General features: G+C 39.5%; 3 protein-coding genes and 1 pseudogene across 10 annotated transcripts in view; 2 read left to right on the top strand and 2 right to left on the bottom strand.

Annotated features, from left to right (window-relative positions):
* The first annotated feature begins 2,857 nt into the window (after positions 1-2,857).
* Positions 2,858-31,987, top strand: UBE2D3 (ubiquitin conjugating enzyme E2 D3). 5 transcript variants are annotated; one of them, XM_049632155.1, is made up of 8 exons: positions 2,858-2,947; positions 4,235-4,390; positions 18,595-18,658; positions 18,746-18,777; positions 25,199-25,276; positions 26,524-26,629; positions 28,413-28,506; positions 28,925-30,501. In XM_049632155.1, the coding sequence occupies exons 2-8, from the start codon at positions 4,367-4,369 to the stop codon at positions 28,971-28,973; spliced, it is 447 nt and encodes a 148-aa protein (XP_049488112.1). In that variant the 5' UTR covers positions 2,858-2,947; positions 4,235-4,366; the 3' UTR covers positions 28,974-30,501. The 5 variants fall into 5 exon arrangements, with proteins under 5 accessions (XP_049488112.1, XP_049488113.1, XP_049488114.1 ...); XM_049632156.1 differs by lacking the exon at positions 2,858-2,947 and adding an exon at positions 3,070-3,157; XM_049632157.1 differs by lacking the exons at positions 2,858-2,947; positions 28,925-30,501 and adding exons at positions 3,373-3,463; positions 30,508-31,987.
* Positions 31,988-54,422: 22,435 nt separating this feature from the next.
* Positions 54,423-172,968, top strand: MANBA (mannosidase beta). The gene is made up of 17 exons (XM_049632135.1): positions 54,423-54,683; positions 72,211-72,305; positions 76,225-76,330; positions 77,162-77,332; positions 84,387-84,510; positions 100,423-100,598; positions 101,702-101,812; positions 118,472-118,623; positions 123,124-123,241; positions 124,489-124,575; positions 127,875-128,042; positions 143,511-143,729; positions 150,524-150,688; positions 163,983-164,127; positions 167,728-167,870; positions 168,664-168,921; positions 171,934-172,968. Exons 1-17 carry the CDS (start codon positions 54,507-54,509, stop codon positions 172,156-172,158), a joined length of 2,640 nt encoding a protein of 879 aa, XP_049488092.1. The 5' UTR covers positions 54,423-54,506; the 3' UTR covers positions 172,159-172,968.
* LOC125923693 (RNA-binding protein 3-like) lies at positions 68,318-69,400 on the bottom strand (annotated as a pseudogene).
* A 13,500-nt stretch (positions 172,969-186,468) lies between the features above and the next one.
* NFKB1 (nuclear factor kappa B subunit 1) overlaps positions 186,469-278,280 on the bottom strand; it is a 118,890-nt gene continuing 27,078 nt past the window's right edge. The window contains exons 3-24 of one of the 4 annotated variants that reach the window (XM_049632132.1): positions 275,513-275,588; positions 271,113-271,153; positions 267,111-267,209; positions 237,726-237,874; positions 227,569-227,732; positions 225,112-225,270; positions 223,339-223,443; positions 220,785-220,876; positions 218,526-218,664; positions 210,953-211,096; positions 209,551-209,640; positions 207,411-207,596; positions 206,134-206,275; positions 202,605-202,719; positions 197,317-197,518; positions 196,693-196,862; positions 196,250-196,352; positions 193,605-193,729; positions 192,152-192,218; positions 191,660-191,832; positions 190,756-190,924; positions 186,469-187,299 (exon numbers count right to left, since the gene is read on the bottom strand). In XM_049632132.1, coding sequence (XP_049488089.1) covers positions 187,142-187,299; positions 190,756-190,924; positions 191,660-191,832; positions 192,152-192,218; positions 193,605-193,729; positions 196,250-196,352; positions 196,693-196,862; positions 197,317-197,518; positions 202,605-202,719; positions 206,134-206,275; positions 207,411-207,596; positions 209,551-209,640; positions 210,953-211,096; positions 218,526-218,664; positions 220,785-220,876; positions 223,339-223,443; positions 225,112-225,270; positions 227,569-227,732; positions 237,726-237,874; positions 267,111-267,209; positions 271,113-271,153; positions 275,513-275,588 — 2,868 coding nt within the window. In that variant the 3' untranslated portion in view covers positions 186,469-187,141. Of the gene's footprint in view, positions 187,300-187,575; positions 190,925-191,659; positions 191,833-192,151; positions 192,219-193,604; positions 193,730-196,249; positions 196,353-196,692; positions 196,863-197,316; positions 197,519-202,604; positions 202,720-206,133; positions 206,276-207,410; positions 207,597-209,550; positions 209,641-210,952; positions 211,097-218,525; positions 218,665-220,784; positions 220,877-223,338; positions 223,444-225,111; positions 225,271-227,568; positions 227,733-237,725; positions 237,875-267,110; positions 267,210-271,112; positions 271,154-275,512; positions 275,589-278,280 lie in introns of those variants that run through there. The other 3 variants (XM_049632134.1, XM_049632130.1, XM_049632131.1) reach the window with 3 other exon arrangements.

Here is a 278,280-nt window from a genome sequence, read left to right as displayed (position 1 = left end):
CAACTATTGCTATGAATTTTACTTTATACATTTAAAAACATTATTTTGAGAAGAGTCAATGGCTTTGCCAGACTGCCAAAATGGTCTGTGTCACAAAAAAAGTAAATTTGTCCCACTCCGCTGTGCTCTGTTAATTCAGAGCATTAACATGTTCCTTTATACTTTCATACTGAAGCTTGTTTAGATCAGGGTAATACAAATTGGCTTATCTGGGACTTTTCTTTAGGGACCTCCTGGATACTGTGAGTTCCCTTTGGGTCAATAGGAATGTTTCCTACCACTCTTGTATACTGGCTTCTGAAAGAACAAAACAGAGGGAGAAATAAGTCAAATAAAACTAGATTCAGAGGACACTGAAAGTAGAAATATAAAACATCCTACTCTCCTACTTTCTAAAATAAGAGACAATATGAAACTCCACCTGATGAACACATTGAAGTTAACTGCATGGGTTCAAATTCTACTTCTGCCATTTATTAGCTGTGTGACCTTGGGATAGTAAATCTCCCTGTGCATCAGTTTATTTGTAAAAGTAGGTTAATAAGCACAGTCCCTGACACAAGACAAATGTTGCATAAACATTACCTATATTTAGGATTATTCTTGTACATTTGTTTCATATTACGGCCAGTTAATGTCTGGCTGGTTACATTAATAACTTCTATTTACACAGCATTGTAGTCTACAGTACCCTTTCACATACATTATGACATATGAACCACACAATAAACCTGTGAAAAAGGACAGCTATTATTATGTATAGTTCAGTGTTGAAGAAACTAAGATGGTAAGTAGCCACACAGTATCACACAAATCAGAATAGAGCAAGAATGCAAACCTGGATTTCTCCCTCCACCCCAACTGCCTAATTCTGTGTTTCTACCATATCAGGCTGGTTAAAACAGAGAACGAAGATTATTCTGGGAGAAGGGAAATAAGCCACATGATGAGCACTTTAGTACTCTGCTACTCATGTCCTCTACCCAGAATAATCTATACCACCTGGGAGCTTGTTAAAACTGTAGAATCTCATGCCCCACCAGGGCCTACTAAATCAAAACCTGCATTCTGAACAAAATCCTTAGGTGATTCACACAGACACTAGTCTGAAAAGCACTGTTTCACTAGTTGCTCTAGTGACACTCATTCTGGTCACTTAAACAGTATAAGCTCATTCATCACAGACCTACTTTAGTTTTTATTAGGTAATACTTTATTGTAACAAGACAGAACTTGATTTTTTTCTTGAGTATATTCTAAAAATGAGTTTATATACATACACATTTTTTAAAGCATTTTGGATTCGTCTTTCGAAGAGAGAGTGCATGCGGGCACGAGCAGGGGATAAGGGCAGAGGGGGAGAGAAGAGAGAGACAGTCCCACGCAAGCACCATGCTCTGTACAGGCGCCATCCCACGACTCCGAGATCAAGACCCAAATGGAAATCAAGAGACTGCGCCACCCAAGCGCCCCAAGTTTATATTTATATTAATTCTTTAAAATATCCACTTCATGGGGCGCCCAGGGTGGCTCAGTCAGTTAAACGTGGGACTTCAGCTCAGGTCATGATCTCATGGTTGATGAGTTCCAGCCCCGCCTCCAGCCTCCAGCTCTGTACCGACAGCTCAGAGCCTGGAGCCTGCTTCCAGTTCTCTCTCCCCCTCTGTCCTCCTCTCTCTCCCCTTCCCCGCTCATGCTCTCTCTCAAAAATGAATGAACGTTTGGGGCGCCTGGGTGGCTCCGTCGGTTAAGCATCTGACTTCAGCTCAGGTCATGATCTCACAGTCTGTGAGTTCAAGCCCCCCATCGGGCTCTGTGCTGACAGCTCAGAGCCTGGAGCCTGTTTCGGATTCTCTTGTCTCCCTCTCTCTCTGCCCCTCCCCTGTTCACGCTCTGTCTCTGTCTCAAAAATAAATAAACGTTAAAAAAAAAAATTAAAAAAAAAATGAACGTTAAAAAAAATTTTTTAAATATCCACTTCACTTAGGAATGTTGGAAAACTTTAAAACACGTCAGCTCTTACCTTTACTCCTTTTAAAAATTAATGTACTACCCTTCACCGAAGGATGCACTAGACAGTAAAACCACCCTCTCTATCTTTTACAACACCTAAATTAAAACAGGCCGATCCTACCCTCATAGGTGTCTCCTCCCCCACCAGATATTTCAGTTAAGTAATGAGTTTTTATGACCCAAAACTGATTTCTTGAGTTTTGCAACTCTGTGGCTCTAGAAATTGAAAACACAGCAAGAGGAAGAAAAAGGTATTAAGCCTATTTTCCTACCTCAACCTTGGCGGATGGTGAAAGGCAAATAACTAGTCCGCCCCTATCCCCCAAGTTAATCAATTCACTGTTGAGTTTGATTTCTAGGCCGCTGTCATTCTGGGAACGAGTGTATGAGTCCACTCTTCTCGGTACTGATCCTCTAGGCCAGAAATGCGCTATATTTTGGCACGTGAGAGCGCTGATCAGCGGTTCGCCTAGTTCTATTTAAAATGACTGTTTCATTTTGAGAGGTGCCTCCTCCCATTGGTTAACCGGCCCGGATGGGCAGGCGAGTAAAATATTGCTCACCTGCTTCCCCGAAAACTTCAAAAGCCCGGGTCAACCTGGGCTAAAGTTATCTAGTGATTAGTTCGTGGTACCTCCCACAGCACATTCCTGATTGGGCGCGTGAGAGACGGATGTGTCGGCGCGCGCTCTAACCAGTCCGGGGAATTCCATTTCCTCTCCCTCCCACCAGCATAAGCACTCAGGGGCGGTGCTTCCCGGCGACGGCCCGCCCCAACCCGAGCCGGCGCTTATTGCTTCTCGCGAGAATTTGTGGATTTGGGGGCGGGCCCTCAGCAGGAAGCGCGCACAAAACTGCCCTTAAGTCATTGCAGAGGTATAGCTCCTGTTAGCCAGCCACGAGGTTCTCGCGAGATCCGCCGCCTCAATACCAAGTGAGGAAATTGGGGGACGCTGCTGGGAGGGGCGTGGGGCTCAATCGCGCAGCTGCCGCTTCCATTACCTTCTTCCCATGGTCTCCTTCCGGTTCTCGATGCTTCTCTGAGTCTGAGGGTTTCCGCCGTTCGTCCACCCTTCCCCCCAGCCCATGACCCGCCTCCGGCCCCCGCCCTCCCAGTCCAACCTCCGATCTGTTTAGTAAGAAGGTGCTGTTCCGAAAAGGAAAAGGGGGTAGCATAGATAAACTCAACCCTGGACGTAGGAAGTAAACCGTTCCCCTTCACCCTTAGATTCGTCCTGTGCTCGCGACGGCGGCGTTGGCGGACTGATACGCGGTGGTGAAGAGGCAGGAGGAGGGGGGAGGGGCGGAGCGTGGCAGCTGGCAGTAGTTCCGTCAGAGCGGACATCTTGTGGCTGTGTCGTGCGCGTGAGCCCCGTAGGGCCGGGGAGGCACCAGCTGCCGCGCGGGGAGGAGGCCGAGGCCGCAGCTTGAGGGAGGCCCCGGCCCCTCTGTACGCGTGGGTGTGGACGGCTAGGGGATGGGAAGGGAGGCCGGCCCACTGGCCGGCCGGGTAAGAGGGGAAATACAGGCCTTGGTTGGCTTGAGTGACCAGCCTGTTGGGTGGGGTAGGGTGGGAAGGCTAGAGAAGCCGGGGCCTGTCTTGCTTAAGGGGTGGGGGAATGGGCGCGTCCTCGCGCCTAAGCCAGAGCCTCAGGGGCAGCACGGGCGCGTGGTGGCGGTGGCTGGGCGGGCGCGTGCGGGAGCGCGCTGGAAGGCGGAGTGTACGGTGGCGTCAGGGGCCGACACAGAATAGCCCTAGCTGCGGGGACAGCAACACATATCAAGCCTTCCCTCTTTTATTTCCTTCCCCTCCCTGGCCGCATCTTTGAGCAGAAACCGAAAGAAGTCCGGAGTCTCCTGTTTCCCCCTCCCCCCTAGCCTTTCTTTGCCCTAGTGACGCCGGCATAGCGCCGACTAGGCCCCGGCTCCTCCTCTGCTGGGCTCCGGACCCTGCCCCGCACCCACCCCTTTCTCCTACGCCTCTTCCTCTCCCACCCGGGTCTCTTCCTATCGAGAGGCCGGGAAGTCAAACTTGTAGCCGCCCCTCCGCTCTTCCCGTCACCTTCGCCTCCTCTTCGGGCCGAAGCACGGCATAGAGGCTGTTGGTGGCTTTGCCACGCCACCCCACCCACCCCGGATCGCGACCGTTTTAAGGGACCTGGATTCATCAGGGTCTCTTCGGGGCCTGTGCGAGTGCTGATCTGCTCCGTTTTTGCAAAAGGCGCCTGTGTCTGGCAGAGCCGGTGTGAGACGAAGAGACCCATCTTTCCCTGCCGCGCGGATAATCAAGAGTTTTGGCCGGACCTTTGAGCACACACCGGGAGAGTGAGGAGCCAGACGAAAAGCACAGACGATGGCGCTGAAACGGATTAATAAGGTAACCCTTGGGGCTAAAGGGAATGGGGTCGTAGGAGGAAAGGAAGGTTCAGTACCAGAGGAAAGCGTGGGGGTGGGGAGGAAGTATAATTATGAAAACGTCCCTCTTTGGGTCACTTCTCTTGGGGGAAGGGAAACGCAGATCTACTTTAAAGAAGTGAATTTTCAAGCTAAAGAACAACACTTGTGGCGAATGAGGTGTTATCTTGTGTATGTTTCAGTGGAATCGGTGCAAATTAGGGGTGGGGGAGAGTGATTTCAGGCGCCTCGGTTCTGCTTCTAAAAGAAGAGTTAGTCTTGTTTGAGGTCAGAATTGCCGAGAGATGCTCCAGCAGATGTCATGGCGCTTCCTATTCTCGGTGCTTAAAAACTTCAATTGTAAGATCAAGGATCTTAGGCTTCCTATGGGAAGAATCATTGGAAACTCGGGGGAGAAAAACGTGTAAATCTGGCGGGCCCCGAACTTCATTGGGGGTCGGTGTAGAAGTCTCTTAGTGGCTGAAAAGTAGTGAATGAGCCTCGTCAAACTTAATCGACTGGGGGCAGGTTGGTTACACAAGAGTAAGTGGGGTTGAGGGGAGATGGGCTGACACAATGTTACCGCTTCCTATGTTTTGTAGTTGAGGCTTCTCACCCGAAGCTATTTATCTGAGGGACGCCGGCAACTGATGTAAAAGGCTTCTGGAAGCTCTCTTCTTTTTGGCTGGGGGGGGGGGGGGGGGGGGGGGGGGTGGGATGGCAGTAAGAGAAGGCTAGGTGTACCTAGTTTTGCCTCGGCTCTGTTAATAACACTTTCGGGGAACAATGTTTCGCTACCTAAAATGTGGTTTGATACTAAACTATCCATGGAAATTGGGGTGAAAAAAGGATTTTTCGAGGCTTGGGGAGTGAGCGGAACCTCCACCTCCGGAGGTTTAGTCTCATTTTCTTGCTCTAACTTCTATCCCGCATTTTAAGATGGCGGCTGCTTTAACTGGTTCAGGCTCTTTCCGGCATCTCCTTTCCTAATAATATAAAATGATATTCTTTGTTAAATGTTAACTTTTACATCAGATTGTACATAGCTCTTAAGACGTCCTGCTCAAGACTTTATCTATATTCAAACTCTCAGACTGTATTTCCCTTTTTTGTAACTTGTGTATGTGTGGTGTGTTTGGTTCTTGCACAATCGAGGAGGGTGGAGTATTTACAGCTAACTTGAAAAAAATGTCATGGAATAAATTCAGCCTTACTAAAACTAGGAGACAGAGGAGGTTGTGGGTTAGAAACTTTGGTTTTGATGGGTTACTTTTTTTAAAGGGGTCCTGCATGGAAGGAATGACAAGGACTTGGCTTTACTAAGTAGACTTGATGCTGCCTAATTTTGATTTATTCAGTACGTATGACTTTGGAGTTTATTTGACAACACTGATATTATGAAAGATGAAGGTTCAGATCTTCATGGAACGTATCGAGGCTGAAATTTTGAATTTTGATTTAGTCCATCATTGCATTGTCATTGTGTGTTTATGTGAAATATAAACTTAAATCTCTGTGATTTTGAGAGGATGGAAGAGGAGAGGAAAAATTTTGTAAGAGTTAAGATTTAAAGCAAAAAGGATTAAGCATCTTTTTGACCACTTTGAAGGCCAGCAATACATTGGAAAAGCATAGTTAATACTAAGAATATAACATTAAATACAAATCAAAACCTTTTATCTGTGAGAATTAGTTCAGGCTACTAAGATGTGGAATAGTTTCAAACCCATAGCTTTTTATGCATGTGGAACTTCAAAGGAAGGTCTCATTGATTTTTTTTCTTTTACAGGTGATACCCAGCTGCTGTGACACCACTTTAATTATTTAAAAGCTCTAGAGAGGCAATATAATGGTTAAGAATTTGAACTTTGGAGCAGAAATGCTCCAGTTAGAATTCTAGGACTGGGCAAGTTATTTGTATGCCTCTATAAAATGAGTATTTGTTACGTATGAACAATAGTTGAGTGCCTAGTATGTTCTAGATGCTAGGACTGCAGTAGTGAGCAAAACAGATTTAGGGTCCTAGATTTTATTTGTTTATTCGTTTATTTTAGGATTAAAGAGGTTAGTGTGTGGCTTGAACAGGCATATGGCATTCAGATTATTACTGCTATTTTAATATCACTTTTTAATTTTCAAAATCTTGTTAAAGAACTTTCGTAGTTTAGTACTCTTCATTAACATCAGATTGTCTTCTGTTGTAAATATTTTGAAGATATGCGTAATATATTAACTAGACATAATACTTTCCAAATTGGAAAAAACAGTATTTATGTAGGACTGTTGATTCAATGTACAGAAAGTTTTTGAAAGGCATGTGGCTTGGTATTTAGCTGTTACTCTCAGAATCACATGGTGAAACTTCAAAAAAAAAAAAAAAAAATCCCAGATCCAGAGAGTATTAGTGAGTGATAGTTATGGGGGATGGTTTTATTAATTTCTGTTCTAGAAATACAGGGTCAAGTAGGCATCGCTATTAGTATGGTATTTCTTGTGTTATGCACTTTTTTCTTTTTTTTTTTTTTTTTAATTTATTGTTTGGAGCCCCCGAATTCCAAATACTAAGATACTTACATTCTTTGTTGATGCTTTATTGAAATGCTTATTGTTGGATTATTTTTGGCCAGTATTCATTTGATAAAGCTTTTGGATTTGTTTTTTTCTAAAGCTTACGTTAAAATATATTGTGTTTCTTAGACCAGGCAGCTTTTTCAAACAATCTTACTTGTTTTTTGCTGTATTATTTATTTAATTAGCTGTAGTATGGTTTTACAAGGCTATTTATTAAACAACAAAAATGAAAAATGGGAACTCCCAAGTTGATTAGTGGTGTTTGAGGACCATAGGCAATTATACTACTCCCATTAAACCAGGTAACTACAGTGCTTGTATTTGGGGGAAGTTTAAAAAGAACTGCACATAAAATATAATGTGAGCCAAGCCTAGAAGAGTAACTCATGTTTTGAGGGTTTGCAATGTGTCAGAATTGTTTGAAACCCTTGTATTAACTCACTTAATATTACAACTCAAGGAAGTAGGTACAGTTAAATTATTATCCCCATTTGGAGATTAGAAACCTGAAGCACAGAAAGGTTAAAAAACAAAACAAAAACCTACCCTTCGTCTCTGATAGCAGAATTGGGATTGGAACCTGGACAGTCTGGCTCCATTCTGTGTCTTAACTGTTATGTCATCCTTTATGTTTTTAGTATTCAAAAAGGTTTTCTTTTGCATCATTCTGCTGCTAGTAATAGCGAGGACTTAGCATTTACTGTGTACCAAACTATTTCCAAGCCCTTTATGGAAATCAGCTTATTTAATTCTCACAACAATTCTGTGAGATGCTCTTTATCATTCCGTTTTATACATGAGGAAACCAACACAGAGGTTACTTGCTACACAGCTAGTGACTGAGGTTCAGATCAGTCTACCTCAAGAGCTTAAGCTCTTGAACTCCATAGTGTACTGCTGTTCTGAACCATTTGTTTCTATTTTATCAGGTGAATGAATGTTATTTTAGTTTTACTACCTGCAATAAGCTGCTGCTCTCCTCTCCCACTTCACTTTTAAATAATGGGAATTTCACTTTATTCTTAGATTATAGTTAGTTTGTGAATTAAGATATTCACTAACATAAGTTTTGAAAGCGGGAGTGAATGTTCTTTTTGGTTGATCTCTTAAAGGACTGGGAGCTGCCATGTTCCAACTAATTGCTAGGGGTATCTTAAAATATCTTGTCTCCAAAGAGCCTATAGGCTGGATACACAGTTTTGCAGGTGTTTCTTTAGGATCCTCAAGGCTTTTCTGTAGCCAACTAAATGTGTGGGACAGTTGTGTGACTCATGGATACTGATCATGGTGACCTTGGTGTTTATTTTATGAAGAGGCACTTACCTTGACACTGTTTTCATCATCCTGCTCTTTTGCAGTGTTAATTCTAGTTTTTGTTATTCCTACAAATATAAACTTGAATACTCTTATTAGCACTAGGGGAGAAGCTACTTACAATATATCTGTTACTAGATTATATGTGAATTTAACTCCTGGATTCCGTGCACCTTGTTAATCCAAGATACAGTAAATTCTTGCAATTTTTCCAAATACTTTTACTGTAATGATCTGTTTCTAGTAAAGAAAACGTTCTTAATGCTGACATAAAAATGTTTTCAGAGTAAGATTTCAAATCTTAGCTTGGCTTTTGCATTCCATAATATACGTTCTTGTTCGTGGGTTTTGACATGAGTTGCATTTATATGTCAGGAAATTGAGCAGAGTTCTTAATATAGTGTATAGGATCTTACCAGATATATGGAATCATTTTCTCTGGGAACAGGCATGATTTTGAAATGTCCCTTAGGTGATTCTGAAGCCTCCCTCTGGTGAAGATCCACAAACATCGGGGTAATCGTTTAACCAATACTTAACTGAGGGAAGTTTTACTCCATTTGGCACAGTAGTTTAGTCCCAGGAGATAGAAAATGAGGAAGCCTTGTCATTACCCATGAGAGTCTCTGCTTTGAGTGGAAGAAACAAGCATATAAACACATGAATAGGGGTTTGTCACTTTGTACAACTTAACTTTCAAGAATCTAAGTCAAGTATGGGAAACACTTATTTAAAAGAAATTAAGGGGAGTGCCTGATCTTTATAAGTTGAGTTCTGAGTCTTGATTTTGGCTCAGGTCATGGTCTCAAGATTTGTGGGATGGAGCCCCACATTGGGCTCCACACTCAGAGCGTGGAGCCTGCTTGGGATTCTGTCTCTCCCTCACTCTTTCTCTCTCACAATAAATTTTTAAAAAGGGGGGTGAAATCTTTGTTTTTATATCAGATTTACCCATTACTGTTTTTTACCTTTTTTGAGAGAGATGCAGGGGTGGGGCGGAGAGAGGGAGACACAGGATCTGAAACAGGGCTCTGAGTTGACAGCAGAGAACCCAGTTTGGGGTTTGAACTCTGGAAACGCAAGATCATGACCTGAGCCAAAGTCCGGTGCTTAACTGACTTAGCCATCCAGGTGCCCCAGATTTACTTATTATTAAAGATAGTTTATTTAAGTTTATTTAGGGGCACCTGGGTGGCTCAGTCGGTTGAGCGTTCAACTTCAGCTCAGGTCACGATCTTGCGGTCCTGAGTTCGAGCCCCGAGTCGGGCTCTGGGCTGACGGCTCAGAGCCTGGAGCCTGCTTCCAATTCTGTGTCTCCCTCTCTCTCTGCCCCTCCCCCATTCATGCTCTGTCGGTCTCTGTCTCAAAAATAAATAAATGTTAAAAAAAAAATTTTTTTTTAAAGATTATTTAAATAATTTGCTTATGCTATATTTTGCCATTTTATGGTGGGTTTTATAACTATACTTAATTCTGTCAAACCAGTAGTATTTTGAAATCAGCAAGATTAAGTGATTTTCATTACTTTACTGGAAAATTTTATGTTGTTGATTGGGTTTTACTACCAACGGCATGATCTTATTTGAAATTGAACAGTGTAATTGAGAATGAATGCATTTAGTGAATATCTTATTAGCTAAGTTATCTGGCTAGATAAGATTCTCAAAACTATCCTCTGCCTTGTTATGTGTGAAAGGGAAAAATTCAATGAAGTGTTTTATACTTTCCCTAAACATCTGATTTTTATCTGCAACAATACTTTCAGTATAATCTTGTATCATTGAGATTGACAACTTTTCATAGCTAGATTTGTCTTATTTGGCCTTGTAGGTTTCAGTTGTGAATCACTACTTGGTTACTTGTTCGTTTTTAGGATGGAGTACTTGTTCACATTCATCCTAGTCTTGTTATCATTTCAAAGCTAATGTATAATTGGATGTTTTCAACCACAGGACTGCTGTTAATTTTTGTTTTTTCTTATCTATGAAATGCCTTGTGTGTTTTCATGTATCAAAGCTGAGAACCTAAATTTGGCTTTCTGTTTTGCCCATTTAGATAATGCCTACAAAAGAACAGCTTTGAATAATTTTAAGTGATTTAAATGGTGATCTAAAGAAAGAAAATTGTAGTAGTATTCATTCAAGACATTCTTTATATCTTGAGTAATGAGCAAGCACACTGTCTCACCTGTAATTACAGCTAAACAGGAAGTTACTATATTGTCAGTGATGTAATGAGACATGGTTTGTAGCACCTACCTCTTAATTCTTAAAGTAAAAGAAACTTTTAGGATTTCGCATAAATTGTAAATTCCAAACTAAAATGATTTTAAAGTGACTGTTTCTTTTCATTCTTTAAGTCTGCAATTCTATGAAAGTGCTCAGATCCTAAAATATTTTTGCCAGGTTTCCTTCTTTTGAAATAATTTCTGGTAAGCATACATTTCTGAAATGTTTGCTGTTTTCTTCCTTACCATTTGTGTCTACACACAGTATATAGAAATTTCGCGATGTTAAAGTTAGTAAGAAAATTTTTGTTTACTTCATAGTAAACCTGATCTTTATAAGAACAATTAGAGCAGTTCTCATCAGGCAATAATTACATAGCATTTTGTCCTATCACTCGTCTGAATATGTACCTTTATATTTTGTAAGGTTGTAAAGGCTTGGTGAGGGTGAGTCTTCTCTCAAAATTTCTTGTAAAGGCACTCTTCTTTCCACTTCATGGCCTCATCTCATCCAGACCCCAAAGTAGTATTTTATGTTGCTCCTCAGTGTAGGTTTTAAGAGGCAAGAGATGTCTTTATAGTGCTGATTCATGTAGTTCTACAAATCTGGTCTCTAAGTCAAAAGTTTTGAAAGAAGTGGACTCTTAAATTGCTTGTCAGTAATGGCATGAACCTTTTAAGTTTTCCCAAAAGTTATGATAGGAATTGTATCTATACTGCTATCGTTATGACCTTTGGGTGATAATGTGCATGATGGATAGTGGAGTATGGGATAACAAATGATTGTGAACATGGTGATGATAATTACTGTACTCAGGGATGGAACCCATGAACTTGGCATTACCACAGTAATTTCATAAATGCTGACTTTGGTTATGTTGATCTAATGTGTAAGTAGTGGTTGTCATTAGAAAGTTCAGCAGGATGCTTAAACGATTATTACTAGAGGCATTAAATCTTACTGGACACTCATTGATATGGCTGCTCTGTAGTTTCATTATTCATAAATAGTTCTTGTATTTCCAACTTATGAATTCTTTAATGGCAGAGACCATTTTTTGTACTTCCCATCATCTCTTTAGGCCTTTGCATTTAATGCCTTGGCTTCTTGTTCTTTATAGTCTGGTTAGTCATTTCACCTCTAAAATGAGTAAGATGTAGATACAGTAGAGAAGCAAAAAGCAAATATTTAGCAGTATGTTTAGACTTTTAGGTCTTTTCATGTTTTACTTCTAATAGTCAACTTTCAAAGAGATCCTGTGTGCTATAATGATCAAAGCAAAGATCTAAAGATAAGCTGGGCTTTCTTGTAGGAGCCCCACAAAAGGAATGGTCATACTTAATGTTTAATCATGTACCTACAGTTGAGAACTCACTGCCTTAAGCTGTACCTTTTGTCTGCCTTTTGGAGAGATTTGCTTGACTCCTTATCTTATGGGTCTGTTTAGGCTCTTTTTTGTTTTTTGTTTTTAACATTTATTTATTTATTTTTGAGAGAGTGTAAGTAAGGAAGGGATAGAGAGAGGGGGCCAGAGGATTCAAAGCGGGCTTTGTGCTGACAGCAGTGAGCCCAACGTGGGGCTCAAGCTCACAAACCGCGAGATCATGACCTGAGCCAAAGCAGACACTCAATCGACTGAGCTACCCAGGTGCCCTGTTTAGGCTTTTAAATGGAATAGAGAAGCATATTTCTAAGTGAGAAAAGGCCTGGATTTTCATACTAGCTAAGTATGCAGGAAGGTTTCAGGTGAAGCAGTTCAGAGGAAGATGATCAAAAAAAAAAATTTCCTCCAGAAGAACATACCATGACAAAAAAAATATTTAAATTTGGTGAGGAGGTTTGTTTGTTTGTTTTATGTCCTTGTATGCCCTTGATCCATTTTAGTGTCCCTTCAGTGTGAGTGGAGCCTTTAAGCAACTCCTAGTGTGTGCCAGTCTCCCCTGACAACTTCTTTTCTATTTTAATGGTCTTAATAGTTGGCTATGGGGCGCCTGGGTGGCTCACTCGGTTAAGCATCTAACTCTTGATTTGGGGTTAGGTCATGATCTCATGGTTCGTGAGTTTGAGCCCCATGTTGGGCTCTGTGCTGACAGTGCAGAGCCTGCTTGGAATTCTCTGTCTCCCTCCCTTTCTGCCCCGACCCCATTCACTCTTTCTCAAAACAAACAAACATTAAAAAAAAATTTAGTAAAAAATAGTTGGGCAAGAGCCCACCTTAGTAATGCTATTCTTGGGGAAAGGGATGGTCATCATATGAAGACTTCCCAGGTGCTATATGTGAGCTGTTCTCTGGTCCTTTCCACGTTCCTCTCTACTAGGGAGCAAAGAGCTAACAGTTTCAGTACTTAGTATGATTTTACCAAAGACAAAATTACTTTTGGAAATTCATTGAGTAAGTGCTTCATTGAAAATTGATCTCAGTCCAGTAAATAGAGTTTCCTCTTGCAGTGGAATGGATAATTGTTTTCTCAGTTGGCTTTAATTTAAAGGCCATGTAACTTAAAAAATAGGTAACACTAGATTCACACTGAGTGTAGTAATAAGATGCAAACTAACTGAATGATTATGGAGAAACTGATCCTATGAAAACCTCAGTTTTCCATATCCTGTTCAATCTAGGGCATTTATTCCTTAAGTACAGTGGAGAGTTGGTTTAGTGCAATTGAAATTTTTTTCTTCAGTATGCCAAATGCTGTATCAAATTTTTTAAAATGCATCTTTGATGTAAGGACATCCTTTTTAAAAAGGAGCCATTTTGAAATCTGTTTCTAGATCTCTAATTTTCAAGTGTCTAGTAGATACACAACTTTTGTTTTCCTACACATCCTAAAGCTTAGTATATCGTACACTTGCATGTAGTCTTTCCTCTGATGTAAAATAGAAATCAGGCCTATTTTCGTAAGATTTTTGTAAGGGTAAAATGGTTGGTATTTAAGTTTTTGTTTTTGTTTTTTTTTTTAATCCTCCATGACTTAGTTCATGTTCTACTCTCACCTGAATTACTGCTAATGCTTCCTAATGTAGTTACTGCTTCTCTGTCCTTGTATTAGGGATTCCTACAATACGGAGATGAGTCTGTGATACCCACAGATTAAATTTTTGTATGGGTATATGGGGGATAGAAACTCTAATAGTTAATTTTAGAAGTGCTTGTCACAAATAGTGTTAAAAGCCAGTGTTCTAGGGGTGCCTGGGTCTGGGTGGCCCAGTTGGTTGAGGGTCCCACTCCTGATTTTGGCTCAAGTCATGATCCCAGCCAGGGTCGTGGGATTGAGCCCCATGTTGGGCTACGCGCTGAGTGTAGTGCCTGCTTAAGATTTTCTCACTCACACTCTCCCTCCCTCCCTCTCTTTCTCTCTCTTTCTCTCTAAAAGAAAAAATTTTTTAAAAGCCAATGTTCTGAATGGTATCTATAGAAATACACGTGGATACAAATCTATATATATAGTTAAAATTTCAAGCCCTGCAAAACAATGCTATATATTCTTAAGAGATACATATCTAGTAGTGTATAAAAATGGGGAGAAGTAGTGGAAACCAAATTTCAAATAATCTGTTACCTTCTGAGGGGCAAGTAGAATTGGGGAGTACGTGAGGGAGCTTCAGGTATATCTGTAGCATTTTTTTAAAATTATTTTGAGAGAGAGAGAATCGAATCCCAAGCTCTCGCCATCAGCACAGAGTCCGATGTGGGGCTCAAACTCCTGAACCTTGAGATCATGACCTGAGCCAAGACCAAGAGTTGGGCATTTAATTGACTGAGCCACCCAGGTGCTCCTATAGCTTTTTGTGTGTGTGTGTGTGGGGGGGGGTCAGGGGAGAGACAATCCCAAGCAGGTTCCGTGATGTTCAGTGTGCAGCCCGGTGCGGAGCTCAGTCCCACAAACCATGAGAACCTGAGCCAGTTAAGAGTCAGATGCTTAACCAACTGATTCATACAGGCACCTCTCTGCAGCATTTTATTTTTAATAAGAAGGAAATATAGTAAAAATGTTCAGCTTTACTTGTCAGCCTGGGTACACAGATTCAGGGGTACTTCTAGGATATGACCTAGTAATTTTAAAGTAATTGAAAGTTTTTTCTAGTGTACTATTGTCTCTACATTTTTTTAAAAACACCCCAAATTTGATTTGCCTTATTCCTGCTTAAAAATTTCTGTGGTTCCCATTGCCTTTGGGATGGTCTTTGATATATTCAAAGCTATTGAAAGATCAAGCTATGGTTAACCTTTCTGGTCACATGTGCTACCTTCTTACCTTTACTCTTTTGTGTTTCTGGTTGGTATACCAGAATTACAAGCAAATTTTTGTAGACTGTTCTTTCATACCCTTGACTTTGAATAAGGTTCTCTGCTTGGAATGCTTATCCCTCCATCAGGACTCAGCTCAGTTGTCACTGTTTTTAAACCCAGGCAAGGTTAGTGGTTACCTTTTCAGGATTCACAAAGCATTTAAATGTCTGTATTTTAAGCACTTAAAGTTGTTGAAATGTAGTTTTTTGTTTCTGCATTGTGCCCACTTTATATTAACTCAGTCTATTAGGGAAGGGATTCGGGTTTTATCTCAGTATATTCAGACCTAACATGCTTGACACCAAATATGCACTTTTCCTATATGTGAATAAATGATGGTGAAACTTTAGCTAATAGCAAATACTACTTTTCATTTTAGAAATGGATTTAAATTAACTTCTAGTTTCTGTGATTAGATTAAAAGTTGCTAGACAGAATACATGATTTCTCCCTGCTCCCTCTAGCTTGATTTTGAGACTGTTTGATTTAGATTTCTTACATGTTTTTCAAAAAACAAGACTTGAGCATTACATTGTGCTTTAGTGGGATAAGCTCTGTATAAATGGCCGTGGTTCCCAGGAACTTTCTGCTTAGAATGGGTCTCTCCTCACTCTTGGGGTTTTTTCTCCCTTGGATTTGTTAGAAGGAAACTGGAGCAGTTAACAATCAAAGGAAATAACTATAGGAACCAGAGCAAGCCACAACCTCAGGGACTGAAATTGCATATCTTTATGCCAAGTCAGCTGTTATTATCTCCTTTGCCCAATGTGGTCTCTTTTTCTCTGGATTCACCATGTAATTTCAAGGCACATGCCTGCCAATAGCTCTAGGTCACATCCTTACAGTTAGAGAAGGAAGAAGTCTTCCCAGCTTCAATATGAAAAACCAGGCAGAGATGGATGGACCTGATTAGGTCAGGTCCTGGCTTGGCTTAGGTTACTTTCCAGCCCTTTGAGCTAATCACTGAGGCTAAAGAAACAAAATTCTATGATTAGCCCTGAGTAATGGGTGGTTATCAGCCACCATTAACCAAACACTACAATCACATGTTTTGGAGTAAGGGAAAAGCATTTCCATGAAAGCAGGGTAAGATGGATAGTTTATTGAGTAGATAAAAGGTCTTACACATTAAGAGCATCTGAGGTGACCTCTTACTGTGCTTTCTTATAATTTTTCTTGCTGAGATTTTCTTACGTATTCTCATTTGCTTATGCTATGGGCATAATAATGTCATGAGAATTACTTGTTATCTTAGAGATGAACGCTGGTACATGATTTGAAAGACCTGTTTTGATCCCTAAAATAACTCAGGTTGGTTTTTTTTTTCAATGTTGTAGTTAAAGTAGATTTTAGTATGTAAGATAATTGACCTAATTTTAGATCTTTGATTATTACTTCAGAGCCATCTTGGTCATGGAGAACTTAGAAAATAAGACACTCAGAAATTATCTGAGTAATAAGAGCCTGAAATTTTGGGAGGGAAGAGCTGAAATTAGACCTTCACTCTAAAGTTAGAATAATGCCAGTACTATAAAGGCTTAATTTATAAATATTATGCATAAAAACTTCTTTCCTCTGTAAGAAATATGTTCTTTAACAGTAAATAGGGTGTTGGTTTATTCTAGGTCAACTTTATAGATTCCTGAAATTTATAATGAAGTTGTTTCAAGGTCACTTAGAGCAGCCATCGTTTAGATTGGTTTTATTTAAAAATAACTGCTTTTTTTTCTGGCATATAAGCAAATCTGTATTCAAAACATGTTTATTAAGGACATAATTTGGGCTAGATCAATGTAAGAAACGAGTTAAATCTTTTATGGAAAAGAAGGGGGGATGGTTTAGAACAGATAAGTTTTTAACCTTAAAATAGACCCCCTTTTTTGAACCCTTGTGTTCCTTGAGGAAAGACAATTAAACTGTATAAATTAGCTTTTGGCTTTTTTTATTTTTTGGTGGGCCAGCTAAACAGTAGAAATTGTTACATAAGCTTTGGAACATGGGAGAATTCTCTGGTCATGTCAGTTTGACTAGACTACTTGATTTTTACCAACAATGAAGTTTTTAATGCTTTGAGATGGTGTTAAAGTAGATTCCCATCATAACAAAAGTGGCTGGTTATGGGATGTAAATAATTGCCATATGAAACCTAATCTGGCCTATGAAAAAGTCATTTGCTTAATAATGGGTAGTCAGTTAATTCAAGTACGTTTCTATTTTTACTCAAAAATTGGTAGTTTTGGGCACCAGGGTAGCTCAGTCGGTTAAGTGTCAGACTCTTGATCTCAGCTCAGGTCTTGATCTCAGGGTTGTGAGTTCAAGCCTGTGTTGGGCTCCCCCCTGGACATCAAGCCTGAAAAAACAAAACAAAAAATAACTTCAAATACTTGATTCAGAATCATTTGATAATTTGTAACAGTGTTTGTTTTTGTTTTTAAGTTAAAACCATACATAGTTTTGTTCTGTTTTCTTAAGTTACTTACTTAGAGTGGGGAATATCCCAAGCAGGCTCTGTGCTTACAGCGCAGAGCTGACATGGGCCTCAAACCCCCACAAGCCATGAGATCATGATCTGAGTTGAAATCAAGAATAGAAGGCTTAACCAAATGGGCCACCCAGGTGCCCCCATACATAGTTTCTTTTAACCAGTTGTTTAAATCTCTGTTCAGAGTTTCTGTAATTCCTACTGATCAGGATCCACGGTGGTTGGGATGAATTTTCTCCCATTCTTAAATATATTGAACATAAGAAGGTATATTTATTTAGGCAAGCATAAAGGTCTGATCTGATCTTCCGTTATCCTAAGTTGTGTATCCTGGGATTTCTGGCTGTTTTGATAACCTTAAAAACAGATGTGTGAGTTTGAGAAGCAAGTTGGCAGTGTATCAGAGCACTCCAACTCCCAGTTTTATTGAGGTATAATTGATTTGTAACATTTTTAGTTTTAGAGCTACAACGTCATGGTTTATGAATTTTGTGAAACAATTACAAGGACAATTCTTCTGCATTGTGGGGTTTTGTTTTGTTTTGTTTTTAAATGGAGTGAATCTAGATTGATCACTGTGCAACAGTTGGTTAGTTTCTGAAATGTATTTGGACCATGTGAGAGAGGCAGATATTTGCTCTGGATTGAGCCCCACACATACTCTCTTTCTCTAAAATAAAATTAAAAATTAAAAAAGAAACAACTTTATTTTCTGACTAAATTATCCATATTTGTTACATATAAGTCCTGGAAAGGCTAAGTACATATTTATAAATATAAGGTCTGATGGAATTTTGGAAACTGCATGTTTTACCTAGAGCAAATTTCAGTTTCTTCCAGGGTAATAAACATAGTTGAGTTGCAGCAATAAGACCAAATCAAAAAGGATACCTACCTACCTAGCCCCATTAGAGATTTTTGAAGTGGAAATGAGGTCTGTGGATAGTGTGGTTCCGATACAACAGAGGATTTAGGATAGTAGAAATAAGGGCTTCTGAGATATCCTGAAAGTTAAGCAAACAACATGAATGTTGAGAACTGTCTCAGTTCTTAAGCTGTGAAAGTATCTGATACAACTTTTCTGGTTTGGATGGCTTTTGTTGATGTAACAAGAATTTTTGTATCTGTGCCTATTATGTTCCACGATCTGGACTATGGTTAACTTAATGTTTTCTTTTACTAGAATGTATTAATGTGAACTATGATTGTGTGTCCCTTAAAGAATGGGGTGAAGATAAACTATTGACTCTGTTTGTTTGTTGTTATGGTTCTATGACCCATCATTTTCTGTTTTGGTGTAGGAACTTAGTGATTTGGCCCGTGACCCTCCAGCACAATGTTCTGCAGGTCCAGTTGGGGATGACAGTAAGTAACTCTGAAGTTGATTTGAATGGCTAATTTCAAAAAAGCTTGTACATTTTTAGATAACAGTTTTGTTTTGTTTTTCCCTAGTGTTTCATTGGCAAGCCACAATTATGGGACCTGTAAGTATTAAGAATTAAAAATTGTTGCTTTTAATTAAAAATTCAACATTGACCTAGTTATATTTAACTTAGTCTCATATTTATTTTATTAACCTTGTAATGCCGTTTTGGAACTGCCGTAGTTGTACAGCTTTTGAAAGCCCTAAAAATTTAATGAATTAGTCATTTGTTTACATATATTATATGTGTCTGTCCCTGTATTCGGGTTCTAGAGTCTAGCATCTCTATGACCTATCAAATATTTTTTCACTTTATCCTAGTTTTCTTTTGTAGTAATGTAAAGCATTGTTGCAGAGCTTCCTGTTATTTATAGACCATTTAATTTATTAGCTCTACCATGGATCTAATTCCTCTTGCTGCCAAAAATCTAAGTTTTTATTGTATTTGATGTTTGTATAGAACTTTAGATTTTTACAAAATTTGAATATTTTTAGGTAGAAAGTGATATTTTGAATACAGCAAAATTCCTTTCTATCCTGGGTAGATAAGAAACTGTATATGCTGGATAATTGAATATTCAGAATTATGGATACCATCTAAGAATTTCACAGAATTAGAGCGCAGTAAAACAACCTGGGGTAAGACTGTATCTTGCACAATACTTAATATTTTTTTTTACTTGGAAGGCACTTTAGGATTTCTATTCTATGTATGTCTTAATCTGCTTTCTTCCCCCCCTTTTTGGTGGTTTAATCTCAACATAAATGTCAATAATGTACTTGGTGAGATAATGGTCAATAAATAGGTATTATTCTAAAAGGAGAAATGCTCTTGGAAAAGTTAGCCAGTTGATGGGTTGGATCAATAAGTTTTTATTCCGTAGTTCTGATTTTGATAACTTTAATCTTTTTTTTTTTTTTTTTCCATCTCTGTGTGGTCCCCCACTGTATGCCAGCCATTAAGGATAGACATAATACTTCTCATTCTTTAGAGAACTTAAAATCTGGGAGAGACCGGCAATTAAAACAAGTGTATAAGATAGGAAATTTTATGGGAAATCATAGCAGGGATGATTGAGTTAGAGTAATTGTGAAATGTTATGACCTAAAGGTAGGGAGACTGTGAGTTAAGTTAAACTTGGTGGTGTTGGTAGAGGGGGGGATATTTATCTTAATAATCTGAAACATATCTGTATTATCCTAATAGGGAAAAAAAAATTAACAGTCAGAATTGTTCACTTCCAGTTATCTCAAGGACTATTCTTAACTACTGTAAATTTTATTTTGCTTTAAAAATACTTACTTTGTAACAAAATTGTGGTTTATTTATTTTAAGTGAACATAGTTAACTAGTCTGGCTTTTACCCAGTTTGGTCCACAAAACAGTTTAGAAGTTAACAGTCTTCATATTAAAACACTGACGAGGCCCTCATTCCATAGCAGTAGTGACTGGGGGTGGAGTTTAGCAGCTACCTCCCTTTTTTTATATGGGGTTTGTGTCTCACACTCCTGTCCACTTCATTTTGCCTCCCTAGATTCTGTAGGCACATGGATTTGCTGTTTCTAGAATTTTGTCATTGTAGATCACCAATTCTTAAAGGAGAGTGTTCAGTAAAATGCCTTACCATTTCTACCAAGTAAAAGCTCATCTTTGATCCAGAGGGTGCTTTAAGATGTCTCATTATAAAAATTAGTTGTCAGTATTAATAAAGCACTAAAAAGTTGGTAATCTCAAGACTTAATTGGATGGTGTGCATAATAGAAACCAGCTCTTTGACACCAGTGTGACATTTTTCTGCTGGACTCTGAGACTTCACTGTTTATTGAACTTTTGTTTCCAAAAGGTGAGGAATATACTTAAGAGTAAATCAGAGTGAAGCATAAGTGAGTAGTTTATGCCAGTAATTTTTTAGAGAATAAGAGAAGATTGCTTATCCTGACCTTTTTTTGTAGCTGCTTACTTATTTGCTTTTATTTTCAGAAAACTTTGTTAATTGTATCAATGACAGTTTTCTGCTTTTAAAAACAAATACTTGATTTTCAGAACTATTTAAATATTCCCTAATTAACAAAATTTGCAGAAACTGTATTTTAGTAAACACCGGTTTTGGATGTCAACTTGGAAATAGTTAGCAATTATCTTTACCATAGCGTCAACAATGAAACAACTCATGTTCTTATTTTGGCTTTTGATTGCATCCTTGTGATACAACATCACAGTTTGATTAGATAAATAATTGCTTTATTTTGTTACTATGCCTAGCTGTGTGACATGCAGGTAAATGAGCTAAAACATTGGGACATTGGTAGTATAGCAATCCATATATTTGCAGATTTGCTGAAAGAATAAATGGTAACAAAATTGCTATGGAGTACTTCTTAGGTCAGTAAAGTGATCGGCAGTGCCACATAACTAAAGGTTCCTGACTAAGGAATGGAGCATCTAATTTAAATTTTGATGCAGAGTAACTATTCAGTTTTAGTGTATTACAGTCTGGGAATGTTCTTGATCATTAAATTTATGAGGCAAAATGCTTTCTAATAACCATTTGAACTGGCTTATTCTTTCTTAAGGTAAGATACTTTGGAAGCACAAATACTAATAAAAATTAAACCTTTGAAAGAAATGACAGAGCATTGCTGGTTATGTGGTTCTTAAACTTTGGTGGTGGCTGGGTGTTTTGTACTATATTGAGGACAATTCCCATTAACAATTGGAAAAGTTAGGAGAAGTTAACCTCTTACTTATTTCTGATATTTATATACTTGATTACTAATTGGAAATGGAGCTGGGAGAAAGATAATTTTGAAATTATTTGGAGAACCACACTAACTTCCACCTAATCTATGATACAGCCAAGGAAGAAAGTACCAAATTTGAATAATATAACGTCATCTTTGGCAGCTTGAGCAGAATCAACTACAAAAACCATCTGAAGTCAAATAATTGGTTCATAGGTATTGTCTTATTGGTCCATAAAGGTTATTTTTCAACTTACTTTAAGTGTATTATGTCATTTTCTGCAAAGGTTAATGATACATGAAAACTCTTCCCTTCATGACCTTTTAAAAGGAGCTTTGTAGTCCAGAGGAAGAGTAGAGGAAGTGGGAAATATAAGTAAGTTATAAATGTGTTGGATAATAGTAAATGTACAGAAAGTACAGAAGAAAGGCAACAAGCGGATTGAACTAAAGGAAAGGCTGTATTATCTTTTTAAGGACATGTAAGCTTAAGATGGACTCTGTAGTGTAGGTAGGATCCTAGAGATAAAGACACAGATGCAGATAAGAATATTTCAAGTAGGAACGCCTGGGTGGTTCAGTCTGTTGAGTATCTGACTCTTGATTTTTGGCTTATGTCATGATCCCAGGGTCGTGGGATCAAGCTTTGTGTCAGGCTAACGCTGTGTGTAGAGCCTGCTTAACATTCTCTCTCCTGCCCCCCCCCCCCCCCCCCCGCTCGCACATGCTGTCTAATAAAAAAAAATTTTTTTTTTCAAAGAATATTTCAAGTAAGAGAAAGAAATAATGGAAAAAGGAGATGTGAAACATTTTATGTGCAGTAAAGAGCACATTTAGGAGAAGAGGTAGAAGATGAGACCAGCTATATTAGTGGGAATGGGTTCATAAAGCACTTTATGTGCTTAGGAGTTTGTACTTTATCTTGAAATCTGTGCTGGATTTCAAGCAGGGGTGCAACTTGTGTCTTAAGACAACTTCAGAATTAGGGTGAGGGATAAATTAGAAGAAAAAGCCAGAGTGAAGACAGGAATACCAGTAGTAAACCATTACCATAATGTAGAAAAAAGATGTGAGATCTGGAACGAAGGTAGTGGTGGCAATGGACCTAAAGGAGAAGCAGCTAGTTGAAGAGAATTTAAGGATCTTTAAGATTGATAACTGCTTTGATCACTGATGGTTTGTGGTTTGAGTTTTGGACACAAGACATCCAAGAATAAACATTCATGAGCATTTGAATATATATATATATAGAGAGAGAGAGAACTCCAGAGTTACCAGAATAAGTGTGGATCAGGAGATAGAAGCAGAAGATGGATCTTTGGGAATACCAACACTTTATGATTGCCCTAGGGGAGGAATACAGGCACTGAGAGGAGTCACTTGAACTAATTGGAGTAAATCCAAGGTGTAGAAGGTTTATAAAGAGATCAAGTATAAATTCTGGATTTGGGTCCGTTTATAATCAAAATATACCTGTTTTAATTTCTTTTCTGTTTGTTTTCTATTTATAGTAACTTTGGTATAGAGCCTCAATCTTTAGATAGCATAGTTTGGTTGGGTTACCCTTGGATCTTAAGATTTTACCAGTTTTTCCTTTTTGAGTTGATGGAGTTGTAGTGTTAAATTGTAACATTGAAATATTTTCATCCCATAAGTGTTTTTTGTTTTTTTTTGTTTTTTTGTTTTTTTGAACAAGTGAAGTGAAATTTGGTTTTGCTTAAATCTTATGATTAGGTTGCCTTTATTCAGAAGCAGTGAGATTACAGCACTTGTGATTGTATGAAAATCGGAATGAAAATTTAGAATTTCTTTTTTTTTTTTTTTTTTTTTTATTTATTTTGAGAGAGAGTGAGAACATGAACAGGGGAGGGGCAGAGAAAGAAGGAAAGAATCCCAAGCAGGTTCCACACTTTCAGCCCAGTGCAGGGCTCAATTCACAAACTGAGATCATGACCTGAGCCAAGATCAAGAGTCAGATGCTTAACCGACTGAGCCACTCAGGTGCCCCTAGAATTCTACTGTTTAGGATTACCATAATTTGTTAACTGCACACTGTACAAACATTTTCAGTATTAGTCTTATAAAAGTGTATGCCATTTGAAGCATCTACTCCCAGTTGACGTAGCTGTTAAAGATCCATTAATCTGTTAAATTCAGATCGTATTCTGGTACCTTGCTTTGATTTTTGTCTATACTTCACAATGCTGCTTTGCAGTTGTTTTTCGAAATAAAATTTTGTAAACAATTTGAAAAGAAAGGACTTGGGCATTACGAAAGGATTCAAACTGTAGTTTTTTAAATTTTACTAGTTGTATGTTTCTTTGAACTTCATTTATCATCAGTAAGTTGACATTTTTCCTTCAACTCGCAGATATATCCCATTCATTTTTCATAATACCTGCAACATTTCATTATATGTCTCTTTACCATACTGTTAGCCCATCAAGATAAGAAATTGTTCTCAATGTCCCTTCTACATACCTGATCTATAGAAGGGAGTTAAATTAATTCAGCTATTGGTTATTTTACAGTGGGCTGGGGATTAAATGAACACTATAAAAGTGACAGATCTGGAAAAGTTTTTATTTGCCTGATATCCAGAATGAGCATAGTAAAAGGCTTATATTAGCACTATGTACATACTCTTCTAATGGAGAGAAATAGATGTTGGTAATAACTCACTATAAACTTTGAACTACATCTTCAGGTCGGCTCTTAGCATATCTAGAAGCAGTTTTATATTTTTCTTAACTTTTACCTTAAAGTTTTTTACTAATTCACTGTCTTTTGTCCTCACTTTCTGATCCATTGTTGGTGGTCTTCATAAGACCTGGGGTTTCAATCTTGGTTCTATCCTATACCATTCACCTAAGTTATTTCTTCAAGTCCCTTTATATTTGTCCATAAAATGGGAACAGTGATATCTTTTTCCTGATATTGGTTAAATTAAATGTAAAATTCTAGCAAATAGTGTTTCCCAAAAATTACTTGATACTAACATTGTCTAATAGGTATTTACTAAGAGTCCTTCGTACTCAAATTATAATCAAAATGAGGGAGGAAGAGTGATGCGATAGCTTGAAATTTTGTTTTCTTTTGAAGTGGAAGAACAAATATTCTACATTGTTTTCCAAATATTGTAATGCTGTGTGTTGGTTTGCTGTGGGGTTTTTAGTATGCTTTTGAAGAAAAACTTCCTTGGTTTTAAATGAGGATTTTTGAGGGGTTACTGGCTGGCTCAGTCAGAAGAGCACGTGACTCTTAATCTCAGGGTTGTGAGTTCAGCATTTTGGTTTGCCAGTAGCCAGAGTGGTGTGTTGAAGTACAAAGCCTTCTGTGTTGTATATATGGTTTTCATTAGAAGAAATAAATATAAGACCTTATTTTCAAATTCATGTTTGATGTATAATACTTTTATAGACCTTATTGCTAAGTATACTTTTCCTTTGTGAAAGTTGGGATCTAGAACACCTATGTTTCTGGGTAATTTTTCGGTTCTTTGGTGACCTACGTAAAATGGGATCTAAGTAAATAAGGGTTCATTGTTCTATAGTAAATTTTGATTGTGTATTTTCTAGTAATATGAACTAAATTGTGGAATAGTTTAGATTCTATTGCAGTGTAAACAGTGGGTAATTTGGGTCCATATCAAATGCTTATTTAGAAAATAGAAATGTTACCTGGATTATTTAGCAGTAATATTTTAAATATCAGAGTTAAGCAAATTTTTCTTTTCACAGAATGACAGCCCATATCAAGGTGGTGTATTCTTTTTGACAATTCATTTTCCTACAGACTACCCCTTCAAACCACCTAAGGCAAGTATTTATCCCCAAAATCCATTAGTATACATCAGTGTTTTATTTCAAAGGAATAGAGTATTCTTAGAAATTACGATTCAATGTAATTCAAGGTAATTGGCATGTATATGTAGGGAGTAAGAATAATTTAGGTTAAATACATATTGAGGCTAATACATAAGCTAAATATATAATACAGAATGCTCTTAATCTTTAGTTAGAAGAGCAGCTAGACCTGGATTTGAACTTCTGTAAATGGAGATAAGGATTTATCCAACGTTGCAAAGCTCTGATACATCATGTGGAAGTTTTTTTTCCCCCTTTATTGTGCTCATACAGGTTTGGATTATTAACCTCTGTAAAATAGTAGACTTCAGGTATTCAGCTTTGTATTCATTTGCATATGTTGTTGCAGCCTAGGCTATGTTTGTTAGGGCTTAGGCTATATCTTTTAGGGGTTTGGGTTTGCATATATAACAATAAATCTATCAAAGCTTATAGTTGCTTAATGCACAAAGGTGACTGGTTTACAGTTATTAAAAGCATTTGATCCTTGTCTTTTCAGAGCAATTAACATAAATCCAATCTATATGAATACCTGTAGAAAATAGCAGAACGTTGGCACTTCAGCCATCTTTGCAGTCATGTTATAGGTGTAGTATGACAGTTACTTCAGATGAAACACTTTTGTGATATTTAAAATTATTTTATGTACTATGGAAATGCACACTAAAACACATACTTTTTGTAACTTGATACCTTAAATGAGTTGGTCTACAAATTTGGTTTACATTCTGAAGTTCCTTTATTTATTAATGAATGTTAATTAGCCTTCACAATGTTCTTTTTGATACTCATGACATGGTAGAGTGAAAGTTAACCTTCAGAATATCCCATCATATCATTGATAGTAAAATTTTTGCCCCAAAGTTACATTTTTTATTTTAATGAAAGAGAAGGATCCCCTGAAAGATCTTGATCAGAATATCAGACGAGTTTCTGTAATTTTTAGTCTACTGTGTATGTAAAGTAGCTTTTAGCCATTTGATTGTGTGTATGTGTGTGTGTGTGAGAGAGAGAGAGAGAGAGAGAAAGTGTGTGTGTGTGTGTGTGTGAGAGAGAGAGAGAGAGAGAGAGAGCGAGCGAGAGAGAGAGCAGGACCGTATTTTAAGCCTTGCTAACAATGAAAGTCTTTTATTTCAGATTAGGATGCTTATTTTTACTTGGGGAAAAGATACCTAAAAAATTTTTTTAATTTATTTTAGGTTGCATTTACAACAAGAATTTATCATCCAAATATTAACAGTAATGGCAGCATTTGTCTCGATATTCTAAGATCACAGTGGTCTCCTGCTTTAACTATTTCTAAAGGTAAAATACTTTTAGAGAAAGTCTTGAGCTGCTCAGATTCATAGTCTTGGAAAGGTCTCTAGATCAATTCTGGTCTTCTACTTTCAATTGGGATCTATTATATGACATCTCTAATAGGTTGTCCAGTCTCCACAAGAATATCCCAGATGGAGATGGGAGTTCCTCCATCTTTCTCCATTTTGAATGACTGTGGTGGTTTTTATGTCACTTCTCCCCCACAAATGAAATCACCTACCGCAGAGTGACTACTCAATGGGAAGGAAGTGTACCCTGTAGTAACCTTTGGGTATTGGTGTTGGCTTAGCATACCTTAAGGTATAAAAAATGAGGTTTTTAATGTTGCTAATTAAGACAGTGTTTCAGATAGGATTGTGCAGTGAATTTGTATCTACTAAAAAGGTAGTGTAGCATCTCCCAGACTTTTATTTGACTAAAATCACTGTTTTGGAGAAGAAAGAAAATCCCTTATAACACTTTGCAGTGTCTGCCACATAATAGGCATACAAAATGAATTAGGTACATGCTCTGTAATGCTTGGTATCATCCAAGTTCATGAACTGAACAGGTCAGAGTAAGAACTAAAGTTGTGAAGGCTCGTTTAGTAATAGAGATAGAGAGGTGCCTGCGTGGCTGGCTTAGTCTGTGGAGCATGACTCTTGATCTTGGAGTTGTGAGTTCAAGCCCCATGTTGAGTGTAGGAATTGCTTAAAAATAAAATCTTCAGGGGCTCCTGGATGGCTCAGTCGGTTAAGTGTCCACAACTCTTGATCTCAGCTCAGTTCTCAATCTCAGGGTTGTAATTTCAAGCCCCACGTTGGGCTCTCCGCTGGACGTGAAGCCTACTTAAAAATATATGTGTATGTACATATATGTATATAATAAAATCTTTTATTAAAAAAGTAATGGAGATCAGCATTTATTTAATCACTACTCTTAGTTTATAAATTCAAGGAGACAAAACACAATGGAGCAGTTGGGAGTTTATGTGAAACTCCCCCAAGGGCAGGGAAGAGCATGGATTTCTTTTTTTTTTTATTTTTTTTTTATTTTCTTTAATGTTTGTTTATTTTTGAGAGACAGAGAGGGAGGGGGAGATACAGAATCTGAAGCAGGCTCCAAGCTCTGAGCACTCAGCATAGAGCCCAATGTGGGTCTCGAACTCAACAAACCATGAGATCATGACCTGAACCGAAGTTGGAGGCTAAATCAACTGAGCCACCCAGGTGCCCCCTTTCTTTTAATATATATATATTTATTTAATAAGTAAACTCTACCTCCAACATGGGGCTTGAACTCCACAAACCCAAGATCATGGGTCTCATGCTCCTCTGACTGATCTAGCTAGACACCCTGAGAATGGATTTTTTTGTTATGCCCAACCGCTGAGAATAATACTGCACGAATGTTCCCCACATTATTCTTTATAGATTTCCCCCCTCAAAGTACGAAGAACTCCACAGTTTATTAACTTCTAATGCCACTTAACTTTATGAAAAGGATAATAAACTACTACCGCATTGTTTGAGTATCTCGGAACTCCTGAGTTTGGCACTATTTTCATAGCTAGTCAGTACTAAACTTGATGCCAACAAAGTTCTATTTTTGACATTCCTTATTGTCTCCTGTGAAGCAAAATGTCTGTAAAGCTGTGTCTCATTGACCTTAAGATACAAACTAATAAAAAATCTTTTGAGGATTGGGTTTTTTTTTTTTTTTAATACATGTTTCTAAATACATTTTTATCTAAATTTCCAATGCTAGGTAACACTTTTTTTTCTTGCAGTTCTTTTATCCATTTGTTCACTGCTATGTGATCCAAACCCAGATGACCCCCTAGTGCCAGAGATTGCACGGATCTATAAAACAGACAGAGATAAGTAAGTATATAGTAGAAAAGTGATTTTATTTTTTTAATGAGTTAGGCTTACACTCTGCTGTAAGTTGTGGCAATGCCAAGAAGACTTGATGATTATTGCTGGTAAGATAATAATTAAAATGTGCAGAAAGCTAGTTTTTGAAATGTGAGTTTTTCTTAATAGGTTTTAGTTTATGTGACAATGAATAGCCCCTCTAAAACGTTTTAATTTCCCAACATGTTGAGTGCTTTGTCACTTACTAAGTTTTTGGAAAGAAAGATTTTTCTTTGTCCCAATTACATTTTTGAAACAAATAACTGGTACTATTATAAAAATGTGGTCTAAATTCCTCAGATATTTGAATTACCTTTATGTACTACTTCACCATTATAACTTTGTTGTATGTTATGATTAATGCTAAGTATACTTGTTCAATTAGGTACAATAGGTTAGCAAGAGAGTGGACAGAGAAATACGCTATGTTGTAGGGTAAGAGGATCTGCACTCTATGGTGCGCTTATTCATGGTACTGCCAGCACTTGAGTGCTGCATGCTTAAAGGCACTGTCTTAACTAACCAAAGGTAACAGATGTGACAGTTTTCTGAAAACTGTACATTTAACTGCTTGATCTCTGTTTAGCGTGAAAGTATACCCAATAGTCATTATTGCTTGAGAGTATTTGCATGGCAAAGCAGTTATATATAGCACTAGTAAGAAATGAAAGTTTAAATAGTATCTTTTTCAAACTACCATGGTATTTAAATTTTAAAGTTGGTATATTTTAACCGTTATTACCAGTACTTTATGGAATGTGGTGATTTAATTAAAATTTGGTCAAGAGATCATAATATAAGGGGAAAACACTTTTAGTAAAGCCTCCAAGCATCTAAACTAAATGTTCATTACTGACAAGCATGCATTAATATCAGCTATACTTTGTGGCTCCCTGTATGCTAAATGAAACCTTTGTTTTAAAGTGCTGGCTTTTTGAGAGGGTGTCCTTAAATGAGGTAACCATGAATGGTAGAAAGAACTTCTATATGCTAAAGTTTAGAAAAGTGGTTGAACCATGTTTAGTTCTTGTTTTGAAATGAAGCTAGTTAATATTTCATAAAGTTCAAACTGGAAATAGAAATCTAAAAGTTCTCCTATACCCTTTGATGTATATTCATTTCTTAAGGCTATCACTGTATTTTTTGTTGGTAAGTAATTTATGGCATGGATGTAATACAGGAAGAAATTGATAGCATTTATCAATATGAATGATAATCCTCAGTAATAAATAACCTTGCTCGTGTGTGAGTTATCTGTTGATCTTTTTAAACAAAGATGCCCCCGAGTTGTACTACTAGAGATTCTCATTAAGTCTCAAGTGGGACTTGTTAGCTCCAGTCACACTTTCTAAAAGTAACACATACATGTTCCAATTAACACATACACGCCACTCACACCCACCTCCTCTTGAAAAGTCCTTTCTTCAAAACCTCCTTCCCCAATGTCTAATCTTCTCCCTGTGCTTTAAATCTCAAATGTAATTTCTGGTATTACCAATTTCTCAAAGTCTAGGATTCAGATAAAATTGTTTGGTTCCAACTTTGATGGAAATTTCTGTAGACTGTGCCGTTCTGACATAAGTCCGTGATGAACTGTAAAATAATTTTTTTAATGTTACAGTTAGTTGAAGTGAATACTAATTATAGGATTTTCTAATAGAACATTTAACTCAGTGGTAGGGAAGAGAAAAGGTCTTTGATTATTTTTTTCTTAGCCTCCCCAATCTCAATGCCACCTTATTGTGTTTATGAAAATATTTTCAGTCTATTGGAACATTCTATTGGAAGTATAAGATTTCCATTTCCCACATTGCTTTGAGTACCAATGCTATTTCTCCCTTGTTGGCTTAATTCTAATCATAGCCATAAGAGATAACTCCATGATGAGTTTGGAGGTAAAATAGAAATCTTTACTTTCAAATATTAAGAATTCTTTAACTTTTTAAGTAACATCTTCTTTATTTGCAGGTACAACAGAATATCTCGGGAATGGACTCAGAAGTATGCCATGTGATGCTACCTTAAAGTCAGAATAACCTGCATTATAGCTGGAATAAACTTTAAATTACTGTTCCTTTTTTGATTTTCTTATCCGGCTGCTCCCCTTTCAGACCTCATCTTTTTTAATTTTATTTTTTGTTTACCTCCCTCCATTCATTCACATGCTCATCTGAGAAGACTTAAGTTCTTCCAGCTTTGGACAATAACTGCTTTTAGAAACTGTAAAGTAGTTACAAGAGAACAGTTGCCCAAGATTCTGAATTTTTTTAAAAATGGAGCATGTGTATTATGTGGCCAATGTCTTCACTCTAACTTGGTTATGAGACTAAAACCATTCCTCACTGCTCTAACATGCTGAAGAAATCATCTGAGGGGGAGGGAGATGGATGCTCAGTTGTCACATCAAAGGAAGCAGCATTATTCTAGCATCCAGTCTTTTTTAAGCCTTCCACTGTTAGAGATTTGAGGTTACATGATATACTTTATGCTCATAACTGATGTGGCTGGAGAATTGGTATTGAATTTATAGCATCAGCAGAACAGAAAATGTGATGTATTTTATGCATGTCAATAAAGGAATGACCTGTTCTTGTTCTACAGAGAATGGAAATTGGAAGTCAAACACCCTTTGTATTCCAAAATAGGGTCTCAAACATTTTGTAATTCTCATTTAAATTGTTAGGAGGCTTGGAGCTATTAGTTAATCTATCTTCCAATACACTGTTTAATATAGCACTGAATAAATGATGCAAGTTGTCAATGGATGAGTGATCAACTAATAGCTCTGCTAGTAATTGATTTATTTTTCTTCAATAAAGTTGCATAAACCAATGAGTTAGCTGCCTGAATTAATCAGTATGGGAAACAATCTTTTGTAAATGCAAAGCTGTTTTTGTATATACTGTTGGGATTTGCTTCATTGTTTGACATCAAATAATGATGTAAAGTTCAAAAGAGTGAATATTTTGCCATGTTCAGTTAAAAGTGCACAGTCTGTTACAGGTTGACACATTGATTGACCTGATTTATGCAGAATTAATAAGCTATTCGGATAGTGTAGCTTTAGTATGCTGCACATGATACTGGCAGCCCTGGAGTTCATAGATGGACTTGGGACCCAGCAGTTTTGAAACGTGTATATGGAGTTTAAGAAATTTATTTTCCAGGTGCAACCCCCATCTAACTAAATTTTTTCTTCACCTTGTACACTTGACAGCTGAAAAAACCATAACATGGGAGTAATAATGGGTCAAAATTTACAAAATAAAGTACTGTTCTGGTGTGGGAGTTGTCATGAGGCTGTGTTGAAGTGACTTAACTATGTGGGATATTGACTATCCATTGAAATGGATTTGTTCAGCCATTTACATTAATGAGCATTTAAATGCAACAGATATCATTTCAGGTGACTTAACATGAATGAATAAAAGTCAATGCTATTGGATTATTTTTTGTTTGACAAGTGCTATCTGTGCCACTAACTTAACTTCTGTAGTAACAAGGGCATTATCATTCTTCACCCTTCCTAATCCTGACGCTATAGTTTCACTTTTTTCCTAGTTTTGATTTGTCCATTGCTTTCTTAAAATCTTGTGTTTGATTTTTAGCACATCTGTGACTTTTCTCCACTTCCACATTTTTGCACTGCTTACACTTATGTGCAATCTTATTCCTTGTCTGCACACATGTGGAAAGCTAGATATAAAATAAATGTTAAAGCTTGATTTTTATAAACATTTTAATATGTAGTTTGGACATGGTTTATTGACTTAAGATTTTTCTCTAAACTGCAAGTGAAATGCATGCCTTCCGAAGATGTTCTGGCTTTGTTAATTCTGTAATTTAAAACATTTCATTGAGAAATATCAACCCAGCTATACAATTTTCCAACGAGTGAATTTTTTTCATTTCATCTTTTACTTAAAAAAAATTACTCCTTAAAGGTAGATGTCATACTGTTAATGCTATTTTGGATTCAAATTACAAATCAAAAATTAGTAACCTACCTGCTCCGTAAGGTAAGAGATCCTGTTCTTTTGCTCTTTTTTCAAAATAATTACTTCTGATTCTCCGATAAAATAGCTTTAGTAGGCATATTATTTCTTGAAAGCCCGTCGTAAATAAGCACTTTGTCAGAGCTTCTGAATTGCTAATTGACTTTCAAGTTGACCTTTTTTAGCCATAGACAACCTTGAAGTATTTATAGAGAATGACTGAAATTGTTGTCATAATTATTAGATGTGTCCAGTTCTCTGTATCTTTGATTTGATGCTTTCTACAACATTTCTAATGTCACTCAAAGGGAATAAGCCATAAAGGCTTCTCCAGGTTTAAGAGAACAGTAAAGTACCTGGAAAACCAACATTTTTGAATGTATGGACACTGGACTTGAGATCATCTCTAATGAAACCTTCAAAAGAATCCCAAGAATTTGCCCTTTTTCCCTATATACATTACCAGTGCCATGTGTAGGACTGGATGCATATTAGAAGATTAAAAATTGATTTTGGTTCTTTATATTTCCTATATCTTTTAATGCATAAAGTCAAATTTTTAATGCTGAGTTTCTTGAGAATTAACAGTCCAGTTGACCTGTTAATGGTAAATTATATTTGAAGTGACTCATTTTTCCTGGGCAAGTTTGCAATATGGTACCAGATTTTTTTTAAAAAGCTTGTTAGTTTGCTTTCTTGTGTGGGTGTGCTCACAATTTTTTAAAGTATGAACCACAGTTAATAGTGGTCTCAGGGGTAGTGAAACACTCACTTTTTTTTTTTTTTTAATGGCTTAGTTAAAATATGCTTCAGTTACTGATCATGCTGTGTTAGTGATTTTGGAGGTGACTCAAATTAGCCGTGTTTTGTGTTGGCATAACAAAACTGTTAAATGATTGTTGATTTTACTTTTTAAGTGAATTTGTCTTCTATTTTGAGGAAACCAGTACAAGTCACTAAATATTGTCTTAATAGTGACATCTGCATAACACTTGTAATAGCTAAGATAAAATTGAGCTTAAAGGAATTGTTACCATTAAAGTCTGTGTTTAAAGACACTTTGGTCTCAGTAATTCGGGCTAACATGAAATCCACACTTTAACCTAATATTATGTGTGAGTTCTAATTTGAACTTCTTAAAATAGCAGTTACAAAACTGATCTATAAAGAATTAAGACATTCTCAAAGTGTGGTCCCAAGACATAATCTGTATCATTTGGGAAGTTTATTAAAACAGAAGTTATCAGACCACACTCTAGGCCTACTGGTTGAGAAAATCCAGTGGTCTGTTTTGTTTTTTTAATGTTTTATTTTATTTTTGAGAGCAAGACAGAGTGCAAGCAAGGGGGGGGGGGTAGAGAGAGGGAGACACAGAGTCCAAAGCAGGCTCCAGGTTCTGAGCTGTCCACAGAGCCCAAGGCAGGGCTTGCTTGAACTCATGAACTGTGAGATCATAACCTGAGCCGAAGCTGGTGCTTAACTGACTGAGCGGTTACCCAGGCATCCCTCCAGTGTTCTGTTTTAAAAAGCCAACCAGGTGATTCTGAAGTCTGCTCCTAGATCTAACAACCCATAGCAGCAATCCTTGAGTCCCCATAGCTAGTTACTTGACACCTGTTACTGTTTCATTGGTGATGAGAACTTCTGTTGTATTCCCAAGCATTACATTGCTATCTCATATCTGACAAATTGTAGTACTTTGAATTATAAATAGTGTAGGTTCCACACATTTACTTACGATCTAAAATCCTACAATTTGACTAACCATCTTCCAGTGGTATTCAAATTCATAACAAAAATCTAACTTGATTCATGTATACATAATGGAGCAAATGGCCAACTAATATATAAAAAGTAACCAGGTACAAAAGTCCAAGTTGGTTAGATCCAGGATTTGAACATGTCTTACCATGTGGCCTTAAACTAAGTCTGTTGTTTGTTTTGTTTTTGAGTGACAAGGTAAGCCCTCATGTTTAGGATGTTTGTAATGTTCACTGGATTTAGCATATGTCAGAACATAATTCGAAATAGCTCAAAAGTAGCTATTGAAAACTTTCAGTTGTCCCAATGTAATATAAATTGTAAAGGTATTTAGAGACAGGATTTTAAAAACCTGATTACCTCTGTATCTGCATTCCCCTCAAAAATAGTGTATTGGGGGAACTATGTAAAAGATCAAAACTAAGATACTTAGGTACTAAGATGTTTTCTGGAAAGACTAGGAAGATTTTGGTTTCTTTAGGCCCCCTGTAATTAACCACAATTTTGTATTCTTTCCTGCTATCTTATAACTACTTGCTCCTTTCTTGCCTCATTTTGAAGAATTTTTTATGATTTTAATTCTGGCAAACTTTCTAGTAATTGCTCTTTTAACATGGTATTTGTTTTAGTTAAGGTCCCATTGTCAGTTACCTTTCCAAATTGTACGCTGTTCCTGGATGAGTATCTTTAAGAGCCCTCTTTAAGTTTTCCTGTATTGAAAATGGTTTTATGAAATAACTTTCATTTTGCATACTATATTGTCTGAGCCTCTTAACCTCAAATTCCTTGTTGGTGTGTCACATTTGAATAGTGTCAAGACCAAACAGTGGAGTAGTTTCATGCCCTAGTTACTCAGGTACATAGTTAACCATTGTCCTTTGCTGATCTCCCAACCATCTCTCCTAAACATGTCTAAAACCTACTTGATTTCTACACAGATGCACACACCCCTACCTCTTTTGGCTTTGGTAAATGTAAAACATTCCTTTGAGTAGCACTGGTTCAAAGCTTGGGCATCAACCTTGATTTCTCATAGCAGTCCTGTCAGTTCTTTTAATTTTTATTCAGAACCTACCTATTCACCATAGTCACTGCTGCCACCATGGTATAAAGCTTGATCACCTCCTGGATCATTGTATGTAATAGCCTACTCAGTGGTCCTCCCTGCTTTTTACTTTGCAGCAACCTGCCCCACACACAACACCCAGCATACTCCTAAACCATGTCAGATCATGTCATCACTGCTCCAAACCTAAAGGTTTCCTGTCTCCTTCAGAGTGAAAACAAATGCTCAAGGATGTAACGACTTCCCATCACCTCTAATATACTGCTCAACCACTCCCCAACTCAAACTCACAGGCTTCAGATGAGACTTGAGGACTTTGATGTTAGGATGTTTGCCCTTGTTCTTTGACTAGAATTCTCTCAAGTCATATGGCTCTCCCTTCCCTAATTGTTTCAAATGTCAAACTTAGAGTGGTTTTCCTCAACTATTATTATACATAATATACCAACATAGCCCTGCATTGTAGACTGTTCCATGGCATATTCTGTATTATCTACCTTTGCATGTAATACTGTTTTTTCAACCCCATCCCAGAACAGGGATTTTGTCTGTTTTCTTCTGCTATATGACTGCCTGGCACGTTGTTAGGTGGCCAAGTATTTAATGAGTGAAAGTTAAATGGTAGACTTTGCCAAAAATATTCCTTGCCAAATGTTTAAAAATACAAAAAACAAAAACTACAGTATACTATAGAAAAATATAGTAGTCCTCCCTTACCCACAGTCTTAAGTTATCCATGGTCAACTGTGGTCCAGGAGCAGATCATCCTGATACACTGTCAGGAGGTAAATAGTAGCCTAACTGTCACATTTACCTCACTTCATCCCATCATGGAGGCATTTTATCCTCTCCTATCACAAGAAGGGTAAGCAGAGTACAAGAAGATACTTTGAGAAAAAGCGAACACATCCACATAACTTTTATTATACTGTCATAACAGTATATTGTTGCAATTGTTAATCTTAGTGTACCTAATTTGTAAATTAAACTCTACCATATGTATGTATAGAAAAATATATAGTAGAGGGTTCAATACTATCAGTTTGAGGCATCCACTGGAGGTCTTGGAACATATTCTCCACAGATCAGGAGGACTAGTGTAATGAACCTTCTTCACTTTCTGACTACGGTAAGTAAAATACCACCACAGTCAGTAGATGGACATTCCAGTTCCTATTAGTATGGATGATTATCCTGACTGACTCTTGTGAAAAAGCAACCAAACATGGGAAAAACAATTTTTTTTAATGTGTGAATCAGTCAAGAAAGGAGTACTCACAAGCCAAAATATATTGAAGCCAGGAACCCAAAAAGAAAGAATATAAACAGAAGCCAACTTTCATCTCAAAAACACTTGAAAACCAAGTGAACTGTAACCCAAGTTCCCTGTAAACCAAGTGACCCTGGCAAAGAGTGGTATCAAATAAGAGAAACCCATCCCCAAAACAACAGTGAGGAGTCCACAGATCTTGAACCTTGGTGCTCTGTAACAGGAGAATATTCTCTCAGAAACTGTAGTCATAGTTTGGCCTTTGTGAAGATTTGCAGCCCTTAAATCTTAACTTCATAGGTGGTCCCAGAAAACTCAAGCAGAATTAATTTTTAAAGTAGTTCCAAATCAGAGCAACCAAGAACTGGAGGAAACAAATATTCTAAAGGAACTCAATAGTTCACGGTTAAATATCAGAAAAAAACAAAATACAAAGGAACATAGCACCATGAGTGGGAGCCATGTGACCTGCAAAATTTTCAGACATTAAAAATATCAGGTCATCAAAAATTGGAAAGAAGTAGTAAAGCCATATTCGCAAAATGACACAATCTAGAAAATCTTAATGATAATTTAAAAAATTAGAGCTAAAAATGGAACTCAGCATAACTGCAGAATACAAAAATCACAAAAATCAATTGCAGTTCTATAACTAGCAATGAGCAATCTGAAAATGCAAGTAAGAAAGCAATTTCATTTTCAATAACATCTAAAAGAATAAAATAATAGGAATAAATTTAACCAAGGAAGTGCAAAACTTGCACACTGAAAACTACAAAACATTTCTGAAAGAGAAAAGTCCTAAATAAGTGGAAAGACATCTTATGCTCATGAATTGGAAGACTTATTGTGAAGATGGCAATGATCCTCAAAGCAATCTACATATTCAATGGAATCCTGTCAAAATCCTAATGACTGTTTTTGCAGAAATGGAGGATTTAAAAATTCTTAGAGAACTACAAAAGAGCACAAAGCAATCTTGAAAAAGAAAGTTTGGGGACTCATTTCCTGTTTCAAAATTTACTGCAAAGTTACAGTAATTAAAAGAGTATACAGATAAACATATAGACCAATGGAATAGAACTGAGAGTACAAAATAAACCCACACATATCTGTGGCCAATTGATTCTCCACAAGGGTGTTAAGACCTCTCAATGGGGAAAGAATAGTCTCTTCAACAGTTCTAAGACAACTGGATATTCACATGCAAAAGAATGAATTTGGATCCCACCTCATACCACATACAAAAATCAACTCAATATGGATCAAATTCCTAAATGTAAGATCTACAACTATAAAACTCTTAGAAGAAAGGAGGAGTAAATTTTCATGATTTTGGATTTGGAAACAAATTCTTAGATATGATACCAAAAGCAAAAGCAATGAAAGAAAAAACATAAGTTGGACAGCAAAATTATAAATTTCTGTATGTCCAAAGATACTATCAAAGTGAAAAGACAACCTATGTAATGGGAGAAAATATTTGCAAATCATATATCTGATAAGTGTCTAGTTTGCAGAATATATAAAGAGTTGTTTAAACTCAACAAAAAGACAAGTAACCCAATTTAAAAATGGGCGAAGGATTTGAATATTTCTCAAAAAAAGATACACAAATGGCCAACAAACATGAAAAAGATGTTCAACACCATTAGTTATTAGAGAAATACAAATCAAAACCACAATAAGATACCACTTCACATCTACTAGAATGACTATAATATTTTTTTAATGTTTATTTTTGAGAGAGCACGTGCAAGTTGGGAAAGGGGGCAGTAGAGAAAGAGAGGTACAGAGGATCTGAATCAGGCTCCACACTGACAGCAGTGAGCCCGACATGGAGCTTGAACTCAAAAACCACAAGATCATGACCCAAGCCAAAGCTGGACGCCCAACTGACTGAATCACCCAGGTGCCCGGAATGGCTATAATTTTTAAATGGAAAATAAGCGTTGGGAGGATTTGGGGAAATTGGAAGCATTTTACATTGCTGGTGGGAATGTAAGATGATGCAGCTTCTATAGAAAGCAGTTTGGCATTTCCTTAAAAAATTATATACAAAATTACTACATGGCCTAGCAATTCCATTCCTAGATATATACTCCTAGTTTTCAGTTGAAAACTGAAATTCAATATATACTCCTAGTTTTCAGTTGAAAACAGAAATTCAAACAAACATTTGTACGTTCATAGTAGCATTATTCACAATAGCCAAAGGTGGAAACAATGGATGAATAAACAAATTGTGTGTATCCATATGATGGCATATTATTTTGCCATAAAAAGGAATGTAGTATTGATGCATACTACAATGTGGATGAACCTTGAAAACCTACTAAGTGAAAGAAGCCGGATATGAAAAGTTACATATTGACTTCCAGGGAAGATGGCAGAGTAGGAGGACCTTAAGCTCATCTCATTCCATGGATACAACTAGGTAACAGCCACATCAGTGTGAACAACCCGGAAAATTACCCAAAGACTGGCAGCCAGACTCTCCACAGCTAAATGTAGAAAAGAGGCCACATCAAAGAGAGTAGGAAACACAGACATGATCGAAAGCTAAAGACCCACAGGACTATCCACAGGAAGGAGGAATGTCCCGGGCACAAAAAAGAGAGAAGAGCAGACCCCAGCCCGGGCATGGGAGACCCACACTGGAAAGATGAATCTCCATACATTTGGCCTTGAAAACCAGAGGAATGACTTGCACAAGTTCTTACAATCAGAGAGGCCTAAAACTTGGAACTTCAGGAGGCCTGTGAGAGAGCTGAGAGGGCAAGAGGAAACTGAGTCCCAAGCCTTCAAGAGAGAGCACAAAAACAGTGTCACAGAGATACACCATAAAGCAGCAGTTTGAAAAATGCTTGGGGTACACAGGAGGGAGATTTGTTTACTAATCTCAGAGCATGTGCTGGAGGGGCAAGGATCGTTGGGAGACTTCTTCAGGAACAAAGGAGCCGGAGGGCACCATTTCCCTCCCTCATCCACCACCATAAACATACGGGCCACTTGCAGGCACCAGAGTGTTTTCAGCACTCACTACCTACCTTGCCTCCACTCCAGACCCCTTCCCACAGCAGAGGTACTGCATCTCTGGCAAACACCTGGTCTGACTGAAGCCCAAGACAGCCCCAGACTGTCCCACTAACAACACAAGGACCAAATCCTGGCCATAACAGGCAAAGAGATCCATTGCAGATGACTGGACTGAAGGCAAACACAGCTCAACCACAACAGCAGGGTGCGTGCAACACATATAGGAGACACCCCCAAAGTGCCAGGTTGCAATAAACAGAGGACATTGCATTGCAGGGCACCACAGAACCTCTTCATAAAGTTGCTACTTTCAAGAGGAGCAGACATAGCTGACTTTCCTAATACACAGAAACGGACACAGACAAAATGAGGAGACAGGGGAATATGTCCCAAATGAAAAAACAGGACAAAATCCAGCAAGAGACCTAAATGAAGTGGAGATAAGTAATAGGCCTGATGGAAAATATAACATAATGGTCATAAAGTACTTACTGGATGTGAAGAAAGAGTGGAGGACCTCAGGGAGACCCTTAACAAAGAGATGGAAAACAGAAAACCCATCAGAGATGAAGAAGTCAATAAATGAAACTGAAAATACACTTGAGGAAATAAATAGTAAACTAGAGGAGCAGAAGAATGGACTAGTGACTTGGAGGAAAGAATGGAAAGCAATCAAGATGAACATGAGAGAGACCAAAAAAAAAAAAAAAAAAAAAAAAAAAAAAAAAAAAAAAAAAAAAAAAGAAAAGAAAGGAAAACAGAGTTAGGGAATTAGCAATACCAATACCATCAAGCCTAATAACATTCAATTATAGGGATCCCAGAATGAGAAGAGACAGAAAAAGGGGGGAAGAAATTTTATTTAAAGAAATAAATAAAGAAATAAATTTAAAGAAATAAGCTGAAAACTTTCTGAATGTAAGGAAGGAAACAGGAATCCAGATCCAGGAGGCACAGAAAGCCCCCAACAAAATATCAACCCAAGAAGGTCCACACCAAGACACATAGTAAACAATTTGCAAAAAGTAATTATAAAGAGAGAATTTTATTTTATTTTATTTTTGAGAGAATTTTAAAATAAGCAAGAGAAAAGAAAATGTTACATACAAGAGAAACCCTATAAGAGTATCAGCTGGTTTTTCAGCAGAATTTTGCAGGCCAGACAAGAGTGGCATGATATATTCAAACTACTGAAAGAGAAAAACCTTCAGCCAAGAATATCCAGCAAAGCTATTATTCAGAATAGAAGGAGAGATCAAGAGATTCCTGGACAAACAAAAGTTAAAGGAATTCATGACTATTAAACTAGCCCTACAAGAAATGTTACAGGAGACTCTTAAAACGGAAAGGAAAAACCGTAAGTAACAGTAAGGCAAATGGGAAAGAGTCAGTTAAGTGTCCAACTCTTGACTTCAGCTCAGAACTAGCCTACAACCCAGCAATTGCACTACTAGGCATTTATCCAAGGGATATAGGTGTGCTGTTTCGAAGGGACACATGCACCCCCATGTTTATAGCAGTACTATCAACAATAGCCAAAGTATGGAAAGAGCCCAAATGTCCATCGATGGATGAATGGAGAAAGAAGATGTGGTATATTTATACAATGGAGTATTACTCAGAAATCAAAAAGAATGAAATCTTGCCATTTGCAACTACATGGATGGAACTAGACGGTATTATGCTAAGTGAAATTAGTCAGAGAAAGACAAAAATCATATGACTTCATTCATATGAGGACTTTAAGAGACAAAACAGATGAGCATAAGGGAAGGGAAACAAAAATAATAAAAACAGGCAGGGGGACAAAACAGAAGAGACTCACATACTCACAAAAAAGATGTAGTATATATATTCAATGGAATATTACTTGGCAATCAAAAAGAATGAAATTTTGCCACTTGCAACAACATGAATGGAACTAGAGTGTATTATGCTAAGTGAAATAAGTCAGTCGACAAATAAAGGGAAGGAAAAATAAGATAAAAACAGAGAGGGAGGCAAACCATAAGAGACTCTTAAATATAGAGAAGAAACTGAGGGTTGCTGGTGGAGTGTTGGGTGGGGGAAGGGCTAAAGGGTTGAGGGGCATTAGAGAGGACAATGGTTGGGATGAGCATTGGGTGTTATATTTAAATGATGAATCACTAAATCTATTTCTGAAAAAAAATATTTTGATTTAAAAAAATCATTCACCACAATCAGGTGGGATTTATTCCTGAAATGCAAGGTGGTTCAATATTTGCAATCAATATTTGCAAATCAATCACATCAACAACAAAAAGCATAGGGGTTCCTGGGTGGTTCAAGTAGGTTAAGGATAGGGGCACCTGGGTGTCTCAAGTTAGTTAAGTGTCCAACTCTTGATTTCAGCTCAGGTGATGATCTCACAGTTTGTGGGTTTGAGCCCTACATCGGGCTCCACACTGAAAGTGCAGAGCCTGGTTAGGATTCTCTTTCTCTCTCTCTCTCTCTCTCTCTCTCTCTCTCTGCCCCTTCCATTCCCAAAAATAAATAAAGAAACTTAAAAAAAAAACAATAGAAGGATAAAAACCATATAATTATTTCAATACCTGCAGAAAAAGTATTTGACCAATTACAACATCCATTCATGATAAAAGCCCCCAACAGAGAAGGTTTAGAAGGACCATACTTCAACATAATAAAAGCCATATATGAAAAACCCACAGTTGGGGTGCCTGGGTGGCTTGGTCAGTTAAGCATCCGACTTCAGCTCAGGTCATGATCTCACGGTCTGTGAGTTCAAGCCCCGCATCGGGCTCTGTGCTGACAGCTCGGAGCCTGGAGCCTGTTTCAGATTCTGTGTCTCCATCTCTCTCTGCCCCTCCCCTGTTCATGCTCTGTCTCTCTCTGTCTCAAAAATTAAAAAATTAAAAAAAGAAAAAAAAGAAAAACCCACAGTTGATATCATCCTCAATGGTGAAAAACTTAGAGCTTTTCAACTAAGATCATGAACAAGACAAGGATATCCACTTTCACCACCTTTATTTAACATCATACTAGAGGTCCTAGCCACAGCAATCAGACGAGAAAAAGAATAAAAGACATCCCAATTGGAAAGGAAGAAGTAAAACTTTTACTATTTACAAATGACATGATACTATATATAGAAAACCCTAAAGACTCCTCAAAAAATCACTAAAACTGATAAGTGATTTCAGTAAGGTTGCAGGATACAAAATCAGTATAAATCTGATTGCATTTCTGTACACCAATGAATGGATCCAAAGAGTTGCATTTCTGTACACCAATAACGAAGTAGCAGAAAGAGAATTAAGAAAGCAGTTCCAATTACAATTGCACCAAAAACAATAAAGTACCTATGAATAAACTTAATCAAGGAAGTGAAACACCTTTACTCTGAAAACTATAGGGGTGCCTGGGTGGCTCAGTCGGTTAAGCGTCCGACTTTGGCTCAGGTCATGATCTCACGGTCCGTGAGTTCAAGCCCCGCATCAGGCTCTGTGCTGACTGCTCAGAGCCTGGAGCCTGTTTCAGATTCTGTGTCTCCCTCTCTCTCTGCCCCTCCCCTGTTCATGCTCTGTCTCTCTCTGTCTCAAAAATAAATAAACGTTAAAAAAAAAATTAAAAAAAAATGAAAACTATAAAACATTGATGAAAGAAATTGAAGATGACACAAATGGAGAGATATCCCATTGCTCATGGATTGAAAGAACAAATATTGTTAAAATATCCATACATCCAAAGCCATCTACAGATTTAATGCAATCCCTATCAAAATGGCAACAGCATTTTTCACAGAACTAGAACAAACAATCCTAAAATTGTATGGAACCACAAAAGGCCCCAAATAGTCAAAACAATCTTGAAAAAGATGAATGAAAATGGAGGTATCACAATTCCAGATTTCAAATTATATTACAAAGCTGTAGTGATCAAAACGGTGTGGCACTGGCACAAAAATAGACACATAGTTCAAGAGAACAGAAAAGAGAGCCTAGAGGGGAGCCTGGGTGGCTCAGTCAGTTAAGTGTCTGACTTCAGCTCAGGTCATGATCTCATGGGTTTGTGGGTTCGAGCTCTGTGTCCAGCTCTGTGTTGACAGTGTGGAGCCTGGAGCCTGCTTTTGGATTCCATGTTTCCCTCTATCTCTGGCCCTCCCCCACCCACACTCTGTTTCTCTCTCAAAACGACATTAATTTTAAAAAAATTAAAAAAGAAAAGAGAGCCTAGAAAGAAATAAACCCATAATTATATGGTAAATTAATCTTTGACAAAGGAGGCAAGAAGATGCAATGGGAATAAGACAGTCTCTTCAAAAATGGTGCTGGGAAAACTAGACAGCTGCATGGAGAAAATTGACAATGGACCACTTTCTTATACCATATACAAAAATAAACTCAAAATCGATTAAGGACCTAAATGTGAGACCATAAACCGTAAAAATCCTAGGAGAGGGCACAGGCAGCAATTTCTCTGACATAGGCCATAGCAAAATTTTTCTAGATATGTCTCCTGAGGCAAGGGAAACAAAAACAAAAATATAGGCTATTGGAGCTACAACAAAATAAAAGCTTCTCCACAGTGAAAAAAACAATCAAAACTAAAAGACATCCTATTGAATGGGAGAAGATATTTGCAAATGACATATCTGATAAAAGGTTAGCATCCAAAATATATAAAGAACTTATACAACCCAACACCAAAAACCAAATAATCCAATTTAAACATGAGCATAAGACATAAATAGACATAAGACAAGAACAGATATTTATCCAAAGAAGACATATAGATGTTCAAAAGAGATGATTCTCAACATCACTAGTCATCAGGAAAATGCAAAGCAACACTACAATGAGATATCAGCTGTCAGAATGGCTAAAATCAGAAACACATAAACAACAATTGTTGGCAAGGATGTGGAGAAAGGGGAACCTGTGCACTGTTGGCAGGAATGAAAACTAGCGCAAAACTATGGAAGACAGTATGGAGATTCTTCAAAAAATTAAAAATAGAATTACCATATGATCCAGTAATTCCACTACTGGGAATTTACCCAAAGATATGAAAACACTAATTTGAAAATGTGTATGCGCCTCTATGTTTATTGCATCATTATTTACAATTGCCAAATTATGGAAGCAGCCTAAGTGTACACCAATTGATGAATAGATAAAGAAGAAATGGTGTGTGTGTGTGTATGTGTGTGTGTGTGTGTGTATAATATTACTCAGCCATAAAAAACAATGAAATCTTGCCATTTACAACAACATGAATGGATCCAAAGAGTATAATGCTAAGTGAAATAAGTCAGTCAGAGAAAGACAAATATCATATGATTTCACTCATATATGGAATTTAAGAAACAAAACAAACAAAAGAAGAAACAAAAGAACAACAAAAAAGAGACAAACCAAAAAACAGACTCTTAACTATAGAAAGCAAACTGATGGCTACCAGAGGGGAGGTAGGTGGGAGAATGGATGAAATAGGTAAAAGAGATTAAGACTACACTTACCACAATGAGCACTGAGTACAGAATTGTTGGATCAATATATTGTACACCTGAAACTAATTTAACACTACATTAACTATACTGGAATTAAAATTTTTAAAAATAAGCATGTGGGAAAACAAACAAAAAAATAACTTCTTAATATGATTCCACTTACATGAACATCCAGAATAGTTAAATCTCTACAGACAAAAAGCAGACTAATGTGTGCCAGGGGCATGGAGGGTAGTGGTGGAGAATGGGGAGTAACTGCTTCATGGATATGGTGTGTTTCTTGTGAGTGACAAAAATAAATTGGAACTAGATGGAGGTGATGGATACACAACACAATGTTAATGTACCAAATGCTGCTAATTGCACATTTTGAAATGGTTTATTTTATGTTATGTGAATTTTACCTCAATTATATATTATATATATATATATATGTATTCTGAATACAAATATTCTGAATATATATATGTATGTATTCTGAATTCTTTGAATATATTAATTCTTAATTCTCATAGAAAATATATACTTATTGATATACTTACATTGTTATCAATAAACTTATATACTTATTTATAAATTAATATATCTATATTCTTACCCTTGCTATATAGATGAGGGAACTAAGTGACAAAAAGACTGAATGACTTACCCAAGGTTACTCAGCTAATAACAGAAGTTGGGATTTAGGTCCAGGTAATCAAATTCCAGAATCTTACCTCTTGACCATTATGCCAGAAAAAAAAGAAATTTGAAATATAAAAAGCAAGAAGACAACAAAAGGAAATCAAAGGCATCAAAATTGGCAAAGATGAAGTTAAGCTTTCACTTTTTGCAGATGACATGATATTATACATGGAAAATCCGATAGACTCCACCAGAAGTCTGCTAGAACTGATACATGAATTTAGCAAAGTTGCAGGATACAAAATCAATGTACAGAAATCAGTTGCATTCTTGTACACTAACAATGAAGCAACAGAAAGACAAATAAAGAAACTGATCCCATTCACAATTGCACCAAGAAGCATAAAATACCTAGGAATAAATCTAACCGAAGATGTAAAAGATCTGTATGCTGAAAACTATAGAAAGTTCATGAAGGAAATTGAAGAAAATATAAAGAAATGGAAAAACATTCCGTGCTCATGGATTGGAAGAATAAATATTGTCAAAATGTCAATACTACCCAAAGCTATCTACACATTCAATGCAATCCCAATCAAAATTGCACCAGCATTCTTCTCGAAACTAGAACAAGCAATCCTAAAATTCATATGGAACCACAAAAGGCCCCGAATAGCCAAAGTAATTTTGAAGAAGAAGACCAAAGCAGGAGGCATCACAATTCCAGACTTTAGCCTCTACTACAAAGCTGTAATCATCAAGACAGCATGGTATTGGCACAAAAACAGACACATAGACCAATGGAATAGAATAGAAACCCCAGAACTAGACCCACAAATGTATGGCCAACTCATCTTTGACAAAGCAGGAAAGACTATCCAATAGAAAAAAGACAGTCTCTTTAACAAATGGTGCTGGGAGAACTGGACAGCAACATGCAGAAGATTGAAACTAGACCACTTTCTCACACCATTCACAAAAATAAACTCAAAATGGATAAAGGACCTGAATGTGAGACAGGAAACCATCAAAACCTTAGAGGTGAAAGCAGGAAAAGACCTCTCTGACCTCAGCCACACCAATTTCTTACTTGATACACCCCAAAGGCAAGGGAATTAAAAGCAAAAATGAACTACTGGGACCTTATGAAGATAAAAAGCTTCTGCACAGCAAAGGAAACAACCAACAAAACTAAAAGGCAACCAATGGAATGGGAAAAGATATTTGCAAATGACATATCGGACAAAGGGCTAGTATCCAAAAATCTATAAAGAGCTCACCAAACTCCACACCCGAAAAACAAATAATCCAGTGAAGAAATGGGCAGAAAACATGCATAGACACTTCTCCAAAGAAGAGATCCAGATGGCCAACAGGCACATGAAAAGATGCTCAACGTCGCTCCTCATCAGGGAAATACAAATCAAAACCACACTCAGATATCACCTCATGCCAGTCAGAGTGGCCAAAATGAACAAATCAGGAGACTATAGATGCTGGAGAGGATGTGGAGAAACAGGAACACTCTTTCACTGTTGGTGGGAATGCAAATTGGTGCAGCCACTCTGGAAAACAGTGTGGAGGTTCCTCAGAAAATTAAAAATAGACCTACCTTATGACCCAGCAATAGCACTGCTAGGAATTTACCCAAGGGATTCAGGAGTACTGATGCATAGGGGCACTTGTACCCCAATGTTTATAGCAGCACTTTCAACAATAGCCAAATTATGGAAAGAGCCTAAATGTCCATCAACTGATGAATGGATAAAGAAATTGTGTTTATATACACAATGGAGTACTACGTGGCAATGAGAAAGAATGAAATATGGCCCTTTGTAGCAATGTGGATGGAACTGGAGAGTGTGATGCTAAGTGAAACAAGCCATACAGAGAAAGACAGATACCATATGGTTTCACTCTTATGTGGATCCTGAGAAACTTAACAGAAACCCATGGGGGAGGGGAAGAAAAAAAAAAAAAAGAGGTTAGAATGGAAGAGAGCCAAAGCATAAGAGACTTTTAAAAACTGAGAACAAACTGAGGGTTGCTGGGGGGTGGGAGGGAGGGGAGGGTGGGTGATGGGTATTGAGGAGGGCACCTTTTGGGATGAGCACTGGGTGTTGTATGGAAACCAATATGACAATAAATTTCATATATTGAAAAAAATGAAATACAAAAAGCAAGAGACTATAAAATGACAAGTCAGATTTGAAAAAATAATAAAAAGCAGTACTTGCAGAAGAAAAACAGAGTAATTGAAATTGAAACTCTAAGAATAGGCTTAATACCCAATAGACACAGCTGAAGAAAAAATTTAGAGCAGTTGAAAATATGAAGAAATTCTGAATGTAGCACAGAGAGATCTAAAATAAGACAGAGTCTAAGAAACATGGAAAGAGACAGAAGTAAGTCTACAATGTCTAATTGGAGCTTGAGTTCAATTTATTGCCTCTAGGCTCCAAATGTGCTTTTCAACATATAGGCATACAGGCATTTTATTGCTTCACAGATATTGCATTTTTTACAAATTGAAATTTGTGGCAACTTTACATTGAGCAGCCATTATTATCAGCTCCGTTTTTTCCAACAACATTTGCTCACTTTGTGTCTCCGCACAAAGTGTCACAGTTTGGTAAACCTTGCAATATTTCAAACTTTTTCATTATTATTGTATTTGTTATGGTGAGCTGTGATCAGTGATTATGACTTGCTGTGCACTGTTGGTGGGAATGAAAACTGGTGCTCAGATAATGGTTAGTCTTTTTAACACTGAAGTATTTTAAAATTATTAGGTATATATATTGCTTTTTTAGATATAATAGTGTTGCATATAAAATAGACTACGGCATAGTGTAAACATAACTTTTATAAGCACTAGGAAACCAAAAAGTTAATTTGACTTGCTTTCTTGAGATACTAACTTTATTGTGGTGTTCTGGAACAAAACCCACAATATCTTTGAGGTATGCGGTGATAACTAACTGAGTTCCTTTAAGCCTTTCTCCTTTAAAATGAAAATGTTAAGATTTCTCAGTAGAGGGTGTTGGAGGGATATTGTGGGAAAAAAGAGGCTCTCTAGAAATTCCTGGTGTGGGCTGGTGGTTGGCTGGTATGGATGTGAAGACATTCAGTGAAGGTCCACAGGGCTAGAAACAATTCGTACGTGACCTTGCAGCCTTGACCAGTGATGATCTTTTTGCAGGCCTCTTGACATGGAAACCAATATTTCTGTATGGCCTGTACGCAGCTTCCTGTGTCCTGGAGGGTCATACACCAGAACTCACTTCTACAAGTCTCTGCACAGCCTGTGTGCATCCCCCCTGTGGTCCAGGGGTCCAGATAGAGCTGCTACTCCCTCTGTTGTAAAGTAGATTACTGCAAAGAAACAATAAGTAGACTGACTCAAGAGCAAAAATGAAAGATTTCTCAATAAATCTTAGAAACAGAAGATGGTGGAATATTATCTTCAATGCACTGAGAAAAGATAATTATCACCCTAGAAGACTACACCAAGAAAAAGATTTTTCAAGAATAAGAATGAATTACATGGATAGATTTGAAGAACATTATATTGAACAAAAGAAGTATATATATATATATATATAGTGTGTAATTCCATTTGCAAGACATTCAAAGAGAGACAAAATTAAACTATGGTGACAGAAATCAGAAAAGTGGCTACCTGGGATGGGGAGCATTTGATTAGAAAGAAGCACAAAGAAACTTTCCAGGATTAAATGTCCTATATCTTAATGGGGGTAGTGATTATACAAGTATATACATTTGCCCAACTCACTGAACTGTGATGGTTAATTTTATGCATCACCTTGACCAGGCCACAGGATGCCCACATAACTGATTAAACATTATTTCTGGGTATGTCTGTGAGGATGTTTCCAGAAGAGATTAGCATTTGAATCGGTAGGCTAAGTAAATCAGATTGTCCTCCTGGATTTCAATCAGCATCATCTATTCCACTGGGGGCCTAAATAGAACGAAAAGGCATCTATTCCACTGGGGGCCTAAATAGAACAAAAAGGCAGAGGAAGGGAGAATTTGCTCTCTGCCTGACTACCTGAGCTAAGACATGGACATCCTTCTTCCAAGGCTGTTTGAAATACAAATATCCTTTCCAAGATAGTCCAGAAACAAAAGTATCCAGTGCCATTGCTCATAAGATGTTCAGAAATGTGAGATCCATGGAGAATCATCCCCCAATATTTCAGAACAAATTTGGTATGTGAATTTTTTTCAGGGTAAAACATAGGATGGGGCACCTGGGTGGCGCAGTCGGTTAAGCGTCCGACTTCAGCCAGGTCACGATCTCGCGGTCCGTGAGTTCGAGCCCCGCGTCAGGCTCTGGGCTGATGGCTCGGAGCCTGGAGCCTGTTTCCGATTCTGTGTCTCCCTCTCTCTCTGCCCCTCCCCCGTTCATGCTCTGTCTCTCTCTGTCCCAAAAATAAAAATTAAAAAAAAAAAAAGTTGAAAAAAAAAAACCATAGGAAATTGAATACAGATGAAAAGTTAGCATTCAAATTGAGATGTGCTGTAATTATAAAATGCACAAAAGATTTTAAAACCTTATATTAGGGGCACCTGGCTGGCTCAGTTGGCAGAACGTGCAAGTCTTGATCTCAGGGTTATAAATTCAAGCCCCACGTTTGGATGTAGAGATTACTTAAAAATAAAAATTCATCAAAAAAAAAAAAAGAGGAAATGTGATTACAGACATTGTAAAATTACTTATGAGTTGTACATTATATTTCTATTGAATAGCTCTGGATGTCTAATTTTCATTGGACCCCCTAGAATGATTGAGTAATCTAATGAATAGAAATTGGGAGAGAATATTGTCCTTGTTGGAATTCCCTAGCAAACAGAGATGGAGGCAAAGCTTAACTTTTAATGTTTTGCAGGGAGGTACAATCCCAGAATAGTGAGAGTGTAGGAAAAAGGAAGTGAGTCAGAGACAGTGGGAAAGTACCTTTGGGCAGATGCTGGGAAAGTCTGATGCTAGGTTCTGTGGCATGATGTCTCATCTGAGATTTAAAGTGATGATAGGAGCCAGAATAACCATGGGACTGATTGGATTTGGCCTCAGTCCTGGGGCTGCAAAGCCCATGTGGGTTGCCATGCTAGGCTGTTTTGGTTCTGTTGGATTATGGTTACTGTAATTTCCCATTGATAATTAATATTGGGCATGGAAGTGGTAGAAGATATTCCACTGACTACTCAAGGTTCCAAACATAATCCTCCCTGCCTTCATTAGGTTGTAGCAACTCTAGCTTCACCTGGTAATCAGAATTCATTACCCCAGCCAGTACATTAGCTCCATTTTTTACCTGTTTGTCCAATAGAATAAGGAACCCAAAATGACTCCAAAATACTAGTCACAACTTCCAATTGGGTGGAACCTTGTATATTCCCTACATCTGGAACCAAGACTTCTGACCTAACAGAGTCAACAGTTTCAGGGATAAGAAACACAAATTCCATTAGTGAGTCACTGATAATGATGACAAGAGAGGCAACAGCTATTTCTACATCTTGGTTCCTATACCTGTATACTCTAGTTCTGGGGCACACACCACTTTATATTGGCCAGAGTTTAGTGCATATACTGCATTCTAAGGAAGGGCTCCAACCCCATTAGGTGCTGCCCTCCAGCTGACACCTAAGCTGAGAACTTCCACCGGCCATTGCACTGTTTTGTTGTTATTGTTATTGTTTGTTTTGTTTTAGGTTGGCTGCTCTTGGGTGATTGGGTACTCGGTAAAACCAGTGATTCTCAAGTTCATGAGCTCATCTTCACATTTCCTTTGACATCGAGTGGATCTATTTTCCTTTTAAATTTTATTTTATTTTATTTAATTATTATTTTTTTGAGTGGGTCTATTGTTTAAGACAATGTTGTAGGGATACCATTTCAAGAGAATGAATTCTATAACTCTAGGATGGTGCTAGTGGATACACTGCAGTCAAGGAAGGCAGAACATTTTCAGAATATGTATTAATTTCAGTAAATCAATTTGATGGCCCCACCAAGGAGGAAGGGGTCCAGTGTAATCAATCTGCCAACAGGTGGCTGGCCGGTACCATTGTCCAGAGCTCAGCAAAGAGCATTGATAAAGGATGTAGAAGGCTAGACCACCTATTCATATAGTTTACTCTAGTTTACTGTCTAGAGCTCAGTAAGATCGCCCTTGGTGAAAGAAATCCCATGTTGCTGGGTACGTGCATGCCTTTCATCTTTGCTACTGTGGACACTTTCCTCATGTGCTCAGTGCCAAATACTGGAGTGGTGCACAGACAGGCTGGCTAAAATCCACCAGAGTGGATCAAGTATATAGAAAGGACAAGTCTTTCTATATACTTGATTGTCAAGACCCTCCTCTGTGGTACATGTTCTCTTGTGAGCCTTAACGTGAGACACAACAAAACTGCATATGTTGTGTCCACTCCTACAGGGTCCATCCACATATTATCTACTCAGACCTCCATATCCCCCATCTTCCATCCTCATTTCTTTTAAGGCTGTTTTAAGCAAGACTTGACTCTACGCAGCTGTCAATATATAACTGTATCTCAGGCTACCTCTCCTTTCACATGAGGTGAAAAATCAAACATAAGTCTCCTAACTCTGTGTGCTGAGATTTTCTTTTACTAAATGTCATTCAGGGCCATTCCGGAATGGGGCTGTAATGTGGCAGCTAACCTTTTATGGCTATTTCCAATATATATTGCACCAGCCTACATGTGAATCAGGCCTCTGTCAGTTGATCATAAGGGACTCCCCATGAGGTCATCAGTGCAGCACTGATTCATGATGTAGAAGGCTATTGTAGTTTACTTGAGTCCTCTGGGCTTTGCTCGAGTTTGAATATATCACTTCCTACATACAATGGGACATTGGTGCCCCTGCCCAGTTCTATGACTTGGTTGATTTGATAATCCTCAGTTGAGGCTTCATAGTCCTTTAATGTACCACAGTCAGGTGTTTGGTCTTTGTTAAGACCTAGTAGCATACTAGGACCTATTTTTCAGAGTAGTTCTTTATGGTGAATTACATAGCTTTGTTTTAGGATATAAGGATCTGTACTGTGACTCTTCTATTGGAGTTTGCCCCAAACTCTATATAACCTCCATGGATAAATCTCTAGCACTAGAAGCTCTGTTGGATCACATGACGTAAGTGTAATTTTTCAGGTCTGACTATAGGCAATTACAAAGGCTTTACCTGACAGGCGTTGTGGGAAAAAGCCATCCCTTCATCCCATGCTTGGTATACAGCCAAAGTATTACAATCTCTAAAAGAAGTTGCAGTGAAGGACTGATGTCCCTCTGGCTCTTCATGCTCTTCACATATTTACATTCCTAGCTCCAGTAACGTCATTCCTAGTCATTCCTAGGTCTCTTTATCTGAGGCCTTGGGCAGAGACCTTGTTCAGGTGACTCTGCTCCTATCTCCTTCCTTATTGGGCAGGACAAGTGGGAAACCTTGAACACCTTTATTCCTACTCAGGCTCAGTACCCAGTAACTTCCTATTCCTAACCCTTCCTCCACCCCATCATCTACAGGGTCCATACAGCAGCTAGAGCCTTTTGTTCAGGGTTCCCTCAACAGTGAGACAACCCCACATCTCTGCTGATCCACCTGACACTCAACTGGCATGTCATTTTATGGGGGAAACAAGCAGGGGGGAGTTGACATCTGGTCTCTTTTAGCCTTTTGTTTATACCATCACAGTAAGTGATTAAAGGCTTCACTGTTACCTTCATTATGGCTCCTCTCCTTCTGGTATTCAAATGAAGTGTTTGTTCCACGTTTTTAAGTTCTCCCACAGTCCTCGAATACATGTCAACTCATTTTATGCTTATAACAACCTGAAAACAAGGTGCACTGTCCACATTTTTTAGTTCAGGACACTTTCCAGTTCAAGTCCCACACTTGGTGAGCAGCAGAGGATTTTACATTTGCCTGCACATTTAGTGCAGGTTTCTGAAACCTCAGGAGGCCGCCTCTGTGAGGCTTTATAAAACACAGGGTCGTAGTCCACTAACATTAACGAAGGTGCTGTTCTATCTCTGGGCCAGGCGTTATGCTGCACGCTGTACACGGATTTTCTCAGCGCTCACAATGACCCTACGAATTAGGCAATTTTAGTTATTGTTTACTCTTTGAAGGGTGGGAGTACGCCCGGAGACCAACCTATGGAGGTGCAGGAGGTGAGCGTTACCACCTCCAGGCAGACACCTGCAGAGTGGATGAGGGTCTGGGGAAGTTTGGGGGGAATGAGGTGGTGAGTGTCTCAGGGTTTCGGTTCTCTGAAGCAGTCAGGAGCCTCTCTAGCTGTGTCTTGTCATCCTACTCTGTGTTCTTGAGCTTTCCGAGGCTTTGCGCTCCACTTTGTGCCCAGGAAACTGGGTGTCCCAATTACCGTGCACAGTTCTCGCCTCTCGTTAAGACACCGGAGCGGCAGGTAAAAGCGCGGAGCAGTGCTCAGACTGTAGAGGTACCAGCCCAGGACCGGCTTCTGCCGGTCTGCCGGGGATCTGCGCTCTCCGCCCACCCGCGTTGCCGCGGGAGCCGGGGCGGGTCCCCATAGCTCAGCTGACCTGGGGGCGGGGCCCGGGCGGGGGAGCGCCAGAGCCCCGGCCTCTTCCGAGGGGACCCGTGCTTCCGCGGCCTCCTGTCTGGGGATCGCGGCTGCTGCTCGCGGTATGCGCCTCCGCCTGCTTCTGCTGCTCGCCCTGTGCGGGGCGGGGCCCACTGCCGCAGCCCGCAGCCTCAGCTTGCGGGGAAGCTGGAGGATCCGCAGCGGGAACGGCTCGCTGGAGCTGCCGGGGAGGGTCCCCGGTTGCGTGCACAGCGCCCTGTTCCAGCGGGGCCTCATCCAGGTACTGCGTGCGGCCGCCCCGCCGGAGCCAGCACCGCGTGCCCCTCGTGGTGAGAGGGGCCAAGGAACCGCTTGGCAGCCCCCAATCCTTGGGCTTTGTTCCCGGGTTTAGATCTAACTTTACTTTTGCCTCTTCTGGTCTGTGGCAGGGAAATGCTGAAGCAGTTTGCCTTCTGTTGGCAGAGAGCACCGTTGGCTTCCGGGCTTGGTGGAAATAAGACGGAGCCAGTCAGGCACGTCGATGATTCTGGAAAGCGGAAGTTCGTACAGGGCAAACAGTATTTCTACTGGCGGTTTTCCTATTGCCATAGCTCTCCACTGAAGAGTGTGTAGAAAGGTCCTGTTACTGACAAAGCATAAGGCGGGGGATTCCTGTTTTACTGTGTGGACACTTCAGGGGACAATAGTTTTGCCAACTGTTAACTATATTGAGTAATGTCTCAGTTTTTCTCTTTTGCTTGTAGGCCTCAGGGAGTCAGATTTGGGAATGATGCAGCATGTTGGGTGAGGAGAATGAGATGTACAAGTAAGTGTAAGGTTGGATTACTAGTGCCAGTGTAAAGGCTAAATAATTTTTAAGGCTGATTGGGATATGAAGAAAGATGTTTCTTAGGGCATGTGATGCGTGTGTGAGTGTGTCTTAATAGTTGCTCCAATTTATAGACCACTTGTTGAGGACAAGAGGTTTGTTGTGTGCAGAGGTTTGCAAACAGCTTTTCCACCCTCTGCTGTTTTTATGGTTCCGTCAGCTGCATGTGGCTTTCCCATTCTTTATTTGTTCTTGCTCTGATAGAGGGTCGCCTGGGGGGCTCAAATCATGATCTCATAGTTGGTGAGTTCCAGCCCAGCACAGAGCCCACTTCAGATCCTCTGTCCCCCTCTCTCTCCACCCCTCCCTCTGCTTGCTCTCGCTCTCTCTCAAAAATAAATAGACATTTAAAAAATTAAAATCGTTCTTGCTTGGGAAAAGATGTACTTGATGAATATCTTTCAATCGTGTTTACCTGGGACAAGATGTACTTGATGCATTGTCCCAGTCCCCATAACAACTCTACAGAGTAGAACTTCTTATTTGCATTTTATGGATGATATGGAGTTATGGAGCCCAGAGAAGTTAGAGGATTTACCTAAGATCACACAACAATTAGGTGGCAGAAGTAGAAATCTATCCCAGGCTGGCCTGACTCCATTTTGTAGCCTGGATTCTCAACTGTGCTACTCTTACCACAGTGTTTTGAAAAATTGTTTTTGAAGCACTGTGGTTGACTTTCAGGAGTGTCATTAACAGTACTTAAATGACGCGATTGTCAACTGGGGTTATGCAAAATTTATGATCTGGTACACATTAGCTTTTTTTCAAGAAATAAGTATCAGAAAGGAAGTGAATGTTGTAAATGAATGACACTGACCACAGTCCAGTTTATTTTTTAAAACAAGTAATTCTCAAATTTAGGTACTTCCACTATTTTTAGTTAACAAACTGCTTGTGACATAGACCACAGCCTACGTTGGTACTCTGAGGCTTCACTCATATATCTTGAGAATTCCTGTGTCTGTTTGGCAGGGTCTCCCCTTGCCTCATTTCACTGATAAAATTAAGGCAATGGGAAATACTGGTTTTAGCAAGTAGGATGATTGTTCCATTTAATGAGGCTACATATTAAGAAACAATGTTTGGTTACCAGCTAATGAGAAGGAGGTTGCTCACAGTGTGAAATAACTGACTTTTCCTCCTGAAAATAATTTACATTGTTTGCCAAATATTTCAAATTCGTAGAAGAACTTTAAGTTTAGTAAGGTGGATGTGGGTTTTATTTATTTATTTTAAATATTCATTTATTTATTAAATTTTTTTTAAATGTTTATTTTATTTTTGAGAGAGAGAGTGTGAGTGGGGGAGGGGGAGAGAGAGAGAGAGAGAGAGAGACAGGGAGACACAGAATCTGAAACAGGTTCCAGGCTCTGAGCTGTCAGCACAGAGCCCGACACAGGACTCGAACTTGGGAATGGCAAGATCATGACCTAGGCAGAAGTCGAACACTTAACCGACTGAGCCACCGAGGTGCCCCTGTTTATTTATTTTTAAGAGAGAGAGAGAGCACAAGCAGAGTAGGGGCAGAGAGAGAAAGAGAGAGGGAGACGGAATCTGAAACAAGCTCCAGGCTCTGAGCTGTCAGCACAGAGTCTGATGTGGGGCTCGAACCCATGAACCATGGGCTGAAGTTGGATGCTCAACTGACTGAGCCACCTAGGCGCCCCTGGATGTGGGTTTTAAATGGTAGTGGGATGAGAAATGGGGAAGGTTTTTGGGAATTGGAGAACTCCAAGCCTAATCATCAGCAACATCAGTATTATTACTGAATAATATGCTACTTTTATTCCACCTGCTTTATTACAACTTTGCCATCCTTTTTTGGTGTTGGCCCTCAGGAAATATTCTATAGTTTAGAGCAGGCAGTGGCCCCCATACTGTGTTTACACAAGAACTTGAAACATATCTTACCAAAGTCATTTACTTATTCATTTACCTAATTATCTCATAAGTGTTTATTTAGTACTTCCAACATAGCAGGCACTATTCAAAGTGCTTGAAATTGAGTGGTGAAGAAACAAACTCTGTGCCCATAGACATTCTAGTGGAGGAGATAGACAATAAGCAAATTAATAGGTAACATAATGTCGCGTGGTGCACCTAAGAGAAATAAAGCCGATTAAAGGAAGGGAGCGTAGGAGGCTGGTTGGGAAGGATTCCAATTAAAATAAAGTGGTTAAAGATGGCCATTTTGATAAAGTGACTTTTAAACAGAGATCTTTTTGATAAGGTCTGTTTTAAGAAGAAGTGCATTCTCAGCAAAGAGGGAAAAAAAGGCCGGAGTGGAGAGGGGAGAGGCCTTGAGGTGGAAGCATGCTCGACAAGTTCCAGGATTAGTGAGCTGGCCAGTGTAAGCCAGAGAAAGGGAATGTGTTCAAAGAAGGCATCAAGGGCGGACCATGCAGGGCTTATAAACTATGGGAAACACCTTGGATTTTATTCTGCATATGATGGGACTTTATTGGGAGTTTTGAGCTTAGACTTGCATAAATGGATCTGCCTATTAGAAAATCATTCTGGCTATGTGAAGACTGCCGCAGAATGAAAGCATGGACACTAAGTACAGGACTATTACTTTTGAATGGACAGGAGATAACTTCCTGCTTGGACCAAGGTGGCAGCAGCAAACTGGTGAGAAATCTTGGGAGAACACTTTTTTTTTTTCTTGGTATAGAATCTTAGTTTATCTGTTTACACATGTGGCTTGTATGAGTGTAGACATTTTTTTTTTTTTTTTTGCATTTCATAACTTGTTTTATTTTTTATTTTTTAAAATTTACATCCAAATTGGTTAGCATATAGTGCAACAGTGATTTCAGGAGTAGATTCCTTAGTGTCTCTTACCCATTTAGCCCATCCCCCCCACCCACAACCCCTTCCCGTAACCCTCAGTTTGTTCTCCATATTTATGAGTCTCTTCTGTTTTGTCCCCCTCCGTTTTTATATTATTTTTGTTTCCCTTCCCTTATGTTCGTCTGTTTTGTCTCTTAAAGTCCTCATATGAGTGAAGTCATATGATTTTTGTCTTTCTCTGACTAATTTCACTTAGCATAATACCCTCCAGTTCCAGCCACGTAGTTGCAAATGGCAAGATTTCATTCTTTTGATTGCCGAGTAAATACTCCATTGTATATATATATACCACACCTTCTTTACCCATTCATCCATCAATGGACATTTGGGCTCTTTCCATACTTTGGCTATTGTTGATAGTGCTGTTATAAACATGGGGGTGCATGTGTCCCTTCGAAACAGCACGCCTGTATCCCGTGGATAAATGCCTAGTAGTGCAATTGCTGGGTCATAGGCTAGTTCTGTTTTTAGTTTTTTGAGGATTGTGAGAATACATTTTATATATATGTGTGTGTGTGTGTGTGTGTGTGTGTGTGTATATATGTGTGTATGTATATATATGTATATATGTATATATTTTTTGTAAGTTTATTTATTTTAAAAGAGAGAGTATAGGGGAGGGCCAGAGAGAATGGGAGAGAGAAAATCCCAAGCAGGCTCCACACTGTCAGCGCAGAGCCCGATGTGGGGCTCGAACCCACAAACAGTGAGATCATGCCCTGAGCCAAAATCAAGAGTCAGATGCTTAGCTCTCTGAGCCAGCCAGGTGCCAGGAGAACACATTTAAATGTAGAACCAGTAGGATTACTTCAGTTTGATTTGTTGATGGATTGGGCATAAGGTGTGAAAGAGGAGTCAAGGAAAAGTTCAGGATTTTTCGGTCTGAACAGTTGATTAAATGGAATTCATATTTACTGAGAGGCTCCTGTGGCCAGCATGGGTGTTTCATAGGTGACTGTATTTCCTATACAGAATCTAAATCTTAGGTGTCTTGGAGAGTCTTTTGAGCTTCCTGCTAAAGGTTATCATTCATCATTCAGCCTACTATTATACCACACACTAAAGTATGCATTACAGTAAAAAAGAAATGAGTAAGACTCAGTTCCTATTTTGTAGGTCACATTCTTGTGAGGCAGATGATAAGATATAAGTGCTTAGATAAGGGGACTCTTGTTAGGAAAGGTCTCAGCTTTCCTATTCAATTCCTCAGTAGCGCAAGTTTGAAAAGCTTTTTTTTTTTCCTTTTTAAATAAAAGATACTCTCAAATTAGAGAGTCTGTGCCAAAATTAGAAAATATAGGTAGTAAGAAGAAGAAAACTTGGAAACCTGGCTTTCAGAGATAACTATTAAAATTTTTAAATGTACTATATCCATTCAGAATTTGTCTGTATGCACTTTTGATAATTATTTAAATACACAGTTTAACAACTTTTTTGTATAGTGTTTTTGATAGTTTTACATACAATAAACATATTTCTAACAAACCATATTTAATGGCTCTTTTTTATTTCATTGTGTACGTTTGCTACCATTTATAATCAGTCACTTACTGTTGGATTGTTATCTTACTTATTTTTTTCTATTCTTTGGTGAAGATCCTTTTAGCTAAATTTTAGTTAGTGTATATCCTTATTTTCTTAGACAATTCTTAGAAGTGCAATTGCTGATTCAAAGGGTATGCACATTTTTAGTGTTATAATATGTACTTCTCAGTTTTTTTTCAATAAAAATTGTAAGTTTTATGCTCCCATTATCATTTTATCCCAGTGCTCATTTTAAGTGCTAGATTTGGATATTATTTTAAAAAGCAGAAACAGGGGCACCTGGGTGGCTCAGTCAGTTGGGCGGACAACTTCGGCTCAGGTCATGATCTCAACAGTTCGCCAGTTTAAGCCCGGCTTTGCGCTCTGTGCTGACAGCTCGGAGCCTGGAGCTGCTTCAGATTCTGTGTCTCGCTCTCTGCCTCTCCCCACTCTCGCTGTTTCTCTGTCTCTCAAAAATAAATAAACATTAAAAAATGTTTAAAAAATAAAAGACAAGAACAATTTACTTTGTAGTAAGGTTGAACAATTTTTATCATGTTTATTGGTGATTTGCGGTTACTTATTCATGTTCTTTATTTTTCTATTAGCTATTAATCTTTTAAAATATAGATTTGTTAGACCTCTTTATTTGTTACATATTTTCAAAAATGTCCCATTCATTAATGATGTATTTTATCACATAGATGTTTTAAAGTTTTATATATTGAAATCTTATAAGGTTTTTTCCTTTTATGATTGTTATTTTGTTTGATACTATGCTTTGAGAGTAATTCCCTCTCTCTCAATTAAATAAATATTTACAAATATTTCTTTTTTTGTAACTTTATAATTCCTTTTCATATTTAAAATATTGATCCATTTGAATTTTTTTCAAATGGTTAATTAGTTTTTTATATCCCATACTTTAACAATTTCTCTTTTGTTCATTGATATAAAACATTAGTTTTTCATGTATGAAATTCTCATATACTGATACTTTTCTCATTCCCTCTTTTAAAATTACTTTTTAAAGCATTATAAATATTTAATGCTTAAAAAGTTTTTTTTAAATATTTATTTTTGAGAGAGGGAGAGATAGAGCATGTGCAAGGTGGGGCAGAGAGACAAAGGGAGACACAGAATCTGAAGCAGGATCCAGGCTCTGAGCTATCAGCACAGAATCCGATGCAGGGCTCAAATTCATGAGCTGCGAAATCATGATCTGAGCCGAAGTCAGACGTTTAACTTACTGAGCCACCCAGGCACTCCAAATATTTAATGCTTATTGAAAAACAACAACAAAATTGATGCCCAAAAATATAAAATATAAAGAACAAGGAAAAAATAATGAAAAGCATACTACAAAGCAGGAGTAATCACTGTAAAATTTTTCATGTGTATCTTTCCAGATTTTTCTAAGTATATACAAATACAATAATATAAAAATTAAATCAATTTCTGAAATAGTTTTGTAAGTACTTCATTTAAAATATATGGTGAACATTGGGGCGCCTGGGTGGCGCAGTCGGTTAAGCGTCCGACTTCAGCCAGGTCACGATCTTGCGGTCTGTGAGTTCGAGCCCCGCGTCGGGCTCTGGGCTGATGGCTCGGAGCCTGGAGCCTGTTTCCGATTCTGTGTCTCCCTCTCTCTCTGCCCCTCCCCCGTTCATGCTCTGTCTCTCTCTGTCCCAAAAATAAATAAAAAACGTTGAAAAAAAAAAAATTTAAAATATATGGTGAACATCTTTCTCCATCCACAAGTGTCTCTAAATATAGATCTAGAATAATTTTTAATAACTATATAGATTCCATTTTGAAGATGTGTTCTACACTTAAATCTACACTTAAAAATAGAAGAAAATATATTATAAATATATGAATATCTACATGTACTAAAAAATGGTAGACACCAAATGCTTAGAACTTTTTCTCTAAATTTTATTACTGCCTTCTATCCTTCATAATGTAACTGGGACAGATGGTCAGAGAAGAAGATTTTGTATATTCTTGTACTCTGAAAGTAGCCAAGAGGCAATTGCCATGTGAATATACTTCTAAAGCTTTTTGTTATGGTGAATTTCAAACAAACAAACAAAAAAAAAGTAACTCAATGAACCCCCATTTACCCATCACCTGGCTTCAGCACAGTCCATTTTGTTTCTTTGTCCAGTCATTATACTACCCCTTACTTGAAGCAGTCCCAGATATCACATCATTTCATTCTCAAACATTTCACTGTGGGTCTCTAACTATAATACCATTATCACCATTTTAATATTTTTGTTGTGTTTCAGAGAAGGAGGTGTCACAATGATGGTCCAAAATGGCCAAACATAAATTTATTTTTAAAGAAGAGGTACTTTTTCTGGTTGCCGTACTCACCTTCTACAAAAGACTTAAAAATGGGATACTTGGTTTTATTGGACCATTTTATGTGAAGTGATTTCAAAATCTTTTAGGAAAGGAATCATTTAAAGATCTATAGGGTTTCTAGAAGTTCGACTGCTTAAACAACGTGTGGCATTGAGGAGATAAATTAGCTAAGGACTCTGCATTTGAAGTTTAAATTTGAGCAGAAATAGTCATTCAGTTTGGAGGAAGAGAAAATCACAAGGTTTTTAAGCCTTTTTTCTTTTATTTTTTAAGCCTTTTTTTTAAGTTTATTCATTTATTATTTCTGAGAGATAAAGAGAGCACAGTGGGGGAGGGGCAGAGAGCAAGAGAGGGAAACACAGAATCCGAAGCAGGTTTCAGGCTCTGAGCTGTCAGCACAGAGCCTGATGTGGGCTCGAAGTCAGACGCTTAACTGACTGAGCCACCCAGGTGCCCCAAGCCTTTTTTTTTTTAAAGATAGCTTTAGAAAATCCTGATTCTTGGGGTGCCTGGGTGGCTCAGTTGAACACCCCACTCTTGTCTCACAATTTGTAGGTTCAAGCCCTGCGTCCAGCTCTGCACTGACAGCACAGAGCAGAGCCTGCTTGGGATCCTCTCTCTCCTTCTCTCTCTGCCTTTCCCCTGCTCATGCTCTCTATCTCAAATAAATAAACTTAAAAAAAAAAAAAGAAAATCCTGATCCTTAAACCTGGACACATGCTTCCTCATTTGATGCCTTGTCAGGTGTATTTAGGGCATAGGAGGATTTGCTTCTCATGGCCCAACACTGGGAATCAAAGCATCATCTGAGAGTTCAATCTTTAGGCTGGCTGGTCTTCATCACCCGTAGGTGTATATAGTCAACCTAGACTGTGAAATTCATCTGCATGTAATAATTATTTAATATTTTCCATGTGCAATGCACTCTCTTTGACCCTTTCAGGTGCACCTGTTCACATAATTCCCACCGCAACCCTGTGGAGAAGGTATCATTACTTATACTGACTGAGGCTCACACAAGTTATGGCCTAAGAGCATGCATCTAATAAATGGTGGGACAAGGATTCAACCCACATCTTTTCATGGCCCACGCTGCCTGTTGGCAAGAATAAATAGTAAGCAAAGAGAATAATTACTGTTTTAATTTAAAGATGTCCAGTAAACACAGTGATGAGCACAGCATACTACTGTTTAAAATATATCACTAGAAGCATCCCATTTGCCAGAAGTTCTTGATAAATGCAATAATTCCTGAGGGTCAGTCCACACATCACTTCCTTATTCTCTGTGTCTCAGAAGTCTCTGAGTTTCAGCCATTACCTCTGTGCCACAACTGGTCCGGTGCCTTCATCTCTAACTCTGTCCTCCTGATTTGTGTCTGGAGATTTGGCTCCACTCTTCTACCTGAATGTCTTCATGGAGTATTGAAACTCGGTATATGCAGATACCTCTTCTCTCAACTCTCCCAATCCTTACTTTTTCTTCTTTTATCTATTTCCTTTTTTTTATGTTTACTTATTTATTTTTGAGACAGAGAGAGAGTGGGAGAGCACAAGTGGGGAAAGGGCAGAGAGAGAGAGAGGGAGGGAGAGAGAGCGAGAGCGAGAGAGAGAGAGAGAGAGAGACAGAATTTGAAACAGGTTCCAGACTCTGAGCTGTCAGCACAGAGTCCAATGTGGGGCTCGAACCCACAAACCATGAGATCATGACCTAGGCTGAAGTCAGATGCTTAACCAACTAAGCCACCCAGGCGCCTCTACCTATTTCTAATAAAAGCACCAACATTTTCTCAGTAAATGAAGCCTGGAATTTTGGTGCCATTTTTGTTTCTTCTCACATATGTTTCAACTTGTGCAACTTGTAGGTCCAGCCTACAACAACATCTTACAACCATTCTGGCCAAGTCATTTGTACTGTTATCAACCTCGCTTATTGTTTTCTTTTTAAAAAAGAGGTCAACTGATTTTAGAAACAGATAAAGGAAATACAATTGATCCTTGAACAACATGGGTTTGAATTTACACATGAATTTTTTTCAGTAAATACAGCACAATACTATAAATGTGTTTTCCTTATGATTTTCTTAACAACATTTTCTTTTCTCTAGCGTAGTTTATTGTAAGAATACAGTATATAATCCATATAACATACACAATATGTTAATTATGTTATTGGTAAAGTTTCTGGTCAATAGTAGGCTATTAGTAGTTAAGTTTTTGGGGAGCCAAAAGTTAATCAGATTTTTGACCATGCAGGGTTTAGGAGCACTTATTGTTAACTGTACCCCTGAGGGTTAACTGTAATGATAAAAAAAATTTGAAGGTAGGGGGCACCTGGGTGGCTAAGTCGGTTAAGTGCCTGACTCTTGATTTCAGCTCAGGTCATGATCTCATGGTCATGAAATCAAGCCTGGGATCAGGCTCTGGGCTGGGCATGGAGCCTGCATTAGATTCAGTCTCTCTCTCTCTCTCTCTCTCTCTCTCTCTCTCTCTCTCTTTCTCCCCCTCTTCCCCCTCCCCTGCTTGTGTGCATGATCTCTTTCTCAAAAAAAAAAAAAAAAAAGAAAAAAAAATTACAGGTGGGAAACATAATCAAAGCAAGTATCCTTCCGTCCCTGTCTCCTACTTTTCTAGTTCCCTTCTACAGAAACAACTACAGTTAACCAGATTCTTGTGTATATTCATGTATCTTATGATATATGTCTATATACATATAGAGTTATCTGTATTTCCCTTCATAAAGGATAGCATTCTATGTATGTTGTTTGGTACTGACTTTTTTCTTTCACTTGACATCTCATAGAAGTCATTTCAGATCCGTACATATAACAGTAATGACAGCTATCATTTGTTGAATGCTTGCTATGAGTAATGAATGGTTCTGAGCACCTTCCACATGTTACCTCTTGCAATGTTCATCCTGTTCCTGGGAGGTACTATTATTATCTCTGTTCTAGAACTGAGAAAACAGAAGTATAGGGGTGTTGTATGAGCTTCACAAGCTCCCAGAGGTATTCGGGCCAAGCTAGGGCTTGAACTCATGTGAACAAGATTGCTCCCCACTGCTGCTCTTACCTGTCAGCTCCATCCACACCCCTAGCTTCGTCTCAGAGGCAAGAACTATGGTTGTGCAGCTGTTCAACTGCCCACCCTTGCTCCTGAGCAAGTGTGATTTCCAACTCCTCTGACCCTCATGTCAGTCAAGAATCTCTCTCCAGGCATTTATGCTAATCTTTCATGAGTGCTACCCTGCACTGTGGAGTGGGCTAAGCAAATCATTTTGTTTCTCCTTTTAAATTCCCCTTTTAATCCTCTTTGGTCAGGAAAAAAGGAGTTTCCTTAACTCACAACCCCTTTTTACCTAGAGCTGTGTTAGTTGTGAAGCAGTATTTACTAGTTTAAGGATTTTAAGCAAAAATAACATTAAGGCCAATCAAAATGTTTTGACTTATGAGAGTGCTTAGATGGCTCAGTCGGTTAAGCGTCCGACTCTTGATTTCAGCTCAGGTCATGATCCCAGGGTCGTGAGTTGGAGCCCCACGTTGGGCTTTATGCTGATAGCACGCGGAGCCTGCTTGGAAGTCTCTCCTCTCTCTTTCTGCCCCTCTCCTTGCTCGCATGTGTACTTTCTTGCTCTCAAAATAAATCAACTTAAAAACATGTTTTGACTTATGGATTTGGGATCTCTTGTATATGTGAAGCTGCTGAAGTAAGAATCATAGCTGAGCTCATTTTGACAATGGATAAACAAGTTTGGAGAGTGCAGCTTCTTCTGAATGGAACACATCAATATCCCTATGTGGGTTAGGGTAGATCAGCTTCCTATGAAAGTCTGAAAAAGAAGAAAAAGTCTTCTTTTTCTTTTTATTATATGGTATCTAGTACATGGAAAGTTTTATGCACATGTGCATTTGTGACTTTTAAAGCCTATGATTAAATGAAGACCCATGCACCTGCCATCCAGTTTATGAACCTGCACATTGCCAACACTATTGCAGTTACCTTGCCTCTCCCAATCCTATCACTTGCCTCCCCCTAAGGTAACCGCTATTCTGAGTTATCACTTTCTTGCTTTTTACAAATTAAGGTTTTATATATCTGTGTATCTTTTTTAAAAGTTTATTTATTTTGAGAGAGAGACAGCACGAGTGGGGGAGGGGCAGAGAGAGGGAGAGAGAGAGAATCCCAAGCAGGCTCCGCACTGACAATGCAGAGCCCAACGTGGGGCTCAAACTCACAAAACTGTGAGATCATGACCTGAGCTGAAACCAAGAGTCAGATGCTTAGCCGACTGAACCACCCAGGCACTTCCAAATATCTGTGTATCTTAATATGTTGGTTACTTTTGCTTATTTTTAAATGAATGTTTTCTTAAACTTTATTTATTTTTTTTGCCTAAGTGTCCAAGAATATATCTGTGTGTGAAATAGTTGCGAAGACTTCCTTTTCTGTATTTAACTCCATTTGAAGTAATTATGTCTGGGATGGAATCAGGCATTGGATTGAAGCAGAACTGGGGAGTGGAAATGCTATACCTGGTTAAGGAATTTATGTATCTCTAAATGGATGTAATAGATGAAGTTCAGAAGCTTACAGAGAAAATGGGACTGATAATGTTGTTTGCATGGCGTGGGGCCACATAGTCTGTTGATGTACAGCAGGTATGGTAAATGACAATGATAAATAACCAGCCCTACATAGCATGTTTATCCCCTGGTTCCCACTTGGTAGTAGCACTGACTTTGTAACTGTTGATGACGTTTGTGACATTAATGGCAGTATTAGGGAATGATTGAGTGTGTGGACTCTGGAGCCAGATGTCTTGGGTCTGAATCAGTGCTGCACCACTTCATAGCCATTTGACTTTGAGCTTTGGACTCTTTGTCAGTAAAGGGGAATGAAGATAATACCTGCCCCATTGGGTCATGGGCAATAGGGTAGCTATCAGCTATTGTTGCTGTGATCATCTGGTATAAAAGTGTAGGTGTATTTGGCATGAAGCATTGTAGAATAGTTGAAAAAATGTTAGACTGCCTTGATTTAGTTCCTGGATGTACTGCTTAGTTGGGGGACCTCAGGAGTGGGATCTTTTGGAACTTTCGTTTCTTTCTCTATAAATGTACTGCATGTGTTGGTTATGAAGACAAAAGCATGTGAGTGGCTATCTCGGTTAACAAATGATACTTCTGTTGTTTTTTAGGGTTCGTGGGTTTGCCTAACAACTCAGTGACTTACGTGGTTTCTTAGTCATCAGGTGTAACACTGAACTGCTGTTAGCTTTATTTTATTTAATTTTTGTTTGTTTTCAGGTTTCAACTTTTTTAAGTTTATTTATTTATTTATTTATTTATTTATTTATTTATTTATAATGAGAGAGAAAGAAAGAGAGTGAGCATGGGGGGGGGGGGGTGGTGGGCAGAGAGAGAGAGGGAGAGAGAGAGAGAGCAGGCTCTGCTCTGTCAGCGAGAAGCCCCATGTGGGGCTAGAACTAACGAACCGTGAGATCATGACCTAAGCCGAAACCAAGAGTTGGGCGCTTAACTGACTGAGCCACCCAGGCACCCCCAGGTTTCAACTTTTTAATAAGTTCTGTGAAGGATATCCTGAATGCTGGATAAGACACAACAGAGTATTTTTTTTCTTCCAGTATTAAAAAAAAAGTGACATTCACAAATGTCATTTTTTTTTTTTAATTTTTTTTTTCAACGTTTTTTTTTTTTTTTTTTTAATTTATTTTTGGGACAGAGAGAGACAGAGCATGAATGGGGGAGGGGCAGAGAGAGAGGGAAACACAGAATCGGAAACAGGCTCCAGGCTCCGAGCCATCAGCCCAGAGCCTGACGCGGGGCTCGAACTCACGGACCGCAAGATCGTGACCTGGCTGAAGTCGGACGCTTAACCGACTGCGCCACCCAGGTGCCCCTACAAATGTCATTTTTTAAAGAAAGTTTTATGTAGTTAAGGTGATGACCTTGAATTAAAAAACACCTCTAATCATGTTCTTGATTTCTTGTAGTTGCATTTGGAAATTGCTTCCTGGTCATGATAAACATTGTGTACAGGCTCTTAAAATGTCTCTAAGTGTACATTATTATAATTATTTTTTTTTTAATTTTTTTTTTAAGGTTTTATTTATTTTTGAGACAGAGAGAGACAGAGCATGAACGGGGGAGGGGCAGAGAGACAGGGAGACACAGAATGGAAGCAGGCTCCAGGCTCTGAGCCATCAGCCCAGAGCCTGACGCGGGGCTCGAACCTCACGGACCTCGAGATCGTGACCTGAGCCGAAGTCGGACGCCCAACCGACTGAGCCACCCAGGCGCCCCTATTATTTTTTTTTAAAAGCACTCTGGCCAAACTTTTTTTTTTTTTTTTTTTTACCAGAATCAGTAATCCTGAGAGCCCAAACTAAAAACGTGGTAAAAGGAAAATACCCAAACTCAATAAATGTCCTAGGATTTGTCTTTAAGTGGGAGAAGATTTTTAAAAAACACATGAAGCTTTCTAAAAGGTCTTTAACAAGCTACCTTGGGAGCTCAGTTTAAAAATAGAAGTTGATGCACTAACACAGATGTTTCAGTGCAGCTCCAAAAATCTTTATAAGTACAGCCATTTGGAAGGATGATCCTGGATCAGAAGTTTTATTCCTTGTGTAGCTACCACATTAGATGCACATGCCTGAACTTGGAGGTCAAAATTGTCTCTGTCGTTTCCTCCTGAGTAGCGGTCATAACCACCCGGCTTCTACCACCAGTCTCTGGGCCTTCCACATCCATATCCATATCCTCCAGGCCGCTGTCATATCTGCCACTCCCATAGCTCTGGTCCCTACCACCTCTAGAGTAGCTGCAACCACGCCCGTGGGCCCCAAAGGCACCGCCTCCAGTTCCCCTGGCTAACTTGCCCAGGTGATCCACACAGATCTGGCGACCATCCAGAGACTCTCCGTTCATGGCTCCCATGGCATCTGAGGCATGCTCTGGACTGGTGAAGGTGGTAAAACCAAAACCCCAGAATCGCTGAATCTCACGGCCCTTGACAATGACCCCCTCAGAAATAGGACCAAACCTACTGAAGTGGTCTTCCAGAGTCTGCTCATCAGAGTTGAAGTTGAGCCCTCCCACAAAAAGCATCCCTTGTTCAGAAGACATGGCAATGAGTTCAAGTACTGCAAATTAAGCGAAAGGACCAGAAGAACAGCTACCATCGAAGAGCTTATGAACGAAGGGAGTCAAACCATTCTAGAATCAAATTAAGTTGGTTGCTTAGCATTTGGAATAATGATTAGAAAGATAATATAAGCTTCTGCAACCTTTATTTTAGGGAGGTTAAAATATTTTCCCTTGGTAAGAGGAACTTTTGTTAGTAGACTTTATTTTTTGGAGCAATTTTAGGTTCACAGCAAAATTGAAAGAAAAATACAGACGGCTCCCATATATCACCCCCACCCCACATGCACAGCCCTCCCATTATCAACACCCCCCTGCCCCCGCCACCAGAGTGGTACATTTGTTATCATCAGTGAATCTATACTGACACATCATTATCACCCAAAGTCTATAGTTTCCATTAGAATCCACTCTTGGTATTATATATTCTATGGATTTTGACAAATGTATAATGATATGTATTCACTATTATAGTATCATTTAGAGAAGTTTCACTGCCTTCAAAATCCTCTGTGCTCTGCCTATTCACCCCTCTCTCCCTTAATCCCTGGCAACCACTGATCTTTTTACTGTCACCATAGTTTTACCTTCTCCAGAACACCATGTATTTGGAATCATGTAGTATGTAGCCTTTTCAGATTGGCTTCTTTCAAGTAAAAGAAAAATTTTAACCTCTAAAATCTGTTTGTCTAGGGGTGCCTGGGTGGCTCAGTCGGTTGAGCGTCTGACTCTTGTTTTTGGCTCAGGTCATGATCTCACAGTTTATGGGATGATCCCTGTGTCGTCAGCATAGACACTGTTTGTGATTCTCTTTCTCCCTCTCTTTCTGCTCCTACCCTGCTTGCACACACATGTGCTCATTCTCTCTCTCTCTCTCTCTCAAAAAACAAAATAAACATTTAAATTCTGTTTGTCTAGAAAAAATATATCTCAGCAGCTTGCCCTCTCGAACTCAATAGGCAGTTTCCTTCAAGGGGCTGGGAGACAGGAAGGGGAATTGTGCCCTGCAAACCAGATCATCAGCCGGCTCCAAGGCTTAGCAGGCTGACATGTTGCAACCACATTCGCCTTCACACCTTCCTTCTCATGATATTTTTAACTGTATTGGACTAAGTCCACAGTGTAGAGTTATAAATAAGGCTGGGTGGAGACACATGGACAAGCTAATGATTAGGTACCTCTTCAAACCTGTGTCCTTAAATATTTATTCCATGCTTATTCATTGGAGAGGCTGAGTGGTGTGTGTGTGTGGGAAGACAGAAAAGGAAGCAAGTTGGCTGGGCCTGGCACAGCCCATTTAGCAGGATAAAACTCACTGTTAATCAGTCCTTAAAAATCAGCTTGGCGATATCAGTTGTTACTAAATCTCATCAACTACACCCTCCCCTGGTAGCTTATTAAAACATTTCTTCCAGTCAGGAGCAATTTCTGACTTGATATACACCCCGCCATCTTGATATACACCCCACCGTTTTATAGTATGTCTTACAGATTTGTGCTCCGAGCAAGTGCCCAACCGACTATTGCTAACCCAATGTGGTCATTGGTGGGAGTTAGGCAAAATTGGCTTTTCTTTCTCCATCTGGAGTTGCAGTGCAACTTGGCCCTGTCCCAGTTGGAGAAGACCGCACTGTTTCCATCTAGGTGGCTGTGATGTTGTTCACAGAAAGATGACTGAAAAGCTTCACTTACCACTTTCTTTTCTGCCTCCTCGTCTGGGAGATAAAGGGTGGAAAATGAGTAGGAGAAGAAAGACCTAAGTATTACAAAAGGAAGGACCTGGGGCTGGACGCTCAGCCAGAACAGTATCTCTGAACACCTGGCAGGCCAGTCGCCTAGGGCAGAGAAATTGGCAACCATTTTCAGTAAAAGCCTGGACACTATTTTAGGCCTTATGGGTCAAATGGCCTCAGTCACACCTACTCAACTCGGCAATTTAAAAAAAAATTTAAATGTTTATTTATTTTTAGTGTTTATTTGTTTTTGAGAGAGAGAGAGAGGCAGAGCATGAGCAGGGGAGGGGCAGAGAGAGAGAGAGAGAGAGAGAGAGAGAGACAGAATCCGAAGCAGGCTCCAGGCTCTGAGCTGTCTGCACAGAGCCCAACGTGGGGCTCGAACTCACGAACCATGAGATCATGACCTGAGCCAAAGTTGGACGCTCAACCGACTGAGCAACCCAGGTGCCCCTCAACTCTATTATAGTATGAAAGCTGCCATATATGATTTGTAAAGGAATGGGCATGGTTGTGCTCCAATGAAACTTCATTTATTGACACATGTCCATTCTTAGCTCCCTGGCCAGACGAAATCAGGCAGTGAGCTGCATTTGACCCATGGGTTGTAGTTTGCTGACCTTGTCTAGGAAAATATAGGCAACCTGAAGTTGGTCAGTGTGACAGTGTCTGTGCTGCCTGCGTATTCTCTGCAGAGATCCTTTTTGTGCTCACTTGGTAAAGCTCAGTGGAAAATAACTTTGGAAATGCTAGGTGAATCCAAGGAGTGGGAATTTTGCCGAGGTTTGGGTAGTACAGGAGAAGCATTCCCCCTGGAGGCCAGCTGGGATAGTGGCAGAAATGAGCACGGCGACAATGACAGGGCTATGGGAGACTGAGGGCCTCACTCGGGAATTGCTGACTTTCATTCTCTGCTAATACCTCGGAGGTTCTGTGTTTGGTTTTAACAAAGGCAGCCGGTCTTAATCTCCACACATGTTCTTATTGATAATGAAACTATATGATTTCTATCTCTAAGAACTTTCATTGAGGCATTTTGTTGGCATTTTTAAAAAACATTTTTTGGTATATTTTAGTTATGTGAATGTTGTTAACTTTGTTGGAAGGGTAATGGTCTCTTAAATGGATGGAGCTTTTAACCTTGAGGATGAGATGTGCCTGCAAATGCATACTCCTAGGCCCAGGATTCATTAATTTTTAGGTGGCAAATAGCTATTGTTAATAATTTATTTCATGTTTATTTATTTTTGCATATTTAATCATCTGCCATGATTTTGATCACCAGGATCCTTACTACAGATTTAATGACCTTAAGTACAGATGGATCTCCTTGGATAACTGGACCTATAGCAAGAAATTTCAAATCCCCTTTAACATTAGGTATGTATGTGTGTGTGTCTATATCTACATCTGTATTTATTTAGTTATTGTTATTGAGCTTTCCTTCTTTCTGTCTCTGGAATAATCTTTTGTTTGTTTAGGCTGCATGTAAGAGAATTGTCAGACTAAAGCCTTGTCCTATAAAAGTGAATATATAATTTATGTTTTGATTTGTATATAATGGTGCCACTGATCATTCGTCATGAAATTATGTCTTGTTCAGTGGTTTTAATGGAGTCACCTACACCTAGTGAGTTCTCTTATTTGCATTTCCTTCTATGTGTACCCTCCCCTCCCTATAATCAATAGAATGTGTATATTTACAATCTGTCAAGTAGGATCAGAGATCCATCATTTATTCCATGTGGTGTTAACCAGCCATCAAGGCCGTGGCATTGGCCTTATATTATGTTGTGAAGCCACGAGGAAAAACAGTATAATTTCAGTAATGTTCCACGTAGCAGAATGTAACCCGGTTATATCTACCACCATTATTGCTAAATAAAAAAAAAATCCTCTGTCCCTTTTGTATGACTTTTTTTGGGTAATTATTTAACAGCCTGCTAAAAGAGAAATAAAACCAGAATATGGTGCTCAACATCAACATTGCTGTGCTCCATGTTCGCGTTTGCAGATAATACTTAAAATATCTCTGTTAAGGGTCCTCTTTCATTTGAATTCAGCATTTCCAAAATGTAAGCAATTGACTGTCCCACTTAAAGCTTCCTTTATATTCTAACAGTCTCATTGCTTCTCTTAATGTAACAACCCTTTTCTGATCCTCTATGCCTGAGGTGTTTTTGGCTTATAATATCTTTTCTGCATCTCTGTATTCAATCTTCTTCTGCGTTCTGTTAATTTCTGCCTATCATTTCTCTCTTTAAGTTTATTTATTTATTTTGAGAGAGACAGAGACAGTGTGAGCAGGGCAGGCGCACAGAGAGAGAGAGAGAGAGAGAGAGAGAGAGAGCCCCAAGCAGGCTCTGCACTGCAACACAGAGCCTGCTGTGGGACTTAAACCCATGACACCCTGAGATCATGACCTGAGCCGAAACCAAGAGTCAGACGCTTAACTGACTGAGCCACCCAGGGACCCCATCTTTTAAAAAAATTTTTATTTTAGAGAGAGAAAGAGTGAGCAGGGGAGAGGCACAGAGAGAGAATTTTAAGCAGGATCCATGCTCAGCATAGACCCTGACTTGGGACTCGATCCCACAACCCTGGCTGGAATCATGACCTGAGCTGAAATCAAAGTCAGATGCTCACCCGACTGAGCCACCCAGGTGTCCCTCATTTTTCTGGATTCAGCCCCTTTCTCCTCATTTCCAGTTACCATGTTTGCCTAGGCCTTTGTTAGTAAGTGCCTGCAGTTAGGCCAAAGCTGCATAACTAAATTTCTTGCTTTGTCTTTTTATTCTTCACTCTTTTTTTTTTTTAAATTTTTTTTTTAACGTTTTATTTATTTTTGAGACAGGGAGAGACAGAGCATGAACAGGGGAGGGTCAGAGAGAGGGAGACACAGAATCTGAAACAGGCTCCAGGCTCCGAGCTGTCAGCACAGAGCCTGACGCGGGGCTCGAACTCACGGACCGCGAGATCATGACCTGAGGTGAAGTCGGCCGCTTAACCGACTGAGCCACCCAGGCGCCCCTATTCTTCACTCTTGTATATAGAAACATTAGACTCATCTTCCCCAAATATTGGTTTTGCCCATGACATTCTTGCTCAAGAACGACAGTGTCTTCCTTTTAATTGGTAAAGCCAGTTTAATCTTATTTGCTTGTGTGTGAAAATACTGCTTAATGTTGCCTATTCCTGTTCCACTTCCTGTGCCCTTCTGCCCTCTTGCCCTGCTGACTTGACCAGATTTCTCCCTTTAGCACTCCTAGCACAAGTCCTGCACCTGCACCTACCATGTTATCTTAATGTTGATGTCGTTTGCACTTCCTTGTTTGCAGTTTGCTCTTCCTCCAGGGTCTACCTTTTACCTAGACATTTTCTACTCATTAAAAAAAAAAAAAAGGAACAACTTTATTGAGACCTAATTCACACACTATACATTCACCCTTTTAAAGGATACAATTCAGGGGTGCCTGGGTGGCTCAGTCAGTTAGGTGTCTGACTTAAGCTCAGGTCAGGATCTCATGGTTCATGAGTTTGAGCCCTGTGTCGGACTCTTGCTGACAACTCAGAGCCTGGAGCCTGCCTTGAATTCTGTATCTTTCCCTCTCTCACACTTGTGCTGTCTCTTTCTCTCAAAAATAAATAAACCTTTAAAAAAAGCATACAATTCAGTAGTTTTTAGCATATTCAAAGAGTTGTGCCACCATCGATCGATCACTATAATCAGTTTTAGAATTTCCCTCACTTCAAAGAGAAAGCCATACCCATTACCAGTCATTCCCCGTTCCCAACGTCCCCACCCCCTCATCCCTATCCCAGCACTAGGCAGCCACCAATTTATTTGCTGTGGATTTATCTCTTCTGGAAATCTCATATAAATGGAATTATACAATATGTGGACCTTTGTGACTTCCTTCTTTCACTTAGCATAATGTTTTCAAAGTTCATCCATGTCGTCACATTCACCAGTACTTTATTTCTTTTTATTGCTAAATAATATTTTATTGCACGGTTATACTACATTTATCCTATTCTTCTTTAAGTTCTTGTTTCTTTCTTGAAGTCTTTCCTTGTGACATAAGCTCCGATAGCACATATAGTCTGTCCAACAAGACTGTACTATAAACCAGAAGAGATGGAAAATTTTCTCTTTTTTTTCCTGTGTTTTTGGCTTGAATGGCAACTAGACTGCAGATTCTTTAAATTCAGAGAGTGTTTTAGTTCCCTGTAAAGCTTAGCAGAGTGCCGAGCCCATAATAGGTATTCATAGATACTTGTTAGTTGGTTAATGTTTTTTCTTAGTGTCAGTAAATGTAATGGTTTGTGAAAAAAAATTTTTTTAATGCTGATTTTTGACAGAGGGAGAGCGTGGGGAGGGGCAGAGAGAGAGGGAGACAGAATCCCAAGCAGGCTCTGTGTTGTCAGCACAGAGCCCGATGGGGGGCTCGAATTCATGGACCGCGAGATCATGACCTGAGCAGAAATCAAGAGTTGGACACTTAACCGACTGAGCCACTCAGATGCTCCTGTGAAAATGTCTTATGTCTACTATTTAACTTGATTCTCATAAGTACTTTGTGAAGCCCTAAAAAAAGTCAATGCATTCGGAAATTATAAGCTATGCTCATGACTTTATAAGGCAATTGAAACATTATGGAGAAAGATAAACCAGAGCACTCAACAGAAAAATGTATTAAACCAATACTTATGAAAATTTCATTGAAAATTGAATTTTAAGAATGTGTATTTTCAGGGGTGTCTGGATGGCTCAGTGGGTTGAACATCCGACTTTGGCTCAGGTCATGATCTCATGGTTTGTGAGTTCGAGCCCTGCCTTGGGCTCTGTGCTGACAGCGCAGAGCCAGGAGCTTACTTCAGATTCTGTGTGTGTGTGTCTCTCTCTGCCTCTCCCCTGCTCTGTCTCTCTCAAAAATAAACATTAAAAAATTTTTAAAAAGGAATGTTTATTTTCTGTGAAATATTTATACCTTTAGTTTTAACTAATAAAAAAGATTTATCAGGGCACCTGGGTGGCTCAGTCGGTTGGTTAAGCATCCGACTTTGGCTCAGGTTATGATCTCGCGGTTCGTGAGTTCGAACTCTGTGTCAGGCTCTGTGCTAACAGCTCAGAGCTTGGAGCCTTCTTTGGATTCTGTGTTTCCCTCTCTCTCTGTCCCACCCCTGCTCATGTTCTTTCTCTTTCTCAAAAACAAATAAACATTAAAAAAATTTAAAAAAAGATTTATCTAAGCTAATGTTTTACACATCTTGTTTAAAATTTTTTCTCTTTTTTTAGCAAATGGCAAAAAGTAAACCTGATTTTTGAGGGTGTTGATACAGTTGCAAAAATCCTGCTAAATAGTGTTCCTATTGGGAAAACAGACAACATGTTCAAAAGATATGTAAGTATACAGTGACATCAAGTTAAAAGAAACCTCCCTGTATGTGTTTGTGTGTTAATTGTTGTGAGTAGAGAAAGGTAAGTGCATAATTAATTGCCCGTGCAGGTAGGTACAAGCTCTTTGAAGCACTGGGTAAATTACCTTCACACTTGCCACATTGTAGAATGATGAAAACACCACAGACCCTATAGAGTTGTGAAGATTTAATAAGCTAATTATATAAAATGATTGGCACAGTTCTTGGTTCTTGGCACGTGAGAAGTGTTCAACAAATGCTGTTCCCTTCTCTGTTATTTGGTGATCCAGAGTTTCATGAGAATTGACAATTGACAAACTATTAAAAAAGAAAATGCTCCATCCTGTCTGGAATGCTTACATTAAGGTATCATGTTCTCATCTCCCTGCAAGGGTCAACTTTTCAAAACAAAAATAACTTATGACTTAGAAATACATGCTGTTCATACCAGAGAGTCAGGTTGTCCTGAAGCATCTAGGAAATCCTTGGCAGTTCAAGGCCATATGTAAATAGCCAGAGCAGACATTCCAGGGCTAAAGATATTTTCTGCTTGCTCTCTTTGCCTAAGACCATCATCTGTCAGTAAAAATAGAAGGAGAAACCTAGAAATCTACTTTTGGGTAGGAGAATGTGCTCAGTTGTAACCGTAAGCAGGCAACTAAGTTACACTGTTTCAGTAAAGTGCTTTCTTCTGCAAAAAAGGCTAACCCTAAAGATTTCAATTATTTTATGCATCTTTCATACATTTTTGCATATCTGTATCTAAAGTTTTACACACGGGCCTACTTCCACATCTGTTCTTTCCTTTAATGCAGAGCTTTGATATTACCACTGTGGTTAGAAATGTGAACTCCCTTGAGCTGCGTTTCCAGTCCCCAGTGTTGTATGCGGCGCAGCGGAGCAAAGCTCACACTAGCTACTGGGTGCCTCCAGACTGCCCTCCACCTGTGCAGAAGGGCCAATGCCATGTCAACTTCATTCGAAAGGTAACAGTCTTGCCAATGGAGGGGGCTTTAGCCTTGATGATGGGAGGTGCCGGTGTGGAAAATGCTTGCTTGAAGACACCCGTGGTATTTCAGAATTTGAGCATCTCTTTCCTGTCTGCTTCATGGGATTGAAAACTTGAAATCAGAACCAGAAGGTTTATGAATTTTTGTGGAGAATCTTTGCCTTCCTAGGTTTCCATCCTGAAGCATGCTTCAGAACTTAGGTAACAACAGAAAAAGAAGAAAAATAGGTGACTGATACTATAAGTGCACAAAGTATTTTTTAACATTTAGGTTTATCAAACTTTTGACCAGAATGTGAGGTTCATATGTATTAGTGACTCTTGTTACTGGGAAGCCTTCTGCAAATATTAATATATTTGCTGATGTATTCCACATTTTAGTGCTAGGTTCTCATATAATCTAACAAAAATGACAAAATCCACAAGGTGATTATTTATTTATTTTTTGAGTTTCATCTGACTTTAAATGACTTGAGTTTATTCCAATATGTAGTTGGATTTTCTATGTGGCATTTAGTTTTTGTTTTTTTGTTCTTTACAGTTTATTTATTTATTTTGAGAGAGACAGAGACAGTGCAAGTGGAGGAGGGGCAGAGAGAGGGAAAGAGAGAATCCCAAGCGCAGAGCCCGATTCAAGGCTCGAACTCATGAACTGTGAGACCATGACCTGAGCCGAAACCAAGAGTCAGACACTTAACCAACTGAGCCACCCAGGCGTCCCTGTGGCATTTAGTTTTTAATTTTATTTTTATTTAAGAAATTTTTAATTGTGGTAAAATATGCACAACACACAGCTTGCCATCTTAGCCATTTTTAAGTGTGTAGTTCACTAGTATTAAGTATATTCACTTTGCTGTGAAACCAAATCTCAAGAATTGTTTCATGTGGCAAAACTGAAAGCCAATACCCATTAAAAACAGCTCCTTATTTTCCCCTCCAGGCAGCCCCTGGAAACCACCATTCTTTCTGTTTCTGTGAGTTTCACTACTCATCTAAGAGGAATCATACTGTCCTATTCGTCACACAAATCCTATTTGGCTTGTTATGCCTGGCTTATTTCACTTAGTGTGATGTTCTCCATGTTGTAGTATGTGTCTGAATTTCCTTCCTTTTTAAGCCTGAATAATATTCCATTCTATGGAATGGGTCACTGGAGCCTCCGGTGCCCCAGTGCCCGCGGGTCTCTTTGAGACCCTGCTTTCAGTTCTTTTGCATATATCCCAAGAAGTGGGATACTGGAGTGTATGGTAATTCTATTTTTAACTTCTTCAGAAGTTGGCATGTAGTTTTAACAACAAATATAATCCTTGGTTTCATTGTGAAGATACAAACTGTATTTTTCCAGTACTTGTTGGCAAAAACCTCAGTTGATAAATTCTGATTATTTACATTAGGTGGCTCTCTTCAGAATGGATGGATTAATCATTAGGTTGTGTTTCCGTAATATAAGTACTAAGGTCAAAATTATACCCCCTCTTGTTTAACTCAACCTAGCTAAAGTTGTGTCAGTACCTTTTTTTTATTTTTTATTTTTATTTATTTATTTTTAAAATTTACATCCAAGTTAGTTAGCATATAATGCAGTAATGTTTTCAGGAGTAGATTCCAGTGATTCATCCCCTATGTATAACACCCAGTACTCATCCCAACAAGTGTCCCCCTTAATGCCCCTTACCCATTTAGCCCATCCCCCCCCACAACCCCTCTAGCAACCCTCAGTTTGTTCTCTGTATTTAAGAGTCTCTTATGTTTTGTCCCCCTCCCTGTTTTTATATTATTTTTGCTTTCCTTCCCTTATGCTCATCTGTTTCGTATCTTAAAGTCCTCATATGAGTGAAGTCATATGATTTTTGTCTTTCTCTGACTAATTTCACTTAGCATAATACCGTCTAGTTCCATCCACGTAGTTGCAAATGGCAAGATTTCATTCTTTTTGATTGCCGAGTAATACTCCATTGTATATATATACCACATCTTCTTTACCCATTCATCCATCGATGGACATTTGGGCTCTTTCCATACGTGGCTATTGTTGATAGTGCTGCTATAAACATTGGGGCGCATGTGCCCCTTTGAAAGAGCACACCTGTATCCCGTCTTTAAGGACACTTTTAAATTTCAGTTCTGACCTCTATATGGTCTTTCTTTAATCACTTCAAATATTTGGTAGCAATTTGCTTGACTGTTTTAGGTGTAGTATCAGTCTCTTAATATAAGCATTTGCTCCTGTTACTATAAAGGAATCATCTGTAACTGAACACTCAGGTATTCAATGGAATACTATGTACTTATACTTCTGTTTATAATTCATCTCTTGTTTCTGGTCTTCGGCGTCAAATGGCACAATGGTTTGAATACTAAAGTTTGCACTTTTTCTCTCTCCTTTTCTATCTCTTATCTTCTATCAGAATGAGGACTTCCTGAATCCTAATTTACTTTTCATGTCTTCAATAAAATGATATATATGTTATGCATATATCCATGTAGTATTTTTCCTCTGCCCCCCATTCAATCTGTGGCATTTAAAACACAGTTTCAGGTTATCCTGATAGAACAAAGCCCTCGTCACTTAAATCAAGAATCAGACCCATGACTCTGCCCTCACAGTGTGTGGAGCACTAACCCTGGGGCAGACTTGCCAGAAGAGTGAATTGTGTCTTATTGTTTCTGGCTATACCGACATGGTCCAGTGGGAAGAGGCCTGAATTGGGAGAGCAAGGCAGGAATCTTAGATCTGATTTCTGGATTTATGACCCATAAAGATCTTAGGGAAGTCCATCGTTTGTGAATGGAGCTAATCCCTTCTCTTCTTGACTGTGTCGGTAAGAGCATATAGTGAAATAATAATGTGAATGCACTTTGCATACTGTAGAGTGCTATACAGCTATTCAAAATGTAGAGTGGGAGGGGGCTCCTGGGTGGCTCAGTATATTAAGCATCTAATTCTTTATTTCAGCTCAGGTTATGATCTTGCAGTTGTGAGATCCAGCCCCATGTCAGGCTCTTCACTGACAGCACAGAGCCTGCTTGGGATTCTCTCTCTCTCTCTCTCTCTCTCTGTCTCTCTCTCTCCCTCTCTCTCTCTGCCCCTCCCCTGTTCAAGAGCATGCTCTCTCTCTCTTTTTCTCTGTCTCTCTCTCAAAGTAAATAAACATTAAAAAAACAAAATGTAGGGTGGTGTTATTACTTACTTTGGAGACTGACTTCTATAATTATAGACTTCTAAGTGTGTAACTGATTATATGCAGTTAGTGGAGTAGAGATATCAGCACAAACCCCCTCTTGTCTCTGCTTCCTTCTCTGTCCTGCCTGGATGGTGGGACCTCTCACTTCAGCTACTCTCTTAGCTATATTCTCCACCATCCTCCTTGTTTTCCACCTACATCTCTGGACATTCCTTCTAAGTTGCTTTATCCAGATCAACCTCCCCCTCTTGGAAGTTATATTATTCATGCTTCTTTCTGTTATAGGCACTTTCCTTCTCTCATTTTATACCCTGTCTAGACTATCTCATTTAGCTTCACTTCTTCAATAACCAGTCGAATTTCTAATGACTTCTAATATTGTATCTTCAGTCCAGACTTCTCTTCAATTCCAGACCTTATACTGGATTGCCTATCTGGCATCTTCACCTGCCCGATTCCCGGGGACCTAAAGATTCAGGATGTCCAACACTGTGCTTGGATCTAAACCCTTCTCCCAGGGCTCCCTGTCTGGCTGAATGGAATGCCATCCAGAACAGTTGCTAAAGCCAGAAACCTAAGAGTTATTTTTGGTAACTCCCTCTCTCTCTTTTCCCTCCTCCAACACACCACTGAGTCATTTTGACCATGTGGACATTATGACTTTAATAGTTCCTAAATCTTCCCATGCTGTATTTCTACTACCATGCTTGAGTTCAATCTATAATAATTTCTTGCATGAAATATTGCCCTGACCACCTAACTGGTATCCTGCAACCTCATTTGCCTTCCTCCAATTAATTTTCTACAGAACAGCCAGAATGTTCTTTTCAGACAAAAATCATTACAGCACTCCCTTCTTAAAACTCTTCAACAGCTTCTCATTGCCTTTAGGCTAAAGTAATGGGTCTTAGTTCTGTCTGGCTCATGCCCACTTCTCCAGTTTTCTCTCTGTCTCTTCCCATCATTCCCTCTTCATCTCCTGCAATGTACCATAGTTTCTTGCACCTCAAGGCTTTTGTACATGCTGTTCCTTCTGAAAAGGATGCTTTTACTTCCTTCTCCCTTAAACACACTGGACAAATGGTACTTACCCTTCAGATCACCATGTAAAAGTCACTATTATTCAGGGAAACTTGTTCTGACACCCCCACCCCCACCATTATACTGTCCCCTGTCGACGTCTTTTGCATTTGTGATTGTTTATTCAATACCTGAGTTTCCTGCTGTACTGTGAGCACTGTAAACAGAAGGACTGTCTGTTTTGTGTACTGATGTACTTCCAGCCTGAAACAAAGAAGGCAGTTCACAAACATTTTTTGAATAAGTGAAAACTTTTATTTGGAGAAGTTGTATGAATAGGAGTGATTTGTAGCCCTTGGTGGAGAAAATAGTCTGCCTTATAAGATGTTGAATATTTTTGCCCTCCTTATTCCTGTCTCTAAGAAAGGAATTGTGTACCTGAATGAACTTATAAACTCTTCAGTAAATAACCCCAAGATGATTTTCATTCCAAACATGAGAATCTGATACAAATGTGGATGCTATGAAGTAGTTTTAATTCTTTGTTTGTCTCTGTAGTGGAAACTAATTTATCTCTCTCTTAGATAAATACAGATCTTATGAAATAATACTTTTTTTTTTGAGAGAGAGAGGGCGCAAGCCAGGGGGAGAGTGGCAGAGGGGGAGAGAGACAGAGACAGAGACAGAGACAGAGAGAGAATCTAAAGAGGCTCAGTGCTGAGCATGGGGCTTGATCCCACTACTTTCAGATCATGACCTGAGCTGAAATCAAGAGTCAGAGTTGGATGTTCAACTGAATGAGCCACCCAGGCGCCCCAGCAAATAATACTTTAAATGAGAACAGTTTGCCAATTCCTCGGGCTCTGTTCTGCAAATGTTCCATTCAGAAAAATCTCAGTACTCCCTCTTCCTCTGGTGCTTATTCCTTTTTATTTATTATTATTATTTTTAAATTTTTTACACTTTTTATGTTAAATATAATTTATTGTCAAATTGGTTTCCATACAACACCCAGTGCTCATCCCAACAGGTGTGCTTATTCCTTTTTAAAAGCTGAGCTCATAACCTCACATATTTGATTATCTTTATTTTTAAATGTTTCCTCATTTTTTATAGTTATTGCATTTAAATAGAATATTCTTTATGGTATTAAATTTAAATACAATGCTAGGTTCAGAGATATTTTGGAGAAGTTTAAAGAGTGACTAATTGTGTTGCTTCAGTATCATATGCTTTTGAAGAATAAATGTACGTAATCAGATTTTATGTTCTTAAAACATTTCTGCCAAATTTAACTATGTTGCATAGGTTCCTATATGAGTTATTGTATTAGTTACCTACTGGTGTATAACAAATTATGCCCAAACTTACCAGCTTGAAATAACATTTTTTTTTTTTAATTTTTTTTTTCAACGTTTTTTATTTATTTTTGGGACAGAGAGAGACAGAGCATGAACGGGGGAGGGGCAGAGAGAGAGGGAGACACAGAATCGGAAACAGGCTCCAGGCTCCGAGCCATCAGCCCAGAGCCTGATGCGGGGCTCGAACTCACGGACCGCGAGATCGTGACCTGGCTGAAGTCGGACGCTTAACCGACTGCGCCACCCAGGCGCCCCTGAAATAACATTTTTTATCATAGTTTCTATCAGTCAGGAATCTGAAAGTGACTTAGCTGGGTGCCTCTGGTTCAAGGCCAGTCATGAGGTTACCGTCAAGCCAAGAAAGGACCAGGGCTGTGGTGATCTCATGGCTCTACTAGGTCTGAAGTGTCTGTGCCTAAGTTCACACATGTGGTCATCAGTAGGCCTCAGATTGGCTTCTAAACTCGCCATGTGGGCGTCTCCACTGAGCAGCCTCACAACATGGCAGCTGGCTTCCCTCATGGCTAGGAGAGAGCAACAGTGAGCACCCAAAACAGAAACTGCAGTTTTTTTTATAACTTGGTTTTGGAAACGATGTCACCTCTGCTGTATTCTCTTGGTTGGAAGTGATTCACTAGGTCTAATCCATACTCGAGGAGAGGGGATTGCATAGGGCATGAATACCAGGAGGGAATCATTGTAGGCCATTAAAAAAATTTTTTTTAACGTTTATTCATTTTTGAGAGACAGAGAGAGACAGAGTGTGAGGGGGGGGAGGGCCAGAGAGAGAGACACACACAGAATCCGAAGTGGGCTCCAGGCCCTGAGCTGTCAGCACAGAGCCTGATGCGGGGCTCAAACTCACAAATTGTGAGACCATGACCTGAGCCGAAGTTGGACGCTTAACTGACTGCGCCACCGAGCACCCCAATTGTAGGCCATTTTAGATGCTCCATATGGGACACACACATGTACACAGAGTATGGACTTAATTGTATGTCTCCCCTGAGTTTTTATGTTGAAGTCCTAATCTTCAGTGGCTGAAAATCTACCTTGTTTGGAGATAAGGTCTTTAAAGAGGTGATGAAGTTAAAGTGAGACCTTTAGGGTGGGAGATAGTCTAGTATGAATGATGTCCTTGTAAGAAGAGGAAATGCATGTGTGTGTGTGTGCATGGAAAAAGACTGTGGAAACACAGTGAGAAGGTGACCGGCCCTCTGTAAGCCCAGGAGAGAGGCTTCAGAGGAAACCAAAGCTTCCCCCACTTTGATGTTGGATTTGCCAGGCTCTAGAACGGTGGAAGAGTAAATTTCTGTTGTTGAAGCCACTGGTCTGTAGTATTTTGTTATGGCCACCCTAGCAAACTAATATGCATGCATATAATATTTTAAAAGAAAAAGCTTTTCACAGTTGTTTAAATGTCATGGTAATTGGAATGCATCTTTCCCCCCCCTGGAAATTACAGGAGCAGAGTTCCTTTAGTTGGGACTGGGGGCCGTCCTTCCCTACCCAGGGCATCTGGAAAGATGTCAGAATCGAAGCCTATAATATTTGTCATCTGAACTTCTTCACGTTTTCCCCTATCTACGGTAAGCTAAGAGATGTGCTTTCTTGCTTGTCTTTTTTGAGCCTCCTTTATGTTATAAGAATTGGGTTTATAATCTGAAGATATAGATATACTTTCCAGAAATTCATTTAAAAAGAATTGGGGGGCACATTAAATTTCTATGTGTGAAAAATATACACAGACTGTGATTTGTCATGAAAATTTACAGTATAAAGCAGGAAGGAGGTAGATAGATACTTTTAAACATATTTTGAAAAGAAGATGAGAGAAAGCCAGAGTAGCTCTGGGTTTTTCTGAGCTAAGTGTTCCTTCTAAAAGGCCTGCTGTTTTGTGCTCCTCCCTGCGGCCTCTGTCCCCGCTTTGAGAACTTCACTGTGCTGAGGTCTTGATTTGCTTCGATCACTGCGCGTTTTCTCCTCTGAAGGCCATGCCACACTAGCCTTGTTAAGAGTTGAAAATAAACCGGTATGCACACAGAGCATACAGAAAATTTTGTAAGATAAAGAATACTACTTTCTCAGCCAAAGGAATGATTCCCAAGACGGGAGCACTGAATAAACTGTCAGAAATTTCACTGAGGTCCACGAATCCATGAAAAGCCGGTCAGATATTTTTGTTGAAGTGTTTGCCCAGCACTGTGTTTGTTTGTTTGTTTGTTTAGAAAGGAACTAGAGTTAGTATACTCGTGCCTGCACATTGGTGGAGATAAGGGAGGGAAGATATGAACAGTTACACCAAACAAGACTGTGTAATAACCTTGTGGGGTGGGACGCTGGTAGTTCAGAAGATCAAAGATCAGTGAGGATTTGAGAAGTCAGGGAAATCGGTGAAGGGGGAACTTGAGTGATACCTTGCGAGGCTCGGTCCAGTTACGTGCAGGCCTAACTGGATGGAATCAGCAAGCAAGAATGTGGCGGTGTGTCTGTGTAAGAGTCCTGGTGACCTGACATTGCTGTTCCATCCAGCCAAATCAGTCTTGTAAAGGCAGAAGACAAAAAAAAAAGCAAATCAGAGATGGTTGATAATTGAGGTTGTTAGGTGCTGCTGGCATTTTTAAATGTTAAAAAGGCATGAAAAGCGGGGCGCCTGGGTGGCTCAGTCGGTTGAGCGTCCGACTTCAGCTCAGGTCACGATCTCGTGGTCTGTGAGTTTGAGCCCCGCGTCGGGCTCTGGGCTGATGGCTCAGAGCCTGGAGCCTGCTTCCGATTCTGTGTCTCCCTCTCTCTCTGCCCCTCCCCCGTTCATGCTCTGTCTCTCTCTGTCTCAAAAATAAATAAACGTTAAAAAAAAAAATTTGAAAAAAAGGCATGAAAAGATGCAGTTTAAATTGCGTGTGCAAATGTGGCTGCCCACAGCTCTCTAGTTTAGTGTTTCTAAAGTATTCAGAGGTATGACTTGAACTGAGTTCTGCTACTAAAATCAAAGGATGGTTCATTCTTCCCCATCCCCACCAATATTTTTTTCTCAGGTATATAATAAAATCCAGTGTGAGGAGAGGTCTGATTTCGCAAGAAGTTATTTATTTCATTGTTTTGAAGCTTAATCGGTGTTTTGGGTGGTTTGCAAGAAGTGCTATGAATACTAAATACCCTGATATCTGAAAACATTTGAATAACACTGCTCTAGTTTAATTTAAAATTTTGAATATGAAGCTAAACATTTCTTCCTGAGTATGAGTCATTAGAGTTCAGTTTATTAGTCACTAGCGACTGGGTGAATTTCGTCTGGATTAAACCAACTTAAATGAGGTTTAAAATTTAATTTAGATTCAGTGTAATCAATTCCCCGTGTCAACTACATTTTTCCTATTTTGTGACTGCAGTATATTTTATACTTAACATATAGAAAAATGTTTCCTGTTCATAGGATATGCCCTGTGCATATCAAGCAGTAATTCTTATATTTCTGATTAATTTTATAGACTTCAATTTGGTTATTTGATGTAATAAAGACAATTGAAGCATAAACACGTAAAAGTGAGGTGAAGAACTTCCTTTAGGAATTTTTTCCAGAATTTTTTTTTTCAATTTTTCTTTGAAAGACAGCAATCATCCCTGAAATCAATAGATATTTAAAAGTTGAAAAATAATGGGACGCCTGGGTGGCTCTGTTGGTTAAGTGTCTGACTTCGGCTCAGGTCATGATTTCATGGTTCGTTTGTGAGTTTGAACCCCATATGGGGCTCTCTACTGTCAGTGCAGAGCCTGCCTGGGATCCTCTGTCCTCTCTCTGCCCTCCCGTCCCCCCCCCCCCCCCCAATCATGCACACACACTTTCTCTCTCTCAAAATAAAAAACACGTTTAAAAAAAGAGAAAGTTGGAAAATAATAAAGAGAATAAGCTAATATTTTTATGCATTCATTTGGTACATAATTTGAGGCAGGCATTGTGAGAGGCACTAAAAGTTTTTTATTTATTTATTTTTAATTTTTTAATGTTTTATTTTTGAGAGAGAGACAGACAGAGTGCGAGCGGGGAGGGGCAGAGAGAGAGGGAGACAGAATCTGAAGCAGGCTCCGGGCTCTGGGCTGTCAGCACAGAGCCTGAGGAGGGGCTCAAACTCACGGACTGTGAGATCATGACCTGAACTGAAGTCGGACGCTTAACCGACTGAGCCACCGAGATGCCCCAAGTTTTCTTAAAAGGATTAGTTTGTAGTTAAAACCAGATACATGTATTTTTTCTTTAAAATCACATCTGTTAATTTTTAAAATTTAAGCATGAAATGAGGTTGGTCAGAACCAAAGCAAACAGTGGCTATCTCTGGGTAATAGTGCTACACACAGTTTGTATTTTATTTTTCTGCTCAACTGTCTTTTCCAGATTTCTATGCTGAGTTTATATTGTTTCTGTAGTAAGGGAAGAAAGCAGTTAAAAGACTCTATTTAGTAATTTCAGCCAACTCATTAGGAAACGCTAAACGAATTTGACTGTGTGGCACTTTCTGCTTTCTCCCTGCTGAGGCTACAAAAAGATCACCTTTTTGCTTCTCCAAATGTTCAAATCATTTCTGAATTTAAAATTGGTGAGTTTACCACTGAAGAGCAAATGACCAACCACACTCCCCAGTTTAACTGTGTGCAGAAAAAAGGCTCTTTGATTTTTTGAAAATTAACTTGAAATTCTTGTGAGTTAACTTTATGTATATAATAAATGTATCGTTATATATATATTTTTTCCTTCTCTGCATTCTCAGTCCTTATGATGGAGGTTTCTAAACTTTTCATTTTTCAGTATTCTGTAGTCATTTGTTTGATTTTGCCCTAACCTCAGCTTCCTCAATGATTTTCACATATTCTTAATCTTTAAGATAGTAAGAACAAATTTATATTTGAAAAAAATACTGAGGTCAAAGGAAAGCAAGAATTACTCCTGTTATATCTTAACTCTTGCCAGTTGTCTAGATATTTAGAGATACCAATTCATTGATGTGACTTTCTTTGAAACCTTATTAGAAAATATTTATTTGAATAATTCCTCCTTAGCCCTGAAATATTCTAATTCAGGTTTTATTATTTTTTTATCATTAAAAAAGATTTTTTTCAATGTTTATTTTTTTGAGAAAGAGAGAGACAGAGTGTGAGCAGGGGAGGGGCAGAGAGAAAGAGAGGGAGACACAGAATCAGAAGCAGGCTCCAGTCTCTGAGCTGTCAGCACGGAGCCCAATGTGGGGCTCGAACCCATGAGCTATAAGATCATGACCTGAGCTGAAGTCGGCCGCTCAACCACTGAGCTGCCCAGGAGCCCCTCTAGCTCAGGTTTTAAATAGCAGTAGCTGTTCTAGGCACCCACATTTTCAGTGTTCCGGACGGTGAAAGACTGACTCTGGTACAGAAAAGAGAAGCTCAGATGTTTTTTACTGGGTGTAGAAACCCAGCAAGATTCTCCTGTTCTTTTCTCTAGGGAAGGGGTGGAAGAATGCCCTGCTGGGGGAGGGGAGGGGAGGGGAAAGTCTGGCTGGACCTGGGTTTCCAAGGGGTGTGGGAAGGAGAGTTAGGGAGAAGATAGCTGGTAGGGGTGGATGCCCCAATTCCAAAGATTAGGACATTTATAAGCGAATGATGTGGCCCAAACTGCAGGCCCTGCGTGGCAGCGGTGGGTGCTGGTGGTGGTGTCTGTGCGAGAGACCCAGAGACAAAGTGAGAGAGGGGGAGAGAAAGAGATACATATATTCATTTGTTGATCATCTTCTCCATGCTAGGTCTTTCATATGTGTAATCATATTTGTAATATTTGTGAATCGTTCCCATTATGCCCCAAAATTTATTAGGCAAGGATGATCGTCTGGTCTTATGAGCTTTTCATAAGCTTACTTACACACATTAAGTCCAAATTATATAAGTGTGTTCTGGTGAAATGCTACATTGTTTAATCTTTCATTACCACAGTCAGAAAAAAAAAAACAACAAACAAACAGCACAGAGGTGTTTTCAGTATGTGAACCCTCCTCTTGAGCTGAGGTGAGCTGTACATCTTTGACCTGTATGTAGGGGGTTCCATCCTACCCAGAAATACTGCCATCTCCCACCCTATCCAAATTTACTTGCTGCCTCAGCCTAAAGCACCCACTCCTTCCAACTCAGAAACCTAGCCTGTGAGTTGGAGAGGTGAGTTTAGCTTTCGGTTTGACCTCGGCCTGCCCAGCAGAAGCCTGTGTTGAAGGTCATTGCAGCCCTTTGCCTATAGTGAATATAATATTGCAATAAAGCAAAGATTTGTCAATCTTGGCTAATGCAATCTTTTTGAATGCATTCATTTTGCATCACTTTCTCATTCATCTTTGAATTACTTTATTCATCAAATAACAGCATTTACCCTTGAAAATATCTTTATGGGTAGGTAGGTTGCTTGAATGATCTCTCCTGTGATTAGCTACCTTGTTGCCTGAGTAGATTTTTTTGCCCTGGAATTTACCAATTTATCCTTGTTTGGGGGAGATTTTGCTTTGCGTCTCTTTTGCTTTAGTTTCCTCTTTGAGGATTTTGTCCTGCTGAGTAAGCAAGGAGATCTTGCTGCTTGGTAAAGAAGGGGAAGACAGCTGTTGTAACTAACTGTGAGCCTGCCTTTCTGGCTAATGCAAGCTGTTCGCTCTTTGAAAAGCAGCTGCGGAAGGCTGTCCTATAATCCTACCTAGCAGGAACACAGGAAAATATCCTATGTTTGAATTTAAATATTCGGTGGCTTGGTCATTTCAGCTTGTTGTCATTACTGTTTCTTCACTGCAGCTTTTCATCACCTATTAAAGATGTAAGGAGCAAGCGGGCAGAAGGAGGAGCTGTTAGATGCTCAGCAGGGTGAAGCTAATCAAGGCAGCTATCTTTGAATAGCTTTTTCCCCCCAATGAGATGAAGCGTTGTTTTTCATCTTACATAAGCAACCTATCATCCTTTGCAGATCCTTCCCATGCTGACCCGAATGTTCTCCCACTTCATTGCTAGTTCTTAACCCCCCAGATGCCATCGTGTGTTCCTAACCATGACCTTTGGATATATTTTGTTCCTCTAAGTAGGTTTACCATCTTGCATTTTTTGGTTGGGGTGTAATTTATAGGGCCTGTCAAGGTTTACAGACAGTACATAATTCAAGAAATATACTTCTACTGTTTGATGCTCCCCCATAACTGTTGTTATGCTTTTATGAGATAGTTTAGGTTACAAAGATGGTATTTTGACAAATGAAGAAACTGTGGCAACATGTAATTATGAATTAGGAGAGGGTCAGACACATTCTCTATGTTTGTAGATTTCAGTGTTCTTTTTCACAGACCCTTTTTTTATTAAGAGGCTAACATTTTAATGTTACATTCTCCCCCAAATGCTTTGTTTCACGTTGAATATACCTTATATCTTGACTTAAGATTCTGAAAGGCCTTTGCTTTGTTTTTTTATCATTTTATTTTATTTTCTTCATTATGATAAGTGTACTCTTTAATCCCCATCACTATTTCACATATCCCCCCACCCACCTCCCCTCTGGTAGCCATCAGTTTGTTCTTTATAGTTAAGAGTCTGTTTTTTGGTTTGTCTCTCTCTCTCTCTTTTTTCCTTTGCTCGCTTGTTATGTTTCTTAAATTCCACATATGAGTAAGATCATATGGTATTTGTCTTTTTCTGCCTGACTTATTGTGCCTAGCTCCATCCATGTTGTTGCAGTGGGCAAGATTTCATTCTTTTTATGGCTGAGTAATATTCCAGTGTGTTTGTGTGTGTGTGTGTGTGTGTGTGTGTGTGTGTGAGAGAGAGAGAGAGAGAGAGAGAGAGAGAGAGAGAGAGAAAGAGAGAGACCACCTTTTCTTTATCTATTCATCTGTAGATGGACACTTGAGCTGCTTCCATAGTTTGGCTGTTGTAAATAATGCTGCTATAAACATAGGGGTGCTTGTATCCTTTGAATTAGTGTTTTTGTATTTTTTGGGTAAATACCCAGTAGTGTGATTCCTGGATCATAAAAGTACTTTTGCTTTTGGTTTTCCTCATTGCTCATATACAGATTTCAATCCGTGCGTGCCTGCTAGTGTCTTTCTCTTTGGCAGGTGTTTCTGTGAGAGATGTATGCAAGGTGGAGAACATTATACTAGGAAACATGGGCCCTCTATTTGTCCTTTGGCTCTGGAGCTTTTGAGCTAGGTTCTACAGGTCTCAGGAACCTCGTCTACAAAGTGATGAGGAGATTGCCAAGTTTCTTCTGCCTTTAACATTCCATGGTTCTTTTTCTGTGATTTGTAAGTTATGGCAGTAATTACAACCAAGTGAGGGTATAAGTATGGAAGAATTCAGTTTTTCTTGAAGCTAGACACATGACTACATAAAGACATTGATACTTGCAGCTTAATTATAATCAGTTAAAGTTTAGGATATGGTTTTAGAATCTTTTTGGTAGTTGTGTACGCACTTGAATTAAAATAACTCAGCTATCTCTTATTTTTCTTTTTTTAAAAATGTTTTAATGTTCATTTATTTTTGAGAGAGAGAAACAAAGCATGAATGGGGAAGGGCAGAGAGACAGAGAGGGAGACACAGAATCTGAAGCAAGCTCCAGGCTTTGAGCTGTCAGCACAGAGCCCGATGTGGGGCTCAAACTCGGGAACGAGGAGATCATGACCTAGGCTGAAGTTGGACCCTCAACCAACTGAGCCACCCAGGCGCCCCAGCTATGTCTTATTTTTCTACTTCCGTGTCGTGTTATACTTCTTTTTCCCTCTTAGACAACTGTGAATAAAGCTGTTTTCTTGCTTTTTTTTTTTTTTTTTAAAAGATGCTATTTTTAAGTAATCTCTACACCCAACAGGGGCTTGAATTCACAACGCTGAGATCCAGAGTTGCACGCTCTATTGACTGAGCCAGCCAGGCAACCCAAGCTGTCTTCTTTTTTTTCTGACCACATCTTGACAAAGAAGTAGACCATATAGGAATATAAAAGGGGCTGGCATATTTTAGAGAATTTTAAGGTTAACATATTGGCCACATTTACACAAATTGGAGTTGTCTTGAAGGTTGTTTGCATGAAGAAGCAGCACACATCATTCTGGGTGTGTAGCTGCCTATGCTTTGTACAATTTCTACCCAAATCAGACTCATGTTTGTTTTTTTTTTAATTAAAAAAATTTTTTTAATGTTTATTTTTGAGAGAGAGAGAGAGAGAGAGAGAGACAGAACACAAATGGGGGAGGGGCAGAGAGAGAGGGAGACAGAGAATCGGAAGCAGGCTCAAGGCTCTGAGCTGTCAGCACAGAGCCTGATGCAGGGCTCGAACCTGAACCATGAGCTCAAGACCGAGCTGAAGTCAGCTGCTTAACTGACTGAGCCACCCACGTGCCCTGTTTGTTTGTTTGTTTGTTTGTTTTTAAAGAGGCCTCCCCGGGGGCGCCTGGGTGGCTCAGTCAGTTAAGCGTCTGACCCTTGGTTTCTGCTCAGGTCGTGATCTCATGGTTTGTGAGATTGAGCCCTGCATTGGCTCTGTGTGCTGACAGCATGGAGCCTTCTTGGGATTCTCTCTCTGTCCCGCTTTCTCTGCCCCTCCCCTGCTCATTCTCTCTCTCTCTCTCTCTCTCTCAAAATAAATAAATAAACTTACAATAAAAAGGTAAAGAGACCTCGCTGAATCAGCTTTGGAAAAATTTGAAAATGAGGCAGTGGCCGGAACCACATTGCCTGCCATCCTCTGGGTTGCTGCCTGATTGAGGTTACATGGAACACACCCTAGACTGCTGTCTCTTCTTCAGGGAGCAGGACATCATCGAGGGCATCACTGAGTCTTTAGGCCTGGGAAGGCCTCGAGTTGTAGAGAAAACAGGTCAGTCTTGCCTGTCTACCCTGTTTTAATAGAATTCCCCTATTGTTTGGGCCCAGAGTTGATTCGTCAGGATGAGGAGAGGATATACAACTGACTTGGTGTGGGAAGGAGACTTGGGAAGGAGACCTGATTTGGAGGCAGTTAATAGTTTTTCTTCTTAACTGTCCCCATCCCGGTACTTTCCGTTTTTGGAATTATTTGCATTCCACTTCAGGAGAGCTGGGGAGTCATAGGCATCGTTCGGCATTTTTTTAGTCTCCTTCTTTTGTTGATTTTTGTTTTACTTTCTATTTTATTTTTTGATTGGAGTATAGTTGACACACATGTTACATTATTTTTACGTGTACAGCATTGTGATTCAGTAAGTCTATATGTTATGCTATGCTCCCCACAAGTGTGGCTGCCATCTGCCACTATTCCACACTATTACGGTACTATTGACCATATTTCCCATGCCGTACCTTTTCTCCTGTGACTTACTCATTTTATGATGGGAAGCCTGTATCTCCCACTCCCCTTTATCCACTTTGCAACCCCCCCTACGAACCCCTGCCTCTGGGAACCATCAGTTTGTACTCTATATTTATGTATCTGTTTTTGCCTTTTGTTTTGTGTTTTAGATTCCACATATAAATGAAGTCATACAGTATTTGTTTTGCTCTGTCTGATTCATTTCACTTAGCATGGTGCCCACCAGGTCCATTCTTTTTTGTGGCTGAGGAGTATTCCATTATACACACATACATACAATGTCTTCTTTGTCTATTCATCCATCAGTGGACATTTAGATTGCTCCCATATCTTGGCTGTTGTAAACAATGCTGCAGTAAACATAGGGTGCATATATCTTTTCAAATTAGTGATTTTGTCTTCTTTGGGTAAATACCCAGTAGTGGAATTATTGGATCTTATGGTATTTATATTTTCAACTGTTTGAGGAAACTCCATACAGTTTTCCACAGTGGCTTCACCAATTTACATTCCCACCAACAGTGCACGAGGTTCCTTTTTGTCTACATCCTCACCAACACTTGTTATGTCTTGTCTTTTTGATTCTAGCCATTCTGACAGGTGTGAGATGATACCTCATTGTGTTTTATTTGCATTTCCATGGTGATGAGTGATGTCGACCATCTTTTCATGTGCCCGTTGGCCATCTGTATGTCTTTTTTTGAAAAATGTCTGTTTGGGTCCTCTGCTTGTTTTTAATTAGATTCTTTCTTCTTTTTTGGTGTTGAGTTGTATATGTTCTTTATATATTTTGGATATTGACCCCTGATAGGAGATTTCATTTGTGAATATCTTTTCACATTCAGTAGCTTGCTTTTTTATTTTTGTGCAAAAGCTTTTTATTTTTATTTATTTTTCCAAGTTTTTATTTAAGTATTAGTTAACATGTAGTGTAATATTAATTTCAGGAGTATTATTTAGTGATTTATCACTTACATGTAATACCCAGTGCTCATCACCCACTTAGCCCATCCCCCACCCACCTCCCCTCCAGCCCTCCAGCAGCCTTCAGTTTGATCTCTATAGTTAGTGTCTTGGGGTGTCTGGGTGGCTCAGTCAGCTAAGCGTCCAGCTCCTGATTTTGACTAGGTCAAAATCTCATCCTGAGATGACCAAAACTAGGTCAGGATCTCAGGGTTGTGGAATTGAGCCCTGCATCTGGCTCTGCACTGAGTGTGGAGCCTCCTTGGGATTCTCTCTCCCCCTCTCTTTCTGCCCTTCCCCAAAATAAATAAATAAACACTAAAAAAAGGAAGAGTCTCTTATGGTTTGTCTCCCTCTCATTTTTTCCTTTCACCTACGTTCATCTGTTTTGTTTCTTAAATTCCACATATGAGTGAAATCATATGATATTTGTCTTTCTTTGACTGACTTATTTTGCTTAGCATAATTTACTCTAGCTCCATCCACATTGTTTCAGATGGGAAGATTTCATTCTTTTTGATAGCTAAGTAATATTCCATTGTACATATATGTGTATGTCTGAGCCACCCAAGTGCCCCTAAAAATGGGTCTTAGTTTATAAAAGGGAGCTCCCCTTAACTAGAAAATTTCTAGAAACTAGAAACAGGATTATATATTTTTAAAGTAGCAAGTAGGGGCACCTCGGTGGCTCAGTTAGTTAAGTGTCTGACTTCGAGCCCACATCAGGCTCCTGGAGCCCGGATTCTGTGTCTTCCTCTCTCTCTGCCTGTCCCCTGATTGAACCCTGTCTCTCACTCTCAAAATCAAATAAACATTAAAAAAAAAAAGTTTGTTTTTAAAAAAAAAATTTTTTTTTAACGTTTATTTATTTTTGAGACAGAGAGAGACAGAGCATGAACAGGGGAGGGGCAGAGAGAGAGGGAGACACAGAATCTGAAACAGGCTCCAGGCTCTGAGCTGTCAGCACAGAGCCCAACACGGGGCTTGAACTCACGGACCGTGAGATCATGACCTGAGCCGAAGTCAGACGCTTAACTGACTGAGCTACCCAGGTGCCCCAAAAAGTTTTTTTTTTTAAAGTAGCAAGTAAAAAGAAGTGACCAGGTAATACCAGGAAAATTAATGATGATTTAAGACTCTACATGTGCTTTGTGAAACTAAATTACTTAAATTCTCCAGGGCTTCTGGAAGGAAAGGTTGTATTCCATTTGTAAGAAGAGGAGAGGGCAAAATATGTTAGTATAGTGTATCTGCTGATAACACGATAGGCTTGTAAGTCTTCATATTGGGTTTTTACATTCTGCAGCCTTAGTTTTTTCAGTTAGTGGCATCTAAGGAACTTAACTAGATGAGCCCCAGAGAACTGATGATTTACTTTAGAGCTTTCTGTGTTAGAAGCAATAGAGACTGCCAGTAACCTTTGGGAATTACACTATTTGTCTTCCTGTCAGAGGCCCTTACAAGCAGCTGATTTTCCACTGAACAGGAAGTAATAGGAAATGTCCAAGGAGTCAGCTCAAACTTGGTGGTTATTAGTTGGTAGGAGGTACCTAGAGGGCAGAACTAAAATCTTCAGGTGGAAATTAAAGAAAAGGGGATTTCAAATCAATGTGAAGAATGACTTTACAATAGTCAAGGCTAGCAAAAGGGAAGGCTATTTTGTGAGGCACAGGCTTTTTTTTTTTCATTATAGATATTAGATTAGAATAGTCTTTTGGGGGAAGTATTTTAGGTGAACTTTTTCTGTAAAGATTCAGATAGTAAACGTTGTAGTCTTTTGGGGGGCCAAATGTCTTTGTTGTAACTACTTAACTCAGCCATTGTAGTGCAAAGGCAACAGAAGACAACATGTACACAAATGAGCGTGGCTATTGTCATAGCCTGCTTGGCCTGTCTTAACAAAATACCATAGACCGGGTGGCCTCAACAAGACATTGAAAGCTGGGAAAGCGAAGATCAAGGTGCTGGCTGGTGGGTTTGTAGCGATGGCTCTCTTCCTGGTTTGTGTCCTCACATGATTGGGGTGCTGGAAAGAAAGAAAAGGAAGGAAGGAGGGAACGAAGGAATGAAGGAACGAACGAAGGAAAACGAAGGAAGGAAGGGAGGGAGGAAGGGAAAGAGGGAGGAAGGAAGGAAGGAAGGAGAGATGGAGGGAGGACAAGAAGGAGGTAGATCTTTTTCTCTTATAAGGCCATAGACCTATCAGATTAGGGTCCTCAGCCTTGTGACTTCATTTAACTTAATTACTTCCTAAAGACCTTACCTCCAGATACAATCATATTGGGGGGTTAGGGCTTCCACCTATGAATTTTGGGGAGGTGGGGAACATAATTCAGTCCAATAAAGTTTTATTTATTAAAACAAGAGGTAGGTTATATTTTGCCCAAGGACCAGTTATTTGCCAGCCAGTAGTCTAGAGGGAATCAAACACTAATCAGAAAGTAGACTAGGTGATCTGTCAACATATTTCTAGTTCAAAAGTTTTATGAATCTGTGCTGTTATGGTTAAAGACTCACCAAAAGATATATTTGCTGTCTATCATCACTTGATATCATTAAAAAAAATTCTCCCCTATATAATTAAACCTCCTCCGTACTGTAAAAATCTTGAACACCAATAAGACATGGTTTTTGGGGAAATTGTTTGGATATGATTGGCATAACTTAGAGGTTAACTATATAGTCTCTATATAGACTCTCTATATAGACAGTTTCAGACTGTCCATATCCAAGCTCTGCAGCTTACTAGCTGTGTGACCTTGGGCAAGTTACTTAACTCCTCTGTGCTTCAGTTTTCTCATTTATAGAATGATTATAATAATAGAGTTTACCTTATAGCAGTGTTGTGATGTTTAAATAAGTTAATACATATTGAGAGCATAAAACAGTGCCTAGTTCGTAGGAAGTTCTGGGTCAATGTTATCTATTATTATTTCTTGAAATAAGAGATAGTAAGGGAAGCCAGATGGAATACGATGGGGAGGTCATGTAGTTGTCAAAGATTTAGGGATATTTTAGAAAATCAATATATTCAGATAAGATTGTAGTGTGTGGTTCTGTTTAAAAACAATAAAGGTGCTGTAAAGGGAAAATTGAGAGACTTCATATGTTCTTGGTCGGAGAAAAGTATCTTTAACAAATAAGCGTGGTTGTCTTGATATATTTTACTGTATCTTAGAAAAACTTGGAGGCTGTGGGTGTGTAAACTACAGAATTGGCTGGATCAGAACAAATTAATTCAGGGCTCATTGAGTAATGTTCCTAAGAATGAATCATTTAATAAGTAAAAATAGTTCTTAAGTCCAGGATTAGTTTTACTTCTGTGCACATCCAACCCCTCTGTACTTTAGGCTGATATGAGATGCAGATGATGAGATGTGGTATGACCATCTTTACAATAGGTCTGGTGTGGTTGTACATTTGTAAAGAATGTCAGTTATAAAGTCTTTGGTCATTGATCAGCATACATGTTTTTTCTTCATTTGTGGCAGAGCCATGATTATCGAACCCTCCTCCTTATTTGTGGGAGAAGGGTCTCTAAGATATTTCTCAGCTGATAACCTTTTCCTGGCCCTTTTTCACAGAGGAAAACGGAAGCCCTCAAGCAGGAACTTCTTCAGTCTCTTGCCATAGATCATAGAAAGCTAATTGCATCTGTACCAGTCATGTCCTCCCTTTCTGTGGCAGGAAGGAATGAGAACTTTCGTTGGTGGCTCTGACAGCCTGCCTATCCAGCCTTTTTGGATACTTCATCCCTGGTGTCTCCTGTGTAACCTAAAAAATATGGGTCTGCTTTTCTACTTTGCTCTCGCCCAAACCCTGCTTTGGCATACTGTCTTATTTTAAAATGCACAGATTCAATTCTGGAGACATTAAACAATGTGAATTTAATGGATGATAGAGGAAGGTGTTATATTGCACATAATATAACATGCTACTTCTAAACCTCCTGAAACATTCTAACCCATTCTCAAACTCCACTCCCTAAGTCTCATTCCTCAGGGCAGCTGTCTCATCTTTTCTCCCCATGACCTTCCTTTTCAGCCTTGCTACCTTTTCTTTTTCTTTTCCTCGTCTCCATTCCAAGATTTTCCAAGTGGCACTTTCAATCCCTTTTGCACAGATAGAAATTTCATGTCTCTCTGCTTCTTCCATTTTTATCCTGCTGTATCATTGTCATTTTTTAAAAAGATTTTTTTTAATGTTTTATTTATTTTGGAAAGAGAGAGAGACAGAGTGTGAGCAAGGGAGAGGCAGAGAGAGAGGGAGACACAGAATCTGAAGCAGGCTCCAGGCTCTGAGCTGTCAGCACAGAGCTGGACAGGGGGTTCGAACTCACAAACTGTGAGATCATGACCTGAGCTGAAGTCCCGCGCTTAACCGGCTGAGTGACCCAGGCGCCCCTCATTGTAATTAAAAAAAAAAAAATTTTTTAACGTTTATTTATTTTTGAGACAGAGAGAGACAGAGCATGAACGGGGGAGGGTCAGAGAGAGAGGGAGGCACAGAATGTGAAACAGGCTCCAGGCTCTGAGCAGTCAGCACAGAGCCCGACGCGGGGCTGGAACTCACGGACCGTGAGATCGTGACCTGAGCCGAAGTCGGATGCTCAACCGACTGAGCCACCCAGGCGCCCCATGTAATTTTTTTAAAATGCAGATCTGATCGTGTTACCCTTTTGGATGAAAAATCTCCAGTAGGTCCTCATTGATCTAGGGTGAAGTTCCCAAACTCCTCACATGACCCAGCATGAGCTGGACCCTGCTTACTTCCTCAGTCACACTGATCTCCCTTACCAGTTTCATTATTGCTCAAGTTTTTGTTAATGGCATTGTTCTTCCTCACTAATGGCTCTTCACCCTTGCTTCTCATAGTGCCTAGAATACTTGTCATCTGCCTCTGAACTTGACATACTTCTGGGCTCTGCTACATACTGCTTTTTCACAAAGGCCTTCCCTCACCCTCTATAAGTTAGGTGACCTTTCTTCCTGTGAATGTTTTCTCAGAATAACCTCATATTTCTCCCATCCTGGTATAATCTCACCATTGTACTTGTCTATATCCCATTAGACTCTTAGACATGAAGACATGTCTAAGACATGAAGTCGAAGATATGAAGACCCATTAGACATGAAGTCAGGGGCCATATTTATCCTGGCCACGATTTAATTCTCATCACTTGGCAGAGTACATGGCACATACAAATATTTCTTGATTAAATAACACTTGACCATTGAACAACATGGAGACTAGGGTGCTGACCCCCCTGCACCGTTGAAAATTCACATGTAACTTTTTTTAAAAGTAATCCCTAAGCCCAATGTGAGGCTTGAACTCACAACCCCGAGATCAAGAGTCACATGCTCTATTGACTGAGCCAGTCAGGAGCCCCAGTGACTCCCCCAGAATTTCACTACCAATAGCCTAGTGTTGGCCAGAAGCCTTACCAATAACATAAAGAGTTGATTAAAACATATTTTGTATATGTATTATATACTGTACTCTTACAATAGTGCCTAACTTTTTTTTGTATTTCTAAGCTATGTGGTTCAATTATGAGTTTTTTCAAATTGTCACAAATCTCAAAAACATTTTCCAATATATTTATTGAAAAAAATCCTCATATAAGTGGACCCATGCAGTTTAAACCAATGTTGTTCAAGGCTCAACTGTGTATCTCTGTTTTTTCACATTTGGTTAATTCTACTACATCTAAGTTTATACCTTATTATATGCCTTAAGAAACTCTGTATTTTTACTTTATAAAAAGGAGCAAACATGTATCAGTCTTAGAAAATTTATGTTATATTTTCATTTGTGATACTCTATTTATAAAGTTTTTTATGACTTATGATTGTAACATTTTTAGAGGTATCTATAAAATCTATAATTTTGGTTATTCTTCAAAATGAATGATGAAAAAAAGCCAAAACTGAATGAATGAAGATCAAATGAGAATTTCCACTTAACTTTTTATCGTGACAGCATCTGTGGAATGCTTACTAGTTTAGAAGCTGCTTTAGTATTTTCTTCAGTGAATCCTAAGGAGTGCAGCAATAATGCTTAGCATATTATTTACATATATTCATATATATATATATAAGTGTTATATATATGTGTGTGTGTGTGTGTGTGTGTGTATATATATATATATATATATATATATATATATATACGTTTCTTTTCTTTTTTTTTCTCTATGTCTTAGATAACCATACCCAGGGGTGGAATCTTGAAATAGAGTCTTCTTTTGATGTTGTCAGCCTAAAGCCAATTTCTGGTCAAGTGATAGTAGCCATTCCTAAACTGCAAACACAGCAGACGTACAGCATTGAACTTCAACCTGGGGAAAGGATTGTTGAGCTATTTGTGAAAATTAATAAGGTGAATGATGGTACTTCCTCAGAACCACTAGATGAAGAGCAATACTGTTCAGAAGAAATGACTAGAAAGAAGGGACTGAGTATGAAAGAAAAATGTACTTTTCCCATTTTTCCTTCACTTTTAACCTCTCATATTTGTGTGTGTGTTATGAGCTAAGGAATGATTTTTCCAAATTTTAAGATTAAGAAAATGGAGAATATGTGATTTGACATCCTTTCCTCTCAAGAAGGCAAGTGTGTTGTGTTTTAACTTTTCTGCACTGTTTGTGGCATCCTGAATCCAAAATACATTCTAAGCATTATATTTAAACACAGTGATTATAATTGGTACTTGTAAATTATTTTGAATATTGGCGCTATTTTACAAACAGAATTTTAATTCTAAACTCATGATCTTTCACCAGTAAAAGTGGGCTGTTTTTTTTCCTTTTCTTTTTCCTTTTGTTATTACTGGAATTGATCATTGTGAACCGAGTAGGATGGAGTAAATCAACATTCAGTTACTGTTTGGATACAGTAAGAACTCAAAACAGTTTCTAGTTCTGGGCTTAAAAGGAGAGTCAACCTCAAAGTCCGGTTCTAAATGTTAAGAATACAAAATAAAATAAGCTTCAGTATTAGAAATGAAAAGAATTGTTTTTCTGATAACCCATGTTATTCTGTTATTTCCTTTCCCTTTTGGTATATTAATCCATGCTAAACACCTAGCACGTTGATTTTTTTTAATTTTTTAAAAATGTTTATTTATTTTTGAGAGAGAGAGCGTGAGCGGGGAAGGGGCAGAGAGAGAGGGAGACAAGAATCTGAAGCAGGCTTCAGGCTCTGAGCTGTCAGTACAGAGCCTGACATGGGGCTTGAACTCATGAACTCTGAGTTCATGACCTGAGCCGAAGTTGGACACTTAACTGATTGAGCCACCAAGGCGCCCCTAGCCTGTTGATTTTTAAGTATTATCTATGGGTTGGTATAATTTGGCATAACGTAGAACCTAGAATTTCTGTGCTTGACTCTATGATACATTGATATAATGTTCTGAATGACTATATTATTTTACTGAAAATATGCCACAGATTACTTAGAATGACTTAAATTGTTTCTTGAAAGAATGCTACTGTAGAAACTTGGTGGCCTCATGGACATGGAAACCAGACTGGATATAATATGACAGTTCTTTTTAAGTTGGATGGAGGCTTAAGTATTGAAAAATCAGCTAAGGTAAGCAAATACTTTAAAATATTTTGTCAAGAAAAAGTGTATTTCTTGTTAAAATAACAATACAAATCTTTGTAGGAAAAGAAGAAACCAGCAAAACTTCTATAACCTTATCACTCAGAGAGAGTCACTAGTAACAGTTATATGCATTCCAAAACTTCTCTGTGTGTATATTTATATATTTATAAATGGATTAGACTTTACAAATTATTTTAATATAAATATTATATAATATATATAATATATAATATAAATATTCTATTGTTTTTAAATTGCACATTATATCAAATTAATACATATGTATAATTTTAATTAAAATTTTTTTTAATGTTTATTTTTTGAGAGACAGAGCATGAGTGGGGGAAGGGCAGAGAGAAAGGGAGACACAGAATCCGAAGCAGGCTCCAGGCTCTGAACTGTCAGCACAGAGCCCAAATTGGGGTTCGAACTCACGAATCACAAGATCATGACCTGAGCTGAAGTCGGACGCTTAACCGACTGAGCCACCCAGGTGCCCCACATATGAATAATTTTAAAGCTCAGATATTACCAGAAAGTAATAGAATCCCTTGCCCAGCTCTTCCTATTTCTATTCCTATTTTCTATTCTTCAGAATCAATCATTTTTAACTTTTTCTTATTTCTTCTATTTATCTTTATTTTCCCAAATAACATGCTTGTACTGATGTTTTCTAATTTTGCAGTTTGATGTATTGCCTATTGACTTCAAACCTAGAGGATGAGGATATTTCTCTTCTACATGATTCTCTCTGATGACCCCTGCTTGCCCCCCAACACACACATTTTTGCCTCCCTCTGCCCTTGCAGTGTTGTCCAATGGCCATTTTTGTTAACTCAGTATTCAGTGTTTACATTATTATATTATGAAAATACTACTCAAAGCTGAATCACATGGTATGCTGAAATCATATTTCCTTTCTTGTACAACTTTCTGTATTACTCAGAGTAATAATTGCTTCATGTACCGGTTGCTTTGTTTTTCTTTTGTCTTCCTCCAAATCCTGTACAAACTTTCTGACATATTTGAAATACCTTTTACATTTAGTCACACTCACTAGGTGTTCTATCCCTTGTTTATTGTTACTATTATTATTCTTTTAATTTTTGCTATCTCCCAAAACGCTCTCTCCTAGAGCCATTTTTTTCATCTCCCTGATCTTGCTTGGTCACTCTCTAGAACTTCTACTTAGCTGTTGACCTGGAACTTCCTTTTATTATTATTCTTGGAATTTTCTTCATCTGTCTTCTAGGAATTCTAAGTATTCCCTTCTTTTTTCTTCTGGATTAAATATAGAACTCTGTTTCTTTGGACCCATGTTTTTCTCTTTTTTTAATTTGACTTTCCACTTTTGCTGATACACTTTCTCCGATAGATTCCTGAGAATAAGTATGTAGAAGATAACATTTTGGAGAACTTGTAAGCATGCAAATACATAAAGTCTGTCTTCACAGTTACTTGATAGTTTGGCTGTGTATGGAAGTCTAGGTTGGAAATCATTTTCCTTCAGAATCTTGAAAACATTTTTTCATTATCTTTTAGCTTTTAATATTTTGTTTTAAAATGTAATTAACATTCTAATTGTTGTTTTCTTGTATAGGACTATTTTTGTTTGCTTCTGGAAGCTTTTAGGATTTATTTCTGATAATCTAAAATTTAAAAATTTGAAAATGAGTGGATTTTATTGTGGTTATTGTTGTTATGCTAGTTATACCTGTGAGCACTTCCAATCTAGAAGCTCAACCTGGAAATTTTCTTTTATTATATCTTTTATAATTTTTCATTTATTATCTTTGTTTTATTTTTTTTTGATACAACTGTTAATCAGATATTGGACCTCGTGGATTGAGCAGTATTCTTAGATTTGCCCTTCCGCATTCCATCTTGTCTTTTTATTTGGTCTTCTGGGAGATTTACTTAATTTTATTTTCAGTTTTTAAAATTAGATACTTTATTTTTGTTATCACCTAAAAATTTTCTAAAAAGGTTTTTTATTTTTAAATTGCATCCTATTTTAATTTTATAATTATAATATTTTCTCATTTTTCTTGGAATATTAATTATTACTATAAGTATTTTTGAAGTTTTCTCTGCATTGTTTTGTTTTCCGTATTTCTTTATTTTTCTTATTTGTTTTGGTTTCTGTCTTGGTGTCCATTCATTCTGAAGATTAAGTCACAAAAATGCAGATAAGAAATCCTAGATGAGGTTCGATATTCATTATATAGGTGGAAACCCAGCTCTATCATGTAGTGGTGCCCACATGTCAGTAGCTATAGATCATGAGTGTGTGTGTGTGTGTGTGTGTGTGTGTGTGTGTGTTTAGCTTTGCCAGTGAGGACATTCTCCACTCTCTTGCCTGAGGAATATAAGATTGGTTGTTACCATTCAGGGAGTCTGGTGGCAGAAGGGGACTAAAATTCTGACCATTGAGCATACACTTTCATCCATTTCCCCTTTTGCAGTGTGCTTTATATCCTCAAGCCTCTCTGATTCTGAAAGGCAAAATGATAGGTGAGCCTCAGGATCCCTTTTCCAAAGCAGTGTACTTGAGTTCTACTTTTAGAATTAAAACATATTAGGGACTCCTGGGTGCCTTGGTCAGTTAAGCATCTGATCTTGGTTTCAGCTCAGGTCATGATCTCATGGTTGTGAGATGGAGTCTCACATGGGGAATCCCTGCTGGGCATGGAATCTGCTTAAGAGTCTCTCTGTCCCTCTCTCTCAGCCCCTTCCCCACTCATGCTGTTGCCCTCCCTCCCTCCCTCCCTCTCTTTCTAAGTAAAAAATAAAATAAAATCTCTCTAAAATAAAAAAAAAACAACAAAACATCTTATATAGGTCATTATATATACATTATATGTACATATACATCATACCTTATATTGGTCATATATATTTATATATATATGGGTGTATACACACACACACACACACACACACACACACACACACACACTATATGCCTTTCCATATCACTTTAAAAATTCCAAAATTGAGTCAAGATTGAAACTGGAACTATTTAGAGAGGACAATGGGGAAAAATAGCCCCTGTACTCCAACGTATTGCAATCAAAATATCTGTAGAGAGAAATCTTGCCCACCCCCATCTGTCAGGGACCATTAATTAAAAAAATACAATAAAAATATTTCCCCTTGAAGCCATAACCATCTGTTTTATTTCTAAATCTGTGAATAAGCCTTATGGTAGAGGCTAGAGGATATTGAAAAGAAAATTTGACTTTAAAGGAATGACTAGGTCCTGCCTGGTTTGGGTTTCAGCACTAAGGACTGGAAAGAACTACACTTTGGTATTTATTAGCTGTAGGCTACTTATTTAGTCCTTTAAGTGCCATTTCTTTATATATAAAATAGGACAGTGAAGATGAAGTTACTTGAATCTGGCTTATAATAGTGTATAGTAAGTAGTAGCAATCTTGATCCCCTTCATAGGTTTTCTCCTTTCCCCAACATCAACCTTTGGTGTTTGCAGTTGGCTGGGGCTATGCTCTGGTGTCCTCTCTCACATTTGGTGTTACCTCTCCTTTGGGCCAGACACCATGCTAAATTTGGAAATATACCTTTTAAAGGCTCATTATCTATTTTTCCTTTGTTTAATCATGCTCTATATTTCCTGAGACACTGTGTATGTGAGTGTGTGTGCGTGTGTCTGTAGTGTAGATAGGGAGAATGTCCTAGAGCTGTCTAAAGGGCCAAAACATTCATGCTTATTCTAACCCTTTTGGTAGAAGATGTCTGCTCCCTCAAATGTTGACTTTGTTGTGTGTTATTTTCACGAAAGTGTCAAAAATAATGAGTCATTTCAACTTACTTTAGAGAAGGAAAAGGAACTTCTGTGCTTTTCTAACTGTGGGAAGTAATTCTTTTCATTCAGTCTGGTATGGTTGCATTATTGTTTATTACATTTAAAGATGCCATTTTTTAAATTGACCAGCAACAGGAGTGAAGGAAGATGTGTTTCCCCATGCTTGTGTTAATGTGTGTCTGTGAAGTGTACCATTTGGTTGTGGCTGCTATAGAGTTTGTTACTTTTGAGACTCATTCATTACTAAAAACTTAGGGAGCATCTACTGTGTTTCGGCCACTTTGCTAGGCTCTGGTGATAGAGCAGCGAATAAGACCTTTCTCTCTGAAGCCTTAATAAAGCTAATAATTTGGTTGGGAAATTAAATAAGTAAGCAAGCAATTGCAATAAAGTGTAATAAGGATTCTAGAGAAATATGGAGTACTGTAGAAGCACAGAACAGGAGCATTCTGGGGAGATTCCAGAGAAGGTAATGTCTATGGTCTAAGGGATGAGTAGAATTTGACCAAGCAATGTAGCAAAGAGGCAGAGGGACAAGAATATGTCAGGGCCCAGGGACTCAAAGGAATATTGTGTGTTTTTGGAGGTGAAAGTCATTTCAATGTGGCTGCATTTGAGTTTAAAGTAGAACAGGAGATGGTATCATAAAGGTAGGCTAAGGCAAGATCACGTAGGGCCTAGTAAGCCGTGTGAAGGAACTGGGCTGCCCTCAGGGCAGTGGGAATTCTCTGAAGGGTTTTAAGGAAAGAGCCATAATGATATTTGTTTTACAAAGATTGTGCAGATCAGATTGGAAGAATGACAAGAATGGGGGCCAGTTAGAAGACTGTGATGGTGATTGAGTGAGGCCCAAAATGATGATGGCTCAGTCTACAGAATTGCTGAGGAAATAAGTTTGAGAGGGATTTAGGAGTTGATACCATCAGACTTGTTGATGTGAGAATGGGAGAGAAGAATGAATTAAGAATGGTTCTTGGGGCGCCTGGGTGGCTCAGTTGGTTAAGCTCCCAACTCTTGATCTTGGCTCAGGTCATGATCTCACAGTTTGGGCTCTGTGCTGACAGTGTGGAGCCTGCTTGGGATTCTTTCCCTCTCTGTCTCTCTCTCTCTGCTCTTGCTCCTCTCTCCCTGTCTCTCTCTGTCTCTCCCAAAATAAATACACTTAAAAAAAAATAAAGAATAGTTCTTAAGTTGTTGGTTTGGCCCACTGAACAGGTTGTATTTATGGTCTTTGAACTCAATTACTCAGAAAGAAGAGGTTTGAGAGATGGGATGGAGTGGAAATTATTTCTGTGTTAGATGTGTTTTGTATTGAGTGATTGAGAGATAGCCAAGGAATAACATTTGATGGGCATTTCATTATATAGGTCTGAATCTTAGGAATTACATGTGGATTAAAGACAGAGATGTGTAAGTCAACAGAATAAGTTCATTTTAGCCATGGGAGGGGATGAGCTACTTGGGGACTGCATGGGGAGGAGTGCTAAGACAAAACCCCAGGGAATCATGATAATTAAATGTGGGAGGAGAAAAGAAGCCCATAAAGGAATTGAAGAAGAAATGACCAAAGAAGTAGAAGCAAAACCAGTTGAGGGGGGAGTCACAGAAGCCAGAGGAAGAAAGTATGTTCAAAGAGTGTCAAATGCTATAAGGAACTCAAGTTGGAAAAGGAGTAAGAAATATTCTTTGGATTTGGTAATAAGGAAATGACTGCAAGACCTGACCAGAATGGAAGTCAGATTGCGGTGGGTCAAAAAATGACTCAAGGTGAGAAAGTAGAGCCAGTGAGTATAGGAGACTCTTAGAAATGGTGTGGGACCCACACCTGAGCCAAGTGGTAATGATGGCCGGTTGGGGTCAGAAGATTGGTTACATACAGGAGAGTGTGCACATAAGTAAGTATATTGAACTACTGAGATCCAGCTTTTTCATGGATGGAGGAAGGTGGTATAGATACAGAAAAGAGAAAAGCTAGAATGGGTTGGAATTGGAGCTAATAGTGTAAACTCATGATTTTCAGCATACATAGATAATAATAGAAATAAATACAGATGTAAATGCATGTGTGTGTGTGTTTATTTTCAGTCAGACACACACACACACATACACATTTCCTAGCTCTTTCCAGGCCTTCCCACAGGTACTGTAACAGTGGTGCTATAGTAACAATCAACAGAGTAGTGTTCAGATCTTGGTAAAGCTGTCTACTTAAAGGGATCAGGGCTCTTCGGAGAGCTGAGTAATGCTGGGGCTGGCACTTAAAATATCTTGCTGCACTACAAAGTAAGAAGGTACTCAACAATGATGGGATAAGTCAGAAGGACCCAGGAACCAGTTTAATGTGCTCCTGGTGGCCAAATCTGAAAATACTTGAACGTTAAAATGAAGAGTAGTAGAGCTGAGGACATGTTTGCTAATTCTGTAACTTGTTATTTATGAAATTTTTCCTTCACTGTAATAGGATAGAGGTGGAGAACGAAGCGAACTTAAAGTAGAGCACGTGAGACCAAGGTCACCCACAGGAGAGGTTATGTGGTGGTCAAGGTTGTGCACGCTAGAATGAGCAACTGAGGAACAAACACCTCAGCATCCATTTGCAGTGGGGACTTTGAAGAGTATTTATGTCCATTTGTTCACTTGGCTTGGAAGGTAGAAGTTGGATCAGATGATCTTTGTGCCTCCCCACAATTCTGTGCTTGCCCAAAAGAGGAAACTAGAAGGAAACAAAAATTTGAGCTCTTTGGAAGTTTCAGGAATCGGTGTTTGTTTTGAAATTTAGATTATAAGTATAGATTAGTGACAGATTTGGTAAGTGAGAGATAATACCTGATTCACCTTTGTTTCCAGGGTAGTTCTTACAGGGAATTCGGTATCTTGCCAGTCCTAAAGTTCTTTATGTTTTCGGATGGTTTCAGACTTACCAGTGTTTCAACAAGCAAAGAATTTGATAGCTACTTGCCATCATTATCTGTGTCTTGGCAGGAATCTCAGTCTTATTTCTTCCCAGCTTTTATGTGGTGGGAGTATGTCAGAGTGGGACTTCTTTTCTTTTCTCCTTTGTTCTTAATTGAAGAATAGTTGACACACAATGTTACATTAGTTTTAGGTGTACAATATAGTGATGGGACAACTATGCTCACAAGTGTACCTACCATCTGCCACACTATTGCAAAACCATTAACTATATTCCCTATGCTGTGCTTTTTATGCCCACGACATACTTATTCCATAAGTGGAAGCCTATACCTCCCACTCCCCTTCCACCCATTTTGCCCAACCTCACACCCCCTCCTGACTGACAACCATCAGTTTGTTCTCTGTATTTACGGGTTTGTTTCTGCTTTAGTTTGCTTTGTTCTTTAGATTCCACACGTACGTAAGTGAAATCATATGGTATTTGTCTTTTTCTATCTGACTTATTTCACTTAATGCCCTCCAGGCGTCTGGTTGGCTTAGTTGGTTAAGCCTTTGACTGGCTCAGGTCATGATCTTGCAGTCGGTGAGTTCGAGCCCTATGTCAGGCTCTGTGCTGACAGCTCAGAGCCTGGAGCCTGCTTCAGATTCTGAGTCTCCCTTTCTCCCTGCCCCTCCCCAGCTCGTGCTCTGTTTCTCTGTCTCTCTGTCTCTCTCTTTCTCAAAATTAAATAAACATTAAAAAAACACGCATAATACCCTCTAAGTCCATCCATGCTGTCGGATTGGAATTTCTTTTATTTTCTATTTATCGTGAAGTATGACACATATATAGAAAAATACACAGAACATATGTGAAATGCTTAATGAATGATTAGAAAAAGAACAGTCATCCTGATTAACAAATAGAGCATTGCTAGCACCTCAGAAGCTCCCCCCACCCTCTGTGAGCCTCTCCAATCACTGCCCCTTCCTCTTTCCCAAAGATCCACTGTCCTGCCTTCTGACACTAGAGTTTATTTTTGTCTGCCTGTGTACATAGAACCACATAGCGTGTATTCTTTTGTGTTTGGCTAATTTGGCTCAACATTATATTTGTGACATTTACCTAGGTTGTTGTGTGTAGCTATAGTTTGTTTATATTGGTGTATGATATTTCATTGTATTATGCATTCTGCTCTTGAAATTTAGGTAGTTTCCAATTTTGGCTACTCTGAATAATGCTACTATGAACATTATTGATTATCAGTTGGAGCACATATGCTCCCAACAGCATTTCTGCTGGAAGTGGTATCACCGGATCATAGGGCATGTGTAGGTCAGCTCTGATCGAGCATGTAAACGTGCCTTCCAAGAGTGCTTATATTTCACTTTTACTCCACATGCCCGCATGCTCCCCAACACTAGCTTTTGTAGCAGGACTTTTTTTTTCCCTCATTATTGGCTCCTCCTTATCTCACCTCTCTCACTCTTATATTCTGATGGTTCCGTTTGTATCCTGGGCTTGCCTTATGTAAAACTATTCCGATTTTTAAAACATCTCATTGAAATCTATCTTGCTTCAGTTTTATATCTTTCTTGTCTCTCTTCCATTGAGATTAGACATACACATTTTAATTTTTTGTTTACTGAGTATGTCCCAAGACAGCAGCGCAGTTGACTTAGGCAAAAGGTGTTGGGGGAGTTACAAACTGTGGATACGGCCAATGCAGCAGAGATGGACTGGATCTCGTAAGAAGGGACTACATTTCTTTGTGAACAGGAAAGTGTATCTTGATGACTGAAAAAAAATTTTTTTCATTGTTGAAAGAAGTAACTTTGAGGCACATACTGTAAGTATGAAGGGAGGTAATATAAAAAAAGTAGCAGGTCCTTTAAAAATAAATTAAAAAATAAAAAGATAAGTGTTGTGATATCATAAATTCTGTCCAACAAGTCCTTTCAAACGGACCCTAGAATGCAAGTCTGGTGGAGTCAGCTTTCTTTTAACAAAGAAAGTTTTGTGTATAAGTGTAGTGGGGGAGGCTGCTTGGGGTAAATGGAATAAAAAAATCTTCCTAATCACTGTTTTGCCATTTTATGCCCAGGTTAATTGATTATTTTTATCCTACAAATTGATTATACTTGAATTACCTACCTAATATGTGTTAAAGGCACAATAAGTATTTTTGAAGGGCTACCATGGTTTGCCTTTCTGGAAAAATAGGAAATCAATTAGTTGATATTTCTCTTTAGCGTAATTTACAGTTAAACCTTGGATTGTGAGTAACTTGTTCTGTGAGTGTTCCCCCAGACGAGCAAACATTTCTAATAAATTTTAATTTGATGAACGAGCGATGTCTTGCGATACGAGCAGTATGTGATGCCAAATGTCCCATGATCACAACTGAGCCAATGGTTCTTGAAATTCGCTTTGACATACAAGTGCTTTGGATTACAAGCATGTTCCCAGAATGAAATTATGCTTGCAAACCAAGATTTTACTGTATTTTATAAGATTCTCCCATGTATTCACCCCCAAAACTAAATCTTCTTGCTAAAAGCAACAGAAGGTAGTTGTTTGTATTTGACCTGGCATCAAGATTCTCCAATTAAATTATTGTAGGGAAATAGAAAAAATAATGTAATAATATGTATTCCACAATTAGAAATTGCGTTGCATATTTCCCAAGCAAGAAGAGGTTAATGATTGCCTCTAGCTAGTATAATTAGAAAAATAATGGAAATTTGTTCCTCTCTCTTCTTTTTTCAAACTTTGCTTTGTTCTTTGTTTCTTAAGTTCCCAGTTTCATCTTTGCAGTATCTACAGGGCAGAAAGAGAACACAATGCCAGTGAGATTTCTTTCTTTTTCTTTCTAAGTGCTGCTCTTGGCTCTCTAAAGTCCTTAAAAGTACATAGCCAAAAAAATAGGGAAATCAGAATAATCACGCTGTATTTCTGACCGCTCTGTACTTCTGATCAATACAGAGAATTCACAGAGATTGTCAAGTGTGTCTCCTTCTGTATGTCCTCTGTTCCCTAGGGCAGCCATAACAAATGGAATAGCTTAGAACAAAAATAACTTAACTTTCTCACAATCCTGGAGGCTAGAATTCCAAAATCAAGATGTTGGCAGGCCATGTTCCTTCCGTGCCTCTTCCGGCTTCCGGTGGTTGTAGGTAATCCTTGGCATTTCTTGGCTTGTAGATGTGTTACTTCAGTCTCTGCCCCTGTCATCATATGGCCTTCTCTCCACGTGTGTCTCTGCTTTACTTACATAGATGCCAGCCATTGGATTAAGGCCCATCCTTATCCAGTAAAATTTCATTTTAATAACTAATTGTATATGTAAAGACCCTATTTCCAAATAAGATCACATTCTGAATTTCTGAGTGACAGGAATTTTGAAGGACACTGTTCATCTCAGTACATTTCCCTTTTGTCTTTCTTCCTGTCGAATTTTAGTTAAACATTTCCAAAATGGCTATGGGCAGTGGCTTATCCAAGCTGGGCAATGGGAGCAGTTAGCCCTGCTAACTATCTGCAGGCAGTTAAGTGGGTACACTATGTGTAGACTACAGATTGGCCTATATTTTATTAGTAGTATGTCTGACAATTCTATATAATGTCAGTGATTAAATACTCCTCCCCACAAAATGTTTTGTTGGTTTAAGTTTTACCTATCTGTGCGATTGTTCTTGAGTTTCAATAACATATATGTATGCTTCAATTTAGCACATTTTTATTATTAACCCTTTAATAAATGTTATATTCTACATGGAAGTAAATTTGGAGAACTCTTAGTTATATAGTTGTCCCCAGGTTCATGGAGACTCTGCTGCATATAGTCATTTTGAAAGTAAGTTTATAACAGTTTAAAATAGTTGTGCACATAGTTTACACCCTCAGTCCCCGTCTTATTACATATTGCATTTAGAAGTAGATTAGAAACAGCAACAGCATAGTGATTATAAAAAAGAAAAAACTCAGCATGAGTTACTTTAGTGTGACCTTTTTGGAGTTTTATTTTTATGCTTAAAGTTGTAAATAGAAATAATTGATAGGCTGAACTTTATTAAAATTAAAAACTTCTGCTCTGCCAAAGACAATGTCAAGAGAATGAGAAGACAAGTCACAGATGGGAGAAAATAGTTGTAAAAGATATATCTTGTTACATGAAATACAGGAAAGGGGAGCCTGGGTGGCTCAATTGGTTAAGCATCCAACTCTTGATTTCAGCTCAGGTCGTGATGTCACAGTTCATGGTTTGAGCCCCGCATCAGGCTCTGCGCTGACAGTGCAAAGCCTGCTTGGGATTCTCTCTCTCCTCTTTGCTTCTCCCCCACTTGCACGGGTGCGTGTCTGTCTCTTTCTCTAAATAAATAAATAAATAAATAAATAAACAAACTTTAAAAATATATCCAGGTAGAACTCTTAAAACTCAATAGTAAGAAAATAACTCAATTAAAAAATGGGCCAAAGACCTTAACAGAAACCTCACCAATGAGGAGATACAGATGACAAATAAGTATATAAAAAGTTATTCATATCACATGTCATCAGGAAATGAAAATTAACACAAGATGGCACTACACACCTATTAGAACGGCCAAAACCTGGAACACTAACAATTCTAAGTGCTGACAAGGATGTGAAGCAACAAGAACTCTCATTCGTGCTGGTGGGAATGCAGAATGGTACAGCCAGTCACTTTGGAACACAGTCTGGTAGTTTCTTACAAAACTAAACATACTCCTGCCATATGATCCAGCAATCAATTTGCTCAGTATTTACCTACATGAGTGAGAACTTACGTCCACACAAAATCTGTACATAGATGTTTACAGAAGCTTTATTCCTAATTGCCAAAAATTGGAAGCAATCAAGCTGTCCTTCAGTAAGTGAGGTGGTAAATAGACCTGGTGGATCCAGACGGTGGAATATTAGTGAATGCTGAAAAGAAATGAGCTCTGAAGCCCTGAAAAGACTTGGAGGAAGCTTAAGAAGCCAATCTGAAAAGACTACATATGGTATGACTCCAACTATATGACATTCTGTGAAAGACAAAACTTTGGAGGCAGTGAAAAGATAAGTGGTAGCCAAGGGCTGTGAAGAGGAGGGACCAATGAATAGGTGAAGCATACTGGATTGTGAGGGCAGTGAAACGACTCTGTATGATACCGTGATGATACATACATTTCAAGTTATACGTTTGTCCAAACCTATACAGTGTAACGCACCACGAGTGAAGTATGATGTAACGTATGGTTTTTGGGTGATAATGATGTGTCAGCCCAGGTTCATCAGTTGGAACAAATGTACCTCTGTAGTGGAGGATGCTGGTAATGGGGGAGGCCGTGCATTTTGGGGGCAAAGGGGATATGGGAAGTTTCTGTACCTTCCCCTCAATTTTGTTAGGGATCTCAACTGCTCTAAAAAAATAACCTATGTTAAAAAAAAACTTAGAGGACAGTGTGAACTGTGATGTGCAGTATGTAATATTTTGTTCGGTAAGTGCATATTTGAATTCATATATGAAATATTTTACTAATCTTAATGTCTCTGGAATTGAAATTCTTGATTTGTTGTTAAGTGTTTTAAAATTAAAGAAAGAATCAAAGTGAAACATGACACCAGTGGTGTGCTTTAGTTGTGGCAGATATTAAACAAAAACCCCACATACCTTGGATTTCTTTGTTGATATCACTTCAGATGTTTCATAGAAATTAAATATGTCAGGTAATCAGATTTGCTGTGTAAAAGGTGGTAAGAGTTGAAGTAAAGAAGTCCTTCTTCTATTTCTGGAAAGACTGCAGCTGAACTCACAGAAGGTATCTTGAAACAAGTGGATGGTTGTTTCATAAACCTCCGTTGTGGTCAGCAAAATAAGAGTGCTGCATATCTGGCCAGTATTCACAGCGGAATTCATACAAAAATCAAATAGATTGATCTCAGATTTTATTTCTGTCTTCTGGAAATCATTCTTTCAACCTTGTGGAATTTTCTTTTTTGGAAAGATTTCTTCATGTGTGATGTTTTCTGGAACTTTGGAAAAATTTTATTCATTCTTTTTAATCTCACCTCATTGTTGGAAAAAGCTACAGAAAGTCTTTCCTAGACAAGATGGAATGCTCATTATGAAGCTAGGGCACAGTAAATTTTGAAAAGTTGATCTCAACTTGGAAGTACTGTGTGACACAAAGAAATGTGGACAAATGAGAATCAGCTCAGATTATGTTCTTGGCTACCGCAGTTTTTCCCTTTTCAGTCATCTCCACCCCCCCCCACCCCCCCACCCCCCCAACCCCATATAGAAGTTTAGATGAGGTTAATCAGATACAAACATATTTTCAGATAGCCAGAATCTGCCTTGAACAACGTACAGTGAAATACCAAGCTTTCAAACTTTTCTTTGGAGTGCACAGAAAGGCAAAACCTATTTACTATGCAACAAAAAAATGAAAGGAAATGAACATTTACATAGAAAAAAAAATCAAATTCTGAAGAAGAGTGTCAAGAGGAACAACAAAAGATTCTAGTCTTACAAAGCAAAATAACAATGTTGAATAGCCCAATCATTTTCTTTTCTTTTAAAAAAATTTTTTTTAATGTTTATTTTTGAGAGAAAGAGGGAGAGGGAGAGAGAGAGAGGAGAGAGAGCGAGCAGGGAAGGGGCAGAGAGAAGGAGACACAGAATCTGAAGCAGGCTCCAGGCTCTGAGCTGTCAGCACAGAGCCTGACGCAGGGCTTGAGCTCACGAACTGCGAGATGAGCTGAAGTTGGACCCTTAACGGACTGAGCCACCCAGGTGCCCCTAGCCCAATCATTTTCACCAAGAACTGGACAGTTGTTCTAAAGCCATGGATCAAATAATGTCTGTGTTCACTATCATTCAGCCATTCTCTCTAATTCTTTTACTTTCAGAAGACATACTTGGGATGTGGAAATTTTTCACTCCAGAAGCATTTGTAAACACTTTGAGTGGATCTAAATAAACAAAGGCATGGGTACTACTGCATTTTTTGGGATTTAATGAGAAATGGAACTTTTATGAATCTCTGTCAAACTTGCCTTTATGTCTAATACTTTCCCAAAATATTTGTATATTTTGGGCTTCATTTGAAAAAACATGTTTCTAGGGGTGCTTGGGTGGCTCAGTTGGCTGAGCATCTGACTCTTGATATTGGCTCGGTTCATGATCCCAGGAGTTTTGGAATTGAGACCTGTTTTGGGCTCCACACCGAGTGTGGAGACTGCTTAAAATTCTCTCTCTCTCTCTCTCTCTCTCTCTCTCTCTCTCTCTCCCCTCCTCCTCCTCTGCCCCTCTTCCCCACTTGTGCTCTCTCTCTCTCTCTCAAATAAAAAAAAATAGTAATAATTTAAAAATTAAAAAAAGAAAACATATTTCTAAATTAAATTAGAAAAGGTGTTTTTCTATCAACTATGCAAGGATAGATTGACAAATCTGGCTATAGTCTTTATAAAACATATACATACAAAGAAGATCAATTTTGACAAAGTTCTTGACATGTTTAGAAGTTAAGACTCAAAATAGCAAATATTATTCATTTCTATAATGAACCAATATACAGATACATTATTTACTTTTTTTTAACACATTAACATAATCAAATACATGAATCCATTACTTTTCCCTTTTTATACTCTAATATTTATTTTATTTAAAAATGGCATGATTGTTCATATAAAGTTAAATAAAAGAAAACTTTTGGTATCTGCATTTCTTTTTTGGATATTATCACTATTTCGTTTCATTATTATTACTGAAAATCATTTTGTCATATAGAAGAGGAGGGTTGTTCAAAAGTGTTTCTGTTGGGGTGCCTGGGTGGCTCAGTCGGTTAAGTGTCCAACTCTTCATTTTGGCTCAGGTCACGATCTCATGGTTCATGAGTTTGAGCCCCATGTGGGGCTCTGCACTGACAACGCAGAGCCTACTTAGGATTCTCTCTCTCTCTCTCTCTCTCTCTCTCTCTCTCTCTGCCCCTCCCCTGTTCATACTGTCACTCTTTCTCTCTCTCAAAATAAATAAACATTTAAAAAAATGTGTTTCTGTCTTCTGTCAGTTACAGTAAATACACCTCTGGCTAGAAAAATACCAAACAGCTCTGCTGGTGTAAACTTTTAATCTGTTAACTTCTGGTTGTGCTATCTGCACATTTTAGGGCACAACAAAAAGACACTCTCCTGTCTAATCTCAATTCATCCTTAAGAAAAAGTATATTATAAATAATTTTTTAGAATAAAATAAAACATTGAACTCTAAAATGAGTTTCGATTAAAATTTATTTAAAAGATCGTTTTGAACACAAGGACCCCCTGCAGGATGCCCGGGGATCCCCTTGTCCCTGGCCACACTGAAAGAACTACTGTTCTAGATGTTTGGATCTATGTTAAAAATTACCTGTGAAAATCATCGTACACTTTTTACATTTTGCAACCCTAAAGCAGGTATTGGTAATTCCACATCAAGATCTTCCTCAGCCAAGACTTATTCTGTGTCTTCTCATAAAGTTAACTCTTATCAGTTTGTCATGTCATATTAATAATGGCAAGGGTAAGAAAGTGGAAGAATGGTGGGCACTTTTATTTCATGAAATTAATTAATTAATTAAAATTAGAGAGGAAATACACAATCTTGGTTCAAGGCTAGACTTTGTTGGTGTAGAATCAAATTCCTCATTCCTTGATCCAGTTTATGACTGGAAGGAATGAAGATTTGGATGAGAACATCAACCTTCCCTATCTAGGGTCTTACTGCTCCAGCTTAACTATGGGAAAACCTGGCTAAAGTGTCACAGGGACAAAGGTCTCAGCTTCCTCTCACATAGCAGTTTTAACATTGCAGGGTGTGTTCCTGTTCCTTCTTCTGGTTGGAACTGCGCATCTCCAGAGCTCTCTCAAACATTGGGTTTAATGTGATAATTAGTTACAATTACATTGCCCTTTAACAAATCACTACTAATGTGCACTAATGTGCCATTAAGATTGGAAAGTTGTTAAATTGTGAAATACCTTGTGCTGAATGTCTTTGATTCTAAGATGCACATTTGGACACATTTTAACAACACTGAAATGAGAATGTGTTTTTCTTTCTTTTTAAAAAATTTTTTTTAAAGATTTATTTATTATTTTTGAGAGAGAGCACACAAGCAGGGAAGGGGCAGAGAGAGAGGGGGACAGAAGATCTAAAGCGGGCCCTGTGCTGACAGCAGTGGGCCCCATGTAGGGCTCGAACCCATGAACCACGAGATCATGACCTGAGCCGAAGTCAGACGCTCAGGTGCTTGAGAATGTGTTTTTCAATCAAAGATGCATCAGTTTAACTGGTGGGATTTCCTCCCCCATTTTTGTGAAATATGTTTTTGTTTATATTTCTTTTGATATAATTACAAATGCTTATTTCATGAGGAAGACTAGAATGCATTTCCTCTTTAATAGTTTCTATATTTTTTCTATTAAAAGATTTACAGAATCTGGTGATAATTTATTTTATATATATATATATTTTTTTTTCTGAAATGTGCATTTCCACATTAAGTGCCTCGTAGCAAATAGGAAATTAACATTAAATTATTTTCATGTAAATTGTTCAAAAGTTTGCTTTCCTTTTCAAAAAAAATCTCTTTTGGGGCTCCTGTGTAGCTCAGTGGGTTAAGCATCCAGCTTCAGCTCAGGTCATGATCTCATGATTGGTGAGTTCAAGCCCAGCGTCAGGCTCTGTGCTGACAACTCAGAGCCTGGAGCCTCCTTCAGATTCTGTGTCTCCCTCTCTCTGTGCCCCTCCCCTGCTCCCACTCTCTCTCTTTATTTCAAGAATAAAATCAACATAAAAAACCCTCCAAAATCCTCTTTTGCTTATGTTTTCAATTTGATATTGAGTATTTAATTTTGTTCATAATAGGTTTATTTTAGGACAGTGGAACTTATAGAAGAGTCCGTTGAAGGGTCTCAAGGTCTGAGTTTCTACTTCAAAATTAATGGATTGCCCATATTTCTGAAAGGCTCAAACTGGATCCCAGCAGATTCATTCCAGGATCGAGTAACCTCTGACTTGTAAGTTATTGTTTTTTTGTTTCTTCTTTTTCTTTTTATTAACGGTCCCACAAAGCTAAAGAGTTACTCATTTTTTACTTTCTTTGGTTCCAGTGAAAGGAACTCAGAGAAAAGACAGAATTCTGGGATGGTGGAAACTTTAGAATGGAAAGGATTTTTAAATCATATATTCAACTCTCATGAGCTATAGATAGTCTTAACAGCTAAACTACTAGAGACTGCTGAAACCATCCAATTTTTAAAAAACTATTATATATTTCCTCTGGAGGAACAAGAAAGTGTCTCGTGCACATTTTGGATAGTTAGTTCCTGGAAAAAAAATGATTAAGTTTGGCTTTTTTTAAAAAAACAAAAACCTTAAATATTTCTGTGCATTCTTTTTAAAAAATGGAAACCCATATTTACTTCTTCATTCTGAGCTCTTTGCATATTCTTTTACTTTTACCTTAATAAAAAGAACATTAAAAACTTTACAAATTTAAATCTAGAAAAAAAATGTAAAGTGTTTATCTGAAGCTTTGAGAAGAGCACTTTACAAGAAAATATTTCCTGATTGTGATTATAAGCTTTGTGATAGTAAAAATGAACTTTGTGAAGTGAGAATAAACACATCTAACTTACTTACATATGGATAGATATGCATTGTAGCGTATTATTCGGTGTTTAGAATTTGCCAAAAATTGTAGTAATTTGCTTTTACTTTAAACTGTGTAAAAAGAGAGAGAGAGAGAGAGAGAGAGAGAGAGAGAGAGAAGCAAACTGTAAGACAGACTCTTAACTATAGAGAACAAACTGAGGGTTCCTGGAGGGGAGGAGGATGGGCTGGATGGATGAGGGATGTTAAGGAGGGCACTTGTTGGGATGAGCATTGGTGCTATATATAAGTGATGAATCACTAAATTCTATTACTGAAACCAATATTCTTTTATATGTTAGCCAACTAGAGTTTAAATAAAAACTTGAAACAAGAAAAAAAATAAAAATAAAAAGATAGAGAAAGGCAAACCTAGAATCAGACTCTCAACTATAGAGAACAAACTGATGGTTGGTTACCAGAGGAGAGGTGGGTGGACTCACGGATTAAATAGTTGATGGGTATTAGAGAGGGCACTTGTGATGGGCACAGGGTGTTGTACTTTTTTTATAATTAAATTTTTTTAAATGTTTATTTATTTTTGGGGCGCCTGGGTGGCGCAGTCGGTTAAGCGTCCGACTTCAGCCAGGTCACGATCTCGCGGTCCGTGAGTTCGAGCCCCGCGTCAGGCTCTGGGCTGATGGCTCGGAGCCTGGAGCCTGTTTCCGATTTTGTGTCTCCCTCTCTCTCTGCCCCTCCCCCGTTCATGCTCTGTCTCTCTCTGTCCCAAAAATAAATAAAAAACGTTGAAAAAAAAATGTTTATTTATTTTTGAAATCAAGAAATGTGAGATCATGACCTGACCTGAAGTCTGGTGTTTAGCTGACTGAGCCACCCAGGAGCCCCAGGGTATTGTACTTAAGTGCTGAATCACTATATCATAAACCTGAAACTAACAAGACACTGTATGTTAACTAACTAGAATTTCAATAAAAATGTATACAAAAAGAAAAAAGAAAAAGAAAGCCCAGAAATGGACTCACGACTGTATGATCAACTAATCCTTGACAAAGTGGGAAAGAATATCCAATGGAAAAAAGACAGTCCCTTCAACCAATGATGTTGAGAAAACTGGACAGCAATGTAGAAAAGAATGAAACTGGACCACTTTCTTATAGCACACACTAAAATAAACAAATTCAAAATGGATGAAAGACCTAAATGTGAGACAAGAAACCATTAAAATCCTAGAGAAGTCAGGTAGCAATCTCTTTGACCTCGGCCATAGCAACTTCTTACTAGACACATCTCTGGAGGAAAGGGAAACAAAAGCAAAAATGAACTATTGTGACTTCATCAATATAAGAAATTTCTGCACAGTGAAGGAAACAATCAGCAAAACTAAAAGGCAACCTTTGGAATTGGAGAAGATATTTGCACATGAGATATCCGATAAAGGGTTAGTATCCAAAATCTGCCATCAAACTCAACTCCTCACACTCAACACCGAAAAAACAAATAATCCAGTTAAGAAATGGGCAGAAGACGTGAATAGACACTTTTTCAAAGAAGACATACAGATGGCCAACAGACACATGAAAAAATGCTCAAAGTCACTCATCATCAGGGAAATACAAATCAAAACTATGATGATGAGATATTACCTCACACCAGTCAGAATGGCTAAAATTAAGAACATGGGAAACAACAAGTGTTGGCGATGATGCAGAGAAACGGGAACCCTCTTACACTGCTGGTAGGAATGCAAACTGGTGCAGCCACTCTGGAAAACAGTGTGGAGGTTCCTCAAAAAGTTAAAACTAGAACTACCCTATGACCCAGCAGTTGCACTACTAGGTATTTACCCAAAGGATACAAAAATACTGATTCGAAGGGGAAACATGCACCCCAATGTTTATGGCAGCACTATCGACAATAGCCAAATAATGGAAAGAGCCCAAATGTCCATGGACTGATGAATGGATAAAGAAGTGTGTGTGTGTGTGTGTGTGTGTGTGTGTGTGTGTGTGTACATATATATAATGGAATATTAAGGAGCCATAAAAAGAATGAAGTCTTGCCAGTTGAAATGACGTGGATGGAACTAGAATATATGTTGCTAAGCAAAATAAGTCAGTCAGAGACAATACTGTATGATTTCATGCATATGTGGAATTTGAGAAACAAAATGGATGAAAGTGGAGGGGAAAAAAGAGGCAAAGCATAAAACAGACTCTTAACTATAGAGAACAAACTGAGGGTTGATGGAGGGAAGTGGGTGGGAGATGGGTTAAATGGGTGATGGGTATTAAAGAGGGCACTTGTGATGAGCACTGGGTGTTGTATTAAGTGATGAATCACAAAATTCTACTCCTGAAACTAATATTACACTGTATGTTACCTAACTGGAATTTAAATATAAACTTAAAAAAGAAAAAAAGAGTTAAAACAAGCAAACAAACAAAAATGAACTGTGTATATCGTCTTGAATTTCATATGAAAGTGAAATTATTCTCCAGACATAGACACAGATAATTTACTGCTTCTTTTGCTTTTCAAAGTTCCTCTCCTAGCTGGCTTTGGCAGTGGCTGTTCACCATAGCTACGCCAATTAGTGAACCTGCCCATGGATGCCTTTGCTGAAGCACAATGCTCTGGGTCGTTGGTCAGCCAGTTATTGGGCTTCTTGGTTCCTCCCTGGGCTCTGTTCTGGAAATGCAGGTAGATGTTCTCAAAGTAGCTGTTAATTGCTAGATTTTCCTGTGGCTCATGTGAATAGGAATTGGAAAGATGAGAAAGGAAACTTACTAGAGAAAGAAGCATAGCAGGTGCCCTACTTATGATGGTTCAGCATGATTTTTTGACTTTACCGTGGTGTAAGAGTAATACACATTCAGTAGAAATTATACTTTGAATTTTAAATTTGGATCTATTCCTGGGCAAGTGATCTGTCCAACAGTAATCTCTCATGATCCTGGGCCGTGGTGGCGGCCTCAGCTCCCAGTCAGCCACATGACACTGAGGGTGATCAACTCACGATCCTTCTGTTCCCATGTAACCATTGGTTTTTCACGTTCACTATAGTATTCAGTAAATTACAGGAAATATTTAGTACTTTATTCTAAACTAGTCTATGTGTTAGATGATTTTGCCCAACTGTAGGCTAATGTACGTGTTCTGAGCACATCTAAGGTAGGTTAGGCTAAGCTAGGATGTTCAACAGGTTAAGGTGTATTGAATTCATTTTCTAATTAACAATACTTTCAACTTATGATGGGCTAATTGGGATATAATCACATCATAAGTTGAGGAAGATATGGACTCGAAGAATTGAAAAAACGAGATAAAAGTAAGCTAGGTACTGGGATGCTTGGGTGGCTCGTTTGGGCGTCCGACTGTTGGTTTTGGCTCAGGTCATGATCTCATGGTTTGTGAGATGGAGCCCCACTCTGACAGCACAGAGCCTGCTTGGGATTCCCTCTTCACCCCACCCCCCCCACCTCTCTCCCTTCCCTGCTTGTGTTCTCTCTCCAAATAAATAACCTTAAAAAAAAAGGCATGCCAGGAACTAATATGCAAAATTTGATTTTTGTCTTATAATTTGCAATGGTTATATAAAATTAGCTCATACTTTCTAAGATTTTACAACTATTTTAAAAACAGTATAATAATAACTGTTAATTTAGAAGGCAGAGAAAAGGTATAGCCCATAATTTTTCTAGATTTGCTTATGTGGTTACAGTTAATGTGTATATAATTTCCACTTTCTCCACTTAGCACTGTATCCAAACCATCAAAATTTCAAAATGTGTTTTTCTAACAGAGGTTTGAAATGTATTTATCAACCAGGATGCGTTTTTTAAAATATTTTTTTAACACCCCCAGATTTCCAAATTAACATTTGTTTTTTAAAATTTCTTCTATAGGCTACGGCTCCTTTTGCAGTCTGCTGTGGATGCTAACATGAATACTCTCCGGGTTTGGGGAGGAGGAATATATGAGCAAGATGAATTCTATCGACTCTGTGATGAACTGGGAATAATGGTGGGTAGCTGACAGCATTTTATTGGTTGATATGTTACTGTATCCTCACTTTGACCTCCTGTGTTCTAAGTGGGTGATATTGCTCGTTCCTTCTTTTCTCAGAGCTGGAAATGATATTCCACTTTTTGTAGAGGAATAAATGGCATCTTGAAAGACCTGAACCATAGCTGATGGCGAATATCATAATTATGTAATTATTTTTAAGTGGTAGACATTCTATATATTTATATATTTGTAATTTTCTTTGTGATATGAGGGTATGATTAAATCTATTAAAATGTTTTACTTTAAGGAGATCCAGCAAGACCTATAGAGAAGAAAAATAATAAATGAAGAAAAGCTATGTTTCATATTGTATTTAAGTATCCCAAGGATGTTTTGCATTGGTGAGGGTTAAGCAAAGGAAATACATTCTTTTAGTTCTAGTATTACAGGTCTAACATAGAAAGCACTCCAGAGAGGAATAGTAATTATAATAATATTGAAAATACTGATGGTCATAATATGACAATATTCTATCATATTTATTGAATGTCAAGCATTGTTCTCAGTGGTCTGCATTTATTATTTTATTTCATATTCATGTCTATCCTATGAAGTAATTTCTGTTGTTCTCCATCCCCAACAACCGATAAGGAAACTGACACGTGGAGGAGAGGTTAAATAACCTGAAATCAAGGTTGTGACTCAGGTTGACTGGTTTGGGGCCTGTGCTTTTAACCACCGCGTCATAACAACCTCCCTAGAAATGAACTTATGTGGTTTCATTATGAAAATGTCCATGTAGCAATCCTTTTGGCCATGAAAAGTTAATTCCTTTATAAACAAAGACTGTTTCTTAACAGTCTGGTCCATCTCTCGATATCAAATTCCCAGTGAAAATTAGAGTATTGCAGTGTGGAGGGGCAGGGGGGAGGTTCTTTTTTGAATTTCATATTCCTCTCAACACGCTCACTGTTTCCTGAGTTGAATACCCCTCTCTCTCTTCACTTTCTTTTCTCCCTACTTAACACTTTCTCCTCTCAGATTCCCACCCCCCCAGTTTTGTGCAATTCTGGAAGGTCGTGCGGTCTACGAGAGACTTTCCCACTGCTTGAATCGCAGTATTGCTCAAATGATCCCACTCATCAGGCTAACTTGATTTTTCATTTGCCTGAAGGGTAATTCCCAAAGTTCTAAATGAAGAATTTCTTTCAGTGTAATAAAATTTATGGAAGTGCTTCATTGCCTTTTATTTGATTTGATAGGTATGGCAGGATTTTATGTTTGCCTGTGCTCTTTATCCGACTGATCAGGGCTTCCTGGATTCAGTGAGAACAGAAGTTGCTCACCAGGTATGTTATTACCATTCCAAGAAGAAGGAAAATGCTCATGTTTCATTTTGCTTTTTATTAAAACTGTCTTCGTTTTTTCTTTTTCTTTTCTTTTCTTTTCTTTTCTTTTCTTTTCTTTTTCCTTTTCTTTCTTTTTTGGTTGTTGTTCTCTTCACTAAATCGCGTGAAAATCACAATCATATAATTGACTTCCCTGGTCTAATAGCTTTAACATCACTTACATGCTGATAACGCTCAGGTTTATCCCCAGCTCTGACTTCTCCGCTTGAATTCCTGGTTCTTCTATCCAACTGCCTCCTTGGCACTTCTACTTGTAGGCTTCAGAGTCCTCTCAAATGTAACATGTCCAAACCAAATTTGCATTACCTTCTCCAAACCTGCTTTTCCTGCAGTTTTCCTCACCTCAATAAATGGCAAAGCTGGTCTTCGCAAGTCTCAGGTCAAAAAGTTAAAGTGATTCTTGACTCCTTGATTTCTTCTGCATTCCATATGTATACACCTATATTTATAGATCTATAAGTGCAAGGAAGTGAATGTAATGTAACTCTGTCCACTGAAAAGGACTAGAAACAATGAACAACCTAATAATACTGAGTATCCTTTTATTGAAATAATTTTTCCTATTAAGAGAAGGGCTTTGGGGGAGGGGCCAACACGGTAGAGAAGTAGGAGGATCCAAACTTCCCTCATCTCTCAAACAAAATAGTGTTGAAGCCAAAGGACTTTGAACCCCAAGGATCCGGGAAGGAAAGAAAAGTGCTTCGTAGAGAAATGGCTGATTCCGGGTCTGAGACAGGAAATATACTAGATAATCCCGGAATATTTTGACATAAGATAACAAGGAAACTATCAAAGATATGTCAAAAAGAACTTGGACAAGGTTATCACCAACCAATAGCAGTACAATTTGAGCTCAATAAGGATAAGGGCGTCAGTGGATTGAAATCCATCAAGTATGTTAAATTCCGTGATTTCATCATTATAATGTCTGTGGATGTACATTTGTGTGGAAAACCAAAAGAAACGCAAGGAAGTGATTAGTATAATACTCAAGATAGTGGTTACTGTTGGAAGGAGGAAAGCATTGTAATTAAAAGGAGTGCACGAGGGGGGTGCCTGGGTGGCTCAGTCGGTTAAGTGTCTGACTCTTGATCTCAGCCCAGGTCATGATCTCATGGTTCCTGGGTTCGAGTCCCACCTCGGGCTCTGCACTGATGGTGACGGCACAGAGCCTTCTTGGGATTCTGTCTCTCCTTCTCTCTGCCCCTCCCCCACTTGTGCTCACTCTCTCTCCTTCCCTCTCTCTCACTCTCAAAATAAATAAACTTAAAAAAATAAATATAAGGGGTGCATGATGGCTTCTGGGTTTCTCTTTCTTGGTCTACCTTGTGGTTACAAGGCTGATTGCCTTATAATAATTCACTGTGTCATAATTTTTTTTTATGTCTGTGTTTTATTTTTTTAGAAAAAGATTTAGAAAGTACAAATGAATCCTCCCTTGCTCCGAGCCCTCCAGATAAAGATCCTCATCATGCCCTATCCTGTCTCTGCCGGCCTCCTGGCCCCATCAAGTATTCTCTTCCTGTGCCATCCTTGCTCTGGAGTACTTTCTCCCTGTGGACCTCTCATTTTTTTCTGGCACACTTGAGCAGGACTTTCTCTGGGAAGAAAGCCTTTCTATATTTGCAAGTCTGGATCATATCATTTGCCCTTTGTGACATATATCACACTTTGAATTTCTTGTTTCATGTTTTGTTTTCCCTGCAAGACTGTAGTCTCCCTGAGGCCCAGGGGCTTGTTCCTCTGTGTATCCCCACTAGCTGGGTTATTTATCAGGAACATAGATAGATGGATGAATGAACTTTAGAAATATTAATTATAGTTACGTAGGTTGCAAACATTTCAGTTTTTTAAACTTTTTTCATACAAATAAATAAAATATGATATCAGTGTGCCTTCCTTTCTTTTATGTATTATTAAAGAGAAGGAGAACATTTTTTTGCAGAGTTCGTTAAAATTTTAAAGCAGAGCTTGCCACAAAATTCTAGGTCAGCTTGAAGGGTATGCGTAGAACAGAGTCACTGCAGCTTTTTGCCTCTTCAGTATTTGTGTTTTCAGTAGCACCATAAACATGCCATTCATAGTTGGTAGCAGCCCTCACTTCCTGGGGATGCGCAAAGGCAAATAAAGGAGATAGTGTTTATAAGGCTAGTTTAGAAAAACACAAGACTGTAATTTTTGAGAATGAGATAAATCTCTTTAATGCATCCTTAATGCATCTCTGTTTCGTATAGGAGATACTTAGCATCTTGAATGGAGGCCACACGGAGAACATCAGCTGGGATCCATCACTGTAACCATGTGTTACATGGAAGAGAAGTTATAAATACCAATGAGGTTATATTGCTAAAATGAGTTCGAAAGGAATTTCTCTTGATCATTGACTCACTCCGCTGTCAAAGAGATTTCATTACCTTCTTTTGCTGGAGTCCATCTTCTAGTGTGTCAGAAGAACTGGATCCTTCCACCTTTATGTAGGGCTGGTCCACAGAGAGCCCAGTTCATGCAGGTTCAATTCTTAAGGCTGGCAGGATTTTCAGATAGATTGCTGATTTCTTCCTCTATGTTTGGATATATTCGGTAACTTGCATAACCTTAGTTGATTTCTCAGGGCATGACATTGATAGTTATTTCTGGAGCTATCCTCTTGATGCCCTAATCCTTTTTCTGTTAGAATATTCCGTATATTTGTCTTTAACTTACGGAATATCTCTGGGACTCACTTGCTTTGTGAAACCCTCTCTAGTTGTCTTTGTGGTTTTCTGAATTCAGGGGAGACTGTGACAACCTCAGTCCCTCTTTCAGCAGAAGTGGTTGTTCTACCTCATTTGTTTCTTCACACAAAACTCCAACTTGTTCTTGAGAAACTCCTCTGTAATATAATGTCTCCTGCCTTTTGTATTTCTTAGAACCTTTTTGTGGCAAGTCAGATAATGATGAGGTTGATTTATTTTTCTTTTTTAATAAAAGGGATTATGTTTTCTTCAGTTTTTATACAATAGAGGAGAAGAACCCCATCTTATTGGTGTTTATAAAATCTAGGCAAAAAGAATCGGAGATCGCTTAAAATGTATCCCTACAGGTAATGTTACAAGCCATTTTCTAATGAGTTTTCTGACACATAAGAATTTATGTGCAGAAATGCAATGGCTATACTTTTGTGAATAATTATAGCTCTGAGGTTTTTTTTTTTTCGTATTGGTCATTTGAAAATTATTTTGTGTTTTTTGAAATTTTAGATCAGGAGACTGAAATCTCATCCTTCCATCATCATATGGGGTGGAAATAATGAAAATGAAGCAGCGCTGATGATGAATTGGTTTAATATACACACCAGTGAACTGCATACCTACATCAATGACTATGTGGTTCTGTATGTGAAGAATATTCGACAGATTGTTTTGGCAGTAAGTAATGATTTTTCATGCAGTAGAATTTAAGAAACTCTTTTGAAAGTGGATCAGTTTGAATATTGGTATAGTATACTTTTGTGTCCTTTTTTAGGTCAACCTTCAACATTATCATTTTAATACAGAGCTGCGTGTGAATGGATTATAATGCTGCAGCGTGTGAATGGGCTCGTGGGTTATGGACTTCTTTAGGAATTAACTTATCTATGGAACTCACCACACATACACCAATATTGTGTTTATACTTGCATATTGTCATAGACTCTTTCTGGAGCCCATCCAAGGAACCCCAAAGGTTGAGAATTTCTACTTTAGATGGTTTACTGATATGCCACTTCTTTTTTTCTTTCTTTTTGTTCCACAGTATATTAATATGGTGAATTCTGGGAATTAATTTTCTTTTTTTTTTTTTTTTCTTTTTTTTTCTTTTTGAGACAGAGAGAGACAGAGCATGAGTGGGGGAGGGTCAGAGAGAGGGAGACACAGAATCTGAAACAGGCTCCACGCTCTGAGCTGTCAGCACAGAGCCCGACGCGGAGCTCGAACTCACAGACCGCGAGATCATGACCTGAGAAGAAGTCGGACGCTTAACCGACTGAGCCACCCAGGCACCCCTGGGAATTAATTTTCTAATAATAAACTAGTTCTAGTATAAGCTCTGTTTAGTTACAACTTCTTGTTCTTGTAGTCTGTGTTAGATTTGGTTTGCTAATATTTTAGTTAGACTTTAAAAATTTATATTCATGAGCAAATTTGGTCTGTGGTAAGAATTGTAAACTCAAATGCCTAGAGGAGCCAAATTTGTTTAAAAAAAATAAGTAGAGTAGATGAGGCTCACAGAGAGAAGAGGGGACTGTGGTAATAGGAAAATGGATGTTGGGTCTCATTTATATTGAGAGTTTTTTCTTAAAGCTTATTTATTTATTTTGAGAGAGACAGAGACAGCACAAGTGGGGGAGGGGCAGAGAGAGAGAGGGAGAGAGAGAATCCCAAGCAGGCTCTGCACTGCCAGCAGACAGCCTGATGCAGGGCTCGAACCCACAAAGCTGTGAGATCATGACCTGAGCTGAAACCAAGAGTTGGTTACTTAACTGACTGGGCCACCCAGGTGCTCCAGCATTTTTTTTTTATTAGAGACAGAGCACGAGCTGGGGGAAAGGAGCAAAGGGAGGAAGAGAGAGAATCCCAAGCAGGCTCCAAACTCGGTGCAGAGGCCAACATGGGGTTTGATCCCACCACTTGGGATCATGACCTGAGCTGGAATCAAGAGCCAGATGCTCAATGGACTGAGCCATCCAAGCACCCTTCTTATCTTTTTGATGATAGCCATCCTCACAGGTGTGAGGTGATCCCTCATTGTGGTTTTGATTTGCATTTCTGTGATGATTAGTTAAGCACCTTTTCATGTACTTATTGGCTATCTGTATGCTTTTGGAAAAATGTTTGTTTAGATCCTCGACTCATTTTTTAGTTGAATTGTTTGGTTTTTGCTATTGAATTGTATGAGTGCTTTAATGTATTTTGGATATTAACCTGTTAGCAGGTATATGATTTGGAAATATTTCCTCCCATTCAGTATTTTGCTTTTTCATTTTATTGATGGTCTTCTTTGCTGTGCAGAACCTTTTTAGTTTGATGTAGTCCCACTTGTTTATTTTTGTTGCCTTTGTTTTGGTGTCAAATCCAAAGAATCAAAGCCAAGACCAATGTCAAGGAGCTTACCACCTGTGTTTTCTTCTAGGAGTTTTATGATTTCAGATCTTACATTCAAGTCTTTAATCCATTTTGCATTGATTTTTGTGCATGATTGAAGAGAGTTGTTCAGTTTCATTCTCTTGCCTGGGACTGTCCAATTTTTCTAACACCATTTATTGAAGAGACTGTCCTTTCCCCATTGTATATTCTTGTCTTCTTTGTCATAAATTAATTGACCATGCATATATGAATTTAATTTCTGGGTTCTCTGTTCTATTCTATTGATCTATGTGTCTATTTTTATGACAATACCATAATGTTTTAATTTTGCTTTATAATGTATTTTGAAGTCAGAAAGCATGATGTCTCCAGCTTTGTTCTTCTTTCTCAAGATTGCTTCGACTATTCTGGGTCTTTTGTGGTTTCCTAAAAATTTTTGGATTATTCATTCTGTTTCCTTGCAGTTTTGATAGGGATTGCATTGAATCTGTAGATAGGTTTAAATAGTATGGACAGTTTAGCAATATCAGTTCTTTTAATCCATGAGCACAGAATATATTTCCATTTACTTGTGTCTTCTTCAGTGTCTTATAATTTTCAATAATAATTTCAGTTTTTCACTTCCTTGGTTAAATTTATTCCTAGATATTTTATTCTTTTTGATGCAGTGGTGAATAAGATGGTTTTCTTAATTTCTCTTTCTAATAGTTAATTATTAGTGTACAGAAATGCAATAGATGTCTGTGTATTGATTTTGTGTCCTGAAATTTTACTGAATTCATTTATTCTAACAGTTTTTTGTGAAGTCTATAGAATTTTCTACATATAATATCATGTCATCTGCAAACAGTGCCAGCTTTACTTTTTCCTTTACAATTAAGATACCTTCTGTTTCTTTCTCTTGTGTAATTGCTCTGAGTAGGACTTCCAGTACTATGTTGAACAAATATGGTGAGAGTGGGCATCCTGGTCTTGTTCCTGATTTTAGAAGGAAAAGTTTTGAGTTTTTCACCATTGGGTATGATGTTAGCTATGGGCTTGTCATATATGGCCTTTATTATGTGGAGGTATGTTCCCTCTGTAGTTACTTTGTTGAGAGTTTTTGTAATAAATGGATGTTGAATTTTGTCAAATGCTCTTTCTGCATTTGTTGACATGATAATATGATTTTTTAAAAGTAGGCTCCACACCCATCAAGGAAGCCAATGTGTGACTTGAACTCATGACCCCTGAGATCAAGACCTGAGCTGAGATCAAGAGTCAGACCCTTAACCAACTGAGTCACCCAGGCACCCTGTTCATGATTTTTATCCTTCATTTTATTAATGATACAAGATGTGGTGTATCATCTTGATTGATTTGTAGATGTTGAACTGTCCTTGTATCCCTAGAATAAATTCCTTTTGATCATGATATATGATTTTTTTTACTTATATGAGTTTCTTTGTTAATATTTTGTTGAGAATTTTTGCATCTATGTTCACCAAGGATATTGGCCTGCAATTTTCTTTTCTTTTTTTTTTTTTTTCAACTTTTTAAATTTATTTTTGGGACAGAGAGAGACAGAGCATGAACGGGGGAGGGGCAGAGAGAGAGGGAGACACAGAATCGGAAGCAGGCTCCAGGCTCCGAGCCATCAGCCCAGAGCCTGATGCGGGGCTCGAACTCACAGACCGCGAGATCGTGACCTGGCTGAAGTCGGACGCTTAACGGACTGCGCCACCCAGGTGCCCCTGGCCTGCAATTTTCTTGTGGTGACTCTATTTGGTTTTGGTATCAAGATAATGCTTGCCTTGTAAGATGAGTTTGGAAGTTTTCCCTCCTCTTTTGTTTTTTGGAAAAGTTTCAGAAAGATTGGTATTAATTCTTCTTTGAATGTTTGGTAGAATTCACCAGTGAAGATGTGTGGTCCTGGACTGTTGTTTGTTGGGAGGTTTTTGATTATTGGTGCAATCTTCTTGCTAGTTAATTGGCCTGTTCATGTTTTCTGTTTCTTCATGATTCCATTTTGGAAGGTTGTATGTTTTTAGGAATTTATCCATTTCTCCTAGGTTGTCCAATTTGTTGGTGTATAGTTGTTCACAGTAGTCTCTTACGATCCTTTGTATTTCTGAGGTATCAGTTTTAACATCTTTTTCATTTCTGATTTTGAGTCATTTCTCTTTTTTTTCTCAGCAAGTCTAGCTAAAGTTCTGCCATTTTGTTTGTCTTTTTTTAAATTAATTAATTAATTAATTAATGTATTTATTTTAATGTTTTGTTTTTTGGGTTTTTTTGAGTGAGAGAGAGAGAAACACAATGTGTGAGTGGGGGAGGGGCACAGAGAGAGAGAGAGAGAGAGAGAGAGAGAGAATCCAAAGCAGGTTCCAGGTTCTGAGCTGTGAGCACAGAGCCTGATGTGGGGCTCAAACTCTTGAACTGCAAGATCATGACCTGGGCTGAAGTCGGACATTCAACTGATTGAGCCACCCAGGCGCTCGTTGTTTATCTGTTTTAAAGAACCAGTTCTTGGTTTCATTGATCTTTTCTATTGTCTTTTTAGTCTCTATTTCATTTATTTCTCCTTTGATCTTTGTTATATCCTTCCTTCTACTAACTTTGGGTGACATTTGTTCTTTTTCTAGTTTATTAAGGTGTAAAGTTAGATTCTTTCTTTATTTGAAATTTTTGTTTTTTTGTTTCTTGAAATGGTCATTTATCTCTCTGATCTTTCCTTTTTTTTTTTTTTTTTTTTTAGATTTTTATAGTTTTATTACATATGTATATATACCTACATTAAATGTACTATTATCTTGCATGTTTTATCTATAGTTGTCTGGTTATAGTGTGTATGTGGGGGTAATGTGTGGGTAGAAGGGTGGGTATAAGATTTTGAACATTTCCTTAATTCTCCATTGAAGAGATTTCAGGAACAGTTTGTTTTTTTTTTTTTTTTAATATATGAAATTTACTGTCAAATTGGTTTCCATACAACACCCAGTGCTCATCCCAAAAGGTGCCCTCCTCAATACCCATCACCCACCCTGCCCTCCCTCCCACCCCCCATCAACCCTCAGTTTGTTCTCAGCTTTTAACAGTCTCTTATGCTTTGGCTCTCTCCCACTCTAACCTCTTTTTTTTTTTTCTTCTTTCCTTTCCCTCCCCCATGGGTTTCTGTTATGTTTCTCAGGATCCACATAAGAGTGAAACCATATGGTATCTGTCTTTCTCTGTATGGCTTATTTCACTTAGCATCACACTCTCCAGTTCCATCCATGTTGCTACAAAAGGCCATATTTCATTTTTTCTCATTGCCACGTAGTATTCCATTGTGTATATAAACCACAATTTCTTTATCCATTCATCAGTTGATGGACATTTAGGCTCTTTCCATAATTTGGCTATTTGTGAGTGCTGCTATAAACATTGGGGTACAGGTGCCCCTATGCATCAGTACTCCTGTATCCCTTGGATAAATTCCTAGCAGTGCTATTGCTGGGTCATAGGGTAGGTCTATTTTTAATTTTCTGAGGAACCTCCACACTGCTTTCCAGAGCGGCTGCACCAATTTGCATTCCCACCAACAGTGCAAGAGGGTTCCTGTTTCTCCACATCCTCTCCAGCATCTATAGTCTCCTGATTTCTTCATTTTGGCCACTCTGACTGGCGTGAGGTGGTATCTGAGTGTGGTTTTGATTTGTATTTCCCTGATGAGGAGCGACGTTGAACATCTTTTCATGTGCCTGTTGGCCATCCGGATGTCTTCTTTAGAGAAGTGTCTATTCATGTTTTCTGCCCATTTCTTCACTGGGTTATTTGTTTTTCGGGTGTGGAGTTTGATGAGCTCTTTATAGATTTTGGATACTAGCCCTTTGTCCGATGTGTCATTTGCAAATATCTTTTCCCATTCCGTTGGTTGCCTTTTAGTTTTGTTGGTTGTTTCCTTTGCTGTGCAGAAGCTTTTTATCTTCATAAGGTCCCAGTAATTCACTTTTGCTTTTAATTCCCTTGCCTTTGGGGATGTGCCGAGTAAGAGATTGCTACGGCTGAGGTCAGAGAGGTCTTTTCCTGCTTTCTCCTCTAAGGTTTTGATGGTTTCCTGTCTCACATTCAGGTCCTTTATCCATTTTGAGTTTATTTTTGTGAATGGTGTGAGAAAGTGGTCTAGTTTCAACCTTCTGCATGTTGCTGTCCAGTTCTCCCAGCACCATTTGTTAAAGAGACTGTCTTTTTTCCATTGGATGTTCTTTCCTGCTTTGTCAAAGATGAGTTGGCCATACGTTTGTGGGTCTAGTTCTGGGGTTTCTATTCTATTCCATTGGTCTATGTGTCTGTTTTTATGCCAATACCATGCTGTCTTGATGATGACAGCTTTGTAGTAGAGGCTAAAGTCTGGGATTGTGATGCCTCCTGCTTTGGTCTTCTTCTTCAAAATTACTTTGGCTATTCGGGGCCTTTTGTGGTTCCATATGAATTTTAGGATTGCTTGTTCTAGTTTCGAGAAGAATGCTGGTGCAATTTTGATTGGGATTGCATTGAATGTGTAGATAGCTTTGGGTAGTATTGACATTTTGACAATATTTATTCTTCCAATCCATGAGCAGGGAATGTCTTTCCATTTCTTTATATCTTCTTCAATTACCTGCATAAGCTTTCTATAGTTTTCAGCATACAGATCTTTTACATCTTTGGTTAGATTTATTCCTAGGTATTTTATGCTTCTTGGTGCAATTGTGAATGGGATCAGTTTCTTCATTTGTCTTTCTGTTGCTTCATTGTTAGTGTATAAGAATGCAACTGATTTCTGCACATTGATTTTGTATCCTGCAACTTTGCTGAATTCATGTATCAGTTCTAGCAGACTTTTGGTGGAGTCTATCGGATTTTCCATGTATAATATCATGTCATCTGCAAAAAGCGAAAGCTTGACTTCATCTTTGCCAATTTTGATGCCTTTGATTTCCTTTTGTTGTCTGATTGCTGATGCTAGAACTTCCAGCACTATGTTAAACAGCAGCGGTGACAGTGGGCATCCCTGTCGTGTTCCTGATCTCAGGGAAAAAGCTCTCAGTTTTTCCCCGTTGAGGATGATGTTAGCTGTGGGCTTTTCATAAATGGCCTTTATGATCTTTAAGTATGTTCCTTCTATCCCGACTTTCTCAAGGGTTTTTATTAAGAAAGGGTGCTGGATTTTGTCAAAGGCCTTTTCTGCATCGATTGACAGGATCATATGGTTCTTCTCTTTTTTTTTGTTAATGTGATGTATCACGTTGATCGATTTGCGAATGTTGAACCAGCCCTGCATCCCAGGGATGAATCCCACTTGATCATGGTGAATAATTCTTTTTATATGCTGTTGAATTCGATTTGCTAGTATCTTATTAAGAATTTTTGCATCCATATTCATCAGGGATATTGGCCTGTAGTTCTCTTTTTTTACTGGGTCTCTGTCTGGTTTAGGAATCAAAGTAATACTGGCTTCATAGAATGAGTCTGGAAGTTTTCCTTCCCTTTCTATTTCTTGGAATAGCTTGAGAAGGATAGGTATTATCTCTGCTTTAAATGTCTGGTAGAACTCCCCTGGGAAGCCATCTGGTCCTGGACTCTTATTTGTTGGGAGATTTTTGATAACCGATTCAATTTCTTCGCTGGTTATGGGTCTGTTCAAGCTTTCTATTTCCTCCTGATTGAGTTTTGGAAGAGTGTGGGTGTTTAGAAATTTGTCCATTTCTTCCAGGTTGTCCAATTTGCTGGCATATAATTTTTCATAGTATTCCCTGATAATTGTTTGTATCTCTGAGGGATTGGTTGTAATCATTCCATTTTCATTCATGATTTTATCTATTTGGGTCATCTACCTTTTCTTTTTGAGAAGCCTGGCTAGAGGTTTGTCAATTTTGTTTATTTTTTCAAAAAACCAACTCTTGGTTTCGTTGATCTGCTCTACAGTTTTTTTAGATTCTATATTGTTTATTTCTGCTCTGATCTTTATTATTTCTCTTCTTCTCCTGGGTTTAGGCTGCCTTTGCTGTTCTGCTTCTATTTCCTTTAGGTGTGCTGTTAGATTTTGTATTTGGGATTTTTCTTGTTTCTTGAGATAGGCCTGGATTGCAATGTATTTTCCTCTCAGGACTGCCTTCGCTGCATCCCAAAGCGTTTGGATTGTTGTATTTTCATTTTCGTTTGTTTCCATGTATATTTTAATTTCTTCTCTAATTGCCTGGTTGACCCACTCATTCGTTAGTAGGGTGTTCTTTAACCTCCATGCTTTTGGAGGTTTTCCAGACTTTTTCCTGTGGTTGATTTCAAGCTTCATAGCATTGTGGTCTGAAAGTATGCATGGTATAATTTCAATTCTTGTAAACTTATGAAGGGCTGTTTTGTGACCCAGTATATGATCTATCTTGGAGAATGTTCCATGTGCACTCGAGAAGAAAGTATATTCTGTTGCTTTGGGATGCAGAGTTCTAAATATATCTGTCAAGCCCATCTGATCCAATGTATCATTCAGGGCCCTTGTTTCTTTATTGACTGTGTGTCTAGATGATCTATCCATTTCTGTAAGTGGGGTGTTAAAGTCCCCTGCAATGACCACATTCTTATCAATAAGGTTGCTTATGTTTATGAGTAATTGTTTTATATATCTGGGGGCTTGGGTATTTGGCGCATAGACATTTATAATAGTTAGCTCTTCCTGGTGGATAGACCCTGTGATTATTATATAATGCCCTTCTTCATCTCTTGTTACAGCCTTTAATTTAAAGTCTAGTTTGTCTGATATAAGTATGGCTACTCCAGCTTTCTTTTGGCTTCCAGGAGCATGATAAATAGTTCTCCATCCCCTCACTCTCAATCTAAAGGTGTCCTCCGATCTAAAATGAGTCTCTTGTAGACAGCAAATAGATGGGTCTTGTTTTTTTATCCATTCTGATACCCTATGTCTTTTAGTTGGCGCATTTAATCCATTTACATTCAGTGTTATTATAGAAAGATATGGGTTTAGAGTCATTGTGATGTCTGTATGTTTTATGCTTGTAGTGATGTCTCTGGTACTTTGTCTCACAGGATCCCCCTTAGGATCTCTTGTAGGGCTGGTTTCATGGTGACAAATTCCTTCAGTTTTTGTTTGTTTGGGAAGACCTTTATCTCTCCTTCTATTCTAAATGACAGACTTGCTGGATAAAGGATTCTCGGCTGCATATTTTTTCTGTTTAGCACACTGTAGATATCGTGCCAAGCCTTTCTGGCCTGCCAAGTTTCAAAGGAGAGATCAGTCACGAGTCTTATAGGTCTCCCTTTATATGTGAGGGCACGTTTATCCCTTGCTGCTTTCAGAATTTTCTCTTTATCCTTGTATTTTGCCAGTTTCACTATGATATGTCGTGCAGAAGATCGATTCAAGTTACGTCTGAAGGCAGTTCTCTGTGCCTCTTGGATTTCAATGCCTTTTTCCTTCCCCAGTTCAGGGAAGTTCTCAGCTATAATTTGTTCAAGTACCCCTTCAGCACCTTTCCCTCTCTCTTCCTCCTCTGGGATACCAATTATGCGTATATTATTTCTTTTTAGTGTATCACTTAGTTCTCTAATTTTCCCCTCATACTCCTGGATTTTTTTATCTCTCTTTCTTTCAGCTTCCTCTTTCTCCATAACTTTATCTTCTAGTTCAGCTATTCTCTCCTCTGCCTCTTCAAGCCGAGCCATCGTGGTTTCCATTTTGTTTTGCATTTCGTTTAAAGCGTTTTTCAACTCCTCGTGACTGTTCCTTAGTCCCTCGATCTTTGTGGCAAGAGATTCTCTGCTGTCCTGTATACTGTTTTCAAGCCCAGCGATTAATTTTATGACTATTATTCTAAATTCACTTTCTGTTATATTATTTAAATCCTTTTTGATCAGTTCATTAGCTGTTGTTATTTCCTGGAGATTCTTCTGAGGGGAATTCTTCCGTTTGGTCATTTTGGAGAGTCCCTGGAGTGGTGAGGACCTGCAGTGCACTTCCCCTGTGCTGTGGTGTATAACTGGAGTTAGTGGGCGGGGCCGCAGTCCGACCCGATGTCTGCCCCCAGCCCACTGCTGGGGCCACAGTCAGACTGGTGTGTGCCTTCTCTTCCCCTTTCCTAGGGGCGGGATTCACTGTGGGGTGGCGTGTCCCGTCTGGGCTACTTGCACACTGCCAGGCTTGTGTTGCTGGGGATCTGGGGTATTAGCTGGGGTGGGTAGGCAAGGTGCACGGGGGCTGGAAGGGTAGGCTTAGCTCGCTTCTCCTTAGGTGATCCACTCCAGGAGGAGCCCTGTGGCAGCGGGAGGGAGTCAGATCCGCTGCCGGAGGTTTGGCTCCGCAGAAGCACAGAGTTGGGTGTTTGCGCGGAGCGAGCAAGTTCCCTGGCAGGAACTGGTTCCCTTTGGGATTTTGGCTGGGGGATGGGCGGGGGAGATGGCGCTGGCGCCTTTGTTCCCCGCCAAGCTGAGCTCTGCCGTCCGGGGGCTCAGCAGCTCTCCCTCCCTTTGTCCTCCAGCCTTCCCGCTTTCCGAGCAGAGCTGTTAACTTATGACCTCCCAGACGCTAAGTCGCGCTTGCTGTCGGAACACAGTCTGTCCGGCCCCTCCGCTTTTGCCAGCCAGACTCGGGGGCTCCGCTTGGCCGGCGAGCCGCCCCTCCGCCCCGGCTCCCTCCCGCCAGTCCGTGGAGCGCGCACCGCCTCGCCGCCCTTCCTACCCTCTTCCGTGGGCCTCTCGTCTGCGCTTGACTCCGGAGACTCCCTTCTGCTAATCCTCTGGCGGTTTTCTGGGTTCTTTAGGCAGGTGTAGGTGGAATCTAAGTGATCGGCAGGACGCGCTGTGAGCCCCGCGTCCTCCTACGCCGCCATCTTCCGGAACCTCCTCCTGATCTTTCCTCTTAAACTGCGTTTCCTGCATCTCATAATTTTTGGTATGTTGTATTTCCATTTTCATTTGTCTCAAGGTATGTTTTAATTTCTCTTTTGATGTCCTTGTTGATTCATTTGTTGTTCCGTGGCATATTCCTTAATCATCACATATTTGTCAATTTTCCAGCTTTCTTCTTATAATTGATTTCTAGTTTCATACCCTTGGGGTCCAAAAATCTGCCTGATGTGAGTTCAGTCTTCTCAAATTGGTTAAGATTTGTTTTGTGGCCTGACATATGATCTATATTGGAGAACGTTCAATGTGCACCTGAGAAGAATGTGTATTCTGTTGCTTTTGGATGGTATGTACTGTGTTTATCTGTTAAGTCCATCTGGTCTAAAGTGTCATTTAAAATTCTATAATTATAAATGCTAAAACAGAACTTGATATATATCATATATGAATATGTTCATAGGTGAAATAAGGGAAAAGGGAGAGGAAAGAGCTTGTTCCTAACTCCACTGTAGAGCCCTTCCTTATGGTGGTTCTTTTTGCATTACTGCATTCTAATAGGCATATTATACTTGTATTTACTACATGCATAAACATTATATAATAATATAAATTAGCTTTTTTTTTTTTTTGCAGGGAGAGGAAGCAGCACTTTATTTTTTGTAGTAATGTAACTTTTCAAAAGATGAAACTTTTAAAAGCTTTAATGGTTAATATGTGATTTAGTAACCTGATTGTCTTTATAATTTTTTGATCTATAATTAGATATTTTAAATATTTGGGTATCTCTTGAACCAACATAAAAAGGGACATATTTAAAAGAATAGTATGTGATTTTGGCACCCAAATATGTTCAGTTCATGAGACTCTTCATTTATGTGAAGAAACTTCAGTGAGAATTCATGAAAAACTTAGGTTCACATTTTTTTAGCTTATCTGATATGCTAAGTCATGTGTCATGAAGAATTTTTTTATCCACAAATGGTGATGGTATAAGCTTTAATTAATATTTATAGAACATTTATTTTATAATCTTTTTTCTCATAGTGTTGGTATTACATTTTTCATATCTGATGGATTTAAGAAATGGATTTTAATATTTGAGGATTTTCATTTCGCAGCTCGGTGGTTGAGAGCTTATAATTCCAAGAGGAAGCGAATGAGGCATGTGGCCCCATAGTGGTGCAAATTGGTTAGGAAACTACTTCCTAGGAACAGCTCTGTATTATGGAAATGGGAACATGAATTTTGGTGGACATTTAGCCATATCTTCCACACATGGGTTATTTACCATTTACTGTGGTCCTATGAAGGAGTAGTTATTATCCCCATTTTGCAGATAAGTCTATTGAGGCTTAGACCTGTCCAAAAATAATAAGGTTCTGATATGATATTTAAACTCAGCCCATCTGACTCAATAGCCTCTATTCTTTTCTTTTTTTTTTTTTTTCTCCTGCTGTGCCTTTTATTCCCATGACCTGTCCATTCCAGGAACTTGTATCTCCTGCTCCCCTTTTCCCATTTTGCCCAACTGCTGACCCAACCCCTTCTGGCAACCATCAGTTTGTTTTGTGTATTTATAGGTCTGATTCTGCTTTTTGTTTATTCATTTGTTTTTGTTTTAGATTCCACTATGAGTAAAATCATATATTATTATGTGTTTCTCAGTCTGACTTATTTCACCTACCATAATATCCTCTAGGTGCATCCATCCATAATGCCCTCTGGGTCCATCTCAAATGACACAATTTCATCTTTTTTTGGCTGTAAAAGATTCCACTATATAGATATAGATATAGATATAGATATAGATATAGATCTGACATCTTCCTTATCTATTTGTCCATTGATGGACACTTAGATTGCTTCAATATATTGGTTGTTGTAAATAATGCTGCAATAAACACAGAGACACACATATCTTTTTGAATTAGTATGTTCCTTTTCTTTGGGTGGTAGATATCCAGTAGTAGACTTATTGGATTATATGGTATTTCTATATTTAGTTTTTCAAAGCACTTCCATACTGTTTTCCACTGTGGCTGCACCAATTTACATTCCTACCAGCAGTATGCAAGGGTTACCTTTTTTCCCATATCTTTGTCAACACCTGTTTCTTGTCTTTTTGATTTTATCCATTCTGATAGGTGTAAAATGGTATTTCATTTTAGTTTTGGGTTGCATTTCCATTATGATGAGTGATGTTGAGAATGTTTTCATGTGTTCATTGGCCATCTGTATGTCCTTTTTGGAAAAATGTCTGTCCAAGTCCTCTGCCCATTTTTTAATTGGATTATTTGGTTTTTTTGGTGTTGAGTTGTATATGTTTTTTATATATTTTGGATATACATTTATATATATCCCCTTATCAGATATATCATTTGCAAGTATCTTCTCCCATTCAGTAAGTTGTCTTCTTATTTTGTTGATGGCTTCCTTTGCTGTGCAAAAGCTTTTTTCTTTTGATGTCCTCCAAATAGTTTATTTTTGCTTTTGTTCTTCTTGCCTGAGGGGACATATCTAGAAAAATGTTGCTATGTCTAATGTCAGAGAAATTACTGCCTGTGTTTTTTATGGTTTTTAGGGTTTTTATGATTTCAGCCCTCACATTTAGGTATTTAATTCATTTTGAGTCTATTTTTTTTTTGTGTGTGTGTTTACTTTATTTTATTTTTTCCAATATATGAAATTTATTGTCAAATTGGTTTCCATACAACACCCAGTGCTCATCCCAAAAGGTGCCCTCCTCAATACCCATCGAGTCTATTTTTGTTTATTGTGTTAAAAGGTGGTACAGTTTAATTCTTTGGCATATAGCTGTCCAGTTTTCCCAGTACCGTTTATTAAGGAGACTGTCTTTTTCCCACTGCGTATTCTTGCCTCTTTTGTCATATTAGTTGACTGTATAGTTGTCGGTTTATTCCTGGGCTCTCTATTCTGTTCCACTGATCTATGTATTGATTTTTATGTCAGTACCATACTATTTTGATTACTACAGCTTTGTAGTGTATCTTGAGTTGAATTTTTATAACCTCCAAACCTTGTTTCTCTTTTTCAAGATGTCTTTGGCTGTTTGGGGATCTTCTGTAGTTACATACAAATTGTAGTATTATTTGTTCTAGTTTTGTAAAAAATGCTATTGGTATTTTGATAGGGATGCATTGAATCTGTGGATTGGTTTGAGTAGTATGGACATTTAAATAATACTGATTCTTCCAATCCACGAGCATGAATATCTTCCTATGTGTTTGGGTCATCTCCAGTTTCTTTCACCAGTGTCTTATAGTTTTCAGAGAGGAGATTGTTCACCTCTTTGGTTAAGTTTATACCTAGGTATTTTATTCTTTTTTTTTTTTTTTGGTGTAATTGTAAATGGTATTGTTTTTAAATTTCTTTTTCTGCCATTTTATTAGTGTATAGAAACACTACTGATTTCTGGGTATTAATTTTGTATCCTGCAACTTAGCCTCTTATTCTTAAGCACTACACCTATGTTTCTTAAGTGGAGGAAATTTTGTCCTCCAAGAGACAGGGGAACATTTGGCAATGTCTGTAGACATTTTTTGGTGTGTGTAGGGGTACCACTGGCATCTAGTAGGAGAAGGGCAGCGATGCTGCTAAACATTCACTCTCCTCCTGCCCCCTTTCCAAAACTTATCAAGCCCAAAATGTCAGTGTTGCCAAGGTTGAGAAATTCTGCACTAGACTTTGTACTACCCATGTTGGTAGAAGGTAATGTAAAGGCATGACATGATGGGAAAAGAGTAGGAGAAGGTGCTGAGGAATAAGCTGAGTTTTAATAATGACAGGATATAAAGGATTGGCGAATAGCAGAAAGGTGCTGGTGGTTGTTGAATGCAGAACGCAAATGGTTCTTTTTTTTTTCCTATCAGCCACTTGGCATTTCAGAGACTTGACAATATTTTTTTAAAAAAGTAAATGGTCTGACACAAACAGACATTTCTCCAAAGAAGACATACAGATGGCCAGACGTGGGAAAAGATGCTGAACATCACTCATCATTAGGGAAATGCAAATCAAACCTACAAGGAGACATCATCTCCTTCTTGTCAGAATGGCTAAAAGTGTTGGTGAGGATGTGAAGAAAAGGGAACCCTTGCCTACTGTTGTTGGGAATGCAAGCTGGTGCAGCCACTGTGGAAAACAGTATGGAGTTTCCTCAAAAAGCTAAAAATAGAACTACCCTAGGATCTAGTAATCACACTACTGGATGTTTGCCCCCAAATTACAAAAACACTAATTCAAAGGGATACATGCATCCCTGTGTTTATAGCAGCATTATTTACAATAGCCAAATTATGGAAGCAGCCCAAATGTCCAGCAATAGATGAGTGGGTAAAGAAGATGGTGTGTGTGTGTGTGTGTGTGTGTGTGTATACACAATATTCCATTATTAATGGAATATTACTCAGCTATAAGAAAGAATGCAATCTTGCTATTTGCAACAATGTGGCTGGATCTAGAGAGTATAATGCTAAGTGAAATAAATCAGTTAGGGAAAGACAAATACCATATGATCTCACATTTATGTGGAGTTTACACAAACAAAAAAACCAAAAAAAATGAGTAAAGGAAAAGAAGAGAAAGATAGAGAGAGAGAGAGAAACCAAGAAACAGACTCTTAACTATAGAGAACAAAGTGATGGTTACCAGAGGGGAGGTGGGTGTGGGGTGATGGATGGACTAGCGATAGGATTAAGGAGTGCACTTGTCATGATGAGCACTGGGTGGTGTTGAATGAAGTGTTGCATCACTAGAGTGTACACCTGAAACTAATTTTACACTGTATGTTAACTATGTTGGAATTAAAATAAAAACTTAATTTAAAAAGGTAAATGGTTTGTATTTTACTGAGTGAATATGCGTTTTAAACCATTTTATTTCTGAACTCAGAGAGACAAGACTCGTCCTTTTATCACATCCAGTCCTACAAATGGGGCCGAATCTATTGAAGAAGGCTGGCTGTCTGCCAACCCCTATGACGAGAATTTTGGTGACGTACATTTTTATGACTATAGCAATGATTGCTGGAATTGGAAAATTTTCCCCAAAGCTCGATTTGTATCTGAATATGGATATCAGTCCTGGCCTTCCTTCAGTACATTAGAAAAGGTAAGCCACTTTTGATTTCCCAATGATTCAAAATGGTAGGCTGTGGGCCTATGTCACTTTCTCAACAGTGGTTCAGAAAGTCAAATGAAATCTACTTCTTATTTAAATGAAAGTTTAGGAAGATCATAGAACTTTTGTTTCTTTATACTTTGGGAAGCTAAATTTCTTGCAGTCATCATTTTGGGGGTTAATACTTTTCTATATTGCTTTTAATTATGTTCCTTCACAAATACTTAAAAATTAAATGGGAACCAGGTGTTGCTTAAGCCTGACTTCTTATCATGCATGAAAGTAACTCTTACTTGCTATTTTCCCTATATCCTACAACTGTTTTTTTTTTAAAGCTTATTTACTTATTTTGAGAGAGAGAGAGAGAAAGAGAGAGAGCATGAGCACACGTGTGTCTGTGAGAAGGGGCAGAGAGGGGGAGAGAGAGAATCCCAAGCAGGGGGGATTCTCACGTGGGGCTCAATCTCATGGACCATGAGATCATGACCTGACCTGAAATTAAGAGTCAGATGCTTAACCAGCTGAGCCACCCAGGCACCCCTAGCCTACACCTGTTTTATCATTTATAGCTATTCAGAATTGGATGGTTTGCTACAGTAAGAAAAAATAATATGATAAATAAACTTTTGTTTAATGTTATCAGGTCATATTATTTATTTTCTTTCATCTCCTCTTTTACCTCTTCTATTTCCTCCTCCACTTCCTCCTCTTTTTATTTTATGTTGGTGTATTTGATTTTCACTATGGCATTTCACTTTCCTTATTCCTACAGATTCAGTTGCACAAATGGATTCAATTTCAGAGTTGTGTGTATTCTTTTTTGAAGAATTTTATTGAGATATAATTCACTGACCATACAACGCATCCATTTGAAGTATATGCTTTCATGATTTTCAGTATATTCACAGAGTTGTGCAAGCATCACCACGACCTAGTTTTGGAGCATTTTCATCACCCCAAAGAAACTCTGTTCCCACTAGTAGTCACTCCCCACTCTCTCAGTCCCTTCTCCCCTGCTCTAGGCACCACTAGTCTGCTTTGTTTGTCTATTTGTTTGCCTGTTTTTCACATTTCATATTTTGGAATCATAAAATATGTTATCTTTGTAGGCTGGCTTCTTTCCCTCATCATAAAGTTTTCCAGATTCATCCATGTTGTAGCATGTATTAGTTTTTATTCTTTTTTATTGCTGAATAATATTCCATCGTATGGATATACCACATGTTTATCCATTCATCAGTTGATGTACGTTTGTGTTATTCCCACTTTTTTGGCTATTATGAATAATGCTGCTGTGAACACTTGTATACATTTTTTTTGGTGAACATATGTTTTCAATTATATTAAGTATATACCTAGGAGTGGATTGCCCGGTCATATGGTAACTGTTTAACATTCTGAGGAATTGCCAAACTGTTTCCCATAGTTTGCAATGGCTGTGCCATTTTACATTCCCACCAGAAAATGTATGAGGGTTCCAATTTCTCTACATCTTTACCAACACTTATCCCCCCCCCTTTTTCACATTTCCCTGGAAATTTGCATTTCCTTGAGAGCTAATGATGTTGAGCCTCTTTTCATGTGCTTGTTGGCCGTTTGTATATTTTCCTTAAAGAAGTGTCTATTCACATCCCTTGCTGATTTTTTAATTGGTATGTTTTATATCAGATATATGATTTGCAAATATTTTCTCTTAATTTGTAGATGTTCTTTTTACTTATTTGATGGTTTCATTTAAGACACAAAAGTTTTAAATTTTCAAGTTATCAAAAATACTTATCAATCTTCCCTGTTATCTCTTGTGCTTTTGGTATTTTGCTTTCTTTCTAAGTTTTTAAAATGTTTATTTATTTCTTAGAAAGAGACAGACCGAGTGCAATCAGGGGAGGAGCAGAGAGAGGGAGACGCAGAATTCGAAGCAGCTCCAGGCTCTGAGCTGTCCGCACACAGTCCAACGTGGGGCTTGAACCCATGAACTATGAAAACATGACCTGAGCCAAAGTCGGAGGCTTAACCAACTGAGCCACCCAGGCACCCCTAAGAAACCATTTTCTAATCTAAGATCACAAAGTTATATTCCCGTGTTGTCTTCTAGTTTTAGCTCTTACATTGAGATCTGTGATCTGTTTTGAGTTAATTATTCTATATGGTATGAGGTAGGCATCCAGGTTCATTTTTTTCTGCATGTGGCTATCCAAATATCCAAACACCATTTATTGAAAACATTATTCTTTCCTCCATTGCTTGTCTTGACCCCTTTGTCAAAGTCAATCAACCATAACTTTTAAGGTTTATTTCTGGATTCTCAATTTGTTTCTAATTGAACTGTCTCTTTTATGCCAGTATGCACTGTCATCCTTACTGTAGCTTTGTAGTAAGTTTCGAAAGCAGGAAGTGTGAGTCCACCAACTTTGTTCTTCTTTTAAAGATTGTTTTGGCTGTTCTGAGTGCCCTCCACTGACGTACCAATTTTAGGATCACCTTCCCAGTTTCTGCAAAAAAGTCAGCTGGGATTTTGATAGGGTCTGTGTTGAGTCAGTAGGTCAGTTTGCAAAGTATTGCCATCCTAACAATATGAAGTCTGATCCACAAACATGTAATGTCTTCTTTCATTATTTTGTAGTTTCAGTGTATAAAGTGTATACTTCTTTAGTTCAATTTATTTCTAAGTGTTTTATTCTTTCTGTAAATGGAATTATTTTCTTAATTTATTTTCAAATTGTTCATTACTGGTATATAAAGAGACAATTGATTTTTTTTTTTATTGAACTTATATTCTGCAACCTTGCAGAACTTATTATCTTTAGTTTTTGTGAATCCTTTAGAGTTTTCTATATATAAGAGCATCTGTGGATAGAATTAGTTCTACTTCCTCCTTTCCAGTATGGATGCCATTTATTAACTTTTCTTGACTAATTGCCCTGGCTAGAACCTCTAGTACAACATAGAATAGAAATGGTGAGAACAGACATCTTTGTCTCATTGCTTAGCTTAGAGAGAAAGCTTTGAGTCTTTTACTGTTTAGTAAGATGTTAACTCTAAGTTTTTTGTAGATGCCTTTTTTCAGGTTGAGCAAGTTCTCTTTTATTCCTAGTTGGTTGAGTGCTTGTATCATAAAAGGGTATTGGTGGGGCATGTGGGTGGCTCAGTCAGTTAAGTATCTGACTTAGGCTCAGGTCATGGTCTCATGGTTTGTGGGTTTGAGCCCCGCGTCGGGCTCTGTGCTGACAGCTCAGAGCCTGGAGCCTCTTCAGATTCTGTGTCTCCCTCTCTCTCTGCCCCTCCCCACTCACACTCCATCTCTGTCTCTCAAAAATAAATAAATGTTAAAAAAATGGTGTTGGATTTTGTCAGGTGTGTTCTTTCTTCATTTACTGAAATAATCATGTGCCTGTAGTTTTTGTTTCCCCTCGCCTATCACTTGTGTCAAGTAACCCCCAAAAATTTTAAGACAATTTCAAAATCTCCCTCAGTTTTGCCACTTAAACCCAACTATATTTGCTTCTACACATTGAAGTTACGTTGTATTTTTAATTGTAATAAATAATGTTATCACCTTAGATCTACCCTTATTTTTTTTTATTACTCCTATATTACGGGGTAGACTTTGGGGGAATACTCTTGTTTCAAAATGAAGGAGGATGGAGTTGAGTGTCCTGAGTCAGGTAGGAACAAGTATTAGAAAAGGAAGGAAGGAATGAAAGAGGCAAAAATATTTACTGAGCAGATGCTCTGTACCAGAGACTCATTGTTTCATTTAACAATAATCTCCCCCACACCCCCACTTTGAGGCCTAGAAGGAAACGAAGGTCCTAGAGGGTGAGAGTTCCATCATTATCCCCAGACAGCAAGTAGCATATGTGGATTCAGACTTATTATCTAACACCAGAGCTGATCCATTTTCCTTTCACTACATTTCAGGAAGGTGAGTGTTATGAATTGCTAAACTTTTTTTCTTAAATCTGTTAACATTTCTATTTACATCCTGACAATAATGCAATTGCTGTGTTTTTGTGAAATGCCTGATGTTGTTCAAAGATACTAAACACTATGTTTTAAAATAGGAAAAGGTGAAGCCAAGTTCTATAAGTTCTGTTCATTATGAATCCTTGATTTAGTTATTACCTCTTTTTGAGTTACATTGCTCAGTTGAGGTTGAATTGGGTAATTGGGAAAATAAAAGAAACCAAAAGAGTAACTTTACATAAAGCTTAGGTTCTTTTATTTAGAGTTTTTTCATGTATTTAACAAAAAATTGAAATGTCCCTTTCTAGTTTGGGATGCATCACTTCTTTGTAAAATAATTATGTTTTCAACAGGCCATTATCAATATTGCACACCGATTAAAAGCTTGGGCTATGGAATAAACAGATCTGGATTTGAATACTAAGAACTGCCACTCACTAGCTATATTGCCTTGGACAAATTAGTTAATCATTTTGAATGTTAGTGTCTTCGTCTGTAAATTGGGTTTAATAGTAGTAAAATACCTCTTAGGGGAGGGTTGGGGGAAGAGAGAGAGAGAAAAAGAATGTGTGTGTATGTGTTTGTGTGTGTTTCTACATGCAGGTACTCGTGTGTGCATGTGATCACGTGTAAAGGTTAAGTTAATTTATACATTGAAGCACTTAGCAGCAGTTCCTGGCACATAGCAACAGGCCATAAAATGTAAGCTGTTGTTAGTATTGATGTAATCCATTCTAGCCATAGGATTTGTATGAAAGGTTTATTTTCTCCAGAGCCATCTAGGTTTAAAGAACTAGAAGCTGGAGCTGGACTGTGCCAAGTAACTTAGGAACTTGGGCAAATCACTGAACCTTTCTGAGCCTCATCTCTAAAACAGAGCGATAATAATACCAACTCATAGATTGTTATGAGGATTAAATGAGTTAATATTCTTTTTTTTTTAAGTTTATTTATTTATTTTGAGACAGCAAGAGAGAGCAGGGGAAGGTCAGAGAGAGAGAGACAGACAGACAGACAGACAGACAGAATCCTAAGCAGGCCCTATGCTGTTAGCAAGAAGCCCGATGCGGGGCGCGAACTCACAAACTGAGATCATGACCTGAACTGAAATCAACAGTCAGATGCTTAACCAACTGAACCACCCAGCCGCCCCTAAATGAATCGATATTCTTAAAACAATTAGAGCCCTACCTGGCACTTTCTAATTCCTTTTGATAACATTGTTAGAGCTGAAATGTATAAGACTCTCAAACCATGGCTATTACAAGTTAGAAAGCTTTCTGCATAACAGATCAGGTTTACCAATTGTGGGATACATTCAAATCATTACCCATCATAGGGCTGAGAAGCCTGAAGGTGTGTTTTAGACTTTCGAAAGGAAGAAACATAGAAAGCAGGGGAAGGCTGGTAAAGGTGTGTACGTCTCAAATGTGTACAAGATGACTGTAAATACTAATACCTGTATTTTAAGAAACTGAAGCAATTAGTGTTCTCTAAACTGTCTGGTGGTAATAGTTTTGAAAAATAGACATAATAATAAAAAATAGTAATTTGGAAAAACTTCCACTTTAAACATGGCTAATGTACACTACTTACATTTTAGTATAAATAAATTCCTAAAGAATGTTTTTCCTTTGAAGGTGACTGGTCTGTGCATTGCATGATTATAGGGAATTAAAGTCATATTTTGTGAACAGGGATAAGATTTTTATTTTTAATTTTTTTTAATTTTTTTTTTACATTGATTTATTTTTGAGAAACAGAGTGAGACAAAGCGTGAGTGGAGGAGGGGCAGAGAGAGAAGGAGACACAGAATCTGAAGCAGGCTCCAGGCTCCGAGCAAGCGGTCAGCACAGAGCCTGATGCGGGGCTCGAACTCACAAACTGTGAGATCATGACCTGAGTTGAAGTCGGACGCTCAACCAAATGAGCCACCCAGGCGCCCCAAGATTTTTAATTTTCAAGGATTTTTGAGGGTGGGGTAGACTATGTTTTTCAAAGTTTCTGTGTAACTTGGATTAAAACTGATGTCTTCAAATGTAGGCAGCAATTGTCTTCTATCCTTCTCAAATGCTAACAGAGCATTAAATCATAAAAGCCAGAATTATGGTCTATTTTTCTGTAAAAGGTACAGTATTAACATATGCATGGTACTTGTTTTTGTTTTTTACTTTGACCTGATGATAGCTTCTCCAAGAGATGAAGGAATAAATAGTATAAATTGTGCCTAGTTAAAAAAAAATTATTATTAGGGGAAAAGAATATCATTGTTTGGTTTGTGTCTTCAACTATATAAAAATTAAACACATGTATAGATCAAATATATTTAGGAGTCATTGAGAAACAAATGAGCAAGTGACCACAAAACATTTACCATCACAGCAGTGATATTTTATTTTTGTTAAAGAATTGACAGTTTTAACAGAATGCTGATTTCAGTCCATTGTTCAATTTTGACAATTTATTTACCTGAATAAATAAAATGACATTGAAAACTAAACATAATAAATGTTTTAAAAACAGGAATAATGTTTTGAGAAGACAAGACTTTTGACAGAAATGCCAAAGTGTAACTTTCTAAAGGTTTGAGTAAGAGGACTGTGTAGATGCCAAGTCCTGGATTTGTGATTCAGCTTTGCACAGGGCTAGTCTTTCACCAATAATAAGGATGATGGCAAAAACATCTCACATCTGTGAAATTAGAGTCGCAGAACAAACCTTGAGCTCTTTTCCAGTATGTAGAATACTTTTCAAGTTTGTCAGAAATGTTGTTTCACTCCTGACTTCCCAATTTGTACCTCTTATTCTCTGCTCCAAAGGTTTCATCTAAAAAGGACTGGTCTTACAACAGCGAATTTTCACTTCATCGACAACATCATGCAGGTGGAAATAATGAAATGCTGCTTCAGATTGGATTTCATTTCAAACTCCCAAAAAACACAGATCCATTACAGACATTCAAAGATACCATTTACCTTACTCAGGTAAGGCATTTTCATTCTGGAGTTCAACAGGTTCCTGCAGTTAACATAAGGGATCATGTAGAGTCTGTAAGCCTTACGTGGTGAAAAAATACTCAAGTTTTTATTTTGCCAGTTGAGATTATCTTCTTCAAAATAGATACATGATGACATGCAGTGCTTTTGCATTCGCCTCTCTTACAAATTCTTGGCATTTGCCTCTCTTACAAAGAACAGCTCACAAAGCTCTACAACAAATTGTGCATTAAAATGTTGCCTAGCTCAAGATTACTATAAAGGTTTAGTAATTAAGACAATAGCATTTCCCAAGGACAAAATGGAACAATAGAACACAATAGAGTCCAGAAACAGACTTGTGTGTAATATAGTTACTTGACTGATGGCGATGATGCCATTGCAATTCTGTGGGAAAGGATAGTTTTATCAATAAACAGTGCTGTATCAAGTGGGTATCTTTATAGGAATTTAAGGAAATGAACTTTGATGCCATATACAAAAATTAATTGGTCAGTGATCAGAGACTCAATTGTGAAAGGTAGTATAATAACACTTTTAGGAAAAAAACTTATTTTCATGATCTTGGCAAAGATTTCGTAAACAGGACATTTAAAAAACACTAACTGTGAGGGGCGTCTGGGTGACTCAGTTGGTTGAGCCTCTGACTCTTGATTTCAGCTCAGGTCATGATCCTGGGGTCATGGGATTGAGCCTCCGTGCTTAGTGTGGAGCCTGCTTAATATTCTCTCTCTCTCTCTTTCTCTCTCTCTCTCTCTCTCTCTCCCTCTCCCTCTCTCCCTCTGCCCCTCTCCTCCACTCTCTCTGTCTCTTTCTCTCTAAAAAAACAAAGCAAACAAGCAAACAAAAAAATCACTATGAGAGAAAATAATGATAAATTGGACTTCATTAAAATTACAGACTCTTGTAAATCAAGTCACAATTAAAAGAGGGAAAAGACAAGCCACAGATTGGGGAACCATATTTGTAATACATGTGTCTGCTAAAAGATTTGTATTCTGAATAAAGAACTTCTATAAAGTAACAAGAAAAAGACATAACCTATTAAAAACGGACAAAAACCTTGAACAGGCACTTCACCAAAGAAGATATCCAAATGGTCAGTAAATATATGAAAATGTGTTCGATTTGATTCTTAATCGAGGAAATGCAAATTGAAATCATGCCAGGGTACCCCTACGCAAGGCACACGATGTCATTTTAGCACAATGGCTAAAATTAAATAGACTAACAATACCAGCTGTTGGTGAGGATGTGTGACACCTGGAACTTTTAGACATTGTTAGTAGGAATAGAATTTTTTAAACCACTTTGGAAAATTTTATGGCAGTTTCTATCCAAGCTAAACATTTGCTTCCTCTTTGAATCAGCATTTGTACTCTTAGCTATATACCCAAGAAAAATGAGTGCATATGTCTGCCAACAGACATCTAAAATAATGTTCATAGCAGCTTTATTCATAATAGCTCCAAAGTGGAAACAGCCTAGATGTTCTCTAACAGAAGAATTTATAAACAAATTATGGTATATTTCTATACCATAGAAATATATTCTATGGTATATTTCTATAATAGAATACTCCACGGCAATACAAAAGAATAAACTGCTGAAATCAGAATCAATTTGGATGATTCTCACAAACATGTTGAGCAAAAGAAACACTGACATTTCAGTATAGACTAGATAAATCGATTAGTGGTAACCCCTGTTGTGGAGGGCGTGATGAATTATGGTTAGAAAAGGGTATAAGAAAACTTTCTGGATTGCTAAAAAAACCTTTATATCTTGATCTGGGTGCTGGTTACATGGGTGTATACACATGATAAAAATCACTGAGGCGTACATGTTCCATTATGCACTTTACTGGATTATTTTTTAAAACAGCTCTATTGAGATATTGACATACCATAAGATTCACTCATTTTAAGTGTAGTATATTTATCAAGTTATGCAGCCGTGACCATAATCCAATTTTAGAACATTTCTGACATTCCAAAAAGGTCTCTTGCACCTATTTGCAGTTACTTTCCTTTCTCACCTTCAGCCCCAGGCAAACATTAATCTCCTTTCTGTCTCTATAGATTTTCCTTTTCTCAACGTTTCATATAACTAGACTCATACAATGTGTGATGTTTGCATCAGCCATCGGGCTTCTTTCACCTAGCACACTGTTTTTGAAGTCCTTCCATGTTGTGGCGTGTACCTGTACTTCATTCCTCTTTCTTGCTCGATGGCATTCTGTTGTAATGGATATACCATGTTTTATATATACATTCATCAGTTGGTGGACATTTGGATTATTATCAATCTTTGACTTATGAATAGCACTACTGTGAATATTTGCATACAAATCTTTGTGCACGTATTTTCATTTCCTTTGGGTTGAAATACACAAGTGAAATTGCTCAGTTATATGGTAAATTTATGTTTAACTTTGTAAGAAACTATCAAAACTGTAAGACTGTATTAAAGCCACTGCTTATTAAAATTTTGTAAATATTTATTTATTTTTGAGAGAGAGAAGCAGAGTGTGAGTGGGGAAGCAGCAGAGAGAGAGGGAAACGCAGAATGTGAAGCAGGCTCTGGCCTCTAAGCTGTCAGCACAAAGTGCGACGTGGGACTTGAACTCATGAACCATGAGATCATGACCTGAGCCAAAGTCAGACGCTTAACCAACTGAGCCACCCAGGTGCTCCAAGCCACTGCTTTTTTATCTGATGTTTTTTCCATACTTGTTTCAAGTTTGGAGAGATAAGGCAGGAGCCTAATCCCAATCATATGAGTTGATCTGAAGTAGATTAGAGGTTTTTGTTAAATATCACATTTTAAGTTTTGCGTCTTAACACCTAAAAATATGCCAGTTTTTATCCAGACTCTTGCTCACCCTCATCAGTTTTCTCCTGTATAAAAACATAAAATTCTGGATGGAAGCTGAAGCAGAAAACTGTTAGCCAAAAGAACACTCTTTTTTGGAAGGTGATAAACCGATAAAGAGAATTTTATTGTTTTATTAAAAAAATTTTTTTTTTAACATTTATTTATTTTTGAGACAGAGAGCATGAATGAGGGAGGGTCAGAGAGAGAGGGAGACACAGAATCTGAAACAGGCTCCAGGCTCTGAAGCAGTCAGCACAGAGCCCGATGCGGGGCTCGAACTCACGGACTGTGAGATCATGACCTGAGCCGAAGTCGGCCATCTAACCGACTGAGCCACCCAGGCGCCCCTGAGAATTTTATTGTTTTAACCATCAGCTTATCAGTTAGGGAAGTTTTACCAGTGTGATGTGTAATTTGTGAACTTACCTCACAGAATACAAGTTAAAAGGTAAAGTTGGTATCTGTCCCTTTTAAAGTGTTGAAGTTCATCATGATTAGCTTTTCACAGCCACTATTCTATAAAAGTGTCTCAGTTTTGGTATATGAAATAGGATGATCCTTATTTGTGTGTATACACATGTGAACCTTTTCAGCTGCTGTTTTTCATGCTGGCTGTCCTCCTCCCAGCTGTTCATTTTATTACTATTACTATTACTTTATTCTATTTCCTCAAAACCACGTTCAAGGTAAAATTTTTTAAGTTTGTTAATTAATTAATTAATTTTTATTTTTTATCTTTTGTTTTTTGAGAGAGAGTGTGTGTACGACCAGAGGGGAGAGGCAGAGAGAGAGGGAGAGAGAGGGATTCCCAAGTAGGTGCCATGCTGTCAGCACAGAGCCCAATGCAGGGCTGTATCTCATGAACTGTGAGATCATGACCTGAGGTGAAATCAAGAATCAGTGCTTAACCAACTGAGCTACCCAGGTGCCCCCTCCGCAAAACCACATTCAGAGAACTGAGAGAAATAATTGTTCTTTTTGAACTCATTAGCATCAGAGGCACATAGTTAGGAGCTGGTTTTTGTTGGTGATGGCTTTCATCTGATAATTTAGCACCTGGATGGCTCAGTTGGCTAAGCGTCTGACTCTTAATTTTGGCTCACATCATGATCTCGTGGCTCATGGGATTGAGCCCCAAGTCAGGCTCTGCACTGACAACATGAAGCCTGCTTGGGATTCTCTCTCTCTCTCTCTCTTACCCTGCTTGCTTGCATGCTCTCTCTCTCTCTCAAAATAAACAAGTAAACTTAAAAAAAAAACTAGCACTGGTGTCTTACCAGGCATTGGCTTGGAATTGGATTTGTCCTTGTTAGTTCTACCTTGGAAGCTTCTGATGTACTAGCTGGGATCTGAGATGAAAAAAATTAAAATTATGATTTTTTTTGTTTTTATTGTTGGATTTTCTTGACTGAAAGATAGACAGGAAATGTTAGAGTAAAATGTTCTTTCTCCCCTTGCTCATTTGACTTTAGAACAATCATCTTTGACCTGTGCATTAGAAATAAAAACCTTGGGGCACCTGGGTGGCTCAGTCGGTTGAGCGTCCGACTTCGGCTCAGGTCATGATCTTGCAGTTCGTGAGTTCAAGCCCCGCATCAGGCTCTGTGCTGATGGCTCAGAGCCTGGAGCCTGTTTCAGATTCTGTGTCTCCCTCTCTCTCTGACCCTCCCCCGTTCACGCTCTGTCTCTCTCTGTCGCAAAAATAAACGTTAAAAAAAATTAAAAAAGAAATAAAAACCTTTCTTAGGTCCATTTTCTCTGTTCCTAATTCCACCCCCTGTTCTTTTTGTCATTGTCTGTCCTACTATTCTGAAGAACAGGGTATCTGCATGTGTACCATGTTTTAAGACATTCTATTAAGCATTTTTTTTGCAACTTTCAGAAAAATCTTGGCTGAGAAAGCTATGCAGTACGTTCCTTCACATTTAGATCTGTCCCTATCTTATCTTCTAACAGCAAAAGTATCCTAGGATTTTACTTCTTTAACTCTTCTAATATTCCAAAATAATCTTGCCTCACCTTTCCATCTCCTACCTTATCCTGTTATATTGTATTCCAAATAGCCTACTTACCTAGGCATACTCTCTTAAGCTGTGTCACACAGGCCTCACTGCCTTGTTTGAGGACTGTCTGTACTAACACTTCTGAACTGTTAAGGCAACTTACTCTGCCAGCATGGCCTCTTAACTAGCCTAAGACTCAGAGAGCAAGCTGGGCTGGAGATAGTCTTTACTAACCCCTTAGCTTATAGCTCCCTCTAGTGCCTTCATTTGTTCTTCACATATTTGTTGAGCATGCAATGAAGGCTAGATGCTTGGGGATATCCTTAAGAGATTCATATATATATTTTTAGGTTTATTTATTTTGAGAGAGACAGCGCCAGCATGAGTGGGGGAGGGGCAGCGAGAAGGAGAGAGAGAATCCCAAGCAGATTCTGCACTGCCAGTACAGGGCCTGATACGGGCTGTGAGATCATGACATAAGCTGAAAGCAAGAGTTGGACGCTTAACCAGCTGAGCCACCCAGGCACCTCAAGAGATTCATATTCTTTAGGGTCCATTTTATATTCCTGTGTTGCATGTAACTTGATCACAAGAATGAGAAAAAAGGCATTCTATGTTGTAGGCCCAGGTGTTGATGATACTTGCCACTCTGGAACAGTTATTTGTTTGGTAAGCAGCACTGAGATGTGATAGAAGATCCAAGCCATGCTGAGCTTCTAAGATGAATGGGATGGGTAAAGAAGGGGAATGAATGTGATATTATTAATAGAGTACATTACATACTAATATATATGCAACATGTAATTTAGCAGGCTAGTAGACTGTCAGAATTCTTTGGGTATCTATGACATGACTGGCCCTGGGCCATGAGATGCTTTGTATATCTTCTCATGTAATCCTAACAACATATCTGTGTTACTGTTTTCATTTTATAGTTGAGTAAACAGGCTCAGAAGGGTTAAGTATTTTGCCCAAGTTCTCAGGCAATGAATGCAGCAAGTTTCTGCCTTTTAAACTATGATATTATATCCCTTCACAATTAAGATAAGGAAAGTTCTTTAACTACTGAGGTGTTCGGTTGAATTATAACATCAATTTGTAGCAGTTAAATAAAGCAGACATCAGAAATTTGGCACATTAAAAAAGGCCTTATTGGAACAATAGAGAAAGTCAATAAAACCAAAAGTTAGTTCTTTGAAATGCTCAACAAAATTGAAAAAACTATAGCTATACTGGCCAAGAAAAAAAAAGAGAAGATTCCAATTACTATATTAGAAATGAAAGGGACAACACTACTGTTGACCTTAAAGAAATAAAAAGATTGATAACAGAATACTGTAAATAATTGTATGACAGTAAGTCATTTAACCTAGATGAAACAGCAAGTTCTTTTCATAGAAAGACACAAATTATGTAAACTGACTCAAGAAGAAATAGAAAATCTGAGTAGACCTATGACAACTAAAAAGATTGAATTCATAATAAAAAAAACTTCCCCCTACAAAGATAGCTTCACTTGTGAATTCTAAAAAAAAAAATATTTAAAGAAGAATTAATACCAGTCTTTCACAAATTCTTCCCAAAAAATGGAAGAGGGGAAAACAGTTCCTAACTCATTCTGCAAAACCAGTTTTGTTCTGATACTAAAACCAGACAAAGATATAAGAAAAGCAAACAGAGACTATTATCTTTTATGAGTATAGATGGAAAGAAATCTTCAATAAAATACTAACAATCCAAATCCAGCAGTATATACACTATACACTATACTCTATATACCATAATGAAGTGGGATTTATCCCAGAATGCAAGATTGGTTCAACATGTGAAAGTCAATCAATGTAATATACCATATTAATAGAATAAAGGACAAATAACTACATGATAATCTTGGTAGATGAAGAAAAAGCATTAGACAAAGTCCAATACATTTTTGTGATAAAATTTTTTTTCAACAAACTAGGACAAGAAGAGGGCTTCCTCAACCTGGTGTGACAACTTATGGAGAACCCATCGCTAATATCATTGAATAGTGAAAGACAGAAAGACAAAGTTTTCTTCCTAAGATAAGAAGCAAGATAGTCTTGCCACTTCTATTCAATATTGTACTGAAGATTCTAGCCAAAATAATTAAGCAAGAAAATCAAATAAAAGACATCCAAATTGGAAAGGAAGAAATAACACTATCTCTGTCTGCAGATAACATGATCTTATGTATGGAAAAACATAAAAAAATCCACCTAAAAACCTAGGAGAGCAAATAAGTTAATTCAACAACATTGTAGGGTAGGAGATCAATATACAAATATCAGTTATATTCTAAGCATGAACAATTTGAAAATGAAATTAAACAATAACATTTACAATAGTATCACAAAGAATAAAATATTTTGGAATATATGTAACCAAATAGATACAGGATTTGCACTATGAAAATTAGGAAACATTATTGAAAGAAATTAAAGAGGGGCGCCTGGGTGGCGCAGTCGGTTAAGCGTCCGGCTTCAGCCAGGTCACGATCTCGCGGTCCGTGAGTTCGAGCCCCGCGTCAGGCTCTGGGCTGATGGCTCGGAGCCTGGAGCCTGTTTCCGGTTCTGTGTCTCCCTCTCTCTCTGCCCCCCCCCCGTTCATGCTCTGTCTCTCTTCTCCCCAAAAAAAAAAAAAAAAAAAAAAACACGTTGAAAAAAAAAAAAAAAAGAAAGAAATTAAAGAAATAGAAAGACATCTGTGTTCATGGATTGGAAAACTTAATATTGTTAAGATGGCAGGACTCCTCAAATTGATATACAGATTCAACATAATCCCTATCAAAATTCCTAATGCCATTTTCAGAGAAATGGGGAAAATGATCCTAAAATACATATGGAAATGCAAAGTATCCAAAATGGAAAAAAAAATCTGGAAAAAGAACAAATTTGGAAGATTCACATTCCCTGCTTTGAAAACATAACTACAAAGCTACAGTAATCAAGATAGTGTGGTATTGACCTAAGGCCAGACATGTAGGTTGATTGAATAGAATTCAGAGTCCAGAAATAATCAAATAAGTCCATGATCAAATGATTTTCTATAAGGGTGCCAAGACAATAAAATGGAGACAGAATAGTGTTTTGAACAAATGGTGCTGGAAAAGAGATATCCACATGTAGAAGAATGAATGTGGAGCCCGACCTCATATCATATACAAGAATTAACTTAAAATGGATGAAATCTAAATATAAGAGTTACAATTATAGGGGTGCCTGGGTGGTTCAGTCGCTTAAGCGTCCATCTTCGGCTCAGGTCATGATCTCGCAGTTTGTGAGTTCGAGCCCCGCATCGGGCTCTGTGCTGATGGCTTGGAGCCTGGAGCCTGCTTCATATTCTGTGTTTCCCTCTCTCTCTGACCCTCCCTGCTTGCACTCTGAGTCTCTCTGTCTCAAAAATAAATCAATACTAAAAAAAAAAGAGCTGAATTTATAAAATTCTTAGAAAACATAGGTGTAAATCGTTGTGAATTTTGATTTGGCAACAGTTTCTTAGATATGACACCTAAAACACAAGCAACCAATGAAAAAATAGGTAAGTTGTACTTCATCAAAATTAGAGACTTTTGTGTGTCAGAGGTCAATATCACAATAGCAAAAAGATAATCCACAGGATGGGAGAAAAATTTTGTGAGTCACATATGTAATAAGGATCCATAATATGTATAAGAACTCTTAAATTCACTAATGAAAAAGACACCTAGATTAAAAAACAAGCAAAATATTCAAATAAACATTTCTCCAAAGAAAATGGCCAATAAGTACCATGAAAATATTCTTAACATCGTTAGTCACTAGGGAAGTGCAAGTCAAAACCACAGATAACCACTCATACCCACTGGAATATCTATAATATTAATAATAAAGAATTATTGGTAAGTGTATTGTTCAGGGTTCTCCAGGGAAACAGAACCAATAAGATATACACACGAATATATATGAGATTTATTGTAGGAATTGGCTTACACAGTTATGGAAGCTGAGAAGTCCTACAATCCATCCACAAGATGGAAAACCAGAAAAGCCAGTGGTGTAATGCAATTTGACTCTAAAGGTCTGAGAACTCAGGGGCCACTGGTGTAAGTTCTGGAGTCCAAAGGCCCAAGAACCAGGAGCCCCATTGTCTGAGAGCAGAAGATGGATATCCCAAGTCAAAAAAGAAAGAGAAATGGTCTTCCTCTGCTTTTTGTTTAATTCAGGCCCTCAACTGATTGGATGATGCCCACCCACATTGGTGAGGATGGATCTTCTTTATTTACTCTTCTGAATCCCTAGAAACATCCTGACAGGTACACTCAGAAATCATTTTACCAGCCATTTGGGCATCCCGTAGCCCAGTCAAGTTCACACGTAAAGTTAACCATCACAGTAAGGATGTAGAGAAATTGGAACCCTCGTATGGTTGCTGGTGGGAATGTAAAGTGATGCAACTGCTGTGGAAAAGCTTGTCAGTTTCTCAAAAAGTTAAACATTGAGTTACCATAGGACTCAGAAGTTCTACTTTTAGGTATATATCTGAGAATATTGAAACACGTGTTCACGCAAAAACTTGTGCACAAATGTTCCTAGCATTTTTCAGAGCCAACAAGTTAAAACAATCCAAATGTTTATCAACTCGTGAATGGATAAATAAAATGTGGCATACCTATACAATGAAATATTACTCAGCAATAAAAAGGAATTGAATAATGATACATGCTACAACATGGATGAACCTTGAAAACATTATGCTAAGTGAAGAAAGCCAGTCACAAAGGCCGTATATTGTATCATCCCACTGATATGAAATGTCCAGAATAGGTAAATCCATAGAGACAAAAAGGAGATGAGTAGTTTTCACATAAGGAGGAGAAGGGAGAATGAGGAGTGGCTGTTAACCAGTACAGTACTGTGTTTCCTTTTGGGGTGATAACATTCTGGAATTAGGTAGTGGAGGGAGTGCACAACCTGTGCCTACATTATAAGCCAATGAATTGGAAAACACACAGGTGAATTGTATGGTATAAATTGTATCAGTTTATAACATGGCTAGATTGGAAGATTCTTATCCTCAGGATACTTTTAAGTATATAAAGAATATAAGTCACATTCTGTCAGGAGGGCTTAGTCACATGGCTACCCCTAGTTCCAAGGGCAAGGGGTGTGCTTCTGGAGCATGTAGCCCTCCTACAGCTCTGTCACCCTGGAGGACAGGGGTAATGGGTTTTTGTAAACAGTTGGCAATCTCCATCACAGTGGCAAAGCTGGAATTGGAACCTAGGTCTTGGTGTCCTGGTCCAATTTCTTTTTACCCTACCATCTGTTTCTCCAAGGAGACTGATTTCATAAGTGTAATCAAGCAAGCTGCTGAAAATAGACTTTTTTGAAACTAAAATAAGATTTGTCTGCTAACAGAGGGACTGAGTAGCCTAGGAAATGACTAAGCATTTATCCTTCTTATGTGCAAAGGCTGTCCTCTTTAGGGAAGGATGCAGGAGTATATACATACACGTCCAGTTTTGAAAAGGAAAGAGGCAATTCCAGGGATTTTCTAGGGAAGTGCGATTGTACAACGTCCCGTTAAGAAGCATAGTGGGCAATGGCCTTCTGCATCTTTATGAACAAAGGTGTCATTCATTAGCCCTGATTGGCATCCACCGATTTGGGTAAACCCAGATCCACGATACTGGCGTGAAACCGTCTGTCTGTGGTGTCCACTGCACTGTGCCAGAGCCGGAGCACTAGAGTCTCGATTATCCTCCTTCACACCAAGTTCAGATGTGACAGGCCACTAGTTAGGGCTTGCCTAGTGCCATTTGCCTTTCGTTGCTAGCCCTAAGGGGTAGGCAATCCTGCATGCTTGTAAACAAAGTTTTTAAGTTTAAAAATTCTCAAAGACTGTAAATATTTACCTATTAAACCAGAAAAGATAAACTACAGCGAGGAAATTGTTAGAATAGATAGACCAAAATAAATATATCTTGCAAGTATAGTTCTGAAAATTGAAATAGAGACTGGAAATTCAGATGTTTGGGGGGACCAGGCAGGTATTTTATTTTATTTTTTTATTAAAAAAAAATTTTTTTTTAACATTTACTTATTTTTGAGACAGAGAGAGACAGAGCATGAACAGGGGAGGGGCAGAGAGAGAGGGAGACACAGAATCTGAAACAGGCTCCAGGCTCTGAGCTGTCAGCACAGAGCCCGACGCGGGGCTCGAACTCACGGACCGCGAGATCGTGACCTGGGCCGAAGTCGGCCGCTTAACCGACTGAGCCACCCAGGCACCCCATCAGGCGGGTATTTTAAATGCATGGGAGTATGGCTATTGGGAATTGTGGCAAAATGGAACATATAAACCCTGACTTAAGACATTAAATAACATCCAAATAAGAAACAAAAAACATCTGCTTCAAAACAAAACAAAACAAAACAAGAACCCCTGCCTCTGAGCCAATTAAAATCTGTGTGGGGCAAAGGTCAGCTTGGGGGCCACCAATTTATAGCAACCTCTTGACTGGAATCTAATATACCAATATGCAGTAAGGAGTCCAACATTTGTTGCATAAAGAACACAAGAACGTAAAATGTTCTTAGCTCCTGCATTTAAAGAAACAAAACTGGAAACCATTCAAATGCCTAATAATTGAGGAATGATTAATCACACAGTGGTAAAACTGTATAGCCATTTAAAGCACAGCGATGCTGGGGCGCCTGGGTGGCGCAGTCGGTTAAGCGTCCGACTTCAGCCAGGTCACGATCTCGCGGTCCGTGAGTTCGAGCCCCGCGTCAGGCTCTGGGCTGATGGCTCGGAGCCTGGAGCCTGTTTCCGATTCTGTGTCTCCCTCTCTCTCTGCCCCTCCCCCGTTCATGCTCTGTCTCTCTCTGTCCCAAAAAAAAAAAAAAAAACGTTGAAAAAAAAAAAAAAAAAAGTTGTCATAAAGCACAGCGATGCTAGCCAGTGCGGGGCATGGAAATGTACACATGTGAAAACTAAGTTACACTAAGTTACAAATGTATATGTTACCACATGTGTTAACAAAGATTGGAAAAGAATTTGGAGCAATGTAAATAATTGGATGCCCCTGAGATTTTTTTTCCCCCTGAAAAGAAGCTTAAATTCACCATGGAGAAAAAGAAAATCCAAATCACCTCTACCAAGGCTATGAGTAAAATATCTAGGTGTCCTCTGAATTAGATCCAGTTAAGCACAAGCATGACTATTTCATAGGTTATGGCTTTGTCCTAGAAGTTTTCTTTTTTGCCGGAAAGAGATAATTTCCTACTCTGGTTATACGCTGATATTTTGTTCCCACTTCAGAATTCTGTTTTTACTTCTTTCTTATTTGTCTTTCCTGTTTCCTATTTAACCTCTTTCCTATTTTACTTCTTTCCTACTTTATAAATGTGGATCCTAGAAGAGTCCAGTCCCACATTGAATGGTCTCCCACTCCTAGCCCCTGCAGTCCGTTCTTCTTTCAGTCAGTAGTGTCTTCTTGTGGGCATGCAAATCTGGTCACTTCACCTGTCAGCATACAGGCTTTCCGTGACTTCCAGTTGCCTCTAGGGCACACACCAAAACGTTCCCAGGTCTGATCCTGGAATCTCACTGGCCTCTCTTCCATTGCTCCAGGCTTTTTGATTTTTTTTTTTTTTAACATTTATTTATTTTTGAGACAGAGAGAGACAGAGCATGAACAGGGGAGGGTCAGAGAGAGGGAGACACAGAATCTGAAACAGGCTCCAGGCTCTGAGCTGTCAGCACAGAGCCCGACGCGGGGCTCGAACTCACGGACTGTGAGATCATGACCTGAGCTGAAGTCGGACGCTTAACCGACCGAGCCACCCAGGCGCCCCATGCTCTGGGCTTTTTGCTCTCTGGCCACCCTGGCCTTTCATTCTGGGCCTGTGCATTTTCCCCTCACTACATGCATCCTCTTTGGCTGCTAGGTTCTGTCCTCTCTCTTTTTGTCTTCTCCTTTTTCTCAAATGTTTATTTATTTTTGAGAGAGAGAGAGAGAGAGCGAGCAGGGGAGGGGCAGAGAGGGGCAGTGGCAGAGGAGCGGGGAGAGGCAGAAAGAGAGAGAGGGAAGGGGTGCCTAGGTGTCTCGGTTAAACGTCTGACTTCAACTCAGCTCATGATCTCGTGGTTCGTGGGTTTGAGCCCCACGTCAGGCTCTGTGCTGACAGCTGGGAGCCTGGAGCCTGCTTCGGATTCTGTGTCTCCCTCTCTCTGCTCCTCCCCTGCTCGTGCTCTGTCTCTCTCTGTCTCTCAAAAAATAAAATAAAACGCTTACACACAACTTTAAAAAACACCCTCAAGCCTGCTGTTTTCTCAGACCTAAACACTCACATCGAACAATAACACCCGTGCTTCAATGCTCTCCCCTGAATCAGGTGATGCAGGCTCAGTGTGTCAAAATAGAGACTGAATTCTACCGCCGCAGTCGCAGCGAGATAGTGGATGGAAAAGGACACACCATGGGCGCACTTTATTGGCAGCTGAATGATATCTGGCAGGCTCCCTCCTGGGCTTCCCTAGGTAAGTGTTTCAGCATCTTTGTGCATGTGAGAGAAAGCAATACCTGTGTGAAGAGGCACTGAGAAAGCACAGGGCCTGAGGGGTCAAATTAACCCAAGTAGAACCCCTTCGCAGGGGAGGGGAGGTTCCCCAGTAGCCTATGAACCAACCCGCCCCCCTTCCTAGTCTTTTGGGGGGAGCCTCAGAGGCAGCCCGGTTTGAGTTCTGGGCTGTGCAAAGTCACAAAAGCGAGCTAATCCAGGGGATAGATTCATGCATGAAGATCTCAGCCATGTGTCTCATCATTATTGCTTAAAAATTTGAATTTAATTACGAGGACTTTCCAAGCAAAAGAAGTATTTACTTAAGCATCTTTTCTTCTAAATTATTTAGATGAATTCAACCATGTGGAAGGCTGGCCCAAGTAAGTGTTAGAATATCCTTTTCCTAGATTCCCCTTTAAGCACCCCCCACCACCACCACCACTTAAGACTTCTAAGGTCTTATTTTTGCCTTATTTATCTCTAGGAGAAAGGTAGTAGAGTCAGAAATCCAAGTAGGAAGAGTTATCAGTTGAACCCGTTTAGTTGGCAACACATAAGACTGGCATGGTGCCTGCAGTTGAATTATTCTGTTTTGATACATTTTTAAAAGTATGGAGTAATAATGATTCTTTGGCGTTCACTAGAGGTGGTTTGAAGCAAAGTTCAGTCAGAAATATAAACAAATGTTTTGGGTCAAAAATGAGGCAAGGCCATAAAGTAAAAAAGCCACTTTGCTGGGGGAGGCTCTTAAATTAGCTGTGGAAGTAAATCCAAAGGAGTCCATTGCCTGCATGCTTTCATTAGTGCTGAATCACCTCTTGCAGGAAATTGGAGTTTTGATCCAGTTTCTCTGACCAAAGTCTTTATCAACACCAACCAGATAAAAGAGTATTGAATGAGAATCAGGGGTAGACGCGGGGGGAGTAGCCTTTCTGGGACGCTTAAAGCTGGACAAAGAGATATTGTTCAGAGACACTTAGACCCTGACCCTGCCTTCTGTATGTGGCTGAGCTTGTGGACTCCTGGAGCAGAGTTTAGTTCAAGAACTGGAAGAGTCCAGTCTTTGTAACTCTTCCCTTAAATGACTGCATGCAGATTCTTTGAATGAGTTCTTTATTTAAAAAAAAAAATTTTTTTTAACGTTTTATTTATTTTTGAGACAGGGAGAGACAGAGCATGAACAGGGGAGGGTCAGAGAGAGGGAGACACAGAATCTGAAAGAGGCTCCAGGCTCTGAGCTGTCAGCACAGAGCCCGACGCGGGGCTCGAACTCACGGACCTCGAGATCATGACCTGAGCCGAAGTCGGCTGCTTAACCGACTGAGCCACCCAGGCGCCCCTGAATGAGTTCTTTAGAAAGGGTGACTAAACCCAAGTACAGGTGTATGATGGCAGAGCAAGAATTTGTTTTCTAAACTCTTGCAGGATGGTGCCTCCATGGAGAGGCTCACCATCTTCTTCTACCCGTTACCGAAAGCAAGAGCCTGAGAGAAGGTGTGACAGGTTATGCTGTGTGTGTTCTTGCTCTGGGCAGCCTCATAGCCTCTGTTTAATTCTGCTTCAATGGCTCAATAAATCTGGTGTGCAGGTGGGGTAGGGAAAAGTATGTGTCACCTCTTATCACCTGAAATACTGATACCTCAAAGGTATCATAGCTGCTTGGAACCGAAAGATTCTTATATATTTCCTTTTAAAAAATAAGCCTCATTTTTAGTTACAATTTTGCAAATACAGAAATCCACCTGGACATTTTATTTTGCTTGGCTCATCAACTTGGACAGTTACAGAGCTAATGGAAAAGCCAGAAATCACATAGCATTTTTAGCTGATTATGTAGGATATTATATTGGTATCCATACTTTGTCACTGATTAGCAACTAGTGTGTGTCCTAGTGAGACCTTTTGTTTCCATTGCTGTTCTCCTGTATTCTGCGTGTGACCATGAAGTTAGAACTGTGCATGTGAGGTCTTCCCTGTAATGAATACCACATGTGAGAGTGTGCAAGTCACCTCAGGTCTGAGCCATCTTCCATTTATGAGAAAGCTTTCCAAATACAGTTGACCCTTGAACAACATGGGGTTGAACTGTGTGGGTCCAGTAATATTAGGATTTTTTTGGTAAATACAGTACAGTACTATAAATGTATTTTGTCTTCCTTATGACTTTCTTAATATTTTCTTTTCCCTAGCTTGCTTTATAGTAAGAACACAGAATATAATATATACAACACACAAAATATGGTTAATTGAGTTTATGTTATTGGTAAGGCTTCTGGTCAATAGTAAGCTATTAGTAGTTAAATTTTGGGGGAGTCAAAATTACACACAGATTTCTGACTGCACAGGGTTTGGTGCATATTAACCCCCATATTATTCAAGGTCAATTGTGTAAGTTCTAGTTCATTTTATAGATCTAATAGGAAAGGCCTGTCCACCCCTCCCTGTTTGTTGTTTTTAAGGGGAACTATTATGAGTTGTGACTGAAGGGCTGAGAGTTGAAATTTGCAAAATTGGAAGAAATTCTTTCTATTTGAACTTCAAACCACATTCCTACATGTCAGCAGCGTGCACTGTGAATTCTGGACATGACATCTCCCCCCCCACACCCCACCCCCTCACCCCTCCTCCCCGCTTCCCTTCCTGCCATCTCTCTTGAAGTTGTTCAGAAGTGCAGTGCTTTGTGGGGAAAGATCTTCTTTCTGAAATAGAGGCATGTTGAACATATATTTTAGTTTGTGGATTAAGCATACCACACATGCCAACAGGGCACAGAAATAATAGATTCTCAAAAGCTTCTAATTGTATCTGAGCAACTGCCATGAATTGTCATCTGTGTGTTCTCCAGTCTACATTTGCCAGAGGTATTTGTGATAATGGTGGTTTTATTTCACTCAGAGGATTTTGTGTGTATGGGAAAAGGAGACTGTGAGTTTTAAATAACTCTTTCTGTTACTTTTTAAATTTTTTTCAGTGTTCTATGCTTTTTTCAGGTGTGCTGTGTAGTGATTCGACATTTGTGTACATTACAAAGTGCCCACCATGATTAAGTGTAGTTACGATCTGTCACCATATAAAGTTATTACAATATTATTGACTGCGTTCTCCATAACTCTTATAAATGAATATTTATAATATTTGATACAATTGTAACATTTTCTTACGATTACTAATATATGTAACATTTTTATTACCGCCCTACTGATTTCCTTCTTCATGTGTATGTAGTAAAAAGGACCTTTGGTACACTGAGCTCCTGGAAGCAGAATTATGTATGAGAAAGTGCTACCTAGGAGTCAGGTCTGGGCTCAAAGTACTGCCTGTGGCATGTTTGATTTAATGGCTTGAGCCTCCGTTTCCTCATTTGTAAGGTAGATGTTAAAGATGTTAAAGATGTAAGAATGCCATGAGGTAATGTCCAGAATGTTCTGAGCCCTCAACAAATGTGCGTTCCTGCCCCTGTGGACTCTCCCTCCTGTGCCCAGTCCCTGGAATCCTGACAAGTCAGGCACAGCTGGACCACGGGCAGGATAACCCTGACTGTCTCACCCTGGCCATGTCTTAACTTTACTATTTTTAGAATATGGAGGAAAGTGGAAAATGCTTCATTACTTTGCTCGACATTTCTTCGCTCCACTGTTGCCAGTGGGATTTGAGGATCAAGATGCGTTTTTCATCTATGGTGTGTCAGACCTTCACTCTGACTGTAAAGCGACACTCACTGTAAGTTGCTTGGTTTTTTTTCTCTTTAAGATGGAGAGTTTTTGATTATTTCTTGAGTGATTTGGTTATAGTTCTTGCAGGAAAAAGAAAAGAGAAAACAATGCTAGGCAAAAAGAGAGGGTAGAACCTCAAAGAAACCCTGGGGCACCTGGGTGGCTCAGTTGGTTAAGCATCTGACTTCAGCTCGGGTCATGATCTCACAGTTCGTGAGTTCGAGCCCCGTGTCAGGCTCTGTGCTGATGGCTCAGAGCCTGGAGCCTGCTTCTGATTCTGTGTCTCCCTCTCTCTCTGCTCCTCCCCTACTCGTACTCTGTCTCTGTCTCTCAAAAATAAATAAACGTTAAAAAAATTTCTAAAAACAAAAAAATTAAAAAAAAAAAAAGAACCTCAAAGCAGTCCTGGGAGGCTGCAATTTGGAGGACACTGTGAATAGGTGACGGTTATAGAATAACAATAATACACCAGGTCGTGTGTGTTCCATGGATTACTTTGTTTAATTCTTACAACCGCCTGTGAAGCCAGTGCTGTTATTATTCTCATTTTACATGTGGAGAAACAGAGCCTTCGAGAAGTCGAGTCACTTGCTCAGTTACATGGTACTACATAGTAGGACTGGTCGAACCCTGTTCAACCCAGGGTTCATAGGCTCTTAACCAGTTCTGCTGTTCTGACTTGCATCTATTATTACTGGTGTTCTCTAAAAAAAAAAACAAAACAAAAACAAAAACAAAAAACACAATAGTAACCAAGTAACCAAGAATGTTTGGTTTTGCTCTGTCTTGTGTCTCCCTAGGTGAGAGTCCACACGTGGAGTTCCCTGGAGCCCTTGTGCTCCTCTGAGACCGAGCGTTTTGTCATGGAAGCAGGGAAGGCCGTTCTCCTATACAAGGAGCAGGTGCCTGCATTGTTGGGGCGTTGTGGGAACTGTACCCGGCAAAGCTGTGTGGTTTCCTTTTACCTTTCAACGGACAACCAACTTGTGAGCCCAACCAACCATCACTTCCTGTCTTCGCTGAATGAGACCGTGGGGCTCCAGAAGGCACACATCACCGTAAGTACCAGTGGCCTGGGGTCACGGTGGCCTTGCAGACCTGCCCTGCTTTGGGGGCAAGCATGCTGCATCCTGCATTTTGCAAAACTTCTCCTGGGTGCTGAGTTTACCTGGGACCTGGGAAAGGTCAGCCTCTTTCCACTAGAAGCAAAGACCAAATGACTTTTTTTCGAACTCAGTGTTTGTCAAAGTTTAGGGTTCCTGCCATCCTGCTATCCCTTGGCCCCTCCGGAGGGGGGCTGGAGCAGAGAGCAGGAAGTGGCAGTGGGAGTCATCACCGCTGATGGCTCCTGCACTGACTGCATTCCAGGCTCTGTCCCCGGGGCTCTGCTGCCTCATTCTTGAAGTATGAAGTGCTGCATTGACACTGGAGCAAACCTGTGTAGAGGGGAGGAGTAACATGCTGCAGCCAGGAAGCCCCAGGAGAAGCATGCTGATTTTGAGTGTTTAAGTAAAGTCTATGCATGTTTTTTAATGTTTAGTTTTGAGACACAGAGACAGAGCGTGAGCAGGGGAGGGGCAGAGAGAGCAGGAGACACAGAATCCAAAGCAGGCTTCAAGCTGTCAGCACGGAGCCCGACGCAGGGCTCGAACCCACGAGCCCTGAGATCATGACCTGAGCTGAAGTTGGACACTTAACCGACTGAGCCACGCAGGCGCCCCGAGTCAATCAATTTTTAAAAACATTCCTCAGGGGCATCTGGGTAGCTCATTTGGTTGAACATCAGACTCTTGATTTTGGCTCAGGTCATAATCTCATGGTTCATGGGATCAAGCCCAACATCGACCTACCTAAGATTCTCTCTCCGTTTGCCCCTCCCCCCTCTCGAAAATAGAAAAAAGAAATTCCCTCTACTCTCTTTGATTTACTGCTTCAAAGTAGCTCAATCACCAAATCTATAATTGCCAAGAAAAAAATGGGATGACCAGGATGTGTTGTTATAAAAATTGTGCAGCTGGAGACCTTGGAATCTGTATAGTTGATTTAAAACCTTTCCTACCCTTTCCCCCACACACCGTGATTAAATGTATTCTTCAAGAAAGTTTTATTCTCTAATTTTAGTGAAGTTTAAGCTTGTTTTACACCTTTACTTAATTGAGAATGCTTTAGTGAGAGGGTTTTTATTGCGTTTACTTAAGACTTTTTTTTTTTTTTAAGAGAGAGGGCGAAAAATTGCAGGAGCGGGGGGGGGCGGGGGGGGGGGGGGGAATCTTAGCAGGCTCCACACTCAGTGTGGAGCCCAACGTGGGGCTTGATCTCATGACCATGAGATCACGACCTGAGCCGAAATGAAGAGTGGTTTCATTTTGGAGAAATGACTGAGCCGCTTGACTGAGCCACCCAGGCATCACGCATTTACTTAATCATATAAAAACTCAGTCTTTGAACTGAAAACATATCTTTCTTAATAGCGAAATATTCACATAACGAAATGCATTATCTATAAGAACTGATGTGGAACAGCTATGAAGGGAATTATATACATTGATGTAGTTTCTTTCCAGAAAAAAAAAATGAACAAAACCAAAAAATATGTAGCAGATAAATTTGCAATCTCTAGACTTAGGATTTTGAAATCTCTTTCTCTTTCCTAAGCCAGGCCTTCATGAGCCTGGGACAAGTGGGTGTGAGAGAAAAGTGGGACTTGTTCCTTTGTCCTACCTCATTGGGATTTCAATGAGACCTGCCCTTCCTAAAGGGATGTAATAATAGTAACCATAGCTAACATTTGCTGCCCGCTTAATATAGGCCAGACGCTTGGGTGCGCTATCCCCAATAGGATGCTGGGAAATTGTTTTCCATGGCTCCCTGAAGCCAGGGTACAAGCTCCAACCTGGACTCGGCAGTGAGATTGAGATGCGACTTCTGATTGGAAGAAGGCAATACGAGGGAGCAGGCACCAGTGTGGCTTCTGGCTTTGGCTTTGGAGCAGCAGTAGCCGGGGCCTCCTGGCAGCTGTGTGGGCCGGATGTGGGGCCAGCCGTGTGAATTGCATGCCTGGGACTGACTGCTTTAGGGTCTTCACCGAACAGCTGGGCGGCATGATTTGGGAATGTAACCTCTTGCTTCAGTCCTGAATCTCTGACCCTCCGAGAGATACCTAAAACATCTTAAGTTTCTTTTCTGTTTTCTCCAAAGTACGGTTTCTTGTTTATAACTCAGGACCCTGCATGATACGTAAGGCCAAAATGATATATAGTAAAAACAGTGCCCTGAAATTCTTCATGCCACATATAATATGTAACGTCAGCCCTACCGTGTGGCATGTGTGCATGTTGAGGAGTCATGTTTCATGTCAAATGCACAGCTTTAAATACCAGATCACACTCAGCTGCAGGCTCACACTGAGAACCTCACAAACCCCTATCCTCAGGGCACAGCCCAACCTGGCCTCACTTTGGCATGTGCTAATTGGCTAGTTCATGGCAGGACTGAAACTGCACTGTCCTTTGCTGATATTGTGTGGGATTCACACATGTTAAAAGTGCTAATGATGTGACTTTATGGGACCATGCAATGAAAGAGAGAAAGCTCCAACGGTAGAGCTTTTGTAAGTGCCTGGCAGGCGGCTGTCTAGATTGCTGGATTTTTTCAGAAGACAAGCTTCATGGTTGTGCTCTGCAGCCAGCGCCGCATATATCCTGAGAAAGTCATTTCATTCCCAGCCCTTATGCAAAAATGTTCCTCCCTTGATCCCCTGAGAAAAACTGTGAAGGACACAATCCTTTTGAGCTTCTTGTGAACCACTCTCCTTAATAATTAGAGACTGCATGTTTCTACACTTGGCTTGAGATTACAATTTGGTAATTTCCCACAGCCTTAAATACATTTTCCGTGTTTTTTTTCTTAGTATCTGACACAGTGCATGGAATATAAGACTTTGGCAACTGCAGGACCAAAGTTGTAGCGAATGTGCTCCTTGATGGGCCACAGAAATGTTCCGATAGGTATTGTGTGTAGAACAGATAGATCTCCCCTCATCGTTCACTTAATTTATCTTTTTCTTTCAGGCCAACATCTCCCAGCAAGGTGACACATTTGTGTTTGATCTGGAAACCTCGGCTGTCGCTCCCTTTGTTTGGTTAGATGTAGGAAGCATCCCCGGGAGATTCAGTGACAATGGTTTCCTCATGACTGAAAAGACACGGACTATATTATTTTACCCTTGGAAACCCACCAGCAAGAGTGAATTGGAGCAATCTTTTCACGTGACTTCCCTGACTGACACTTACTGAGGGGTTACAGGTTGTATTTTCAGCGAACTCTGGAATAAAGCATTTCGAAGGCACCGGCCGAAGCGGAAGACAAGTTGAAGAGGCTGAGAAATGTGTCTGCTTGCGGCCACACATCTGATTCATCGCTCTGTGAAGACTTTGTACCGAGCATTCTTTCGGGAAAGGTTGTTTACTCAGGTGATATCCTCCAGCAAGGCTGTGCATCGGTGTTCCTCTGTGCCAGGACCGTAGTTTTATCCCTGCCCCCACAGCTTTAGCAAAGCCATGACCCAGTTATGACCCAGTTATAACCCAGCCACCTCCTCCTACCCGGGAGAGGAAGTCCACACATAAAGTCCTCTCAGGGAATCGCAGGAACATGACCATTGCGGTATCTGTGGAAGGTTGTGAGGTCACGTAGGCCTCTCCTAGTTAGCTTTGAAAAATAATGAATAATCACAGTGAAGCTGCTTTGTTATTATTCCCTGAGGAAATGGAGGTTCAACTGTCACAACAGAGAGAGATTTCTGGGTAGTAGCCACGTTGTTGTTTTTGTTGCTGGAAAGTTTGGGGTGTTGGCTGTCGCCATTTGATTACTTTTTTGGGTAGGGTTCTTTTTTCCTTTGTGGGTTTTGTTATAAAATATTGTTTTGACAATAACAGCTTCTTTTTTTCAAAGGCCATTTAGAGTGGTTCTCCTTTGAAAAATAAGCTCACATTGAAATGGACATCACTGTGGTCACTCTGGAAACTTCTGCGTGTCATATGCTGTCACCTGCGTGTCATATGTATGTCAACCCATACATAATTATGTATGGGTTGTAGATGTGGCTAAATCCAATGAACTTTCCAATTCAAAGGCTGTGAGTTAGATTTATATTTGTTGACCCTGGCAACAAAGTGGTGTTTCTTTTAGCTTCGGTTTCAATCATTTTATATTAATATTGATTAATTGTAAATTGCTGTAAATTTGTTTTATTATACATGATCATGTTTATAAATTATATCGATAATGAAACAAATGGGTCAAAATGTTAATAGATGAGGTGTGTAGGAATTCTTTTACACTGCTTTTGCAACCTTTCCATAAGTTTGAAACTACATCAAAAATTAAAAGTTACGTAAATTGCACTGACAACATGATATTTCATCTGTGGCTTATTTAATCATTCCATAAACATTCATTTGTGCCCAGTATTGTGCTGGGCATGGATTTCCCTTTAGCTCTCAGCAACTTTTTATTCTACTTGATAAACTGGGAGCGTTTAAAGAATCTAAATTAAGATGTTTGAAGGGTTTCCCTGGGAAGAATCATGTAATTGGTTATGGAATGGACTGGCGGTGAGAGTCTGGCTTTAAAATCAAGACGAATTAGGGGTGCCTGGGTGGCTTAGTCGGTTTTGCCACTGACTTGGGCTCAGGTCATGATCTCACGGCTTGGCACAGGAGTTCGAGCCCCGTGTCAGGCTCTACACTGACAGCTCGGAGTTGGGAGCCTGCTTCAGATTCTGTGTCTCCCTCTCTCTGCTTCTCCCCCACTCGCGCTCTGCCTCTCTCTCTCAAAAATAAATAAACATTAAAAAAAATTAAATTAAAAAAATAAAAATAATAAAATTAAGACTAATTAGATAATAGATTGGTTTTAAGATGTGAGAAGATTTAGGCCACAGTTCAGTGACTAAGAAGAAAATAAATGCAGACAACCTGGCCTCTCCTTCAATATCGAGGAGTCTCCTCATTTTATGTGTTATTTCAATATATATATATATAAAAGTCTTATGAAGGCCTGGGATTTGGGGATGCAACTCAGAAACTTCTTACTTGATAAATATATAATTTTCTTGTCACTGTTGAAATTCTGTTTTATCAAACAGTTGCTGAAGGACAGGGACACTCTTCCGTATCAAACTAAAGAATTTTCTGGGCCGGGTGCTCTGTGAGGTAGGCTTTGAAATGCATGAGCCATAATTTACATCACAATTCTGCCCTTACTCACTCAATCAAGTTACTTAACTTCTGTGTTCAGTGTTCTCGTGGTGAGATGGGAATAATTACATTCACCCTGTACCTTTGTTTTGAAGAATAAGTTTTAAATTTAGTTGGAGGGCGAGGCCCAGTGCTGGCAAGTAATGAGGGCTCTGTAAATGGAAGCACCATCCTGGGATGTGAGAGAAGGCAGGGTTTCCAACCACACTGACATGGGTTGCAAACCCCAGGTTCTGAGGCCTAATGGTTGTATAACCTGGGGTTACCACTTGACCTGCTCTTTAGCTCATCTGTAAAATGCAGATAATCTCTAACCTTCAAAGGTAGTTCTGTGGACTAAACAACAGGAGCAAAATAAATGCTGAATAAATGGTGGCTGCACTTTACTTTTTTTTAACATCATAATCATTTTTACCCAATTAATACATGAGGCAAGAGTAAAATTGAAGCAAATAAAGGCAGATGTCTTCCAGATGTATTTTTAAGAGGGGAAACACATCAGAACAGAATGAATTTGTAAAGGAAGAATAAATTAATGAACAGACAGAAATATAAGCTGACAACAACTGTTGAAAGGAGAGAAATATGCTACATACACATCATTTCTGTAGGAGAACGGTAACACTGGAAACATTCTTCCACACTCATGTGTGGCACTGTGGTTAGTCATTTCTACCATCTTAATAGATTTTATTTTGCCACATTTACTGGATTAGAGTCTGATGTGCTCACTCTTGGCTCTGGGTTTGAGAAGACTTTTCTGTTAGTAGTTATGCAAACATTAATAGAATGGAAGGAGCAGGATCCGGTCCTTCTGCTGCACTGGATGCAAAGCACATTCCGGAGAGTGTGAGATGAAGAGAGGTCGGTTCACAGGATTCCATCTTCTCGTCTGAGAACGAAGAGGACAATAAAAATGGTAATTTTCTCATTCACATTCACTGTAACTCTTCTTTTTTTTTTTTTTTTCTTACTTGACTTTTCATTGTGAGGGGTTTTCAAACCATGGGAAGTCACTTGGAAAATAAATAGGAAGATTGTTTTCTCTGTTGGAATGAAAGTGAACTGGAGCGCAGGAGAAATAAAGCTGTGTTTCCCACGCATTCCCAAAGTGACAGAGACCTAGACAGAAAGAGTAGTCTCTTGGGCTCTCAGAGATGAAACTTACTCCCCAACTTGGAAAAATTGTGGGAGAAAAACAAGTAGATATTATTTGTGCATGAAATCCAAAGCATTTCAAAACATGCCCAGAGTCTGCTTTGACGGTGAATGTAATCTTATCAGTTCAATAAGCACATAAAATCTAAAGGGCTGTGCAGAAAACGTATTTAATAATATTCTCAAGTGAATGAGGGAATTCTTGTTTTCTAATTGACTTATCAGAGGGCATGAACCTGTGTGATACTGTACAAACCCCTAAAAGTCACAGACAGATCCGGTATTAAGACACATCTGTGTTCTGACTCTAAGGACTATTTGACTTAAGAATGTATTCGTTCATTTAGCAAGCATTTATCGAGGAGCACTCTGAGCATCAGGCACTATCCTTGTCCCCGGGGGGATTGCAATGAAAAAAGGCAGACCAGTTTCTGCCCTCCTGGGCTGTCCATTGTACAGGTGTCCTCGAAAACCAACCTCTGTGCTTCAGGGCCCAAATATAACGCAAACACAGAGTTTGGGATAAAGGGGAATAGCCAGGCAAAGGGGGTTGCAGCAGGCTCTGGCCTTCAAAACCTGCAAGCCCCTCCACCCCCAGGAAAGGGCTGGGGGGTTTATAGGGAAATACAGCATCCAGCCGGTTTCGACAGGAATTCTGTATGCTGCCAGCCTCCTTAGTCCAGTTAGTCGTTTTCAGGGTGGTATCAGGTTCCTAAAGCAAAAGGCTAAGAGGGAGGTGGGGAGCTTTGCAGAGGAGAAGAAAAAGGTTACTTTATTTTTTTATTATTATTTTTTCAGTGTATTAGGATTTATTTATTTATTTATTATTTAAATCAAAGTTAGTTAACATATAGTAGGGGCACCTGGGTGACTCAGTTACTTGAGCGTCCGACTTCAGCTCAGGTCATGATCTCACTGTTGGTGAGTTCAAGCCCTGCATCAGGCTTTGTACTGGCAGCTCAGAGCCTGGATCCCGCTTGGGATTCTGTGTGTGTCTCTCTCTCCACCCCTCCTCCTCTCACGCTCTGTCTCTGTGTGTCTCAAAAATGAATAAACATTAAAATAAATTTTCAAAAAAGTTAACATATAGCGTAATTGTGATCTCAGGAGTGAAATTTAGTGATTCATCACTTACATAAAATCAAGCTCTGCTGAAGCATTAGTGCAGCCATTTTGATTTTTGTTCAACTTCATGCTTTTAAGTGGTTTCAGGGGGAGACAGACAATAAGCAAGTAGACAAGGCTATTTCAGCTGGTGGCAAGTCCTATAAGGTTACTGTGACAGTGATGGGGAAGCTATGTTAGATAAGGCCATCTTGCTCAACACTTTAGGAAAAATTTTTTGAAAGTTCATGATAAACAAATGAAAAAAAAGTTTTTCAACTGAGATGAGTCTTAAAAGACCTTACTGTAGGGATGCCTGGGTGGCTCTGTTGGTTAAGCATCCGACTTTTGATTTAGGCTCAGGTGATGATCTCATGGTTCATGGGTTCGAGGCCCCCATCAGGTTCTGTACTGGCAGCGAGGAGCCTGCTTGGGATTCTTTCTCTCTCTTTCTCTCAGTCCCTCCTTCCCTCTCTCTCTCTCTCAAAATAAATAAATAAACTTAAAAAAAAATAAAAAGAGAAGCCAGAAATTAAAAAAAAAAAAAACACAAAACCCTTCACTGTAAATACCTGAGGAAGAAAAAGGACAATACCAGGTAGTTGGCTAGGCTGGGCTCTGAGCTTGTGATTGTTAAGCTGAGGCTGAGCTAACCTGCCAGGATGTCTTTGAGCCCTTGAATATGGGCCGAATAGTGAATGGGTTTTTGCAGAAATAGGGGTATTGCATCACTGTGTCAGGTTTTATCACTATCTCTCCTTAATATCTGTAGACATGGGTTACTGAATTCTGCCATGAAAGAAAAGTTTGCAACAATAATGCAGCTTAATCCCTTCCATCAGATCTCAGCCTTTACACAGGATTTATTGAGCAACAACTTGTGGCACACTGTGCTATGAGCATAATACAACGTACACACCTGTAAAAGGATGACAGTAACACCTAAGCGACCCCAAATTCCTGGGAAATGGGATGTCAGGATCATGGAAATTTCTGGTTAGGAACTAGTAAATCATTCCTGGTTCATCATCCACGTGAGAACAATACTCTTGTTCTTATTCTGTTATTGTTACTTATTATGGCTTTTGTAAAATTTACTGGATCTTGGGAGCCAATTCACATATTTCTAATCGGTGGGGCAGACATTATTGGTGGGCCCCCCCTACAGCTGTTGTCCCCTCTTCTCTGCTAATAGAGGTGACTTTGTGTCCTGCCTCAGAAACTGAATTGCAATTGGTTATACTAATTGGATTCTCCTTTGCCAGTGATTGGTCTAAAGTGAGGCACGTGGCCCAATTCTGGCGAATGAAACACAAGGTGACATTTAATGTAGGGTTTGCCGAGACAGCAGAGTGAGGGGAGGGGTAGGTTTTCCTGCCAGACAAGAAACAGACCTGAGGACCTGAGGAGGGACTCTACTGTTGGGTGAGGTTGAGAAGCTGCTGTGTGAGGACCTGACACTTGGAGCTGCTGCAGCCTTTTTGTGAACTTGAGGAAACATTATTGACATGGTGGGGCAGTGGAGGGAGTGTCAGAGATGTTGAACTGTTGAGTGAACCCTGTAATCTAACTCCGGTCTTCTTACAAAAAATAAGGCCCTATTTTTCTTAATCCAGTTGTAGTCAGGTATTCTGATTTTATAACCCAAAGCATGTGAATTGATATAGCCGTTAAGGGTATGAGCTTTGAAATCAGACATAACTTACGTTTGAGTTCCAGAACCCCCACTAATAAGCTGTTCGATATTGTATTTAAGTTACTGAGTTTTTCTGTGCCTTAGTTTCTTTATCTTTAAAACTGGAGTAATAAGATGATAATAATACTAATAATAGTGAAGGCTTCATTAGATGATGCATACATACAGATAGCACACAATAACTATTCAACAAATGTTAGCTATCACGATTATCCTTTCCTCTGTGTTAAATCATCAAAGGAAGACTAAGCACTGAGTGATGGTTGGGTACCAGCCAGGGGAGCTGCTGAGAGTGAGTGGCTGCAGCAGTGGGACCTGGAAGGGGGAGTGGTGAGCACCTTGATTCCTTCCCAGAGCCTTAAGCTCATCACCCTACTTGGTCATTCTGAAGTTACAACTGTAGAAAGTGAGGGTGAGGTCACACAGGTCATATTTGGCCAGCAGATGATTTTGTTGGCACAAAGAGTGGTTTTAAAAGTCGAATTACTCGGGGCACCTGGGTGGTTCAGTCCATTAAGTGTCCAGTTCTTTAAATTTTTTTTTAACATTTATTTATTTTTGAGAGAGTCAGACACAGAGTGCAAGCTGGGGAGAGGTAGAGAGAGAGGGAGACACAGAATCTGCAACAGGCTCCAGGCTCTGAGCTGGAAGCAAAGGGCTCGACTCGGGACTCGTACTCACCAACTGCGAGATCATGACCTGAGCCGAAGTCAGATGCTCAACAGGCTGAGCCACCCAGGTGCCCCAAGTGTTCAACTCTTGATTTTGGCTCACGTCTTGATCTAGCGGTTTGTGAGATGGAGCCCCATGTCGGACTCTGCACTGACAGCATAGAGCCTGCTTGGGATTCTCTCTCTCTCTGCCCCTCTCCTTCTCTCTCTCAAAATAAATTGATAAACTTAAAAAAAATTTTTTTTTAAGTTGAATTATTTGTTACCATTTAAAAAAGGGACATTCTGGGATGCCTGGGTGACTTGGTCAGTTAAGTATCTGACTCTTGATTTTGGCTCAAGTCATGATCTCATGGTTTGTGAGCTCGAGTACCACATCTGGCTCTGCACTGGCAGTGTGCAGCCTGCTTGGAGTTCTCTGTCTTCCTCTCTCTCTGCCCCTTCCTTGCTCACCATCTCTCTCTCACACACACAAAATAAATACATAAGCATTTTTTAAAAGGGAACATTCCATTTAAAATCTAGATCTATCTATCTCTGATCTTGTAATGATATAAGAAAAGAAAACCACTATTTGCTTAATCCACTCACAGTTATTTTTATTTTGTAATTAAAAGCATTCAAACACATACAGACCATGAGCCTGGAGGTCAGACATAACTGGGCCTTGGAGAGGGTGGTGTGGGCGTCTGGGTTTTCTCCCAGTTGAGGGACTCCTGGTCATCAATTCCCTGTACTTGGATGTCTCTAGTAGGGAAGTCTGTGGAGGCCCGACTTATCCTCCACGGGGGGGGGGGGGGGGGGAAGGAAAAACCCTGCTCATTTATCATGGGAAGCCAGCTCAAGGTGGGTGAGGGACATGCTTCCCTATCCATATTTTTGGTGCTTGAACAAAAAGATTTTTAGCTCATCAAACTTGCAAATACAACGAACTAGATTTGGCCTTTTAAAGATCCAGATTGTGTTTGTGCGTGTGTGTGCGTGTGTGTGTGCGTGTGTGTACGAGTATGTACGCAAATGAGGCCCGCATGCAGTGCAGTGGCTATGGGCGCATGCTCTGATATTGAACTTCCGATATGCAAATTTGGCTCCAACACAGACTGAACTTGGACAAATCACTTAAGCTCCACACCTCTGTTTCCTTATCTCTAAGATGGGCTTAATAGTAATAACTAGCTCATAAGACTGTGAAGATTGAAGAAGGTGCAGCAGGTACAGCGCCTAGCAGGGGTGAGCAGGAAATGCCCTAACTGGAATGATCAGGCCTACGGGAGCTTACACTGTTCTTGTCCAAAGAAAAAAAACAATTTAACTCTTCTCTACTAAGGAAAAATAATCACCAGGCTTCTGTGACCTGAATTGAAGGGAAAGCATTCAGGCAGAAAGCCCAAGAAGTTTCTAATTCCCTCTTCTTGTAGGCCTCTTTCCATTTTTATTGAAGCAAAAAAAGTCGAGTAGCAAGAGGCATGCCAGCTGTTGCATGATTGTGCAAAATTCTGCTTCTTCCAGCAGAGGCCTCCTGTGCACAGGAAATGAGGCTGGCGGGGCGGCGGAGGGGGGACGGTGGAGGGGACAGCCGTGGGCCACCACACTGGTTTCCAGGAGGCTTCCCCTGAATAAGGCAGGAAGGAGGGGCTGGGGAAGAGTTTGCAGGGCCTCCTAATGCCGGATGCCCTAATGCCAGTGCCGCCCAAATGTGCAAGTCTTTCTTCAAGGAAAGAAAGAAAGTGAAGGGAGGGGGTTGGGGGAGGGAGAAAGCAGAGGGAAGAAAGAGAAAGAAAGAGACAGAAAGGGAGAGAGTGAGAAAGAGATAGGGAAAGAGGAAGGAGAAAGGGCGAGAGAAACAGGAAGAGAGGCAGAGAGAGAAGGGATGGAGGGAGGAAAAAAGGAAAGATGGAAGGGAGGGAGGGTGGAGGGATTATGATTTTTAATCTTAATTTGATTACTGTGGGTGGATGAGAACTTGGCACAAAGCCTCCAGAAGAGGTGAAGGATGAGGGAGAAGTCAGATGAGCGTTTACAAGGCGCCGTAAGGGTGGGAGCAGTGGCGAGGGACGGAAACCCGAGTTCAGGCGTCATCTGAAGAAAGGCAGGAACCTGGTGAGGCAGAGGGAGTGCGGGTATGTGGGTGACACGAGGCCCACGCATTCTTTCTTGAAACTTTAAATCTGGGTTGCTTTGCCTTTCAGATCTAAAATGGTCCCTGGCTCCTGTAAGTGTGCATATGTTGATCGTCACTCAAGAGGCGCTCTGGGGGTAAGAAGTCAGGGCCAAAGGGCGGCTTTGCCCTTTCCAGATCAAAACTGGGGAGGCCGCTAAGGACCACTGGCTTCCAGGAGCGCGGGAACATTTCCGGGGCGGCCCTGCCCCCTGCTGGAGAGGTCCCGTCCCCGTGTCCCCGTGGCGGTGATCTCAGGCGTGGCGGGAGGGGTGCAAAAAAATGGGCAGGAATTAAAACCCCTCACTGTTTACTTCTCAGATTGTTATGAGAATAAATATTTGAAAATATTTTGTAAACGAAAGTTTTCAGCTTTTGTATTTTGATTTTGTTTTCAAAACTACAAAAGGAAATTTATCTCAACAGCAAAAGAGAACATTTACATTCAAACACAGTGATGAAAGGATGTCCCGCGAAAGAAAAAAAAAAAAGCCCGTAACATGGAGTTTTTTATTTGAATTTCTGAAACAAAATAACTTGGGGATTCTTGCCTTAGGAAAGGAAAGGGGGAACAGCACAACAGTTCTTCTTGCCAGAGCATAGTCCTTGCAGCTTGGTTGTCTAGTATCCAGCATCAATTCATGACCTACCCTGATCCTCATACACTCCCATCATGGGCCTGGAGGGTTCATCTCACCGTCTTCAGCACCAGCCTGCTTCCTGGGCCCCAAGAAGGAACCTCAGGGGAAGAGGTTTCCAGAATTCTGTTTTATTTGTTATTCTTGTGGCCTGGAGAGAATATTATTTCACTTAGAACTCCCTCCTGTTCCTTTTCCATTCATCGCAGAAATGGGAATGAAGGCCCTGACCGTTCTCTGCAGATCACAAGGAGGATAAACTTGCTTGCCCCTCTCCTTTGGGCAGGATCCCAAGGGCCACGGCCCCTTGATGCCTCTTAATCTTGGCATCAACAAGCCCAAAATCTCTTGTGTGGCATTGAAGGAACTACAGACCACAGAGGGTGGAGAGCAGGCTTCTCCTCGAGTCAGTGCAAGAGCATTAAGACTTGGCTGTACCTTTACCCCGTCCTACCAGGTCTGATACCCTTGCTCCTCTGTGAGAATTTCCTGAAGAGAAATTTACAGTGCCTCTTTCATTTTTAATCCTGGGAAATGGTTGTGTTTGGTGATGGCCATTGACCATGACTGCAGGAGGACTTTCAGAGTGAGTGTTTGCATATACATTGGAATTAGAAAGAACTTCCAGGTTCAGCCTCCTCCATCAGTTAGGTAAAGAACTTTGATCTGTGCCAAACATGGGATCAGTTCACCCAAATCAACCCACTCCTAATAATGGGAACAAAAGTTGATCACCCTATAGCTTCCCTGCTCTTAGCGTGGCCATGAGACTGGTCTATTCAAAACTCCCATTTAGTGCCACCTGGGTGGCTCAGTCAGTTAAGCTTTTGACTTTTGATTTCGGCTCAGGTCATGATCTCATGGTTTGTGAGTTTGAGCCCCACGTTGGGCTCTGAACTGGCAGTACAGAGCCTGCTCGGGAATCTCTGTCTCCCTCTCCCTCTGCCCCTCCTCTGCTAACAAAAAATCTCTCTCTCTCAAAAATAAATAAATAAACATTAAAAAGAAAAAAACCCACCAAACAAAAAACCCTCCAAAATTCCATTCAAAACTCCCACACGTACTTCTCCACGCTCTTTTCCCCTTCCAGCTATCTGGGACTGTCACTCCCCAGCAAGACCCTGGGAGCCATGGGCTGGAGGAAGAGTGACTGTCAACCAGGATCCTTTCATGACAAAGTAGAAGAGAGACACCCTACCTACCCCCTGTCCCTGCTGCAAATGTGGCTATTAAACTGCCTTACTGGAATTGGGAGATCTTGCTGTTAAATATTTTATGTGTGCCTTAGTTTACTCATCTGTAAAACAGGAACGAAATTTTTTACTTCACAAGGTTTTTAAACAAGTAATATGAGCACTAATGAATGATGGCCACCCATTGTAGTGCCTGGCACATAACAGATGCTCACAAAATCCTTGTTGAATACGTATCTTCATTCCTGGAGGATTGTTGTGATATTTCAATGAAAATGTCATTTTGGAAACAGAGAGATCAAGATGGAAAAGCTAGTTGATGGAAATGAAAAAATGATATTTCAGCCCCTTCCTCCCTCTGTTTTAAGAAGCTTGGACAATCTGAGGAACTAGTCATTTGTCCAGGGGAATGGAGTAGCCTATTATAGGTATCATGGAATCTGTAATACAGGAGGATGACATCTGTTTAATTTCAAGCCCCTTTTTAGTGTCTTCCCCAACCAAAGGACAAGAATTTATAGTCTCTGGGATTGGTGTTTAAATAAAGCAGCAGGCTAGGGGTACCTGGGTGGCTCAGTCAGTTGAGTGTCCCAACTTTGGCTCAGGTCATGATCTCACAGCTCGTGAGTTCGAGCCCCGCGTCGGGCTCTGTGCTGATGGCTCAGAGCCTGGAGCCTGCTTTGGATTCTGTGTCTCCCTCTCTCTCTGACCCTTCCCCACTTGCACTCTGTCTCTCTCTCAAATAAACATTAAAAAAATGAAGCAGCAGGTTTATGTTTTTTTAAACATAAAAAAATGACAGTAAGGATCATAAACAGGATCAAAAATTCCTTGTACAGATTTGTATGGATTTTTTTCTTTCTCTTTGAAATATAACATCTTTCCTTCAGAGAACTTAGACATCATTAAAGAGTAACCTCGGGGATCAGACAGACCTAGATTTGAATCCTGGGTAAATTAGTTAATATTCAGATTATCTGTTCCCTAGCTGTACAATTGGGGTTAGGTATGTACCTTATAGAGATGTACTGTTGCCAAAGGGATTGCACATAAATTTGCCTGGCTCCTTCCTTTCCTTTGTCTTGCGAAGGTGCATCTTGCTAAGACCCTCGGCTGGTTTGTGAGGCCGCACTCAGTAGTGACCAGGAATATCCACATCATATAAAGTTACTGCAGAGGACTCAGGGGGGTCGTGAGACTGCCCAGCCTGCAAAAGTCTAGGTTATGCCTGCAGAGTAAAGATCACAAAGTTCTGAGAAAGCTATTTTTAAATGGCTTCCTGCTGAGAGACCAGCTTTCTGGAAAGGTTTATTTCCGGCCCATTGTAGCTTTCCACCTGATCTCCTACAATCCTTCTGGTATTTATCCCCATCTGCTGGTACAATATGAGAGACACTCCTTCCTCAGAGGCAGACGGCTGTTGATAGCCTTTTTGCTCAAGCACCATGCAGGGGCTCAGGCCAGCACTGAGATCTGGGAGGAGAAAGAGGAAGTTTCTGGAACAGAAGAGAAACAGGGCTTCTTATTAAAGAAGGGGAATGTTATTTTTAGTCTCGGCATGAGTTGCTTTTAGTTGTTCCTCTGGGGAGTCAGCTTCTCTTTAAAGTGACTCTCTGGTATGGGAGCTGTCAGGTTAGAGACCTGGAGAATGTAACACTCCACACAGAGAACTTAAAATATCCACCGTAATTTTACTCGTGAACCTGTTATTTGCTCAGGGCTCCGCTGAACAGCTTGTCTCTACTTGAGCAGCACGGGCTGAGGCAGCTTGAAGGTTAGACGGGTGTGACGAATGGCTGGCGACTGGAATCCTCTCGAGGCTTCCTTCCCTGATGCATCTGCTGGTTGGTGCCGGCACTGGCTGTGAGCTCAAGTGAAAGCCATTGGCTGAACACCTACATGTGGCTTCTCCATGTGGCCACTTGGCTCCCTCAGAGCATGCTAACTGGGTTCCAAGAGGGGGCCTGGGCAGAAGCTGCATTGCATGTTCCTACCTAACCTCGGAAGTCACTTAGCATCACTTCTACCCTTATTGTAGGCCTCCATTGGCAAAGAAGGAATGTAGGCCCCTCCCCTTAGTGGGAGGAGTGTCAGCATCCACAACTTAAGACAGGAGACCTGTGTTGGCCTGTGGAGAATGACTGGCTGCCACAGAGAGGAACGGGTGGAGGAATGGAGGCATGGGCTTGTTGTTGGAAAATTAAGGAGAGCAAGCTACTTTTTCTTTTACTTTCAAGTACAACTTTCAAACACTGGAAGAATGGATTGGAGCATGTGGAGAAATAGCAATGTAAGAGAAAAACAGAAGTAGAATTGAAAAAATATATTTTCTTTATTTGGGACACACGGTGACACGAAGAACCCAAACTGGTTTTACACCAGACGGCAAAGTCTTGCTTAGAAAGGCCTCCTCTATTTCAAGATTATTCATCCATGATTTCTAGTATTTCTGTGGTTTAATTTTTGATATATTTGGAAATCATTTTGATGAAAGGAGGGAACTGAGAGTTCAGATTGACTTCTTCCAAGTGATTAACCAGTTGGAACATACACTTACTGATTAACCATCTTTTCCTTATTGATTTGAAATTTATCACATCCTAACTTCCTATTTTGGGGTCTACTTCTGGACTCCATTATTTTAATCTACTTTCATATCCTACACTCAGATAATTCTCCAACCCGTGAGCTCTGGAACTAGACAGATCTAAATTCAGAAGCAGCTTAGCCACTGCCTACTTGAATTCTTGGGCCTCAATTTGCTTCTGTGTAAGTTGGGGATAATTGTATATATCTGATTGGGTCATTTTCAAGATTGCATGACTTCATGTGTTGTGCAAAAGCGGAGACCATTAGCTCCCAGCCCCGTGCAGGTTGGGCTCTCTGGAAGCCGGCTCTGAGACGGAGCTTCATGAGTGGGATGTTTATTTGGGGGTGCCCTAAGATCAACGCCTGTGGCTGGGCAGGGGAGGAGGCAGTAACTGGGCAAGGGGAAGACCTGTGTTGTGACGCGGACCCAAGCACCAGCCCAGCTAGTGAGAAGGGGCTCGAGCACAGACAGCCCTTCAATACTGTCCTGGGCCGACCAGCATTTGTATGCCGCATCAATCAGTGTTACTTGAGGCCATCAGCGAAACGAGTGTGACCTGGGTGAGGTGGCTTTCTGAAGCTGAAGCAGCCCCCAAAGGAACTGACAGGTGGAAGCCTTTTGCTAAGTGTGTTCCCAGCGGCCGGGTGGACGTGTCCTTTGGTAAAGAGGCTTTCTTGGTTGCCTGTCACAGAGTTCACCACAGCCCCTCATTCGAATGCTTTTCATTTCTCCTCTCCCTTATTTCCAAGTCTCTGAGTGATGAACAGTTCAGCAGAGATTCACGCTGGAAGGCTGCCTGTCCCGAGCCCTCTGGTAGGTGGCTGAAGTACTTTATGCATCACAGAGGCACTGGGAACGCACCGAGGTGTGAGGAGGAATGATTTTGCACGAGGTGGAGTAAGGTGAGGCGATACAGCCTAAATGAAACGAGCCAAGCAAGGATTCGACAAACCCAGAGCTTTCATCTCACCTTAAAACACTTCTCTTTTGATCATTTATTTTTGTTCATTTCTGGGTCAAAAACTTGACTCTGAAGGGGAATGTGAATGTGATAACCAGGCTGTGGAATGATCCCGTGATTACAGGGAATCATCTCAGAAAAGTATTTCTGGAGATCAAACAAGATGAGGTCATCAATTTGCTTTTCTTTTTATTATAAAAGTAAAATAAAAAATAGCATTTATAAATCCAACATTTTTTCCTTTAAAGTATTTGATCTAAAAAACATATTTACAATAGCAAAATGCAGAAAAGGGGGAAAATACCATTTTCAGCACTGATTGTAACCATGTTTAAATATTGACATGTACAGGTTCTTTTTTTCAAATCACATAGATAACCACATTAGAAAAAGCAGTAAGCCTTTTTTATTATACACCGTGTGACTCTCATTTAAAACTATTCCTTTTCTTAATCCTTAATCTGAGTGCACGCCTGTGCTGTGGACGGCCAGAAATAACACCAGGTGGACACTGGGACACCTTTTAATGACAGTGGGAGCGCAGCAAGGGGACAGCAGCAGTGACCATGGAAAGCAGCCGGTAAAGCTCAATAAGCTAATTCGCCCACAAGGAGGCGCCAGCCCGGCTCGCCGTGACCGCTGGAGCAGCTGGAAGTGGACGGGACTAACATTCATGTGAGAACCAAGAAAGGAAGCCACCTTCAAAAGGCCTTGAATTAAATTCCGAGTGATTCAGGCAGGCTGGTTTTCCTCTGAGCACCTCTGGATGCCCTTCGCCTTCCTTCTTTTGGACAGTGTGGTGGAATTTCAGAGCTTTGGTTTTACATGGTGCGGGGCGCTGCCAGCAGGCTAGATTTTGCCTTCTATAGGTCCTTCCCGCCCGTACTCACGGGGCACTTTGTTAAGAGTCAGCAAGGAGCCGCCGCCGGTCAGAGACTCTGTAAAGCTGAGTTTGCGGAAGGAGGTCTCCACGCCGCTGTCACAGATGCTGTCGTCCCGGACCTCGTCTGGGGGAAGAAGCACAGATTCACTGGGGTGTGGCTGGGCAAAGGCAGAGTCTTAGCTCTCATACACCTTCCATTCTGGCCGGCCTCGGGGTTTGGATCTACAAGGCTCGTGGGCTGCTTCTGCCTATCGGGTTCCCCAAGTCACCGCGCCTCCCCGCCCGCGCTGCCTGCCTGTCTCTACTGTGCACGGTGAGGGGAGGAGGGAGAACCTTGAGAATATAAAAACTGTGAAGACATCAAAATTAGTCAAATGCTTTCACATCTCTTTTTTACCATCATGTTTATCAGAATCCTTTCTGAGTTCTCCTAACTCACAGTGTACTTTTTTTTCTTAGAAATCAGGTGTATTTTTCCAACCACCATATTACCTATTTTATAGCTGGGAAAATTGCTGAACCCTGGCAAAATAAATGGGTGACAGAAGCAGGAGGTAGAGATGAGCCATCTCTCCGGGGCCTCACGTGCTAGTGAACGCTGTATGTTGCGTCCAAAACATTCTGGTGGCAAAGAAAATAAGGTGATTATGATGAAAATGAATCTGTACTGAACAAGAGGTCAAATTCTCCTTGTTGAGAAGTGTCTTTAGAGATCTGAACAGTGTTGAGTTATTCCCCATAGAGAGGAAGTGATCAAAGAAACACAAGTCTAATATACACAAATCAAAATGATACCTTCATGTATATTCAATTCCAATATTAAAATATTAAGACCTTAATGGCATTGACACGGCTATTGTCTTCTAATTGACTTGTTGAGTTAATCCAATGAGCCAGTCTTTACTGGGTTTCTTTTAAATTTTTAAAAAATGTTTATTTATTTTTGAGAGACAGAGAGAGCATGAGTGGGGGAGGAGCAGAGAGAGAGGGAGACACAGAATCCAAAGCAGTCTCCAGGCTCTGAGCTGTCAGCACAGAGCCTAACGCAGGGATCGAACCCGCGAACTGTGAGATCGTGACCTGAGCTGAAGTCGGACGCTTAACTGAGCCACCAGGCACCCCTCTTTATTGGGTTTCTATTATGTGCCAGGAAGTACAAGGTATTTTAAAAATAACTACAAGTCAGAAATCAAATAAAATTTCAAAAATATAAGTATTTTCTGGGTGCTGGGTGGCTCAGTCAGTCGGTAAGCATCTGACTTTGGCTCAGGTCATGATCTCACCGTTTGTGAGTTTGAGTCCCACAGCAGGTGAGATCAAACCCTGCTTAGGATGAGCATGAGCCCCACTCAGGGTGAGACCCACTTCTCTCTCTCTCTCTGCCCCTCGTGGGATTCTCTCTCCCTCTCTCCCTCCTCCATTCTCCCTCATTCACTGTGCCCTCTCTCAAAAAATAAAAATAAATAAAATAAATAAAATAAAATAAAATAAAATAAAATAAAATAAAAAAGATATAAGTATTTTCCTGTTTCTTTGTGTAAAAGGAGCACCAGGTCAGGATATAGGAGATGTGGATTATTTTCCTGGTAGTCACATTATTCCTTTCTAAAGTGCACAACATCTGTCCTTACTCTCCTAGGAAGGGCCCTGATAAGTGACACTTGTGCTGAAACTGAAAGGCAAGAAGGAACCACCAGGTGAGGATCTTTGTAGGGAAGGGAAAGAGAAGGTTCAGGTCTTAAGACTGGCTCAGACCTGTGAGCAGAACAGTTGCAGGTGGGGGGGCCCGGGTGGTGGGGCAGGAGGAAGGGCATATGAAAGCATTTACAAGAGAGAATGGACAAAGGGACACTGCCTTTATTTATTTATTTAAATATGTTTATTTATTTTTGAGAGACAGAGCACAAGCTGGGGAGGGGCAGAGAGAGGGAGACAGAGAATGTGAATGAGGCTCCAGGCTCTGAGCTGTCAGAGCCCGATGTGGGGCTTGAACCCATGAGCTGTGAGATTATGACCTGGGCGGCAGTCGGCTGCTTAACTAACTGAGCCACCCAGGTTCCCCAGGGGCACTGCCTTTATTACTTACTGCTCTATCTTCAAAGCCTTATACTGGGCTAGGCACTCAGGATGCACTCAATAAAGATTTGGTGAATGGATGAATGAACTGGAAGGTATAAAACGGGAGTCACATAAAAGCAACTAATTTTTATTTTTTTCCTTTTTTTAAAAAACTGTTTATTTTGCGAGAGAGGGAATGGGAGCGAGCGAGTGGGGAAGGGAGAGAGAGAGAGAGAGAGGGAGTGAATCCTAAGCACAGAGACTGATGTGGGGCTTGATGACCTGAGCAGAGATCAAGAGTTGGACACTCAACCACCTGAACCACCCAGGTGCCTCTCGCCTTTTTTTAATAGCACTAATTTTTAAAAAGAATCTCACTATCTGTTGTGTTGAGAGTGGACTGAAGGGAGGGGGACAGCCTGGAAGCAGGGAGACCGATGAAGAGCCGCTAGAGGAAGTGGGGCAAAAAATGAGGGCGGGTGCACAAGGGTGGGTGTCTGAGAGCAAGGACTGGGCTGTGTGTGAGGTGGTTTCTAGCAGCAAGTGTCCGTGGGCAAAGTCTCAGATTTTTGTCTAAACCTGGAGGATGGCAGTGCTTCTGCCTGACATGGCCAACTGTTCATCTTTCAAAGATGAGCAAATTCTAGTTGCTGCTATGTTCTCAGTGGTGTGTGAGCCGAGGACACTGGATGAGTCAGGAGAGGGAAGGGGGGTGGGGGGTCCAGACAGAAAGTGCGGAGTGGTCGCTGAGAGAGGGCAAGAACCCATTTACAGGGAAACAAAGGGTTATTGGGCTGTGCTGGGAGTCTGTTATGTTATGTGTTTCAGATGAGTGATGGAGGGGTGGGTAAGGGTCAGTGCTGTAGGTTGGGAGGAGGCGAAGAGAGAAGGTGAAGCCATTGCAGGGGTGGAGGTGAGGAGCTAGGGTGCTGTGGTGGGAACTGGGGCCAGTCCTGGCTCTATAAGCCTTGCTCTGTATGTTTCTCTCTCTTTTTTAAAGTTGTTTTTTTTTTTTTTTTTTTTTTTTTTTTGAGAGAGATAGAGCAGGGGAGGGGCAGAGAGAGAGAGAGAGAGAGAGAGAGAATCCTAAGCAGACTTTGCACTGCCAGCGCCCAGCCCGACATGGGGCTCGATCCCACAAACTGTGAGATGATGACCTGAGCTGAAATCAAGAGTCAGACACTTAGCCGACTGAGCCACCCAGGTGCCCTCTGTCTTTTTTAATTTTAAGAGTGAGAGAAACACTATTTGCCTTAACCGGCCACATCATGTGGTTTTTAATATTTATTAGGAACTGAAGTGACCCACAGATTAATGTGACTGTTCCTGGGGACAGCCCCCCACCTGACTGGTAGCAGCAGGAGAGGGGCAGAGGGTAGAACCTGTGAGCTACAGGGGGAAGGACAGACACACTGGACCATGTACTCAGGGAACGATGGCAGGGAGGACAGCCATATCCCAAGACACTGAAGACGCAGTCTGGGGAGCAGAGATGATCTCAGCTGTCCTGTTGTTTCCTTACCTACTGGTGACCTTGTGGAGGCAGGTGAGAGGGGCAGTGAGAGGGTCTTCCCTGGGCTGGGGGCTGCAGTTACCGCGGTGCAGAAGGCGGCCTGGATCACTTCGATCGCTTCGGTATAGCCCATCTGTCTTAGGGCCTCCACCAGCTCTTTAATTGTCCCCCCAGAGACCTGTGAGGAAGACAGGAAGAGTGTGTCCCGGTGCCAGGAGCAAGTGGGCAGGCTGTCAGCATGACACGCACCACCCCCCTTAACCCCCGAGAGCGCCTGGCGGCACTGGAGGGGTCAGAGGGAAGAGCGGAGAAGGAGACACACGGTCGTCGAGTGGAGTTTCCTGTTTCAGCTCGGAGACCACTCAGGAAATCACAGAGAAGTGGCTTCCAGTAAGCACAGGGGACAGAGAGGGAGAGAAGTGCTGAGGCAGTGAAACTCTACCTGCAGCGAAGGTCGCGCCGTATCCCTGTTTGGGCTGAAGCTCTGAAAACCACCGAGAAACAAGAGCTAACAAGGAAATCTTCAGTAGAAAATAATTTCACCTCACAGAACCCTTCCCCTCACAGAAAGCTGACTCCATGTCCTGCCACAGGATGAAGGCATGTTCTTGGGGCCAGGAAGGTAACGCACATGAATCACAGTTTGTTCGGCGGGGGGAGGGTCAAAGTTCCCTCTAAGTAGGATTTTTGCAGGAAATCGCAAGGTATTTGAAAATAGGGAACACCTGAAGGTATCTGAAAGCTGTCTTCTTACAAAAGCGGGTTTCCACCCTGGCCTGGGTCACCCTCCCAGGATATGAGCCATGAGTGACTGGTTTTCCTCCTCACAGTTAAGGGAGGGGGGAGGGAACCAGGCCCAAGTCAGCGATGTTAACAGAGGAGGGTCCAATAAAAATGTGAGGTGATGTGTTACCTCGTAGTTGTCCATAAGAGTTTTAGAAGGAGCGGGACTCAGCCGGAAGGCATTATTTAGTATCCCCAGGCCTAACTTCTGTGCCAGGGTAGCCCAGTTTTTGTCTGGATCAGGGATTTCTAGCAACTTGTAGAGCTGCAACTTGGCATCTTCAGTCAGCTGTTTCATGTCTCCTGAAGGAATGAAGAAGAAACACGGCTGTCCTAAGCGACCAGAGTCACTCTGGAGGGACTGACCATGGCCACACGGCTGCCCTCTAATGCCCAGTGGGAGCAGTGAAGCTCCTCTCCTCGCAGTTGGCAGAAGCCCTGCCGAGTAGCAGCACTATACGCGTTTTGGTAGATTACGACTGGATATTCCCCCTTGCATACGTCCAGGATCTTCTGATTCTGAAACAAGCCACTGTGCCTTTCACAGTCCAGCCTGGATAATGCTGGCTCTCCCTCACCCCTTTAAATGACAGTGTGGAGAGGACACTGGTTAAGCGCTCACCTTGTGCGAGTAAATCATCGGATGTAAACTCTGGCTCATATGGTTTCCCATTTAATATATCAAACACCTGTTGGGAAGAAAATCATGGAAAAACCTTACACATTAAAGGCGCCAGGAGGGGAATCAGTTTCTTTATGATCAAGAACTGTGTCCTCCTTAGGAGGGCCTAGTACCCCAAAGGTGGAGGAATGGGAAGGAGTCAACACCGTGACCCATGAAATCATGACAATGCCCTTTGGGGAAAGAAAAGTCCTGGGGGCTCTGGGGCCAGGAGGCTGTGCTCTACAGGGGCCTCTGAGGTGGGTAGGAAGACCCAAGCCAACCTTGCAGAGAGCCAGGGCCACAGTCCTTCTGAGGGACAGACACCATCCAGGCCACCAAATCAGCCATGTGTTGGCACGTGATGTCTCCCTGGGAGCCAGGGTGAGGGCTGAGCTTACTCAGAGCTGTGAAGCTATGCCTCTTTGCTGCCCCCCCGCCCTCGTAAAAGCCTTATGAGAATGAGTTTAGTAAACTTGATCAAACAGGTATAGTAATGCTCACAAGGCCTGATGTTCTCTTTCCAGCACCATCTACATTTTAAATTGAGGGGACACAAAGGTCTCAGGTTAAAAGGAAAAATAAATTCCATAGCTACAGAGACCCTTCTGTGTTCTCTGCAGTTCACTTTGGGCGTGCTGACTTAGGTAAGGACAACATGGGGTCACTGAAGTGGGTTATCTTTCTGTGTTCTGTGGTGAGGCTTCTGGGAAAGCCAGGTGCTCAGCATAAAAGGGGAACCGTGTGGTCTCTGCCAGGGTCACTCAACTCAACACCACGGGCCGCGAAGAGGCCAACAAGCAGTTTTTGGATGTGGAGCAGCGCTTGCCCCTAAGAAAGTCGATTTTGTTGTGTTGGAGATCAACACTGGTTGGAGGGCCAGCCTCCCTCTGGCTCTTCTTCCTGGGCCGTAAAGACCTATCAACTGTTTGCACCTTCAGATTTCAGGTCACTAGAGTTTGGAGGAAGAGTTGAAGTCTATTTACTATGTTTATATTTATTAAAGTCCTCAGAAGACTCCCTGGGTTCTTTTTATGTAAAGGAGTCACTTACCATAGTTCTAAGACAACTGGAACATCTATCCTAGCTTCAGAAATGCAGCTGGGAACAATTCTGGTGTGAGCTCAGAACGGGAAACTCTTACGTGAGTTGTGTGTTTTCTCCTGCAGAACCCTCTCTCACAACTGAACCCTGATCTGATTAGGCATATGCTTTTACACTCATAACTCTCCTGACCTAGATCTTTCATGGATAGGCTTTTCAAGATAAATATGTCTCTTGACAAGCAGACTTTCTTAAAAATAAAAGGCATGTGCTTTGGGGAATAGAGACCCAGGAAGACCATCTGTTCTTATATTCTTGAATCATTAGCTCCCTCTGGAGCTGCCATCAAATAGCCTGGAGCCACACTCACCTGCCAGTTGGTGGCCATATCTAGAGGTGTGGTTCCAGGCACGACTCCTTCATCCTCTCCATCTTTTTCCCAAGAGTCATCCAGGTCATAGAGAGGCTCAAAGTTCTCCACGAGGGGATCTGCACCTGTGAAGTCAAGTTACACAGCATTAGGCAAACCCAGATCTTGTTGACTCTGAACTGCTTGCAGAGCTCAGGTTTCCAAAGGCAAAACACAATAGCTCCTAGAGGCAATTACACCTGGATAATTTTTATTTTTCCATTTTATTTTTAAAATATATTTTGGGGGGGGGGCGGCAGAGAGAGAGAGAGAGAGAGAGAGAGAGAGACAGAATCCAAAGCAGGGTCCAGGCTCCGAGCTGTCAGCACAGAGCCTGACATGGGGCTCAAACTCACGAGCCACGAGATCCTGACCTGAGCTGAAGTTGGACACTTAACCAACTGCGCCACCCAGGCGCCCCCACCTGGATAATTTTTGATACATAAAACATGTTTCTACAGAAATATTCAGAGAGCTTCTTTTAAATTCTAATTTATTTTGACTGTAAATATGTCTGATGATACCCTATATAGCTACGGACATTTTCAACAACAAAAGACGTGGAGTACCCTGACCCTCACATTTAAGTCTCTAGGACGGTTTTCAACCGAAAGATGCACCTTTCGTCTGAGGGGTAATGGCAGCAGTTTACAGGGACTGGGGTGTGCCCTCACCATTAAGGTCCTAGTTTTCTGTTTAGGTTTGTGCCCACCACTGCACACTCTTCACTCCATTCTCCCACTTGCTCAATAGAACAAAGAAACTTGCTGTATAGGGACAACATGCTCAGTTTTCTTCCTGGGTACAGCACTGCCAGGGTCCCGATCCTTAAACAAACAGACACCACAAAAAAACCTTCTCTTAGGAGGTACAGTTATTGAAAATTTTAGGGCTGCTCTTGGAAGAATCTAGTCTGCTTCTTAACGTGTAGCAAGAAAACACCAAAAGTCACTTAGAGATTAGAGCTAGAGTTACTTCTTAAAGGCTTAAAGACTGTTTTTATGGGACTGTTTAGTCTGATGTCTAACAAAACGGTAGTAAGTTCAGAACACCCTTCTGGGAAGAACTTGTTTTTATCTTGCTGGGAGAATGTTAGTTTTGTGCCAACTTCAATAATAGGAGAGGGCCTAATGAAAGTCAGAGAAGGATCTTCATGCTGTTTCTTAGTTCTTCCTCCCAGGCCTGGCCTGATCTTGAAGGCAGGGAATGCCACGTGACCATGGAAACAGTGGAGGAACTAAGAGGAACAATGTATGGGCTGGAGAAGGCTGGAGGAGCTGAACTATATCTCTCCTCCTTAAGTGACCTTCTTCAGGACTTTGAGCTCAGGACTAGGATTTGCATCTGAGTTCCTTCATTTATATAGTGGAGAAACCGCTACTCGCTACTCCTTTCATGGGATACTGAGAATTCAAGGGAAAGCATTTTTGAAAAGGTTATAGCTTCTTGTCTGAAGGAATTTCTTAATTATAATCAGTGACTACCCAAACTATGCATTCATAACTGCAATCAGAGTGTCCTGCTCAAGAGAAAGTTCAACTTGACAAAGGCTAAGAAGAGGCTATTGTTTCTTTGGATACGATTTTGTTTACTAGAAAAATGTGGGGCTCTCAAATAAAAAGTTTGTACATCTTCCTGGACTCAATTTTGAAAGAAGGTACTTACTTCACTCTGTTTTCTTAAATTTATGAAACATTTACTTCCCAAAAAGGTTTTAATAATCTCTAAAGTAAATCAGATATGCCAGAGAAGGTCTGAGATACTAATTCCATTAAACGTTTGCTGAGGTCTAAATATACAAGGCAAGAGAGATTCAAGGGTGAGCAGCGATAATTTTCTATACTTCACAGGACTAGAGAAGTGAACGGAGTAACACCTGCAAATCCTTGAGCAAAGTAGGAGAGAGAAACAGAGTAGAGAGAATAGGGTCTGGAGGTTCAGACGACCAAGTGTGATTCACAGGTATGCCACGTACTGGGACCCTGGGACTGGTACCCACAGGTCTCTCCAGTCTGCCTCCTTGGCTGTGAGATGGCAAAAATAATAATGGTACTTACCTCAAAAGGTTATTGCAGATTAAATGAGACCATGCGTGTGACATGCCTGGTGTATACACAGTAAGGTCAATAAAGGCTAGCCATTTCTAGTGCCTCGCATATGATAGTACTCAATACGTGACCCATTTGGTTTTTCCTATTATTTCAACTTCTAAGAGACCTCTGTTGCCAAAGGAAATTTTAAAATTATGTCATATACCAGTAAACTTTTTTCTGCAGACTTCTGGCAATGTCTGAGGCTGGTACTGCTCAGAGTTCTTTAAGGAATCAAATTCAACTTTTAAGAAGATCTCCTGTCGTGGGAGTCAACCTAAACCACGAACACCCAAAACAAACAGATGAAGTAGAGAGTAAAGATTGACATGCCCATCAGGATGAAGCCCGGGATTACTAGTCCAAAGAGCATCATGCAGTTAAAGCGTGATTTGTATTTACTCATGCCTTTCAGCAGCAGCTCTGTGGCTTAAAGAAGATGACATGGCTGCTGAATTGGGGTTGGGTTTGCACTCCTGATAGCGTTTTCCATTACTAACCGCCAGGCCGCCTTACCTGCTGCTTTGAGAAGAGCCGCCAGCCTGGTGGACCCTCTCCCGGCTGCTATGTGCAGGGGTGTGGTTCCATCATATGTGGTACTGTCTACATAGGCATCACCCTAAAATCCAGCCAACACAGGAAAGAGTTAGTGGAAGGTTCTCTCACGGTTTAGTCCCCACCTTCTCCTGTCAGCATGACCCTTCGGTCATGTTAATAGGTCATATTACTAGCCCAGTTGCTATTTGGGGCAGACTCTGTCACTGAAAACATCTCCAATTAGAGATACTGGGCAGATGGTGTCAGGAATGCCCGAAGCTGCTACTGTGGAGCCTTGAGTAGATACTGAATAAACAGAGGTACTGTAAGGAGAAAACCTGTTACTGACATCATTCCTTGAAAAGATGGTCTCAATTCCCTCTTGGGAATTGAATGCCAAGGCAAATACGTGTGTCCTTTACCTCCAGGAGCAGACAGCCAGCAAGGGAGATGTTGTTCCGCTCCACAGCCAGGTGCAGCGCCGAGCGCCCCGACTTCCTCTCCTGGGCGTTGACGTCGGCCCCGGCGGCCACCAGCAGCAACAGACAGGCCATGCTGTTGCTCATCACGGCTATGTGAATGGCGGTTAGACCTGCAGCCCAAGCACAGGGACAGTCATGGAGCTGGAAGGCTGCTCACAAGATGGCAAAACTGGACCCTATGGAAGGAATGCTGTCAAGTTTCAGCACGCCTCGTGTCTCTACTCCACACGGCCTCAAAAGGTGCTGTAAGTCTGTTGTTCTGCATGTAAACCCACAGTCTGCTTGTATGTTCTCAGGAGAAACAGAGCAAATAAACAATCTCTGGATAAATGATGCTTTCTATGCTCAGGCCTCTGCTTTTTCCTCCTACTAACTATTCCAAATCATCTTTAAAGAAATTAGTTATGGTGAGCAACAGAAATTCTCACAAGAGATGACGAACTCCAGGTGTCTAAGGAAAGCATTTTGGGGTGCAAATCAAATTACACACATTTATCAAATAGCTACCAATTGTTTAGAGAGCAGACAGAGAAGGTTATACCATAATGTGTGTTTGTCTCTTACCTTCCCCATTAGGGTGGTCGATAAGTAGTGCTGCCTTTTTGTGCTTGAGTAAAACACTGAGAATTTTATCTTGTCCTTCTTTGGCAGCTAGGTGCAAAACAGAGTTACCCAAGCGGTCCAGGAGGCTCAGGTCGGCCCCGGCCTTCAGCAAGTCCTCCACCACAGCCTCCTGCTTGGTGATCACGGCCAAGTGCAAGGGTGTCTGGCAAGTAGAGAAGGGGCAGGAGATACACTGGTCAGTGGCAAGCACCTGAACCCATGGGCTTGGTAGCTGCCACTACAATAGGTGGAGTCATCCCTCGGGGCCATTTCCCATTGCCAGATTAACGCCTCCCTACTGTAGATGTTCCATATCCTGTGCTAATGGAGTGTGTATGCTGGACTGCTATTGAGCCATGCAATAATTAAGATTATTTTTATATTTAAAATTCTTAACAGCTTTCTTGTTTCTCATTACAGCCCGCTGATTGTTAATATGTGAATTCTTCTAATAATAAATTTAAATGTATTGAATTTCTAGTAGGAATCTATCTTCAGCTGATAATTCTGTATGTTAACAAATCAAAGCAAGGCTACAAATTTACTGAAGAAGTTGAAATGAACTACTCAATAGAAACCGATTAACAAAGGTGCCATGATTCTACATTAACATGGAAAATGAGTTTGCTAAGTTAAAGAATATTTTTCCATGGACTGGCTCCATGAGGCAAATCAATAGAACTCTGGCACCTCCATTGTAATAACAGGTGTCAAAGGGTTCTAAATGTCTTTTTTAAAATTAATTAATCTATTTTGAGAAAGTGAGAGCATGACCGGGGGAGGGGCGGAGACAGAAGGGGACAGAGGATCTGAAGCGGGCTGTGCTGACAGCACAGAGTCCTTATGGGGCTCGAACCCACGAACTTCGAGATCATGACCTGAGCTGAAGTCGGACAGATGCTTAACCGACTGAGCCACCCAGGCGCCACAGAACTCTAAATGTCTTCACCAGGACAACAGAACTATCTCACTAAGAGGGCTCGGATGAACAAACAAGTGGAAGTGCCGGCACCTAATAGGTGCATAAACAGCCATCTGACTTAACTCTGCCCACAAAGCAGTGCCTCGGAGAATGCAAATGAGATGTTTTGCAAACTGAGTGTTTTCAAAATGAGCAAGACAAACACAATCAGGAAAGTATCTTTCAAAGAACTGAGGTCACCGACAGAGAATGGCAGTATATTTTTAAACAAATCAGTCTATTTCACAGAAGTCTGTGAAATCCAGTCTGTCTAGTGACAACTTGCCTAAACTTTTCTCCCTCAGTAAGCGATCACTGGCCACAGCAGAGCGACAGCAGGTGAGCCACAGCACTCTGGCTGCAGGACGACCACAGCACAGGAGATGCTGAAAGACGCTCCCGTGGCCGTGTCTCAGTTACAGTGATGAGCTCATACAACACAAACAAGACAGGCTATTCGGCCAAATTACCATTCTCTTTTATGTTTTTCATCTTTTACAGCTTGAAATAGAATGATGTCCTCAAAACTTTAGATACTGTAGCCAAGAGCCTTCTTCTCAAAAAATAAATATGTTAAAAAAAAAAAGCCTGCATTTATTAATCTAAAATGCTATTTGGGGGAGATGAAAAAAGTCTGAAAGAGAATGAGACGGAAAAAAAGATCTGAAATTACAAAATATTATACGATTCAGAAATCAGCAATTATCTCTAGACTTAATACGATTTTTTTCATGTTATACAAATTCTGTTACCATGATAAGCTTTTTTTTTTAAGTTCTCTCCTATAGTACCACCAATTTTTCAATTTCTTAATTTCTATGAGATTTCAGGATGTAGATCTTTAACCCTAGAATTACAGAATGTAGTGTGGATTGCATGTGAGAGTATACAAAAATGTCTATATATTTCAAGTATATATGTTTATGTAGCCAATATATGGAAAAGTAGTTACAAATGTAATAGTTGTATTTGGGAATGGAGTTGGGAGACTTGTATATTGCCAGGGAGGGCAACTTTTGAGTTTCTAGTATATTTCCTTATGTACCATTTAAAGAACCATGAATATATATTATATTTATAAAAATTAAAAATATAAAAGAAAAAAACCCCACATGCACAAAACCCCCCACTAATGTTACATGGGAATGTATGCAAACAAAACAATCCATATCAAACACATTAGAGTGGTTGTCTATGGTCAGGGGGAGAAGAAGAGGAAGGGTTTAAAGGCAACAGATTTCAGAAATGTTTTCAGAAGAATCCTAACTCTATACACTTGGATTATTTTGAGTGTATCTCTAGAGAGTGGGTGGGGAGAGCGATCTGATCATGACAGATGGTCACAGAAATGTACTAAGATTAGTGAATGGTATTTTGGGAGGTTGTCTAAGACAATTGCCAAATAATCCAAATTACTTAGAGAACTCTATAATTTTTCCATCAAGAACAGTTAACAGAGAAACTTTACAAAGATAAATGCAGCCAACTTTTAGCCTTTTCTAGTTCTCAGAGCAAAGTTGTGATTGGTATATGTTTCAGCCATACAAGGCATACCAGGGGATCCAGAATCCTTGCCCATAAATGAGAGCAGTGGTAAGTTGGGGGAAAAATGGACTTATGGTCTCCTGAGAGTCCCTGTATCAGAAGGCGTGGAAGTGTCAAGGGTGGTGGTTTTGAGATTTTTGTGTGTGTAGCCTACTGGAGAGAGTCTCTATATACGTAACCAAATGATACAGTAAGGAGGTTAGCACATAATAAATCACAACTACTAATCCTGCTGTGTGGTGTCCTTTGCAGAGCCTATTTATAAACAGAAAAACAAGTAATTCCTTGAATCTGACCTACAGGCAGTGACGTTAAGCAGCCTTTGAGAGGAGGACCGAGAAGTGACAGTGTCCCGTTCCCAGTTTTATTTGCAAACTTGTGATGGTTGAGAGGAACAATCCATCCTAAAGCCTGAGAGAATCAAGCTTTACGGGCCAGATGACTCTCCAAACACCAACAGCCCCCAAGATGGTATGCGAATCTGAAGACATCCTTTAAATGTCTACCTAAAATTAGAATTCACTTTCATTGCTTTATATTCTCAGTCAGTGAAGAATCCCCAACTTCATTCTTCCTTTGACATTAAGCATTACAGCCAGGGAAGGAGCCTAAAGCCTTACATCAAATGGGAAACTTACTTCCCTTCTCAGGAAACACCTATGCACAGATAAAAATCTAGTGACAGCCACATGTAAACATTTTAGTTCGTTTGCTTTGAAGAAATAAAAATGATTCACAACACCTGCTTTAACAATTGAGAAGGGGAACAGGTACTTTACTGTGCAATTAACTGCACATGATTGTTGTCCACATTTTTAGAGTGACAGATATGCCTGGACCAGGCATCTGAGCACACCATCCAGGCCAGCAAGGGCTGGGAAGTCACTTTGGGTGCAGTGAAGGGAGGGAGAAAATGGGAAAGATGAGAAGGGGCCAGACCAGGAGACTGGGACCAAAGCCAGGTGGGCTGGGGCAAAGGCAAGCTAGGAGGAGACTGTGCTCCTGGGCAGGAAATGGAACAGCCCCGGTGGTAGCGTGCCCCTAACCAGAGAGACCGGCTCCGACGCCAGCATCCAGGCTTTGGTTCCGCCAAGCAGAAGTTTCGATCTCTGCATGTGCCTATCAGGCACCCTCACAGGGTCCCAGCTACCTTCTCTCTGCCATATCTGCAGACTTCTGTACCAGGGTTCCTCGAGTTGCTTTTGAGCCCACTGAATTCCTGTTCAAACCTGATCTGGGCAAAACTCTGGTGTTCCCTGTTTTCCTCAATTTGAGATGTCTTTCTGTTTTTGAAAGACACTTTCTCCTCAACCAACCTTTTTACCTTTCCGTATTCTGATTTCAGCACCCTTTCTTTGATACACACTTAATCTAGATGTTGTAAAAATGTGTTTTAGCAGACGTCAAAATTCTTATAAATTACTGGCTTTCCAACTTAATTTTTTTTCAGTTGTATTTTTCTTGACAAATATGATGTATTACTCTAGGTTTCTCTGTACTGCATATTTGAAAGCTGCTAAGAGAGTAAATCTTAAAAGTTCTTATTGCAAGAAAAACAAATTTGTAACTATGGGTGGTGATGGATGATAAACTTATTTTGGTGATCATTTTGTGATTTATGCAAATATCAAATCGCTATATACCTTAAACTAATACAATGCTATATGTCAGTTATATTTCAGTTAAAAAAAGAGAGAAGAAAAACAGGTGCTCAACATCACTCATCAGGGAGATGCAAATCAAAACTACAATGAGATATCACCTCACACCAGTCAGAAAGGCTAAAATCAAAAACTTAAGAAACAAGTGTTGGTGAGGATATGGAGAAAAAGGCACACTCTTGCACTGTTGGTGGGAATGCAAACTGTTGCACCCACTGTGGAAAACAGTATGGAGAATCCTCAAAAAATTAAAAATAGAACTACCCTAAAACCCAGTAATTGCACTACTGGGTATCTACTCCCAAAATACAAAACACTAATTCAAAGGGATACATGCACCCTTATATTTGTAACAGCATTGTTTACAATGGCCAAACTATGCAAACAGCCCAAGTGTCCATCAACAGATGAATGGGTAAAGGAGATGTGACACACACACACACACACACACACACACACACACGGATATTATTCATCCATAAAAAAGAATGAAATCTTGCCATTTGCAACAACATGGATGGAGCTAGAGAGTATAATGCTAAGTGAAATAAGTCAGTCAGAGAAAAACAAATACCATATGATCTCATTCATATGTAGAATTTAAGAAACAAAACAAACAAGCAAAAGGGGGAAAAAAAGTGAGGAGCAAACCAAGAAACAGGCTCAACTACAGAGAACAAACTAATGATTACCAGATGGGAAGTGGGTGGGGGGATGGGGAAAACAGGGGATGGGGATTAAAGAGTATACTTAGTATAATGAAAAAAACACAACAAATTAAGAAAAGAAAAAAAAAATGGATCAACTCTTTGACAGATTTCTAAAGTGTAAACTTTGTCTTCCCCCAGCATGAGTGGGGGATTTCTACCGTGGAGTGATTTCTATTACATTCATAGGTTAAAGGATCCTAAATCATAAATAATATTCCCAAGTAATGGGCTTTTAGGATATAACTTATACAACAATGCACTGTATTTTTGCTACTGTTAACATTATTAGAAATAATACATATACACATGCACACGCACATGTGCAAACACGCACCAACGGTGAAGTTTTCTTCAGTTGGTGTTTCTGCTTACCTGGTAGAGATCATTTCTCATATTGATAATGTCATCAGAAATCAAGCCAGACGTGACTTCTAGTAGATCCCTCACAAGCTGGGCATGAAGATGGATGATTGCTAAGTGTAAGACACTGGAAAAAAAAGAGTGGCAATAATCAGCTGAAGTGTTAGTGAAAAAAAAAAAAAGATTTCCAAGAAACGATCAGACTTGCAGACTGAACCTGGCTCTCAAACTTAAGTTTTATTTGGGCCCCAAATGCCTTGAATATGAGGTGGGGATGTTCTGTTGCTTATCCAGGCAGCTACACTCATTTACCATGCTTGCCTGGCCTCTAGGGGCATTTTGGTTTGACCTTTGAGGTATACAGGGATCTGGGCCTTGAGGCAGAGAGGCCTAAGTTCAAATCCCAACTCTGTCTCCCTGCAGTGGTTTTGGTGCATTTTCTCCTCTAGCCTCTTCCTGGCTTCCCTTTACATACAGATCATGTATGGAAAATGCCCAGCACTTGGAACTATTCAGAAAAATGTAGTTACTTCACCTAGCCTTGCCAGCCTCCTCTAAAACACAGTGTGGTGTCTTTTTAAAGATCTTTCCAGACCCCAGGAGGGGAGGATAGGGTTAGGCTTTTAACTACTGGGAGAAGATTCTTGAGGCAAATTTCTGAAGGAACAATGTGATTATATTTCTCCCTTGCAAATATTCCCTCTGCCTGGAATGGTTTTGCTCCTCTTCTCTGCCTAGACAATGCCTACTCCATCCTTCACATTCCAGTTCAAACCTCACCTCGTCTCTGAACTTCCTAGGCGGACCACACTGTCTCCACTCAAGTTCACTGCTTGTTATGCAACTGTAGTTTTTCGTATGCCTTTCTCCCTCTCTGACCTGTGACCTCAGGGCTGGTTCTCCCTGGGTCAGCCTCAAGCCCTGGCACACAATTTAAGCACTAGGACCTTATGCTAATGAGGTCGAAAATATCGGCAGGTGCCAAGCATCACTCCTAGGGACACAATGTTTTAATTGTTAAAACAACTTCCTATTAAAATTAATTTGAAATGATGCGACACTAACAACAATAAAAGTTGTTTAGAGCTTCTATTTGCCAGACCATCATAAGCAGTTGACATACGTGATCTTATTTAATCACAACAAGAAGCCCTGTGAGGTAGGTTAACATTATCCTCATTTTTCAGATGATGAAACTTGGACTTGTAGGTATAAGAGAACTCAAGTCAGGTCATATAACTAGTGAGTGGTGAAGCTGGGAGGCCAGCCCAGGTCCACCTGGCTCCAAAGCCATCTCTTAATCCCTTAAGCCACCCTGCTGAGGGGGCACATGGGCACTGCTCTGTGGAGTCACAGATGGACACCTAAGATAATGAATATTCCAAAGTATGGACAGATTGTGATACAGAGCACACTCAAAGTATCGCATGGTGGCAGGACAGCTGGGCTTTGAGGCACAGCCTCGATTTTCTCCAAATGAAAAATCTTCGGTGTCACTTTATTCAGACCTCTTTCTTAGCAAAGGCAAGTGTAAAATTTTACTAGGGATTAACATTGGCACAGGAGGGCCTGAAAAACTAACTTCTGACTTCATTACTTGAGAGAGCAAATGATGTCAAGGTGTCACTACTGACTCTTGAAACGTGAGACTGGAAGAAGACTTCTAAAAAGGGCTTCAAGTCTGATGCAGCCATGACGCATATGTACCAAGAAAAAGGTCATACTTCAAAACTGCCTAGAAATTTCCATGCGCAGCTCAGCATTTCATAGCAGAAGTACATTCTCTCTCCCCCTTAAATCCTCACACCTTCATGGGAATTTCCCCAACACCAGAAGTTCTTTTCTTTTCTTTTCTTCATTGTATATGCTGTGATGACTAATGGTTACAAGATTCAGATTATTAGCTGAGCGTGACGAGTTCAATGAAAACGAGACCTGAGCTGTGAGGACCAATGGTTTTCCTTTGTCTGCATTCTTACGAGGGCTCCTCTTTGGTCTCTCCACATCGCTCGTCTCTGCCCTCTACCTGTGGCAAGCCCCGAGGGCCTGCTTGCAGGAGGAGTATGTTTGTGGTCCTAGGAGGGGACTCTAAGTATTCATGTTCTGCTGGGTGGGGAAGGTCACCTCCTTGGTCCCTCCATATGTGTCCTTACACATGCGTGGTGTATGGTATATGAAGGGAAGGCTGTGGAAAAGATTTCGGGGCGTATGAATTCAAGTGGGTGCATTGAGGGGAATGCGTGCGTCTTCCCCTCAATGCACCCACTTGAATGCATGTGCCCCGAAATCTTTTCCACAACCTTCCCTTCATATACCAGCAGCCCTTCCTAGCTTCTATGTGCTCATCTTTCTCAGGCTCATCAATGCAGCAGGTCCCTGAAAATATCACTTGAAACCCTGTTCTATCTTGGTTAACTGCTTTCTCTTGTGGTTCCATGTTATTGAGTGCTAATTGGATTCTTTAACCCTGTAAAAGCATTCTGCTGTTCGCAGCATTGCATGAGGAAGGCTGTACCGGTTCCTCTCATACTGTATAACAAGGCCAGTGGTTATACCACATCCTTGGTTACGTTGCAAGGAATGAGAACAAAGGTCTCTGTTTGAAACCCTGAGGTTGGCACTTTCCTGAAGTGTTTGATTCAGTTTTTTAACTGAGGTTGAAAACATAGCACTCAGGAACTCCTCTACAGAAAAGGGTTTCTCAGTGTTGACACTATTTTAGGAAAGTTTTAGATAAGGCCCTTGACTCGAATATGAGGGCTGTTGTCTCTTGTTATTCTCACTGGCTTTTGAGATCATTTTGGAGTCTCGATGCGAGGACTCCGAGAACTGTTTTAGAAAGAAGCCAGGTGCTTTGCAAATATAAGCTCAGTAACAGCAGAAACGGAGGCATGCTGAGTGGAATGTTGGACTCCCACACAGCGTGGGTTATGGCTGTCACAGGAGTCTGATCCAGTCCCAGACTGGTAACCAGTAGCAGAGGCAGTAGGGAAGGAACCAATAACTGGGAAAGAATGACAATGATCGCTTACTTGTTTTGTTACCGTTGTTGTTGTGCTGTCTTTACTGGGCTTTTTCTTGACACTACTACCAGGAGAACTGTGCAGCCGGGGTAACAAGTGCTTTAGGAATTTGGTTGGACCACATTTATTGTCATCTCATTTTGGTAAATAAAGCAGATGTTATTAACCCAATAAATAAATACGTGTTTGTTAAATTTTATCCCAAATGTTATCCCAATAAATAAAGCAAGGTTTTTGAAAACGTACCATTCCCCGCACATATCTTATCCTTCTTGCCCAGCCTGATGTGCTCTTAGATGAGGGCTTAAATGTTCTAACGTCCAACAGGTGGGAACCACAGGACCGGAGAAGCAAATTATGGATTCAACCTCACTGACACAGGACTGTCCGTGACAGTCTTCCAGTTACAGGACCCAATACCTTTAAACAATTCTTTTTATCCCTAGCCAGTATGCATACGATGATTTTCTCACTTCCTTACCCTAAAACAACCTTTGTTTGCAAAAGTCCTGACTTACCTGTCCCCATTCTCATCCTGCACTGCAGCGAGATGGCGCTGAACAGCCAGCAGCATCTTCACATCTCCTGTCACTGCGTAGTCAAAAAGGGCATTGGCATGCCGCTTGGCCAGCTGCATAGCCTTCTCTAGGAAGAGGTTATCTGCAAGGCAATGAGCACAATCACAGTGGAGTTTCCTATACTTGCTCTACGGGTGTGGCATGCCTGGGGCCAAAACCATCAACACCAGTGTTCTGATACCTCGACCCACATCGTTTTAGTTGCATCTGCTCCTTTCAGTGCTCCTGGGTTGCGTTCGTTAGCAAAAGCACAACTGCACGTTGGCTTACTGACAAATACAGAGGCTGATCTGAAAACTCTGTCTGTGGTTTGTTAGGGGAAAGAAATTTAGATAGGTCTGTTATTTCAGGGGGAACAATCAGTCTCCAAATAATGTTGATTGGCTTGACTATACTGTAAATAATCAATCTCTTGATGAAATAATCCTTCATTGGAGTCTTAAACCACTGTCTTGTTAGGCAAAGTGTCAAAAACCACAGTCTCTGCCACAGACAGACTTTCCCTAAGCCATCCGTGTTCTTGTGAAGTTTGCTTCAAGGTCAGGAAAAGGCAAATTTGGACCTGAGGGTCAAAACCAGTATGTGGCCTGTTTTTATACGGTCCCCTACCTAACCATGCTTTGTATGTTTTTAAAGCGGTATTTAAAAAAAAAGAATTTGTGATAGAGACCATAAGAGGCCACTAAGCTGAAATATTTGCTCTCTTTCCCTTCTCTTTTCTCTAATGAGTACTGGTTCAAATTACGTGCAAAGTGCACTGTCCCCCTTAATCCTAATTGTTCAAAGAGGGCATCAAGGTAAAAGGAAAAGTTCTCATTTTCAGGCAAAGTTCTACTTCAGTGTGATGGTCCAACTACGGTCTAGAGGAAGAAGACTATTGAAGTTATGGGAACTTCTCTATTATCTGTGGTGGAAATGAATTAGATTATCTCCCACGATATCCTAAAACTGCATAATTATGACTGGAGAATGCATATGCATATTCCAGTACTTTATTCAGAGATAACACAGGGAAAATGGAAATTTCAGTGTGAATTAAATGCTCTGACACATGCTTTTCAAGAGGCATACAGGACTCTGAAGGGCACACCGAACAAGATATTGATATATCATTTTTAGATTAACAGAAAATAAACCGGTCTTCTGACAATAGCTTCCTGGAACCAACCTATCCCCTCACCAGTCAATACAATGTAATCACATGTGTACTCACTTACCCTGAAACCTAGAATTCTCTTCCTTTACTCCTACTGTATACGTCAGGGTAACTTCATCTTCTCCAGTGCCAGACTCCTTATCTTGTTCTGTGGGCTCAGTTACTTTCCCAGAGAGGTTCACTGCGTCTCTGTCCACACTCTTGCTGCAACCCTCAGGGTCATTTTTAGATGGGGAGTCTATGGTTCCTAAGATAAAAGCAGAAACATCAGATTTTTCTCACTAAATTCCATTAAGTGATAATTCCCTGTTTCAGCGAAGGTCAGATAAAAGATAGGCAAGTTTACTGCAAAGGGAAAAGAAAAACAGTAATTTGAAATTCCTTTTAAAATACTCATATCATAGGTAACCTGTTTTGGAGCTATTTTAAACTCTCACGTCTAAAAGACACATTTTTACGGAGTTATATGTGACATATTCCATTAGTTTCAGGTGTACAATATAATGATTTGATATTTGTATATATTGTCAAATGATCACCACAGTAAGTCGAGTTACCATTAGCGCACATAGTTACAATTTTTTTGTGATAAGAACTTTCAAGATCTTAAAAAAAATTTCATATACACTTTTAAAAACTTACATTTCATTCTGTTTATTTGTAAAGGAGAAAAATGAAATAAAGCTCTTCTGTGAATTGCAGGGAAGTGGAATTTTTAAAGTTTAAATAGAAACAGAGGAGTTATGGGGTGCGTGGGTGGCTCAGTCAGTTAAGCTTCTGACTTCAGCTCAGGTCATGATCACACAGTTTGTGAGTTCGAGCCCTGCATTAGGCTCTGCACTGACAGCTCAGAGCTTGGAGCCTGCTTCAGATTCTCTGTCTCCCTCTCTCTGCCCCTCCCCCACTCATGCTCTGTCTCTCAAAAATAAATAAATGTTAAAAAAAATTTTTTAAATAACATATAATAACAATAAAAAAAGAAACAGGAGTTATGGGGTGCCTGGGTAACTCAGTCAGTTAAACATCCAACTCTTGATTTCAGCTCAGGTCATGATCTCATGGTTGAAAGATCGAGCCCCCTGTGGGGCTCCTCACTGAGCCCAGAGCCCCTCTCCCTCTCTCTCTCTCTCTCTCAAAACACCCCAAACAAACAGGAATTATTTTTTTCCTAATGCTAATTAACCAAGCAAGTTGTTAAGACATAATATCAAGTCACATTCTGTAGTGTGGGAGTTACTTGGTATGCCATTTCTGTGCTCTTTCCAGTCTGACCATATTATCTGGCAGGTACTATGAAAGCACCTATGTTTTGTGAGCAGAGCTGGTTCAAATCCAGGTCCTGCCAATAACAGATATGTGCCTTCAGTGAGTGAATGAACCTTTCTGAACGTTGGTGTCCTCTGTCCATAAAATGGAGGCATTACTATTTTCCTTAGAGCAATCATGAAGATGACAGTTAAAACATGTAGAAATAGCACCTGACATCAAACAGGCATTCAATACATGGGAAGACTTTATTGTATTATTGCTTCAATGGGTACACTAGAATGGACACGTAATACAAGCTACGAACACAGCATGTGACAACTGCATATGAAGGGATGCATTTGAGGGGAAAGGCCATCCCTATAAAACTCAAAATGTCTTCAAAAGTGTAGCATTTGAGAAGAAAACAGGAGAGGACAGTTAAGTTTGGTGACTTTTTTAGTCAAGTGTCTCCATATGTCCCTTTTTAATGCTCTTTTCTTCCCCTTGTTCATGTCACTTAAGAAGTAAATATAGGGGCGCCTGGGTGGCTCAGTCGGTTAAGCGGCCGACTTCGGCTCAGGTCATGATCTCGCGGTCCGTGGGTTCAGGCCCCACGTCGGGCTCTGTGCTGACAGCTCAGAGCCTGGAGCCTGTTTCGGATTCTGTGTCTCCCTCTCTCTGCCCCTCCCCCGTTCATGCTCTGTCTCTCTCTGTCTCAAAAATAAATAAACGTTAAAAAAAAAAAAAAAGAAGTAAATATATAAGTAGAAACATAAGATTGGGAATAGAATTTATATTTGCCACAGGAAATAACATTTTTTTATGCAAAAGTATCTTCTCAGTTTACCTGCATTTATCAAATTTTTTCAAGATGACAATGTGATGAGTAATAATATAAAACTTTTAATTTTTCATTCTTTTTTCACTATTGGAAAAAAAACTGTATTACTTACCATGTTTCATCCCAGCATTAGATTTAGTGGTTCCAGGATGGAAGGTAATTCCACCGTATGTAGGGAATCCATAGTGGGGGAAGCCATACCCTGAAATGGCAAGCAAAACAAATGAAACCTCATGATGGGTGCGTGTGTGTGTGTGTGTGTGTTTTATGAAGAGTCAGCAAAGTTTGGTGTCCTTCCCTCAGGTGAGCACAGGCTTTGGTGTGGGAGGGCAGAGTGCCCGACGTGATGCTGCCATTGTGAGTTAGTAAGACACATTGTGGGGATCATGGGATGATCAGAATTCCACTCGGACCAAGTTTACATTTTGGCAACTCAGGCAATGCCCAGGCCTGGGGCCGCATGGAGGAGTTCACGCTGGAGAAAGTCTCCCACTGTTGTGTGGGAGTGCTCACCACCCAAACTCAGACTTGCTGACACAGAGGGCCTTGAAATAATGTCTGGCAGGAAAAACTGAACCAAACAAAATACAAACTACCGAGTCCTCAAGGAAACATGACCACACTGTGCATGCTCATGCATTTTTGGTGGAAGCATAAAAAGTCGTACGTAAAATTAGAGGTCATACTCTCTGACATTGTAATTTTACTTCAAAGAATCTAATTTACAAAAACAGTCTGGAATAAAAGAAAAACAACGTGGACAAAGGAGATCAGTAAAAACAATAAAAAACAGGAAATGCATTCAAGTAAGTAATACTATGGAATATTCACTTGGTGAAATATGAGTCATTAAAATGATCCTTAAGAAATTATGCTTACATAATATTTATATTACCATGGAGGAAATGCTTATGTTAACCCATTAGGGAAAAGCAGCATATATGACTCCATGTACACAATCATTTATGATAATAAATAACTAACGTAGGTAAATAGATTAAATACAATGCATTATGAAGATTGTAGCTGTACTCATGAAAATGCAAAAAAATATCTACTGTGACGTTTGCACAGAATAAAATTAGAAGAAGTTAACCTTTGATGGCAGGATTTTATGTGTCTTCAGATATTCTACAATGCTAGTATATATAACATGAAATCTTTTTAATGTTGCCAAAGAAAACCAAGACAAGTATAGAAGCAAAGAAGGAAGGAAGGGAGGGAAGGAGGAAGAAAGGAAGAAAATATACCAAAACGTGAATAGACACGTTCTTCATATAACTGAACTTGAGTGACTGTTTTTCTTCTTAGAGTTTTTGGTATTATCTACATATTGCCAAATGAACATGCATTTCTTTGAAAAAATACACTTATTAAAATTTTAATTAATTTCCTATGTCACACTCAGTAACGTCACAGCCATTCAACCCACAGACCATCTGGGAAATCTAGGGAAAGACAATTCTAGCTTCTCCAACGGGAAAAGCTTTAGAAAGAGGAGACTCAATTCGTACCTGGACCCGTACCTCCGGCACCCCCTCCTCCACCGCCACTGCCAAACATGCCTCCACCTCCAGCTCCAGCACCACTACCGCCGCCGAAACTATCAGAGAAATTAGGCATGAGCTTCTGCCGTTTCCTCTGCACTTCCTCTTTATCTGTAGTTAAAGGAAGAGAAACCAAAGGAGAAAAGACTGATTCAATTCCACAACTAGCCGCAGAAAGAATATTGATTCTGATGGTATTTTTAAACATCTTAAAGGGAAACAGAAATCACCCAAGGAGGAAGAGATGCCAAATTTCAAGAAGCATTATATTTATTCCAATGGCTATGAAGACGGAGAACCAGCCTCAGAGAGACCACAGAACAGTACACACCCAAATCCTCTCTACAGTTAAGAAACAACAGTTTCTGAAGTCCCCAGTGTCATTCAAATTAGCGAAAGACTAGACTTCCCATCAATTATTAAGATACTAGAGATACCGGAGAAGAAAAACAATATTGAGCATTTTCATTTGGTCATACAAACCACTATTACCAACCAACTAACATTTGTAATGCATCTACTGTGAGCTAAGTGCTAAGGGGAAAGAGAAGAATGAACAAGGTCTTTGCTGTCAAGAACCCTCCAATACAATTGAAAGGTTGTGGGGGAAAGACTTGGGAGAGATAGCATCATAAAGCTCTCTATGTTAAATTTATGGTTGCAAAGCAGTGTTCCAGGGGGTCAAAGGAGAACTTCCAGGAAGTACCTATGGGCTGGAAAATTCAGGAAAAGCTTTCCAGAATCCACTTTATATCAGGAGAGGGCAATGGGAGGATGAGCTCGAAATGGGATGTAGAGGCAAAATAATGAAGGAAAGAATGCGCACTGTGTGCTTATGGATCAGTCTAGCTGAAGTGAGAGTTTAGCATAAGTGAGTCTTGAGAAGTGGGGCTGACTGGAACCACACTGTCGGGCTCCTGGATTGTGAACCCAAGGAGTTTACAAGCAGGAGGGCCACTGGATGTTTCTGAACTGGGGGATGATGTGTACAGCGTGCTAGTTTAAGAAGATTCATCTGCCACTGGTGTGTAGGACAAAACAAAGAGTCAAAGTGAGAGGCAGAGACAGTGCAAATGGAAGGGAATGGGGCTGTGCCTTAGTGGTCACCGTGATAATACAAATGGGTGGACCCCAGGAATGCAATGAAAGAGGGATTGGTAGTCATTGGTGACTGAGGAGATACAGGAGGCCGAAAGTCTAAAGACTTGACTTAAAACACAGCGATGCCCTCTGAGATTTTTGGCTGTCCAGGTCTAGATGCCATTTGCACTATCATTCCTCATTCCTCGTGTCATTGTAGTTTTTCTTTTGCTTCTCACTATCTGTTCTCCCCAGCCCACTGCCATTGTGGTCCATTATTGAGCTCTTGTTTCTTCTTTCTGTTTCCCTTTCTCTTCTCTCATTTTCCTATCATGTATTTTTTTTTTCCCCTTCTCTCTTTTGGACTGAAAGGGTGATGTAAAATTTCTGTTTAAATAAACAGGCAATGTGGTATTCTTTTTTTTTTTTTTCAATCAGCAGCCTCATACTTAACAATTGTCCTATTTCCAATTCTTCAATGTTAGTTTTGGCCATTGCTTATGTCCAGAAAGATCTCTACTTATTTCTAATTTTGTGGTTATTTCAGCCATCTCAGGGCTCGAAAGAATGCTTTTACTGATTATTGCAGTCACCTGAGCACAGCTGGAAGACTGAAACATGGAAAAGTAGGATAGCAAAGTACCCTTAAAATAATCCTTTAAAAATGGATCATGTCCAGACCTGTTAGGAAGAAAGCCAATGTGGGTCAACTTTGAAGAGAATGTGCTTCTACTAGAAAGCATTGGCCTCAAAGTAGAGAAACTTTACAAATTTCCTTTTCAAAGGTTTTGAACAGATTTATAAAAATTTTCCATCAGTTGTACTATAACCAACTAATAGTCATACTTATTACTCATCCTATAAACTGGGGATCTCACATTGAATATTAGTTCATTAGAAATATGAAACACAAGAGGGAAGCAGACAACTTATTCATCTTCAGGAGTACATGTTATCTGCTGATGTGTTCTACCAAAGAGATCATTTGGTACTCGCTATGTACTTTTTCTGTTTTATAAAACAGAAATGTTCAATGGTTTTATTTTACTGTAAAATGGGAATTTTTCAGTCACTTTAAAAATATTAACTATTACACATCCACTAAGATTTCAACGACAAGAAACTGATACAGAATATTTCATTATGACAAGTTTTTAAATAAAAGAACCAGCCTGAATTTCCCCAAAATTGAACATGGAGATAGTCTCATCACATTCATGTATCCCTGTGGTCTTCCTTTGACAGTGGCAGCATGGGTTGTACTATGAAACATCAACCTATTCTAGAAGGGACCTAAGTGGTCCTTCCTTTTACAGAAGAGGAAACAAAAGCTACGATGATTAAGGGACTTGTCAGAGGTCAGGGCAGAGTGAAGATGAGATTCAAAGCCAGTGAGCTTTCCATTCTATTAGACTGCCATTCTTTGGGAAACACTCCAAAATGTCTTTGCTTCCTTTAATAATTGGTGATTGCAGGTAATAGTCTAGTTCACAAATGTAGATAAACTTTTAGTATCCACCTCGTTTTGATATGTGTATGCCTTCAAAAGTATCTCATTCGTGTTTTTTGGGTTCTAGTGTGCTAGTAAAGATGTCTGCATCTATCCTAAGCATTCCTTTCATAATTTAAGGATTATGATTCCATTTCTTCTGATTCTCCACCTTTTCAGACTGAAAAATCACATGGTCTTTTTTTTGCCGTTCATATAGCAGTTCCTCAACTATCTTCTTCCCTTGCCAATTGTCCCTCTCTCGATTATTTAACTTGTCTTCCCTAAGCCCAACCATCTCCATGACATTTTCATGAGGTACAAGGTCAAAAACTATATCAGGTGTCGAGTTCTGGAATAGATGGTTCTGTACAATGAAAGGAATATGTTGTATTTCTTTGTCTGATGTCCTCCTTGATGGCACCCAACAAATTAACAGCCTTTGGGATAAGGATGGCAACTTGGTTGGTCAGGCAATAAGTCAGCTCCCATATTATAAGAGCCAAGATATGGAAGCAGCTCAAGAGTCCATCAACTGATGAGTGGATAAAGAAAATGTGATATATATATATATATATATATATATGTATATATATACATATATGTGTATATATATATATACTCAACTGATGAGTGGATAAAGAAAATGTGATATATATATATACGTATATATATATATATACATATATACATACATACGTATATATATATATACATATATATATATACACATATATATATATATACATATATATATATATACACATATATATGTGTGTGTGTGTGTATGTGTGTGTGTGAGTGTGTGTGTGTATGTGTGTGTGTATGGCATAAAAAAAATAAGATCTTGCTATTTACAATGACATGGATGGAGCTACAGGGTATTATGCTAAGCAAAACAAGTCAGTCAGAGAAAGACAAATACCATATGATTTCACTCATTTGTGGAATTTAAGAAACAAAACAAATGAACAAAGAAAAAAGAGACAAACAAAAAACCAGACCCTTAAATATAAAGAACAAACTGGTGGTTACCAGGAGACTGGTGGGGGATGGGGGAAATTGGTAAAGGGGATCAAAAGTATACTTATCATGACAAGCACTGAGTAATGTATAAAATTACTGAATCACTATGTTGTACACCTAAAGCTAATATAGCACTGTGTATTAACTAACTGGAATTAAAATTAAAACTTAAAAAAAAAGACAGCTCTCAGATATATCTCAGCATCTACTATATGACATCTACTAAGGGACGCCTGGCTGGTTCGGTCGGCAGTGCATGCAGCTCTTGATCTCAGAGTCGTGAGTTCAAGCCCTACCTACATGGGCATTGAGACTACTTAAAACAAAATAAAATATATGACATATACTGTTCTAGATGTTGGAAATGTACTAATGAACATGAAAGACCAAATCTATGAACTAAAGAATATTCTTCCTATTAGAGGGTGGAAGAAGACAATAGATACCTAAATTCATTGATAGGACAATTTTGTTTACTGATAAAAATAATGAACTACACAAAATTGACACAGGGAATGACTGCAGGGGCTGGGGCAGTGGAAGGTGTGTTCAATGACCTCTGAGAAATGTACACAAAGATTCCCTGGGTTGTATAGTTTTAATTCATTTTCATACACTTACTCTTATATTCTTATTAAAAAAAAATTTTTTTTAATGTTTATTTATTTCTGAGACAGAGAGATACAGAGCATGAGTGAGGGAGAGGCAGAGAGAGAGGGAGACACAGAATCAAAAGCAGGCTCCAGGCTCTGAGCTGTCGGCACAGAGCCCGATGCGGGGCTTGAACTCACAAACTATGAGATCATGACCTGAGCCGAAGTCGGTCTCTCAACCAACTGAGCGACCCAGGTGCCCCCACTTACTCTTATATTAAATGGCCTGTTACTTCTCTCTCTCTTTTTTAAAAAATATTTATTTTTGAGAGAGTGAGAGAGAGAGCAGGGGAGGGGCAGAGAGAGGGGGGGAGAGAGAGAATCCCAAGCAGGCTCCACGCTGTTAGCACAGAGCCTGATGTGGGGCTTGAACTCATGAACTGTGAGATCATGACCTGAGCTGAAAACAAGAGTTGGATACTAAACTGACTGAGTCACCCAGGCTCCCCGGCCCACTACTTTTCTGGTTATATGTCTGGTGTGATTATTTCTCCTTGTGATTATTTCATTTTGGGATTTACAATCCAGAAAGTTTTATTGACCAAGGTACTTTGTTACCTTCAATAAAACAGTTCTAATCTCACAATGAATAAATATATGTTACAATATATGTTGGCCATTCTTTCTGTGGAGCTCAACTTCTAACTCTTATTTTTCCAGATGATTCTTCTTACTTGTTTGTATTACATGGAGCTTTTAGTCAATGACAGCCTGGAAGTGCTTGAAGCATACAGGTAGGAATTTGAGCTTTCAGGAGACCCCATTCTCTAACCTGAGCATCTGATAGATCCTATTATGAATGAACACCTGAACATGCCCTTGCTGTATCTCACTCTTTTGATGAACAAATACCACTGGAAAAGGTAGACTGGCAGCCTAGAAACCAAGCTCAGCTTTGAATGTTTCTCGATGCATACATGTGTAGGTAATCTGGGTATCCTTTTTAAACATAATTCTCTGTGTTGAAAAAAATGGACATTATGTTAAGACATATTTTAGGAGAAGAAATTAATTGTTTCCGTCAGAAAGTCCAAAAATTTCTCTCCTGTGTCTATTTAAAAAAGAGTGTTTAATCAAAAGCAGTGATTTTCATCTTTCTGCAGACTGAAGCATTTGGAAGACCTCAGGTTGTCACTGGGTGGGGAAGTGAGGGCAGGTGGGCTGGCTCCCCACCTCCACTGTAGTTATTTATTTATTTAATTTTGTTAATGCTTTTTCTTTATTTTGAGAGAGAAAGAGAGTAAGAGAAAGAGAGCAAGTGGAGAAGGGGCAGAGACAGAGGGAGAGAGAGAATCCCAAGCAGCCTCCAAGCTGCCAGTGCAAAGCCTGACATGGGGCTCGGACTCGTGAACTGTGAGACCATGACCTGAACTGAAATCGAGAGTCAGACGCTCAACCAACCGAGCCACCCAGGCAACCCTCTCCACTTCCACTTTAACCAGAGCCTGTCAGGTGTATGCACTGGGATTTTGCATGAAATCTTATGTGGACTGGGGGGAAAAAGGCTCTTTTGTTGATAATGTTTTCACACCACAGTAATGGAATGCTGTGAATCGGGACCATCAGTAAACAGGTCACGATCTCTGAAAAGAAACAAGAACTCATGGAATCATCTTCTAAATGCTCCCACCACAACATGAGTTACAGGCAAAGAAGCCCTCTTCAAGGATCACACATCACATATTGCTACCACAGGATCCAACACTCATGTGGATCATCACTGCAGCACCTTTGTGGCTTCAGACATCAGCCAGGACCTGGGTGCTCTGTGACGATCATTTCATTGACCTCCCACTATGGTCTCACTTCCCTCTAATCCAGGGGTTTCTGATTTTGTTTGTGCCATGACCCCTTTTTCAGTCTTGTGAAGTGTTACGGATCTTTTCTTAGAATCATACCTATCAATATGTAAAATTACAAAAAAAGCTGATTATATTAAAATTCATTTCTATCCTTGGAACTCTTGGGGTCAGTGGACTCCAGGTTAAGAAATATCTTTGAGCAATTTTCCCATTTAGGGGCCTATTAAATACACTCAATGCTGAATTTCCCACCCTGCCCTCTTGAGTTCCAGTCCTGCCTTTTGATTGGCTTATTAGGAATTTGCCAGAGGAACCAAAAATGCAACATGTTTTAAATTGAGCTCCCTCTCTGTCCACTCAAACGTACTTTTGCTCCCTGGATTCTTTCACCAACTCAACCACATAACAACCTTCCTAGGCTGGGATTCCTGGAACCATCTATGACTCCTGAATTTCTCCTTCACCTCCTACCTCAACCAGCATCTGGGGCTTAATGCCACTGTCTCCTTGCATTCCTTACACTAATACCTTTAGGAACCTCCCCATTTCTCACTTGGATTCTTGCATTACTCTTCGGACTCTTCATCTGCTGCTCAGACAGTTCCCTCAGTGTTCATATAAGGAAGTCAGAGCCATCATTCCAAACCCAAATAGGCCTGGTAATTCCCTTATCCAGATCAATCAGAATTCTTCAGCTGCCAATCACAGCACTTCTGAGCCTGGCCTTGGCCTTCCTTACCTGTCTTGGTCTTCAGTGGTCCATCTCCGTGCCCAAAAGGCTCATTTCTCTCTGAACTAACATTAATTGTTCAGCTCCTCAAGTTTCCAAGCCTAGGAAACACTTTCCTTCCTTGTTTCTCACCTAACTACTGAAATACACCCCCAGGTTGAAGGACCTTGAAGAAGCCTACTTCTTGGTGGCTTCTATAGAATTAAGGGTCCTCTCTCCTTGGCATTCTCATAGGTGTTTGTAGATGCTTCCCTTTTGGAGCTTATCAAAATCATAAATCACATTATAAATATGTAAGGAGACTATCTCCCCTTCTCGGGGTATCTTTTGTGAGGAAAAGAATGGTGCTTTATTCATTTTTATGGTTCTGCACTGCATGGTGGCTGAGTATCCTGTTTTATCGCCTGAGGCCAGATGATGGAGGGGCTGAATCTCCTGAACAGCAAGCCTTATCATAAGGTCCATCTCAACTGCCCAAACCCCGAGATCCTCAATAAATGACAGATTCTCAGATTCAAAGACAAATTCTCAACTGTCTAAATCTCATATAAGCTTGGTAAAAATAAGATTATTTTGAAAGGCTGGACTCAATTCCATGACCCCAAAATAGTATAATACTTCTCTCTTCTCTAAAAATAAGTACCATGGGCCCAGGGGCAAGTTCCTAGGAAGCCATTCAAAGGAAGTGAACAACTAATCTCTTCTAATCAGCTCTGTCCTTTTACGGGAACGGTCACAAGAATGTAAGTAACCCAATTACCTTTGATTTCAGGGTAGTAGAGAAAAGGTTTGGGTTCGCTAGTTTCCAAATCAGATTTCCTCCGAAGTTGGACAAATACGGAAGCCGGTTTTGTGATGTTGACATCTTTATACTTTGGCGTTTTGAAGACGATGGCAAACTGCAGGATACAAAGACCCAAACATTAGGGTAGGCCTACATTTTGTTTTTCCAGCAATGCTACTCATTAAACGTATTAATAATTATGTTTAATTAAACTAAAAATTACAGCATCCTAGAGAAAGTTACAAACTCAGAATTCTATACCCATACATTGTGATTAAATTGCCACTGTGAATTAAAATGAGACTATGCTAGGGGCACCTGGGTGGCTCAGTCGGTTAGGCGTCCGACTTCAGCCCAGGTCACAATCTCACGGTCCGTGAGTTCGAGCCCCGTGTCAGGCTCTGGGCTGATGGCTCAGAGCCTGGAGCCTGCTTCCGATTCTGTGTCTCCCTCTCTCTCTGCCCCTCCCCCGTTCATGCTCTGTCTCTCTCTGTCTCAAAAATAAAATAAAACGTTAAAAAAAAAAATTTAAAATGAGACTATGCTAATATTTTGCAAATCTTTATTTTTATTTGTCTAATATTTTAAATGCCTTCCAGTTGAAAATAATCATGTGAGTAAAATGCATTGCATACACCTCCTTCTTCTCTTCTAAATCAGCCTTAAAGTGCTCCAAAATTATTTACAAGGCAACATCAGAAAGACTGGTTGTCGAAAGAGAGAGTGAAGAATGTGCTACTACAATGAGCCCACAGGTTGGCTGATGAGAAGAGGAAGCTAAATCCTGCAGAGACATCCTAACAGGGTCCGTGTATTTTGAAGGGAGGATGGCCAACGCTCTAGGGATAGAGGGCATTCTGTAACACCTCTAAGACAACCTCTTCATTAATTTCTGTCAGTGCCACAATAGTTAGGCATTTTTACAGTTTCTTGTTTGATTTTTTTTTTTTTCACTATGTGGTGTATTCACAAGGTTCAAGACTTTGTAAAATACAGAAAGGTATACAATGGCATATAGTGAAAATTCTCCTTGCCAACTCCCGTCCCCCATCTAGGTGGTCCCCACTGTGTGCCTGTCCCCAGAGGTAAACACAGTGAAATTATTAATTCTTTTTGTATTCTTCCATAGTTTCCTTATGCATATGCAAACGTGAACATCCAATCTTTCTGACATCGCTTGGTTTTATATCTTTAAAAAATTTTTAATGTTGTATGTTTGAGATTTTTTCCATATTCAGAGATTACACATTCTCTTTAATAACTGCGTAATAGTTCATCACACAGACACACCATAATTTATTTACTGGCCACTTATTGGTGGACATTTGGATTGTTTCCAATTTTGTGTGTGTGAAAATAGTATTTCTCAATCACTCAGAGTGATGGAGACGGGGATATAGCATTTCTATCTCTTAGTCATACACTCATTTGTCACTGGGAAATCTTGATTTATCATGATGATATCAGTCTGTAGTAGAAGTCTCTTCCTTTCAATACTTTTCATTAGAAAACCTTTCCAAAAGTGTTGTCATAATTACTCTGGTAGAACACCGTAATGGACTGATTGTGTTCCCTCAGAATTCGTATTTTGAAGCCTTAACCCCTAGTGTGGCATTATTTGGGGAAATGGCTTTTATGGAAATAATTAATGTTAAATGAGATCATGAGGGTTGGGTTGTGATTGGATAGGATTAGTGGTCCTATAGGAAGAGACACCAGAGAGCTTACTCTCTCTCTCTCTCTCTTTCTGTCATGTGGGGACAGAGCCAGAGGCAGCTGTCTGCAAGCCAGGAGGAGAGAGCTTTAAACCAATAACCAACCCTGTTGGGCCTTGATCTGGGACTTCTAACCTCCAGAACTGTGATGAAATAAATTTCTGTTGTTTAATACACCTAATCTATGGTATTTTGTCATGGCAGTCTGAGAAGTCTAATACAAAAACTTAAAATATTTCCACTAACAGACCCAAGGGCCACTGCCTTAATGGTTAGGTGATCAGACACCCACATGAAATGTCTTGACATGGTTTCAGAGCCAATGGACTAAGGCTTTTGCTCATAATTCTATGGTAGGTGACTTTTCTGGAAGACCTGCAAGAGTCTTAAAAATAGTACTCTTTTATGAAAGTTAAATAAGTATGATTTTTCCTTTTTCATATATGGAAATTAAGTACTGAATTTCAACGAGACAGAAAATGCAAAATCATCATCATCAGCATTATCATCATCCACTTACTTGTCTATGAACATCTGTGGGAGAAAAATCTCCAAATCCTTCCCAGATTCCACCATTTTCCTCCTCTTCATAAAATCGAATTTGGATGTCATCTGCAAACAGTCACATTCAGGTGTTTAATTTCACATAATAATATTTCACAACATGCTAAACTTTCAGCTGGTTCAAGATTTTACCTACAATGTACTTAAACATTTAAAAAAGTAGTTACTAAGAAATAGACGTTTAAATCATTTGAAATTTTCAAAATTACTGAAATTTTCTTTATTAGTTACCACAGTAATGGACCTTGAGTTTCATTTACATTGAGAGAATACTAGATTTACCTATTCAGTCTGACTTTTCTCTTAATCAGTCTTTGCCTTTCTCACTTCTCCATCACTAACCCAAATCATTCCTGAGGAACATGAAGGATATTGAAGAATATCAGAACCCCAAAAGGTGGTTCAAACTCCATATAGATCTACATAATAATATTTAACTTACATGAAGTTAACTGCATGGCAAGCACTAATTTAAGTGAATTATATGTATACATTAACTGACTTAACCCCCACAATAACTTTGAAATGCAGGTGTACTATTAATATCCTCATTTTGCAGAAGAGAAACTGGAGTGCAAAGAGATTAAGTAACTCATCCAAGGTTGAACAGCTAGTAAATGGAGAAGCCAGAATATGAACACGGACTCCATCCAGGCTCACGATCATTCTACTATGCTACTTCCCTATAATACTTTATCAGTCCATATTGAGAAGTTGTTACAAATATTATATTGGTCAAGTCCCTTTGGATTAGACTGCCTAAATTTCACACTTGCATCATGGACTCTACTTCTGCAGAAATATGACAATATAACTCAGATTGACATCTCTCTGGATTCACTTCCCATTTTATAGGAGGGACTGCACTATTGACTTATGAAAACTAAGTTCATATTTCTATTTAAATAGAATTTTAGGGATGCCCAGGTGGCTCAGTCAGTTAAGCATCCAACTCTTGATTTTGGTTCAGGTCATGATCTCATGGTCTTGTGAGCCTGGGCGTGGAGCCTGCTTAGGATTCTCTCTCTCTCCTTTTCCTTCTGTCCTTTCACTGCTCATACTCTCTCTCTCTCTCTCTCTCTCTCTCTCTCTCTCAAACAAAAAAACAAAAAAACAAAACCAAAAACACCCACAGAATTTTAGAAATGTTGGGGTTGGAGGTGGATAAAATATCTCACTATCTCCTGGTTGATTCCCTTTCTTTCAGGTAGGACTCCCTTAAATCTAGTTACTAAGATGCTTTAAGACAGGCAGCTATAACACTTCTTTTAATAAGAGATGTAATGTAATGATAATGATTAAGAATCACATTTACAAATAAAGGTACTCAGATTGTGTTTACTCACTGTATGCACACCAAGAATTTGGAAATGCATATTACTTGGATACAATGGGTTAAAAGACTAATACCAGGATATGCACAGAAAGTGTAAACATTTTTTGGATAAAGATATATGCCTTTACCTTACAATCTGATCCCATTTTTTCTGACTTTTTAACCTCAGGCCATTTGCCTCAAATGAGAATTTTCTTTTTTTAAAGTCATCATTCTTTTATTTAGGAGCTATATTTTTGGTTACGCACTCCTTACTTTGAAAATGCTCATCATTTTGTAGTGAGTAGATCTTTATTACACTATACACTCTATCACTGTATTTTAAAAATGAGTTGTTTGAGAAAATAACACAATCTCCTTCAGCTTTTGCTAGTTTATAAATCTTGTATCATAGCTAATGAAAGGTAAATGCCAAGAATGTTTTCTGAAAGTGAAAATTCTGAGAAACATGCTCTGAGAATTTCCCCACGGTTCCTATTCTCTTTCTTTTTCTTAATGACATCAGAGTGTCACATGAAAGTATCTGGAGAAGCTCTCTCAGCTTCTCAGTGTTGCAACAAAACCGTGCAAGATAAACAAAATAAACGATTTTATACTATGTAAAGCATTATTTATTCTGTGTCCATGTGCATGCGTGTGTGTGTGTGTGTGTGTGTGTGAAGCATGAGCTATTATTACTCATTTATTTTAGTTTAACTAAGTTCAGATAGCAAAATTTAAAGTACAGAAACACTTAAATGTCACTGATTACAATTGTCATTATTTTCTTAATTCTCTTTACTTCTATTGAAAAAAAAATCTTTTTATGATTATTTATTGGTTTTGAGAAAGACAGCAAGCATGAGTGGGGAGGGGCAGAGAGAGAGGGAGAGAGAAAATCCCGAGCCTGATGTGGAGCTCGAACATGTGAACCAGGAGATCATGACCTGACCGAAAATCAGGAGTCAGACACTTAACCAACTGAACCAACCAGGTGTCCCACTACTATCAAAATTTTTTAAATGAATTAGTTGGGTTGAAAAAACACAGACATATTTGGAAGAGGTGAAATGTGTAAATTTTCTAAAGGAGTTCTATGGCAGAAGAGGGATATTATGGGATTTACTGTCAAAAAGGGACTCACAGACACACTCAGAATTACATTTCACACCTTGAGACTGGAGCATATATTTACCTTTCTGAACCTTGTCACAGAGAAGGTAAATCTCTTCCCCTCCAGTTACACATCCAGCTGTCCTGTCCATTCTTACAATTTTCAAGTTGGATGCATTGGGGGCTTCTGTCCACAGGAGAAAAACAACAAACATCATGGTTTATCCTCAGCTTCACAAGACAGTCTCTTATGGGGAATCCTGCTCTTAGCACACATTAACCAAAAGAAAGTTTAAATAGTTTATTGTGATGAGCATTAATATACAGAATTGTTTAATCAATATGTTGTACATGCTAAACTAATATAACACTGTATGTTAATTATACTTTAATTAAAAAAACAAATAGATGCTTTCACTCATCGCTTTAACAAGGATACAAATAAAACAAAAAAACCTTCGCAAGTCTTCAGAAGTCTTCACTTCTTGAGCATGGATCATTCATTACCACTCAAACAGATGGGGCAGAAAGAACAGTGTTTGTTTCTTCTACTAACACAGTAAGAAAGATTCATACAGAAAGAGAAAGAGTTTTTCTGATGTTTCAGGAAGTTCCAAACCAATGGATTCGTGGAATTTCATTTGTGTCAAGACCTTCAATTATTTCCATGATACCGATATACTATTTATAAGAGTCTTAAAAATGTAGAAAAAGCACAATTTTCTTAAATTATTTATACATCTTTATTTTACAGAAAAGAAAAATGGAGCTGTAATATTTCTTTTCCCCAGACTAAATTAGAATTCTGTGTGGTTAGGGGCAAAAGTTTCTTGTGGTAATAGTATAAAGCTTCCTTTTTTTTTTTTTTTTTTGCTCCCACAGCTGCATTTTAAGGTGATCTTTAGTATACAAGTCTACATCATATTATAACTCTTTCACTTCCCTTCAAACTTGTTGAAGTTAGAGAAATCAGTTAGCTGTTGTACTAGAGGCATGGAGTTTTCTACTTAGACCAAACTCTATAAACTTTCAGCGAGCCTAAATATCATGCTTGCAGGCTCTTTTGAAATATTTGTTCAATAAATCCTATACATAGCAAACAAGAAATCTGCATGGTAAATGCTGAAGACCATTGTAAAACTTTTTTAAAAAGTTCTAGGAAGTACAGACTGAAATAGAATTTTGAAGCCATGTACTATCTATGCTACTCATTCAGCTAACCCTCCTCTCTCGATAAAAGCTGTACTATGTAAGAATGAAGATGGACTAGAATAACAGTTGTTTTTATTAACATCTCTTTAGAGCCTCAATGAAAAATATTGAGATATTTTTCTATCTGAGAGTACCAACAGTATAGGAATTCATAAATAATAAAAGATTTGCCATTGTGAAATGGCATGTAAGAGACCAACATGTACATGTGAGGAAGGATAACCATATTTATTGGGCACCTCATAACATTCACTTCTAATCTAGACATCAACTTTTTTTAAGTTTATTTATTTTTGAGAGAGAGAGAGAGAGAGAGAGAGAGAGAGAGAGAGAGAATCCTAAGCAAGCTCCTCGCTATTAGTGCAGAGCCGGACACAGGGGCTCGATTCCACAAACCAGGAGATCATGACCTGAGCTGAAGTCAAGAGTCGGACCCTTAACCGACTGAGCTACCCAGGCGTGCCTAGACATTAACTTTTTAAGCTAGAATTTAGCATTCCCATTTTGTAGACAATAAATGTGAGGCTCCAAGTGATTAAATTACTTGTCCTGGGACTTTGAGCTAGTAACTGCCAACGGTAGGGTTAGAAGTCGGTGCTTAATGCTACACTAAGCTGCCTCCTGTTAGAATTCAAGGACTCACTGCTGTCATAGATGGCATCCGATACCACGGGTTCCAGGCGCCTTGTGAAGCTGCCGGTGCTATCTGGGAGAAAAGCTGTAAACATGAGCCGCACCACGCTGAGGTCCATCTCCTTTGTCTGCTGAAGAGCTGCCTGGCGGATGATTTCCTTTTCCCGATCTAGGACCATACAGCACCGCGCATTCATACCCAGGGAAAGAGTAAAGTGAGCACGTTTTAGATAAGATGCTTTTGTAAAGCCCAAATAAAGAACATGAGTTAAAATAACTCTATTTTTTCTTTTGCAAGTATTTGTATTGCTAATACAATTTTTTTTTTTAATTTTTTTTTCAACGTTTTTTATTTATTTTTGGGACAGAGAGAGACAGAGCATGAACGGGGGAGGGGCAGAGAGAGAGGGAGACACAGAATCGGAAACAGGCTCCAGGCTCCGAGCCATCAGCCCAGAGCCTGACGCGGGGCTCGAACTCACGGACCGCGAGATCGTGACCTGGCTGAAGTCGGACGCTTAACCGACTGCGCCACCCAGGCGCCCCTTTTTTTTTTTTTTTTTTTTTTTAAATTTTTGCTAATACAATTTTAAAAATTGTCTCATTTATATCACCCATATTAAAGGCATCAAAAGAAGACCTGGATTTTCTCTGGATTACAGTAAAAACTGTCCTCTGTGTACCAAATTACCTCTCTCTTTTTTTTTAAGTTTATTTATTTTTGAGAGAGACAGCGAGAGCACAAGCAGGGGAGGGGCACTGAGAGGGAGAGGGAGAATCCCAAGCAGGCTCCGCGCTGTCAGCACAGAGCCTGAGGCAGGGCTCAGATCTCATGAACTGTGAGATCATGACCTGAGCCGAAATCAAGAGTTGGACACTTGGACAGAGCCACCCAGGTGCCCCCAAATTGCCCCTCCTCTTTCTTATCTTCCCCTGACCTCTCCTTTTTCTCCCTACAATTATAGTTAAAGACAGCAAAGATGTGACATAATGGAATGCAACAAGCTGATGACACATCAGGTGTATTGCAAGCTGTGAAAATTAAGTATTCCAAAAGCTCTGTGAGCACAGGGACTACGTTCATTCCACAGTGCCCAGCACAGTGCCTGGCACATAGCAGGTGCTCAAAAAGTGCTTCTGGAGAAAGTCAATGACTCAACTGCATTTGACTCCTCCTTTGCCTCTTGGTGGAGCTTTTGTGCTGATGGATATAGTCATATTTAACTTACTACATCATCAGAGGTGATAATTCGAGTGGTGAGTACTATAAAAGAGCTACAGATGAAGAGGTATGGAATTGCAAAGGAGGGGAGCATCCAGAGGCTTTGGAACAGAGGAGATGTATGTTCTAAATCTTGAAGGGATGGTACAACTTGAACTCATGAAGAGAGTAAAGGAAGGCATTCCAGGAAGAGGGAGCAGCAAGAATAGAAAGAATGTGCCATGGTGAGGAAGTGAGAAATCATGGTGCCTCTGTGGAATAGCTCAGTTTGGCAAGAAGGTATGCAGTGGGAAACAGTTGGAAACGCAGACTGGGGCCAACTTACAGAATTGGGATTTTGTAGGCAGCAGGGCAATACTGAGCGGTGGTGAGGTGGAGGCTTTTGTGAGACCCATCTGGTCACAGGGTATACACTGGATCACAAGTGGGGAGGGACAGAAGCAGAGCAAGGAAAATGGAGTGAGGAGTGGAGTGTGCGAGAGAGCACAGAAGAGCAGGGCCACAGACTAGAGATGCAACACAGGCAAGAAGGGTTCAGAGGTGACGGGAAGGTTTTGGGTCTGGATGTCAGAACATGTTCAGTGGAAAAACGGTGATCGATTTGGGGTTGCCGGAGTAGGAGGTGATCACAGGATTACCAGACCAATGGACAAGGTTTAAAAGCAGACACTTTTGTACGTGTGGTAGGACAAGGATTGGAGTTGAAAGAGAAAAATACAGGTAAAAGCAGGAAAACACAAAATCATAGCATTTGTATGAGAAAGAGAATAGTTTATGATGTGCCTGAAGAGCCCAAAGAGATTCCTTACCATAAGGTGAGCGGGGGAAGGCAGAAGAAGAGGTGTTCTTTGAACTAAGTGTTGAACTATGAACTGGGTTTGACAGGCTGGAAAGGGCAGGGTGGGGTGTTTTAGGTAGGTACCTACAGAGGTATGAATATGTATCAGGTATCGGGGGGTAGTAATGGGGAGAGGTGGGTACATGATGGAATTGGAGATGAATCTGGAAAGGTGGCTGGGGCCAGACTGAGAGCTTTGTGTACCAAGCTAGGGAGATACAAATTTTATTCTAGAAAATAGCAGGATGCCGTCAAAAGGTTTCTGAGCAGGGAAGGTGTGGTGGTGGTGTGGGGCACTAAATTCTGGGAGAAGGAGAAACATGAGGCACACACAGGAGCACCTGGTCTACACACAAGCAAAGGAGAGCCTGATCTTGAAGGATCAAGGTTGGTGGCATGGCACTCACCTGTGAGCTGCCGGTCTCCTCCGCCTTCTGCTTGCAAATAGGCAAGATCAGGATGTACCAGAAGTCCGGGATTGTAGCCCTTTGTACATGCCTCTGTCATTCGTGCTTCCAGTGTTTCAAATACTTTTTTCTTTGTCACATGAAGTATACCTAAGTTTGCAAAGCTGGAGAAAAAGGCAAAAACAGCCACAACAAGCACTAAAGGTTAGGCAGTCAATGACTAGAGTCTGGTTTCACTTTAGCAAAATGGCTTTTAAAAAACACACAGGCCTCAATCACTGGAGCCCACACTGTAATCAAACACATTACTATTTCTACAGTGAAACATATAGAGTAGAGTTACCAAGGAATAATAAAGACTATAAACCACCACACATCGGGTCAGATTGGGTTTTGCCACCAAATGAGTCTGTGGCGAACTCAGCAAAATCTTTTGGTTTTCAGAGTTTATTAGATTTTCAAATGATGATTAAGCGAGTAGGGTATACGTGTGTGTGTGTGTGTGTGTGTGTGTATACATACATATACACATACATATACATATACATATACATATACATATACATATACACTACTAAGGAAGTTTTACCTAGACTCATTTTAACCAATTTTCCAGGACAGTTGTTTAAATTTTTTTTTCAAATTCTGAATACAGTACTAACTTATCTAAATTTTTTTTTTTAAAGAATAAGAATAATATTATAACTCGAAGAATTTTTTTCTTTTGGCTCATCTTTGGCTTTCTGGATAGGATTTAAACTCTACATGGAGTCCCATCTTCTGTTGGGTGATCTGTGAGGCTGGAATTATTACCACTAGAATGCCATCAAATTCTCCATGTTTTCAGGATGGAGCACTTTTATCTCATGAAACCTACATACCTATAGGATAAAACATTTTAATAAGCTAAATAAAGCAATTTAAGGGATTTTGGAGAAATTATATAAAATACTCCAGACACTAATTTTTAAAGTTCATGAAACAAGAAAGTATATTCAATAAACATAATACAACAACAAAAAAGTACTTTACCAAGGAGACCCATTCATTCAACAAATATTTGTTCAGCTCCTTATTAGTGCCAGGCAGTGTCCTGGATGCTTTTGTCAGCACTCAGGAATCCCTCCCTCCATAGAATTTATGTGCTAGTGTAACCAGAGAGAAGAAACAAATAGAGAAGCAAATTTTACGGTATAATTGAGAAGGCATTAAGAGTACCAAGAAATAAATAAATAAAATAAATAAATAAGGTGGGAACGGAGAAAAGGAAAGGTACACTTAGAAGACATGATGCTTTAAAGTAGGGATAGGCCAGACAGGGCGTCACTGAAATGATGACAAGTGAGCAATGACTGAAAGAAGGTGAGGGAAAAGATGTGGATATACGGAAAAGTATTCAAGGTGGAAAGAGTAACAAGTTCAAAGACCCCGAGGGAGGACCACGACTGGTGTTTTCGGAAGACAATAGCAAGGAGGCCAATGCTGCTGGAGGAAAATCAGCAAGAGACCAGTAGTAAGTGAAAAGTTCAAAGAGCCGGGGAGCCTGTGCGGCTCAGTCAGTTAAGCATCCGACTCTTGATTCTGGCTCAGGTCACGATCTCATGGTCGGGAGATCGAGCCCCATGTTGGGCTCATGCTCAGCGCAGAGCCTGCTTGGGATTCTCTCTCTCTCCCCCTCTCTCTTTGCCCATCTCCCGATCTCTCTCTTTCTCTCAAAATAAATAAATAAACATTTAAAAACAAAAAGAAAAGTTCAAAGAGCAAAGTGGGGGCACAGATCTTTTAAAGCCTTGTAAGCTTTTGCCAAGACTTTTCTTTTGCTCTGGCTTTTATTCAGAAAGAAAGAAAAAAGATTAGTAAGGGAAAGACAGAAATATTGTAACAACTGGACTAGATGAAACAAAGACAAAGATAGTCTAAGATAATAAGGACTAAGATGGTGTGGGAAGACCAGATGAACTAGGCGAAGAAAATATAGAAGGTGAAGGCAGAATGAGATGAGCACTCATACAGAGGTCCAGAGATATAACGAGACACGTGTCCAGACAGTGATAGAAAAAAGTAGGACATGATTGTGGCATAATGTATACATTTATTAAATCGCTATGCTGTGCACCTGGGACTAATGTAAACATTGTGTGTCAATTATACTAAAAAAGAAAAAGTAGAATAGCTGAGACACACAGAGAAGAAAACAGACCAAGAGAATATAAACTCCTGAGGGCAGAGATCTCTGGTGCCTAGAACAGTGCCTGACATATGGGTGTCTAACACGTGTCTGTTGAATAAATGAATGCATGAATTAGCACAGCACAGAAAAGGTGCAATGGGACATGATGACATGCCTGGAGGCACAGGTAGTTTTTTAATAGAAACAACACCTCCATCTTTTGGCCTTTTAGGCTGGACTCCTATATAGAACGTGTACCTCCATATAGGTAATGACACTGGCAAACATCTGTTACACTTTACCACATATAAAGTGATTTTCATGCACATTATTTAACTAATCCCCGTGAAAAAGGCGTCATCCTTATGTGAATAACTTACTTACTCTGGTAATAAATGGAACAATATAGAAGCCAGTCTTCTGTTTCAGATAATGATGGGAGTAACAGAGACCAGATTGAGTCTTTCACCTTACATAACATAAAACATATGAAAAAATGGTTTTCCAACACTGAACAATGGCAGCACAGGACACTGATCCTTAAGAGAGCAACTAAGGTGAATCCTACAATTATGCTGGTTTAATGCCTAGAGTTTTCTGATTGCAGCATAGGAAGGGAGACTCTAAACAGACCTGGCCATCTCCCCGAGTTTGGAGATTGAGTTAAAAATCTGAGAAGGCCAAAGGGGCCAGAATTCACAGGCAGAGAACCAGAGAAGAGCCACACACAGAGATACTCAGAGATGTACACAGGTTCTGCCTTGAGTCTTCAGCTAAGTACTGATTGGAGATGTGTGTGACGAAACAACCCAAGGCTGAGGAAAAATCTAAACAAAACAAGAAAAACAAAAAACAAAAAACAACCAAGAAAGAAGCAGACAAAGATTTCTTGGAGCACACATGGGGCTGGAATAGTTCAAGAAATCTTGTAATACATAAATCATCAGCATGAATATTCAGAAAGTTACTGGCTTTGCAATGGTGTCAAATTAACCCTAAAGGCTGCTCCTGTTTCCCTAACAAAGCTTAGAAGTAAGTCTAGGAAGGATAAAACTGCTCCCAAATTTAATTTCTATCAATGTTCAAAAATATTCAGAGGCATACAAAAGAAAGAAAGAGAGAAAGAAAGAAAGAAAGAAAGAAAGAAAGAAAGGAAAGAAAAAGAAAAAGGACAGCATGCAACAATCCGAAATTCAAAATGTCTGCCATTCAATCAAAAATTATCAGGCATGCAAAAAATAGGAAAATACAACTCATAATGAGGATAAAAATCTATCAATAGCAACAGATACAGATGTGAGACAGAACACAGAATTTAAAGACACATACATTGAAATAGCTATTATGGATATATTGTATAGGGTCAAGATAATAAAAAGCTTTAGAATATTAAGGAGACACATGGAAGATATTTAAAAAAAGACCTCCAGCAAACCTATAGAGATGAAAAAACGGCAATGTCTCAAAAGAAAAATACACCGAATGGAATGAAAAACAGATTAGACACTACAGACAAAAGGATTAGTGAACTTGAGAACACAGTGATAGAATTGTTCAAAATGAAACACAGGAAAAAGAACAAATTTTAAAAAGACAGATCTCCAGTGAGCTGTGGGATAATTTTAAAAGCCAAATACACATGTAATTGGTGCTTCAGGAGAAGAGGAAAATGAGGAGTGGATGGAAAAAAATATTTTGAAAAGTAATAGCTGACAAGTTTAAAATTTATTTAAAAAAACTATAAACCCAGAGATCCAAAAATCTCAATGAACCCCAAGCACAAACAACATGAAGAAAACTACATTAATGCCCATTTAATCAAACTGCTTCAAATTAGTGAGGAGAAAGGAAAAACTAATAAAGAGAAAATCTAGAGCTGATAGAGAAGATACGGCACTTGATGTGAAGAGGAACAACATATCAGGAGGGCAGCAGACCTCTTGATGGAAGCAAGGCAAAAGCCAGAACACCTATGGGGTAGTATATTTTCAGAATGTGAAAGAAGAACTCTGTCAACTTGGAATTCTATATTCTTCAAAAATATCTTTCTAAAACAGAGACAAAGTAAAGAGCTTATAGACGTTTGATAACTGAAGAACTGATCAGCAGCAGACCAGCAGTAGAAGAAAAAGGAGAGGAAGGGCTTCAGGCAGAAAAAAATGGCACCAGACAGAAATGTTGACCTATGAAACAGAATGATGGGCACTGTAAATGATAAATACATGTTTAAATATAAATACTTTTTTCCTTATTTAAAATTTCTTTTAAAAGATAATTGAGCATAGGGGCACCTGGGTGGGTGGCTCAGTTGGTTAAGCGTCCGATCTTGTGGTTGACCAGTTTGAGCCCCATGTCAGACTCTGTGCTGACAGTTCAGAGCCTGAAGCCTGATTCGGATTCTGTGTCTCCCTGTCTCTCTGCCCCTCCCATACTCATGCTCTGTCTCTCTCTGCCTCTCAAAAATAAATAAATGTTAAAAAAGAAAAGATAATTGAGCATTAAAAACAAAAATAAAAAACAATATATTGTGGAACTTATCACATATATAGATGTAAAATAGAGTACACAATAGCACAAGGGCCGAGAGGGGAAACTGAAGTGTTGTTCATATATGATATATGAAGACACACGGTGTTACTCAAAGGGAGACTAAGATAAGTGAAAGATGTATATAGTGTAACAAGCTGTAAAACAACTTCTAAAAACTATAGAGGTATAAACCAAAAGGAAGATAAAATAAAATCATAATTAATCTAAAAGAAGGCAGAAAAAAGAGGAAAAGGGGAACAAAAATCAGACGTGACAAGCAGAAAACAAATAGCAAGAGGGTAGAATGAAACACAGCTCTATGAGTAATCAGATTAAATACAGATTATTTAAACACCTCAATTAAAAGGCAGAGAGCATCGGATGGAATAAAAATAATAAGACCCAACTATATGCGGTGCATATTTACTTTGAATATTAAGACACAAACAGCTTAAAACTAAGAGGATGGAAAAAAAAATGTTCCAAGCTAAGGTTAATCAAAATAAAGCTGAAATACGTAAAACAGTATCAGTCAAGGTAGATTTTAGAGCAAAAATATTACCAGGGATAAAAGAGGGTCATCTCATAACGATAAAGGGATCAATTCATTGAGTGGACATAAGAATCCTAAATGTTTATGTATCTAATAAAAGAACTTCACAATACAAGAAGCAAAATCTTACAAACTGGAGGAAGAAACAGATATATCTATAAATATAGTCTGAGATTTCAACACCCATCTGTCAATAATTTCTAGAACAAGTAGGGGGAAAGTCAGTAAGGATACAGAAGACTTGAACAACACTATCACACAACTTGACCTGACATTTTAGAACATGCATTCAACTTGATTAGACTAGTCATTCTTTTTAAGTGCACAAGGAACATTTACCAAGACATAACATATTCTGATCCACAAAGCAAGTCTCAATAAACTTAAAAGGACTGAAATCATACAAAGTATCCTCTTAACAGTATTGAATTAACTTAGATATCCATAAATGAAAGATATCTAGGCAGGGGTATATTTAAATGAAGAGGTAGTAATTAATTGTCGAAGCTGGGTGATGAGTACAATGGGGGTTCATTATGCTATGCTTTCTACTTTTGTGTATGTTTGAAAATTTATAGGATAAAATGTAAAAGAAAACAAGAGTGGACATTATTATTAAAAGACAGCACATGCAACTTAAAAAATCGAGAATCATAAATGTTAATACATGGGAATTCAAGATGATACAGCCACTTTGGAAAACAATATGGTAGTTTCTTATCAAGACAAATGGACTCTTAGCATCTGTCCCTTCATTTTCACTCCTCTGTATTTACCCAAGCCCCCCAAAAATGAAAACTTATGTTCACACAAAAAGTGGTTCTCTCATCCAAAATGGAAAATAAACTTCATGTTCTTTAGCAGGTGGATTGATAAACAGACTGTGATACATCGATACAATGCAATACTACTTAGTAATGAAAAGGAATAAGACCGCTGATACACACAACAACCTGGAGGAATCTTAAATGCATGATACTAAGTGAAAGAAGCCAGACTCAAAAAGGCTACATATTGCATGATTCCATTTGTATGTCATTCTGGCACATTCCTATATGTATAGGAGACAGATCAGGAGTTGCCATGGGGTGGACTGCAAGGTAGAGCTGACTCTAAAGGGGCACACAGGATTTTGGGGGCAATGGTACTATTCTATACCTTCCTTGACTGTGATTCTTATTTGAGTACTTGTCAAAATTCATAGACCTGTACGCTTTAAAGAGTTAATATTAGAGGCGCCTGGGTGGCTCAGTCGATTGATTGTCTGACTTCGGCTCAGGTCATGATCTTGCAGTCTGTGAGTTCGAGCCCCACGTCAGGCTCTGTGCTGACAGCTCAGAGCCTGGAGCCTGCTTCGGATTCTGTCTCCCTGTCTCTCTGCCCCTCTCCCGCTCGCACTCTGTCTCTCTCTCTTTCTCTGAAAAATAAATCAAAACTAAAAAAAATTTAAAAAGTAATATAAAGTGACCGAAAGTGACTTTAATTAGCAGCCAGGTTTGAAATCCTCTGCACTGTGCCAGATGTTTCCATTATCATCATCATCATCATCATCATCATCATCTGAGAACTACTGCTGCCCCCTGGGTTGGTTTGAATCCCCATGTCATTAGGTTGGGATTCTACAGTGGCCCTTCCATCTGGCCCTTCTACCTGTCAGGACTCAAACACTGATTTATAGCTGGCACAAGATTCAAAAGCACCCCTGACTCACAATATATACTTTAATTTGGAAGTTGGACACTTCCAATTTCACTCCATATTTTGTCCATTTTCTCCAAACAGCATCTTTTCTGTGTGTTAAGGTTTAATATTATGAAACTGCTAGTAATTGTTTTTGGACCTACAAAACCACCAATTTAATAGCTCATTGACGGAGGCCTTGTTTCTCTTTTATATTTATATATTTACTTCTAGTGCTTACAATTGGTATATGCTGTAAATATTAGTTAAAAAAAAAAGACTTCACATCTCTCTAAATTAGGGCTGCCAGGAAACAGAGGGTGTGGTGATTATTGGTAAGGAAAGTGGCTTAAAGAAAGTCAAGTAACAGATAGTTTCCACTGATTGAAAACTTCAGAGAACTAAAATGTTGTTGAAACACATTGTTGACCTTCAAGGTCAAAAATAAAACACCAAATTAAAATTATTTTTATGAGGACAGACACTAACAGCTAACTAAACAAATGAGTAAGAAATACGAAGACAAAATGAAAGCTAAATAAAAAAAAAAAAGTCTTAAGGTAAAACCCCACAGATTTAAGCACTCAAACCTCCAATCATGCCTTAGTCATCAAAAAATGAGTATTTTAATATGGATAGCAAAATATATTTGAAAATAGAAACTAAATTTTATTGATAAACCTAAAGAAAAGTTAATTCTTTGGTTTTGATAATTTATTTAATTTTGTTTTTATTTTTTTAATTTTAGTTTTAGTATAGTTAACATATGGTTTTGTTGTACAATATAGTGACTCGATAGGTTCATATATTACTCAGTGCTCATCAAGGTAAGTGTACTCCTAATCCCATCTCACCCATCCCCTACCCATCACCCCTCTGGCTTTGATAATTTAAAAGTTATTTATCTCCTCAGTGTCATTTTTTATAGATCCTCTTTGATGTGCTGGATTGGTGCCCTGCTTGTGAATATATACTCTTAACCTAAGCTATATTAATGAAAATAGGTAATCTTGATTCCATTTCTAGTATTGACAAATCTAAGGAATAACTCTGGCTATCTTCCTAAATTTCTCTCTGTGCTATTCTTACCTACAAGTTAGAGCCAAATAATAATAATCAATGACACTCCATAAATAAGTATGTGGCAAGTCTGCTCATGTTAATTTCGTAGTATTAGCTAATAATTCAGACTAGAATTTGTGAGAGGTAAAAGGCCTGGAGATAAACTATGGAACCCAATGCTGATATTGTATAAGAGAAGAAGTTAAAGTGCTCAGGAAGTCATGCAAATTGCCCCCAATCCTACTGTAGAGTGTGACAGAAATGAAAACAGAATTCTGGTTTCCAGACTCCTAGCCTGATATTCTCTCTACTAACATGTAACATGTTCTGACATCGGAAACTTAAAAAAAATTAAAAAGTAAGAGAGACAAATAAATCATGAAGGAAATATTATATTTTAGGAAACACTGTAAGCATAAGTTTCTCAGCTAAAAATCGATTATAAAAGGAGTATCAGTGTTTCATAGAACATTCTGAAAAGGAAAGTCTACTGAATCTATTGTAACTTTTAAGTGGCATCCTCTTGACTAAATTTCTCAGTGAAACTGTATAGGGTCACAGAATCCCGCATCACTATGATGAGACATCTTGATAACCAAACTTAGGTCATGTAGATGCTCAAAATGTTTGTTGAATGAATGAGTGAATGAATGAGTTCTCCCAACTACGGAACTCCATTACAAGAGAGGAAAGGATTTCCTCCCTTTCCTTAGAAACAGGGAACTTCTACTCCCGCTCGCTGTAGGTCTCAAAACTAAATAACCATTAGTTCCTTCTAAAACCCTGGAAGATTACTAAGCCAAGCCACAGAAACACCAAATTATAGACAACATACTGGCAGCTTTATAATAACAAATATTATTAGTAAGGAACTTCATCTATAATTTCCTCTAAAGGCTGTGATTATCACACAGATTAAACAGAACCAACACTTCAAACTGACAGCAGCCTTTTGGGGTAAATCCGCAGAAACACTAAGTGATCAATTAGTCTGAAACTCTGACAATTACCCTGCATTTCAAAGCTCTCCTAGGTCAGTCGGGAACTGTAAAGAGTAGTCCAAAACAGACGAGGAACCAACTGTGACATACAACAGGAAAGAGGCCAGTCTTTCAAGAGAATGTTGAAACAAGTTCATATAAAGCACAACAGAATTTTTCAAATCAATTTAAACTTCTTCCTCCAATCTAGAGTCTTTTTTTTTTCCCCTAACATCAAAAGAATCAGATTTTAGTGACTTAAAAGAAAGCTCTCTCTCTAGGTTTTTCACACTTGAATATCTTCACAGTCAAACAAAGAAATACCTAGGAACATGAAAGTTCAACCTCCCCAATAACAACCAACTTAAAACTTGATCGGAATTCAAAGCCTGAAATGCTACCATCAACTTAATTACAGTTGATATAAATAATTCCTTTCTTTTGAGTGAATAGTCCAGATTAACTGGGATTTTATCATGGACTGTTTAAACCAGCAGTAGGACACCCTAGAAGACATTCTTAAAAATTAAACAAAATTAATTTAAAATTTCTTACTCCTTTTGGGCTGAATTTATTTTGTAATACTTCATTCACTTAAAATTCCTTGTTCTATCTGTCTAACTCTTAAATGAGTATGTCCCTTTGTATTTACATTTCAAGTCTAATGAATGCCAAAACAAATTTGCATTCCTTGGCTTCTTAATCTGAGCACACTTTCTAAACAGCATAGAGCTGAAACAATATTTATCTATCTATTTCATGGTGAAAATGTTCACGCTATAAATCCAAACTCATTAGTTCATTAAAAGAATCATCAAGGTGTTTATTTCTGCCACAGTTAGGTTTCTTCTAATTAGTCCTTATCTTTATCTCCAGAAGGAAGATACTGCTGAAAGTGGTACAAATGCTTCATACATGAAGTAACCATAATTTATTATCCCCTCTGGGCCACTTTCGAAAGGGGGTGCTATAAATAATTTGGCCAGGACCACAGGTACAAAGTCAGGAAAACCCAGACATGTGGGTAATCTTTCTCCTGGGAGTTCAAGTGAGAACTCACCTTTTCATTTTAAGGCCCTCTGAGGATCTTGGGCAGGTTCCTAATGAAAGGGGTGTGTTCCAAGCCTTCGGGCGCCATGTTTATCTGATCATACCTTCCAAGGTATCATCCACCCTCACTTACCCGACCACCATGTCCTTGGGTCCGGCGGTTACAGTGCAGATCCCGTCCTCACAGTGTTTTCCCACCAGGCTGTGTGCATGCAGGTGGATGTTTTTTCCATTTGTGACCAACTGAACAATAACCTTTGCAGGTCCCACATAGTTGCAGATCTATACGAGAAGCACATTGAAAAAGTTAGTACATCTGACTATACTGTAGCATGGAAAAACACTTAAGACAAACCAGTAAGTATAAAAAGTACGTGATACAATATTAGGCATACCTATACATATAGGACCGCAGCTCCATTTTTCAAACTGGGTGAGGAGCAAATGGTGGGATGGAGATCAATTAAAATGCTAATGCCGGTTGTTAGTTGTTGTGTGTGGAGAGGATACACTCCCGCAGCAGGCCATTTCTAATGCTGCATGTACTGTTAAAGTTGGAATAGCACATCTCGGCTGCTGTGTAGCCATGAAGCGTCCCTTTCCTACTAACCAAGAACACACTTCATCTGCACCCTCATCACAACGGCCAGCCATGGGTGCTGGGAAAAGATCCACGAGAAGGGATTTGGGACTGATGGATTGATGGAAATAGAAGGAGAGAGAGGAGTAGAAACAGTGTACCTCGAGTCTCTGCCATGAGATTAGGCAGGAGGTGGAGTCTTGCCAGGGAAGGGGCTCTGAAATGTCCTCGGTCAGGACACATCAGCCTTTGGCAGCGCTCTCTGCTATGAGCTCTGACAACTGAGTTACGTATATCCAGGTCGCAGTACGTCAATTCAAATAAATGCACTTCCTACGTGCAAATCCTTAGATCTGACACCTACTTAGCGCTTGTCTTATAAAACCATATTTTTCCACTTAAGATAACTCATCTTTTTAAGTGTTATGCCTTTAAAATGATGACAACAGCAATAAAAAGGAAGTAGCATGGAGAAAATGGCATTTTAAAGCAAAGACAGCTTGGACACCCTTTCTCCTCTAGTTGGTCCTCCAGCCCCCTGTAGCAAGTAGACCACAGATTCCTCCCTTGAGAAAGCCCCAATATTAAAATCATACTAACAGAATAGACCAATTTGCCTTATGTTTACTTTTCTGAATCCCACAAGGCAGAATTCTGTGATAAATTCAGCCAAACTATTGGAAAGGCACTATATTTCCTCAAAGGGTAACCAGGCACCCTGGTTTGCCTGGGACAGGGTGGGGGGTGGGGTTCCCAGGGCTTTCAGGCTAACACTGGGAAGAGTTCGTCACCCTATTTCCTTAGCGCATATTTTCTCCCTTTGAGGGAGTGAGTGAACCTAAACTCAGGATCTCCCAACCATATGATCATTAGAGATATTTTAATCTGTACAAGCAGCCCATAGCTTGGAAGGAAAAGAAAGTGGACAGGAATCCCATCTAGCCACAAATCCTTGATGTAAGTCTTTCTGACATAAACTTGAGGAAGAACCTACACTTGCCAATTAAATTTCTTGGAAAAAGACAGAATCCCTTTCAACCAGTCTACTTCTCCTATAAATACCATCAAACAGATCCATATTCCATTGAGGCAAGGTTTTGTTAGGATTTTTTCAGTATGGATTTTTTTTTCCCAGTCCAATCTCTCATTGCAAGAGTTGAGAAGAAGTTGATCAGGGCTGGGACTGTTTGGCAGAGGGTTTGGGGGAGAGAAGTTTCCTGCCCTGAGCAAAGGACAGAATCCTTTCTAATCAATAGTGCAGCTCCCCTCGAAAACCCTAGGGCCTCTTTGCCCGAACTTCGGCCCAGAGCTGCTGCTAAAGTTTGCTTTCAAACCCTGTAATGCTCCTTCCCAAGAAGTGGCCTTCTGTCCTTGCAGAGCAAACTCATCACTAAGAATGTTAAGGATTAAACTTGTTTTTGACCACCAGCTCAAAGCACAAATAAATAATTTCTTAAATAGGTACAGCACTTAAAAAAGCCTTCTGGGCATACAAATAATTATGAACTTGGTTGCTTTCCCTTTTAAAGGATGCAGAAGAAAGCCTCTGCCCTTCAGGACAGGACAGGACAGGACAGGACAGGGAATGAAAAGCTCGGGTTTGCTCCAAAACTGGCTGTTGTGCCTGCATACCCCCTGGATTGCCGATGCCAGTTCAGGGCCATGGTGTCAACATGTGAGATCAGCCTTTGTTATGATGACATATTCTACAGGGACTTCTTTAGCAGTAAATGAACAGTGAAAAGCACTAAATAGACCATGTAATTGCACTTCTAAGTGCATGGAGCACAGAAATGCAACAGTGTAAGGCATGATGAAATGCTTCACTTGGGTGAAATCAGGGAGGCTTTCCACCTAAGCAGAACATCGGAAGGAATCCAGCGATCAGAGCCCCATCGCTCTGGATAGTGGGACCCTTCAATTTCCCCACTGGGAAGGAATCAGTCACTAGCACTGAAGGAAAGAGTGGGAGGTGTCCTCAAAAAGTACTCACATCTTTTTCTTGCTATTACTTCATGAGCGAAGGGTGGCAAGAATGAGGAACTGAGTAGTCTCTGAGGTAAAAGGACCTGAAAAAGTTGCCAGTGACTAATGTGAAGTTTGATCCATTTGAAAGACTTCAGGTCAGCATGGCATCATCTGGTTTTTACATCGACCACAGGGCAACGACAGGGAGGCCCCTGGGTTTTGTGGACTTTCCAAAATACTGACTGAAAGAAGAAAGCTGAAGTGCGGGGACAGAAAAAAAATGATACTATTTTCAGGTTATGTGGCAGATGAAGAAAATGGAATTCTACCTTAGAGGAGGGTGTGTTTCAGAGAATGCCACCATGACTGAGAGCTATTTGCAACTGATTCAGAAATTCGTGTCTTCTACAGAGAATTTGGTTATTTTTATTCAGCCTCCCATTTACTTCTTTGAATAGTGGTTCCCTTGAAAATTACCTTTACAGAAAGCAACTGTATCTGCCAGGAAGGCTGGGTTTATTTTTGAAAGAGTCTGAACATAGCAGGCTCTTAAATGCTAAGAGCTTAAATATAAGTTAAGCTTTTCAGTGGAAGCGAGGGAGACAAAGGTGAAAATGTGAGTAATCAGCGACCGAGAGACACTGTAAGCGTGTACTCCAGGGGCAGACTAGCTAGGTTTGAAGACAGTTTCACCATTTACTAGCTGTGTGACCTTGGGCACTGTTTGGTTCCTCGTTGTAAGGATTAAATATGTTAAAGTCTTTAGAACATGGCCCAGCAAATAAGAGCAATATACAGTGTTAACTATTATCTTCTTGATCCCTGTAATGGACTCCCCTCCCTGGAGATATTAAATGATACACCTGCCCTGAGGTGATTTTTTAAAAATTCTGTCTTAAAAGACCAATTCGGGCCACTTTTATTCCTAGGGTAAGTTCCCCCTCCATCCCCCCCCCACCCCTCACGTGACATATTTTATTGGTCTTTGTTAATTTTCTAGTAATAATTGTGTTATTACAGTAACAGCTATCATTCTTGGAGGTGCTCAGGATTTCTCAGCTCCCTTGATGAAATTAAACCTTTCTTCCAGGAGCTTTATGACTCAATACCTACTGATGACCGCGGGCTTTTTGAGTAAAAACCAGAAACCTAGTGTCGCAGATAATACCAAACTGAGTCAAATCACCTCCTTTTATTTCAAGTTACTCTGACATGCTCTAGCAAAGTTCATACTGGTTCTTAAGAGGTGATTAACTAGGCTAAAATTTTCTGGGAATTAGAATTTGAAATGTCCAGTTTACTTACTGAGTAAATTCGACCACATCACACTGGCAGAAGAGTTAACACGAATGTATGAGGGTGACACATGAAGTAGTTCTTTTCTGCTTAGTTTTTCTCATGAAGGGATGATGGTGATGATGATAATTGGTGGGAAGAAGGAGGAAAAACATCCACAATTTTCAAACAGAAATCTACACTAACTTTACTTGCATACCTAACTTTGTCCTCTACTGCTAAAGCCGCAGAGCAATGTGATTAAATCCAAGAGCTCTTAAGTCATGCTGCCAGGCTCAAATCCCTCTGCTGCCACTTATCAGAGCCGGGTCAACAGGGAAAGATGGTTAACATCTCTGGACATCAATTTCTCCATCTTTAAAATGAAAGGAACAATGCAGTTGATTTCACAAATTGTTTGAGGATTAAGTGAGTGAATACATCGCTTGGCACCTAATGGGATTAGCAAACTCAAGGATAAACCCATTCTCCTCTCCAGGCTATTACTTCACTGATAACCAAAAATGTACCCATTTATTCAGTATTTATTAGGCTCCTTCTAAGTTTCATGCACTGCATGCAGTAGGTCAGGGAGTGAAGGGATACAACGTGAGTGCAAAACAGATAGAACTTCTGTTCTTATGGGAATTAAAGAGCGGGGCTGATACTACTCAAAGAATCTCACAAATAAATGTAAATGCCTAACTGTGAAGCCCTTACAAAAGACATACATAATGGGGATTTGACCTGGTCAGGAAGTCAGAGAAAGCTTCCTGAGGGAGTAATGAGGGCTGAGCTCTGAAAGAAGGGCAAGAGTGTAACAAAGGAAGGTGTGGGTGGGAGACAAGGAGCTGAGAAGAGTGTTCCCAGCGGGGAGAACAGCATGTACAAAGGCACTGTGGTGAGAGTCCCCCTCTTTGTCTCCCCAACCATACTCCTTACTACCTCGGGGGGTGTCCCTCCCTTCTCTTTCTTATTTAGAACCACTCATTCCTCAAAGTAAGACCTAAATATGAATCTTCCATGACACTCTCCTCACCACTTTGACCCACAAAAACCCACTACTGTCCCCTTTTGGGGAGAATGTGATTGGAGTGGGGCAGGAACACCAAATCAACTGATTACAACAAGAAGGTGGTAACACCAATTGGCAACTAAAGGGTTATTGGCTTATCTCTCTTGCTTGTTAAACTCCCAGAGCACATACACCAATACCTCCTAACATACTGTTCTCGTGAAAGGGAAGGGAGTATGTTTACTCAGCCAATCTTCACATCAGCCCTGTGGGGTCAGTAGAGGTATCCCATTCCACAGCTGAGGGAAGTGAGGCACATTAAGGTGAAGCGAACTGCCACCATTCCCATAACCGGAGTGCTGGGAAGCCTTCTGAAGCCGTCTGTCCAAAGCCACAGCCAACTCACATTTTCCATTACGTTGGCTACTGCTGGCTCAACGACTTTCTCTTTTGTGTGTGTCCAGTCTGCCCAGTGTGGTGCAGCTCTCCCTTGCCTAGTACGGTGCTGGTACATGACAGCTATTCCTGAATAACCTGTTCGTTTGGTTTTGTTGGTGTGTGTTGTGAGAAAGGAGGTCTCAGGGTCAGTAGTGAGGTGGCAGAAGTACACTTGTCCTCTTGCAAGGCTCCGCATTAAAAAAATCATGCCACAGACATCATTCAACCATGCCCTCATTCTTCCCTGTTGGGTTGCAAGTCAGATTGTAAAACAAGAAGTTGAAGGAGGAGGCACAGGGAGAGGGAAGAAGGAGGAGCATGAAGAGGAGAAAAAGGACAGTAACAGTTTTCATAATATGTCTTCTCTCAGTGATGACAAATCGATGTTATTGTTCTTTATTATCTGTCAAGCACCCAGGGAGTATCGAATAACCTGTATTAAAGGAAATAGGACACAACCACGTCTAACACAGTTTCTGGCGTAGAGTAGGAAGATGCTTGGGAAGGTTAGTTCTTTCTTTTTCAGGTAAGGGATTTAAAGCTGATCCAATCTGGGATCAAATCGCAGCTCTTTCTTCTTCCACCCATGTGGCCTTACATAAGTTTGGCAACCTCTCTGAGCCTCACGTTCCACATCTACAAAACGGGTCAATGATGTGACCTCAGATGGCTGTTGTGATGTACTGGCACGTGGCGGGTACCACAGAGGCACCAGTTTCTTTTCTTCTCTTTTATTTATAAAGGGCCCGTTTCTCCTTAGGTCTCTCGGCAACCCTTTTGGGTAGACAGGGATGGCACTATCATCCTCATTTTGCGAATAAGAAGACAGAGGTTCAGACAGATTAACAAGCAACGTAACCCAAGGTCGAACAGCCAAGACACGGAGGGACCTTGGAATTCGTCCCATGCCTTCTGAACGTGAAGTGAGGTGTTCTTAGGTAGGATAATGCGAAAATATACTCTTTAACACATTCATTGGTGATGACAGGGTTGTTTCTCCAACAATGCTCCTGGCTTTGCCCTGATTCAGTCACACTCTTTTACTTTGTTTATTGCCCTACTTGTTTGACCAACAACACATATGACTCACATGTTAGGCTGGGATAAGAAAGGCAAACAAACCATGCCATTAAGACAACAAAACATGCTAAGAGGGTGTTATCCACAACACAGAGAGAGGAATAAAATCTCTGTCTACATAAAACTTTGAGTTTTCTGCTTTAAAACTTTGAGTTTTCTGTCATACTTTGACCTAAAAATTTTTTTGTCTGTTCTATTTTAATTTTCAGCTTTATTACATTAAGAGAGCTGCTTATAAATCATGATTCTTTCAGAGAATCAAGTAACACTTTTCTTCAGGAATTGTTAGGACTTGTACCTCAACAGGTGTCATTACCTCATTAACAAATTACAAATAAATCTTTACCCTTCATATGGCCCAATTATCCATGGCTGCAAAAGAACACGGGAGGAGTACACGATACGTAACTTAGGGTTGAAGTATGTTACAAATGTTCACTTATAAGCCAGTTTTTTGGGATTTGGGTTTAGGCTGAAACAGTGGCATTCTGGTACCATTTCTTTTCTACATCTCTTACTTTCCTCGCTGCACTATGTGCATTCTCAAATTCTTTTGCTGTTGTTGAACAAAGCATGAAATATATAATATCTAGTCAGTCCTTCAAAAAGATATCCTGACTCTTGACCACTTCTCACCACCGTCACTGCTGCTCCCTGGTTTAAAGCCATCGTGATCTGTCTCCTTCCCATGCCTGCCCCACTTTCCACTGCCTAGTCTCCTGAGCCATCCTGCTCAAGTCAGGTCATGCCAAGTCTTGTCACTCCTCTGCTCAAAGTCCTCCCAAAGTGAAAGCTGTTGAAGCTGAATGATTAGTACAAGGGGACTCATTATGTTGTTCCAAGTATATATGATTAAGATTTTCCATGATAAGAAGTTAAAGAAAAACAACTCCAAGCCCTCCAGTGTCTTTCCATCTTAACAGCCCTGGGTGAACTGACACCCCCACCTCCATTTCCTCTTTGATTTTGTTTCTTACTGCTCCCAGCCAGGCGGCCTCATCGGCCTGGGCCTGCGGGCTGTTCTCGACCTGGCCAGCTCAGCTCCCGCCTGAGAGCTTCTGCACTGCTGTGTCCTCTGCCTGGAACGCCCTTTCCCCGGAAACCTGCATGTTCTCTTGCTTTCCTTCAGGCTTTGCAGAAATGCCACTCTCTCAGGGGGACTTTCGTTGCTCACCCTACCCCTGTCTAAACCTGACCACTCCAATCCCTGCATTCCTTGCACCTTTCTTCTGCTTTTTCTTCCTACTAAATACCATTTAATTCACTGCACATTTTACTTATATTTTGTCGATTAGAATAGAGGCTCTATCAGAGTAGGGACACTGATTCCTTCCTGGGTAAATCTCCAGTGCCTGCAATATTTGTCACATCGTCAGCATTCAATAATTAATTGTCTAGTGAATGCACAATTAAATAATTAAGATACAATTAAAATGTTATCCATGGAAGGCAACTGATTAAAACATAAAGAGCTGTATCAAGTAGGAAGTGGAAATAAGGCAATTATATTCCTTCTCTTGTTATTTTGTCTTTTCAAAAAAGTAAAATGGCTAGATCCTGGTGTCACCTCTCAAATAGGCTATTTAAATTAGAACATGATTATTATACACCAGAACATTAGCCTAAGTTGGTAGAAGGGTGTCTAGGTAGGGGTTGTAGAACCCCAGGATGGTGACAGGATGGTAACTGCTGAGTGGCAGGAATTCAGGCAGCTGTGGGAAAGTGAAGGGAAGGTCACTCTTAAATCATTTCCCTGGGAAACCCAAGCTAGCAGCTCTTAAAGTCCAAGACACCCCCGCATACTTTCCTCTCTTCATCCTAACTGCTGTTGCCCATCAGGCATTCTTTTGCTGTGCTGGAGTCTTAGCACCTGCCTCAAATCATTATTCTTTGCTTTGTTATTGCCCTCAGGGACCCAGAATTCGCATTTCTGGTCCACCCCATTTTCACCGTCCCTTCCTCCTCTTGTGAGAAGGCTCTTTGATGTTCACTCTGGTGACTGACAGGAATAACCACCCGCAGGACTTTATCATGATACAGTACAGCTACACCTGCAAGATCTCAATCTACTGGGCTCCCTTTCAACAAAGAGGACCAGGCTCTGGAGTCAGACAGACCTGGCTCTGAGTCCTGGCTCCTCCCATTCCTAGCTGTGTGCTCCTGGGAAAGTTACTTAGTCTTTTTGACTGGGTTTCCCATCTGGATAATGTGAATACAAATATATAATCTCTGAATTTTCACATGGATTAAAGAAGATCATTTAAAGGGTCTAGTACAGTTCTTGATACGTGGCAGGCACAAAATAAAGGACAGTGGTTCTTTTTAAAAAGATTTTTTTTTAATGTTTTATTTATTTTTGAGATAGAAAGAGACAGAGCATGAGCAGGGGAGGGGCAGAGAGAAAGGGAGACAGAATCTGAAGCAGGCTCCAGGCTCTAAGCTGTCAGCACAGAGCCCGACGTGGGACTTGAACTCACGGACTGTGAGATCATGACCTGGGCTGAAGTCGGATGCTTAACTGACTGAGCCACCCAGGTGCCCCTAGGACAGTGATTCTTATTTGTGTCTTCCTGTCTTAAGCAGTTTATCTGCAGTTGAGATTTCCTCTCACTTTGTTGAGAAGGTAGAAGCCATTGCATGAGAATCTTTTTAACCTCCCTTCTCCTTATTGCTCCCCAGGCTCAAAGTGTCCCTATTACTTCACATATCCTCTCCTAATTCCAAGAAAGGTAGGTCTGTTCCCGTTTCCAGAGCTGACCACTCTGTTTTTGCCTAGTGCCATACTTATGCCAGACATCCTTGAATTACCTCTCTCTTCCTCTCAAGGGGACCTTTCCTCTTAGTCACAAAACATGTATAATCTTTTTCCATATTCTAAAAAATCCCTTTCCTGATAATGATGATGACAACTGTAAAGGTTAGCATTTATTCAAATCTATGGGCCAGGCACTACACCAAGAAATACAGAATGATTCTTTAATTTCATCTTCTTTAATAACCCAGTGAGAAAGGTTCTTAAAAGGTACTTATATGCCTGCTTCAGTGCCATTCTCTTTTTCCTTACCAAGTATGCAAACAGAGCTCTGATCACCCACGCTGTACTTCCTCTGTAGCCTACTGAATCTGTAGCCCTTTGTAAATTAACTAAATCCCCTATCCCTCAAATGAAAAGTGCGTCAAGGTCATGATTGACTCCACGTTTCCAAACCCAACAGCCATTTCTTATTCTTCATCCAGTGTAACCTCTCAGAAATCTGGGATGTGTGTGTTACTGTTCCTTCTTAGAAACTGCCCCCCCTATCACTTTTTCGACACTTCTGCTAAGGTGCTCTCCTTCCTCCCCAAAGAGAAGTCTTTTCAGAGATCTAGCCCTTGGTCCACTTCTAATCTTTACCATGATCGCTCTCTTGATGCTCTTATCTGGTTTCCCAGATTTCATTGTCTGTGCCATGCAGATAACTCCTTAATTTCAATCCCATGTGCTTATCTTCCTTTTAAGCATCTGTAACACTTTCAGCTGTTTGTTGAGCATCTTCCTGTCCATGACATCCTTATAACTCAATTTGCCCGTGACTGAACTAATCGCCCTTGTTCTCGAACCTACTCTACTGGCCGATAGACAAAACCACCACCTTCCACACAATTGCACCAGAATCCTCCCTATCATCCTAGGTTCTTCTGCTGTCCTTCACATTTTAATCAGCTGCCAAATTTCGACCAGGTCATACCTCTAGAATCTCTGGCAATTGTCTTTCTTCTCTATTTGCATTGCCTTAGTTCATCTATCTCAACCTGAACTCTGAGCTTAACTCCTGAAGAATCACTGCAGTTCTTCTAGCTGGTGTCCCTGTGCCTTTCCCTTCCAAAGTCCCTGAGCACATTGCTACCAAGTTTGTATTCCTAAAGCACAATGCTGAGTACAGCATATCAGTCTTATACTGAAACTTATATAGTAATCTAACCATTTCCCACAAAACCCAGACTAAATTCTTGAGCGATACACAATCTGGCCCTGTCCTACCTCTCTAACCTTATTCCCACCTTTCTCTTTCATGTACTCTTCATGCTAGCAGAATTATCCATTATTCCCATTCAACCTCAGATTTCTACTTTTTTTTTTTTTATTTTTTTTATTTTTTTAATTTTATTTTTGGGACAGAGAGAGACAGAGCATGAACGGGGGAGGGTCAGAGAGAGAGGGAGACACAGAATCAGAAACAGGCTCCAGGCTCTGAGCCATCAGCCCAGAGCCTGACGCGGGGCTCGAACTCACGGACCGCGAGATCGTGACCTGGCTGAAGTCGGACGCTTAACCGACTGCGCCACCCAGGTGCCCCTCAGATTTCTACTTTTGAGGCTTTGCTGCGGATTTTTCTGCTTGTGCTGTTTCCTCGAGCTAGATCTTTACTTTTGCATTTCTACCTTTCCCTCAAGATTCAGGCCAAAACCTCTGCCTCAAAGTCTTCTATGACCAACCTAACTAGCTGGCTCTTACAAGTCTGTCTTGGGGCCATCAGGTTATTCATTCTTCCATTCAAAAAAACAAAACAGAACAAAACCCAAAAAACAAAAACCTAAACAACTTTATTCAACAGTCTCTACATGGCAGTCACAGGTGCTGACTATGTAGTGGTGAATAGAACAAACACAATATTTTCATATTTCAGGTCTTTAAGGACATATCTCAGTTCTTCTGTGAACTGATTGATCCTTGAGGACAAAGGCGCTACTTAATTCTTCTTTCTATGTCCCCAACCCTCAGCACAGAAACTTTTAAGTTCTTCTTAAAAGAACTAATGACTCTGGTTCCATCTTGGGTTTCAGTACCAACTAACTAACTAAATAAATAAAAATAAACAAAAGAACTAACGACTGAATAAATCGTTGGCTTCAGGCTACCCGGAGAACGAAGGAGCAGCAAAGTGCTCAACCGCCCTGGGCCAGCAGTGACTGGAGGCAGCTGACACAGGGCCCAGCAAGCTGTCTCACTCTGAGGTCTGGGAGGTCTGGGAGGTCTCTGCAGAGGTGTTACTGTCCTGTGATAGGGTCTGTCTCACTAACACAACCATGAGGGATCACCCTGAGGAGTTTCTAAAAAGTTTCAACAAAAGGCCAGTAAACTTGTGAAATTCTCCTAACGCTACTAACTCCCTGGCTTGGAATCACAGTTGGGACGTGGACCCCTGGCACCGTCTTCGTTACTTAGAAGACTATTTTTTGAAGCACTCGGACTCCCTTAGGCTTTTCCACTGAGAAAAATAACTGCCATTTACACACAGACCGGCTGCAGGGATGCTACATCTTTCATTTTTATAAGTTAAATTCTCAGGTGAAATTTAACCCTGACGTGCAATTTCCCAGTTGTGCAGGGGCTCGGCCAACGTGGTGGGATGGGTGGAAAACAATCAGCAGGGTAGGTTCCTGGTAAAACAGAAGTGAGACTGGGAGGAGGGAAGCACTGCCTTGACCACAGGCCCTGTGAGATCGGGGCGGTGAACCTCACACTCACCAGCCCTGCTTACACTCTGTCAGTGCGGCGACAGAGGAGGGCTCTCCGGGCCAGCATCCCAGAGACACGCCGGCACCTCCCACCCGAAAGCCGCCCTAACTTTACCGTGTCCGTTTATGCTGTCGAATCACTGAAAAATATCCCAGAAGTGCAAAATCAGGAAACTTTAACCTATCTAAAGCTGTAACTTATTTTCAAGTGTGACCCTGGGTTTGGGAGAAAACAAAAGGGATGCTGGCACAGTTTGTACAGTATGAATAAATTGTGCTTAATGGAAATGCCTCCAAATTCGTAGATTGGTGGAAGAATGTTCTCCTGAAGTCTGCGAATTTTCAGAGAAGTACGTCTGGGTTAATTTTTGGTGCTGAGTTTTAGCGCTCCAGTGAGCAGTTAGGGTTCTAGCCATCAGTTCCTGCTGCAACCCTGCGTTAACCACCTGTTCTCCTGGGCCCGGAATTCTCTGTTTGCAGAATTACTATATAAGGTCTGAGACATCTTCCAGCTCTAAAATTCTATGATTCTTTCTTATATGTAAAGTACACACAGGACAACGCCCAAAGATCACATTTTCAAACTGAAGAAAAAAAAAAGTTTAAAATCACAGAATTTCTGAGTTGGAAGGAACCTAACAGATAAACTTAATTTTAAAATTGCAAACATTTTAAAAACATTTCACCACAGTTACAAACTGAGAAAACATACAATCAACACTCAAATTACCTGTTGCATTGGGGCCTCTGATAGCATGGAAAATCAAAATTCAGAGACAAAGAAAACCTTTATGTTAGGCAAAGATTTCAACTTTTGTCATTAAAACTGAAAATGAGTACCCATAGTATTTATTTTCAGTTAATTCAAGGAAGGTGCCGCCTTGGGCAGTCAAGTCCTGATAATAAAGATCTGTCTTTTCTGGGGATATGTTAGAAATGCTTCAGTTACACAAAGGAGGGGAAAAAACAGACAAGCAAAACAAAGTCAGAAGGAGAAATTTTAGTCTACGAAAGTTTTTTCTTTTAATGCATACACACTACATAAAAATAATCAGAAGGATCAGACCAACCATAATTTTAGGTTTCTGATTTATTTATTCTTTGAAAATAGAGATTATTAATCAAAGTTGTTAACATTGTTTTTAAATAAAGTTTCTCAACACATTGTTTTTGACCCAAACTTGATTTAAGATCATTAAGATTATCTTCTGATTCTGATACTCAAATTTATTTGGGATTAGATAACCACTCCTTTCTTTCCTCTTAAAGGCATACAACCATCCTCATGATATATTTTTCTTGCTTAGAAAAGCTATTCTATCACTTTCATGGAAACCCACTGGTTAAAGAAGTAATTAAATAATTTGGCTTTCAATGACTGAAAGTACGTAGAGACATCATAAAATGATGTTTAATTTGTACTGGAATAAATACAGCTGCCTGTACAAAAATGTGGACCACTTTGGGAAGAAGACAATTAACGGCTCCTTTCTTCAGAAGGAAAGTACATAAGATAAGGCATTTCAACTCTTCTTCCGTGATTTCCTGTGGAAAACCCCTACTAAATTAGGAGAATTATGAGTGAGTAGAATTGGGAAATTTTCTTTGTCTGATTTCTTGTTGCCATTTTATTGGCTAATTTACATCCCAGACATTGATGGAGCAAAAGAGAAAACGCGACCTAAGTGTCAGACTGAGGTTAACCAACATGTTGTAGCATCTACATACTATGATGTAAGCAAATGAGGAAGGGGGAAACACCAAAATTTCTAACAAGCTCTAAAATAACATCAGCCAGGAATCTGGAAAAATGGCAGGACTTTAAACCTGCAAAAAAACCCTTCAATGTGATAACTTCCTATTGTTCAGTCTGTATAAAGTAACTGAAACACAAAGCATATGAAGGAAATCATACACTTTGCTGCTTGGATGAAATGTTCTGCAAGTTCTTAATTTCTATCATTTTAGGGATTTGCCAGAAAAGTGTAACTGCCCTATAACCAAATCCTGATTTCCTTTATTATACAGTTACGAATTTATTAAGCAAAAAAATCTTTCTAAAGGCATTAAAAAAAAAAAAAAAGAAAAGGAAATTTTCTGACCTGTAAAGGATCTTAACAGGAGTTAGCTTCCCTGCTCTGTAGTCTTCCAGTTTATTTATAAACCAATCCAGTGACCATGAACTTCATCCTGAGGCTATCTATACATTCTACCCTCAGGCAGCTGCTCTAACTCCCAGTGGCAAGGAAACCTCTTTCCCCTGGGGCTTCCATTCATTCCATTTATTTCATCCTCTTGTGATGGACAGGATAAAGCTCATCTTTTCTTTCCCTTGATAGCCATTCACATATTTGATGACAGCCGAATTCTCTAGGCTATAAATCTCAGGCTCAATGACTACTCCCTTCTGAAGAAGGTTTGAGTTCTGTCACCATTCTGCTCTGAACACACTCAAGGTGCTTTCTATTTCTGTACAAATGTGGTGCCCAGCAGTGTACACAATATTTCTGGTGTGTTCTTTCAACAAAGAGTGGAAGTGAGACCACCACCTCCTTGGTCTTATATAGCATACTTCTGTTAATGCCGCCTAAGGGGGAATTACTTACTTTTTGGATGCATTCATCTCCTTTAAAATGTAACTGCTTAAGAATTTAGCTCTTTGACCCAGCTTTTCAAAACTAATTTGAACTTAAATTGTGTTATCTATCACTTCATGTTCCTGCAAATGTGATAAGGTCTCCATTGAAGGCACTGATAAAATAAATTGAAGTGGTCAGGGAAAGATCTCGAGGCTGGAACTCTTCCTCTAGGTTGACATCACCAGAATGAGAAATACTGCTAACCCCTTAAGTACCAATCCAGAGATCACCAGCATCTCACTATTTTACCCCTTTAGAAATCCTGTAAAACAAGACATAGAGGTACATTTGGTGTGACTGGTTCTTACTAAGGTGCCTGAGATGGATATCCAGCTCTCTAGCCTCTGGTTTGGAAATACACCTATCAAATGCCATGAGCATTCTGTCACAAATTGGGGGTGGGGGTGGGGATTGTAAGTATGTAAGCAAGGAGGTGATCTCAAGTAAGGCTGCATTTTCCCCTGGCTCTCCCCAATATACACGCACGCACGCACACACACACACTCATGCACGCATACTTGCACACACACACTGCAGAGCATCCTTTGAAGAGGCATCCCTCCGGCAACTTTTGGGTAACAGCTGTATTATCATCCTGTATATGTCTGTTTCCATGTAACCCCGGGGGCAGAAATGATCACATTCATGTGTGTGACCATGGAACATAGCTCAGCACTCTGACTGGCATGTGGGCTGCACTAGATAAACATGTACTACATGAGCGTGAGGAAGGGAGGACAGCCAAGAGGCCTTTGAAACCTATACATGGAATGTTCTAGGTTTAGATGGATTCAGGTTTCTGAACTAGTAATCCAGAACACAATTTATATCAAGACTCTGATTCCTTTCCTGTCTATATTCTTATTTTTAAAAATAATAAAGCAGGGGTGCCTGGATGACTCTGTTGGTTAAGCATCCTGACTCTTGATTTCAGCTCAGGTCATGGTCTCAGTTATGAGACTGAGCCCAAGTCAGGTTAGGCTATGCACTGGGCGTGGAGCCTGCTTAGGATTCTCTTTCTCTGTCATCTCTCTTTGCCCCTCCCCTGCTCACATGTGCTGCGCTCACACACAACCTCTCTTTCTCTCTCTCAAAAAAAAAAAAAAAAAAAGTTAAAAAAAACTTGACTTCACCATGATTTCTAAAAAAGTCTAGTTAATTTCCTATAAATGACAGATAAAGAGATTGATAAATAGATATTCGAAAAACAGGGGCGCCTGGGTGGCTCAGTCGGCTGAGCGTCCGACTTCACCTCAGGTCACGATCTCGCGGTTCGTGAGTTCGAGCCCCGCGTCAGGCTCTGGGCTGATGGCTCATAGCCTGGAGCCTGCTTCCGATTCTGTGTCTCCCTCTCTCTCTGCCCCTCCCCCATTCATGCTCTGTCTCTCTCTGTCTCAAAAATGAATAAACATTAAAAAAAAAATTTAAAAAAAATAAAATTAAATCTATAAGGATGGGAAATCCTTAAAACTGAATACGAACGAAAAGTTTGACTGTGTAACCCAATGATACCATAAACCATATAGAAGGATAAAAATTTAATCCAAGAGATTTTTGAACTTGAATATCCTCTTTTGAATATATTTGAAGGTCAAAAGAACTGCAAAGAAAGTCTGAACTCTAGTTAGTAAGCTTGTACTAGTACTGACATTGGAATAGCAATTCAGAAGCTATTCTGTATGTGCCATAAGGCTGAGCAAAATGAGTAAGTACACTGATATCACTGGCAAGTAGGGTTTCTATTACTGGAGGAAGGAGATACAAATATGGAATGGGGGAAGGAAGGGAAGAAGCCTATGGTGTTAGACTGGAATCAGAGCTATCAGCAGAAATTCAAACCTGTTTTTAAAAATGAATTTTCTAGCTTTATCTACTGAAAGCCTAAGGAAATTTCTCCAGTAAAAGGAACCAGGTCTTCTTAAAGAGATGGAGAATCCCAGGACTGGCATAGGGAACGTATAGGATGAGCCGAGTGCATTCTATTATTTCAGAAATAAGGAAGTATTCAAAAATTGAGTGGGGACATAGCAAAAGGACAGAGGAGCTAGTACGAATGACTCTCACTGGCCAAGACTGGGACCAATTTAACCATCAAAATAAATAATGACAGGAATGGCTTATAATACATTGACTAATAACCAATGAGTACCTCCTGATACTAAAAAAGTTTTTAATGGAATGTGAAGAAGAGAAAGCTCTGATTTTTTTATTATTTATTTTTTTGAGGAAGTTTTTTTTTTAAAGCAGAATTCTAACTCACAAAAGGTAAAAGGAATGATATAAATAGAAAATCACAAGGTCATCATCAATTGCTAGTAATAATTAATTCAGGAGAGAATCATCCATGGATGCTAAAACCATTGGGAGAAAAAGATGAGCATGGTGGCTTGTACCAGGGTTGCAGCAGTGGAGGCGGTGACAAGTGATGAGATACTGGGGCAGTTCTGAAGTCACAGCCAATAAGATTGCCTGATGGGTTAGATGCGGAGTGCAAGAAGAAGAGAGGTATTCAGGACAACTCCAAGGTTTTTGCCTGGAACAACTGAAAGGATGCAGCTGCCATTTTCCAAGAAGGGAAAGATATTAGGAGGAGTAGACTGGTATGAAAGATTTGTTATGGAGAGAGTCCACTGAGGAATCTGAGGCAGAAGAGACCCATTTCAACTCCGAAAAGTTGGAGACATGGCTAAGGTCTAAGATATAGTGTCCCAACTCACTGGGACTAGGACATGGGTCACCAGATTCCTGGTCAGGTGTGGTAGGGGAGGAAAAGGAGTAGAAGACTGGTGAGATGGGAAGAATGAGATATAGAGCAGCAACTGGAGCGGAGCCTTGAAGGCTGGTCTAAGATGTGATGTTTCCATGTTATTACATCATGTTAATGGTGTCTTCTTTAGCTACATTATGATAGTACTTGTGTTTCTTTTGGGAAGCCTCACTCTAGCACTTTGAGATGTTGATGATGCATTCATTATCCAAACAAATTACTGGCCACCTGCTATATACTATTCCAGGTGCTGGAGATACAGCAGCAAAAACAAAAACAAAAACAAAACAAAACAAAACAAAAAACAGAAAAACAATTCCTGCCCTCTTGGAACTAACAATCATGCTATAGACATTTTCATGATTTTTTAAATTAAAAACATAAACATGTCTTGAATGAACATTTAAAGCTATAGATGTGTCAGCTGTTTTCATGTCAATTACTTCACTTAATCCTAATACTATTCCTGCAAAGTAGGTAGTTTTATTTTCGTCTTATAAATGAGGAAATAAAGTTGAAGAGATTAAGCGACTTGTAAAAGATCACATCACCTATACGTGGCACAATCTCGAGTGAGATCCAGCTTTTGCTTTTAAGTATGGTATTCTGCTCACTAGACCACAGCCCTATTTAACTACTATATGACAGATGTCTTCACTTCAGCAACTTAATCGGTTTACTCAGATCCTGCAAAGTCCCTGGTATCATGTAATGCATGAATAAAGCACCTCATATGAAGCAATTTATGATCTTCTGTTGATCTGACTATTGATCATTGGGGTTAATGGCTAGGATATGATCTCATGTTTTCTCTATGAAACCTTACAGTGGTATGGATGAAATTGGTTTGACCAGCTCACAGGAGTTGATTGTTAAATTTGCAGAAATTTTGCAAGCCAGTACTTCACGTTGACAGCTTGAAATTGACCATGGTGGCAGTATTTATATGCAGGAAACTGACAAATACTATAAATCAGGGCTTTGTTCTTCGGGAGAGCCAGTTACTAAACATTTACCAGCACACAACTGTACTGAAGGCCCAACAACTACTCAGTGGGAAAAATATCATAGAAATTACTTTCTTAAATAAATTATTCAAAATACTGGAAAACTTCTCTAACTTTTCTACTACTCCCTAAATATATACCAACAATATACAAGGGAACACTATATACACATGTAAATATCTTTCTGAGTGCAAAATGGAACTAAAATGGTCTTTATCCCATACTTTAGGGCCACTAGTTTATAAGCTTAATGACATAACATCCATGTAATGAGATGAGTAGTGCTCCCCCAAAGTTCATGTCCACCCAAAACCTCAGAATGTGACCTTATTTGGAAATGGGGTCTTTGCAGATGTAATTAATTAAGATGAGGTCATATGGGATTATCATGGGCCTGAAACGCTATGACTGATATTTCATAAGGGAAAGGAGAGACAGATTCAGACACAGAGAGACAGAGGGAAGACAGCCATGGGAAGACAAAGGCAGAGATTGGAGTGATGCAGCTATAAGCCATGGAATGTGAAGGATTGCCAGCAACCACCAGAAGCTAGAAAGAGGCAAGGAAGGATTCTTCTCTGGAGCTTCAGAGGGAGCATGGCTCTGTTGACAACTTATTTTTGGATTTCTAGCTCCTACAATTATGAGAGAATAAATTTCTGTTGCTTTAAACCACCCAGTCTGTGGTAATTTGTTATGGCGGTCCTAGGAAACTAATACAATACTCATGCAAATTAAATTAGCATGTGCATAGTGTTTAATATAATACAGTTAAGGAACCTAACGAATGTTTAATAAATTCCTTTCTGGAATCCTGCTACCTATAAGATCTTCATAAGAAATTACACATTACAGGGGCGCCTGGGTGGCTCAGTCAGTTAAGCGTCTGACTTCAGCTCATGTCATGATCTCACTGTTCATGAGTTCAAGCCCTGCATCAGGCTCTGTGCTGACAGCTCCGAGCCTGAAGCCTGCTTTGGAGTCTGTGTATCTCTCTCCCTCTGCCCCTCTCCCACTTGCACTCTGTCTCTCTCTCTGTCTCTCTCTCTCTCTCAGAAGTAAATAAACATTAAAAAAAAACAAAAACAAGATCATGTGTTACATCTAAAAGTAAGCTTTTGGTATAGTTTCTCTTTGCAATCTCCTACTTTACTAACCCCAGATAGAAGGAAGCACATGGTGTAAATAGAGTGGAAGCAATCCTGATTAGTGAGGTTGTGCTACAAATAAATTAGTGGACTGATGAAGCTTTTGTGTAACTCCGTGATTCCATAAACCAATCAGAAAGTTGCCATTCAACACTCAAATTAGTGTGTTTGGGTATACTAAATAAAAGCAACTATCATTTTTAAGTGCTTACTATGTGCCATGCATTGAATAACTCAATTTATACACATATCCTATACAGTAGGTACAATTTATACACATATCCTATACACACACTTGTCTCAACTTTGCAGATGAAGAAACTGAGGCCTGGCCAAGTTGAGTAACACTGCAAGTTAGTGGCAAAACTAGGAATCAACATCATGCATGCCCAGCCCTGAACTAACTGACTTTAGAACCAATGCTTTAAAGCCTAACAGTGTGGTCCACAAGCCAGCTGATGTCACCCCAGCCCTAGAACCTGTAAGTGTAGAACCTGAGATCTGTAGCTCTGTTACCTCCTTCTAGGACATCAGTCAGACACCTGTTACTCTCTCTCCTATACCCTTTATCTCACCCTTTCTTTCAAGTTTTCCATCTTTCTGTGCTATATTCCAGGAAACTATTTCAGATCTATTTTTTCAATTTAATAATTGAAATTGACAGTCTCTAATCTTGATTTTAACTCATTCCCTAAGGCAAATCAGTTTAGTGATTATATTTTTAATCTGGAATCCTGCTTTTTTCTTAACATTAGTTCATAAGCAGTTTTCCATGTTGCAGTCTTCATGTTAGTTTTTTAAAAGCAGTGGCATATTTCATTCCGTAGTTATACCATGATTTGCCTATTCATTTACCTGTTGTTATATCTTGTCCTTGTATGATATAAGTCCTTAGAACTTATCATAGAATCCAAGATTGGCTAAATGTCCCATTGTGATTTAGCATATGTGGAACGGGTCCCAGGCATCTCTGTGGTTAGAATACTCTTGGGTGACTCTGATGCACACCAATGACAGAGAAGCATAGATTCAAAGGACCCCCATGAGTAGAGACAAAACCTTAATATTTTATTTATTTTATTTTATTATTTTTTTAGTTTGTATATTTAGACCATTTATTTTAGATCATTATTGTTATGTTAGATAATTACTGATAAACATTTCAGATAATTATTTATAGCACTCAAGGGTGATGTTTCATATTTTTCTTTTGTCTGCTCCCTCTGACTCTAAATCTTTTATCATTTCTTACTTTCCTATCATTTTCTCAAACTTTTTCTTAGGATTCTATCTTTTTTTTAATTAAATATAATTTATTGTCAAATAAACCATACAACACCCAGTGCTCATTCCAACATGTGCCCTCCTCAATGCCCATCACCCACTTTCCCCTCTCCCCCACCTCCCATCAACCTTCAGTTTGTTCTCAGTATTTAAGAGTCTCTTATGGACAAACCCTTAATATTTTAGTAATGAATAGTATCCCATGATGGTTAAGAGTGTAGACTCTTAAATCATACTGTCTGAACTGAAATCTTGGACTCCAACCCAGAAAGACTATGAGACTCAGGGTAAGCTTCTTAACTTTTCCAGGCTTCAATTATCTCATTTATCAAATGAGGATCAGATAACCTACTTGCGTGGATTGTTGCGTTGACTAAATGAGATGATGAAAGTAAGCATAACAATCCATTCTCAAAATCATTCTGTTGGGTGGATGGGGATCTAAAGGGGAGAGGAACTGTCTGTGAAAGTCCGCATGCACCTTCCAGCCCACCTGCAGGAGAGGCAAATGCAGACCAGAGGGTTCTGATCTGGTACCCTCCTGAAGGTGAGGAGAGGAGATGGAGACTGCAGGGTCATCTACAGCCTCCTGTCTAGACCTGCTGACAGGTTGAGAAACAGCTTGTCTGTGGAGGAGGAGGTGTTATACATTTAAGGGCTATATAGTACTTCCGAACATTCTTTTTTTTAAGTTTATTTATTTTTGAGAGACAGACAGAGAGCGTGAGCGGGGGAGGGGCAGAGAAAGAGGGAGAGAGAATCTCAAGCAGTCTCCGCATTGTCAGCACGGAGCCTGATGTGGGGCCCGAACTCACAAACTGTGAGATCATGACCTGATCTGAAACTAAGTCATATGCTTAACCAACTGAGCCACGCAGGTGCCCCCAGAATATTCTCATCTTAGCAAGAAGAATTACCGCTATGGGACTTTATGAGACCTGAGTTCCTGAATGGAATGGGGAGACACTATACAATCTTCAGACTGGTAACTGGTAACTGGTTAGTTAGAAGCTATCAGAGATTGGCTTTAGATTGAACAATGGTCCCAGGATAATCATGTATTTAGGGAAGAGTAAAGGGGAGAGAAATGAGAATGGCCAGCAGAGGAAGATCACCAAGCCAGGGCTGACAAAAACAAAACTTAAAATTTAGACAATTTGTGGTTTCCCTGATAATCTCTAACAGTTAAGTCTCACAGCTATGATCTCTGTTAGAAGTTTCCTTAATGAGTAGCTCTCTCTAGTTCATAACAGAGACTAAGAATACATACAGTGAATTTAGAGGGCTATTTTTAAAAATATTCTACAAGGTAGTATTTTGTTTCAGGGGCCAAATGCAAAATTTCTGAACTAATTGGAAGAAAATTTATCTAGAAGTGTAGATTGTGGTTACACATGGGAGAGAGTTTTGCCTGCTTGCCTAGAGCAGGACCTGACACACAGTGCTCAATGACTATTTGTTAAATGAATTTTCTCTCTTTTGACTTCCATCATCAATGGTTAACTTTATGCTGAATCACCATCAATATGGAAGGGCAAGAGAGAAAAAACAGTGAAGCCCATTCACCTTTTTTGTCTGGTGATACTAAATCTCACCTCTTTTCCACCCTATGGCCAAAGTGAAGGCAGGCTTTCCAGAGCTTTGTGTTGGAGGCCTGAAGTATTTTGACTCACTTAAAATGGATTAAGAAATGCAAAAACATAACCGTAAAATTAAAAAGTACAAAAATAACAAATGAAAAAAAATTGACAAAGACATTATATACATACATATGCACACCAGTCTTTTAATTAGCTGCTGTCAAAAAGCTAAAAAGACATGTAATCTACAGCCTTGATTCCTGACCATGTTTGAGCCCATCCCTTTGAAAATCTGATAAACAGCTATCTCTTCACAAAAATGTATATATGCTTACATAAAATTCTGCACAGAAACTCAGAAGTCCCAAAGTTCTCTGAAACCACCAAAAAGGATCCAGGTTACAAGCTCTCTCTTCAATATACAGGGCCCTGCACACTGGGGATATAATTATTTCCCACATGAACATATATATGCAAATAGTAAAGAACTATTGATGGAAATTTTAATAAACGCTACAAACTCAGGTTCTATATGCATGCCTAATGGATTACTGGTGATTTTCTTTCCTGTTGCTTTTAGTGATCAACTCAGATTAAATTATTCCAAATTAGTATTAAAACTAGATCCTCATAATGGCAACCTCCTGGATCAGACAAGTCTATACAAAGGAAAGGAGATTATGCAAGGATATGTGATAGCTTTAAATGCCACAGCAGATCAGCCGGTCTTTATTTGACCTTGACAGAACTTAACATTTAGGATTTTTAAATGAGAGGCACCAGAGTGGAGACTTAAAAAAAAAAAAAAAAAAAAAATCAAGTGGGCACAGGGGACAACAAAAAAAGCTGGTTTTGACCTAAACATTTTGACACATGCCTTCTGTTCAACGTACAACACTCAAGAAAGAACACATATGTGAGAATCAGCTTTCAGAAAACACGTGATTAAAAATAGTGACACGCACATCAGCTGTGTTTCAAGCTGTAGTCCACTGCATTCGATATTTATAACTAAAGAGAAAATAAAAATACCAACTGGGGAGCTATTTGTATTTTAGAATGAAGGTCACTGACACTGATTTCTGTCTGGCATAGAGTGAGCCCCGCTGGAGGCTGATGATCCCATCAGCTGAGGACGGGGAGTTTCTGGAAGACCATCACTGAGAGTTTCTGAAGCCCCATGGGGCTGCTCCCACTGGCACCCTTCCTCCTCTGTGAAGAGGAAAGCAGTTTGATTAATAAAAAAAATCTGATGCATAACTTTCGGGAAAAAGAGGGAAACGAGCCTTCCTTGGCACTCCTTGCTGAGTCAAAAACAGGCAGGGACAAGCTTGGCCCCGAGGAAGGTACTTGTGCTTTTCTGCCAGCCTCTCCCATTAGGAGCTCCGTGATGAAATCAGAACTGAAGAAACTTTAAAGAGACACTTTACTGGACAGTATCAAAGAATATTAAATGTTTAACAACAGGAAAGCTTTTCTTTAAAAAGGGTGAGACATTAAGAGTCAGTCTGTATATGTGCTCTCCCTGGATTTTTCTCTTAATGTTATTCTGTTGTTGTTGTGAGTCAGAATAAACTCCACATTGTAAATGAATAAATTTTATCTAGATGATAAAGAAGAATCAGGAGGATCAAAGTGAACACTGATCTTCAGTGGAGCCCAGGTTTTAACCCTTATCTGCCCTGAAAAGGAGCCATGATATAGAATAGAAAATTTGGGTGGAAGACAGTAAAAATTAATTTTCTTGAAAATGCCAGTATTGATAGAAGCATCCTTATGGAGTAAAAATATTAAAGCAGATCAGAGAATGAAAGTGCAGAATACTGGTTCACTTACGAAGAAAAAGGAAAAAATGATAGATGGGTGGGGTTGTAACTGTAACTACGTTTCATTTTAGAGAGACAGAGATCAGAAGTTCATTCTGTAGAATGTTAAGATCTATTACATCTAGATGGTGTATGTGGTGTCTGTTATACCAACTTTTAAATGTTTTTGAATTATGCTTGAAGCATTCTGTAATTAAAACAATTTTTAAAAAAGGATCTGAAGACTTACACAGCAAAGCTCTAGAAATCCAAATGGAATTCTGACAGCAAAGAAGCACGCAGAGCACCAGGGGGTCCTGCATCGGAGTTCTAGAAATTACCTCCACATGGTAAGAGTGTGTCTAAGCCTAGTCTACACCCAGCTTATTAGAGATAGGGTTTTAGGGGTGCCTGGGTGACTCAGTCGGTTAAGTGTCCGGCTTCTGCTCAGATCATGATCTCACAGGTTCGTGAGTTTGAGCCCTGAGTTGGGCTTTCTGCTGTCAGCACAGAGCCGGCTTCAGATCCTCTGCCTCCCTCTCTCTCTGCCCCTCCCCCACTCGTTCTCTCTCTCTCTCTCTCTCTCTCTCTGTCTCTCTCTCTCTCTGTCTCTCTCTCTCTGTCTCTGTCTCTCTCTCTGTCTCTCTCAAAAATAAATAAAAACATTAACAAAAAAAGAAACAGGGTTTCAGGCATGGCACAAAATTCCAGCAGAAAAAGGAGGATTGGGTAGACTCCTAGAGTTGCTTTAAAATGATTTAAGTTGAGGGGCGCCCACGTGGCTCAGTCGGTTAAACGTCTGACTTCGGCTCAGGTCATGATCTCGCAGTCCATGAGTTCGTGCTCCGCGTTGGGTTCTGTGCCGACAGCTCAGAGCCTGAAGCCTGCTTCGGATTCTGTACAAATGCTCTCTCTGCCCCTCCCCCACTCGCACTCTGTCTACAGTGTCTCTCTCTCTCAAAATAATAAACATTAAAAATTTTTTTTTAATGATTTAACTTAAGTATCATATTTGGACAATCATCAAGAGAGTAACCCAAGCAGGTTTTACATTCACACACTCTATAAAGTGTAGTTAGGGGTCTGCAGCCCCCAAGCCACAGCCAACCCCATAGCTTTTGGGTGGCCTCCCAACACTTTGCTGCTGCCTGCATGTGACTGAGTGCATGCTGAGCCACCAGCCTTTCAGAGGCATCTCAGGGGGGTGGTGTGCCCACAGAGAGGGGTGATGGGAAGAGAGAGAGGGAGTGAGGTCTGAGGGGAGAGGCAGACCAGTAAGAGGCCATAGGTGAGGAAAAGGCAGAGCCTGTAATATTTCCCTGTTAAACCTGAACAAATGTACTTTAATAAGCATGTAGCATATGTAAATCTCAGATATAGCATTCTTTGCAGTAAATCTAAATGCCCTCCCTCTGAAGTTCCTGCCGGAATGGATTCTAGGGGTAATTGTGGGCACCCTTGGTTATACCTCCCTCCCCTGGAACGGAGGATGAGGACTGTTCCAGAAAGGTTCCCACTGCTCACACACAACAGCTGCTCTGCAGGTTCTGTGCCTTGGCTGAACCTGTGTCCACTTTCACTTTCTCTTCTGCAACACTTCATAACCGAGTGCCCACAGAACCCTATGTTAGCTTTTAGATATGCTGTTATCATAGAATATGGACTGTTTTAAGACATTTTTTTTCTTCTCTTTTCTTTCTCCTTAATGCTAGCTCAGGTGTAAGTTCTCCAGGTATGTTAGCTCAGAGACCCTAGAAGAAATTATACACTCACTGTGATCATTTTGAAAATAAGTACCTACTAATAATCAGGAAAAGTACATATGTTTGCAAAATAATATATTTAGGCAATTTCATATATTCCATATAATCCATGTGCTACAGCTTTACAGTAGAAAAGTATGCACAGGAGAAAGGTTAAGGTTGAGTCAACCCTGCATCTAGATCAGTGGTTCCAAAGCAGGGTAATTTTGGCTATGTCTAGAGACATTTTTCGTTGTCACAATTGTAGGGAGGCTATTGGCTCCGAGTGGGTAGAAGCCAGGCATATTGCTGAATATCCTGCAATGCACTGGCAAGCCCCCCACAACAAAGAGTTTTCTGGCCCAAAATGTCAGTGGTGCCGAGTTTGAGAAGCCCTGATAAAGTTGTATCTGGCCCGCTGCTTCCCTTACAGCCACACGCAGAGGGGGTACTTAGTTAACTACAGCAGAAGACATGGGCAATTGTAAAGATCCTCTTGATAAGAGATACATACTGAGGGCAACTCTTTCTTCTGTCTAAATTTTACAGAGAATAAGGGTTTAAAATCCCTTTGTAACCTAAAAGGTCCCCTTTTACTATTCCCATTAAGAGTGATATTGGGAGAAGAGGTCTGGGAAAACTACCTCATGGTTGTGTCTTTCTCTCCCTCCTCCTTATCCCTCTGATTAGGAGCTTTTAAGGTAAATAAAATGACTTCCTTTAACCGTTATGAACAGCAAAGGCATTTAAACTCTCAGTGAACAATGACAGGCTAGAAGAACAGTGACAGTTTGTAACAGATTCTCTAAACTGTTCTTTTGCTTACAACTGGACTAAATGCTTAATAAATACATGTTGAATTAGTGAATAAAAAATAAATGATTGGGTGAAATAATGACACTGTAACTGAAGTTTAATAATGATCAATCTTACACATTTATATTTTGACTTTATTATTAGTTGTTTACATACCTATATTTCCCAGTAACTATTAACCTCCCTGGATACAGCAATTATAATTTGATAAGAATATTTAATGTCCTTGTTGTTCTAGGCTGTTTCATTTCTAAATTATTTTGCAAATATGAGGCAGTAACCACTACCTGAGAAGGATGTATGAAGACTAAGCACAAATGAATATATGAAGTTTTTCTAATCAGGTAATAAAGTTACATAAAAGGTAATGCTATGTATTTGTTAGTATCAAGAATTGTTACCTGGCCACAAAAGACTGGGACAATACAAGTAAACGGTTCATGAAAATACCATTATTTACATAGAGTTTGTATAGAGCCAGTCCAGAAAAAAACCCAGTTTTTCTCTTGATGTTAATTCTTCAGTAGTTATAGCCAATATCAATGCTGATAACATGCATCTTTCAATTATCCTTCGCGTAAGCACACACACACACACACAAACATGTAACATGTTTATATGTATGATGCACAGACATATATGTTAAAAAGAGACCTGACTCCCTACCATCTGAGTCCCCTTTGCCGCCTGGGCCTCTCTCCTTCGGCCTCCTCACAGACATTACCTACCAGGTAGGTACCTACTTTTTCTGTACCAGGGTCATTATGAGGATCAGAAAAAATTATGTATGTAAAGCACTTGGCAAGTCTTTGGTGCTTCATAAATGCTAATTCCCTTGTTCAGTTGCTGCTCCTCTTTCCTCATCCAGTTTCTAAAGGATCTGAGACTGTGGTTTCCTTCTGTGAGTTAAACACATCACATTTACCCTGCCTGATGGCCTTGAAGGGAAAAAATGACTTTCATTCCACACAGAAGCTAGAAGACTTCAAATGCAAATGGGATTGGTAGGACAGATACTATATAATATGGGTGAGCTTCACTCATAAGGTAAGGAGTGACATCACAGTATTTTGTCTTTTGTTTTGGAACAGGGACAAGAAATTAGAGATGCCTGGGCCTAGAAGTGGAGAGGGAGGAGAGGGAGGAAACAGAACGTAAGGCTGGCAAAACCAAAGCAAATTTCCTTCACATCGCAGTTTTACTAAGGCTCTGTCCTGTTGCCCTTCCCCGATTCACAAAAGCAAATCAACAAAAAAACTCAGGTATTAGTATGTTCTACCCTGAGAGATGCACACACCTGAGTGGGAAAGGAGTTGCTAACCATTTGCCAAAGTCTTGAATTACCGAACAAATAAAATTTTTATAAACAGTGCAATTGCAATTACTGACTGGCTTATCTGTAAAACTTTTTATCAGTCTATGAAACACAGCATCATGTGCTGGAGAGGATGTGGAGAAACGGGAACCCTCTTGCACTGTTGGTGGGAATGCAAATTGGTGCAGCTGCTCTGGAAAGCAGTGTGGAGGTTCCTCAGAAAATTAAAAATAGACCTACCGTATGACCCAGCAGCACTGCTAGGAATTTATCCAAGGGATACAGGAGTACTGATGCATAGGGGCACTTGTACCCCAATGTTTATAGCAGCACTCTCAACAATAGCCAAATTATGGAAAAAGCCTAAATGTCCATCAACTGATGAATGGATAAAGAAATTGTGGTTTATATACACAATGGAGTACTACGTGGCAATGAGAAAGAATGAAATATGGCCTTTTGTAGCAATGTGGATGGAACTGGAGAGTGTTATGCTAAGTGAAATAAGCCATACAGAGAAAGACAGATATCATATGTTTTCACTCTTATGTGGATCCTGAGAAGCTTAACAGAAACCAATGGGGGAGGGGAAGGAGGAAAAAAAAAAAGAGGTTAGAGTGGGAGACAGCCAAAGCATAAGAGACTGTTAAAAACTGAGAACAAACTGCGGGTTGATGGGGGGTGGGAGGGAGGGGAGGGTGGGTGATGGGTATTGAGGAGGGCACCTTTTGGGATGAGCACTGGGTGTTGTATGGAAACCAATTTGACAATACATTTCATATATTAAAAAAAAAAGAAACACGGCATCATGTTATAAAAATAAAAAACTCAAACCACCTCTGAGAACGATATTCTCAATTAGACCAACAAACAGAAAAAGAACCTGAAGATGCGTAAAAGTCCTGACCAAACACGTTACAGGCATGTCAGGAAGCAGTAGGTTCCAAGGACCATCACATGTAGTTACACAGTTGCTCAAATAAAGGCCCTAGAGTACTTTCAGGCTCTCTGTGAAACACTCATATATATTTTTTCATCTAATGTCTAAAAGTGTCTAAAAGACTCTATAAAAGTATAGACCATCAAGATTTCTGCATTATGGTACTGAGGTTTAGAAGTGTTGTTGGATAACCTAGTCAAAAGCACACTGCGAATAACAGAGCCTGATCTGAGTTCGTGATCTTAAATACCATGCCACATAATCCATACCCTCGGTCATCTGTTGTTTTTCACCAAATCTCCAAAGGGCTGAAGGGAAACACCTCTTTCAAAGACTTACTAAAATTTCCGGAAGTATATTAACCAAAAAACACTTGAAGATGATCAAGAAATAGTAAACATTTGTTAATGTTGAAATAATTTATCCTAAATGAAAACATTAACAGAATTTTTGAATCTGCCACTTCTATTGCTAAGGGACAAATTTCTATCTAAAAATTATAATGACCGTGTGACTGGCTTAGGAGTAAAGGCAGACTATATACACTTAAAGCATTCCTTTCTTTTGCTTTTAAGAAATGAAATCTTCCAGGAAGATAGAGAAGGACACCGCAAACTTACTTTGACCTGAGGGTAGGACTTCTTGTTCTTTTCACTAGACGCACCAGGGAGTCCACCGTGGGATGGGCCTTCACATACATAACGGAAACGAAATCCTCTCTGCAAAGGTGAATACGGAGCCAACAAGTTTGAGAAATACTTATTAAAAATTGTAGGAACAAAGTTATATACACATTTTAAATTCTTGTGTATATCAAATGAGAGAGGAAAAGCATCAACTGTGAAAGAGGACTCTGCAAATGAGAACCACTTTTCCCATAATCTTATTATGAACATTGATGCGAATTGATACTGGTCCACTGATCTGTGGCTTAGAAGCCAGGTCCCTAACCCTGCAGAACCTCTCCTGCTGGGCACATGTGGAGAGTGAACTGCTGGAGAGTTTAAGCCTCGGACTCGACATGTTGCAGCTTGTTTGAATCAGAGCTTCCTCGTCTCAAATTGCTGCTGCCAAGCTCTGAACTTGGCCATATTACTGAGTTATGCTGCTTTGACTCCTACTTAAAGGAATTCCTTTATCTACTCTGATTACAGTTGATTCAGAGGGAATAAGAAATGTCCTGTTAAATATACTGCATCAGTGTTGCAGAACACATCCTATGCAACAGTTCAGAAGATAAGGTTTGGACTTCATGGTTATTGATATTATCAAGCTCAATCTTGATATAGTAACTGACCTGGATGAATCCAAAACCAGATAATCCTTTTCGATATGGTTAACTCAAGAATTCTACAGATATAGTAGATCAGTGAAGAGTTAGCTGGAAGGCTTTGCCATGTGTACTACTTACTGTGGGCTGATAAACATGGAAGCTCCATGTTTTGTTTTGCTTTTTTAATCTATACAAATGAGACGATTAGACAAGACCATCTGTAAGGTCTATTCCAGTTCTAGCGTTTTATGATTTACAAAGATAACAGTTATAATTGTGCATATCTATATACGAAGAATAAAACAAGGACCGTTATGAAAATGGATCGGATATTAAGGGAGCTTAGCATTAAGGGAGATTTCATTGTTTTTCCTGAAAGACTCAACTTTGTAATGATGTCAATCAATATGTAGTGGTGTTATAGTTTAAACTTAACCAGACAGTTCTTCTTTTTTCGAATCCTTTTCAAATGTCTTAATATGCTCTATGGGACATCCTCACCTTTCATTTATTTTTACAGTGGGATTGATTTCATATAAACAGTGCCAGATCACTAGGCCATCGGGAGGTCCGCACACCCATCACTTGCTGGTAGGGGCTTTCTACCGTGCATACTCTTTTAACAATTGCAAAGCCTGGCAAATGCAAAGATTTTAACAGCTTTGAGCCCATGGGACAGTGTAAAAATTCTTGCCCTCCTTAGATTGCACTACATTTCATTATGCATCATAGGGTCTTGAAACAATCTGAATGATCCAGGGGCCCTGAACTAATTGAAACCTCTGGTAAGCATCTGGAACTGCCCCTATATTTTCTGAAAATTTTCTGATCAATCTTAAAGCATATTTCACGAGATGAGGAAGGTCTGAAGTAAATTCCCTAGTGTGGGAAAGTTCCTCAAGTCACACATGGATCTAGAGTGTGCAATCAACTCAACAAATCGGGACTTAAAACGACTTTTGCCTATGACTCCTCAGGAGATATCAAACCTAATACCAGGGAAACCTTTTGAGGTGAGGTTAGTCCTTAGGAGCAATTCCTCTGTTTAGCTTCTTACAAAATTTAAACTAAAAAATAAGTTACAAATTCAGCCCTATACCTTTTGTAGACAGAGGCTGTTGGCTTGTTTTTATTAATTATATGAACTTTCTAAAAGCATGAAAAAGCAGCAGCATGTGCAACATGAGCCTCCAGAATTGACTAACCATAAAGATAGAGATTTATTGACTATTAATCTATTTAAATACAACTTCCGTTTTTAAACAGCATTAGATAATTAGCACTGAATAATATGCAATGAACTGGATATTCTAAAGATTAGTAGTCTACGTTATGACTCATGTCTGTCAGAGCTGGGGACAACGATGGCAAAGGAAAAAGAACATTCTCCTAATTTTTATTTTAAAAATGAAAAAAAAATTAATGAAGAAATTCATTATTTTTAATCACAAAATCCCTTTAGGACAGGTGGAGAAACATATACATGTGTACTTTAAATTTATTATTATTATTTTTTTTCAGGAAGATAAGATGTCTTCACATGCATAGTTCTAAATGTGTTTCTGATTCTAAATTTTGAGATTAGAGGTTTGTCGATCCACAGCCATTCATTTTGGTAACTCCATTTGCTTACAATGAGTCATCAACCTCAAAGGCAAGGGCTATGTCCATCCGGTCAGAAAGTTTGATTTAAAGACAATCTTTTTACTTTCACTGCAGTCAGACATCAAAATAACTTCGGTTTGGTAAACAAACACACTGTTTTACTCAGGCAAGCTTTCACACATCTACGTAGAGTGAATTAAATTTTGAAATTTGGAACTACACAACCCCATAGGTAAATCATAAGTGTCCATTTTTTTTTTTATGACTCTTGGACCCATAATAAGGAACTGCATTTAAAAATTCTTATCGTAGTGCTATGCTTATAAAAATAGTATTTGAAAAACATGCTTTTCCTGGTATGCAGAGAAACAGATCTTAGCTTGATTTCTCACTTTCGTGGATTACACAGATTTTACAAGCTAGAAAATTTTCTGGGTGGCCAGACTGCTGAGCAGACTTCTAGGGGATAAACTTCCACGGGGAGGATCCTTGAGAGACTTAGCTACTTCTTGAGAGAAGTCACCGCTAAAGAACTGGACATGGAGGTAAAGCAAAGGTGAATCACGCTGGCAGCCCACGGAGTCAGTCTGCCACAGCAAGCAAGTAGAATAACGCTCCCAAGTCTCGTGTGGCTTTCCTGTCCCCACCTCAAAAACTTTTACCTCAGGTCAGCCTTATCATGATAGTTAAGACAGTTATAGCCTGTAAATTCTGACCCCAATCCAAGTACATGTTACAATTACAGTAACCATGATGGAAGCTTTATTTAAGTTCTTGACCTAGTTAGCATTCATTTAATGTTACACAATGCAAAAGTGTTACACTCACTCAGCGGAGCTACGAAAAGCATTAAGAAAGGTTTTGGGTAATAACTCCAAGACAGCAAGTATATGCATCCCCAGTCACACAAATGTGGTAAGCACATCCATTCAGAGATTTATTGACTTTGTCTTCATTCTGTGGGGGCCTATACTATTCCTCTACCAATCCCCCTAATAATTGAGCTCTCCTCACTATAAGGAAGTATTAAGATTCTCTTTCCTCCTTTTTCACAGCAATGGTCCCATCCAATTTCCAATAAATATTTATCCACAGAGTTGGAGCACAGTGAGGAAGCCACTTCTATTCCCAGGCATCCTCTATAAAACCTAGTGGTGAGAGGAAGAGCCTGATGAAATGAAATGCTCCTCTTTTGTCTCCAAAGGGGTCGAGTCTAAAGCTAACACGAGACAAAAGAGGACTCAACTGTCCATTTGAATACTTTATCTACACCCTACTGGTACTTCTAGCCTTTTAGGTCACATGTTCCAAAGACAAAACAGAAAAGGCTGGAGCTTTTGAAGGAAGGAAGAAGGCTAAGAAGTACCACATGTGCACGGACAGGGTTGATGGGTGTAACTCAGTGTATACGAAAAGCCTATCTCCTTAAACATGAAAATGAATGGAGACAACTCTGCCTTTCGTAGGAGTGGCTGGTAAGCAAAGGTGGTGGAGATCGTGAGATACCAAGGATCTACAATCGTCTAGGTTTTACAGAACTACGTACTGAGGCTCAGGACACTTAGAAGAATGACTAATGAAGTAGGCGAATAAAGTTGTTACACAATTTGGGCTGGGTGTTGAACTTCTAGATAAGCTACTTCCTTCATAAAGTTCACTTATTTTATTCGGTGCTTGAGATATTAATAGGAAACTTATGGATCTAACATTGAAAGAGGAAGTCCCATCCCTTTAATCATCTTACCTGTTTAGGTTGCTCTAATATTTGAAGGTATGGACCATCTGCTGAACATGAAAACAATAAACAGAAAGCAAAAGAAACTGTGAGCCATCTCACATTTGCTATAAAATATAAAGCAAGTAAAAACTGAAATTATGTCTTTAAATAGAGGTTTCAAATTCATTTTTTAGCTAAAATTCCATAATGATATGACGTGCCTTCCTCAATTGAAGAGCAAATTTATTCTTAACAAGTTCTATATCTCTAGAGACTCACAATAAATAAACATTTGCTGAACCCCAAGAAACGGCGAGATGTCTGTCAGGCAAGGACAAAGATGTCAATAGCTTCACAATCTTGTCTACTAACAAAGCATTTTTGAAATGACACAAATACCAGTTAAAAGCAGCAACCATTTCCTGGGCACCATGACATTTCCTTTTGCCTTCACATCATTAGACACAGACTTCCATTCCTCAAAGAGAATGTGCTCAGTGTGAAAGTATAAGAGGCTAAGCTAGCGCCTACACGTGTGAAATACACAGATAATGATCTCAGGCTACCTGCCTTTCCTGATGCTAAGTATTCGGTTACTTCCCCTTATTTGAATCCCTAAGTACTGCTTTTGTTTCCCAATTGGCCAGATTGTTTCTTTTCCCTCCCAAATCTAATTTGGTCTGTCAGACATAGTGGACTTTTCCTGTTAATCCATAGTTTTTGATGTTTGTATACAACTTCTGAATACTGTGCCGAATTCTTCTAAAATGGCACAAATATTTTATAAAATCCTGAAAATAATTTAATTGAAGATAGGTGCATTGTAATTAATTATTAAAAACACATAAAGAAAACTAGAAGTTTAATCTATACCCTGACTATACCTGCCTTGGAAATTCAAAGGAAAATCAGAATCTCTGATAGTATAAATACAAACTGTTCAATATGAGAAAGTCTCTAAGTTCCCCAGCTGGTTTCTATGTCAATAGTATAATAACCCATAGTTCTGCAATAAATAGAGGCATATGGTGTTTCTCACTCATTTGACTGTAAATTAAGATGTTTGATACTAACAAAATTCTAGGAGAATGCATCTGTGCTCGTTTCAGTTCACTGTCTCTTAGCCTGAAGTTCATTCTTTTAATAACAGAAGTTTACATTATTTTATTTATTATTTAAATAATTTTTCAAGTTTATTTTTTAATGAGAGAGAGAGAGAGCGAGCACAAGCTGGGGAGAGGCAGACAGAGAGAGGGAGACACAGAATCTGAAGCAGGCTCTAGGCTCTGAGCTGTCAGCACAGAGCCCAATGTGGAGCTCAAACCCATAAACCCCAAGATCATGACCTGAGCCGAAGTCAGACGTTTAACTGACTGAGCCACCCGGGAGCCCCCATATTATTTTAGATAAATACATTTATAAGGAAGATTTAATCCTTTATGTTGAAATTAAAAATAGACTATAACTTAAGAGAGAATTTATTTTTATCTTTTCTGTATTATGATGAATCAGGATAAGGCTAGAAAACCGGAGCAACAAAGGTAGAATTATTTCCTGCTATTAGGCAAGAAATTTACAAGGAAGTCAGTTGAAAAATGACTGAATCTAGTAAAATATACACAAGAAAGGAAAAATGGGTAGTGGCTGGCCAAGGTATATGTAATTTAAGAAAATTATCTTCTCTTCTCTGTATGAAATTTATCCCTGGACACTTTCAAATGCTTCTAAAAAAACTGCAGTTTAAAAATTCCAAAAACTGGCTAGAATTTAATTTTTGATAAGGAAATAAAACTGCTTAGCAATAGAAATATTTTCACACTACTAATATAGCCTGCGTGATAATGTAACAAATCTACTCATAAAAACATTCCCTCTAGAATGCTAAATCAAGAAGAGAGGTCTCTAAAAAAGCAACTTTTGTATGTCATGGAAAATACAGAAGAGTTGGATCACATCTACATTAAATTTCAAGTCTCTCACTTATTAACTCTTCTAAAAATACTTGAAGTGTTGCTATTATTTTTGCTGTATGGTTTTATTTCCTTTTAAATATGTGAAATTCCAAGGTTTGGGAATTTTATTAGTGAAATGGGGCCACTTTTCTCTTTTAGTGAACACACTTAAAAGTTGAGCCAACTAGAAAATTAGATTTGATATGCGTATATTCATTTTAATGCCAATTTTCTTTTGGCCACATTTCAATGCCATGAAGTAACATCCTATTATGTAGAGAAATTTAAATTACAGTATATATATTATGGACTTAAAAGTTATACCATATCCCACAGAATTTTTAACACGTGGTAGAACTAATAATAGTTTTAGATTTCAAGAAGATAAAACAGTCCATATGAGAATTGCAAGTTAATATTGGTTTACATAACCTTTCTATCCCTTTAAAATGTGAGTAAAACATCCATACATCTTGAATCATAAAAATTGGACCATGCCACTGCAACAAAGAGGGAAAATCCTAGCAGTAAAAATGATGAGGTAATAAGTGGAATATGAGGTTTTGAGGTATAATTTTGAAAGTTTTTCTAATACTATGGCAAAATAATTTCTACAACATGAAGCTCTGACCACAATATTTATGGAGACGTTTCTTTTGATAATCGTATTTCAACCTCCATAAACGTGATGTAATAAAAACAAAGCATCTACTCAGGGTACTGTTTGGCATTTATAGGGCATTAAATGGAAATGTTTATGTCTTCTCAGGGCAAAACCAAGTTCTTAAGAGTTTCAATAAAGCATTGATACTAAGAAAGATACTTTGAACCCCAGAATAAAAAGTTCACAGGAAACACAGAAGTTACCAAGATATTTACTTGTTCACAGGAAGCTGACCTAGAGCTCAGATTGGACAGCACTTCAAGGGACCTCAGATACGGCAGCCTGCATAGTATGTTTTGTGGGGTAAAAAGAGAAAGGCCTCAGCAATACAACTTCTACTAGGGAAGGTGAACATATACCAGATTTACTTTTTCCCTCCAAGAATACCTAGAAATACATAATAGAGATAAAAATGCAGAAAAACATTCTTACCTAAAAAAAAGAAAAGTGCGTACCATAGTTACAATACAACAATAATTATAAGCGAGAATGGTACAAACTGGAAAGTCTCCCAAGAAGACAAGGAAGTCCACAGTAAAGAAAAGAGCTGATGTCCATCTCAGTGATTACAACGCTCTCTGTTTGTTTTTTTAATTTTTTAAGTAATCTCTACATCCAATGTGGGGCTCACACTTGTGACCCCGAGATCAACAGTCACATGCTCTGCTGACTAAGCCGGCCACATGCCCTAGTTACAAAACTCTTTGTTTTATATACAACTTCCATAATTTACTCACACTGCCTCAGAACATCTGTTTAGTCCCACTGGTGACTGGAGGAGCACATAAAAAGAGCCATCACATAAGGCTGACATACAAATCAATTAACAGAAAGAGACTAAATGAATTGGTTTTTTAAATCACTCATATGAGATTCAACAATTTGACAATGGTGATAATGCAGTCATGTTAGAAGGAAGGATGATTATCATGAGTTTTCTCCAATTCGTCAGAATGTGAAGCTAAAAGCTTTTTTAAAAGATGATTTTTCTACTGAGATGATTCTTATGATTTTTGTAAACTTTGTTTCCCCAGTGCCCAGCATACTGGATGGCACATAATAGGAGCTCAAATATATGCTTGGGGAATAGATCTGAGAAGCTGAGACTACCTCACATACACACATACATACATACATATATGTATATATATACATGTATGTGTATATATATATATATGTGTGTGTGTGTGTGTGTATACACACACACACACACACACACACACACACACACACACACACATATATTCTCTGTCAGGAGTTATATAGAACCTAGAGCTAACAAGATTGAGTGAAAAGGAAAATGATACAAGTAAAAAAATTCCTTCTGAGCTGTCTTGGTAGATATCACTAACAATTTAAGTCAGACAATGGGTAAATGGGATAGAATATTTTCATGCAAATATAGTTCAAAAAAGTATAGTGAGGGGCACGTGGGTGGCTCAGTTCGTTAATCAAGCGACCAACACTTGATTTCTGCTTGGGTCATGATCTCACGGTTCATGAGATCGAGCCCCATGTCGGGTTCCATGCTGACGGGGAGTGGAGCCTGATGGGATCCTTTCTCTCCCTCTCTGCCCCTTCCCTGCTTGAGCACAAGCGCATGTGCAATCATGCTGTCTACCAAAACAAATAAATAAAACTTGAAAAGAAAAGTATGGTATAGTGAAAGTTGGTTTTTTAAAACATAAATCACCACTTCCTTTCTAGGCATCTTACTGACTTTCTAAAAGAAGCTATTAGCAAATCTTGAATTTAAAAAAAAGCAAAAACAAAACATGTGACAGAGAAACAGAGATGAGGAGTTTTCTTACCTGTAGGTAGGGGCATCTCTGGTTGAAATATTTCTGGATTAAATATCGTATGAGTCAAAGGATCCAAATGAAACATCTGTAAAAAAGAAAATGTAAATAAGTCGACCCTTATTTTTCCAACATCGTATTAAATATTTGAATTTGCTACACATAAACCAGTTATTGGAAGAAAAACTAAAGCGAAAAAAAATCTGAAAATATTTCAAATCAGTATTTTAAAAATATGTTCATGAGACCTAGCTGAGTTCTCACGTGTACAGAACTTTACATGTGGGCTCATTTTTTTGTGACAAAGGGATTTGAGAAGAATGGCCTAGCTACAAAGTCCAGAGAAGCCAGCACCCAGTATAGCTTGCTTACCAGGATATCTTCAGGGCCCAGTGTATGTTTAAAACAGAGCGGATCCTTAATCTTTTTTTAACAAATGACTTAAAACCTGTACTCTCTGAGAAATATGAGCATAAGAATATGATCTTAGAAATCCTAGAAATATTTCTTTGATAATGGTAAATGAACTACTCTAGCCATACGACTTCAAAGCCTGTAAGACTTAGGCAACAGCCCTGGAACAATTTACAGAAAAACTGAAAATATAACTTATGGTCTGAGCAGCAGATATAACTGAGCCCTGAGCTCCCTCCTTTCTTTTTTTCCACCTTTGCTTAACTAGCACAGTGCAGAGTACCTGAAATCTAGTGGGTGTGGCAGGCTGGATAATGGCTCCCCTTAAGACACCTACATCCTAATCCCCAGACCTTGAATGCTATCTCATAGAGCAAAAGGAGTTTGCAGATGTTAGTAAATTAAGAATATGGACATAGAGAGCTACTTTTAAATTATCCAAGTGGGCCCAATAAGAGGGATGGAGGAGGTAGAAATGAAGGTAGGAGGTGTGACAGTGGAAATAAGAAGTTGAAGTGATGAGGGTGTCACAAGCCACGGAATGGAAGCAACCTCTAGAAGCTCAAGGAGGAAAAGAAAGGAAAGCCTCCAGAAGGAATGAGCCCTTCCAACACCTGGACTTCAGACTTCTGACACTTAGACTGTAAGAGAATACATTTGTGTTATTTTAAGTTACTAAATGTGTGGTAATTTGTTACAGTAGCCAACAGAGAACTCATACAGTGGGCAGGGATCATGTGTTGATTCAATTACATATTCTATCCTGGTAAGTTACTAATAATTACTTACCCCAAGAGAAAATTTTCTTTCCATTTAGTTCATTTAGGACTTAAAATTCATATTTCTGGGGCTCCTGGGTGGCTCAGTCGGTTATGTGTCCAACTCTTGATTTTAGCTCAGGTCATGATCCCATGGTTTGTGAGTTCAAGCCCTGCGTTGGGCTCAGTGCTGACAGTGCGGAGCCTGCTTGGGATTCTCTCTCTCTCTCTCTGCCCCTCCCCTGCTCAAGCTCTGTCCTCTCTCAAAATAAATAAATAAACTTTAAATAATTAAATAAAATTCATATTTCTGGGCTTAGCATTTGTTTCAACCTAAATAAGTCATTTGTTTGAAATATCTGTGGGCTGCATAAAAACCAAACCATATTTCATATTTGTGATATACTAGTCAGTAAGTGTGCTAGAGCTGGTATTAAACAAAAAGAAAAACCAGCATTGCAATTTGCTCCTTTTCTTTATTAGTATCATATCAGAGGTTCCTGGAACCTAAGATCCTAGTATGCCTAGTTAAATGAAACGTAAGAAATACAGAGTTTAAATAAAGAACGCTTCAGATCCAGTTGTGAGGTATGCAAATTTTCAATTGAGGAACAGCAAATGTGCTCCACACTTCAATGCTTAAGAGTAAAGTTCATCTACGCTATTCATTGTTCGCTGGAAAGGAAATATAGGAATCAAAAATCGTTATTGCAAAAACAGGCCCCACCGTATAGAGAGTATTCAGCAGTCTCAGAGCAGAAGAGATGACCTAGCAACTAATGTCGTCCTTAGGGTCCTGCAGGTGGCTAAAATGACTGAGTAGAGGGCAGAGCACTGGTCTGAGGAGAGATACACACATTCCACTTCTGACAAGGAAGACAAGCCGTGTTGTGCCCTGCAGCTTGCATTGTATATTAGGTTATGGTTGGAGAGCAAATTCCAGAATACATTAAAACACTGAGGATAGCTCACTGAGGACACGTGAACCTCAGGAAATATACGCCATTAAGCTTCAGACAAGAAAAAAAAACCCCATACTACAAGGACCTCTTGCCTCAAAAATGGAAATATCAGAACATACCCCACCCCTGTTGCTGATGATCACAAAAGTGCCCACATAAGAAAAACTCTCGAAATGAATGTTTTCAGCAGGTTTTACTTTTGTGTGGCATAAAGGACCATCTCTTGCTGATAAGATTTCCTGTGTATAGACAGGAAAGCATGGTCTAAAACCAAGCAGAACATGCTTGTTAGAGTTTGCCTTTAAATGTTAGAGACAGCATATTAAAAGTGAAAGGTAAAACACAGGTTTTGATAATATGAGTAGCCAAATATCTTTTTTGCTGTAATCAAAGAAAATGTTCCTAGATTGATCCCTCTAACACCATTTGTATAATAAAATTCCACAGGAGCATCTTAATGTGAAAAGCTATGCCCACCCATTCTTTCTAAATAAATCAGAACATTATCAACAGTAATGAATGCTACACAAGCCCATTTTATTTGAAGAAGTGATACCAGATCCCTTAAAAACTATTTCACTTTTGGTTTTATTTTCCTGATTGCTTGCATGCATAAATTTGGAAAATCCATTTTTTAGGTGGTAGC

The sequence above is a fragment of the Panthera uncia genome, chromosome B1 (assembly GCF_023721935.1).
Source record: "Panthera uncia isolate 11264 chromosome B1, Puncia_PCG_1.0, whole genome shotgun sequence".
Lineage (NCBI taxonomy): Eukaryota > Metazoa > Chordata > Mammalia > Carnivora > Felidae > Panthera > Panthera uncia.
The sequence above is the reverse complement of the archived record's forward strand: the minus strand, read 5'-3'. Positions and strand labels throughout refer to the sequence as shown.

Bases quoted from the DNA above. Each gene is read 5' to 3' on its own strand.
- MANBA (XM_049632135.1), top strand. From the start codon at position 54,507: ATGCGCCTCCGCCTGCTTCTGCTGCTCGCCCTGTGCGGGGCGGGGCCC. The intron at 72,306-76,224 runs GTATGTATGTGT...CTCTTTTTTTAG, and splicing joins CAAATCCCCTTTAACATTAG to CAAATGGCAAAAAGTAAACC. The intron at 164,128-167,727 runs GTAAGTGTTTCA...TACTATTTTTAG, and splicing joins TCCCTCCTGGGCTTCCCTAG to AATATGGAGGAAAGTGGAAA.
- UBE2D3 (XM_049632155.1), top strand. From the start codon at position 4,367: ATGGCGCTGAAACGGATTAATAAG. The intron at 18,778-25,198 runs GTAAGTATTAAG...TTCTTTTCACAG, and splicing joins AAGCCACAATTATGGGACCT to AATGACAGCCCATATCAAGG. The intron at 28,507-28,924 runs GTAAGTATATAG...TTGTTCAATTAG, and splicing joins TATAAAACAGACAGAGATAA to GTACAATAGGTTAGCAAGAG.